This window comes from Poecilia mexicana, unplaced genomic scaffold (assembly GCF_051168715.1).
Source record: "Poecilia mexicana isolate PSO_F unplaced genomic scaffold, ASM5116871v1 scaffold_3, whole genome shotgun sequence".
In the NCBI taxonomy this organism is placed as follows: Eukaryota; Metazoa; Chordata; class Actinopteri; order Cyprinodontiformes; family Poeciliidae; genus Poecilia; species Poecilia mexicana.
Genome location: NW_028263372.1, coordinates 16,765,086 through 17,053,443, shown reverse-complemented (window position 1 = coordinate 17,053,443; position 288,358 = coordinate 16,765,086). Strand labels below are relative to the sequence as shown.

At 36.7% G+C, this 288,358-nt stretch overlaps 4 protein-coding genes and 2 long non-coding RNA genes across 16 annotated transcripts; 4 read left to right on the top strand and 2 right to left on the bottom strand.

The window, feature by feature from the left end:
- Positions 1–5,185: 5,185 nt before the first annotated feature.
- On the top strand, positions 5,186–6,759 carry LOC106928242 (BTB/POZ domain-containing protein KCTD12-like). The gene has a single exon (XM_015004350.2). The coding sequence runs from the start codon at positions 5,349–5,351 to the stop codon at positions 6,135–6,137; it is 789 nt and encodes a 262-aa protein (XP_014859836.1). The 5' UTR covers positions 5,186–5,348; the 3' UTR covers positions 6,138–6,759.
- A 12,996-nt stretch (positions 6,760–19,755) lies between these two features.
- LOC106928251 (LIM domain only protein 7-like) lies at positions 19,756–44,634 on the bottom strand. Of its 8 annotated transcripts, none has more exons than XR_015762499.1 (32): positions 44,501–44,634; positions 44,230–44,298; positions 41,785–41,855; positions 41,355–41,424; positions 38,918–39,024; positions 38,509–38,539; positions 38,024–38,137; positions 37,754–37,919; positions 36,576–36,717; positions 33,088–33,147; positions 32,038–32,206; positions 31,569–31,717; positions 31,289–31,442; positions 30,585–31,214; positions 29,243–29,518; positions 27,291–27,405; positions 26,520–26,681; positions 26,223–26,398; positions 26,070–26,133; positions 25,939–25,998; positions 23,588–23,613; positions 23,356–23,463; positions 23,177–23,260; positions 22,351–22,535; positions 22,152–22,196; positions 21,868–21,920; positions 21,622–21,799; positions 21,341–21,529; positions 21,133–21,241; positions 20,639–20,785; positions 20,443–20,545; positions 19,756–20,245 (listed from the first exon to the last, which is right to left on the bottom strand). XR_015762499.1 is itself a non-coding variant. In XM_088004245.1 (32 exons), the coding sequence occupies exons 1-32, from the start codon at positions 44,606–44,608 to the stop codon at positions 20,226–20,228; spliced, it is 3,939 nt and encodes a 1,312-aa protein (XP_087860371.1). In that variant the 5' UTR covers positions 44,609–44,634; the 3' UTR covers positions 19,756–20,225. The 8 variants fall into 8 exon arrangements, 7 of the variants coding, with proteins under 7 accessions (XP_087860371.1, XP_014859847.2, XP_014859908.2 ...); XM_088004245.1 differs by lacking the exon at positions 20,639–20,785 and having other exon boundaries at positions 26,223–26,323; positions 26,378–26,398; XM_015004361.2 differs by lacking the exon at positions 20,639–20,785 and having other exon boundaries at positions 44,501–44,633.
- A 32,899-nt stretch (positions 44,635–77,533) lies between these two features.
- LOC148160201 (uncharacterized) lies at positions 77,534–79,258 on the top strand. The gene is made up of 2 exons (XR_015762498.1): positions 77,534–78,891; positions 79,038–79,258. It is a non-coding gene; the product is annotated as an uncharacterized LOC148160201 (long non-coding RNA).
- A 2,048-nt stretch (positions 79,259–81,306) lies between these two features.
- Positions 81,307–85,065, bottom strand: LOC148160200 (uncharacterized). Its single transcript, XR_015762497.1, has 3 exons — positions 83,374–85,065; positions 83,104–83,227; positions 81,307–82,272 (listed from the first exon to the last, which is right to left on the bottom strand). It is a non-coding gene; the product is annotated as an uncharacterized LOC148160200 (long non-coding RNA).
- A 6,192-nt stretch (positions 85,066–91,257) lies between these two features.
- On the top strand, positions 91,258–281,252 carry gpc6a (glypican 6a). 4 transcript variants are annotated; one of them, XM_088004243.1, is made up of 13 exons: positions 91,258–92,028; positions 95,221–95,303; positions 112,937–113,002; positions 152,349–152,498; positions 164,779–164,937; positions 198,970–199,361; positions 216,964–217,129; positions 240,461–240,591; positions 242,891–243,034; positions 245,272–245,301; positions 270,590–270,720; positions 275,318–275,493; positions 276,158–281,252. In XM_088004243.1, the coding sequence occupies exons 5-13, from the start codon at positions 164,829–164,831 to the stop codon at positions 276,379–276,381; spliced, it is 1,503 nt and encodes a 500-aa protein (XP_087860369.1). In that variant the 5' UTR covers positions 91,258–92,028; positions 95,221–95,303; positions 112,937–113,002; positions 152,349–152,498; positions 164,779–164,828; the 3' UTR covers positions 276,382–281,252. The 4 variants fall into 4 exon arrangements, with proteins under 4 accessions (XP_087860369.1, XP_087860367.1, XP_087860368.1 ...); XM_088004241.1 differs by lacking the exon at positions 152,349–152,498; XM_088004242.1 differs by lacking the exons at positions 152,349–152,498; positions 245,272–245,301.
- On the top strand, positions 155,705–156,988 carry LOC148160199 (uncharacterized). The gene is made up of 2 exons (XM_088004592.1): positions 155,705–156,579; positions 156,805–156,988. Exons 1-2 carry the CDS (start codon positions 155,705–155,707, stop codon positions 156,986–156,988), a joined length of 1,059 nt encoding a protein of 352 aa, XP_087860718.1.
- Positions 281,253–288,358: the final 7,106 nt, after the last annotated feature.

The following is a 288,358-nucleotide window of genomic DNA, read 5'->3' as shown; positions in this document are numbered from 1 at the left end:
ACCTCTCAGTAATTTATTATTTCAACTGATTTGAGTAGGAACATAAGCAAAAGTGATGTGAGTCCAACACACTGCTGTCTGTTGTTTTGGGTTTCCAGTTAGATTTGCCATTAATTCTTTATCATTATTTTTTAGAAAAAGTATATGAAAAATTGTAGGGTAAGTCTTTACAGTTTTACAGTTATTCTAAGTTTGGAAGAAGAATATAAGATTCAGACCAAGAGCATCACAGATCCACACACTTATATCTATGTATGGCGACTTTTCAAATAGTTGTCTGTTAGATCCTCACTGAATGTATGTTTGTTGTGGGAAAGCTCAATCTGAATTTCAACTGATCAATAACCGTGGCATGATTGAAAATACTCCCCCCCCCCCCCCCCCCGTCATGTCTTTCTTGTCACATCTTTATAACAAAATAGTGTCTAAAGGTTAATAAGGAGACTCAGTGACCCCAACATACCACGAGTTCTTGCAGTTGTCTTAGCGCTACCCATCATGATCACTGGCTAAATAAACAGGGGTCCCCTTCTGGCCTCTTTCTCATAATTCCAATTATTTTAAATATCACTTACACTGTCATGAATCCAAATTTGGGGAAGTTGCTATTTTTTGTAGGCATTCCCTGACTTAATCTTACAAGTGTTTTTTTTTTTTGTTTGCTTGTTTGTTTAATCTGAGATCATGATCTTCTAATAAAGTATAATCAATTTTTAAGCATTTTGCAGATTTTAATTTGTAGGATGTATAATTGTGGATTGTTAAAATAACATTCATGTCAAATGGATTTTGGTTTTGCAGTACAGTTTGTCTGCTGTGTACCATGTTTTTGAGGAAAGAAATTCACTGAAATATTAATTGTTTGACAGTCTTTTGGATTCACACAAAACAGGAAAAAAGACTAAATCTGTCCAGAAACATCTGAAATTTCCCAGCACTCCTCTACTTTAAGTCCAGTAGAGATGCCCTGCTTTGCAGCACGTCTGTAAAGCAGGCCCGTCTCTTTTATTAACACAGAAAGGAGGAGTGCCTTGGACGCACTGTCATTTTTCTTATACCATTGAAAATCAGTGGAGAGAATAATCGAGCGGCCATATACACACTCCCTTACGCACACTTAGAAAAGCACACATTATCCCCAGAGGACCTGCTCACCCTCTGAATGGAGCCGCCAAGCAAAGCAGGGTGGATCGGCCGCTGTGAAGCGGTCACATACACACAGCTACTCCGAAGGTCCCTGATGAGGATGCTGATAGGGAGCGACAAAGGGAAGGAAGATGGACCGTTTGAAACAATAAACCTTATATTTTACATAGTTTTCAGCTGACAATCATGAGCCTTTAGAACATTTTTAAGACAAAAGCCAAGGCACGAGTGGACTTGAATGACAATTGTCATTTCATCTATTCCATTTAATTAGCTAATGTAAAATTAAAGTGTAGAACAGAAGAACTGTAGGGAGGTGCAGGTGAAGAAACAAAGGACAAAGACTTGGGGAAACGTTCTAAGGGTCATTTTGCCTCTTAGCTCATCCCGACGCATATAAGCTTTGAGCCACACCCGGTCTTACTTTGCACAATGTGTGTGTGTGTGTGTGTGGGGGTGTGTGCATTTACGTGTGTGTATTTGAGTGTCTTTAGGATCACAATCAGAGTCCCGGTTGAGTCTGAGCCAGAAGGTCCATTAGGGCTGATTGAAGAGCACAGGGATGCAGATGTAACCCTGAGAAGAGGTGACAAGAACGCTCTCTACCGTGCTTTCTCTCTCACTCTGCCGAACACACTCACCCAAAGACACAAAGTGATGTCCACTCTCATAAAGAATGAGCTCAAATGGGCCCACAAGCAGCTACGTCATGCGAAAGACCCACACAAGCGGCAGTCATGTGATCAGTTTGTGTGCACGCACATGCAATGTTTCAGGTAACGGTTGTGAAGAAAATTGCACATTTGTGATGCTTTAAAAATTATTTCTCAGTCAGAGCACAGTAGTTTATTCAGTTCAGATAGAGGATAGTGCTTTAAAACCAACATTATTCTGAAGTGGAGGCTGACATGTTTCCTTTCTGCGGAAATAAAATGCAACTGCTAGGTCAGAGGTGGGCAATATGACAGAAATAGCATCACAATAATTTCTTATAGTGAAATTGTTTTGATTTTAATCACAATTTCTTGACATAAAATACAGATTTTAAAGAAAGTAATGGATCATTTATACCAAGGGACATTCCTGAAATGATTACTCTGAAATGTACATATGGTATTTCTAGCTCAAAAGCAAAATGTGTGTCAATACAAAGTCCTAATATGGGTAGAAATAGAAACTTGTGTGTTTTTAGGATTTCTCACCTAAAAAAATGCCATTTTTTCCAACAAATACTAAAATAGTGAGGACTCATTGCTCCTTGTGGGGCCCAAAGCCCAGGCCCCATTAGAACAAAAATTAAAGCCGTTTTGGAGTCAGGTTTTGGACAAAGGTGTGAATTGATTTTAGGTTAGGTTTAAGGTTTAGCATGTACTAGTAGTAATGGTTAGGAGTAAGGAGTAAGTTAATGCAAAGTTGCTGTAACGATAAAAAAAAAAAATGGCATAATGTGTATTTAAATCAAACCTTTAAAATCTAAAGCTCAATTAAAGACCATTTGGATGGTAACAGGAGCTGTTGAATCCCAGAAATGACAGCCATTAGAGATGGAGACTGACAGAACTTTCTTATGAGGTCCATGAATGAGTTGCCACTGAGGATAGACTTCCTTTCCTTCAGGAGGTGGCTAAGTTTTACAACCTCTTTCATCTAATTATCTTGTTTTAGCCTACAATAAAAAGGCCACATCTTATCAAAAATGACACTTCCAAGAGATTAAGCCTGGCCAAAGGATAACATTTTGATTCTGAGGTGCAGGTAGAGGGAAGTTTTACTTTCTCTAATCACTTTGTGCCTGTTTTCAGACATTACTGCAACTAACTTTTTGTTTTGCTTGTGCTATTCATTTGGAGAATGAGAGAGTGTCATGGTGAGTCCCTTTAATATCTCCCACAAGCCCTGTATACAGCAAACATGTGAAAGAAGATGTTCTGGGTAACTGAAGCTAATATTAAACACATAATCAGAACAGTGAAACAAAGCTGCTGGCCCATCAGCTCATTAGCACCAGATGTACTCTCTGTAGCTGCCATATGAGCAGATCCAGCTGGAGCTGCAGCCCACCATGAAGAAGCCAGCAGGACCAGGGAAGCTGGTCAAAGTTATTGGGAGAATATCTGTTAAAATCAAGAAAAGCCTTAAGACTGGTATGGGGGTTTACTTTCCAACAGGACAAGAACTCTAAAACAGAAATAGCTAGAGCTACTTCATAGCCACGCAAATTCGGGCGTTTAAAAGTCTCGTTTGTTAATATTTTCTGCTCGCAGATATGCTACGTGATATGACTAAGGTTATTTTTGCAAAATGGAGTGTGCAAAAATGTCAGTGTTGAGATGCCCAGCTAGTAGAGACACTAGACATTTAATGAAAGTGCAGCAAAAAGTGGTTATGTGACACATTGAGTCAGAGGGGCTAAATAAAAATGCACAAAGCACTTTCAGATTAGTTTAAAAATCATTTTAACAAAATATTGTTTCACTTCCACTAAAACAATTTTGCACTACTTTGTGTTTGTCTATCAAACAATAATCCAATAAAACACACTGAAGTTAATGAGTGTAATCTTACAAAATGTAAAAAAGGTGAAATAAGTAAAAAATAAATTTTATTTTAGCAGTTTATTTACTGTATATTTATTAAAAGACATATCAGCACAAACCCACTTTAAAGTAGTGCCTCCAAACTTGTAAAATGTCACCAATCGCAACATCTGCAGACATAATGCCGCCAAAGACAAACAAGATGCCTCTTTTTATACTGTCCACTAGATGTCAGTATAACCCAGATAACAAAGTGGACCAGGACATCGCCAGAAAAAAAACCAAAAAAACAACTCAATGTTTATGAAGAGTGAACAACTCAAAAACTTTGTTGCGATGGAAAAGATGAACATTTGAACATTTATTTTGTTTTCCTTTACTTAAAATATATCCACTTAAAATCTGTCCCAGTTTATTATGTTAATATTTTGCTTCAGTACTAAATTAAAAATAAAAGACTGATGTCTTCTTCAATCTCATGCTCACGTCTTTACCGACTTCAGTGATTTATTAGTGCTGCTAAGGAATCGTTGTTTTGTATTAGTGAAACTTGTTTCCTCTGGTCAAGATGGATGTTTTTCTTTTTTTTCTCTCTCTGAAGAACATGCAAAAAAACCTTTACAAATCTAAAATCTGACATGTGGACCAACTACATATTTTGCTCAAAATGTTGAAGATGATGCCATTGGCTGAGAATCTGGCATTCAGTTGTAAATCTTATGTGGAAAATAAACATATAGCTTTCTGTACTGAAACATTAGATCAAAGACTGAAAAGGAGAATTTAGCTTAATTATACCTTAGGCCTTGGAAAGCTGAAAACAAGCCAATGGATTTTTGTGGTGTTTGTACCATTTTCTCTTTTTAGGTTTTTTAGAAACATAGTAGTAGCTTGAACTTTCTATCTTTTACACTTTAGCATTTTTGAAAAAAGCACATTTACAGTATTTTAGAGAAGTTGGGGAAAAAATAAAACTATATATAGTGTCACACTGTGCTCATTGATGTCCACTTTATAATCATTTTAAACAGTTGAGATGGAAGATTAAATGTTATGTCTGTTGTTTGGGTGAGGTTCGTGACAGGCTCAGAACCAAAATATGAACAAATTCCCCTGATGGGTTTTATGTAATATGATCAAAAGTTTCAGAACTTATGCTAAATGGTTCAAGGAGTGGCCTTTGCAACAGTGCAGACCTTAGGAATTACAGCAGACATGATCCAGTTTATGCCTTTCCATAAAGATGTTACAGCAACAGAAATGTCTATAAATCAGCTGCAGTTAGAAAATGATCCATGCACAAATCACAAATCTTTATTTTGGGAGGATTGACTCATACCTCTGCTATTCTAGGTAATTGTTCTTTTTGTTAGTTACTTCAAGACTACGACGCGGAGAAAAGGTCCCATGTGCTGCTGAGAATTACTTATATATATGAAAATAACGTTGAGGATTACAGACGACCCTGAATGCAGCACGATTTTTTTATTTATTTTTTTCTCGGAGCTTTCCGCTGAACAGTTAACGTCTCTGCTGGCCGCCCTTCTCCTTCTCCTCCTCCCACACAGCCCCAGCCACTATAAACATTACTGTACTCCCAGGATCCTCCCCAACTATCCGTCCTGAGGTCAGCAACTGGGACCCTGTAGGGAGAGGGAGGCAGAGATGGCTCAAAGTTCAACTTTCCCTGAAGTAGTGGAGCTCAACGTGGGTGGTCAGGTGTATGTGACCCGTTTCGAGACCCTCACCGCGGTGCCCAGGTCTCTCCTGTGGACCAAGTTCACCCAGCACACTCCAGCCGACCTGCCTAAAGACAGCAAGGGCCGCTTCTTCTTTGACCGGGACGGCTTTCTGTTCCGCTACATTCTGGATTACTTACGGGACTCGGAGCTTTTTCTGCCGGAGTTTTTCAAGGAGAGAAAGAGGCTGCAGAGAGAGGCGGACTTCTTCCAGCTACCGGAGCTGTCGAGGCGACTGGCGGCGGCCAGTAAAGACAGCTCCTCCGCGGAGGACAGCGGGGAGCCGGAGGAGGTTGAACTCACCAGCCCGGTCACCTCCTCCTCCTCGTCGGATAGACCTCTGCGCTCTCCGGGGGGAAACTCCGGCTACATCACCATCGGGTACAGAGGCACCTACACCATCGGCAGAGACATCCAGGCGGACGCCAAGTTCCGCAGGGTTGCCAGGATAACGGTGTGCGGAAAGATCTCTCTGACCAAGGAGGTTTTCGGGGAAACCCTGAATGAGAGCCGCGACCCGGACCGGCCCCCGGACAAATACACGGCCCGCTACTACCTGAAGTATAACTTTTTGGAGCAAGCGTTTGACCGGCTGGCGGAGACTGGCTTCCACATGGTGGCCTGCAACTCCACCGGGACTTGCTCTTACGGCAGCAACGACCCATCGGAGGACAAACTGTGGACCAGCTACACGGAGTACGTCTTCTGTCGATGAGCTGGTGGACTACCAGCAGCTCTGGGAGAAATAACAGGGTTACATACAGTTACATAAAGTTAATTAACATAATACCAGTGCCAGCTTTGCCTTTAGATTCAGGTTCTTGGTCTGCAAGAGTAGGGTCAGACAGATTCTCTGCAGCAAAAAAAAACAAAAAAAAACTTCAAACTCCTTCATAAATCTCTCCACTAGAAGCAATGACAAGCGTGACTTTTCAGATAATATCACTGGGTTATTTTTATGCGCTACTGGCCTCATGGCCTTGATGGCTTTTAGAGAAGCTTCTTTGTTCTTAAATACATGACAAGTTTTCTCCCCAGAGTGGCAGAAGTGTTAGGAAGTGCCCCAGCACCCTCATCGTCGGTGTTTTACTCGCTGTAATGTCGCTGTGGAGATGCTTGAGGAACATACTCACTAGAATGTGCACTGTATACAGTCTGGGTTTTCACTTATATGCTATCAGGTCTTACATGTTGTGTGTTGCCTTATTACATTTTTATTTCTATCGTTCCATGTTGCTTTTTATGACACTTTGACATGTGTTTTTTTTTGTGCTTTGAGATCATGTAAAGTTATTTTATTCAAAACACAGCAAATAAAGTGTGGCATTTTAACACTATCCGCCATATTGTTCTTCTTACTCCTCCTTCCAAGCTATAAAATATCAAGAACTCAGATTATGTTTGGAAATTCAGTTGAAAATGTCAAATATGTTCAACTTCATCTTGATATTTAGAGCTGATGAGAACTGTGCCAGGAAAAAAAATACATATTTTAGGACAGAAACTGATTTTTAAATACAGAAATTTCATCCTATTGAAAAGTATGTCTATGTACTGCTTAGTATATGAGCTCAGTACTTGGTCTGGACTCCTTTTGCATGACTCACAGCAGATTATCACCCTGTTTCCCAGGTTGGTTTATTTTCAGCCTCAAGTTTGTTTGCATTGTTGGATCTGGTGTCTTCTTCTTCAGGCAGTACTCCACACATTCCCACTCCAGATCCCAAATCAATATTGACCTGACATGAATGTGTGTGGCGGCTCTTAAAGCACCAACTCCAGCCACAGTTTATTCTTTGTGAATCATTACCAAATACTTAAATGGATGAATTGTATCCCAGCTGCTTCCACTTAACTTTCCATTAATTGTATAAAGCCCTCTGAACAACAGACCTCTCTAACAAACCCTCTGTTGAGGGTCTCACTACATATCAGTCAGCTAAACAGTCCCCCCACCCCCATTAGTTCAAGCTGTTTCTGTATTTAAAATAATTTTATGAGATTATAAAAATGTTTTATAATGGGAAAATGACTGTTTTTCCATTAGTTGTAAGCCATAATCAATTAAATTAAGTAAAATAATCACATACTCAATCATAAACATGAGTCATTTTATTAATTATTGAAATACATTAAGTATTCTGTGCCATTCCACTCTATAGTATGTCATCTGTTCCTTTAAAAACAGTCAGATCCTTTCTTTTACTCCTACGCTGATCTATTCTTCCCTCATCTTTTTTTTCCCCCTGTGACCAAGAACAACAATTGCATGCACAGAGGTAAGTAATCAGTGACCACTAATGCCAGATGAGCATTTGCTGAAATAAATTAAAGGCACAACGGTTTTGTAGCAGCCAGCAGCTGAAAGGTCAAGAAGAAAGGAAGTTAAAGAGACCATTTTGCATCTTGATATAAACAATCTGGCAAAGAATCATCCGTGTTTGCGTTTCCCATGTTTCACTTACATTTCAAATCAGCTGCTAAATGGTGAAAGTGTTTTAACTGAAAAGCTTTTTTTATTATTATTTTTATTTATTTATTTATTTTGCACAGTTAGCAGAATTTAAACCAAGCTCAGAAAAAGGCCTCAGTAGCGTCTCCCAATCAAGGCTCATTGAATTCAAGTGATTCATATTGAATGTCCACATAAAGCTTACATCACATCAACTTGCTGGAAGAAGAGAACTTGGTTGCTGTTTTTCAAAAGCAGCATAACACAGAAGTCTTTTTTATCTCCCCTGGGCAGGAAGCGAGGGGGGGGGGGGGAGGAGGAGGAGGAGGAGGAGAGGGGCTTCTCTTTGGCTGACAAGTACAGTAATCAAATGTCTTTTCTCCTGTGGGATCCTGGGGCAGAAATCCAAGCTGTCCCAGGATCAAGTCTAATACAAAAAAGCCTTTGTGTGTTAGAGTGAACGTAAATACAAACGTGCAATAAAAAAATACAAGACATATTAGAGAAGCTGCAGAGTGAATCATTCACAGAGAAGCATTTGAAGCTGCCGTTGTAAAATACGTTGTTTTTATAGACGGCTCATGTTCCCTAAATTTCTGGCACACAGACACACACCGTTACTTTACTTTACCGACCCTCATGCACATTTACAGTACTGAGGAGCTCCAAAGACTGACACGTCTAAAGAAGAGACTTTCTATCTGCCGTCAGCTGATGCTGCCATCTGGACAGGAAAAAGGAAGGATGGACCACAACTCTTCCCCCAGTGTCAGCTCCAGAAACAGGATATAGTACACTCTATTTTCAACTAGAAAGAAAAAAAAAACAAGGCTAAGCAAATTTTCTCTAAATTTGAATATACTATGAAAAAAAAAAATCATGTTTAAACCAAGTTCAGAAATATTTGTTTTTTTTCTAAATCTAGTCATAAATGCTGGTTAAAAACATTTCAAAGGCTAAATTTCCTTGGTTTAAATTTTCCTGTTTTCTTCTTATGCTCACTTGAAGCGATGGAGAGTTTCTCCCACAATCACATTTTCTGTCCCCTGTGAAAGAGATTTGTGTCGCTGCCGATAAAACACCTCCCAAGCACATTTCACTCACTGCATGCTATTTTCTCTTTTGAAGAAAACTCTTATCACCAAATGCTATTAATGCTCTCGCACATATACACATGCGCACACACACAAACACTTCTGCGTACACAAAGCGCAGGAGGGAGACAGAAGAAGGGAGCCAAATTAGCCAAATTACAGAGCTGCAGATAACGCCAGCCTGCTGGCCTTCTTTATATCAGCCTCCATGTGCTAAATCCTTCACACTTTCCCTCCCAGTCTCCATCTAGAGCTCATGGCGACCCGCTTGTGTTTAACTCTGTTTGCCTTTTTTAATTCCAACTCCTTCGGTATACAGACTCGGCACGCTGTTCACACAGAGAGGTGTGCATGAATAAATAATTCAAGCTCCGTTTGTCTTTGTATAGATCAGGTGTGTGGGAGCAGAGGAGAAAGTAGGATGGATGCTGAATGTGAAAACACTCTTTCATTTCATGTAAAACATCCTTTTCAGAGTCAAAGTTTTTGGTTAATGTCGACTCTATAGTTGCTTCTTTTTTGTTTTCCTAACAAATAAGTTAATCAAATTAAAGCAGGCATGATTTTCCGCTTTTTTAGTTTCATTTTACAACCCAAAGTCTCACAGCACCAGCACAACAGGTTAAACATTGTACATTATATTTTCAGTTGTGTGACATAGCAAAAGAGTACTTAGTGTAATACAAAGATGTATTTAAGAGAGAAAAAATAAACAGTTGAAGTTTTTTTTTTCTTGTGAAGTGGTTAATCTGACAATTTGCCGACTCTAAAAACTAGTTCAGAAAGTTTTCACATCTCCAACAACTGAACGTTTTGTCTCAATAATACATTTTAATATAAAGAATCAAATTGTGCCCAGGTCTTGTCCTTGAGTGCTCCCACCCTTCAACTTGTAGCTGCTAACTCAGTTCTGCAGAAGCCTGCTGATGAGCCATTCATTTGGTGTGTTGGAGAAGCGGTCCATCTAAAAGTCTCTGGGTTGTAGCTCTTGAGGGCTGGACTTGGACACCCCTGATAGAAGCTTCAAGTAACACAGCAAAAACAGAGGAAGTTTGGTTCTCCTAACTTATGGTTGATTGTTTTAATAAGCTACTTTAATAGTCTTTGGATTCTAGCTGCTCGAGATAGAGCTAGTTTATCTAAAGCGAGCGTGAACTAAAAAGTTCTTCTACCCATATTTTCTTTTTCTTCTTTTAAGCTTCTATCACTGTCTGTCTTATCTTGTCACATATGCTGCTCTATCTAAAAATACTTTTTACGTGGGCGTAACACGAAAAGCTGTTGTGAAACATCAAGTCTCGTCATGTTTGAGAAATGTGTCTATATATTTATGTTGCCTAGCTACACATTTTACATATTCATTGGAAGCATAGGTGAAAAAAGTGCAACTCTAAACAGATGTGATCATTTTCAGCACAAGTCTAGTCAAATCCCAACACTGTAATGTGTCTATATAACACATTTTGTGTTAAATTTGACAGCTAATATGTGAATTAATCAAACTGCTATGTTAAAATTATCCAGCACAATAACTGTTGCTTTACACAGAACATGCATGTATGTCCTTAGCATACAGGCTAGTATAGGAACTAGTCACATCTTTGTCTTGATTTTTAAATCTTCATTTTCAAGGATTGCCTGCTGAAAGTTCATGGCTATGCTCAGTCTGTGAGCCCCTAGAAAGACAGATTATTAACTTAAACTAGAAACATGCATCCTGCATGTTTTAATTCTCTCCCTGGTTGTAGTAACAACCTTCTCAGCAAGTCAATGTTCCTCTCAGGCCTTCTGATGAGCCATCATTTGATCCAGGTGCATTAGACCAGGGAGAGAACTAAAACATGCAGGATGCCAGAGTTTATGCATTCTCCCTGTTCCTGTCTGGGCTCTCTCTGGGTACTCCAGCTTCCTCCACACAGTCCAAAACCAGGACTGTTGGGTGAACTGCTCTCTGTGTTACTATTGTAATCTAAATTAGGAATGAGTGCATGGCTGTTTGTCCTTTGACAGACCGACGACCTGTCCAGAGTGTAACCCGTTTCTCACCCAATAACTACTGCAGAGGGGCACCAGCTTCCCCTTCTACCTTGCATGTATAAGTTGGCAAAGAAACTGGATGGATGGATTTCACACATGTTTAAATCTTATATATTTACTGCGCATCACCAAAATGTTGTACAGATTTTATACCTGTGGTGTCGATGTTACTTTTATACGTGCATCCAGGTGTATCCACGTGCATTTTCTGATTTACAGTCTACATTTTTGCAGCTTCTTTTGATTTCCCACTCAGAAGTGAAAAGCATTCGCAAAGACTGTTGTCCTGAAGACATTTGGATTGCATGCAAATTACTTTTTGAAACGTATAAATGTCCATCCTTGTATATAAAAAAGTTGTATTTAATTCTCCATTTTTGTTAATAGTAGTTAAAGGGGGTTGACTCTGAACTGAATTGAATCTAAACAGGAACGGGAAAGACATCTTGAAACATGTTCTTGGCCCACAACCATTCAAAGATCTGCTGTTGTGAGAAAGCAGGAAAAACTACTTTTGGTACATCTTGGTCTTCAGCCAAAGTAGTCTTTTTTTGAACCACTGCAATCTTGACATCTCATTTGCTCAACTTCAGTCATGCATGCTCACTTATGCTCATTCATTTCTGTTTACTTAAGGCTCAAAATGCAACTATTTATTGAAAATCATGAGAACATTGGCAAGAGACGTGATTAAACGCAGTGTGACTCTTCAGTTTAATTTACCCTGTAGAGTGCTGTGAAAAAGTATTTGATCTTTTAGAGATTTCATCTGGTTTTGAATGCCGTCACTCTGAAACTGTTCAGATCATCAAACTGATTATAATATTGAACAATATTGCTAACTACAGAAAACAATTTTTAAATTTAAATCAAAGTAAGAAGCTATAAAAACCAACTAGGTCCCTGGAAAATGACAATGACTCCCTTGTTAAATTATGTCTTGCAATTAAGTTATATTTTGTAGGAAGCTGAGCTTAATTTTACGAGCTAAACCAATGCCTGATCATCAAAGCAACACTTCAGAAAAAGAGAAAATGATTCAGAGAGCAGTAGAAAAACAGAAGGATTGTGAGCCATTGGTCTGGAAAAGTTTATAAAACTATTTCTAACACTTTCAGACTACAGAGGCTCACAGTAAGAGCCATAAATCACAACTGGAGAAAAGATCCAGCAGTGGTGAAACTTCCCAAGAAAGGCTGACAAAAAGCATTCAAAGAGAGCATCAACGATTGGACCAGAAAGTCAGTCAACAACCCAGAAGAGTGAGAAAGAGAGACTGGCCAAACCAGTCCCCATGACAGAGCTCCAAGATGAAAACCACAGCTAACCACAAAGAGCATAAAGTTCCATCTCACATTTACCAAAACACATCGATGATCCCCAAGACGTTAGAGAAAATTATCTGTGGACTGAGAGACAAAAGTGGACTTTTCTGGAAGGCGTGCGACTCATTACATATGACCATATGACCTAAAACAGAAACAGACCATCATGCAGAGAGTCAAACAAGGTGGTGGCAGTGCAAGACTTTAGGGGTCATTGCTGGATGACTTTCCATAAGTATGTGTTGGTGAGTATCCACTCTAACAGAAAATCTTGACAAACATTTCAGCTATTAGGAACTTCAGCCCAATCACACTTTGGTCTGCAGCAGGACGAGGATCCAAAGGATAGTAGCAATTCACCATAATGAAAACATTGACCAACATCTTGATGTGTAACAATGGCACTTGGCAAAATGTAAAGTTTACTGGTTTTTCTCAGTTTTGACTGTGTGGTGTCTTCTGTGACTTTGTCTTTTTATGATGTGAAGCACTTCGACTGATATACTGTACCTTGTTACAGAAATGTGATAAACTTTATTGATAGAAGGACAAGAAGAAAATTAATTTTAGAGAGCCATAACCAGAGTCTCAAATACGACTTAGATACTGCAGTATTAACCATATTGAAACCCTCCAGCATGGGGGAATTAAAATATTTCCCCCAAGCGACAGTGTGCTTGTCTCATTTCTTTAAATTCAGATTTTGACAAATCACTGCAGTCAAAAAGAAAAAAAAAAAAAAAAGAAAAATATGTTGAAGATTAGCAGACATAAAAATACAAAAAAACAAACAAAAAAAGCACCTTTGTTTGCCACCCAGATTTATTCTAGTGACGGATATATTATGCAGATTTTCTCAGTAGTTATCTGATAGTTGGTAATCAGAGATACTTTGAAATGGAGAACATGATCCACCTTAGTTCTTGTAAAGCCTTTTAAAAATATATTTATCCCGATTCCAGAGTAAACACTTCACTGTTTGATTAAAGCATTACAAGAGTCGCCTAATGCAAAGCACACATTCTGTAGCATCACAGTGCAGGACGACAGTGCTTGGTTACCGCCTGAACACACAACAGTTTGCGTTTCCATGCAATCAAAGTATTATTGACCCATGCTGATTTTTAAATCATTAACACTTCTTAGAACGGTGCACTGGTAAAGAGTAACTTTCCATATGAATGTCTGTTTTGTTATTGTGAAAAGTTATGGATCGTTAAATAGTTCTAGTTATGCAAATTGTACCGACATCTTCATAAGAAAACAAGCTCCCTCTATTCCTCTTGTCTATGGATCAGAAGTCTCACAAAACCCTCTTTTTTTTACGTCACAATCCATCATTCAAAATCTTCAATCTTGTGATCTGTGACACTCTGGGGCTCTCAGTCATCTGAGACTCTCAGACATTTCACAGACTTTTTTTTTTTTTTTTTTTTACAGACTGGCTCATGTTTTACAGTCAGAGTGGTTTGCTGGTATAATTTCCTGGTCTTAAACCAGAAATGACAGATTATCTAGCCAGTACATGTTTGTGTTAGACAAAAGGAATTCAGTGAATGTACAGAGAGGCAGAATATAATAACACATTGCAGCTAAAACCCAATTCTCTATGGAAAACTGACCATACTGTAAGATTGTTTCATATTAAAACCCACCAAGACAATTTTTTGCATTCATAGCTTTTTTTTTTTTTTTTTTAAATCAGAACTCTTATTGTGTGGCATTTTGTGAATGATTGTTTAAGAAACTAACTAAGCAGGAATCAGTTAATAAAATGAGTAAACAGTGATGAAGTGAAATGGCTAAAAATGTCAAATTGTCAATTTCTGACTGTCATCTTTATTGTTTTAACTGACAAAAAACAAACACTATTCGGAGACACTTGAAAACTGCATGACATACTAGCAGCCAGGAGTAGCTACAAACCGGGAACCTTGACTCACTATCCATCTCCTGCAAGGACTTTCCTTCGACATCTGACCAAAAAGCTTTTTTCTGTCTGCTGTGGTTTTAGTTGTTGTTGTGGAGGGAGCACGTAAATGTCGCCAGTCTCTGCTGAGCTGCTCTCGGCGCCCAGCAGCAGACCGGAGATTGGTGCAGCTCCCAGTGACAAAGCTGAGCCTTGCACTGAGCCGGTGAACTAAAAGGTAAAAGGCTGCCAGCATTAATCAGCGGCAGGGAATAGAGAGGAAGAGAGGGAGCATCCTCCTCCCCTGCTGTTGCTACAGCAGGCTTCCTTTCACAAGAAGTGCAGCTCCCTTCTCCCTCCCTCTCAAGGCTGTTTAAAAGGGCAAGACGTGAAATACCCAATTCAAAGTCCCACCGATGAGCCATCTCATCATCCGCCGTGAGTGCAAGTGGGCCTATAGGACTTTGACTAATGTCACATTCATTTCAGCTGTAATTCGATCTTGTGAATTATAAGTGTGTACTTTGTTCAACATATTTCAAAGGAAAAAATGGCTCCCATCAGAAAAGGACCCTGGAGGTTAGACAGGATTCAAACTCCTGGTTCATTGCTGGAGTGCAATTGCCTTTTAAATATTGGTTAAGAAAATAAATTTAAAATATGCTAGTTTTAAAACTTAACATGTCTTGATTGAAATAGTCTAATTATAGTTTTCAGATTAATAACTTATTCTGCAATATTGACTTATTTTACCTGTAGTTACAGCAGATTGTTTGCTAAGATCTTTTGAACTGCCCTTTGTCTATGTGGGAAACAATCAGGAGAAGTTCCAGCTTTCACCCTGATCTGTGAAAAGCCATAAAACAGCAGGAGTCCAGGCCAGTAGAAGAGAGTCTCTGCTTCCACTTTGTTTAGACAAAGGGGACAAATGGCCTTGGATCTTGGAAGCAAATTGTAGGGAGTTTCTAACTTTTAAGAGGGTCCAAGACAGCTTCCAGTTGGTCAAGCAAAGGTACGCCTTATTTGAATAAATTAAAAGACAAGAATACGCTTTTACTATAAAAGTTTCTACACAGGAGTAACAAATTAGATTTGCTCTTGCAATTCTCCAAAGACGTCTTTGGTTTTCTTTTTTTCCATTTGTCTCAGGTAAATGAATGTATGTCTCTGTTGTAATTTTATGCATTGTCTTCTATTGGATTAAACTCTGAAATTCTGTGACGTCTGCGCTCAATGTTTTCTGTGTGGCTTCACTTCGGCCCGCCGGGAAAACCTGGGATCCATGAGAAGAAGATGGAGCCAGAGATTTTCCAAAATTTATTATAACCTAAAATCTTCAACAGTGTTTAGCATAAGCTTTCAGGGATATAAAGACATTCTGCCCTTGATGCACACCATCAACCTGTTTGGTTTTTGTGTACCTGTTAAATAGTAAGAGTTGGTTCAAGATGTATGTACAGACCTTTATGAACAAACTAAAATAAAAATGTCCCTGAAGAACAAAACAGTGATGTAAAGAATCAAATATATTTTGATAGAACGAGATATTGAGATTTTTCAATCTCTAGATGACCCTTCTTGTACTCATCGTTACACATTATGTTTTTGTCAAACAAGTGGCTCTTGTTAAACTTATTGGCATTTATTCATTTGAGAGTGGTTAAAATACCATTTAAGGTTTTTGGACATAATAAAAATACAGTGCAAGCCATTATCCAGAGATGAAGACAAAAGGGGGAAAAAAAACAAAAAAAACATGGCATTGTGATAAACTATCCCATGAATGACCCAATAAAATATACTGCCGTCTCAAAGACGTCATTGAAGAACATAGAACATATAAATAGGGATTCTTTAGCATAACGATGATCTACAACACAAAAACTACTTCCGAATGGCCTAAAAACAAAAACAAATGGCCGAGGAGAGGCACAGTATATACAGACAAATGCAAATAAAAATGCTGCTGTTGCTGCTACCAAGAGTGGCACAAGAATTTTTTTTTTTTTTTACATAAGGCTAGGTTAATTTGGACAGCATTCCACTCAAATATAATCTAAAAACTACATTTTGTAATTCATGTTGCAATTATCAGATATTACAAATTGTTCAGTTTATTGTAACAGAAAGAATCTGAGTGAAAGAAGCACTTTGATGCCATTACAGAGATTTATGAAAAGCTGTTGCCATTTTTGTTTGTTTTACAAAATGTTAGAGGTATTCCAAAATGTCTTTGAAAGTTAATTTATTATGTTTAAGAACCAAGACATAAGTTAGAAACATTCAATTCAGAGGCCCAGATAACTGTCAGAGCCGGGATAGATAAACAGTAGTTACTTTGTCTGGCTTAACAGCTGCTTCTCTATAAAAACATCACGATACTGGATGGATTTCTACTTTTGGAAAGACATCAAATGATTCGAGTCAACATGCAAAACGAGGCACCGCTCAGCTAAGCACGTTTAAAGGACATAAACCATCGAAGCCTGGCCACAGTACAGCCTCAGTGAGCCAACTGAGGGTTTTGAAAAGTACTCCACTTCTATAACCTGGAAATGGACACTAAACTTCATATTCAGTTATGATCACAACTCAAGTGAGGAATCATAACACATTCCACATTAGCTTGTCTGTCTTTTTTTTTTTTTTTTTTTTTTTTTTTTGGAGCTAGGAGTGTAGTCCCGGCTGATTGGGCTCTGGATAATGTTAGTGAGGTTTCCCTTGCACGACATGGATAGCTGCAAGGCAAAGCCCCGCCCATCTCCTCTTCCTGGGACAGCCACATGTTGGTTCATGAATCAAGAGACGAATGATGGGCACAGTTTCGACCACATTCGCGGTTTTAAACTGTTTCCTCATGTCATCATACTTTTCTTTCATAAGCAGAGCAAAGACAAAAAAAGCCACATTGGTAGCATTTTTGTATCAAACTGCTTTCCCTTTCATTCTGCAGGCCATGCATACATGATCAAAATCTGGTGCTAAAACCTCTTAGGAAATATTTGTGTGAAATGTGAGAAAGTAAAAAAGAAGATGCTAAAAGGTACTGCAGATCTGCTCATGATAAGATCAACCCAAAATGAGGTTTCTTCACAGACAAGGATAGGAGGTTTGACAGAAGTCTGCTAGTGGCCAGTCACACAAAAAGGTTCTACATAGAAAAAAAAACATTTTTCATCTAGTAAACAACTTCAGGGCATCTCAAAGGGTCTCCTGTGTAAAATAACCAAGTTGAACTGCTTTATACCCAAAGGAAGTAATGCGTTTTAAACATTTTTCAGATTCTTCAGTGAAGACCAAGGTCAAGATTTTCCACTCGGCAAGAGAAACCCTTAGAAAATACATACTTCCATATATATCCCTGCACTACTTCAAACCACTTGAAAGTTCAAAAACACTACTGGCAGGCTACTGCTTTGGAGTTTCCTCCACAACTACACAGAGCTGATGTTGCATGCGGTTGTCAGCCTTTAACTAAGCGTTTCAGGATAATTTTGTTTTCCCAAGCAGTAGATATTTCTATTCTTGTGAACTAAAAGGGCAAATGAACATCTGACAAGTCAATGGAAAATTTAATGATTTAATATATAAACAGAATACTTTCTGTAATAGTTTGAGTGGGGAAAGACCAGCCGTTGCACTGTGAGGAATGCTTGATACTGCGGCTCTGTAAACGGTGTCCCACACAATCGATCAGTTTCTTTCAGCTCAAGTTAAATTTAAACAAGTGCCTTTTAGCCTGTGGGACCTGCCCATTTTGTTTGCCCTTCTGCCGTTTCCACCTTACTTCACTTGTGGTATTTAAATAGGTCGTGCTGGATCTGTCCTGCCAAACAGATGGAGGATGTCACGAATTGAAAAATGTTTCCACTGTGCCTTTGGGGAAGTGAACCCTCTCTTACAAAAGACCAGGGTCACAGTGAACCGTAAAATAACGATTAGGCAAGGGCTGATGGAAGTTACACAGTTAAAACTGCCTCTTGTCTATGACCTAGATTGCACCTTTGTAAAAAAATATTCATGCTTTTTCCCCCCTCTGTCTAGATGTCAAATTGTGGCAGAGTGAAAGCAAAGCCAGCCGGGTGAGATGAGTTGGGAAGTTTTGTGTAATTTACCACAGATGTGGACATTTGCATGAACAACTTCCTCATCGAGACAAAAATACTGCCGTAAAAGCCTCCTTTGTGCACTTCCAGTACCGAGTGCCTTTGCATAATTACCACACTGGGGTAAATTAGTCCCATGCTTCCAACATCACCTGTAAATATGAAGCTGAATTACAAATGGATGAACATGAGGTGAAATTTAACCAAAAACCAGATAAGATGCAAAGAGAGCTTTAATCCAGCATGTTTCAGAAAAGCCTATCCTGAAGAGCCAAGGCAAAGAAACTCTTCCTTTCTGTGCTTTAATACAGCCTCAATATTTTCCTATTAATCCGTTATCCAAAATAATGTAAATATTTACATTTTCTCTGAAAACGTCTTAATGGAAGCCAGCTTTAAACTTATGACCAAAACCCTCATCCATCAGCATAATGGAAGAGTTATGGATGCATAGTAACAACCAGACAATTTTCAAGTGAAAATACACAACTGTTTCTAAAGTTGGATACATTTTCTAGATGGATGCATATTTCATTGGCTTATTATGGATTTGGACAATCTTTAAGAATTATTTGTAAATTCCTGCCAGTGGTTTTCCAGCTTTTCCAGTCTTAAACGCTGAAAGGAGTTTTTACACTACAGACCAAGCACATAAATCCTGGGTCAGGGGCAACGTAAGGTCCAGGGCATTTGTTCAGGGACACTTCAACATGTACAGGGGAGAAGCTGGAGCAACTCAAATGGTAATTACTGCTCTTCCTCCCGAAACACTAAAACACTGATTCATAGTCATTTCTAAAATTTTTGTTTTATAATGCTGTTGACAATCATCTTTCAATTTCCCAGAAGCAATCATGATTAGATAAGGAAATCCTTTTATTAGTGGAATTTAGCAGACCAAGTTATTTGCTCAGTGTTTCTCTGTGCCATTTACTGATTCAGTTGAAGTTTCTTACTCACGCACACATCAAGGTAAATAAGCAGAATCTAATCTTGTAATAGTTCTTAGAAATGTTGATGCATTACACAGTATTGTTGCATATACAACAAAGTGGAAGAAAAACAAAATGGGGACACTTCTTCCCCCTGTCAGGTCAGTCAGACATCTTTGGAAATTTAAATAACTGTACATTTCCTTATTTTGGTCTAGTTTCCTTTGCTAACTTTTCACTCTTAGGCGACAAGTAAATCCCACAGTGCACAGATGCACTCGTTAACACAAACCATGAACGAGTTTAGTAAATAACACTACAAAAGGGACACATTTCAAAGTCTTCCACTGCTTCACCAGTGACAAAATAATTTTGCATATATTCAAAAGAAATTGACATTTCTACTAACAGTCAGACTCATTACAGGGCCAACAGTGCCACCATGTGGATGTAAGACAACATGAAAAAGCCGGATGAATTATGTTTAGTGTACTTTTATTTACGCTTTAATCAAGACAACACACATCCCACCATTCACCATGTGGCCTTACATGCTAACAGAAAGTGTTTTAGTACTTTGTTAAAATGTGCCATATTTGACAGCCTCTTTAATATCCGATATATTTGCAGCACTGTCTGGAAAACGGTAGACACAGCACACAGATATGATAAACAGACATCACAAAATCAATTAGACAGTTGTAACTCAATTATTTCATTTATATATTAAATCTACTTTTTTATATATAATTAAGTCAGCAGAAATACAGTTGAGCCAAATGGCATCTATAAGATAAAAATCAGCTAGCAGGAATCTAATTTGGTTGTTTGTCCCAAAAACTAAAATCTCAGTTTATTGTATAAATGACAAAAAAAAAAAAAAGTTAATTTGTTATGGTTACACTATTTTCCACAGTTTATTCTTGTATCTGGGGCACAGTGTGTTGGTCACATGTGGAAGGCAGTGTCTAAAATAGAAAGGAGAAAATTAGTTTTCATTTTCAAAATGACGCTGCTCTACAGGATTTTTTTTTTTCATACATATTCAAAGACCAAATATTTATGAACTCCTGTTACATCTGTACACAAGCTGTGAGGTATTTTATTTTCCCTCTCTTGGGTGAATCAGTCAGGGCCAGTCAGTCTCACAAAGTCCAATACTCACACTTCAGTTGGAAATAGCAGTAGTCACAGTAGGGCTTCCTGTTTCGAATGCGAACCTGGACTCCAGTTTCTGTTCCTCCGATGTGTCGGTGGCAGCCCACACACTGAGAGGATGGAGAAGTGAGAAACGGATCAGAGTCAATTTGAGATTCCAGCTGATCTGCAATGGCTCAAATTCACTTCAAGCTGTCCACCACCTTAGCACAAAGCAGATTGTTGTTTCTGTATGAACCTTAGATGCATGTTTGTCTGGGAACTCTCAACAGCAGAAAGTGAAGTTATTTTACATCTACTGGCCACTGTCAACAAAACCCCATGCCAGTGAGAACGTCAGCAATTGGCACCTAAGAGCGAAGCATGACAGAGTAATGTCACCCAATCGGCTAATAAATGTGCTTAAAATAGAAACTGGAGCAGAAAGAGCACATCTCACTACTTCTGGGAGAGCAGACACCAATCCAGATGCTTTAAAGATCAAACCTCAGAAATCTTCATGCAAGCAAAGCATGATTAAAACAGACTAAAAAGGATTTCTTCTGACCTCATTGGAAAGAAAGAAGGAACAAAAAAAACAAAAAAAAACTTCCCAATGCCAGCACCGAAAAAGAAAGCAGAAAGCGTTTCTGGTGACAATTATTTAAAGTGAACAAGGGTTTTATGTCCACACCCTAACCAGGTCATGACCTCTCACCTGGAAACAGGTCAGGTGGAAACAGAGACTAAGGGCATCTATGACCATGGCTGCCCCACTACCCAGGGCACGCTCACACATACAGCAAGTCCTCCTGCCACTGATCATCCTGGGGCACCACATGTTAACAGTGTAAGGCCACCATGTGGGAAGAAGGTTGAGAAAAACTCTTGGCACACAAGAAAATACATCTAGATGAATTATGTACCTGGCATGATGAGAGGACTCCGTGTTTGCATTTCTCTGAAATGATATTGATCCAGTGCTGTAGCGTGTGGAGGCATTCCTACTCTGATAATCGTAAACTGCAGCAGCTGAATTGGGGCGAGGGTAAGTAAATGTTGCAGCAGAATCTGGGGCCTGATGCAAAATATCCAGGTTGTCCAGAGACTCATATCTGTGGCAGGTTGTAAAAAAAACAAAAAACAAAACCACATTTAATAAGACAGCTAATATGTAATATGAGCTTATGGCCTATTTTTGAGTTACCTCTTTATGAATGTGCCAACCTCGATTGGCTCCTTGTGAAAACTGCCACTGCGCTGACGTATCCAGCTGTTGTCAGTCAGAAGCTGAGTCCTTTTCTTCATCTCCTCCAAAATCTGCAGTCTCTCTCTCTCAGCCTTTGACATAGTCAGTGCTCTTCCCTTCCTTGGATCAACTAATCCTAACCAAATTTTGGAGTTAGCCCAGTGCATTATCAGAGGAAAATAATCGAGAGTAGAGTAAACTAACCTCTTGTTTGTCTGTATGGTCCAGATAGAGATGGAGTTGACATGGACATTGCCCTGTTAGAAAAAAAGAAAAAAAAAATCGTAATTTCTAAATTCAACTCCATATTTTTGGTAGAAGTTTGCTAGTTTTTCCATTGTACTTGATCTTAAAAAAGATTATACAATCAAATTAAGCCAAGCCAATTCTTTATTATAGCTTCAAGGAAAAAAACCTGCAACAAAAGTAAATGAAGTTACATAAATTAAAGCAAATAGCAGTAGAAACTGAGCTAAGCTTGTTCAGACCTGTGCGCATGGGACAGCTGAGCAAAACCATGGGAGCCCTCAGCCCTGATGTTCAGCATTAGGAGCAGAAAAGGCCCAGCCAAAGCACAAGAAGACCCAACAGTAAAGAGGGGGGAAAGAAAAAAATCTTAGATCATGCAATGTGTGTACTTCATAAACTCTTGAGCCCACAAGAACCATTTAAGGAAAGCTGGTTTACCAATCTTTTTCAGTATTCCTGCTATTCTGCACTCTGTGTGCATCATTGGGACGCTTCAGTTCTGCATCTTTTCGATCTCTGTTGAGATTCAGCTTCTCATCTTTTGTTTTCTTCGTCAGTCCATTCACACAAAGCTGTGAACTGACAAACTTCTCACGGCCACTCGCCTCCTCAGCTGTGTTCTCCTATAAACATGAAAATATATCTTGCAGATGAAGTGCATCAATAGATTTTGATTGTATTGTGTTTGGTCGTAAAACCTTTGTGTTGCTTGAAAATTATGATCTCAAAAGACACAAACTAAGTCATATCTGTTCATTGGTTTAAAAGAAGACTTCTGTTTCTGATTTTTTTGTTCAGTGATAAACAGCATAAGGTGGTGAAACTAACCCCACACCTCCATTCCAGCTTTTGGGAGGAAAAGATCAAATAACTAAAGACCCAAGTTTTTCTAAACAAAAGCAAAGATGATCAGCTTGGATACCAGAGCAGTAACACTTATTGAAACAAAAATTTCACACCAGCATATGCCAACTTACAATATTGGAAAGAGGGGAAATTTATTTAAATAAGCTAATATATAGGCATGCCAGGAAGCTTGGGACTAAATTCCATTTAGTAGAAATAAGATTGTGGGGGGAAAAAAATCTTAATTTCTTCATTTAAGATGAGAGAAAGTTTAATATTTTTGTTTCCTTTTAGTGCATAAATATTACATCTACTGAATCTTGCAAAACAAAACCCCTCCTAACTCAGAGTGATGGTACTCTGAGTATACAACTTCGATTTTAATAAAAACACAAATTGTGCCGAATCAAGACAATACCTTCAGCATCCCCCCTTCCATTGCAGCCTGTTGTGCCCTTTGCCACTCTGCCTCCAGCCTCTCTTGATCTCGCTGATATTGTTCCTAAAGGATAAAAAACAGTTTTTCCTCACCATCACTGACTGCATGCCAGTCAGTGATGGTGACTGCATCATCACTGACTGAATGCCAGAATTTACCTGTAGGAGGCGTTCTTGCTCTTCCTGCCACTTCTCCTGACGCCTACGATCCTCCTCTCGGTCCCAAGACCAGCTGGATGAGGACGGGTTAAGGGAGGGCACCTGAATCTGGAATTGAACAAATGTATTCATTTTCTAATCACCTGGAAGTTTATACAAATTAAGCACAAGTCAAATCTGGCCAGCCCAATAATAAATAAAAATAACACCTTGATGAAGTTCAGTAACTTACATCAGATATTGCCGATTCTGAGCCTCCTGTGTGAGAGTATCAGAGATCAGCAGAAACACCACACATTTCTTTCAGATGGTAAAAAGCAAGTGCAGCATTATATACAGTAGATTGAACAGACATCACGCGAAGACTGGGGATACATTAAGGCTGCTGAATTTATATTTTACACTGCATACATTCCCTTTGTTACTCCCTTAGGCTGCATCTAAGGCACACATTCAAAATGAAAGCAGAGCAGCTTTGCTTTGTGCTGCAGTGACTTCTGGAGGCCAAAACACAAACATGGACTGTAAAATAAATGGAAGATTTTTTTTCTTCATGTACATCTTTACCAGGAGAAATGTGTGAAGTAACTTGCTCCAAGTTAACTGGACCCGAATCATGAACGCAAGGCTGCATTTAAATCAGCACACTGATGTTTCCCCAGCCTAACATGGCACAGTGAAAACACTCAAACAGAAACTGTTCAAGCACAGAACAAAAACGACAAAAAATAAAAGGCATTCATCTGTCATTCTGACAAATTCCAAACCATTTGGTTAACTTGCTGATGCTCAACAAATGGTGGCTTTGCAGACTTTAGCATCCAGCAAGCTGCTCAAAATAAACATGAACTCCACACAGAGCAAACATTTACCACACAAGTAAACTGATGAGCTGATTCCTGCAAAGCCTGGGGAGAGAAGCAATTGCAAAAGAAATGTCAGGTAAAGCAACGACCACATAAGATGGCCACATGGTCAGTTTACGTAACCAGAATCTGGCCATAAAAACATGGCACATTTTCTCATTTAATATAAAACAGTTAAATATAGCAGTTAGCTACAGAACGCTCACTAAAGCATCTACAGGTCAAAATATCCTGCAAGACTCATTAGCAGGTCATTTTATGTAAAAAGGACAGGACCAGTGGTACCAGTCCTGTGGTCATTTGGTTGCATCAAGTGCAAAAACCAGAACAGTTTTACTTCAATTTGCATCAACTTTTTTATGTGCAAATATATTAAAGTTCTTTAAATCCAAACTAACATTTTTTTGTAGAGGTGTGCCGATCGATCGGTCACCGATCATAATCGGGCCGATTTTCGTGAAAAAGTGCATGATCGGTGATCGGCGATCATTGGCTCTTGTTGCCGATACCGATCATCTCATTTCGCAGCCTGCCTGTGCAGCTGGTCTCCTCTTTCCTTCACTGCGCAAACGCACAGCAACAAATCCTAAGCGATGTGGAACTATATCGCACTGAGTGAATGGGGAAGTTTGCGTGTTGCGGCGGAAAATTGAAGCACGTGGGGTGAAGCACTCAAAATGCATCAACACAACGAAGCTAATACGACATAAAAACAATGTCATACTTGACGGAGTTTGGCTACATCGAGGCTCACTGCAGTAAAAAAGACATACGGAGCGACCAGATAGCAGGTAAAGCAGCGCACAGCTACAAACACACACCCGGATTAGCATGACGGTCAGAAAGCTAAACAAATAACCCGCAAAATTATTTAAGTCTTCGAGCTGCGATGTAAGATGCTGGTTCTGCTCCCCTGTTGAACCGCTGCTACGCTACAGGTAGTAATATTTGACAGACGGAGCTTCGCTTCTGCTCCACCTGGTGGTGACTCTCACACCAAACCTGCTTAAAGCTGCAGCATCTAACTTAAAAATATAAATTTTACATACGTTTTAAAACTTTCGCTGTCCTAACATGAGACAGATAATCTCTAAAAAAAATAATCGATCCGCTCAGTCAGAAACAGCCAATCAGAGCTAGCAGTAATCAGCTAGCCGCCATGCTATCAGGAAGTTTTCATTCAGTAACTCTGGATTGTTTATTGTAATGGAACCTGTTTTTGCCTTTCAATGTTAAGTTTTATACTTGAATTTTTTTGGCAATGTTGAGAGGTTTTATTTTGGCTCTTTGCATTATTTAGCCTGTTTTGTTTAGTTTTCTTCTTGAAAAAAGTTATTAAAAACAAGTTTTTGTCTAAATTAAGGTGAATTCATGGTTTCTTTTTCCACATAATGTAACCGGTAGTGTTTATGATAAAAAAAAAAAATAAATAATTATGTGATCGGTATTGGTGATCGGTATATCGGCCCTCATGGGTGATCGGTATCGGCAGGAATAAAACCTGATCGGCACATCCCTATTTTTTTGCAATGACAAAGATTTGAAAGCAGATTTTATAAATCTACCTTTACGCCTGATACGTTTGTCCATGTAGCCATTAATGTACATAAAGAGCAGTTGAGTGTATTTTTTGTGCAGAAAGTTTAAAAGCTAAACAAGCAAAGCAAAGGCCTTCAAGGCTGTGATACAAGAAGCCTTTAGCAATTACTAGTGTTACCTTTCTGTGTGAAAAATTCTGTCCTCTTTTTCTGATTTTCTGTAGTTATACTATTGTTTTCTACATGGAAAGAAACAGTGAATTATGTAGGGAAGAATCCGCTTTTAAAATGGCTTGTGTAGAAAATCTACCTTTACGTCTGACATTAGTGGCATTGCCAGAGAACAGCGCACCGATGGCCTTGTCTTGGGTTTCCTGGAGAGATGAAAAAACCTGTTACAGCAAATGAAAATAACAGGAAGGTTTAGAGACTAAATTGTGAGAGATTTTTACAATAGACTCACATTGTGCGTCTGCCCATTAAATTGGGATTCTTGTGTGTCTATCATTTCTGTAGAGGCTGCATTGTTGGCATGGTGATCGGAGCGACCTATTAAAACAGGTGCTGCAGAAGTCAGGTTGAGGGTCAACATGCTCTGTCCTGGTCGGTTGAGATTACCTCCTTTATTCATGCTCCAATCTGAAAAAAATAAAATAAAAAAACAACAAGCGGCCATAAGCACAAATCTCTTGGAAAAGAATGCAATACAGAAATCACAATTTCTTGTACGAATCAAATTACTACTGCTGGCATATTTTACCCTTGATACCATAACGCCGAATGTCCATGGTTAGACTGCCAGTTTGCAGGGAGGATGCCATTTTATCCTTCCATTGACTGTAGGTCATGTATGCAACACCAACACCATCGACTGCCACAACCTCATCGTCCACACACAGCTGGCAGTGCTCTGCTGGACTGCCTGCAGGATGAATGACATCAGGAAAATGAGGGCAAGAGAACAAAATACATGAGATGACTTTGTAATACCCATTTAATAAATATTTTGACTATAAAGGGAAAAGGAAGCTAAAGCAGCTTCCTACTCCTTTAAGTTGACAAGTAAGCAGGAAAGCTAAACTACAAAGCAACAAGTAAATGACACCTGCGTTGCATCTTAATTATTCATGAAGGAGTTTTAAAATCAGGAGATACATTTTGAAGCTTTTTCACAGAAAAAATGGCCAAATAGCTGTATATCTGCGGAGGGGAGAGTTGGAACACACTGATTATCAGAATCTGCCATTTTTAACATTTTGGAAAATAAATACTGAAAACTACCCTTTCAGCAATATTATACTTTGTCCCAGATATGTCCCAACACATTGAAAACATTTTCTCAATCCTGCAATCTGACTAAAACAGTACAGTTTGATAAAAAAAAAAAAATAATTGTGCAATCAAGCTGAGAAGGAAATAATGAATCAGCTAAGCTCAATGTAGAATCTGTCATTCCCCAAACTCAAAATATAATCCAAAAATCATTTGACTCCAGCTGTAATGTAAACACAATAGATTTAAAACACCTTACCTGGTTGAATAGATTTTATTTTTACTCCTGTGGAGTCCCAGTGAGTTTGGAAGCCAAAGTCTGGTACACTGTTCGGTTTAAGAGTCAAGCTTACTCTCATGTCACTGTGATCAACCTACAAACACACACACGTACGTAGGTAAAGGTGACACCCTGTGATCCAGTGTCCTGCGCTTCTAGGTAGAAATAAGAAACCTGCTACAAAAGCGTAGTAATGGATACCCTGAAAACAGAATTTGTTTTCCGTGTTTTTTTTTCCTGTACTTCATCACCATGTCTATAAATTTGATTTATGCTAAAACTGAATTGCAAAGAAATGTTTGCTAAGCCAACATTTACTCTAATGATGAAGGAAAATATATTATATGCGTATATAAAACCAATCTCTGACAAGATTAAAGTCAAACCAACCAATAACATTGTTTTAAGAAATTGATCTGAACAAATTTAACCTAATTAGTCTTTATTTAAGATAATGTGGTTTAATATACTGCTACTACAAAAACTCAGCTCTAGCATAATTTGTTAATGATGAATCCCTTCTTTCAAGGTTCTAGAGGTAGTAAGTTAATTATAAATTGTAATTCATTGGATCCCCAAACCTCTCTATAGGCCTTAAAAATATGCAAGCAAAGAACAGTGGAAGATTAAATATTATACTGATACACTGCTTTTAAGGCTCAATGCACAAACTCATCCAGGGTGGATTAGAATACTGAGCAGTATCCTTTGGTGGAAAAACGCTAAACACAAATAAGGCGGTAAAGATACAGATGGGAAGCATTTCTGCCTCTGACATCTTAGCTACACAATTCCTCTTGACGTTATTGACCATCTGCACTGATGTTAAAATCCAAATGAGCCTACAGGAGGTGAAATAAATCTCAGATAATGTCTTAAGTTGCTAAAATGTGTTTATTAAAAAAATAAAGGTAAGGAGCCTTGAGATGAACAGTTTGTGGACATAATTATCCACTTAGGTGCCATTAAACTATAACAGTCAGGAAGGCACAGCAAGAATTAAAAGAACTGCTGTGAAGGTTTCAGTGTTTAACAGCATTTCTCTGCAAAACACACTGGCAGAGATGCTGTTTATGGAGTGCACTAGCTGTCCAAATTTAAAATGACATTAAAGCACATTAACTCTGCCTTTAAGCTCTACAGATTTAAATGCAATTTAACCATTATGCTCAATTGAACTTTTGTCCAAGGTTTGAAGGCATTAAATTATTTTAAATAATTGATCATATTCATTTTAGGATACTTTATAAGAAGCACTTTTTTATATTTCTATCGCCAAGTGCAGACTACTAGCACTGCATGTATGCAATTAATATAAGAGTATGTATTTTATCAAACATTAAGAGTAGTAATTTCATGAGAAGTCCATTATGAATGTAAATTAATTGCAGTTTAATGGCAAATTACTGAAGCCTTTTTGTTCCTCTAAAAATCCCAAAACTACAAAAAAAAAATAAATAAATTCTCAACTCCAAAGTTAAGATGTTTTTGTTTTTAAACATCTAAATTATCTAATTTGACTCGATTACTAACTGAATAAATGTGTACCTCAAACATGTAAACCTTAATATCACAACCTCACAAGCTTCCTTTAAAAAAAATTATTTTGGTAGGTTGCATATTTGATACATCGCGCTTTAATGAGCTGCAACATTTTATTTGGCTGTGATGCATTTATACTTGCCAAAACATTTTTGCCATGTTCATTTGTTACCATTTCATTTAGTGCCTTTTTTTCCCAGACAGTACTTCACAGTGAATTATGTTAAAGTTGCACCGACCTTTTTCTCCAACTTGTAAAAAGATAATTTAAAGACGACTCAATGGACATTAATTCAACATTACTAAGCCTCGACTTGCTCATTTTATATTTTCAGTGTTGATTGTTTGCTGAAGTACATTTGGCTTTGTACCAAAATAATACAACATACCTTTGAGAGGTCAGCATTATATGCAAGAACCAAGCTTTTGTTGTGGCGAGGTTGTTGTTTAGCAAGAGGCTGAGGTTGTATGTGGTTGGAGGGCCGACTGTTCACTTCCTCTTTCTGTGCTGTAGCAGTCTGCCTCCCCTGGTTGGCCTTCTTCTGCCTAATTGAGGCCTGGTACTGACCCCTCAGGTGAGCTGCCGCAGTCTGTCTTTTAAGAGACGGCCTGTTGAATGAGGAATGTGAATCCTCAGTGTTTGACGTCAAACTCTGACTGTCAGCCTAGAGACAAAAAACATGATCACAGAGGATCAGGTACATATCAGACTACGTCAAACCAGGTTTGAATATGTAAAAAAAAAAAAAAAAAAAAAAAAGTAATTGAAAACGGGACCAAAGATATAATTTAAGAAGGGCAATGAATACTACTAAGGTACCATGAGCTATAGCAGAAACCAAATTTTAATCCTTTGAATGATTTCAAGAAATAAAGAAAAAAAGGAATATTCCAGGTTATCTTTACTTCATGCAATAAATTAACTGGTTGACAAAATACTTTTTTTTGCCGATGCCAAGCACGTTATTCTGCTATAGCAGACTCGTTTGATGTTCTTGGATGACTGAAGTTTAAGAAACCAAGCTATGGCAATATAACTATTTATGCAATAAGCTGGGGCATCAAGTAGTGGGTTGAAGAATCGAATACAACAACAGCCTGGCACCTCAAGCTGGTCACCAGCTTCACCACACACTTTAGTGGGATGGCATCCAATTCTTCAGTCAGCATTTACCGACTGTCAGCCAGTGTGGATATGTTCGTCAAACAGCTTATCTAGGCAGATCCCACAAATGTTTAGTGGAATTTAAGTCAGGGCTGCAGGTGGATTATTAATTTCTTCCTTCCCAAAGTGTGGAAATGGTGTGTAATAAATCCCGCTGTGTATTGACACAGGTATTGACATCTTGGCAGGTGGCGCATTGTCCATAAAGAGTGGCAATATAAGATTGCTATTAATTGTGCAAGTTTATCTTCGTCATCTTCTCTGCATTGAGATTGCCTAGAATGAAGATGAGCCTCATCTGCTCTACTCCTCCACACACCAATGCATTTCCTAGTGTATCTGGGACCATTTAAAAGGGAAATGAAAAGGCTTTCCTGTGGTATAGGAACCAACAACAAAATCATTTTTACAAGTGTAATTGTAATTATTTTAATCTTAGGTTTATTGGTAAGTGTATTCAATTAAGAGCACATTCACTAGCTTTATGCTAAGTATAAAGCTAATACTGTAAATCCATCTAAAAAACTTTTTAAATTTTTCAGGGTTTTTTGAAATCATGAACTCACATTGTATTGCTTTGGTAGCGAGTGTCTGGATGGCTTTGCCCCAAATGGTCTGGCTGTGATCGCAGAAGAGAGACGGGGGGAACCCTCAGACCGACGGTACCCACGAGGAAGGCTGGCAGAACTGGACCACGTTGTACTTCTGGACAAATACTTTGAGACCCCTGCAGACTCCTGCTGACAGGCTCCTCCATCCTCAGCTGAATCAATGATTTTGGGAGTTTCTTGAGATTTCTTGATCTGATTCGTTAGATCCTCTGCTACAGCAACTCCTGATTGACCAGCTAGATTTGGAGAACAAATTCTCCCTTTTGGCTCAGTGCTGAAGGAATGTTTGCACAAAGCAGAGTTGTAGCTTCTAGTGGATTCTTTACTATCAAATAGTCCTGGTTCTGCAAATTTCACAGAAGAGGCGTTCTGGTTTGGTAAAACACACTCTGGTTGCGTTTGCTCAGATGTGGAAGGAAAGGTAAACTGGTTGCCCAGGGATTTTACTTGGGTTTGAGTGGTGAAAGTTTGGTATGCAGAAGGGGTGGTAACTCTGTCTCTTCCATCTGCAGCCAAAGAAGCAACATAAGTTTCCTCTCTTCTGATGGACCCGCCAGATTCAGGCTTGCCTCCAAGTTGAGACTCCTGCATAGACATGTTGAAATGGGTTGTAATAGATTTTAAGATCAAAGATAAAAATAGAAGCTCTCTAATCTCACCCGAGAATGGCTTTGAGAGCTGAAAGGTGCTTCAGTAGTGTAGCTGCGGGTCAAAATAACTTTAGTATGTGGTCCGAGATCAGAGCTCAGAGGTTTGGATGAAAAAACAGAGTAAGGACGGGGAGAGGAGCTGTGCCGCCATGGCGACTGGTCTCTGAATTAAAATGTAGAATGAAAAGAGATCAAAAACATGGATTTGCATTTAGTTTATATAAAGCTCAATATCATTGCAATGTAACTGACATTTAGACAATATTTCTCACTGCATATATTCACATACCTCTTTATTGGCCCTCCTGTTGCTTCATTACCATCAGAATTGGTTACAGTCCCATTGGTCAAATGGTTAAAGACACGATCCCTTTCAAATGACCTCCTGTACAGCTCAGGCTTTGAGCTCTTGCGTCGATTCTTCCACCTCGTCAAATCCTGAATCAAACGCGCAACAAAAACACCAAATTGGCTGCATGCATTCAACCACAATTTCATTGTGACCAATATTTTATGAAAACTTCAGTGCCCTCATTACACCATTTTTTTTTTTTTGGGCACGGCCACATTTAAGTTAGTCTAGTCTCTGAAAAGGTAGACAAGTCTTGTTGGGAAACCAACATAATATTCTTACTTCCATGCAACCTTTTCAAACATCCAACAGTTCCATTTATCCAGCATGTGAAAAGAAAACTACATAGTGAAATACATTTAATGACTACTAAAGACCTGATGATGAATTGTCGAATTTGACTTACATCCTGCCACTGAGCTTCGCTGTCCCTGGCTCCTACGCTATATTTTCTTTCAATTTCTAGATTCCAGTCCCTTGGCAGGCTGGTGTCTTGGCCTTTATCAGAAATGGCATTTCCATTTGAAACTTTACGTGCAGGATACACCATAGGGATGTCGCTGAGGGATTTACTCCTGGTTCAGAAAGACAAAAAGAGAAAGAGTCTGAAATATTGATGACAAAAAAAATAAAAAAATGGTTGTCATGCTGGCCATGAACAGCTGAAAGGTTTCAGAAAATGTTCATTGTTGTACTTGAGACAAATTTCAGTATTTTACAAAGACTTGGATGTTTAGACAATGTTTCAAAATGTATATGAAATCTAATTTTCTAAAAAGGCTGTTTGCCTTTTTTGCATTTCTGGCCCATTGAATTACATAAACAAGTTTGCTACTGAATAACAAGTGACCAACATGATGCAGCAGAGCAAGAATAATGCAATTTTCTTACACAACAATAAGCACGGGCACAACCAGCATATTTGACAGCCGCTCTTAAAAAACAGATCGCATCTATTGCAGCTGTAAAAACATTTTGAGCATACAAACGTCACACAAAGCGGTAGCAAAGTGCAAGCAGGGGAGGAGCATGCCAGTCAAATACTGCAGGCGCTTAACAGATGCTGCCATCTGCATAACACAACAGACATAACTTGTACAGTAACAAGTTATGGCATGGCCGTAGGCGACAGAGGATGTCAGATGCGAGATCTAAATAAGTTACAGCAGCATTTAGCAGGTGGTGTAATCAAAACAGCAGCGCAAGTTGATGGGAGAAAGAGAGACCGATTACAAACAATGCTGAAGTCTGGCATAAATCCTGCTGTCAATCCTCTGTCTGGAAAATTAACAAGGATGTAAACACAACACTTCATCTTATGAAGAGGCAAATAAAATTTGCAACTAAATTCTGCTGGAAAGGCACAACAGAGACAAACAAAACGTATCCAGATGAAGCAGCATTAAATCTCAAAAATGGGCACTGTTGCGTCAACACAACCATAATTATAACTCACCAAATCCAGCCAGGGTTGACCTGAACTGGTGTCACAGGCCTGAGTTGGGTTTGATAGGCTCTACAGAACCAGAAAGAAGATTAGTGAAGACCAATTTGCACCCAGATGTGAGGAAACTTTAACCAAAATCCTAAAAGTGAAACGACTGCATTTTAATGGGCTTAAGAAGTAAGTTGTACACACCACATGTTTGGAATGCAAATAAAGAAAAAAATTAAATGAAAATAAATGAGCCAGTTTAATATATTGTGTAGATATTGGACTGAGTTTTTTAGCCCACATTTTATTTCCACAACAGCAAACCAGAGAACAGTGCTGACATAAAGGTGTTAGTTTTAACACGCTTCTGTTATGGCTAAACAGAAGAGGCAATGCGTGACTCATGTTCAACGGTTATTAACAAATGACTACGTCATTAACATGCTGGAGTAAAACATCCTCATCAGTTACATAGAGAGCAAAAGTCTCAGAATATCACAAAATGCAGCACAACACAATCGCAGTCCAATCTTTAATGTGCTACACAAGGGAGGCCACAATATTAAGTTAGTATGTCAAAGCTGAACCCAGATGATCGACGTAGCATGCAATTAGGGATGGGTGTGAATCTGAGTTGAAGCTCAAGTTTGAAAAAGTTTGTCTTCATTGACATTCGGACACTTTCCAGAAGTGGCAGAGACATCATCCACCATAGCAGGTGTGAGGCGCTGGGAGGTGTTGTCCAACTCTTCAGCAAAAGCCAAAGCTTTCCTGCTATAAACACAAAAGAAGGTGCATGAAATGTTTTTAAGACAATAGTAGATGACAACCAATTGCATCAAATCTAAATTTACAGAGCACGTTTGTTTAGGTTATGTCCACAGTCTTGCATTCCATTTGGCAAACTACTGATGACCTGCACTGCTCTGCAAGTATAGCAAACACTTTAGCATAAGGGATTATATTAGCATGAACAAGAAAAGGTTAAATACAGCTTCACGTGCAACCACAACATATTAGTTTAATTCGAAAACCCTACAAAAGGCAGTAATACTTGTTAATGCAAAGTCATTATCAAGGAAAACCATACAAGTGTAATACCTTTGGCAAGGTATACATTTGACAGTCATACAAAAAACACTGCATTTTAATGGGATTTTATATGCCAGATCAACACAAAGTAATTGTAAAACAAATGGAAAAGTACAATTTATTTTAGAAGACGTAAGACGTGTGGCATGCAACTTCCTATCACTGCAATTACAGCTGCAAGTTGGTACGGCTAATTATTTTACAACTCTCCTTGCAAAATAGCTCAGGCGCAGATTGTGATGATTGAACATTTAAATATCCAAAACATCCAAAAACATTTTCTTTTCACTTCTAAATGTGTGTTTGTGCCATCTGTTGTATGAAATCCCAATGAAATACACTCAACCGCGTTGTTGCAATATTAACAATTGAAGAGCAAGCCGTAAGCATACTATTCTAGAACTTTAGTACCGAAATATAGCTGAAGCTATCAATTTAAAATAAAACAGACCTTAGGCCAAGCATTTTACGATACCAGGGTCGTTTCTGTGAGCCCAGGTGGATCCTACGGACGTGAATCTCCTCTTCAGGTGTCCAGTATCGAGGCAAGAAGCGATCGTAATAGGGATTGGATGAGGTCTGATGTAAAGTCTGCTTCAGTCTTCGCAAATACAAATCATCATGGACAGGGTCTGCTTTGCTAAAATTATCTTCTGAATCATCTTCGTTTTGAGCTTGAAGAGAAACTTGTTCAGCATCACTTTCATTCTCAGCCGGAGACCCAGGGAATACGGTATCTACAACGCTGCAGTAAAGAGTAGAATACCCAAGACTGATCAGAGTGCTGGGAGTCTTCCCAAAGTCACACCATGTTATGAACTGTCAGCAGGCAAAAGTCCAAATTAGAGATGGGAAAGTTAGACTTACGAAATGCGAGAGAGTTCTTGTGAGTTTCAGTTTAGTGATACTGGTTAAGGAAAGCTCTGACACATAGCAGGTGTTAAGGAAAATATATTATGTAAAGGTTGTGCCAACATCCAGCATCCCTGTGCAGCGTTAAAAAGTACTACAGATTTACTGTACAGGTTTTCACAACATTCAATGTCCGAGTTACTTTACTTGTGGTTAACATTTTGGAAAATGTAATTTGTAGAACAATTACAACTGGTGGCTTCACTATTTGATAGCGGTTTTGATTAAATTGTTTTGAAAAAAGGTTTACTCTACATATGACAAGTGACCGACAGCGTAAACACTGAAAATAAAATTAAATGTTTTCATTCAGCGCGTTAATTTAGCTTTTCATTTAATAATTTATAAAAATGTTTAGGGAATTCGCTTGTTATTCCTTTTATTTGCAACTCTTCCTGTTGAGAATCTCCATCAGTTTTCCCTTTTAAGGTCAATGTTGTGTACAGTTGAATGAAGACAAAGAAATATTCGATGAAAACTTTTCAGTTTTGAGAATGCATATAGTAACTTACTGCTTTGTCTCAATGCAGCTTAGAGATAAAAATAAAGCTCAGGTTATTTGAAGCTTTTCTCAGCGTATTGTTTTGCTAAAACAATATGAAAAGCACTTACTTGATCTGCTACATCTCAATTTGTAAGAAAAAAATAAAACATGAAAGAATGTTTTTGCAAAGCCAACATCCAACTTAATCCCTTAAATCCACAATTTTTAAAAGAATCTATTTAAATTTTCTAAAATTAACAGTACCAAATCTTTAACAAAGTAAAGGCCATGGCCTGATGAAGCTTTCTACTTGGTCAATGTAACAACAAAAGTGAATTCAGACAACATCAAAAAACTAAATAAAAATAAAAGAATAAAACTATTATGAAAGCTTGGACAAATTTTAGTATCAGATATTGACATTGTTTTTATGGCCAAAACTGACCAAAAAAAAAAAAAACACACACAGCTGACATTGCTTTAGTTAGGATCCCTCCAACTCTGCACTACATTACCACATGCCCAAACAAATAAAGCATGCATGACCAACACCCTCGAAAAATAACACAAAGCAAAAGGGTTGAAATAAACCAGCAAATCAGTTGTTTTAATATCAGTGCTATTCTACTTAGAGCAGCAAATGTAAAGTATAACTTCTGTCTATACAGATGTTGATGCCGATATGTTGGCCATCACTAAAATAAAATGTGAATTTAAACAGTTACAAAGTAAACCAAATTTACCCAGTCATCCCCTATGGTGATAATTTACTTCAACAGAACCAAACAAGGATGAAGACTCAATTACAACCATTACAAGATCAAATCTCCGCATATATGGATAAACTATTGCAACAACCCAAATACCACAACTTTAAATGTGCTGTTAAAGCAGAAAATCCAGTATTGGTAGTGAAGAGGAATGCAAATAACAGTCGGCTGTTCTCTTGGCCAGCTGTAGATAAGCAAGTTTTAGCAGTGTGTGAACTCTCTGTTAAAAGCAGCAAACACATTGACGTTACCTTGAGATTTGGCCCACCATGCTCTCTTCCCGTTCCTGTTTTCTACGAAGCAGTGGTGGGACATGTCCTCTGTCCTGGAGCGCTGAGACCTTCGTGCTGTCCATCTTGTACACTTGCTCTGCTTCAGCGTCACTTTCAAAACCTGGAGATTGTACACACAAAAATTATCCAAATGAAAATATAGTTAAAAATTGATAAAGCAAAAAGTTTTGTGACGAAAACCAAAAAGTTTTTTAAAGCTGAAAAAAACAAAACAAGCAGAAGGTCATGAAGAAGAGGGAAACCTTTGGAGGAGAACTGTGTTCGCACAGCCTCTGTGGTGCATAAATCAAATAATTATACTGCCTTCCATTACACAAGCTTTTATCACCAGAGTGTTGAACTTGTCACTATGCAACATTGACGTACATCAAGCCAGACAGCCACATGCAGATCGTTTTTTATACTGGATTAAAAAGGCAGCAATGTGTAAATTAACACAGTACATCATATTTTTCAAATGTACATTAAAATGTTGGCAACATCATGAATTGCATTTAAAAAGAAACCTTAAAAAGGTGCAGTTTGCACATTAAAATGCCAGGAACAAGTTGCCAAAGAAGAAATGGAGGAGAAGGGGGGTAAAAAAAGGCAGCCATTTAAGTTTCAGGGTTAGGGAAAACCACAGATTAACTGCATCTAGTAGCTGTGACACCCAAAATAAAATATGCATCTGGATTTCTTCAGACTGAAAGAAAACAGTCAACATGTTGTATTTAGGCATCATTTGATTCCACTAAAGTTCAGGGTTTACAAAACACACCATGACAAACGCTCTCAAGACAGAACCTCACAAACCTTATTGGAAAATGGCAAAAAACTGAAAACTTCTGAATGTGCGCATTTCTTACTAGATAGGCCGGACAAAAGCTCACTTTTGTCTGCACACCTTCAGAGTCAAACCTGTTGAAGCCATTGTCTCACTAATCTTATTTGCAGAGAGCAAAAATTCAAATTGCCATGTCTGTCGTCTTTGTGCATTTGACATTAGAAAGGTTAGAATCCACTTTTTCTGGATATGTAAATAACTCAAACCTCCACCCAATTTTACATAATATAATTCATGTGACATTGCAGGGATGGAGTGTAGAATACGGCAACTTATTGATGAGGGCATTGAATGGAGTACAAATACGTGCCTTCTTCATTTAGGCGGACGGCCTGGGGATCCACACACTCAAAGCCATTCACTGAATTTCCTCTACCATAATTCTGTCTTGTTTGCAGACTTTGCTCTCCCTCCAAGTAGTGGCACTCCTTGTAAAGCCCATCTTTCACAGATGTATTACTGCCTTCTTCTAGAGCCTGGTTTTAAAAAGGACAAGGTTACTATGGATCAGGGGGTCTTAAAAAAAAAAAAAAGCTGACAGAAATATCAAAAACACCCTACAGTTGAACAAGCAGCTTACCTTGGACAAGGCCAATCCTAAAAGCCCCTCAAACGCCTTGAAATTTAGCTGAGGGCCACTGTAGAATGTGTCAAGCTGAGCCTTGCGACCCAGCCAGTATATTGTGATAAGAACCTAAAAAGGTAGACGTTTGAAAACACAGTGAGACACACATGACAACTACACCATCTCATCTGCAGTTCTGCAGGGAACTTTGCCAAATAAGGTATAAAAACCATTTTATCATCAGTTCAGCCTGAAAAATGCAAACAACTACATTCAAGACATTTCTAACATCGACACTAGTATTTCTGAATCAGTAGCTGCATCCAGTGTAGACAGTAGTAGCTGTAACTGGTGTGCCAACTACATGTGCAGGCAGTTAAATGTACAAGGATTATGGTTTGAGAAGCACCACAATTGATTTTCAAGTTTTGTTGTCGCGTACAAATATTACCAGTTTAGAAAAACATCCAAATTGAAAAGTAGAATAAATGTGAACTTACATTCTTCAGCCTTCTCTGGCTTTCATCACGCCTAGAAATAAATTATATTTACACAGACTTCAAAAACGTGATAGTCTCCAGTGAAGGAAAACAAAAAAAACAGCTGAAAGATATCAATGCCTCTCATTTGCAACTTGTACTAATCAGCTACTTATCAGGTTTTTATTGAGAACAGGGTATCAACATACACAAATGAAAAGTTAGGCAGCCACAGCGCCATCATTATCAATGCAAAGTAGCCCTCCATTTACCTTCTGAGCACATTGATTGTAAAAATGCTAATGCTGAAAGAACTGAATGTAGCCATAGACAAACATTTCAGACTGCAATTAATTTCAGGACTGTGCAGGGAAGACAGTTATACAATTACTGCTTTGAAAGAAGTGAAATTCTTCAAAAACAACTTCACCTGAGTGTCACCCGAGTGGACAGATCCTGAAGGTCACCAGGATGGAACAGTTGGGACTCATTTAGTCCAAGTTTTCCACAGGCTTTCAGAAAAACATTCACATTATCCTGAAAAAACAAAAAAAAAAAAATTAAAAACAGAGGTCGAACTTACTTTGGCCAACTTGCTTTGGTTCAGTCACCAATTGAAGGGCTCACTGAGCCAAGTGTCAATGCAAAAGCAAAAAAAAACAACAAAAACCCCATAAAATAAAAAAATGTTTAGTTCAGTCAGTAATAGAGGGTTCCAATTAAAATTAATAAAATAAAAACAATCCATTTCAGAAGAATGCCATTTCCATCTAGACTCGAGCATGTAAAAACCACATCATATTAATGGGCCAATGATGCAACAGCTTTAAAATCAACTGCTTTACAGAGGATTCAAACAAGTTTTGTCATTAAAATTTTCTTACTTTTTGTTCCCCATGTTTAGATGGGTGCAGGAAAATATCAACATAATATTCTATGCATTTGCTTCAGGTTGCAGCTTAAAAGTCAAGTAGGAAAAAGGAAATCCAGACTAAAGTGTCTGTTGTAATTTGTGTCAAGTCGGAGCCCCACATCTACAACTCAAACAAGCCACCCAATGTGAGCAGCAGGTCACTTTTTTCTTTCAAACAGCAGCTAAAAGCTATAATTATTACTGCAGCAGGATACATGAAAATCTCAAACAGGATGCAGAAATTACTAAACTTAAGATGAATAAAAATGGTGTTAAACAGAGCCCTTCATCTGTATGTTCCCACACAACAATGTTTTAAATAGTATGTCTCTGCTTTTGGCCTTTTCTTGGACCTTTACCATCTTTGGCATGTCATCTGTATCAAGAAAGGGGATCTACGTCATCCACCCAACATGCTTATTATCTTATTGGTATAAAAAAAAATTTAAATAAAACTAATTTCATTCCAAATATTTGCAATTTATTGCGCTGCTCCATCACAAAACAAAAATAGCCAGTGCATTATTTTTCTACCCCCAATTTATTTAGCACCATAAAAGGCACAATCTGTGTAATGAGTCCATCTTAAAAAATATCCAAGATGAACATTTTACACAAAAGCATTTGAGCGCCATTAACAGATCAAAAGAGCTTTCAGCTCAACACTTGGAGTAGTTTATGCTTAAATGACAGAAGGTGCACACCTCAAATCCTGTTAAATTTTTGTTTTTCTGAATTTATTTTACATGTTGAGGTCAAGTTTCAAGACAAGACAGACAATGAATTAAAATGTCCAAAGTCCTTATCAAGTGAAATAGTACAGAAAGTAGGAGCTCATGTTTAGATTAGTCCAGGAAAATATCAACATAATATTCTGGTTCAAACCTCTATGCATTTGCTTCAGGTTGAAGTGAGAGCAGATTTCAAGGTTATGCTTTTAAAATGAAGAGTAGTGCATGGCCTTGCACCGCCATCCTAGGTAGACCTTGTGATCCCTTTTACACCTGCCTGTGCTTTTCATTTCAGGGTACACTTGTTTTGAGCATCCTCAAGGCTCTCAAAAGGAAGTTTGAGGGAGTTTTTTTCAGTCCTTGCACCAACATTATCAAATAGTCTGTCTGTAGATACCAGGCAGATGTCCTCAAGACAAAGCTAAACCCTTGTTTGTTGAATATTGCGTATAACTTTTCAATTGTCTGTTCATCTGTATCCATTTTGCATCTTCACCATTTTAATTTAACAATATTAAATCAATTTCAAACAGTTTAAGACACTTTAAAATAATAAAAAGATGATTTAAATCTCTGCATAGTGTTGCATGTTGTAGCATGCTGGTGCTTTTAGTGACTGGTGAAGTTAAACTGAATTTAAGAGACATTCAATCTGCAAACACTTAATTTACTTACTTTAAAGTGGAAAATAATTGACATCTGTCACATAAACAACCATCATGTTAACAACATTATAAAGATTGAAACATGCAGTCCATGAGTGCGGTCTCTAAAGCTGTGAAAGCCACAGGGAGATCTCTGATGCATCTGTAGATTACTCCACAACCACCTCTCCTGCATCAATTGTTATGGTCTGGCAGTTTGTTGGCCTCTGTTGAAAGGGTGAAATTGATATTTCTATGCTTTTGCTTTGGGCAGTTTTGGCAATCACACTTGTATTGAGGCTGCCTGGAGCTAAAACAGGCAGCCTCAATACAAAAAAATAAAAATCCCCATTTTTATTGATGGCTAATGAAACTTAACATATTCCTGTTCAAATACTGTCTCAAAATACAGTTTCAGGTACAAGCAGATTAAAAAAAAAAAAAAAAACGTCCCTCAACAGGAAAACCACACAACACTTCCGGGCTAGCAGGTGCTTCATTTTTTTTTTTTTGTGCAATTTGATCATATTCACACTGACACTTGCACCAGATGGCTGAAGTGTGAAGTCTAACACTTACCAGGCCAGCAATGGGCGTGGAAAGTCTGTTCATCCGTTTGATAATCCCAGGTTTCAACTGGTTGATCAAACTTTGAAAACAAAATTAGCAAAGAGAAATGTATTACAGGTACAAACAATGTTTACCAATAACCACGTTTGACCTTTAAACTGCAATTAAAAGGGAAAAAAAAATCTCATGGGACAGCTTAAAACTTATAAAAAGTAAATAAAATTGGATGCTTAATGTCACAAAAGACTAAGTTTATGCATTTTAAAATCCAAAGTAAGCCAAATCCTAATTTTAGTAAAAAGTAAAACTCAACTTGCAATGTCCTTTTACACAATCAATAGTTGATATCCATGATAATCACATTTCCATTTCAAGAATTAGGTTAAAGTGAATACCTCAGATACGAGTCGCAATAACCCACTTGAGCATCGCTACTTACTCGCAAAGCAGAACTCCATTTTCTAGGGCAGAACGGAAGTCGCTGCAGCCAAAAGATTTTCCGGTCACCTCCTAATTGGAGAAGAAACAAAAACATTCAAATTTTGTGAGAACTGCATTTTCTTTTCCACAACATGTAATCCTCAATAATCTACTGGACTATTAATGAGTGTGCAAATAAACACATTGCTGTCACTTTTTGCTTCATTGGTACGACTACTTGTTCAGGTGATTATTACCAGAAAACAGAACTTGAAAGCTGTTGCTCCACACACAGGGAAAAGTAAACCACATTGTACATAAAAAAGGTACATTATAACTCAAATCCAGCATATGTGAAGATTTTAACTTTATCACAAATTTGCAAGAATGATTGTATGGTAAACAAGCATGTAGGCAACTCAGAGATTTATAATGTTGAAGTTTTTTTTAATGTACATATAACAAACTGGCTCAAACTGCGCCAGTAAAATAGTGCATAATGCAATCATGCATCATCAAAATAACGTCAAATAAATAAGTCAGAGATGAGGAATTCAGAGACCAAATCTACACGCCAAATTTAAAAGATCCATACAGCTGTCAGAAACTATATGAAATCTACTGCCAATCATAAAAAGAAAAAAGTATATACATTCTCTAATCTCAATTTAAACCTGAAATGGAGTACAAGAAAATCTGTAGAACAAAATATTGCAAAGTTACATAATCAATAGTGCCAACACATTCAAAATGTTTTTGGTAAAAAAAAAATAATAAAAAAAAAAATGCTGTGATTTCAAAGGCCAGGGGGATGAAAAGGGCAAGGGGTGTTTTTGTAATGAGGACATAAAAATGTGCCTATTAAAGTCTGCCTCTATAACTAACAGAGGGCCCCCAAAAGGCTGCTTCTCTCACTAATTAGTCCCCCCACAGGAATCCACAATCCCAATTCATTTATAGCTGAACCGAGCACTGGGTAAAGTGCGGATGTTTCTCAGCAGAGTCAGACAAAACAATGCGGCGCAAGGTTAATGCAGCAAGACACAATGAGCCACTGTGGGGCACGTTAATCTCACATTTCAGTAGGAGTCCACAAACTAAAAAATAAAACAAACTGTGTAGAAGAACTTCTTAAACTCTATAGTCCATTTTATTGGTTTCTGCGATCCTCAAAGAATAATACAGTAAATACTTGTCTGGAAATTTGCTCTGATACTAGTTTAAGCTTTTCAATGCGCCATAAAAACTAATATCTTCACACAGAAATAAAAAGGTAATTATTGAAGTTGCCCAGAGAGGTCACGGCGAGAACTGTGAATGTAATAGGAGTAGGTTACTCAGTCTCACAAGGTGAATTTGCTTCAGCTTCACTCAATACCAAATGAGCCACGGTATGTTTGATGCATTCACATTGGCCAATAAGCACCAAGCAAACATCCACATGGAGCTGGAACCATAAAACAGCAACATACAGACACTGGAAAGCTTATCTTGCAGCACAGTATATTAGCGAGACCACATTTACATTGTGATTCGACACAAAAAGAATGCATGACAATTTGCTATTTGAAAATCTGCACACTTTGCTTCACTGCAGTCTACCACACACACACACACACACACACACACACACAGCTCATCATTGTTCGGCATCCTTTCATCTGTCAGTGCAGGCAAAAAGACGAGTAAAATTGGCACGGGCTTCCTGCCAAGAGAGCTCGGGACAAAATTCTCATAATGATCTACTCAGACACAAGTGACATTAATGGTCCCATTTACAGTTGATTGACATTCAGCGCCCACAACCCACATGTTATGATTTGGGGATTATAGCTTACAAAATGAATGGACACAAGTGAGGCAGAAATATCAAGGTTATGTTTTGCTGTAAAAACCACATCCTCCACCGTGCGTGGCAAAGCGGGCCAACCATGTGTGGCAAGAAAGCGTGCAAAGATCTTTTATCACCTCCCTTTGCAAGTTTACCTCAGACATTATGCTGAAAATAAACCTCACATGGCATAAAGACATGTTGTTGCACATTGGCCTGTCCCATTTAAAATGTGACCAATTATCTCTTCATTTAAATGCTGCATTCAAATTATTATTTTTTTATCTGAGACGGGGAGGATTTCAAACAAGCTTTTCTTTTGCAGGGGATAAACTTGTGCCCGAGTCTTATCAAGGTGTGCTTTGCATTTAGATAAGTCTGTAAAGCGACGCCAGGTTAAATGCAACAGTGTTAAGAGAAAAAAAAGGCAGCAGCATGAGTTAAAGGTGAGACTTAATGTCACAAACTGTGCACAGGTGAATTTTAATTAATGGAATTCCTTATCTGTTCTCACTGTAGGTTTAGACAACTTTGCACCTAAATATTGTGAATATTTGTAAAGGATATAGAGGAAAAAAATATTCATTTTCAGCAGTAAATAAGACGGTAAACGTGTGATGTAAGTGGACCGACCTCAATCCAGCGCTGAGCCTCGGTGAAGGCGTCTTTACAGCTGACGCTGCTCTGCTGGCGCCACTCCATCTTAATATTCAGAACAAGTGAAAGGTGCAGCGCTAATTGAAGGGCATAACAGGCAACATTTCATTAGTTACGGAGCGCGGCCGTCACCGAGCATACAACCCGCAGCAAGCATTTTAACCAAGTCCAATTAACGACACCAAACATGAGTCAAAGTCGCAACACAGAAGAGGGGGAAAAAGTTAAATGAGAAATGAACCGCTACCTGAGGAAGTCTCTCTGGTTGACCGGCCAAAGTTCCCTGATAATTGATGTCCAGCTTAAAACTAGACACTTCTACTGACTTCCCCTCCCTGTGACAAGTTTCAGTCATTAAGTGAGGCTGACAGGGAAGTCTCCGCCCACCAGCAAAAGTTTTGACAGGAAGCCCCTTCACGAGGAAGAAAAGTTTACCGACCCCCTGGCGGTCGGTTGATGCATAACATCAAGGTCAGAGATGATTTGTGTGGCACCTAGGGAGCATCCCGTCGTTGGAGCAGATGGGACTTTGGGTTTTTGTTTGTTTTGCTTTGCACAGTCATAATACCAAAAACGGGTGTTGGACTGTAGTTTTTTTGTTTGTTTTTTTTGACAATGACAGTCCAACAGTGTAAGTGAGGGTTCAGTATGTACCAGAGATTGACTGTCCCGGTTCTCAATGTTAGACTGGTGGGTCAGAGCATCTCCAAATGTGCCACTATCTAAGTTATCACATTTATATATATTTATTTTTGTATTTCTTTATGTATATATCTTTGCTCCCTCAAGGTAAAATTTATAATTCCCTCTTACATGTTAGGTTATGCTGTGCTATCTGGTTGCAACAGCTAAATAGTAAAGACATGAACATTTTAGTGACCTGCCTGTTTGAAACTATTATTACACTTATCTTTGAGACACTTGCATGTTGCTTAATCAATGACAAACCTCCTGCAACATGCCCCATTTCACAATCTTCTAATTGTTGGTTGTTATGGTTTATTCATGAATCGAGTACGAGCTCACAGCTAGCAGTTGGGTTTTGAAAATAAAAGTCACGAAATTCCATCAATTTCAGAGTGTTCTGAGCAATTTAATATCCAGAGAGAGTCAAATAAAAATATTTGAAATGTCTGAAAATACAGATATAGATCCAATATACTTCTTTTCTTAATTTTATTTCCCCCATATTCTCTAGCTGTCTCTGTAGAGATAGCTGCGGTTTGATACAGTGCTTTGGAAATGACAGCACATTTCAAGGGCAGATCTCTTCACCGACTCGTCTTTTATACCGATATGATAAAGGATGGCCTGTGACAATTTCATTTCCACACTTGCGGACCAAGTTGCTCGCAAAAGAAAATTGTTTTTATCTTACATTTTCACGTACCTGAAAGGCATAATGAGAGCCTGCTGGATGGGTCTCATCCTGTATTACAGCTCATGCTTACTGCAAACCAATTTCCTGCCAAATGCCTAAGGATTTGCACTGCAAAAAGAAACAAGGGCAATGATGGAATCACATAATTGTAAAGTAAAATTAGGTGCAGGGCTGTAGGAGACTGTTGCAAATGTAATGAATAATCAATATTCTTTGTGTAGCTTCTATTAGACAAAAGGGGAAAAAGAGAAGATAGAAGTTCTCAAACTTTTTTGCTGTTTCAGTCTGTTTTAAGTCTAAATAGTTTGTCATGTCAATGTGCACAATGTTCTGAAATCTGAAGGTGTCCTGGACTTCAATAGAAGTTGTTTTCAGAAAAAACGAACAGACTCTTCTTATTTTCCTCATATTTATGAACAAAGCTGCCTTCAGACAGTTGGCTGTGATCTAAACTGAATGTGTGAAAACCCCACTTGCTCGTCTTCAACACAGCTAGAAATTTAACGTGGTCCGTAAGTGTGATCTTTATTCCTAGACCATGTAGTTTTTTGATTTTAAGTGTCTCCGATGCTCTTCTTTTGCTGGAGCCTTCATATTACTTTTCAGTCTGTGTTGGCAAGCTGCTTTTTCTTAGTGTGAATTACGTGTTTTATCAGATCTAAATCACTGGCCTTACGCATGAGGGATACAAATGGATTTCAGAAGATAAAAGATGCCATTAAACAGACCAGTTCATCATCTCTATAATGAAGGATGCTACATACTTATCTATTGATTAGATAAGAAGCTGGATTACTATCAGTATTACCTCATCACGAGAAAGCTCAGAATCTGCAGTAATTACAGGAGCTGAGATGGTTCATCCTGAATGTGCATAAAGTGACGTAATATCTGTTCATTGCGCTTATTTGAGATGATAGATATTATGCGTATTTACTTGACAGTTAAATCCATTGTGCATTTTAAATGACTGGTTTAACATGGTACTATAAACACATTTGGACTCCAGGTAACCAATATGTAGGACGAAACCATAATTACACAAACCGCATCTTTTGCAGAAATATTCAGGAATTTTTCTATAGAGAATATATGTATTTATTATTTGCAAGGAAAAGCCCAATTTTTATATTAGCATGCCCTGTCCATTTTCTTTTCGATAAGGAACAACTCCAACCAAGAGGACAAACAGCAGAAAAAAAAAACAACAACAACAACAACAAAAAAAAACAACAACTTCAGAATACATATGAAATGTATTTCATTTTACTTGTGGCCGGGTTTCCTATGAATACATCACCTTATCAGAGGAGGGGAATTAATCTTTTTTGTTGCACTTGCGTCCAGCAGGGGTTGCTGTAGCCCTGCATGTGCATGCATTATTTGAGAGAAGGGGAGCGTGTGAGGAGAGTTTGCAGGCAGAGTGAAATGAACAGTGACGACAATCTGATTTGCCTCCTCGTGAAGCAGTTCTCCCCCATGTTTTCCATCTCTGCGTTCCCCTGGGCCCAGTCCACAGTAAGGTGAGGAGTAACGCAAAGCTGCTTTACTGAAGAATACTCAGTTTTCAATTATATCCACTATCATTTCTGCTGCCAGCAGCGGCAACATCAACAACTAATCAGCCTTTCCATTATACTTCAGATAACATTTGAAATGAAAAGAAAACGAGACTGACATAAAAACACTCTAAACATATGATGTCTGAATGTGAAAACTACTATTTACATATCGTAGCCAGAACAGCCGAACACTTTCATGGTTCAGAAAGTGCTGTTTATTTGTGTAAAGTTGTTTTGACACAATTTAATGGATGGGTGTTTAGTAGGAGCAGGAGCGCAAGGTTTTGTACACAAAATGTGATTAAATGGATGCAAGTAATTTTATTTTGGACTCAAGCAAGAAAATATTTTTATGGAGGACATTTTAAGCATCTGGGCAATAGTAAATTGCTGCTGTGGAAAATGACTAATCGCTTAAAAAACTTTTGGAAAGTCATTAAAAAGTGCAATCATCAATGAATTATTGAAAACATGCTCCAATACAAAGGAGGGGTAGAATTTTAATAGCATTATGCCAACAGAAAAGAGCTTCAATGGACTTTTTTTAATGTCAGTTTAATAAGAGGCATTTTATATTTATTCATGAAACTCAACATGCCTCACCTAATCCTGGATAACAAAACATGTCATAGTATGAACACCATCATATCTCAATCTCTCTCAGTGGATACTCATAGATTTAAGCTATTATGTCTGCCTTTAAAGCCAAATGACTTCCTGAATCGTATTAGCCATTTTGCATAGTGAGAGTGAGGTGAACATTATACTCCTTTGCAGTAATGTATATATTATAGGAGAGTAATTAGGATCCGAAGCTAAAAATTTAAATAATTAGCTGGAAGGTTGCCCCACAGTTCTTTTCTGAACTGCTTGAAAGGCAAATGAAGGGAATAAAATGCAACCTTCAGAGATAGAGCAACTGTGGACATATTTTCTTCACAGAATTGAACATTTTCGAGATTTGCATGATGTTAAGCTATTTTATTACTTGTCCAGACACACGTTTATATGTATGAAGTTGTTTATTTTATTGGTGAGCAAATATAAAAAAAAACAAAGGTAGATAAACAGTTGAATCCAGAAGCCCAGCAAGCTTTTCGTCCTTAAATGTCAAACATTAAATCTTACTAAACTTTTCCTGTCTTTGGTTAGAATTTCCTTTTATACTGTATAACTTTGAAACATATTTTGAGTTTTGTTTTACAAGCCCTTAAAAATAGTTTCCTGGAATTTTGTCCCATTCCTACAGACAAAAGTGAATCTGGTGTGTATGTTATCTTGCTCCCACCTTTTTGTCTAATTTGTAAGTTGAATTGTGAGAATAAAACTCACAATGTGCATATCCTGTTCATAAAGACAGCTAAATGTGTCAAGGTCCAAAGGTAATTGAAAAAAAAAAGAAAGAAACAGAAACTACTGAGGAAACTGGAAGCTTTTTTAATACTCGTGGATATTAGAAAAGTTATAATTAATGCTAACACTAAACAGATGACAGAATTGTAATTGCGGGGTACAGAGAAGGGTCCCTGCGTTGTGGTTCAGCTCTTAGGGTCTGATACTAGGGAAGAGGAATTATTTTTCATCCAAGAACCGTGCTTTTCAAGCTTTGTTTTATCTTAAAGGAAAGAAAGAAAAAACTTTACATGATTAAACCAAAACATGACAGTGTGATGTTGAAATGAAAGAAAATTTTAATACAAAATTACATGGGTGAGTGTCACTGAGTGTCATGGAAAATTACCCAATTTGTGTCCTTTTACCAATAAAATGGGTTTTCACAATTTCATATAACACAAGGCTGCTGTTTGGAATCTAAATACAGAAAATTGTATTATGCAGTCAAGTTAAATCCATTCAAATTAACCATTTTAATTTATTTCACTTTAATTGAATGCATTTCAGACCCTTCATTTAGTTTCAAAAGACTCTGTCAGCGACAGTCTAATGGAGTAGGGTTTAAGTTTTCCTTCTTCACCTCAACTGCTCCCTTCTCCCTTGTGTCTGGTGTGTGTTGTCCCAGGGAAAGACTGAAACATTATCACAACAGGATGTGGGCTGGGATAACACTGAGAGTGCTTCCTCTGCAATGAAAGTCACCTGGGAGACTCTCCAATTATCATTGCATTTTAATGCATCATCTGAGTCTGAGCTGAGCAGCAGCTTAGGAAAAACCAAGAAGACAGTCTGACATGGATGCCTTGGAAGAAAAAAAATCCCTAGGAATGATCTTTGAAGCTTGGTGTCCTTTCGTAAACTTGCAGACAGTCTTTTGCAAGTTCATAAAATAAACAGTAAATGAAATATTTTAAAATGAGTTGCATCATGAGTTTCATCCTCTCCAAGGTCCTGCAACTCCTTTGCACGGGACCGCATTCATTTCATGAACTCTGACATGATTTTTACCCTGCATGAAAGGCTTCTCCACCAAATTTAACTTACAATTTGTGTCACTCCAGTCTGCACAATGTTACCTATGACTGTGACTTAACCTGAAATGATGTGCAATATAGAATTTCAGCCTTGGTTTGCTCTCTTTTTTTTTCTTTCCATTTTTTTTATACCTAATCAATTTAAGTGAATTGATTAAAATGACCAGTACTCTTGCATTTAGAAAATATATTTATTTACTTTTCCCCAAAAATGTAATCATTTGTTAATTCCTGTACATGTCACTGAGTGATGTCAGCTGCTTCAGGTTTCAAGGGACCAACATCCGTGAGGATCCGAGCTGGTCAAATTACATACATGTAATCAGAGATGATCTTCTTTCTGCAGGGAGGATGTTTAAGAAAGCTTCACATGGACTCCAGAATCTTACCCAACTTCTGCTGGTGCATCATTGAAAATAGCGTACCTGTAATGATTTGGTATCACAAGAACCACAAAGGGTCATTTGATTTACTCAGTGCATTTTAAAGTACTAAAATATCAATAGATATATAAGTTAATAATTATCCACAAAGAATTGTTCATATCTTCAGAGGTCATGACCAGAGCACTCATTGTAACACAAACTGCAGATGGTAGCAATTTAAAAACTTTACCAGTCAATTTCACGGCAAAAACATAATTTGAATGGATACTGAGGGAATTAAACAAAAAGTTGTGTATACTATCACATATATAGTGTTGTATTTGATTTAAGTTTATTTAACCAAATACTAACATCAAACATGTTAAAAAAGCTATAAATGTTTTGTTTATTTATGTTTTGGCTCATTAACAGAGTGTAAAATTAGTTTGGCATGCGGCGTTATGGACGTTTGTAATGGTCAGTCCAGATATGTAGTCTAATTTATTATTATTCCAAGAATAATTTGTAAAAACTCGAGTGTGAGTCTTTATCTTGACATTATTTCTTTCTCCTTTTTTGAACAAGCATTTGCAGTGTGCTGCTTTAAAATTAACATTCCTGTCATTATACTTGTCCTGACTAAAACCTCTTTAGGTTCACAGTAACCTTTAAAACAATAATAGTGCACCTCTAAGTGTATGAAACACAGAATAAACATTGTTGAAATACAATAAAATAAAGCTCAGTAGGTAATTCTGCATAAACTATCCATTGTCCAAGTGATTAAAGTGGATAGGTGGGTAAACAAGCACAACGGACAATGATACTAATTAATATAAATACATAAATAAATAATTAATTTACTAGAATATATATTTATTTGTTCCTTTAGTGACTCAGAGATGGTATTTCTGATGGAATTTAGGCTGCAACGTAAAATATTGAGTACTATTCATATGTAGAACTCTGTAATAATATATATATATATTTTAAATGTTTTAATTATTAATACTTTTAGAGTTTGTGGACAATTAAGTCAGGTGGGCAGGGAAGGCATGAAGGATTTGTTTCTTCTTGCATTTGCTGCTGTCAGCTTGATTGACAGCCATGTAGACACCCCTCTATGAATCCCTCATCTCATGTGTGTTTGTCATAGTCCTGTGTAATTTTGACTTTCAGCCTTCATCCCCGAGAAGCAACAGACTTTCTTTAAGGAAGAAAGTTGGACTTGTCACAGGAGGGAAAGCAGGGAGGAATTAATGATGGCTGAATCCCAATTAAGGGAGGTCCAGCTTTGATGCATGCTCGGTCACTGTCATGGCTCACTGGAGCGGCCTCATTGATTCCACCTGTTCTGTCATTACTGAAACAAGTCAAAATGTCCTCTCCAGAAAAAAGATGGAAATTGATTTAAGGTTCCTAACCAAGTAAAATTATCAGGAAGTGTCTAAGAGGCGTTCAAGATAAGAGCTAATCTGACTGATTCTCCTATTGATAAGGGAAGACACTTAACTGCTTTTTTTGTTATGCCTTTTAGCGTGTGATATTCCTGAACATCAATTATGGAAGGAAGTGTGATATCTCTTTCCCTCACCTTTTTTTTTTTTTTTTTGGCTGTACATGGCAAAGCTACATGCTCGATTATTTCTCCACAAGGTCAGTCTTGCTGAATTATATAGTTTTGCATTCTCTCCACGTTGCGAGGCAGAATTAAATGTGTTTAGAAGCAACACAAGATTCAGAGATAGAAAACGTATGACATATTCGACATTAAACATGTTTAAATGTATGAATTTAAGACATATTCCACTTTAAATATGGCATAAATTTTAATGAATCTGAAAACCAATTTGAAAATGAAACACAAAAAATAAAAGCATTCACAATAGGCAAAATGTTTTTAAAAAATTCACTTGTCATACCAGAGTTTGTGAATTATGGCCCAATGCAGCGGGCTTCATGACGTAAACTGAACCTGACCCTGTTCATTTGTTGAAACCTCCTACTTTGATGGAGCTGACAGCTGAGATGTCAAATGCCTGTTAAATGCAAACCAAAGAGGAGACACTTGATCTTAGCATGGATGAGTTGTAGTCGTTTTATGGGATTTTGCTCACCACCGGCTACAGTTCTGTTATGTGCCACTGAGGCACATATTGGTCAAATGACCCTGATGTCTACAATAAAGCCATCTCAAACGCAATGAGAAGGAAACACTTTGATGAGATAATGGCCTCAATTCATCTGGTGGATAACTTAAAGGCGACAGATGACCCTATTTACAAAGTACAGCTCATATTCAGTGCACTGAATGACACCTACAAGATGTTGTCATACACAAAAGTGCTTTCGGTTGATAAAAGCATGATATGCTATTATGGCAACCAAGGCTGCAAACAGTTTATTACAGGCAAACCAATCCAGTTTGGCTACGAGTGATGGAGCCTTGCTTCACTCACAGGAACCATGTTTCATATGGAACGGAGTCCATGCACGTCTTCCTAAACTGGCAGGTTCTTCTAGGATGGTCATTTGTGGATGATAACCTTTTCACCCTAGATCACAGTGATTGCTGCAGAGCATGAAACTTATATTTTCACAAACATAACCGGCATGAACTACTATGAGTTTATGTCGAGGTCTGAGGATCAAAATCGCATCCACTTACATTGCAGGGATTGAACAGGGTAAGGTTAATCTTCGTTAAAATACATAATTTCTCAAGTCCATCTCTATTCCAACTTCAAGATTTCTCTCTGTTTTTCTAATTCTTGCTAGTGAATGACTTGGATTTTCTGCTATAACCTTTGTTCTCACAAACAGTAGATTGAGATACGTTCACTTCAGACTTGTGAAGCTTTTTGGTGAAGTCACATTTATTTTTTCCTTTTCTAGTCTTTGAAACTTTTAATGTGTTTCTCTCATCTACTATTGATGTTGTCTTGCATCTGCCCCTTTAATGTCTGATATTTATTGCCAAAAGAGTTTCTGTCAGGACATTCAGAGTTGTTTTACTTGTAGGGAAAAACTTGCTCATTGATTCTAAATAAGTCTCCACATTCTATTAGTTTTACAAGGGTCTGACTTTCACCAATAGACTGCTGTCTGCTTGTCAAATTGGTTAATAAATTCTGCATACACGGGCAAAAATCCAACTGAGAGTAGATGGTGCTATTTGTTAATATTCCATGTAGCAGGACATACCTGGGAATCAAAAAAAAAGTCTGGGTAACACTTTATTTGAAGGGGTGTGCATAAGACTGACATGACACTGTCAAAAACATGACATAACATCTGTCATGAACATAAAGAAGTCTTTATGAATGTTTATGACAGTTGTCATGAAGTGTCATTCGGTAAATAATGACACTTTCAATGCAAAGTTGCTCTAAAAGTTGCATTGAAAGTCCATTATAAGTGCCAACTGTGCATGATTTTGTAAATAATGTCAATTTAATGCAAAGTTGGCATTTTAATTGGACTTTCAATGCAACTTTTAGAGCAACTTTGCATTAAAAGCGTCATTATTTACCGAATGACACTTCATGACAGCAGTCATAGACATTCATAAAGACTTCTTTATGTTCATGACAGATGTTATGTCATGTTTATGAGTGTCATGTCAGTCTTATGCATACCCCTTCAAATGAAGTGTTACCAAAGTCTGTTTCAGTCACATGTTCAAATGCTTTTGCTCAGCTAAAAATCTGTCTTTTGTTATGTATAATGGTGTCTTCTGAGCTTTGCACAAAGTGTAAATTCATGAAAATAAAAGGTTAGATGTCTAACCTCCTGTCTCAGGACATCTTTTCATGTTAAATCCAAATGTTGACAATCTACAGCAACAACAGAGAAACTGGCCTTGAGGTTCAGTTCTTGCACTAAATGCTTCAAAAACTGACATCAGGTCCACCCAGTCAAAAGCAACGAAAGATATGGTCCAGCCAATAAAACATGAAAACAGAAAAGTCTGCCCGGAAGTAGTCAGGTGACCAAAGTGAACGTCTTTAAAAGGAAGATCTCTCCACTTGTCCTCCCCATTGGGCATCATTTCTTCCTGTCATGAGCTCTGTTGCCCTCGTCAGCCCATCATCTCCGGCGCTGTAAGTGCCATCGTCCTTTTCTCTCTGCCCTCCCAGCTGCATCTCTGTAACACTAATCCTTTTTCAAACCCGTGATTTGTCCTCCACGTGTTACTCAATCAAAACAGCATGCTTCGTCCTACCCACTCCCACTTCTTTCCTGTGTTTGGGTCTAGCCAGCAGGCTACACTTTCAGTATCCAGCTCATTACCCTCACATCTTGTCTCTTCTCTGACAAAACCTAACCTTTGGTTTGTTTAGCCGAAGCAGTTGCAATCATTGTTACCTCCAGACAAAGCGTAAGAACAAACAGAGCTGAGTCAACATGACTGAGCAAATTCATCAGGGTGCAACCCAAACAAGTCAATAGAAAACGAAGGAACGAAGTTGAAGTCGGAAACAGTTGAAAAGAAAACGTCATAAACCTGACATATATATATATTATGGTTTTGATTTTCCTTTAGTGCACAATTGAGAAAACGTGCACTGAAGGTTCACATGCCCCGCAGTTGCACAAAAGGAGAGAGTGATGACATCTCCAAGTTAGCAGGGAGAGATTAATGCACAGAGTTGCTTGTGAGAGGACATGTGTGGAATGCTAAGAAAGGCACCGCTTCTGCTCTGGGACAGAAAGGAGTGGATGCAAATTCATTTTGACAATGAGCGACCTGCAGAGAGAAGCAGAGGAGGCAGCGAGAGGTGTCAGCACCTTTTGTCTCACTGCTAAAGATGAGAGGCAGTGTTTAGTTATGGAGGATCTTTAACTTATTGCTTCAGCTGCACGATTTTGCTTTTTTGAGACTAATTACGTCGAAGAGCATTCAAACTCTATACAAACACGTCGTTTATCTTGTGTTGATTGTTGCATAATGTCACCATATCAAATCTTGGCAGTGTGTGCTGTTCTCAGTTTTACAGCTTTAAACATGTAAAAAGATGACAACACAGAATGGACATGGTGAATTTGGCCATTTGCTTAAGAGGTTGGCTCTCAGCGTTCTGTGTAGTTCTGCTGAAAATGTAATGCTTTAAAATGCAACATGTGACTCGGCAAATTGTGCAGTCTATCTAGATGGTACTTTTTGATACACATTAACCGTAGTGCACTTTGTCATCTTGTTACTCTCCATTTGTAGACTGTAAGCGGGGTAACACAAAAATGCTAGGTAAAAAGTTAGGTGGCCCTGGTTTGGATTTTGTCAAACACAACGTTGGATGCAATTAGAATAGAAAGAACAGTATGAAATATATCTTACTGTGTTTGTGTGTATGTCTCAGATTATTATGGGAACAGAGAGAGCTTTAATGTGAGTTACAGGGCTTTCTCCAAAAGATGGCACAGTGGGGCAGCGTGAGGGAAACGAATAAAAAAAACCTCTATGCTGTGTTTTTATAACACATAATCATGGCTTCAATATATTGTTTTTACAACTGGGAGTATCTGACCAGCATGAGGAAAAATCAAATAACACGTGTGTCACATAGACTTGAAATGAAGGCTTCATGGATGCATGTCAAGACCAAAGCATAGAGAGACACAGTTGAGAAGCATTTGTTTGTGGCATTACGGAAGCACACACTCCACCAACACGCTGATGGAAAACGATCCCTGATTGGTGCATCTTCTCCCAAACAGTTTGATGTGCCTGGTCATAACGTGAAGTTAGAGTTGCGAGGGTTATCAGTGTATTTATGTGAAAGGGTAAGAGGAGACCTCCATGACCACTGTGACATGCAGATGTCAAAACATTTTTTTTTAAAGATTAATCTCCTGCATTTTCTCTCCAGACCATTATTATCTACGTGCTAATAAATATGTTTTTTTTTGTGACAACATGATCAGTTAAATGTGCTATTCGTCTCCATTTCAGTTGGAACTAAACTTTGGACCTATTATTAATCCAAAAATCATATCGCTCATGTTAAAATCCTCATTAATATGAGCAGCGTTCTCTTCACACCTTTGCGTACCCTCGCAGTTGACACATCCAGCAAGTTACATACAACTTAACACCTATACAAGACATTGACAGACTACACATTCACTCAGTCCCAAATTACAGCAACACAGCGGATGGCATCTCAACATAAAAACATTCTCCTCTAAAATCAGATCCTTTAGAATCAATGCGAGCTTCAAAAGAATGCATAAATTAAGAACAAAGAAAAATAATACAGAAATGAATATTTCATTTTAAAACTATCCACCCAGTCATGCATAACTTGCTAATTGGTCTGTGTGACTAATCGCTAATTCACATCTGTTGGTGAGCAATATGCAGCAGCTTTACATTTAAGGTACAACATTTATTCTAATTGTAGGAATTATTTTCATGGTGTCACTTATTTGCAGCTAGTTATAGGATTGTATGAGAAAAAATGAATCACTGTGAAGACATTATGAAAAGGAACAGTTTCCTCTTCTGCCTACACAAAATATTTCAGGCACACATTTCATTAGACCCAGTAAAAAATAAAAATAAAATTATATATATATATATATATATATATATATATATATATATATATATATATATATATATATATATATATATATATATATATATATATATGTGTGTGTAGGTGTGTGTGTGCGTGTGTTTGTGTGTGTGTAGATCAGCATACAGACCCAGTCTAAAATTTAAAAATACGTTTGAAGCTCTCCAATATTTCAGAAACTGTAACCAGAATGTTAAATATGTAGTTAAAAAGTGCATCAATAATTTCCCCATTCAATTATGTAAAGGGATTTCTGAATAAGAAACAACTACAATAAGCCTAACTTTGTAAAAAATGTTTAGATTAGTTTCTATCTGAATGATTCAGTTCTTTTTCTCTTGTTATCAGTAGATTTACTCTGAAAACACACATTGGAATACACTTCTGAAGCAAACCAAATTCACAATTAAATGTCATTTATATTGGAGTTATCTAGACGCAGTGGGATCCCTACAGGGAAAGCTGTACATAGCAGTGTGATTGATTTAGTAGCCTGTTAATAAAACAATTATCTTTGTTACTGTGGTCAACTTGCATTGCATAAAAAGGTAAAATAATACATTTTTACACTAATATTTATCTGACATTGAATATTGTGTTAGTTGGGAATATAAAAGAAAAAATTCAATGAACTTTAAAACATGTTACAATTCCAGTTTGAAGAATGCCTGAAGGCAGCAAATGACTACAAACAATCAATATCACCCAAATATATAATACAAAGAAAATATATTTGAGTTGTATGTTTTAGAAATGTGCTTGGCAAGAACGACGCAAGAGGCTTTTTAATTAGTCTCCCAAGAGAACAATTGACTCAAAATATACTTACAAGGTTAAGAATGAACTATTCACACAGAGTAAGCAAATGTATAAATGTGATTTAGAATAGTTTGAACAATAAGAAAATACATAAAAAGAACAAAACAAGTATTACATGCAACAGTGTTGTTTTACCATAAAATTATTAGCTAACTGGTCACTTTTACTGTCTCAAATAGAGCGCAAACTTCTTAATTTTTTTTTTGTCACAGGATGGAGCACTGAACTATTCCTGGTTACATAATTAACAAGTCCAGGAGGGCCACTCAGAGTTTACGCCCATCTGCTTCTGTCAGACCTCACAGTGTTACAGGCCAAACTCACTGCGGAGGACTTGCAGTATCATGTCATCTAGTCTTTTTTTCACGAATTTCTTTTAAAGCTGAAAATTTTGAAGCATAATGGCAGGAAAATACAGAAATTTTATTCTACCAAACATCTGCTGTGTACTGAAGTGGAACTTCTGAATCCTTTAACATGCTATATTGATTCTGTGTGTGATGGTACAGCAATTGAGAGTTTAACTCAAACAGCAATTTGCAGTTATCCATAATTTGAAATTAATGGACACCCTACTGCCAGGTGGAATGTAATATTAACCCACAGCATGGTGCTGAGCTGGTCATCTCTCTCTGAAAGAAAAAAAAATACAATAAATATATTCTATACATGGGTTTTGTTAATCCTCAGGCATATAGAACAAACTGTATTTGACATCAGTTCTGCAAAACAAAGGTTGCAACTAAATCCATGCTAATCAGAGATACCTAAAGTGCCATGTTGATGCAGATATATTCTTTTTATATGATTTAGGCTACGATTTTTACCAAAGAAAATAAAAGCATCTCAACATTTTAGCACATCTGTTATGCAAAAACTTTCAAATTGATGGCTTGACAATTGAAAAGTAGAATAGCTTGGATTAACTTGATCTTCAGAGTATTATGGTTAATTATTCTTCCAATATTTCACAAGGCTATAAAAGTCTTGATAGTTTTGTGCTGTGGGGCTAAAAACATTGTTAATGCAAAATGATCGGCATTTGCATTGCCAAGGTAGCAAGGCTGGAAGGCTGGAGCCAATGTGAACTGTTAACTAATATGGAAAGTTAAAGTCAGTTGTCTGGTCAGAGATAATATTTACAGGTTTTTCCAGCATTCACAGAAAAACACACTCACTCAGTTCATAAAGTTAATTGATATCTAACATACAATTTACGACACAGACTAAAACATGCACAAATAGCTTATTTCACCCAAGATCAATGAAAACCTGTTCACTTTAATCACAGGAATAGATGTTTCTCTAATGAATGGAGTCATTATGGGTTAAGCTAATATAATAAATTCTGTGTTAAAACCTCGTGGCATATTCATGCCATGCAAAAACCACTTGAAGCTTCTCTGGATTCCTTTTTACTTGTGACTGTGCAAAAAATAACAATCACATACAGAGAGTGCCATGTGTCTCATGTCAGCGCTACTTCAAACATGCTGTGACAATAAGTAGCCAATCCTGCCAACAAAGACAGGGGGAAATCTTCAGAAGAAAATTGAGCATAAAAAGCCCTTATTAAACAGAAAAGCACTGTGGCATGTAATAGGAAAAGTACATCAGCTGGGGTAAACATACTGTGAAAAGTGTTTGTCTCATTACGCACAGCTTTCATTAAAATTCAAGAAAAAGAATTAATGCGCCATTAAGTAATCAAGGACTGACTTTCCTACTTAAAAGAGATGTCCTCTGAGGATTTCTATGCCATAGTTGGCTACACAAAACCTGTGGGCAATCACTTTCCCATGATCACTTACAAGAAGGATTCTGTAAAAATAATAATAATAAAAAAATAAATAAAAATATGGGTCCTAATTTGATGCAAAGCATTTTATATGTTGGTTTTTGGAGGAGGTGCGGCGTTGTAAAGACGTTACAAGCCGTCAGCATCTTTTCTTGAGCACTTACTTTGACTGCACTCTAAGTTTGATGGTGAAGAGGTTCTCTTTAGAGTTAATAGCTGCTCGATGCAAGGCTAGAAGAAAATAAAAAGTGGATATTTATTATTTTATGTAAAGAATACATCTCAACAGTGATATAGCAGGTTGTGAAGACACTTATTCTTTAGAAAATGTTAACCCCTCGTTTCCATTTGATACTTAACTAACACAGAAGATGGAAAAGACTGAAAACTATTGTTTTTTGTTCTTTGTCATTACCTCTGAGTTATTAAACAATTTCTGCTTTTTCATAACCAATCATGAGATTAAAGTAGATATGATATTTGTGTAACTTTATTGTGTGAACCTTTTAATGGACTACTTGTAAAAGAGGCAATAACAACGACTGTTTTGTGTTTTGGTATTAACTGCTTGCTATGTTCCTTGTTGCTGAAAAGCTGTGAGGTCCTTCACAAAACCAAACAACCACATACCTAAAATAAACTGCTCCAACGGAAAAATCAAAATGGACTTTTTCAACTTTATATCTTGGTATAATGTGACTCCCTTATCAGAATCACACACAAAGTGTTGCTTTTATTCTTTTATGGCTGTTTGAGAAATCCTTGAATCTCCCATTGCAGCCATTCAGAGGAGTTTAAACGCTTGCTCTGATCAAGAACGATTGTAAACGGTTTACTGAAAAACATCGTTGCTGCTGGCGGAGTGTCAAAAACACCAGAAGCTTCAGAATAAGCTTAAAGGGACAGAGCCCCAATTTCAAAGATTCAAATTACAGAATCAAATTTGTTTTAAGTTATGTTTGACATGTGCAGCATTTTCTACTGAAGGTAAAACAATTACCTTATTGTGCTGTGAAATGGCTCTGTATGTCTGTAAAATACATAACACTGCTCCTTAAAGTAATTGTTCTTTTTAATGTTCATGCACTTAATTCTCAGTTATCATGATCTTTATTTTGTCAAAGAGCAGAATATTTCAAATTCATTGCTTGCTTATGCAAGTATCGAAAGACCCCAAGGATCCATTACCAGCTTTAGACTCTTCGTGACTATTTAGTGCATCACACACTTCTGATGAGAACACCGACAAGGCTTTATGAAAAGCATGCAGTAACTACCTGGGTGAGCATATAGATTATTTACATTCAATAAAACCATCTCAGGGTCGATGCCTCATCCATGTAGGCGGGTAGACAATGGTAATATAATGTGAACACAATACTGAGTGTGTGTAAACTAAAATGGAAAAAAAAAAGTTACAGAGTTCCTAAATGTCTAAATTACTTTAAATAAAATATTCAGTGAATAAAGCTGAATTCTACCCCTGGCTATAAATTGCAATGAAAAATGAGAGAAATTAATAGATTAGTGTTGTCTAATAGCCTTCATCAGTTTCCACCTGCAGAATAAATTTCATGTTCTCTGGTGCAAAAGCATTTGAGATGAGAGGAAAGGGTTCAGGGGTGTTTGTAGACTGATCGTACACTAGCTGTGGCTCACCTGTTTCTTTGCAACGTGAAGCATCAGAATTTAGAAAAATGGGCAGGAGATCACCGTGGAATAAGAAAGCCATTATAAAGCCATTTACCAGACAGCTCCCTGTACAGTAGCTAGGTAATGAACGGTGTTCAGCTGAAGAGTTCATTCTCAGAGGAGGGCTGCATTTACCACTTCCATTGAGGCCAGTGGAAAAACAAAGGGTTACCCAAGATACAGCAGAGACAGGCTTCATTTCGTGGCACAGTGTGTCTTGTCTACAATGCCAACTCTTCCTTCCAAAATCAAATAAAAGATTGCTGTCACTGCCGCTTGAAAGAAGGAGTTAATGCCACGCGGTAATGTATAGTATGTGTTAAATCAAGTGGAAATAATTGCCTTTCATGCAGAAGCACAAAAACTGTCAAATTGAGTTGCCAGTGTAGGTTTGTGCTGTGGTTTCCACTACTGTATCACAGCAAAAATGTAGAAATCCTAACATGTCTAGGGGCTTGATTCCTGCTAACTGTCAATATTATTTATCCAAATGTTTGGTGCTTCCACATGGAGAGTTTGGTAGTTTTTCCTACTTTGTGTTGGTCACATAAATTGAGGATCTGTTCATTAATTACTTTGCCTCTGACTTCCACAGTGCTAAGTTAAACAAAGCTGTTTTAGCACATCAATCATTTCAGTCCAAGTTCCTGCCTGTCATCTTCATAGTTTTTAGCAAACTAAAAAAATTATTATTATTTTCACAAAAATGCACTGGACATTACATTTACAATTCAATAAAATGATATCCCATAAAGAACTGATAATTAAGAGGACTCCTTGTCTCACCTGAGAGTCCATGTCACACTTGAAAGTCACACTTGATTTTCCTGCTGCTGTATGACCTTTCACCCTGACATTCAGTAGATGCTTTTATATAAACATGTTTCTAGCTTTTTCATTATATTATACCTAGACAAAAAAAAAACAAGGATATGCAATGTCATTTTAATTAAATTGCCTCTTTGTACAATGGGTGTCATAATTCAGTGCTTGAATTTCAAGTGGAGAAATATTTTCCCTGAATAGCGCTGACATATTTTTCAGCACATAATAAAATCTGAAAAGTTTGTGACAAAGTTTTGGATGAGCACACGCTATAGCGATTTCATCTTTCAATTTTCCTCTTTTTCTCGAGTAATAGTTTGCATAATTTCAACAGGTATATTTTGCCATCTGTCAAGCTTGAGGTTTGTCCAGGCAGCACAGCCATAATCCTTGAAACGCAACAATTATTTCCATCCTCTCTTGTCTCCAACACACCCTAATATTTTCCACCAGCTCTTGGTGGGGATCCCATCTGTGGAAGATGCGGGGGTGTCCGCACACTCAATTCATTGCCTCTTCCCACTGTCAGCTTGAAAGCCTACAGCAACTATTGCCTTCATTTCCATTCCCTTCATTTCCATTTCAATCTCTTGCTCAACCTCACAGTTTCTTTTGTCTGCTTCCTTCAGACACGGTGGTATGATTGATGCTACAACCATCAGAGTTCTACAACAATTGGGTTTTATATGTGAATATGAAGAATTGTACATAATAACCGGCTCATAACGAGATTTTCAGCTTGACCGACTTGACTGGGAATGAACTGATCAGACCGTCCGCGCTCTCTTTTCTCTTTTCTCCTTTTTTTTTTTTTTACTAAAAACACCTCATCAGTCTGATATGTCTTTTTTTCTTTTGTTCAAAAGAACGTTGCTTTCACTTTGTAAAGACACTCAGTATTATCTGTATTATAATGTCTGTGGAGAAAAAAAAGTTAACTAAAAGAAAAGTTGAGTTTTCTCATTGTCTAACCTTTGCTCTGCTTATTGACCAGTGACATACACCTTCCAGTTTTCCATTAGTGCCATTAGTTTTCCATTAGAATAGACCTTTGACTGGTTATAAAGGAAACATGACTAGATAAAATAAAATAAAAACATTTGAGGGTATTTGATGATTGCACTTGTACAGGAGAACATCTTATTTGTTTTGTTGTTTTGTATGTTATTCGAATGTTACTCTGCAAATTAATAGAAACTGAGTTTCCTTATTTAATGAAATTCATCTTTGCATACAAGAATCAGAAACTCTGATTTTCCAGCTGAGGTTGAGTGTATTCAGCTGTCTATCCCTGAGACGCAACCAGAGAACTAGGCAGACTCCCGTCAGGCTACATGCCCCCATTATAATCAAAACCTGGGAGGGGTCCGACTTTCTATAGACCTTTTCTCTGGCTGCAGAGACAGAAAGTAATCAGTTCACATGATGCATGTAATGTGCAATGCAATGCATAATGCATAGGGACAGCTGTCTGTGCATGACTGCATAGATGGTTATTTCCAAGTGAGGAAGTGTGTGTGGAGTTCCTGTAAATGAAAGAAAAACTATGTAAGCATCAGAGAAAATAAACCTGATGACAAAACTATAGACAAAAATATAGCAAACACACTAAAGCAGATTTATCAAATTGTATCCTGGATTTCTACAGCAATGAAATAAAAGGCTAAATGAATGAAATAATCATTTTTATAATAGAAACTGTCTACTGTTGTCTACATTTAAAGTTGCACGTTAAAAGACTATTGCATAGGTCAAAGAATGTCATCGAAAATACTGAAGCTAAATAAAATCAATATTTAAAACAGTTTTTTTTTTCCCTTGATAAAACCAACTAACAGCATCCGAGTGATCATTTTCTGAGAGTGCATATTTTATCAAGACGGCCAGTGAAAGGCAAGTTGTGTGCTTTATAATGTAATGAACTCTAAGTCATTTTATTAATGAGTTGCATTCAACCTCACCTGTCCTTTCAGGAGAGGATTGGCTGGCAAACAAATAAAAGTTCAGAAGCAACATATAAGCTCTTCCGGCCTGCCACTCACCAAGACACGCTGTAGGACCTTTTAGTTGGGAATCACCAGTCAGTTTTGCTTCCAGTTTCAGTGTTTTGCCTAGGCAGCAAAGTGACCCAGATCAGAAACTCAACAGCTCAGTTGGTCTGAAGTTTTCCACCTTTTCAGTATTGCGGCCAGACATTCCACTTTCTTGAGTGTAATTTTCATTAAACTCGTTAAACATAAATCCTCCCACAAAGTTCCTCCTTGTTCCTGTGATTTCTAACTGAGCTTTCTTTTAAGCTGCATTTGTTATATACATAAAACTTAAGTTATGTATGTTTTGCGTTATATTAGCAGTCAGATTTGCATTTTGTATTATATTGAAAGAATGAGAACATTTTTTACAAATTTTAAGAGATCGACAACAATCAACCCAAAGGATCAGCAAGGTGGAGCAGACAGGGCTGCTGTTCTTACGGATTTAACTAAAGTCGCTGCACCAAATAAAGTAAAGTGGACTGAGGAGTGTGGCAAAGCTTTCAGGGGCCTGAAGTCTGCAATCTCCAGTGACTCTGTTCTCTACAGTCCAGACTTTGATGACCCGTTTATACTGCAAACTGACGCCTCTGGAGCAGGCCTTGGTGCCGCGTTGATGCAGGGCATTGATGATGAGAGACATCCTATTGTTTTTCTCGGCAGGAAGCTTCGAGACAGAGAGACCAGGTATTCCACAGTTGGAAAAGAATGCCTCGCAGTTAAGTGGGCTGTGGAATCACTGTGGTATTATCGAGAAAGATCATCGAGCGCTGAAATGGTCACACCAAATGAGAGACTCTAATATGCGTATTGCAAGATGGTTTCTGTCATTGCAGCCTTTTGATTTTACTACTTTGAGTGCAGTATCGGTCAGGGAAAGTCTAACCTTGTGTCTGACTCTCTGTCTAGGATGTTTGAGGACTGAGTACTGTTGTCCTGGGTGACGGGGGGAGGAAATGTGATGGAGACCAGGGATTTCATCCCATATTGATACTATGTTACTTATTTACAGTCCGAATGTGTTTTGTATCAGTTCTTTATTTCAGTTACATTGTGACATTTAGAGAACATTCTTTTTGGATAGGGAGACTTTCCTGTTCAGAGAATGTGGGTGGGTGGGGGGAGGGGGGGGGTATCAGTTTGTTTCTGATTTAGATTGGTTCAATTTGAGTGAATTGTTTGAGTACTTACCTTTCTGGGTGTGTCTCAGCAAGGTGGAGCAGACAAGAGAGACAAATGCTCCAGGTCATGCTAAAGAGCGCCTGGAGCATACCATTTTCCATTAAGAGGGGTAATACACAGAGGATTTATATTTAGTTACATTTACTCTGTGATTGACCTTAGATCAGTTTAGTTCTAATAATTTGCATGCATGTAAATATTTGTTGGGATCATTTATTATTTGCTAGGTTTGTGTACGTTGTGTTTGTTTCTTGTTTGTTTGTTTGTTTTTTGATCACCCCTATACCTGGTGTAAGTGTTGGAACTTGCCTCAGGTATAAATGTCAGCTTCTTTGTTTCACTGGGTGAAGGGTTTCGGTGTAACTGTGACCTGGAGCTCCCAAATAAACCTCCCTCAACTACATTCTGTTGCCTCGCCTCCTTCCTGAACGCAGAGTCTCCGCTGGTCAAAGTGACACAAAGTTTTAGCAGTTTTTTGTTTGTTTGTTTGTTTGTTTGTTTGAAGGTTGTATTATGAAATGAGCAGAGCTTTTATCTTTTCGGGCTGTCTGGCTATTTACGATGCCTGGTTGCTTTGATTGTGAATTACTGATGTCTATTACTAGAGTCTGTTTCCTCAGGCACAGGAAATGCCTCTGTATTCACTAAAAGCATATTAAATTCATTTTTGTCATATTTATTGTATGATAAAGGAAACAGTTATAATACTTTCAAACCATTCTGTAGTGCAGCAGTCTGTTCCTTTAAGGATACTATAGATTCAGCAGAAATCAACAATACCGTTGACCACATTAAAAGTGCTGTTTGTACACAATGGAAAGGTTTTTGGGATACGTAGAAGATTTATTACCAATAACAAGCTAGGGGAAACATATTAGTTATGGTAAAACTGGCTACTGTGAACAAAGAGAAGAAAGAAATAAAAAAGAAGGATTTTGTTTGTTTGTTTGTTTCAACCCTAGATTTAATCAGCTATTTGCAGGAAAACTCTCTTGTTTATTTTTATAGATGATAAATTTGTAAGTTGAAAAATGTAAAAAGCCTAAAGAGGGAGCATTATCCTTTTAGCAGGAGCTTCTCAAAGTCATTTCTTTTTCTTTTTTTTTTTCACAAGAAAGACAAAGTGGAAACAGCTCGACTTGGTTTGTTGTTCCAACAGGCAAAGGTCCCTGTATAATTAAAACCCTGTTCTTACTACTTACAGTGGGATGTTTGGAAAGTATTGAGCTCATTTCCATTTGACATTTACCTTCATTACCCACCTCCAGCAAAATGAGATCCAGTATTACATGCAACTTGTCATGATTCCTGGCACTCAGACACTGAGATCTCTCTCTCTCTCTCTCTCTCTCTCTCTCTCTCTCTCTCTCTCTCTCTCTCTCTCTCTCTCTCTCTCTCTCTCTCTCTCTCTCTATCCATACAATAATGTGATTGAAGTTGGTAATTGTCGCATATAATTTTGTCATTATCAAAACATATTCAGTAAAAGAGGGGGAAAAGTATTATTTTCTTTTTAATATCATTTATATCATTTTTTTAAACAAACAAACTAAAAAATGTAAGGTCTGGTTTGGAAGGACTCTATAAAGGCAACGTGTTTTCTTGTTCTTGTGTCCACAAAGCATCGTTATGATGACTACTAAGACCATTTGCTGACAATTTACTGTCTTTAATATTGCAGCTATGCCACAAATTGTTAGTTTTATTTTCAAAAGAAAGAAACCTATAAGTGAAAAAAAACCCAGACAGTTCTTTTACGTCTTTTCAAAGATAACCCACTTCTTTAGCAGCTTGTCAAGAAACTGAAGTTCAGACTTTCACAAAGTGAAAATCAGCCTGTTTGATTGTCAAGATTGTCTCAAAAGTTGACACAAACTGCTAGAACGTAATATAATACAACAGGGGAAGAAGAGGTACTGTTTGGTAGAATGACAATACTTTGCAGAAAATGTGACTGTAATGGTTTTCAAGAAATATCCAAAACAAAGATCCTCTTGGCTACACTAAAACACTGACTGAGCAAAGGGTGTACCTTTATCTTTAGAGCGTAACAAAGATTACATACTTATATAAAAACCTTTTCCACAATATTTTTGAAACCCATATTTCTTAATTATTTTAATTATCCAGAAGAAAAGTTAAATCCAGAGTTAAAGACTTCCTTTAATTTGACCAAAAATATATGTTTCTGGTTGCAAATAAAATAGCTAAACCTGAGTGACAGTAAATCAAGTTGAAAATAATATTGATTATGAAGGAAATAATTTATGTTTTGAATTACATTTTGCGCTGTCCAAAAAAAAAGTCCCCACCTGGATTTAAGAAAACAAACAAAAGCAATAAATCAATTCCTTAGAAAGAGATTAACATCAATATGTATAATTATTATAGTCAAATTAATAAATTATAAAAAGGTTGCTAAAACTAACATTTTGCTAAGTGGAATCCATGATTAAATGTTTGATTAATTGCGTCCACTGGTAAAAGTTAAATGAATTTCCAAAGGCACATCATGAGAAAAGACTGGGAATTCATTGGAGCTAAACAAGTGTGTGGCCATTTTGTTACTGAACTAAACGGTTTTATCAAAACTCCAAACAGGTTGCAGATAGGCTTTAGGAATTGAGAATTTAAATCAAATAAGGTCTAGTCAGTGCTCTGTTTTTCATGATTTGCCCAGTTTTTCTGTATGAGGACTTGCATTCTGGATCTTACATAAACTACATCGTTTTGGATAAATGCAATTAAAACTTTGACCCAAATATTTTGGCTTGACGTAAAGTTGAGTCTCATCTTAAAAAGATGAGACTCAACATCAGTTACTCAACTGGTAGCAAACATTTACTCTTTAAAGCTTAGCGTCTGCTTGTTGAAACAAAAAACAATAACATACAAAATGCTGAACATTTTTAATGACTGGTGACATGTTTATTGCTTCTGTGGCCTACTCAGTTGCAAGAAAATTTGTATAAAATGTTTGTGCTTCTCAAAAAAACTACTCTCACTTGACAGTGAATTCATCATTATCAATGTGCTGACTATTATTCATCTGTCTTCTGATTATTCCAGGATAATTATTTGTATTTATGTAACAGTAAAAAAAAAAATAAATAAATAAATAAAAAAGTCTAAATGACTTTTTGCAAACACGAACACATCCTCTGGAAGAAAAGCAACGACTGACTTTTTGTTTTTTATATAATTGCAGAGAAATGACGCACCCATGAAATGGTAATGACCCATCTTCTTCTGCAAAGAGAGACAACCGTTGAGACCAAGACGTGACATTAATGGGAGAGAGGAGGAAAAGGCTGACGTGCATGAGAGTAGAAAACCACATTCAGTCATTTCTCATGTGTATTTGTGAATGTGTGGTCATAATGGTGACATAAACTGCAATGAAGGATTCCTGTTGGGAGGAGCAGGAAACCGCTTTATGTTGTCATTCAGGGAACGTTGCTCTAATTTCTACAGGGATCACAGCTGCTGTGGGGTGATGCTGAGACATGCAGAGTGACAGTGAGTAAGCAACTAATTAGTCATCTTCTCATAAAGACTACTTAATAAGTTTTTTATATATATATATCTTTCTCTACATATATTTATGCCTGTAATTCTGTGCTGTTGCTGCATCTGTAATAATGTCGTTAAGTGCTTCATGGTTTCTGCTAAGCTTCTTCTGCACTGTGGTCACAATTCCCACATGCCTGGTGGTGCATTAGTTATTTACAACCAAAGTTTAATTACTACTCTTCCTACCCCAAGACACAAAAACAGAGAAAAGCACAAAACTGTATTTACAAAATTCACTTTTGTAATTAAATATTAGTGAAATTCAAAACTGGCGTCAGACACAATGATAAATGTACATGTTACGGTGCATAACTCAAAATGGCCAAAATGTTGATCAATATTTTTGTGAAACACGTGGGTAATAAACGTTACTTTTTCCCATCAGTGGATTTAATAATCAGACCGGCAGACTCCAAAAAGATTGCAACGAAGAAAAGTTGCCTTAGAAGTGGATTAGATGAAGAATATTTAAAAAAATAGAATCAAGACTTTCTTGCAATGCAAAAAAGTGAAACTTGCTAAATATTTTATTAAATTATTGCTGCTATGATGGAAATGAGTCATCTTTGTAAATATCAGAAGAATAAAAAGATGGCGAATGTGACGTATTTTAAATTAATTCTGTGCAATGATCCAAACTGAAAACATTTTGCAGATGCACTGAGATAAGCGTAGTGCCTACTTGAAGTTTGCACTGCAGAAGCTGCTGCCAAGTGCAATGGAAAAAGAAAACAACCATAAAAAGGATAATTATATACATGAATTTAAAGTTAAAACACAAAAAATAGACAAAAAATAAACATACACTATTTTAACAACTTCAACAAAAAGAAACAAAAAACAGTTGTGTGGGTACATTCCCAATGAACCACTCCAGCATATCTGGAGTAGTGCTTTAATAGTGATATTACAACATTATTAAAGCAACATGCTTTAACAGTTGTTGGGAAAATCTAGAAGTTGTAAAATCATAATAAATGTAAGATCAAAGCATGCAACTGCTGAATGTTCTGAAATTAGTATATGAACCTGATGTCAAAATCCTTTTGCTTGTTACCTGAATGCACAAAGAGTTTCAAATAGAAGCCATCAGCACGTCAGCAAACAAAATAATTTGTTTATTGTTTGAGCAGTTAAATACCATTTTATCATTTCATTCAGGCCCTATTGATATATCTGTTTTAAATTGGAATTTCTCCCACATAAAACATCATTCTGAAATTGATTTCTTTTTAGACAATGTTTAAATTTTGCTGGTATTTTTCTGTTGCGTTCCTTGTTTTTAATGAACTTGTTCTCATTTATCCTTTTTCTAGATTGTTTTTTTTTAATTACCTTGTGAATTAATGTTGTTCAATAAATTTACTTTGCTTCCCTTGCCTTGTCTTTCTTACAGTATCAGTAAACTCTTCCACACACAGACTGTTGAAATATTATGAAAAATGGGTTAGCATGCATTAGAGATAAACCGGTTCTGTGATCACTGCCTCTGATGCACATCAGTATCTCGACTTCCTCCCACATTTGTTATTTTAAATAAATCTAACAGAATTGAAGGTTTGTATGAGAACTCAAAGTTTCCAAACACAAATTCGCCTTAAACTAAAGCTAAACATAACAAAAACTAAATATGAATTTTCTTGAAGACCTTCTTCATAATAATATATATTTTAGTTTAATTGTGAATTCAGATCATCCATCTGTAAACATATGTCTTCAGGTTTATGATTTAAATGCTTTTTTTTCCAAATATGACAGTGAAGAGCTTACCAAGCTACTGAGAGGTTGCTCTAACAAACCTTTAATGCACTGTCTACTTTTTTGGTTGAACATTTTTACAACAGACGCAGCACATTGAACTATTAAAAGATAAGAACATTATGACTCATGAAAAATCAATGGCAGAAGATTGCTTTCATTATTGTGAAGCTTCTCCTGCATCTGCAATTCAACGGAACATTTTTGAATTGTTGCTGTTCAGTTTCTTTATTACATTTAGTTTCCGGAGCATTTCAAAAAATTTAAAGGTCAGAAAGAGCCAAAATGTAATTCTTTAGTGTCGTTTAGAGAAAGCACAGCAACTTCCAAACATTAAAACAATGGCAGGCACAAAAATGGATGCTCTAATGGTGCTTAAAAGCCAAATTTCAAGGTCAAAGTGACAGATTATCTTCCAGCATGTTGCTATGTTACACAACTAAAAGCAAAGTTGAAAAAAAATGTAGGTCAAAAATAAATGATAATGATGTACGAAACTGCTAATGTGCTTAATGTGCGCAGCAGATGGGAAACCTTTTTTGAATGTGGTTTTGTTGCCTCTGTGTTGCGTTCAGACATATATGTTATCTTCTTACGGTGACACGCTTTTCATGTCATCTATTCTCTACACCAGCTCAGTGTCACATATTTGTTTTGTGACTAGCAGTCAATGAGCAGCAGGCAGGGTACACCCTAACTAGGTTGCCTATCCATCACAGCGAAACGCAGAGCCAATCACACTCCATTCAAGCTGCAAAATGCACTTGGAAATTCATCTAATGTGTATTTTTGTCAGAGGACAATGAACGGAGAAAACATGCAAACTTCAAAGGGAAAATCCCTGACCAGGATTCTAGATGTGAGGCGATGGTTCTTATAAACTGAACTGTCATACAAGCTTTTCTGCTGTCGTTCTTAAAAGAGCAGACAATGGATAATGTTTGTTATGTTTGCCTCTATCTATACAGAGCACATTTGTTAAAAAAAAACAAAACAAAAAAAACAGGTTTAGTCCCTTTGCAAACCTGCTCAGTGGCAGACACAAGAAATATGCCTTGAATAAGTGTAGTTTACCCACATGAATTTTCTTAAAAACACGGTCAAAACAGTTCATTTCATATTGATTTTCTCAGACAGCTTTCCTATGTTAAAACAAGAAAAAGCAGTGAAAAGTCTATTTATAGTGTTTTTGTAGCTGTCATCAGCAGTCCATTAGCAAATTGATAAACCACGTCCATGACTTTTATGATATATTACAATATTTGGATCCCGGATGGCACCTTTCAAGAGACTAAATATGGCTTCAAGGCTAAAAGCGTTTGCTATTTCAGGCTGTTATGTAACAAAAGATAAACTGTGGTATAATATTTGATTTTCAATGCTGCACTTTAAAAAAATCTGTGGGACCACACAGAGAAAAAAGGGTTGTGATCAATAATCCTCAGTCAGTCTTACTGATCATTATTCTCTGTGGGCTTTTCTTGTTGGTTTTCTTTTGCCACAAAAATCAATGCATATATCTTGAGAAAATGAAGAGTGTAAGTACAGGGTATCTTACCCTTATGTAAAATTAAAAGTAGACAAGATGAAGTCATGTCTGAGGTGAAGTCTTCAGACAGAAGCATGTGTAACCTTGGAAGTAGGAAAAACACAGGTATGGAGGTGGAGGCATGCTCTGTAAAAAAAAAAAGAAAAGAAAAGAAGAAACAAAAGTCAGTAAGCAAAGGAGGACAGGTGTTTGAATGAGAGGGAGACAGGTGGAACAGTAGTGAAACTGCAAAGTACAGATGGTGGATGAGTTCAAGAGCCTGCGGTCAACCATTCTAAGCAACAAACGGTACACAAGAGTGATGAAAAGAGTGCAGGTGTACTGGATGGAGATGTGTGTCCTGGACGAAATGTGGAAGAAGGACAGCTGCAAGAGAGAAAGGTGGGTTTTCACAAAATTGGATGTGAAACTGGCTTTGGTGTACGGTTCGGGAGCAGTGAACTAACTCAAAGAAAGGAGGTAGAGATGTGATAGCATGATTTTAAAAAAGTTTCCTTTTGGCAGTTTTTAATTAAAAAAAAAAAAAAAAAAAAAGCTCAGCAGTGGTGGTGAAAAGGAAAACCTGAGCTTGAGCTTGTTGATTTTTATAAAGCAGACTGGTTGTTATGGAGACCCTGAGATTCACAGAGATGATGGAGAGGCAGCAGCAGTCTCTTGAAGTTAAATATCGTTTTGGCTTTTTTTATTATAAGTCTAAATTTGGTCCTCTGTTGTCAAAATTGATGGGAGTAAGAAATAGGAGAATTAGCTGGGCTCAAACTCAGGACTTTTCAGGTACAAACAAAACATAGTTACACTGCTCATTTACTGCTCAAACCACAGATAATGTATATTTCCAAAACAATAGTTTTAGTGCTTTGACACAGAATTAATGGCTTTTCTTCAGGCATGGTTGCTTCATTTGGGGAGGTGGGACATCAACTTAAGAAAAACCCCAAAACATAATCATTTAAATTATTTTAAAAGTAATTTAAAACAGAACAGGATAATAAGCTGTTTGGTAATTTATTTGCAGTTAAATGATGAATTTGAAGGCTTAGAGTGACCACATACAGCTGACTTTGCAATTTAATGCCTTGAAATTATGTCCTGTCTCTTTAAGACGATCTTACTCTTTCCTAGACTCCTCCTTTAGCATGTCATCACTACAATGTTCCTCCATTATGTCATTTACATCTGTTCTTAGGAAAGTTGAACTGAGAAGTAGTTCCTAAGATGAACTCGGTAGACTCCCAGTCACGGGGGAGGGCCGCTCTGAGGAGGACCTGCTGGGAGACCTCAGCTGGAGCAACATTGTGGAAACAGACAATGTTTTGCCAAATAGTTGCCACAGGAGATTAAAGGATTCCTCAAACTTGCATGAAAGAGTCAAAGCAACACTCCAGGTATGTTTCTGATGGAGCAACAACATGACATAAAGCTCAAAAAAGTCGATTTGATTTTATCTCTCAGAGAGAAGGAGAATTTGTTTGTATGACAAAGTATATTGTATGATCATTCATACGTGCTATAGCCTGTCTACAAACAGGTAAACAAAAACAACTGCATGAATCATTTGTGCAGATTTTTTTTCTTTTATTTCTACTTTTGTTTTTATTTCTTTGTCCTCCCCCTTTTCTGTTTTCTCAGTTTCCAACTTCACACACCTGCACGTCATCATCAGTCACACTTCTCAGTATTTACTGTTTTTATCCTCTTTGTCAGTTTTCACTCACATGTCCAGAAAAACCTTCCAGGGTTTTCAGGTCATTTTTTCTTTTGTCAAGGTGTTTATTATTTTTTTTATTGCACATTTTGCCCTTCATCTCCAGTCTTACATTTTGGATCACTGTAATCACATATGGTGTACTTGGACACATGAAATGAAAATAACTTCTCACATCTGTTAGATTTATGTACTCCTTCTGATGGCTGTTGACCAAAGATTTAGCAGCGATGTATTGAAACATATCACAGTATTGCACAAACCCACAAACAAACAAACACACACACACACACACACGCACGCACACATACACCATTGCAGATGCACAATTAAACCAACCATTGCTTAATGTGGCTCTTCATCACATCTGCCAGCATGCAGGTCCCAGGTTTCTGCTCCTGGCACAGTGTCCACCTACAGATTCCACTAAGGAGCACTCTTACAATCAATGAAGTCAACAAAATGTTACAATGAGCTGGCACACTTTCAGAAGTTAACATTGCAGGATGTCTGATGAAAAGGTTTTGTTTGTGGAAAAACCAACGTGATCATAAAGAATATAATGACGCAGCTCCTCTGTGCTGTTCCAGGCTTCTGGTCATGTCAGTCTTGTATTGTTTTGATTGTTGATTTTATTTATTTTTTCTATTTGCAGAAAACTGAACAATGCATTTCATCAAAAATACATTTAACTGGTTCAGTTTCTTATCATTTGAACTAATAATATGTGTTTCTTGTTCTTCTGTAAGTACTTAAAAAGTAATTACAGGGCGTTGGGTGGCTCCACCTGCACCATATGCAGAGCCATGGCTTCCACGTACGACTCAATGTGGAAGTCATGGGTTGAATTCCCAGTTTTGAGTCATTTGCTGCATGTCCTTCTCTTCTCCCTCCTCCGAATTTTCCCTAATCACTGTTCAATAAAGCCCAACAGAGATTAAAAACATCTTTAAAAACACTTAAAAATTAAAATGAAAATGTTATTACATTTTTAAACTGATTGAATGATTAAAAATGATTTCAGATTAATTTGTGGTAATCTGATAACAGATTATAATTTAGGTTCTAGTTTTGCAATTACATTATTTCTTACAAAATCCGAATGGTTGGACCTGAGTGAACAGGAGAGGTAAATCTGCCATGCAGAGTCTATATCGTTTATTGGAAAATTGTAATGATAAATGCATTTGGTCTGTAACCAGGCAGATCATAAGAAACATAGCATTACCACTGCACTACAGAACTAAATTACTTTTCCACTTGAAGAACTTTTTATGGAAATCTTTACAGCTGATGCTGCTGTTTCACCTGAACGTCCTCATTGCTAGACTACAAAGTCCATTCTATTCTATTCTATTCTATTCTATTTTCTGCAAGTACTTTAATCAGCCACATTATTGTCAGCATTTTTTTTACATTTTTAAAACAAGTTAAATGTGGACAAACTTTATGGTCAAATTAATTAACAATAGTTTATATGCCAGATAATGCACTAAAACAATTTAATTAGTCAAATGGACATTTTATATAAAATTGTAAATTCTTGTTTAAAGTCAGAAAACAGTCCTTCAAGTCCTCTGCAAACTAAACTAATTTTGTGTTTTAAAAAGTTCAGTGACCTCTGCTATAGACACAGTTTTCCTCTGGTGTAATATTTATATTCTGTTCAAACTTTTAGTTAGTTTATAAGACGCCTTCTTGTTGCAATTTACAATGTGAAGGATGCATTCTCTGGCATCTCTTTGGAGCTTCAACTTTCACTAAAAGGCAAAGGTCATGAGTCTTAACGTTACTGTACGCATATGACATTTGGGAAAAAAAGTGCAAAAATGAAATTTCTTGTTTTACGAAATGCTTCAGGGGGATATTAAAACCTGTGGACCTGTTTTGTTCAGGTCCATTATGTTCAGTGCTGTTTTGAATTGCATCCACTTTTAAAGCCTTAGCTCAAGGACCTAATAACGTCATGACAACCCAAGTCAATACAGCCAACATCCAACAAAAATACAATCATCTCAGATATGTTTAAGGTGTGATAGATTATGGATTAAAACAGAGTACATTTTTAACCAAAATGTGCTTTGATATTTAAATATATTAGGGTAGTGTATAATATTTTGAGACATTGCAGAGGGGCAACATTACCTTTGTTGTTGCAGCAATTTCAGCACTTTATTAATAAGACCAATGCCGACTTTAGACCAGCATACTCTATTTCTACAAGACTTCCAGAATTTAAAAAAACAAAAATAATAGTGTATTAGCGCACTATGACCCTTATGTCTGGAGTTATTATCTTTTGTATGTTAAAACTTTCCCTCCTTTGGACATTCCAAAACAAATCTAACCATTACTTCATTGCAAAACACCTAAACATTGGGATTAAATACTAGTCCATCAACCTTTGATTACTCACTTCAACCGTTATGTTTTTTCCAGTCTGTTCTTTTTAAGTGTGACACAATTATTACTTGATGTGTGAGATGTTTTAAAGCCAGCTAAAGGCCAAAGACGCATGGTAAGAATCTCAAAAATATTCCTTGATAGTCTTTGCAGAGCCACATAATGACATGCAGAATGGTGGGCTGTTGCTGCTTATGGGCTGTGTTGGAGCTAAGCAGGGGGTGTAATTGGCTCAGTTATGTTTAGGTGGGTGGCAACTTTTTAAATGACATGCTTGAACATGTTACAATATTTTTTTTTCCCAACAGAATATTATGAGGCGAAAAACTGAGCAGCCAGAGACCTTTTTTATCATAATTGATTAGTGGGCATGAACAGTATTTTTGACCAGTCTGATCCAGATTTAGATAATATAATTGATTAAATTCAGATGTGCTTTCATGTCTTCATGGTTTTTTAAAGTTTTATTCAAACTACAATATCAACAGTTTGCAGCAAAAAAAAAAAGAACATCCACTTCTACAAAATTACAGTGACAGATTACAGATGAGTCAAGTTGATTTACCATTATAGAAAGAAAAACAATAAACATCCAGATTAGATGTGTTATTACATTTTGTTTCATTTAGTGTAACTCGGAACAAAAACATCCACCAAATTTGTCTTAAAAGTTTCCCGTTTACATAATTTGTCGTATAAAACTCATCAGAGCCTATATTTGCTATTCTAGGAGAGAGTTTGCAGCGTGGCAGTCATTTAAAATCCATTATTCTGTTAACATTCTCTAATACATTTAAACAGTCCCATGAATAAATCTCTGGAAAACTAATTGGAAGTCACACTCCATGTCCCTTGGAGAGACCCCTTTGGCTAAAGCACAAGAAAAGGTGTGTCAGTGGTTTAGTGCTTCAGTAGGCAAGCAGGTTTGTCGTGGCACTCATGTTTCAACCCATCAACAGTATGGTGAAGAGATTCAGTACGTCTTACACTTCGCTATGTTTGATAAAGGACTGCACATAAGCCCAACTAAACATCAGCAATTATGTCCTTGTCTCTTTGCTGAGTTACATTTTTGTTCCTCATATCATTATCTGTCCTTTTTAAGGTAGAATGGAAAAGGAGACATATAAGAACAACAGTATTTTATGAAGGCGTCACACAGCTGATAATCAGCTGATGGTGTTGAAGCTTTACCATCTTGGTTTTGGGTGCAAGTTTTCTAATGTCATTAATTTATGTTCAGCCATGTATGCAATTTAGCATTTAGCAGAGTAGAGTACCTGCTTTCAACTTAGTGCAGTGTAAGATTATTTTCCGCTTCAATGCGATCAATCAGCAAAGTCATTATTTCCTGTTAGCATCAAAAGTTTTAGGGTTAATGCAAGAACTAAGCTTTGTTACATCAGTTCCTGTAATTTGGTCCTTTTAAAATGTGCAATAAGCTGTTTTAATGTAGTTCCTTCAAACATTATACAGATACTGACATGTGCCTGTTTTTTAATATCGCAAATGTGATTTATTATTTAGCTGAATGTGTAATTTTAACAAAAAAGACAAAGGCATTTTTGAAATTAAATATTTTTTTATGTATATTTAATATTATTTCAACATACTCTATTATATGGAAAGCCATTTGCGCCAAAATTGAATAAATAAATAAATGGGTTAAATAAATAAAAAATGAGTAAAATAAATCAAAAAATGAAGTAAATGAGTGAAATAAATAAAAAATTTGTTAAATAAATTGTTTAGCTTTTTCATTAAACCAATTTTTAATTTATTTATTTTTCATATTATCAATTTCCCAATTTCTCTTTTTCATTTATCTATTTGTCATTTATCCCTTTATCCATTTACCCATTTTTCATTAATCTATTTTTTAATTTAACCGTTTTTCCATTTCCTATTTCCATTAACCCGATTTGCTATTTCCCACTTTCATTAATCAATTTCTCATATATCCCTTTTCTTACTTACCCATTTTCTTTCATCTATTTTTCATTTACCCATTTTTCATTAATCTCTTTATCTATTTACCCATTTTACATTAATCTATCTTTTAATTTAACCATTTTTCCATTTCCTTTTTCCATTAACCCGATTTTCCTATTTCCCACTTTCATTAATCAATTTCTCATATATCCCTTTTTTTATTTACCCATTTTCTTTTATCTATTTTTCATTTACCCATTTTTCATTAATCTCTTTATCTATTTACCCATTTTTCATTAATCTATCTTTTAATTTAACCATTTTCCATTTCCTTTTTCCATTAACCCGATTTTCTATTTCCCACTTTCATTAATCAATTTCTCATATATCCCTTCTTTATGTACCCATTTTTCTTTAACCTATTTTTCATTTAACTTTTGTTTGAAAAACTTTTAATTTTCCCATTTTCCAATTTCCCTTATTCATTTAGTATTTCCTTATTTTCTTATTTATCACATTCTATTTTCCCCGCTAAACTTAGGGGGAAAAATAAATGCAAATGAGGAGTGGCACGTCATCAGGCTACAACTTCCCCAATTGGTTGGTTAGCGTCACACCTACTTTGCTTTCAAGAAAGATGGCGACCTACTAACGGGTTATCAATAAGCATAAGCTCATTAACTTCATTAGAAAATAGTGTTATTACTCCTGACTTTATTTTTGTGTGGCCGCTCAGACAGAACGTGTTTCAGCTGGCGGCTCTGATGGACTCAGAGCTTCACCGTCGGGGTTTTTTATAGTTTGGACGAAGCGGCCGCTGAAGTTGGCTTACGATTGAAGGTTCAGGACGCCTTCGTAGCTACCAGCTGCGATTCAACTATAAGGAGCAGACTTGACTGTACATCGTAAGTGAACTGCAATATCCAGTGGCAGCTCTACGGAGCATCGAGCTGAAAGAATGACGGTGCCAAGCCTTGGAGATCTGCATCGGAGGCCATCTTTCAGACATGCACCGCTGCTGTCCGTCCAGGATCCTCCGGTTGCCCAGACGGTAAGCTAACGCTGATGTTTTCCAACTATAGTCATATTTGTAACCAAACTTGAGGCCAACAGGTGTACTTTTGACCGCCACCAGGTCAAAAGTACAGCTTGTTTTTGCAGCACATTCATTAATGTTTCTATCGTGTATGTTTTCAGATGCTAAGCTGTCACAGCAGATCATCCTGCAGACCTCTGGTCTCTGTTTCCAGTGGGCTCACAGCTTCAGGGTGACCAGAGACCTTCACCTTTCTGGAGCAGGAACACCCGGCCAAATGCACTGGTGACACATTTAATTTAAAAAATGTGGCTGTTCTTATAGCATTGATATGCAAGAACCATCTACTGTTTTTAATAATAAAAATATATATATTATGAAATCTGTGTTCCTTCTCATCTGTGTAGTTCTAATTTAATCAAATCTCATGTTTTCACATCCCAGAGACAATAAGATGGATAGTTTGTTTGTGGCTTTAACCCATTCATTCCAAATTTTTCCCAAACATGTAAATATGAAAATCCGATGTCATTGATAGCCCTTTGAACTAATCAGGGAAATAATTTTAAAAATTGTGGAAAAGTATGTAAAAAAGTGTGTTTTATGTTCGGTCACAATTGTGACCGGTGGGATAATATGGTGTTCTAATACTAAGATGAGCTAAAAGTGCTTTTTCCAAATAGACATGATCATAATATGTGAACATTGTTTCTTTAGTAGAATATATCTTGCCACAGCATTACTTTAGTGCAACATTTGCTCTGTAAAGTACAAATTTGACTATCAATATATTCTAAACCAAGGTAAATTTGAGTGCTTGAGTGTTTATGCATAATTATATTGAACTTCAGTCAGTTGTAGTGTCATCACAGTAACATAGATCATAAAGATAACATCTACAGTAGAGGCTTTCATTTATATTTCTGAAAATTATGAACATTTGTCACACTGTCATAAAGTAAAACTCAATAGACTTAGTCCAGGGGTCTCCGTCTCCAGGATTTAGGGCCTGTGTCATGCATCTTTTCCATCCGCCTCTGCTTCAGCACACCTGAATCAGGTGATAAGCAGGACTCTGGAGAACTGGACTGCATACTGAGGGTGATCCATTTAATTCAGGTGTGTTGGACCAGGAACACACCTGAAAGTTGCAGGATACCGGACTCCAAGGCCTGGAATCAAAGGAGAGTAGTATGGCTCCTTCTCACCATTTGGTGACTTTGGTTTTCTTCAATTTTAGGTTATTTCATCTCTTTCTTACTTTCCATGTTCTTTCTTGAAGCACTCAGTGTGCAATAAAACCTTGAATTTCTCCAAGGCATGGGTGGTGCAAAAGCAACAACTGGAACAACATCTCTGGAAATGACTCTTGCATTGACTGACCAGAAAGTGTCTTGGTTACATCTCGTCATAACTTGAAGAGAAGTGTCCATTTGAGATCTATTTCCATGACCTGCTGGCCTTATACCAAACCTTTGCATAAGATAATAAGCCATGATGAGCAAATCAGTTGTTCCTCCTACGACACATTTGTAAAATAATATCTGAAAGGTAAATGGCCTGTACTTGTGTAGTTCTTTATCAAGTCCAAATGACCTGAAAATGTTTTCACCACATTTAGTCATTCACCCATTCACACACACATTCACACACCGACAGCAGTAAGCTACTATATTGTAGCTACAGCTTGCCTGCCACAGTTTGACAGAAGTAAGGCAGTCATACACCGGCTCCTCCACCAGGGTCCTCTGAATACCACCGGCTGGCATGGTGGCTGAATTGTCCTCTTGATCAAGGTCACAACTACTGACACAAACAAAGTGGGGGTTCCAGCAGGCAACCCACCAGGTACAAGATAAACTCCAACCTCCTAGGCTACCGGCACCGTTTCAGGTGTGCTTTTGGTATGGACCATGTTGAGAACGAGAATCTCAATCGATGAATCATAATTTGTATTGACACACGGAGCATAAAATCAGCCAAGAAAAGCATTCAGACTTTACTTATTTTATTAACTTTCAGCGCTGAAAGGAGACGCTTTACCATTACATTAGAAGAGTTTCTAAAAAAGTCTGTGCAGCGTCTGAGGAGAAAGAGGAGGGTAGCTGATTATATGGACTGAAGACACTGCCTGAAATCACACCATGTCTCTGTGGCCTGATAAGTTTCTGTTTCTCGTGAGAAATGGACCTTAGTGTCTAACAGAATCAAAAATGTAACTCTTTACTATGGGCCCTTTGTCTAACAGCGTGTGACTCTTTCTCGGCCTTGGTAAAGCATCTCAACAACCACCATCACTTCTTGGACCTGACCATGACATTGAACCTTGAGGGGGTTTGGTCATAAAGGTCTACACCTCTCATGTGCTCATTGATCTAGTTGACATCAGTCTCTATATAATTCTTCATCTTTGTTTCCATTAGGAAAATATTGTTGTTTTTCTAGTGGATCAGCAGTTTCTCATCTTGTGTTGGAACCTCATTTGGATCCTCTTTAAAGGGTACATCAAAGAGACAGCTGTCCCTTCGTCATAAACTTTTGCAGGTGGTAACAGAGTACCACATGCCTGATGAAGGGTCAGATTATCCTCTTTTCCCATGAACTGATCATATGCATTCAAAATCAGGCATGGAAAATGGCCCATCTTCCCCTTATAGTCCATGTCTAAGCCATCACTATCAAAATCAGTAAGGGTTCTATTTTTCTCACAACTACATTGTTGTATGCTTTGTCTGGCTATAACAAAGTCCAACAAATCAAGAACCAAACTCAAAATTAATCTTAAAAAGGAAGAAGTTAGGAATTGGAAGAATATGGTATGTATTTAAATAAGTGGACCTATTGGTCAAACGTATTCTCCCACCTGTCACTATTATGACCGTCAACATGTTTACACATCCTGCTCACACACCTAACAAATTTTTATAAATGCAAAGGTGAATATCATAACTAGACACTTTAAAGATGATGTGCACCAAAAATCTTTGTTGTATGTTTATTTAAACATACATTGCTATCCTCTTCTTTGGGAGGTTTGTGGCACTCTTTTTCTCGCCGAGGTGCAACCAAGATTTAATCAGCTCTACTCATGTGATAATTTAGTCTAAACATGTGATACTGCATAAGTATTATCCAAACACTAAACTTTGAATGTTTGCTGAACATTAACTGAAAATTTAATCAGCAAGCTTTTTAGAGTCCTTGAAAGTGAAAAAAAAAAATCATTTTTCCTCTGATGTTTGGGTGAACTCTTCTCTGCGGAGGTCGGCCATCTCTCTGGTTCTTCCTGAAGGAGACCCATCAGGAGTTCTGGTGCTGCTCACAGTGCAGACGGTTCTCCTCCCTGTTTGCCGTTGTCCCTCTCTCAGCCAGAATCTCCAGTCATTTTTCTTGATCCTTGAATAAACATAACAGAATATGTTCTGGGTGTTATTTATGATTCGTTTGTTAATTAAAACAATGTTTAATATAAAAATAAGATTAATTTATTTCCTTAACAATTCCTTCTCCTGTTCCCTCAGAAGGAAAGAGTTTAGGACTCACTAATTACATTTACTCAAATATAGTTGAGTAACTTTTTGAAACTCAAATGAAGTTTTAGGAGTACCGTTACTATGCTGAACTTTTTACTTTTACTCAGGTCATTTTATTATGAAGCATCACTATTCTTATTTAAACAAATTTTTTATTTTGTCTTTAAAAAACTAAAAATTCCGCTGAACTTTATATTTTGAGCCCTCTAATTGTGTAATTTTTTAAGATATGAAATAATTGATAACTTGATCAGTTACTCAGTACTTGTATACTTTTTACCAAATGCTTCTTTACTCATGTGTAATTTCTTATTCAGCTACTTTTTACTTAAACATGTAAGTAAGAGATAAACATGAGTAAAAACATGTTTGGAGTACAAATTATGGAACAGTAACCAAATGTTGAGGCACATATGTTGAACAAAAACAGGGAAACTAAGGTGGCCAAGTTATACATCCACAAAGAACTACTGAAATGAATAGTCATAATTACTTTATATGAATACGACATGCATGCATGTGGGCCACACTTGGCACATTTCAGGGATGTAACCAATAGGGACAGATTTTAGCAGGAGTTCAGCTTTTATCCATTCTGCATTCTGTACCCTCACTAAGGTCACTGTATTCAGGTAGTCTGTTTACAAACATCAGCGTTAATTTACCCCCACATTTTTTAAATTAAATGTGTCACCAGTGCATTTGGCCGGGTGTTCCTGCTCCAGAAAGGCGAAGGTCTCTGGTCACCCTGAAGCTGTGAGCCCACTGGAAACAGAGACCAGAGGTCTGCAGGATGATCTGCTGTGACAGCTTAGCATCTGAAAACATACACGATAGAAACATTAATGAATGTGCTGCAAAAACAAGCTGTACTTTTGACCTGGTGGCGGTCAAAAGTACACCTGTTGGCCTCAAGTTTGGTTACAAATATGACTATAGTTGGAAAACATCAGCGTTAGCTTACCGTCTGGGCAACCGGAGGATCCTGGACGGACAGCAGCGGTGCATGTCTGAAAGATGGCCTCCGATGCAGATCTCCAAGGCTTGGCACCGTCATTCTTTCAGCTCGATGCTCCGTAGAGCTGCCACTGGATATTGCAGTTCACTTACGATGTACAGTCAAGTCTGCTCCTTATAGTTGAATCGCAGCTGGTAGCTACGAAGGCGTCCTGAACCTTCAATCGTAAGCCAACTTCATCGGCCGCTTCGTCCAAACTATAAAAAACCCCGACGGTGAAGCTCTGAGTCCATCAGAGCCGCCAGCTGAAACACGTTCTGTCTGAGCGGCCACACAAAAATAAAGTCAGGAGTAATAACACTATTTTCTAATGAAGTTAATGAGCTTATGCTTATTGATAACCCGTTAGTAGGTCGCCATCTTTCTTGAAAGCAAAGTAGGTGTGACGCTAACCAACCAATTGGGGAAGTTGTAGCCTGATGACGTGCCACTCCTCATTTGCATTTATTTTTCCCCCTAAGTTTAGCGGGGAAAATAGAATGTGATAAATAAGAAAATAAGGAAATACTAAATGAATAAGGGAAATTGGAAAATGGGAAAATTAAAAGTTTTTCAAACAAAAGTTAAATGAAAAATAGGTTAAAGAAAAATGGGTACATAAAGAAGGGATATATGAGAAATTGATTAATGAAAGTGGGAAATAGAAAATCGGGTTAATGGAAAAAGGAAATGGAAAATGGTTAAATTAAAAGATAGATTAATGAAAAATGGGTAAATAGATAAAGAGATTAATGAAAAATGGGTAAATGAAAAATAGATAAAAGAAAATGGGTAAATAAAAAAAGGGATATATGAGAAATTGATTAATGAAAGTGGGAAATAGGAAAATCGGGTTAATGGAAAAAGGAAATGGAAAAATGGTTAAATTAAAAGATAGATTAATGAAAAATGGGTAAATAGATAAAGAGATTAATGAAAAATGGGTAAATGAAAAATAGATAAAAGAAAATGGGTAAATAAAAAAAGGGATATATGAGAAATTGATTAATGAAAGTGGGAAATAGGAAAATCGGGTTAATGGAAAAAGGAAATGAAAAATGGTTAAATTAAAAGATAGATTAATGTAAAATGGGTAAATAGATAAAGAGATTAATGAAAAATGGGTAAATGAAAAATAGATAAAAGAAAATGGGTAAGTAAGAAAAGGGATATATGAGAAATTGATTAATGAAAGTGGGAAATAGCAAATCGGGTTAATGGAAATAGGAAATGGAAAAACGGTTAAATTAAAAAATAGATTAATGAAAAATGGGTAAATAGATAAAGGGATAAATGAAAAATGGACAAATGAAAAATAGATTAATGAAAAATGGGTAAATGGATAAAGGGATAAATGACAAATAGATAAATGAAAAAGAGAAATTGGGAAATTGATAATATGAAAAATAAATAAATTAAAAATTGGTTTAATGAAAAAGCTAAACAATTTATTTAACAAATTTTTTATTTATTTCACTCATTTACTTCATTTTTTGATTTATTTTACTCATTTTTTATTTATTTAACCCATTTATTTATTTATTCAATTTTGGCGCAAATGGCTTTCCATACTATTATTCCTTTTTGTTAGACCTTTAATTGTATGTCTTTTATTTTTGATGTCTTTCTTTCTTTTTTCTTGCTGTAACACTAATTATCCTTTGGGGAGACAAATAAAACTGAATCTGAATTTATTAATGTGTTGGGTAAGTTCACCAAAAACTAAATAGTTCAGTTCAGTTAATGTTAATTGCATGATAGGCAAAACTGATTTATATTTAAAATAATTATGAACCAACCAAGATGTTTGCACAATATATATATATATATATATATATATATATATATATATATATATATATATATATATATATATATATATATATATATATACATATATATATATATATATTTAAAATCTTTGTCTGTGCTAAAGAAATAAAGCCTTTCATATAATTGCTGAGCAAACATTTCCATGTTCCGACTGGCATCTTCATGATTTATCTTTAGTGATTTGGGACTTAACTGTAATTTACATTCATATATCAGCCCTTTCCTCTTCCAGAATAACTTGTTAGATCTTTTTAGATGACATCTTGTGTTGAATAACATTCTAATTGAGTCATTCCACAAAATTTGCAACATGCTATCTACTATCAGATTTACATTTCTTTGATTCTGTCCTCTTTCCTGTAATCCCAGAGTTAAATAGTGCTAATGTTATTATTGTCACCTTCCTAACATAATGGCCCCAATAATTTTTTTTTTGCCAAAAGTGATTTTGGTGGGAACAAAAGAGAAAAAAAATCCCCACCTCATTTTTGCTGATTAATTACTAAGTCGTTTTTAGCAAAAAAAAAAAAAAAAAAAAAGACTTTGGCCATTATATTAGAAAAGTGAAGTGCTGATATGATAATCCAATATACTACTGCCAAAATTATTTTCTCAGTTTTAATTTTCAATAAAACTAGAAAATAGAGTACTGACAGAACTCTATTTTCTGACAGAAATCCTTACATGTGGTCTTTGTGGCTCAGAGAACAGACTTTAAAATATTTTTTTTTTAGTTTATAAATCACTGACTAGCTTAGCATCAAAATACATTAAAGATCTGTTGTTGTACCAAAGTTCCAGACCACTCGAATCTCCTGGTTCAGGACTACTTAGCAACTCCATTAAACTTTTTATCTGTAATTATACTTCTGTTTTTATTGTCTATATTGTAACATAATGGAGCAAGTACTGTTGTTCACGTGAAATAAAAGTTGATTTTTAAATAATAAATTTTATGTTCCAAAACATCTAAAACTTTTCTCTCTTCTCCTCTAATGTTTTGACCTTTGATCAGGATTTTTATTTTCATCTATCAGACAAAATGTCACACCACATTAAAATAAAATGTAACTTTTATTGTTTTTTTTCTCTGTGCTAATAAAACACTTTCTTCAAACAGTAAAAAGATTGTTCTACTTTCCTCATATACGGCAGGAGGATGAGTCCGATCTTTCCAAGTAGAGTTTGCCCATTAGAACATAGACCACCAGATAAAAGGTTTTCATTTAAATGTAAATCAGAGGAGCAACAAATCTATTATTGCTATTTCAAGAGCGTCTGCACTCTTTGACTTTTATGCCACATTTTTGCCTCTAATTCTCCAGCAGGATGTTTTCTCCACTCCTTTTCTGACCAAGGATCTGGCAATGCCTAAAAGCGTCAGTGAAATCAAATTATAGTTGAAAGATGCTGAAAAATGCTTGGAGGACCGAATAACTTAAAATTCATATTTTTGCATCAAGCACATTTCTAGATGAAGAAAAAAACATCTTATTAATGAGCTTTGGCTTCATCTGCTTTTGGGCAGAATAATGTGACAGAATGGGAAATCCATTAGTCTGACCCTCTGCACATCTCAATATATTTTTTTAGTGTCTGGTTCTGGAAGGTATTTGTTTGTCGGCTCCTGTATGGGATTATCTCAAATTCATGACCCGCATGCAGCTCAGTGATACAGTCTCATACATATTTATTTATTTATTTATTTATTTATTTATTTATTTATTCAAGACAAATGTTCTGTGTCTAAAATTATCAAAAGTTTTTCGGTGCCCTGTATCTTGACACGATACAGTATATGCTTAAAAATATATGCCTTCACCAAAACACCTAGAAAACCTTTCATTCACCGTTTCACAGACTTCTACAGTCAATAAGCTGAAGTCAGCACATTAAAACTGTTTATGAAAAAGTGCCCAGGAATTTTAAAACTGTTTGAACAAATTCTAACATTTTAATGCTACATAATCGCACAAATATGAATACGACCTCTGATAATATTGTTTGCTTATGAGGCCCTGCAGTACTCGTCACAAGATGGTTGCTGGTTTTAATGGAGAGCGTTTCAATGGGGAAACTACACTTTCTTCATCTGCATGTATGTGTCTTCTACATTCCTCACACAGAAAGAAAAACATACATTTGAGGTTAATTGGGATCTTATACATGGGGTTGTCTCTGTGCCGACGTCACCCAAAATCTCTATGAATGAGTACAGAAAAAAGAAGTCTTATATGACTGTTTTTATTAATTAAAAAACTGAGACAAAATTATGAAAAAGTTTTTTCTTGTTTTATTTAGATATTCTTTAGACTTAAAAGATGCTTTTGTGCTTAAAATGAAACTGAAGAGCAATAAATGTAATGGTTTAAGAGCTATCCCTTCTAATTGTTGAAACATAGTTAATATTCTGTGTTTAATAATTAAAAGCATCAGTGCCTTCCTAATTATATGCTAATGTCTTTGCAGTGTGCATTTATGAACTGCTCTTTAAGCCATCCCAGATAAAGTAATGTGTTTACAGTTAACACACTGTTGAGAAAGTGTGTTAACTGTACTTTCTCAATATTACAATTGTGGAAAATAACAGAGTTGTGTGTCAGCTTTACCCTGCATTGGCCTTTTGACCTCTCTAAGGTCTATTAGTGTATTTTCCATTAGAGAGAGAAGGTCTCTAATAGATTAATTTGAGCCTTTTTATTCATTACAGATTCTCTGTGCACTTTTTTCAACCACTGAGTGATATCTTGGAGGGCAAGAAATGACGGCTGAGTCTTCAAAATCACTTACAGGTTTGTCGAAGTCAATTTAATCCATTGAAAGGATGACATACAGAGAGCACATTGATCGACATCTCCGCAGGGTGCGCTCTTTGTAGTCAGTAACTTAGAGCAAAGCCAAGAAATTTAAAAACATTCTCAGGACAAATGGTAAATGCCTGTTTTGCTCTTCTTTGTCCTGATTTCAAAATTGCATTTTGTATGTGTTACTGTTATGCACTGTAACAGTGATTTATTTATTTAACAGAACAAATTTTTCACCTTATGGGCTAATTTTCTGAATTCTTCTCATAGATTCTGATGAATAATGGGAGAGTTAAAAAATAGTTTAACCATGTCAACATCCTCTTACTACTGAACAAATGTTAGCTTTGCCCTAAATAAGAAATGTCTTGTGAAGTATTCAGGAGGCCAAAGTGTTAAAGTTCTTCTAAGCTGTCGAACTAACAGGCTCCTTAAGCCTACAAGACAAAACACAGCTGAATTTCCCCTGCAACATAATACACCTGAACACTTGTGATGTCAAACTTGCGACTTGTACAGTGCAGTGCAAGTCCAACAGGAAGCAGAGAGGCCATTGATGAAATATAATCCCTGGATCTGAAGGTGTCATCTGGCTCCACGCGCTTCGGCAGCAGACACATAGACGGCCCATGGCGTGAGGGTCGTACTGTAAAAGATGTCCGGCAGACACATTGGCAGCAAGAGAGACGCAAATCGATTCCCATTGAGATAGCATGGAGTGCCTTAGTGGAGGACGGCCTCTTTAGCAAAGCTCTTATTAATTAATAGTGTCTCAGGAGAGGATCACATGATCCTATTCCTGCTTCTTCATCACAGCACAGCAGCTAATGATATCTGAGGGAGCTCTCCAGTGCAACACACTTCCAGCCTGCCTTGCATGTGATCATTACAGCAGCGTTTGCAACATTAGAACAGCATCCTCCTCCCTGTGTCATGAGAGTCATACGATGAGGACAGTGTTACGCTTTCCTATTTATGCCGGGAGACAAGGGATGGAATATTTCAGTCAGTTTATATGTCACAGATATCAAGCACTAACCACCGCATCCATCACACAGAATGGATAGAACCTGTTGTCACCAGCACAAAACTCTCAGTAGTGGTACATAATTATATGAAATAAGCTAATATGTCACAATAGGAGCCCACACCACAACATCCCCATGTGTTGTTCTTTAAAATCAGAATAATAAAACCCTTCAATTAAATCAAGCAGTCACATACAATGGATTGATGAATGCATTGTCTTTATGTTGATACATGACAGCACTGATCACAATCCAATAACATCAACATTAGATCTGCTTACAAGTTTTAGTTTCACTCTACAAATTCTTACTAGAGAACCCAAATGCTATACATCTGACAATGTACACATTTTTGCGTCTTGCTCGTAAGAAATTATTTAAAAAGTGTGGTCGCCACTGTTTTTTATTTATTTATTTTTGTTTTCCCAACAGTCAGAACAAAGACAGATGTTTATCTAGCAGCTTATATTGGGAGGGCAGAAACATATTGCAGCTTTATCTCTGATTGATGCGATCATACTAGGTCACTATAAGTGTCCAATAAAGTCTGTGTGCTGTTAGAGATGCCTCTGCTCTTTCCTGTTTCGTTAAAAGATACATCTTCTGAGCATCTCTCAGAAGATGTTCTGAGAGATAAGATAAGTCGTAACTACGTTTTATCTAAATAAAGCTACACATCGTAAAACTTTTTGTCATCATGAATATCACACTTTTGTCACTTCGAGTGCTTTTCACTGTCTGCATTTATGGGGAATGTAAAAGAGCAAAAGTCTCTGTGCAGCAGAGCACCTTAAAATTAATACAGCATGAAAAGGTCATTGCATGCCGTATCTATTAACTGTTGTGACCATTTATAATCTGGTATTTGTCAGATACACATAAACATACCTATAACAGGAATTCTTGTGTCACTATGATAAAAGGGTGTTTTTCAACATTTTTAGATCCACTATTTAACCAGGCATCCACAACCACAATTATTTACTTCTTTGACATCATTTTTTTTTAACTGCTGTTGCCACAAAGTGTCACTGATTTCATATTTAACTTGCTCTAAAAAAAAGACACCAGCTGGTTCTGTAGTCTTGGAGAGTGTGGCTTAAACCAACAATATCTGGAAAGTGTAAACATGTCTAAAAGCTATTTTATATGACTGAGTACAATTTACGATTGGTTTTATCTCCTGTAGGTTAATCTTGGCAGGATAAAACTAGGTTAAAGTATAAAAAATACATTCAAAAATAAGTAGGATCCATATTTTAATTAATCTTAACCCAGATTTATTTTGTGGAGGGATTCTAAAATACCAGTGTGACAACTTTTAAGTTAATATTTACATACATTAATAGATGGAAATTGTATTCGAAATGTGAAATCAGTCTGCAGAAGGGAGACACAGACCAGTTATTGTTCACCACCACCTTGTGCAATAATTTTCCACATAGTATAGGATTTTGCAGTTTTGTCTACTGATCTTAAAAAAAATGTGGGAACACATTTATAGGCACAAACAAGCACACACAAACACGCTTAGTGAACACAGGATGGCTACAATTTGGTAAACAAAATACTAATTTACTCAATTTCCAATCTCAGATGGATGATGATAGTGAACATGGATTTTATGGCTTTTTCAAGCCAGATAAAACAGTCATTTAGCTGAAGCTTAGTTTCAAATGAAATAGATGGCCCAAAGAGCCCTTCATTACATTACTGCTTGTTCTAATGGGTTTTGATCCAGTATTTTGGATCTTGAATTATTTTTCTTTCATTTACAGTGTCATGCTCTGTCTGATCCTCACTACATAATGTCTGGTAATTGCATTCAGCACTGATGTCGTTAAATAGGAAATGTGATTCTACAAAATATAAAAAGCAATAAGTTTGTGCTCATTTTTGCTGTGGCGTCAAACCACTGAATTTAAATAATCTGTTTAGGTTCTATACTTATTTATGAGCCAAAATATTATTACTGTTTTCAATTTCCATGTTTCGTTTCACTACTTTTTATTGATATGATATTTAGTTGTATGAGGATGTTTGTGGGGTCATTAATGCCCAAATTTGATGAATTATACACGTTAATGTGAAAAAGAATTGATAGGCACAACATGGATATGAAATTGATTTCTTTCAACTGTTTTCTTTATTCTGTAATAATCATGCAGGAAGCAGTGAGAAGAAAAGTTTATTCAGAAGTTGCTAACAAAAACAAAGACCTACACATATAAGCAAATAAATTAAGCTCATTTTATTCCGGTTTCAAACTCCTCAGTATGACATTCTTCCAGAAATTTTATGTGATCTACTAATTATGAACAAGCTTTAATGTTGTGAAAGTCTATGCCTTGGATGGCAACCTCAAGCAAACACATCTTTAATTTAAAATCTACGTGAAGGATGACGATCTCCAGCTCCATATACCATCACACCAGAAGATGATTTTTATTTTTTTTTCTTTTGGAATTGAAACCAGCATAAGCAGAAGCAGTGGGCGGGAGGAGGGGTTAAGATTAAAAATATACTATTTTGCAATAAAAGTAGAAGTCAAGCGATGCAAATTATAAACCTAGAACGTGTTTCTTAATTACTGAAAGATTGTTATCGTCTTGCCCACCATTCCACTATCAGGGGTGCCCAAAATCGGTCCTCGAGGGCCGGCATCCTGCATGCTTTACTTTTCTCCCTGGTTTTACACACCTGCATCAAATGATGACTCATTAGAAGGCCTAAGCAGAACACTAACTTACTGATGAGGTTGTTAAAACCACTAGGGAGAGAACTAAAACATGCAGGATGCCGGCCCTTGAGGACCGACTTGACACCCCTGCACTAAATGGTTTGGTTCGCCTACCGTTTTATAACCGCGGGTGGGGCTACCAGGAGCTAGCTGCTGTCTAGTCTGTATCTCCATGAACAGAACTTACTCACTGAGGAAACCGTAAAAAAAAAAGCCAGTAAGTCATTTATCACAGCACTTGTTCAACGAGCTCAAGTTTGTAAGATGAAAGGTGAAATTTTCCCTGCTTTGCACAAAATCAGCCTGTTTTTAACAGGTCCCTTGTTAGGCTAATAGCCTAGCTTATGATGGTTAACAAGCTCAAACGAGTGATAAAGCATCAGTGACGGCGGAGAAAACGGGAGGAAAATGAGGAAATTAAAATAAGTCTGAGTGGAGGGAGGAAAGCGAGGAGGAAAAAGAGAGATTATTGAGGAGTGAGGGGAAAAAAGAAGAGGAAATAAAAAGCAGTCCCAAATGATAGCATACTTGAACACTGTTGGATCTCTTGGCCTATCTGAACCAGTAGGCATTCACCTTTCATTGATTTGTACAAGCTTTATCTAAATTTGTGGATTGTTTAAAAGGTGCACTGTTAGTTTTTCTAAAATATTTACTGAGCTTTATGATTCTATGACATACTTTCTGCACCACTAAACTGTTGAAAGAAGTCATTCCTGTCATGACATGACGTGATGAGTGTGAACACCCAAAGAAGCTGTGCATGCATTAACAGTTCTATTTTAATCTTAGATCTGATGAACAACACCCACATAATTATTTATTGTTATATATGATTTGCATAATAATTGCACATTTTTAATTGACAGTATATTCTCTGAAGCTGATTACATTGAAAAACTGAAGACTGGATTCCTCAGATCGAGTTCTAATTTACCAACCAAACACTTTGCCCTTGTCAATATTCATGATTGAGTGCAGCAGTTTAAAACAGCTCATTGTCCTGTTTGGCCCACCATTAGCATTTTTCATTACAGATCATTCAGGTAAATGATCACCTAATTCATCAACTGTCAGCTCCCCAATCATGTAAGGCTAACATTTGAATTTGTATACCATTACAAATTATCTTTTAGCTTTTGCGTTCATACCATCATTTTGGTAAGTTTGAGAATGCACAAAGTCTTTCATTCACCCGTTAATTTTTGGAATGACAATGACTTATTCTCTCACATCTCGCAGTTTGATTCTGGAAGTGTGAATGTTGTGGCAAATTAATCATCATTGATTAGAGGTCTTGTGATTTGAATCCGTCCCGTCTGCAGATTAGTAGCCATTGATCTGTGACAGCAATTTCATGCTCGTGGTCCACCAATTTTCCTGGTCAATATGTGAGGCCTCTGTGGAGCTTTTTCATGACCTCCTCGTTTATCAAACTGCCACCTGCAGTGACATTTACCCTCTCTTTGGATGTCAGGAATGAAAAAAATCAAATGAAACCTATCTGTCCACAGTAATTTTTTTATGATTTATATTGACCTGGAATATTGAGTATTATTGCAATACTGTACATGGGATTTGGTACACCCTAGGGAAAAGAAGGAAAACATAAATAAGAATATCTGCTAATTTAAAACTGTCTTCTGAAAAGTTATTGTCCGATTGGGTGGATTGCATAAATGGTGTTTTACTCTCACAATAAGATGTAGATTGGTGAAAAACAAGTGTTCCAATCCTTTGTGCACAACTGTATTCATATCTGCAGGTGTTCAAACACTGTGCCCACTCTTGGTCCTTTCAGGTGTCCATGCTTGGAAATTGTCACTTTGTAAAAGCATTTTTTTTTTCTGGATGCAGTAAAAGATCCCAACTCAACTGGGGAAAAGTTGCAAATTATGCAAATTATTATTTTTGTTATTGTAAAAGACGGATGTCTCACACAGATAGGTGCCCTCTGTAATGTTGGAGAAAGGGAACACATTAAATTGTTCTAGCTCATCACATCCTGACAGTATTTCATGAGTTAAATTGATTGAACACAGTCTTGGTTTTCTTTGTGAGATTACACAGAGGATATTGCAGAAAGGCTGTTTTCCATCACAGAGAGGGCACAGAGGCTCCTAAGCAGATGGAATTCTTAATTAACACAATACCACAGACTGTGTTAAAACACTTGCAACTCTAATGGGAGCAATCACAAAGCAGAACTGTAATATGCAGCTGATCAGTCCATTATGCAGTATATATGTTAAATTACCCGGGGGGATGGTTTAGATTTGTTTTGTCAAATGTTTTAAGTTTATGACAACCCTGTTGGGGGTTTTGAGTTTTACAAGTTTTGTTGTTAGATTGTGCTGTTAGTATTTAACTAAAGCCAAAAGAGTTTGTCTTTACGCTCATCACACAAAGAAGGAAGGCAATTGTACAGCTTGGTGAATACAAGTAAAATTACTACTTGCCATGGTTTCGATTGTAATTAATGTTGGAAAATTGAGTACTCTGTGTCATGCTGCAATGGTGCGGGTCACAGCAATTAGTAGGCTTGGAAAACAACATGGGCACGGAAAATGAAATCTGCCAGTGTTTATTTTGCACTGCGGGACTCTGTATGAACAAACAGAATGATACTTAAACTCTAAAGAGATATTTCTTTAGTAAAAGTCCATTTCAAATACAATGTTGCACATAAATAGTATTCACAACACTTAAATACTTTCAGAAAACAACCCTGATTCAGTTAGCCTGCCATTGCCTTATTATGCAGTTCTGCTTGATTCAAATAACACCTAGAATGAGCTGAGAGAAAGCATAATCTGTGAATTCAAGTCAATAATTTCACCATTGACTTGAATTCCTCAGGCAGAATTTCAACTGGGCCAATCAGATGGAGAAGTTATGAACGATGACGTCATTTTTCTGCCATGTTTGAAAATTGTCTGTAGTTTTAGCAATAGCACTGGAGGACGTAAACAAAGCTGTTCAGTCTGTCGGTTACTCTTCCAAATGTCAAATTTACATAGCAGCGCCTCGTTCAGGTAGGCACTTTTGTCATCGCAGTGGAGGGTGGTTGTTTACAGCGCAGCCAATTTCTGGTAAGCTTCATAGCACTGAAGTGGCGTATTACATGCATCACTGACAAATGTTAGTGATTGGGTAAAGTTTCAAACTTCACCACTGTTAAAGCCTCCAGGAAACAATCATTTCTCAACAGCTGAGAGTCCATATATATTAAGCAAATGTCATAGAACAAAGGGCTGGTATTACCAGGCTATGATTCAGCACTTAACCCATATTTATGACAGAATCTTTAATCTTTGCTATTTTTCACAGCATGATTTTTTTTTTTCTGTGTTCTACTAAAGGCAGGATCCAACCATCCATTCATTCTCTAACACACTTATTCTTGCAGGGTCGTCAGGGAGGCTGGTGTCTACCTCCAGGAGTCAACGGACGAGAGACGGGCTATCGGGACATCTTGCCAGTCTATTGCAGGTAAAGGCAGGATGTAGATATATGATCTCGCAAAACACTTGTCAGCTTGCTATATCTATCAAGACATAAGCATTTAAGACCTTTCCAAAGCACATTGTTGAGCTTCAGTTAATCAACTATTGATCAAATGTTAACATTTTATATCATTGTTTGAGTAAATTTAACATTATTGAAATGTTCATTTGGAGTCCTTTCATTTATCTTCTTTGTATTCCTGGGCAATAGTTACATTTACAAATTAAAACCATGTGTTTTGACTTGTAATCTATGCACACGGTTATGAGTAAACCATTCATTCTTCCCACCTGAAAAACAAAAGATTTCACCAACATTTTGTAAATGTTTGAAAATGTACATATCATAACAGCAGTAACATTGGACTACAACACCAGTGCACTGAAAAACACTGGGTAAAACCATAGTGCTGTTTAGACTGGGCTTCTTGGGTTTTTTCCAAGACTCCTCATGTAGATTTGGGTATGCAATAATTAATAGACTATAACATTTTCTCAAAAACATCGTTATCCGTTTCACTTGTTTCTGAAAACCCATCTTTAACGAGAACAGCTTTAAAATTATATTTAGCAGGTATAACCACATCATTTGTAAGGGTAAAATAAAATAAGAAGTGATTAAGGGTAATTTAAGCCATAATTTCTTCTGCCTTTCTTACAATTATATATTTTTAGATTGAAAACGTTCTTTTTGTTCTGCATTTTCATTTGCTGTAAGCATAAAATCATAATTAACAGAAATAAAGACTTAGAAAGTCATAGTGGGATTATATATATATATATATATATATATATATATATATATATATATATATATATATATATATATAATATAATATACATTTTACTTTGTGAATTGAGTTGCAGAAATAAAGGAACTTTTCCACAATAAATGTGACTGTGTGATAGACAAAATGTGTAAAAGTGAGATATACATTAAATGTATGTGAAAGTGGCAGAATAATCTGTTTTAGATGGTCACTATCAGAAAATGTAGGATGGCGCACCTACCTATATACCTAAAACCAAGATAAATGTAATAAATACAAAAGGGAGCTAAAACAAAGTGAAAAAAGAAACATTTGTGCCATAGTTTATACTCAATGCTGTCATTCAGTTTTCCCTGCATTTTAAAATTTTGAGTTAAGAAATGTTTCAAATAAAAGGTCTTTTTTTCCTTAGAAGGCATTGCACCTAAACTGCCTGCTACACCTCATTTGTAGTCCAGGCTTTTCTTCCATTACTAATTCAGATTGCCATGTAACACATTTGCATAATGCTTGCCTACTGGCTCGTTTGACATAACTCAAACAAAAAAATGGGCCATTCCTAATCTGCCTTAAGGCCAAATCACTAAACTTCTGGCTTAATTTACGTCACAACTGTACTACTTGAGTATGATAATATCATGAAGACTCAAAACATTATTAAAAGGGAATGATAATCACTCTTGGCCTGACATTACTAGTTCAGGAAATATGCATTACCATCAAAACAAAAATAAAAATTAAGAAAGCCACAATTCCAAGGATGTTGCTCCAAAAACAATAAATGTATACCTTGTGCGGACTCAGAGAACATCAAGAAGCATTTGGGAGATGATTTTACTGATTGAACTTGACCAATAACATGATTATGACTGGCCAATCAGAAAGGCATGGTCTTTTGGTAAGAGATAATCAAACAGACAGTCATTAAGATAGAGATGCTAGACCCTTTTCAAAAATTGTGTTACCTAAGGGGAAAAAAAAAAAACATCCCCTGGGCTTTTGTAGTTTTAAAAATTAAATTGTGCACTTGCATACAGCAAGGAGGCATCCAACACATGCAAAGCAAGTGTTTTTAAGATTTAGAAAACAACATAGGCAGCTCAGAACCTTTTCAGATGAGCATTATTGCATCATTTGTCAAAAAGACATCAAGGATTTTGTTGCCATTTTTCTATCATTGTTCCACCTCACATTTTGTTTTCTGAGTTTCTGACTTCATGGTATTCCAGCTTGACAGCCAGGCAGCCAAAAAAAAGACAACAAATCTCATTCTCTTATTTAAGGAACACTTTAGAAAGAGCAGGTAATGTGAGTTGGGTATTGAGAGAAAACTAGCCATTTTTAATAAGTGCTCAATAGGGCTTTTAAACTGAAAAGCCATTGCCTAGTCATGTTTACGGGAAATTATGTCCAATCCAAGGGTTGGATTTAAGCTCATTCTGCAACAAAGAGTTTCCTGGATGTGGGCCTGAACTTCTTCTCATTTACAGATGCTCAGCAAACGAGAGCTCTCTCTTCACAGAGGTAAACTGAGGGCAATTGCTCAGTGTGAACACTGCAAAGTAACTTATCAGCAAAACAGCAGCCTGACACCCCAGGACAGCAGCCTGGTGTGCTCAGGTCATGCTTTTCAAGAAAATTACAATGGAGAGAGTGCAATCTGTGAAAAATCTGTGGAGCATAATTCTGTTCGTCAACTTGAGCATCCCTGTGAGCAAACTGGGTCTGCCCTAGGGAGAGTGTGTTGTCAGCCGATAGCTAACTCTGAATTGTGTTGTTTTGCATATTTCCACTCACCATGTTCACCAAAGCATACAGCATATAATCTTTGTGTTTAAAGCCAGTTTGTAGTAGACTGCACAGATTATGCTCATTCAAAACATGGCTTGAAAATCATAGCATAACAAACTTAGATCATTATTAGCTTTTGCACCATGAATCAGTTTTCAAAGTTAAGACAAGCTTTAGCTCAACAGTTCCCACAAGATATGGAAAAGTTATTACAAATCTGACTTTAAGTCAAGTTTAGGATGCTGTTATACAAGTCAGTACTTTATTTTACTTTATCCACCCATCAATCCATCAGCCAGTCATTGAGTCAAAGGGCTAAAAGGTCCAGAAAGGGAATCTGACATCCCTCTTCTTTGTGTACAAGCAGTGCATTGAGTCAAACCCCAGAAGGCAGCTTTTTGCATGTCTTTTGTCAAAATTTGTTTTCATTTTGTAGACTCCGAAAGGGGTAAAACTCAGGACACAAGCCATTCTCTTGTAGCACTAAACAAAGAAGTTAAACTACTCTGTCTTACTTTGAATTCTCTGTGAAAAACAACTCAAATAGCAAGATGCACGTGACATTTTAATGGTTTGTGTGACTTTTAGGATTTTTTATTTTTAATTTTTTTACCAAAATTCACAAACCTCCCAATAGTTAGAAAATATCTTTATATCACCCCTGTCATCACTGTTCTGATGAAAAAAAAAAAACGCAATCTGATCTCACTCTCTGATGTAGATTATCTAATGGTTTATGAGTCACTGTATCAGTTGTAAGACAAGAAACTTTTGAAACTGACATGACCTAGACTCTGGAGCTTCGCACTCCCTAAAGCAGCTTGCCAGCTTTTACCAAGAGAGAGCAGCCTATGGTAGCATTATGAGAGGATCACAGCAATCACAGGAGCTGTGCTTCTTGCAGAGAGAACGCATTTCTCTTACCAGTTTGGCTGAAATTGGACCACCAGATGGCATCTCTGCATCTCTCCTGACACTTCATTAAGAGTTGATGCCTGTAGTCTATCCTCTCCAGAATAATGGCTCTCATGTGAAGAGGAATCAATATTTGATTTCCTCTTTTAAGTTGTTCCCCCCCTTTGACATTTTTTTTCTTACATAAATATTTTGGTGCCAGACGATGATGAGCACAAGATGTGAGTTATGCAATGCGAGCATTAGTGGCTCTGCTGGAATAAAATGTTGAAGGACATACGCTTTAATACAGGTGTGAATAAAGACATGGTGTCTTTACCAACAGACATGAAGAAGTAGGAGTTATTTGTAAAGTCAAACTTGTAGAGGCAGACTTGAACTCACAGACACTACAGAAGCAAACTGAAAAAACTCTTGCTAAATATTAAATGGGACTAATGTGATATTTTTGTATTTAAAGTTCCTGTTTTAATTTAAACACCCCAAAAGAGAGCAGCCTGTGGCAATCTGAACCCCATATGAATCTCTGCTGCCACATTGGTTGCTTTAACCCATCATTCTGTTGTTTTTTGGTAGGTAGATTTGATTTCATTGGCACATTCATTAATCTTGTCATTACCTCATTTTTTTCTTCTTTAAGTATCCAGTCATATAATGCTGAAACATATATCACAATTTAATAGCGGTGTATGCAAGATGAGATCTAATGAATTTCAAACTATGAGTTCTCTCTCCATATAGCAGACAAGGCCACTACACAGGGAGAATAGCTTTTCCATTTCAAAAAAGTCAAAGATTAAATCTGTTTTGGTGTTATGATACTGTATTGATAAAATCATGATGATAACCGCATGTCAGGCGTTTTTTGATTTTGGCTGTCTGTTACTAATATGTCTTGGAAGATCCTGCACTTTAGAGCATCTTATTGACTTTCCGTCTTAAATGTAATGGTGAAAAAGAGTTTGAGAGAATTATTGCTTTCTGAGTTAATTTCCTTTTCTGTTCATCAGATCACCTCCAGATAAGACAAAATGACAAAATATGACTTTGTTTTTCCCATCAGATTATTTTGTGTGTATAAAATGGATATATCATTATATAAATATGCAGTATTTATAATGATATATATGTCACAGTTTGACCTCATGTGACTGAGGTCAAACTGTTAATCATAGCCAAATGAACTTTAAAAAGAAACTAGAGGAAGAGTTAAAAGGAAATAAACGATGTAAAAATAAATAAAAAATAAAAATCTAAAATAACAAGTTGCAACAATTTATCCAGAACCTAAACAAACCACTTTAGATCTCGCCTCTGTAGTTGGAAGTGGAAAGTGGAATCTTTTACCAAATAAAACATGACATGTGGACAAGGTTGTACAAAAAAGTCCCCTGCAGACTACAAAGAAAGACTAATAAATTGTCACTGTTGTTTATAGTCCTCCAGAAATTTCTAAATCAGCATTTTGAAACCTTAGACCAGGGGTCCCCAAACTACGGCCCGCGGGCCGGATCCGGCCCGCCACGTCATTTGGTCCGGCCCCCTGAACAATACCGGATCCGGCCCGCCTGCTCATACCAGAGAGCATTCAATGTTTTCATATATTGTATTTTCCGGTTTATATGTGGATTTTTCTTCAACCACCAGGGGGCTTTTGAGCAAATGTGAAACTTACTTTCCCTCAGTGGAATATATACTCGTCAGTCCCAGTCACCGTTTCACTCACGGTTTTTTCCATTTGCATTCTGGGTAAAAATCTATCTAAAAGCGCGAATGTGTCGTCCCCCCCCCCCGCTCGACAGTTTCAAATGCAGAACATTTGAACCCACCCACCCCCCCGAGAATGTGTCGCGCCCCCCCCCCCGTTGACCAGAATTTTCTAAGGTTTCTTTCTGCAAAAACTAAGACCGGCCCCCGACCACAGAAAGGAACAGCTATGTGGCCCTCGCAGGGAAAAGTTTGGGGACCCCTGCCTTAGACCAACAGCACAAAGTGGTCTTAAAAAAAATATAAATATTTCTCCCAGGATTTCAGCTGGGGTTTTTGTTTGTTTGTTTGTTTTGTTTTATGAATGGCTGATGTTCCTTTGGCTTCTTCAAGGTTTGTAGAAAGATGACCAAGATGATTTTCTTTGAATTTATGTGTACATTTAATTGCACTGCTGTGTGGCGATGTGGGCTGCACAGTCGGCTGCACAGTGGCACTGTTGCCTTTCAACAAGAAGGTTTTTAATATTTTGTTTTCTTTTTTTGTTCTATGCATCCTAATATTGCCCTACATGGATTTTTAGCCCATCCTCCTTTTACCCAATCACTGCTGCAGGTAGGCACCAATCACCCTGTCACCTTGCAAGAATAGACAGATGTAGACAATCGATGGACGGACGGCTCTCAATTAGAACAGCACATTATTTTAATACAGTTAAAGCCCAAATTATACATGACCCTTGCGGATTCAGATTTAAAGTAATCATTTAGTACTACCTTTTTTTTGTTTTTAAAGGAAGTGAAAAACAGAAGATTCATTAAGTTGTACATTTTTTCTCATGGGGATTTTGGCTTCATGTCATGCTTACTACCATTAACTCATCGTAATTTTATTAACAGCACCAATTCCACCTACAGTATGACATCAATGAAAAAAAAAAATAAATAAAAATGATGTCAGCCACCTCTGATCACCTGAGCTCTCATTAAGTCACAACCGGTTAAGCAGATGATCAAATTCAGATAATGTACGCTCTACAGGGATGAATGAAAATGGCTGAACTTGTTTGATGTCATGCAGTTGGTATGAGATTGCCTTTGAAGTTGCCCCAGTGTACTGAACAGAATCCACAGTTTAGTATTTCTCTCTAAAAAGCTCGAGGAAAGGCTTATTTAGGCAGCATGACACAGAGAGTAAAGTAGGAGGCTGAGGATAAAGAAGCTAATCTTGTCAGCCTAAAGCCTGCTCCCTTTTCTGAATAACACTGTGGTTTGGTTTTCTTTGTGCTGCCATTTAAATGGAAATAATGCGAGACTTACTTGGGCCTGTTGATGAACATTTCACAGCTGTCTGTGCCCTGAGACAATGCAGACAATTTGGCATTAAGCATTCTGCAAATGTGCTGCATGTGTTTATCTGTTCTAATGACCTTAAAAGTATGGCTATTGCCAGCATACTAATCGCCTTTGTGTGCTGTGGAGCTGTTTTGCATTCAAAGAGATTGTCTGGAAGAACATATGACAAGGCAGCGCTATTTATTTATATATTTATTTTTTAAATTTATTTATTCATTTATTTATTTGTTGCGAATGCCTCATTAAAATATGGCGCATAATACAGAAGGAATTTCCAGTGTTAACACTTTATATGATTTTTACAAATCTGAATCTCGTATAGTAAAAGGAAAAAGAAAGCAATTGGGTCTGCTTACAGAGAATATGCAATAATTTGCTGTCAGATGTTTCTGAAAAAATATAACTTACAAAATTGATTTAAAAAAATACAGTTGGTGAAAAAATGTAATAAATGCATTTCTGAAGCTAAAATGTGGAGGTATTGGGAAAAGTAAATCATGTTTATGTTTTTGTTTTAACTCTGACTCCAGGTGCACAATGCATTATTTGGATTGTCAGCATTAGGCTTTTATTTTGAACTGATTGGTAATCATCTTCACACAAGCCTGTGTCGTCCATTACACAGGTTCAACGTTCATCTCTTACAGATAAGCTGTGGATGTCACTGCAAGCTGTCCTTTTGGTCTATTATATTTAAAAACTTTTAGAGAATATTGCTTGTGAAAGTACTAACATCGGTTATGACACTGAGACTACAACACAAAGCAAATGTGTCCTTAATTCCCATTGATGAGCTTCTGAGTTATACAGTTGCAGAAACTGTGTTCAGCATTTTGTGTTTGCTGTATGCCTCTTTAGTTGTGGAGCAAAGTTTTTTTTTTCTTTTTTAAACATCTAAATCACAAAGTAGAGGAGCATCCGAATCTCTTTATGACCCAAACAGGAGTTGAAATCTGGCTTGTGAATGTGCAAAATAATTCATGAGAGTTGAACTTTATTAGACAGTAAATAAATGCCTGCAGCTTTATAGAACTGTAAAAGCTACATTTGTCGATTTTTGCCTTTGCTCTGAGGTTCAGTCAAACTACACAGAGTTTTATGCATTTTGGCCCTGGCCTTGAGTTTTTTTTTGTTATTCATAAATATTGCATCACATCTGAAATTCGATTTACTGTGCAAATTAACTATTGCACCACCAGAGTCAGAAAGTAAGACACTGTTTGCAGTAACTGAAATGAAAATACTGTGTTCTAATTTTTTTTTCCTTTAATTGTTGCAATATAAGAAATTCTTATTTTGCTTATCAAAATATGAACAAGCTGACATTTAGACACCAACTGGTTAAAGAAAGTGCTGTAAATCCCCTTTAGGGTAATCATTTCCGCAATCTACAAAATATATTTGTCTTGTAATTATCAGTCAGGCCATCAAAGGTTCTGTATCGAGACTGTAATGACACAGAAAAACAAAAAAAGAAAACAAAAATATGTTATTGGATACTTTTTTATTTTTATAACTGCTTTGCGCTCACACACCCTTCATCATGCTAATATGGGGAACTATTGTCCTCCATTGTCCAGCTCATTGGGAAATTCATCGATGAGTGGAATCCGATGTAGATTGTCCAAACACAAGCTCAATGCATTTGGACAGTCTGCATGAAGGCAGTAACACAAACCTCAACCAGATAAAAAAGGAAAACCTCATGCATAATGTAACTTATTATTGTTCAGATGACTACTGCAAAATATAAAGTAGTTTCATTTGTTTCAGCAATCCCAGCTGGAAATTAATTTCTTTCACGCATTTTAAAATTAACATACTTATTAGCACGCTAGGAAGTAGCAACACATTCTGGCTAATGTCAAAAAATAGGCTAATATTTATGTAAAAAAAAAAAAAAAAAGGAAAATGTCAAAGCACAAAGCATTCCCTGGAAACTGTTGCTGCTGCAAAGTTGTGAATGATACCAGTCTGTCTACAAAGCACTGAGGTTGTACAAATCTGTGGTGTGAGTAACACCGTTCATGACACTTATACCTGATTCCTAGAAACACTCTGGCACCTGGGACTTTTTACAGGGTAAATGGAACAGAATGTTTCAAGTAACTTTCACTTTTACGGCAATTAAAAATGCAGGAGCTTGAAAGCCTTCACTTCCTCGCACTGTTGTGAAATTTATGTATTTTCATTTGAATTCTTGGCATTTTGCATTGACACTATAAGTGAAAACGTAGCTGTTCTTTTTGCCACTTCATTACAACAGGCACGAACGGAAGGGGGCCAACAACACAAAGAGGAAACCACAGATCCATAAAAAAAAAAAAATCGCTATAATAGCAGTGACAACAGAATTTTTAATAGCGTCAATGGCGTGCGCAGTAGCTAGACACTGCAACATTCCCTTTGCTGGGCATTTATTATTTAAGCATTTCAGGAGTGCAATAAGCTGTTTGTAGATTTGCAGATTTGGGGCTGCCAATCATTGGCATTCTTTAAGTGGTCTAGCTGCTCATTGAGTGGGAGATACATGAGGGTGGGGTGCTCCATCACTGCTCTCTTCTTCCACTAAAAGGCTCTGACATTTTTCCCTGGAGGCCCACAGACAGCTTGGTGCCCTCTGTACACAAGTTAATGGCTGCTGTCACTGCGCAACTCATCCATGATACCGACTCAGCAACAACCCAATTACCAGGATTTTGCAGACAGTTTTGATATACATTGTGCTAATTTTACACTATGAAAATAGCACGTTTAGCAGGATGTGAGCTTGAGTGAACATTTTTATTTCACAAATCACAGCACAGTAAACTGAATCAGTGGATTTTCCTTGAATCATCTCTGTGGCCATTTGTAGGCTATTGAAATTACAATATCCTCATTAGCACTTGCATGTGAATTATGTAAACAAAATCAACTGTTAATCATCCTAATGCAACAGCAATCTTATTGCATGTTATGTTCATCGCTAGTGGCATCTGTGTTTAAAAATTTTAATTTTTGGTTGCAAAATAACCAACAGATCTTGATAGTATTAATTAATCAAAATTAGGCCTTTCTACTAATTATGTGGGAGCAGCAGAAAGTCATGCTTGCAGTGTCAGTAAAAATGTTCTAAAATAACATTTTGTTGACAACAACAAAAAAACTGTTCTAATGTTTACTTTCTTAATGGATTTGTAGCTCAAGACTTTTAACATAATAATGGGTAGAATGAACATTCTTACAGTCTCCAAAGAGCTCATGCAGATCTACTGAAGTGGAAAAGTGAAGTGAAGAGGTTAGATGTTTTTCCTATCCCACCAGAACGGTAGTTTCTGTTTGAAACATTTCTTCCCACAGGAGTTTGATCAACTCTTGGCTTTAAGGAAGGCAAAAAAACACATCACAGAGGGACTAGATAAAGCCTCCCCCAGAGTTCATGATAAGACTCCAGAATTAGCAACATCCAGACCCTTGAAGTGACCACAGTTTATGGTGTTAGAAAGCTTGAAGTTTCACAAGTCAAGATTTTCTTGAGGGGGTATTTTTGGCTTATATAAGCCCTTTGCCAGAACAAAACTTATAAGAACTGCAGATTACAACACTAAATCAACTTAAAACTGCTTTCTTCAATCAGTCTTCCTGTGTTGTTTTAACCACAACAATTAGTTGCAAAAGAAGAATGTTTTTTTCTCTCAGTGTCCGAGCCAAATAGCAATACGACAATTCAATGCAAATACTTTCTGATTGTATTTCGGTATTTTGATCTTTGCCCATCTATCACAGTAGCGTTGCCAACAATAATCTCTTAAGTTTTAATGTTTCTGCAGACGCTGTTATTGAAATTACATTTTGACAGCTTACAACACATTAGTCACAAAATACAGCTTGAAGACGTGTAGAAAAGCAAGACTTTCCTCTGCTTCATTTGACTGTCACTGTGCTCGACACACTGCATGCAGTTCACTTACGAAATGGCTGGTGTTCTTGCATGTTATGTCTATTTAAAGCAGATCTTTGAGAGAAGCAGGTTGAAACAACTTTTTTGTCAATGTTTCATTTTTTGTGATAGAAAACGTACAAATTAACCCTGAACTTGTAACAGATGAGCTTAAAGTTTCTGTTTTCTCTTTTAAATTCAAGGGTAAGATGTCAGAAACAGTCACTTGGACTTTGAAGACACTGAGACAATATTCTTTCTTACTTCCTCCTTCTCACTGGACACATTTCTGTATAAAACCATGTAGGATGAGCTAACATTACTTTCTTCCCTTCATTGTTGTGCATTGATCCCTGAGTTTGCGATTCCCTTCCAGAAATCAATACTCTCTTTAACAACTTTTGAGTTGGTACTTGGCTGTCCTCTTACTTTCTTTAATGTTTCAATATTCTTGAAGCAGGTTTCAACTTCAGACACATAATAAGAATTAATGCTATTTTAATTTGTGACCATAAACATTTTAAAAGTGAAATACATAAGGCATATAGGACATCACATTGTTTAACCCTTTTATACCTCAGTTTCAAATCTCCTCCTGGATATTTTTTGCTTATTTTAATTTTACGCGGTTCTTTAAATGTCCTGTGAGTAAATATATTTGCCCATTTATATATATATATATATATATATATATATATATATATATATATATATATATATATATATATATATATATATATATACCAAGTTATTTTCACAATTTGCTATCTATTAAAAGAGTTCCCTTTAGATTAATTTTACTCCCTGCAACAGCGGGGCATGACATTACCGTAATAACCCCAATATTGGCTAGAAAGCGCAACGTCCCCCTTCAGAAACCGTTGGAATTTTTCAGATAGTGCCAAGTGTAGTGGAAGTACGGTACTGCAAATTTGTCTGGATAATTGCTGATCCATTCGGTCTGGAAGGCTTACAATAACAATTTGATTGAAAGCCAAAATGCCAAAAGTTCAGTTGTTGTCATTGGATATTAGTGATTCACTTAGTTTGTAAAGTTTGTTAAAATATGTAACCCATAAATCTTATAAGCAAATGACAATTCTCTAAACCAACTTACTCTTGAGCCTAACCTTTCATAAATTCTTTGTCCTTATAAAATGTAATATATTTAAGTGTGTTGGACAACATTTTAAGATGTATTATTTGGTGCGCTTACTAATTTTGCATGAAAGCATTTTGTGATGTGCAAATATGGCATAGATTAGAAAGCACCACATAATGTGATATCGGTCGTTTTTGTGTTTGAAGACCTTAGGAAGCTTTCTAGCTAGCCAAAATTCCCTGTCTCAATATGGCCAAATGAACACACTCCAAGTCTCTGGTCTGAATTCAGAGCAATATGCTCCTGAACTATCTCTGCATTCTACCTTCAAATAGCTGTCATGGAGACTGCTCTGCACTGAATCAATATCCAGTTAATTTCAGGCCACACTCTGATCCCTCAGCAGTGGCTCATACATACTGGCCTGCTCTCTGGAGGAAAACTGTCAATGAGCAGAAAGCCTGCTGAAACTCTGGCAACAAACGAGAGCGTTGGATAAACCTCAGAAAGGTTTGTCCTCAAAGAGGAGCTTTATTATCCCTGTTTTTCTGTCAACAGCTTAAATGCAGAAAAAAAAAGATTATTTAAGCTCACACTTACTGATGGCATTTTTCACTTGTATAGTTGAAGGAAGTCACTTTGAGAGTTATGATTGGAATTGCTTGTTTTTTTTTTTTGTGAAAAACAGGTTTTCAGAAAGTTTGTGTGAAAAGAAGCAGTTCCTGTAATTACACTTTAAAGGGTAATTAAAGACTCTAATTACTTCCCATAAGCCAGAGAAAAATGGTTGCTTCTTAAGATTTAGCATGCATTAGTTTTCTTGAAAGAATGTTAACCCATTAAATTGCGTCAGGTTGCTTTTGTGACCACGTAAATGTGTCAACCTTTAATGTGCTCAACATCTTTATTCACGTTTCGAAGTTCTTCAATGTTGTCGGAGAGCTTCCTGTGGTAAGGAACTGCGCTACTCTGTTCTGTTAATTTCTACAATACAAGTTTCACCCTCCTATATATTCATGCAGTTCGTCCTAAAGGCTGAAAATATTTTGCAATATCCCAATGTGAAAGTTATTAGGACATTGTCATTACATTTATTGTTTTGTTTAGCTGTCTCACTGTGTTTCAGAAGTTTCTCACATTATTTATAAGAGTCTAAATGCACTACGTTAATGAATCTAAATAACGAGCTTCGCTTTTTCAGTCCAGCAGCTGTTACATCCAGCTTAATGTGTGCTGCTTTTTCAAAAATGTGTTTAAAAGAAAATAAAATGGAAAGACTAAATTTCCGTGTGATTTTTCAGTCATTGTAGTTCATAGGATAGATATAATTCATCCTAATTTAGAGAGTGACAATCTTCTCACATATTCCTTCTAAAACTATATTTTTGCTTTATGCCTTGTGTGCTTATGGATAAACATGAAGCTAGGGTAAAGATTATATTGGTGTGCATATGTTGTTTCAATATAAACTGAAAGTTGACAAAAAATCTGGACTGACTGGTTGTCTGCCAAAAAACTACCACAGACTTGTACATATGAGGAGCAAGTTTGTTACACAGGGTTAATCTAAAGTTTTATAAATTCTCTATATAACGTACACTAGAACTTGATAACAATACTTTCAGTGCCCAGATGATTTTACTAACATCTGCTATTTTCCTTAATTGAGGTTACATCACAGGATCATTGTCATCACTTTAACCTGAGTTATACTCATGTGGTTTTACTTTAGCTTATGCTAAAACAACACACAATTCACTGCTATCAGAAATTATTTAATTAAAAATGAAGGAAGTGTCATGACACCAAAATGTTTGCACTACAAGAAAATGTTGCAGCTCCAGCTTAGTTGAAAAATTGTGTTATTTTTTTCCAAGCATATATTTCTCCTAGATCTTTGATAAATAGTCCTTAAAATAAATGCTTGGTGCAACAGAGGCTAATGTGGGAAACTAGAAAAGCAGCAGGGTTGGAAAACAAAACTATAGAAAATGATGGATTTATCCCAGCTGTTTGCCAAAGGGGAAGGTTTCAGGAAGTGCTGTGGGTATGAAGTCAACTTGGATAGCATCCAGGACAGCTGAGGATTATTTATGACAGTTGCAGGAATCGCTCGCTCAACATCAAGTGGAGAACAGCCTCCCCTCCATTATTTACACTTTCTAATCTATATTTCTGTTTGTCTAATATATGAATAGGGTGTTAGCAGAACATTTTAAACAGAATTTACAACCTTGAAAAACAGTTTTAACAGCATATTAATATTATACCCTCTGGACTTGGCTGGTTGTACAGTTACTTGTGACTGTACAAATGCATACAGAAAGGGATACTTTAACATGCCTAATAAACTATGCTAATATGAATGTGAGCCACTCGTGACAAGCAAGAGCTCAAAGACCAACGTTTTTTGATTGTTTTCTGTTTTCACAATAAGGTCATAATTCTTTGTATCAATAAATATTTGAAGATGAGCTTTACTTCCCAATTTTAGGCCAACTGAGATGGGAAATTTCTCACGGTTAAAACTGCCATATGTGTAGTAGGACCACAAATAACTCTAACATGACTATATATATAACTATATACACTATACTCGGAAACTTAATATGTTGAAATATAAAAATAAAAACGAAAAAAATGTAATAAGTATGTTACTTTTAGATGTGTATTATGTGTTCATTTGTGCGTGTTACTTTTATTGTGAAATTAATGTAATTAAATATTTTATTTGTATGCAATTCTGGTATATATATATATATATATATATATATATATATATATATATATATATAGGGACATGTATCACTGCTGATACATGTCCCTGGGAAAAATATCAGCAGTGCCACCTTATCTTGAGTGTCTCTCATAAAATAACACTCTTACTTTATACTTACTTTAAACCAAGGTGTGGATAAATGCTGTTTTTACATGTTTGTGACATTGCTTTTAAACCAAACAACCAATACATCAAGGTACATATATTTTTCCATTGAGCTCTCTACAGCTCAGGCACTTGCTGGGAACCATATTTTGGACACATTTAAGGAGCTCTACACAAATCAAAATAGAAATGGGGAAACAACATTTGCAGTTAAAATAAAAAAACAGCTTTTCTAAGGATTATGGTCAGAAAACCATGTTGGTTACTATTTAATTAGAATTTTTGTTCTTTTTTCCAATAGTTTTTTTTTTGGTATGCTTTATTAGCAGACACTGTAATACCTTGATTGTCTATTATTATTATTGCTATTAGTACATTAAAAACCTTCATAGTTTTTAACGTAATAAAAACTACGAGCAATAAGAGTTGTGTGTTAAAATCAGCGATGTGCATTATTATTGCCATTTTTATCATTGCTAATTCAATTTTTTTCTAAACTCATAAATTCATTGCATTGCATTGTTTTTAAAAAAGTTCAATGAGTTTAATCATAAATTAGTTCATAGAAATTGTTATGATAAGGCAAGATCACTCCGTCCACATGGGAGTGTAACTCAGGATGAAGAAACCTCTGACATACTGAGAAAAGGTGCAGCTAGTGAAGCTCATGGTGTTACCTGAAACATTTGGTGAGACATTTTTGCCTTATGAGCCAATATTATGGCAAAGAAGATGGGGCAAAAAGATTTTCAACGAAACATACGTACATACATGTAAGTTATTTGCAAGAAACCACAGAGAAATTGATGTTAAAGCCCAATGGTCTGATCTTAATAGAGTCCATATTAAGTGTATTAAATTGTATTTGATGCATTTTGCAAAAAGCAGGTGAGCAATTACTTAATGGTTTGTAAAGGGCACAAACAAGCAACTCTGAATTATGTTTTAATCACATATGTCAGGCTGTGTATGAATATTTTGTACCTCATGCCCGAAAAAGTTACTGCCTTACTAATAAACTGTGCCTATTTGTAATCACAGCACACGTTTACCATTCTGGACTCAGCTTGATGCATTAACCTTTGGTTTAACGAATGGGGGGAAAAAACCTTCATACAGTCAAACATGTTGCATTTATACCATCTAACTGTAAGATTCAGCTGCTCATGAGACGGACCTCAGACTTCATATCAACTGCACAAAGCGTCTTTGCTACCCTTAGGTTTATATTAAAGCTATGATTTTAAAACGTTTGTCCTAATCATTTTTATCAGATTTGATTTAGTACTCCAGGTCTTTTAGACTCCTCAGGTGTTTTGGGAAGGGTCCTCTACTAATACCTAAAATAAGAAGTGAGGCATGTTTATTATGTTATTTCCCTCCCTCATATGTACACACACACACACACACACACGCACACACACACACGCACACGCACATATACACAAATTACCCTTGCTTGTAAGGGTCTTTAGTCAGCATAGTTTGCCTGAGAGCCTTTTCGACTTTTTTTTTTCCCTTTCTGCAACTATACTGTGCAGTATCAAACAAGCTGCCAAAGATTCTTCATTAATTTTTGAAGAACTCTCTCGGACGAGTTGTTTCAAGATTTCAAGTTGTTTCAAATCCATTACTTAAGTGTGTTCATGAATGATCTCCAAATGTATTTATGGTGTCTAAGCAATGATCCTTTGCGAAATATAATGCTTCTATCGTTTGCAATCTTGGTGTAAGTGGTGCCGGCAAAGTGCTTTTCTGCAACCCTGAACTTCAAAAGCATTCTGAACAACTTTTCCGTCTGCAGCAGTGTTTACTGTATGTGTTGCTAAACTCAAATTAGAGTTGGTAACTGTGATGACATCCGGCACATTAAGCACCAGAGAACTGCATTAGCTTTTCTCATGAACGGTGCTTCCCGTTGATGTATCTGTCAATTCATGTGTCTGGTGCCCTTTGTTACAGCACAGTAACGCAATTTGGTGTAATGCAAATACACGTGGGATATTATTTTCCAGTAAGCTTTGTTTTCTCTTGTTCTATTAGTTGTTTTGGAAAGGAATAATAACTTTGCAGTATTTATGTTAGTGAAGGAGACTGTTTTCTTGGTGAGGACATTTTTATTTACTTTTTCCTTGTTTGGTCCTCCATCACATTTGCAATTTCTGCTGAGGATATTATACATATGGTGATATAATTCAAGGGCATTTGCCATAATGTTTAGCATGTAGAAGTAAAACAGAAATATGGATAATGCGTTGTAAATCTTTAATGCAGTGCAAGTCTTGTTGAAATTTATACTACAAATAATAGCTCTTTGGATTTCTTTTGCCAACCCTGAAAGCTCCTTTCTGTTGTACTTGGGTCATTTTAATTGCTCACAGCAGCTTTAATGGCATAATCGCCGAAAGCTTAACTCTCTGGGGAGAAATTGCTCTAATGCAGATCCCCTGAAAGTTTAACAGCACAGCTGATCCATAATAATACAACTTTGAGAATAATGCCTTGAACGCATTACATTTGCTATATATAAATGTGTGTATATTATTTGTGATACTTTTTGCAGTTACAAAACAAGTAGGCAATCACACCCAATGAATAAACAAAAGAGGCCGAGTTATGTAAAAGCCGCCATACTGTGAAAATTGAAGTATTCACATTCAGAGCAACTTCATGGTGTAATCTGCCTACAGCTGCTTCTGGATGGTTTCTTCAAAAAGAAAGTTTCCATTTCACTGTTAAATTTGCACATTTCTTTCTGCTACATGTTTGTGTATAGGTTCTTAATTTTTTGAGTAAGGGTGTCCCTGAAATTATATTTATAAACTAAGGCTTCTGGAAATGTTCAGCAGCCTTTCAAAATGGCATTCTGATGCTTTTTATTCAGCTATGTTTACAATACGAAGCATCCGTATTTTGTTGCTGCATGTTAAAAAAAAACAAAAAAAAACAAAAAAAAAAACAACAGCAGCAGCAGGAGCAGCAAGAAAACCCAACAACAATTCATATCTGTGAATAAGCAATCTTTAACTTCCCAAAAGCTTAAAATGATGCATTTGAAGTTCCAGGCAGGGTTCTTGCCTCCCCTGTTGCATCTGTAAAGGTCAGAGGAATATCTAGCATCTATGAGACGTTCTGATGCATGGCTCTTTTTTCTCTCTCTCTTATTATTCTAGGCTTCACAGAGGAGGAAAGGCCAACCTTGTCATTGGAAAAGGAGATACACGAACAAATGTATTCAGGTGAGACCAAATAAAGCTGGTTGAAGTTGGCTGACGACTGAAACCTGATCCCCTGTTGGTATTTATCTGAATGATGAAAAATATGTTGTTTGACTGATGTTTGTGGTGGTTTGTTGATATTTTATATGATAATATTTTGTTCTTTTTCATAAAATTTATGATCTGGCCATTTAGCTTCTAAGGGATCTATTAGAACATTCACGCTTTAAACCAATTAAGATCAGATTAAAACAATCTTTTGCTTGTTTTTGCATTGTAACGTGAATTTAGCCACCAGTTGCTATGAACAGCTTTACAGGGTTGAAACCTATTCTTGCAATTTTGAGATGGTTCACATTCCAGGTTTGTCACTCATTCATCACAAGGTTGATTAAGACAAGTAAGATCAGTGAATACTGCTTAGGCCACAGAAAAAAGCTCGTCTATAATACAATAAAACACACAAATGAGTTCTGAATTTATATTTATTTACACTTAATAAATCTGCACTTGTACAGAAAAGCATAATTTTGATATCAGTGTGGTTTGATATAAGATACAGATTATTAAAATGTTCAAGTTGGTGTAATTGGCTTCATTTCAGGTCAAATGAAATAACTTTCTTTATAAGCAATTTGCTATAATGTAGGTGAAATTACCTTTTTTTTCTTTGCTGCCTGTCATTTCCTCCTCTGTTCTAAATTTATGGTCTGTCAAATTAAGATCACTTGTACCACAATAAATCTTGAAAATAATGATTTTGACTTATGCTTGCTCCAAATGCACATGTTGAACTTTTAACAAAAAGGCCAAGACAACGTTAACTGAAAGTTAAAAGGGTATTTGTTTCAAAGAACAGTGCGTCTAACAAGCAGGAGAGCTATAAAAGACAGAATAAAACTTGTCAAGATGACAATTCTCATAAGGATGCAAGTTATTTTTTCGGAGAGCAGAGGACTGAATAATAAGATGACAGTGCCTTAAAGGCTGAAGAACATGGATATGAGGTGTGATTGAAGGAATAAAAGAAAAAAAAAGGTTAGAAAAGCCACACTTGTCACAGTAATGACAGTTGCAATATGTCATTTACAGCAGTGCTTTCTTTAAAGAACAAAAAAAATATTCAATAGACTACCTGAGTTACATCTTGAATTTAAATAAAAAGGCTTTGTCTTTACTTTGTAAAGCTTTCTTGTACATGTTTTGAATGACATTAAGCAAAATCACTCTTCTTGCTTCCATTCTTTTGTTTTATATATTAGCTCAGACCATATATATGTTGAGTGTGTTTACACTGTTTTAATAAGGGCAAACATTTTGCACCTGTACTGTACCAAGTTATATATATTCTCAATTTCCTGTTTTTTTTGTGTTTGGTTTTTTTTTCTGGGTGATTGTGAAGAATAACTGGAAGAGCAAATTTTTGCAGCTCACTGTGACATCCTAGTAAAATGGGTCTTTCACATTTTTTATTCTAAATTTAATCACTTCTGTCATTCTTTTTAGGAAGTGTGAAAGTAGCCCCATGGCTAGAATAGATTTAGATAAATACAGGGCAAGAAACGCACGTCAACAGAAATCAGCCAAGGCCTGGCAAAGTTACGCAGCATCAGGCTGATGGAAGAACTGACATGCTGGAGATGTGTCTCAGCAACTAATATCCTTTTTCATCTGTGGTGGTTCCGTTCAAATGTTTAGAGATGATGGAAAGCAATTTGCAAAATGCTAAGAACGTTGGAGGTCAGTCTATTTCTATTCAATCTGAATGTTTTCAAGTGACTCTGCTTCTATTGGAGACCACTGGAAACTGGTGAAGATGCATACTGAGATCAAAACACTCTCCCTCTTGGTTAATGTAGTCTTGCTCTATTCACCCCCTGCATACTGAAACACATTGGCAACCATATAAATTGAGGTAGGTTGCTGCTATGCCTGACTTGCCCCACACCACACCAGACAGGTGAACATTATCATCAATCCTCATTTGCTATATCCGTTAACGCTATCATTGAACCATGATGTTAATTATGGAATACGCATCTAAAGCCAATTTCCCCTGATCAACAATTAACCCTAGATTGCTACTCCTAGTGTGTTTGCATGTGTCAATCAAATCATATGTATGTGGCATATGAGAGAAAAATATGCTTTGACTTTAAAGAGTGAGTTGACGTTGATCTCAACGTTTGACGTAATTCGATCAAATCAAACTGCAGAAATCATTTTTAGGAAAATCTTCAAGACGTATTGTCCATGGCCACAAATTTTCTTTCTAACTCAGGATCATTGAAGTACTGTCTAAGAGAAGGCAAGTTATTTAGAAAATACTAATAAAAGTAAAATTAAAAAATAGTTTATAATGACATTGCTGCTGTGATGCATTTGCAATACCTCAATGTCATGAAAAATGTTTTAGTTGCGAGCAAATTTAAGTGTATCTACTTAGGAAAGACAACACAAGCTGATCACTTTGCTAATCATTCAGTCCTAATGAAAGAGAGTGCCTGGAATGACAAGGTACATTAAGAAAGCAACAAATAGAAATTAGTAAATTTGTTTTCAACACTTTCATTTATGAAGAACCTCATCACAGGCTTCACATTCACTGTCTGTAATAAAAAGATGGATACAGTCCCCAGATTTAGCTTGTAAATATGCTCGTGCTCTTTTAGTTTGAGCTTCCATTCAACAAGGATTAAGCTTTCACATGAAACAAATAACAGAATAGGACACCACCACACTAGGTATCTGGAAAAAACCTAATTATTACAGACATTATTGTAAACAAATTCTGCTTTCTAAGATCCATATTTATGGATGTGACTCCCTTAGCTGTCATGTCTGGGCTGGTAAACTTGCCAGATAAAATATACAGGACACTAATTCACAGCTAAATACTATTATTTGCCAGTGGACAGGACTGTCCATCCTGATGAAACATTCTCGATGAGTAAAACCAACCTGCACACTGCAAATAATTTCCCCTGCCCATTCATTAAATAAATTGTATCTTTAGGCATTATATCAGATTTTCAGATATATGCTTTTAGGTTAAAGTTCATTGTTACCACAGTATTTAATTACTCTTAGATGGTTTGGGAGATGCTTTTGGGATCATGAAATTTTAGTTTGCATCAGTCTACCACTTCCAGAACATTTGGGAAATGATGATAGGAAACAAGTCAAATACCAAATCTCTTTCTTCATTTGCCTTTTTGCCTTTTACTGAAACTTGCAATAGACAGGAGCAACAATATTGACAGATGTGTCAAAACAATAGTGTTACCCTAGTAAAATATTACTATAAGTTGCATCATACCTCATCAAAGTGTACCATCTCAGTGTCTTTGTCCATGCTTTTGCCTGCTAAGTCACATTTCCCTCAGGCACTTTCAGATCGTGTTGCGTTGAATATCGCTAACAGTGGGGCTAGAAGTCTACATAATATAGACTTTAAAGATTTTATGCTATGTTGCCACCTCTAATCCTGACATATTACTGTTTTCAGTCTTTAAAATATTCAAACAATTGTTAAAGGAAGTATGTTTTTTGCTTAATTAACTTTATTTTGAATAACTGTTTCATTGATGCTTTTTTTTTTATTGTCAAACGTCAAGTACCTTTCCAAAATGACAACCTTCAAACAAGTATAACTTATTCTTCTGACATAATATCCTTATCTTAAGTGTTGTGTTTTACTAATCAAAATAATTAAGTTGCACAGGCTTAAAATCTAAGTGAGTTTCCTTAATCTAAAATCTGTGTTTTCCTTAGTGAATTGAGTTAATAAAAAAGGAAACATTTAAATATTAGAATTAATTGAATTTGACCATAAGTTACATTATATTGTCATGTTAACATACAATGTAACATACATGTTGTAGATATTGAGGGTAAAAGCACACCCAGATATCACACAGCCTGTTTCCCTCATGCTCTCTGAGGAGACCAACACTTCTGGAGGGCACTGAATTTGCCTTCCGGCAGGAAGTGTTAGTCCTAAACGCCTCCACCTCACTTGATCAAGTTTCTACTTCGCCACTTGTCAGTCACATTGATGAGCTATCATCTCTGATGCAGCAGACACCCTGAGGTTTCTGGCATCTGCAAAGCTCATAGCAGACACTGAAGTAGCAAGTAATTATTCTGTGCTCATTTCTTCGCTGGCAATCAACAGCATTCCATAACTGCTGGTGCATGTGTTTACTTTATTATGTTTTTCAGACCTTTGCTTATTACCTTGAGTTGACTGTGCTTGACTGTTTGGCCCTCACTCCTTAACACATGCTTTCAGCTTTTCTTCATGTCAACACAGTTCAGCATTCTGTAGATAATGATTTATATTAGATAAAGTCTTTGACCTCAGTGAGCAAATATTTTTTTTTTTTTTTTTAGATTCAATTATTTTTTTTGGTAAACTCTTTGGTGAGAAATTTCTGGTAATTTTTTCTGTTAGGTCTCACCAAGTGACTGCTAGTGATGGGGCCTAGCACCTTCTGTGATCCCAGAGGAACAAATGGGTACTGACAATTGATCGGTGTATTGTTAGGAGTTTCATGTGTTTGGCTGAACCTTTAGACTGAACAATCATCCAGGCACCTTTTGTTGATGTGGATTTATGTTCTGTTAAAAAAAAAACAAAAAAACAAACATAATAGTTGCAGTATAAACTTGCATAAATAAATAGATAAATTCATTAGTCGTGGCCCTATTATAGCACAACATATAGAAGTGTAATGTGGGAACCAAGTGCATCTAACAAAACATTTCATAAGGGGAACCTCTAGATATTACTTACCACATTGTAAAGGTTCATTCTATGGATACTTTATTCCTTTTTATTTTTTTAATTTTCTCTTGATTTGGATATGTGCAACTATTGATTTGTGTAGATTATTTCACAATACGGTCAACTGTGCCTCAGGTATGACTGGTATTAAATTCCCTGTTCTTGAATTAAGTAACTTTTCTTTTTTTTTACAAGTTGAATAGATACTTCTGGAATGACTTTGGTGAAATCGACTGATTGATTGGATTAGATTGGACTGGACTGGACCAGAGTGGTTTGGACTGGAATTGATTGAGTTGGCTACTATGCAATTAGAGCTGAATTGAACTTATTTACTTTCTGTGTAAAGGGTTCTGGGGTCCTGCCATGAATTAATGCTAAAGGAAAATATTATTTGAATTGATCACAGTAGAGGAGTTGCTACATGTGTTTGAAAAATTAGAGCAGAGGTGAATTCTTTTGATGTCCCCTGATTGGTCGTCATCATAATTGTGATTTTATTGGTGCTTGTGTTTTTATTTTGATGGATAATTCACATTTTTTTTCTTGGATGGCAAATCCTTCTCATTCCCTTGAGAGAACAGTGCATGATTAAAATTGATGCAGCAGAAGAAGTGATGCTGCGTTTTAATTATATGCATTCTGTGTGCTTGTCAAAACCATGTGTTCAGGGCTTGTCAGTTTCCATAGGATTTTATACAATCCTCATTTCTTGATTCAAGCAGAACTGATAGTAATCAAAACCTACTGACGTTAACTCAAGTCGACATCACACAAAACAATTTATCATATTTTTCAAGGATCCTTATGGAGCCACAAAAGGCTTTGGCTCTATTTTTCATTGAGAAAGACCTAACCCTCAGAGACGTCAAAACAGACTTTAAAGTGTAAAATCGAAGAGTTTTGATACAAATGATTCAAGAAGTATACAACTGGTATACTGTTGTACGTTTTTGTTATTAGCTTACTGTGAAAATGTGCATTTTCATCTTTGCATTATTGCAAATCTCACTTCAAAATCATCTCTGTTCTAGGTGCTGCAGTAACCAACATTAGAGTACAGTTGAAACCAGAAGTTTACATACACTGCATTAAAAGAAACATACATAGAAATATTTTTTTTCCACTGTCTGACATTACCTCAAACCAAACTTCTCTTCCTTTACTTTATTTAGAACCACCAAAATTATTTATATTTTATAAATGCGAGAAAACATACCAAGAACATTTTCAAGAGATTTGTTTGTAACATTCATAAAATTCAGAAGTTTACATACAGCATGATTATTGTCTCTAAACAATAAGTATGACCACCGATGATGGCGGTTAAACAGTTTTCCTGTAATGGTAAGTTGTTTCTTTAGCACATTGAGCAGCGCATACATGAGTCTGATTTGCAGCACTAAGACATTTCTCCTGGCTCTGATTGGTCGTTTCTGACTGGAAGCGGTGCATTTCTGCAGTTGGCACTTGGACCACAGGGAGGAGGATTAATCACATAATCTGACTTCCTTCAGATTATCTGTCTCATGATATGCTGTCAGAATATAGCAATAGCTTTAAGAAATAATTTAAAAAAATAAACATTGTTTGTAAAAGTTACATACTGAAACTTTTAGATGGCAAAAATCATCTTTGAAAGCTGACTTGACTTTCTGCTCAGATCTGTTTTTTTTCTTCTTCTATTTTCCAAATTGAGAAGAACCTTTAGAACCTTACTTCAATAAAATCCCTCAAAGTATTTTAGAAACTTGAACAAAGAGATACTGCACACTAATTGAAGAGCATCACTCCACCTGAAGTAAAAAAAAAATCTGTGAACATACTGAGAAATGAGGAAGGCTGACTTCAAAAATGATCTTGCTCTGCATCAACATATAAAAATGAAAAATGGTTCTTAGTCAAGAAGATTGAATAAATTATCAAGGTCTAGAGGCATGTTAGGGCAAAATAGTATGAAGAATTAAGAGAAACTGATTTTCTCTTAGATCACAGCATGTGGCACTTGAAGTTTGCAGATGATGTGGGATGCAACAATTTTATGCATCAATGAATATTTCATAGAGTGGTGGGCGGCTATCCCAGGCCTAAGTAATCTACTGAAATGTTAGGTCAAGGTTAGACTGTTTAATCTAATCACTGCCTGTCAACAGTGAATTGATGCTATTCTGACATAACCTTTTCTATGATGTACAGAAATGACATGCATACTGGGATTTAAAGTTAAGACATCACGCAGGGCATGTGGATTGTGTTCTTAAATTTGAAAGTGTTAACCAGAGAAGTCTCTTCAGGCCACATTTGATTTTATTTACAGAGAGTTCTTGTTAATTTTTTTTTCTTCTTTGAAACATTTTAAATGCCACTTTGGAAAAGTAAACAGACAGTGTCTGTGCTGTTGGACACTTTTTTAGACATTTGCATAAATAAGTTCCAAAAGAAAAGAAAACTGTGTTATTGAACTTGTCTGGAGTTTGCCCTGCCTCTTGCCCTTCCTGCAAGAATAGGCAGATATTGACAATGAATGGATGAATTTCTGGGTTATGTCTTTGCATGACTGTGACATTGTCTTGTTCTATAATCAGCACCAAAGGTCACCTGGCCTGCACTCACAGATGAGCTAAATTATATCATTGAGATTAGTTTTTGTAATTTGGAAAAAAATAAATAAAACTTTTTCTTTGATTTTGTTGCTATATTATCTGCTCAACTGTTTAAGACAACTTAATATCTTATATTTTAGTATTTTTAATATTTCCTTCATGTGGATATTTCTTAAGCATATTTAATCAGACATGTGGGAGATAATATTTCCAAGATTGCAGTATCTAAAACTGCAGTGTTTTAGATACTGTTGGTTTGGTTGCTGTGTTTGGTTTACTGGTACAAACACATTCTTTGATGAAAATGAGCAAAATAGATCAATAGATCAATAAACGGACGGTCATCTCTATGAGATATGATACATTCGACTGGTGGCATCCATTTTGAACTGTGTAAGACAATGGGGGGGGGAACACAGATTGCTTTGTGAAATAAAGACTAAGAACAAGAAAGTAAGCGAAAACGCTCATAGATCTGAAAAACAGAGCTTTGCCTCCTCTTAACAGGTAATTGTGCATATTTATCTTAAACATCCATGAATTATAAATATCTGATTAATTATTCATCCACCTGCTTGATGCACTAATGTTAACAAAGTGACCTTATTCTTCATTTTCTTACAGTACAGGTGCTGGTCATAAAATTAGAATATTGTGATAAAGTTCATTATTTTCCATAATGTCATGATAAAAATTAAATTGTCATATATTTTAGATTCATTGCACACCAACTGAAATATTTCAGGTCTTTTATTGTTTTAATTTTGATGATTTTGGCAAACAGCTCATGAAAACCCAAAATCCCTGTCTCAAAAAATTAGAATATTATGAAAAGGTTCTCTGAACGAGCAATAAAAATAATCATCTGAATCAACAAAGTAACTCTAAACACCTGAAAAAGATTCCTGAGGCCTTTAAAAACTCCCAGCCTGGTTCATTACTCAAAACCGCAATCATGGGTCAGACTGCTGACCTGACTGCTGTCCAGAAGGCCATCACTGACATCCTCAAGCAAGAGGGTGAGAAACGGAAAGAAATTTCTGAACGAATCGGCTGTTTGCAGAGTGTTATATCAAGGCACCTCAGTGGGAAGTCAGTAGGAAGGAAAAAGTGTGGCAGAAAACGCTGCACAACGAGAAGAGGTGACCGGACCCTGAGGAAGATTGTGGAGAAGGGCCAATTCCAGACCAAATTAAATTTTCATCTCCATAAAACTTTTCAGCAGATGGAAGCATGAAGTGCTCCAAAACCTTCTGATAGCTGCTGCATTGATCCTGCCCTTGATAAAACCCAGTGGACCAACACCAGCAGCTGACATGGCACCCAGACCATCACTGACTGTGGGTACTTGACACTGGACTTCTGGCATTTTGGCATTTCCTTCTCCCCAGTCTTCCTCCAGAGTCTGGCACTTTGATTTCCGAATGACATGCAAAGTTTGCTTTCATCCGAAAAAAGTACTTTGGACCACTGAACAACAGTGGTCCAAAGTGCTGCTTCTCTGTAGCCCAGGTCAGGCGCTTCTGTCGCTGTTTCTGGTTCAAAAGTGGCTTGACCTTTGACCTGGGGAATGCGGCACCTGTAGCCCATTTCCTGCACACGCCTGTGCACAGTGGCTCTGGATGTTTCTACTCCAGACTCAGTCCACTGCTTCCCCCAAGGTCTGGAATCGGCCCTTCTCCACAATCTTCCTCAGGGTCCGGTCACCTCTTCTCGTTGTGCAGCGTTTTCTGCCACACTTTTTCCTTCCTACTGACTTCCCACTGAGGTGCCTTGATATAACACTCTGCAAACAGCCGATTCGTTCAGAAATTTCTTTCCGTTTCTCACCCTCTTGCTTGAGGATGTCAGTGATGGCCTTCTGGACAGCAGTCAGGTCAGCAGTCTGACCCATGATTGCGGTTTTGAGTAACGAACCAGGCTGGGAGTTTTTAAAGGCCTCAGGAATCTTTTTCAGGTGTTTAGAGTTACTTTGTTGATTCAGATGATTATTTTTATTGCTCGTTCAGAGAACCTTTTCATAATATTCTAATTTTTTGAGACAGGGATTTTGGGTTTTCATGAGCTGTTTGCCAAAATCATCAAAATTAAAACAATAAAAGACCTGAAATATTTCAGTTGGTGTGCAATGAATCTAAAATATATGACAATTTAATTTTTATCATGACATTATGGAAAATAATGAACTTTATCACAATATTCTAATTTTATGACCAGCACCTGTATACATTACGTCTCAGTCATGACATTGCACACCGCTCTGTCTGAAGTTTGCTTTGATTTAAAACTATAAATTTAAACCCATACATATGAGGTATTTATAAGCACAGTCACAACCCTCTAATGCACGTGTTACACACACAATATTTTCTTTTTCTCTTTTCTCTTGTTTTTTAGCTGCTTTTAATTTTTTTTTCCTTTAGGCAAAGATTAGGTTGAAAGAAAATAATTTATTCTTTGTTCTTTTCTACTTAAAATAACTTCATTTAATCATGCACTCATTAAACTGAACAGCACAATGCTATGCAATCAGTAGGAAGTCTTTGCTCTTGAGTAGTTCCTCTATCTATAGATTCTGATTGATTGCTCTGTCTATACTGAGGCTTGAGTAGTTTTGTTATAAAATCCTAACTGAAAACAAAACTCATAGATCATTAATTGACTGAAACAAATTAATGATCGAATAATTATCACTTTTTGGAAGCATAAAGCCTGGATGATAAAGGCACTCTTTTCCCCTGCTGTTCTCTGAGTGTGAGTCATGATGAACCCTGTTCTGACTCCTCGTGGGGAGCTATCGATCCACCGACAGGATCACCTTCTGGCCATTCTCTCAAGGCCTCATTAGCAAGGGTTTAATAGAGCTAATACAATGTTAAGCAGGGGAAGCTAATGGTGAATGGGGGGGAATACGTTTATTCCTTGACTTTCTTGCCGCACTAACAATTCCTTATCCTGAATAAATAGATAAATCAAGAGAAGCCCATATTTGGAGCTTGAATAGCTGCGATTCCACACAAAAATTGAGAAGGCAAAATACAATCAGTAAACTTCACAATCAAATAGATCTACTAGATTTCAGAGAGATGCAGATTTCAAGTAAGGAGTTTGAGACAATACAGGACAATACTGTAATTAGTAAAATACATGTTATCATTTTTTCTGTAGATTTTGCTTCTGCTCTGTCTAATTTACTGACACTATCAGCTAAATGAGTAGTGATTTTCACAGAATTTCAAAGCGTTGGTTAGTTGACCAAGTATATCAAAGAAACAAAAATTTGTCTCGTAATTGCAAATCAGAAAATTATGAAATGTTCTGGGAAAACAAATTGAGAAAAAAATGAACTGAATCCCCAGACTGGACAGACAAATACGGGGTCCGTATTATTTAATTAGATTAAATAAAAATTATATACATATACAATCATGCTACTTCAAACAACTGAAGTCAGAAAGTGGTTTTTATAGTTTCCAAACCCAAACGACTGCCAAAGACAAAGACTTCAACTTGCCATTATAAGCAAAGGTTCTCCAGGCTGTCAAGAAACATTTTAAAAAAATAAAATAAAATAAAATCCCTGAACTCCTTCAAGTGTAATGAGCAACACGTAAAATAAATCACAGATTTTTTTTTTTTTTTTTACTTTTAGCAACTGATCCCCCAAAACAATATTACTCTTATACAAACTGAAAGATGTTAGAGCATTTATCCCAAACCAACCATAATATCATGTCAAAGGGAAAGAAATTAGACACCAGTCAAATGTTAGAGGTTTTTTAAGGCTTAGTCTATTTTAAGTTATCCAGAGGCCGTGTTGAACTCGCTGGGGTTGAAAGCCTCTGGGATCATCAAGCACTAGAGACTTAACTTTTAATTAATCAAATTAGAATTTCAGACATTTCTTTGGGAGTAATGGAGCTGTGAGTCTTGGTACAAAGACGAATAAGACAGTTTGGACTACTACCAGGAAAAAAAAAACGCTACTAACAACTCTGATGGCATGGGTTGGCATGCTCTTAATTATGGAGCTTTCAATAAGGTATCTTCCCTATAGGAATGTCTTTTTGTGCACTTATTCAAAAGGCACATCAGTGGAAGAATAGACAGTTGGATTAGTTCGCCTGCAATCCTGTCTTCAAAAGAAAATATGCAAAAAAAATGTTATGACAAGTGTCATAAAAACTGTGCTGTCACTTTTGTCAACTTTAGATGAGTTTGCTGTTAGAATAGGAACATTTAACAATGTCATAATTTCATCCTCTTTTCAGTGCTAGAAAGAAGTGTCTTGGAAAGGATGTTTGAACATTGCCATGTTGCAGAAGCTTTTGGCAATAAGTTTTCTCTAGAATTTCTTTGTAGTTTGTAAATGTCGGAGAGACTGCAAAACATTGATAAAACAACATGCAGGTTTCCTAATTCGTTCAGTTAGGTTAGAGTACAGTGAACTGGAGCTTTCTGATTATTTAATTAACTTTCAAGTTCAACTTAATTAAAAATAAGTCCATCTGTCAAAAAAAAAAAAAACCTTGCTAAGAAACATAACCTTTAGAATGAATTGAATGTCAAATCAATGTGATGCTGCTCACAGCACTTTCAGTATAATTTCATTCAAATATATTCATATGTTTATTAAAATTATTTTCAAGTGTCTTTTTATGATTAAAATAAATTTTCTTTGCTCAAAGAGTAAAACAAAAACAAATCAAAACAAAATTATGTCTTTATTTAGAACATAATTGGCTAAATTAAATGACTCCAAGGAGAAAATAAACCATACAAAATACTTTTCTGAGACTTTTCATAATGAATGCTAAACACTGTTTTGAGTGATTGTCAGACTTCACAATGCACAGCAGGCAAACACATAATTATCTTTTAATCTTATGAAAGGATGATCTGCAATAAAAAGAATTGTGTGAAACAATTTAAGTTTGTATTTAACATTAAGCCACACATCGAGTGCTGATCACTAATGCTACAAATATAAGTTTTATGCAGAATCTTTTCTTTCTGATGGGCACGCATTTTTAAGTTTCTCTACTGAGATAGACATCTTGTGATGTAACGGCTTGTCATGTTTATAGAAGGGTAGTTATCTATGGATTTTAAAATATATCAACTAAATTCCAAAAAAAAAAAAAAAATTACATTTGTATTCAACAGCAGTCAATGTGTCTTTCAAACCACACTTCACTCCAATTACAGCCACAAGTCTTCTGTGGTTTGTTTCTATCAGCTTTGCACGTCTAGAGACAAAAAGGCCTTTGCATTATTTATTGTAAAAAAAAAAAAAAGCTCAACCTTATCAGATTGAATCTCGTGTGTGTGTGTGCGTGTGTGGGGGTGTGTGTGTGTGTGTGTGTGTGTGTGTGCATGTGTGCGTGTGTGAACAATAATTTAAGTCTTACCTTACCCAACATTATCAATTGGTCTAGACTTTGACTGGACCAAACGGACACTTGATTATGCAATGATCTAAGCCATTGCATTGTATTTCGGGGTGTATGTTTACGGTTGCCTTAGTAGTTATATGTTGATCACTGATCTCTACCCTAATAACTTTTGTGACGATAAACAACGGCTTCTGTCTTTTCAGCACAAAGGACAGTGCTTCCCCATGGGCTTTACTGCAGAATCAAGGTAAAACAAATCCAGGTGGCCGATCTATGATTTGTGTCCTAAGGGGTATAAGGTAGTATGTCCTTCCTACAGACTAGCCCAAGAAACCAACTATTTATTTTGTTTGGTCATCAATATTTAATAATTTAACAGATTGCTTAAATTTTCCACAGTTTTGTACTTGAATTCCAACAACACAAGTAGTGCAGAAACACGTCATTTAAACATGTAAATGAACTCCCAGACCACACTGTAGAACTCTCTATTTAGTTTTGCAAATGTCTAATGCTTATCCCACCATATGAATAATCCTGGTGATTTAGGCATTTTTAGGTCCAATCCATGAGAGATTGGTGGTGTGTGGACAGGCCGTTGGTACAATCTCATTTTTGTGTGTTTTCTAAACTGCTCTAGTTTTCAAGGCAGCATTGTTTTTTGGATGCAACTTTGATGAAGGTGGTTTGACCTAATTTACCTTCACTGACCACATGTGTCTTGGCAGCATGGGTCAGAATAATACTCATTTAATTTTTAATTCAATAATTGTTTGTGACATACATGCAATTCTGGTGTTGAATTATATGGAATCAAATACAAACAGTTCCTTTTAGAACAATTTGTTCCAGTTTAATTTCTCACAATTTTGACACATTGCAACCACAACTTCAATGTATCTTCCTGGAGACTTTATGAGAAAGTCTAACACAAACAGTGGATGTCTGAAGAAAAAAAAAGTCATGTGTGTTCTATTATTATTTTATAGATATAAATTCAAAAAGTACAGCATGCATATGTATTGAGCCACTTTCACTCTAATACTATTACAGAGACAATTTCATTAAAAAATGTCCTAATAAGTAACAAGTAACAATTACAAGTATATATTAAGTAACAATTATAATTTTATAAGACTGGAACGACCACTGTTAGTATTAACCTGAAAAGGGAAAGAGCAGGGCACAGCTCAAAAGACATGGTCTTAAACTTAGACTTAAAGAGACAGGCTGGGCAAGGAGAGATTTAATCGAAGAAGTAGCCAGGAGGCCTGTAGTAACCCTGGAGGGATGTACAGACTTGATGGGAAAGATTATCACAAGTACAACATGTAGCTGTCCACCCCACAATTCTGATCTTCATGGAAGAATGGAAGAAGAAAGTCACTGTTGAAAGAAGGCCATATAAAGTTCAGTTTGGCACAAGCTATGTAGGGGACACACCAAAAAGGTGAAAGAAAATGCTGCTGTGAGATGAGACCAAAATATCGTAGACAGTGACCTGCATACAAAAGGCAATATAGTAGAAATCAAATAGTGCAATTCAGTCTGAATACAAAACCTGCATTTTGAAACACTAAGGTGGCAACATCTTGCTTTGACGATGCTTTTATTGTCATAAATGTAAATGGCTAACGGCCTTTACTTTTATAGTGTTTATCAAATCCAGAGGCCCCAAAGCATTTCACACTACATTTCAATGATACAATGTGGTAAGCTACTGGATTACAGCCACAGCTGCCCTCTACTCTTAGCTGTCTCTAAGGTTGCCCAGACAGTCTGATAAAGAAAAGGACTGCCACGCACCAGTGTCACTAGGCCCTCTGCCCACCATCAGGAGGCAAAACGGGTGACATATCTTTCCCTTGGGCACAAAAACAGAGGCAGGCGGAGCGGGAATTCGAACCAGCAACCAACCAGTTATGGGATGAACTCCTACTACCATCGCCCCAGGCTAAGCTGAAAGCTGGCCAGGTGCATGAGACTAAATGCAAGGCAACCGAAATCCTGTTAGAAGATGCAAAAGAGAACAATCTCAAACATACTGTACTGAGAGAAATGGTTTTCTTTTTTTTTTGACACATAAATGTTTCAGATCATAAGACACATTTTCATTTCACACAAACTTAACCTGAGTGAATATGAAAAGAGTTGAGTATGAGTTTGATTTCACTAGCCACATCCCAGGTGATAGCCCACATGAGCTAAACTATCACATCAAATGCTTGTAAAGTTCATTGAAGTTTGTCGTTGTAAGGTGTTAAAATTTAAGGGGTATGACTGCATTCACAATGTAGTCATACAGCATGTCATGTCACATTGAAACAATTTTCAGGCAGAATAAAACACCAGTTTTGAAAATTACAATTTTCTTTTATGCCATACAGCATCCAGTATCTAGACTGCATTCCTTATTCTGTATAAACAATCCTGCAGTGTGTTTTTATGGCTTTGGAAGTCATAGTGCTGGCTTGGACAACTTTAAAATGCCATGTAGAAATGCAATGAGCTGTTATTCATGTTGGTGAGCTGTGAAGGGAAAATCTGGCAAGTAGAGCTGCATTTCGCAGAGGAAATTAATAGACACAAGATATTGAGGGAATTATAGTACTGTGATTCCTTAAGAGGTAATATCACATTTTACACCAGCTAAGTCTGATAGATATGAGACTTCTTAGTTTGTGAATTTATAACGACACTCTTCACACTGTAGAACTTTTTTTGCTATATAAAATAGTTTTATCTCTGTTTTGAAAATCTGGACATTAGGGATTTTTCTATCGCATCAATTTTCTTGTAAATAAAATGTGCAAAAGCATCATGACAACTTCCTTTTCCTGTGCACAGCCTTTTGCAGTGGATTTTGTCACGGGTTGTCAGATATGTCATATGACATATCAGATTGTTTTATTTATCAACCACAGTTATTTTCCTTTTACTTCAAAATTGTATAATAATTTGTGTTTTGTTAAATAAAATCCAAATAAAACACACATAGCATATGCTAATAAAATAAGAAAAGTTGAGCATTATGTATACTTTTACAATGCCCTGTGCATGCTTAGTGCATGTTGATGTGCTACTGAGATACTGTAAAAACTCAGCAAACTAAAGTGAAAGTTGGCCTTGATTTGGTCAATAGTTTTCCCAAATTTTAAATGTTTGAGATCAGTGTTAAGGGAGGTAAAGATCGCAGAGTGTGTGGAAAAACAAAACAAAACACAAAAAAAAAAAAAAAAAAATGGTATTGTTTTGGACTCGGATCTAAATTCTAACAATCACATAATGTCTGTCGATAAATAAACTTACTATCATATAAAAAATTTTGTCACAGGTTTTCCATTGAAAAAAATCATACACAAAAAAAGGGGGCCATATTTTTATTTTCAGCAACTTGCTAAAGTCTTTATATCCCTCTGTAAAAACATGATCTGGCATCTAAAATGCTGCTACCAGAGTCTCAACCAAGAGCAAGAAAACGGATCATATCACATTACTGCACTTGCTGTCTATTTGTGAATAAGTGATTTGTTTCTTATTATACAATGCTTTTGAGCATTCACTGTAAGTGAAACCAAAAATATTTTAGATATTTATTTTTGCCTTTTATTTTTAATTTCCTCTTAAGGACTTTGGATTGCATCGTTTATGAATGATATTAAATCAATTAACTTGCTTTTTCTTCTACAGTCAAGGTCCATCCACGTAGCCAACACTGTGCTGAAAGCAGTACATTTTAATTATTTATATATATATATATATATATATATATATATATATATATATATATATAAAGTTTTCTTATTGGCAAATAAACATTAATAATGCTCTGTTTTGTGTTTTTACAAATAGAATAATGGTTTTTGTTAATTGCTGGTTATTTTTAAAATAATCTGTTCAGCATAGAACAACCCATGTTTTACAAATCTGTTTAGGATTTTTACTAAAGATGAGCAAATGTGGCACATAGTCTTAAAAAAAAAAAAATTGAAGATGACCTTTACAGACCTGGAGACAGACACTCACATGCATCTACTATATTGCTTACATGACTGAAGAGTGTGAGACACCATTGCATACCCTGCCAGGAAATGCAGGCAAGCAAGATAAATGACATTTGAGGTTCAAATAAAATTTATTTATTTATTTATTTATTTATTTATTACAAGCACGAACGGTGTCCCAAACCATGTCGCCCAGGATGAAGAGCCATATTTCTCCTCCACCAAACCCCCCAGAACAACTTTCACTTTAATTTCTTTTAATAACAGAAAAAGCGAGCTAATTTTTGCCTGCGTCAATGGCGAGATGGTAAAGGGTTAAAATCCCCAGAAAATAAGCAAACTGCACGTATGCGTGCGTGTAAGCGCGTGTGTGTAGGTGTGTGAATTTAATTAAATTAAATCACCCAGCACTAAGTTTCATTAGAAGACACGGAGCAGTGAGCAGGGGTTGTGCGAGCCACTGGACTTGGTAACATCGAAACGGAACAACTTGCGTGTCTGTTCAGCGTGCCCTTCCACCCCGCCCCGCAGCCACCCCGACATGTGTTTCACCTCTAAGGTGCAGCAGTGTGCATGGCCAGGGATGCATAAAGCGAGAGCACTGTGATCACCCCTGGATGGGAGCTGCACAAGTCGAGCCACTCCACTCCGCGTTTTGCCCTGCCCTTGTGCGCTCTGCTCGCTGTGCAGCGCGCGTCTCCGATGCATTTTGCCTCCCTCTCGCTGTCATAAAGACAGGACAGCTGTGCAAGAGAGAAGTTGTTGGCAAACCGAGCACCAGCAGGTTGCATCTTTACCGGGATCCTCTCGCCTTCACGGAGTAGTCTGGACTTCTTTTCTCTTTACCAAGGGGAGATGAGGCGGACGCATCAGTACATAAAGTGAGGAGTTATCTGATTTTCAATTCAGCATCTGATCATCGTGCTCGTTTTCAAAAAAAAAAAAAAAAAAAAAATCTTCCAATAAAGCCTTTGGATTTCTTTTATTTCAACGGAGCTCGTTTTTTTTTTTTCTTTTTTTTTGGATAATTTTTTTTATATATATATATTTTTCCCAAGGATTTCACTGATGTGTGCGATGTGGAGACTGCAGGTCGCCTTATGTACTCTGTCGGTGCTGTCCCTGTCATCTGCTGGAGAAAGCAAAGCGCGGAGCTGTAGCGAGGTTAGACAAGCTTATAGCGCTAAAGGATTCAGCCTCCTCCATGCACCTCATCAGGAAATATCAGGTAGGCGACACTGACACATCATCCGTGCGTTTGGCCCACAACAACCACGTGCCATGTCAATCCCCCCCTCCCAGACCCACTCCCAGAGTGGGTAAAAAGAAGACACTTCTCTCGTTCAGTTTCTTAAAACGTCAAACTCAGCGGTGGTTCGATATTCTGCTACGATGCAAAGACTTGAAGTGATTTTCTTCTGAATTATAATGTTGAAAATATTAAAATAAACAATCTGCAGATAAAAGGTTTGTTTTATCTGCAAACGGCTGACGAAGAGCCGTGCGTCTTCCTCACACATGCCGCGTATTTAAACTGCTATCCCTCTTTCAGTCAAACAGACGAGTAGGAGTTTATTGTCGGGGTGTCCCGTTTGCGTTTGACTGAAGCGAATGACGCTGCGAGGTGTTACAAATCAATTCTCGTCTTATGGATGAGCTATAGCGGTGCCGTACAGTCGAGGATTTCCTTGCTGTTTAAAAAAAAAAAAATAAATAAAAATCATTATCCGCTCAGTTTTCTGACCAGTCAGTGATAAATCACGGCAGCCTGAATTCCATTGATTTTCTGCCAGGCTGGCGTTTAAAAAATGGATTTAGCATCTAGAAAAGACCCGAGGTGATCAGAAGATTTAGGATTGTTTCTTCCCCACTGAAAAATTAATTACGCAGACAAATCAGCCGAAGCAACTGAGAGATTTGTTTTACTTTTGTGTAAGAAACCTACCATACCAAACAGTAATCAAAAGACAGAGAAGCCTGCAGACATTTTAAACTTTTACAGCATTTTGTCAATAACTAGTTCTCATTTCCATAAAGCATTCTTTCAGTTTACCTAACAGCAATACTCAGCTATTGCATTTACCCAGATTGTACTCCTTTTTTATTTATTTTTTTTATTGGGTTGCTCCGGTGAAAACAGTAAAAGACTAACTTTCTTTTTCGGGAAGTGGCAGCATACCTGTTGCTCACATTCAACAGAACACCATAGAGCTTCTAGTGTTGGATTTGGCTTAAGAGTTTATAATATTTACCAGTAGGGGGCTGTATGCCCTCAACATGAATGACTTTTTGTTTTTCTTCTGTTGAGTTCTTTTTTTCCTTTTGATATTCCTAAAGGCTCTTCAGCTCAGCTTTTAATTCATGCTCTGTGGTGTGGCAGAGATGTGGATTTTATTATCTCCTCCATGGTTATAATCACATTTATGGTCAAAGCAAGAAAATACATTGTCCAGTAAACACACTCACGGTCCGTGAGAGGAAATTGAAGGGAAGTAGAGGGACCTGAATCTAATCCTTCCATTGCCGCTCACAGGGAAAATAGAGATACAGTGCTGGTAATTGGCAGCGCCAGACAGTAATAATCATGGAGTTTTTCTTATTCTTTCTCGGAGTGGCTGGACTATGACGAGAATCTGGTTTCTTTGCACACTCTGGCTGTGTTAATTATGAGGATTATTAATACTTCCATGTCTCAGGAGTCAAAATAAATGTGCTGTTCATAAACAACAGAAAAATATTAAATGTTTGGGTTCATGCTATTCTTGCTCCAGCACTTCATTAGAATTTGTATTTCTACTCCAGGAGCGAGTACCTTATCAGCACCACAACACCGAAATACAATCATCAATGTGATGAGGTTATTTAATGTGTAGACTTTTGGATAATGTAGGGGGGAAACAACTATTTTCTCTTTGGCTTTACTTTCTTGAAATCTTTTTTTCATCATTTGTGTTTGACATCTTAAAAGTCTCCATAAATAATTAAATAATGGCTTTCGCTCAACTCCCCATTGCAAAGTGATTGCTGCCAGATTTCCACAGATGTCGGGAACGTAAAAAGCATTACTTTGCATGCTATTTTACACAACTGTAATGCTGATGCCAAGCATTTTATCCCTTGGCGAATATCTGGGATGTATTTGAAAAATTAATTCAGTCATCTTTGATTTCCTTGATGCGTTCTGATACAAAACTTGGACTTTGCGCAGATGGTATTGTTTAGTTTGACAGCCCTTAAAGGAGTGAAATTCATCGGGTGGTTCCAGGATTTGACCTCATAATGTTCTGTGAGCGGTTCCCACACAGAACCTGGACATTTATCTCAGGAAGAATTTCAGAAGACGCCAGACACTTCTTATTTCTTGTACGCAATTGTGACGCGCTTGGTCGTTTCGATATCTGATTATGCAAACCTTTGAGTATTATTTTATCTTGCCTGACATTCCCCATCTGCTTGAAATTTCAGTACTTGGGTCTGTTGACTACTTTGAAGCTCAAGATGCATGAAGAGGCTGCAACCAAATTCTTTCTTGTGTTTTCTGTGTTGGAGATGGACTTTGTCCATTTACATTGCTGCTTTCAAACAATCTTTACATAAATACAGGTTATGATTGGACCTAACCAAGAAGATTTCCATTATTTCACATTAGGTAGACTAACACACGTATTCAGCAGTCTTCACTATATTATTTGCAGCCATGCCTCTGCTGTTTCTAAAGATACGAAACACATGGGTCTTTGGCTTCTCTTTGCATATGGTTTTAATTTCACCAGCCCAGCTTCTTTGTTGAGCAAGAAATACAAATAGCCTTGGATTTGTTTTAAAATATCAAAGTGAGTGGAAGTCTTTAATCCATTGCTAACTGGAAGTATTTCTCTAGTAATTTAACTTTTCTATTTGGACTAAGACAATTCTTAAAAGAAGTGCGTCACTCTCACAGCTACTGTCAAAAAAATGTTACAAGGTAAGACCCATGGAGTGAGTTAACCAGCTCTAACAAAGGATCAGAGCAGCAATTTCACATCAGTCAGCCCGCTGCAGAGTTCAGTAACTTACCGTCTGTTGGTTAGTGATGGAGAAGAGTCTGGCAGAGGTCAGCCACTTTATTGACGGTGCAGCGGTGGTCAGAGGTGCCTGAATGGCGGAGTAACCGCTTCTCCCATGGTTAAAAGTGGAGACGACTCCTGTTTATGTCTGCTTGACTTTTTTGAGTTTTTGGTTATTGTAATTTCTTCTTCTTTAATCTAATACACTAAAATTAAAATATTAGGACACAACTTTAAATTTCAGATTCACCGTCTACAAACAAACAACAAAGCTAGTTCAGTCAGATTTATTCCGTGCGCAAATGTGCAAAATCCTTTGAGGGAAAACGACTGCAAACATTACGGGTGAATAGTTTGAACAAACTTTTGTGCACATCTAGAACTTTTTTCCAAATTTTGTTTAGAATTATTAAATGGCCATGGAGAGAAAACCAAAAATAAACTGAATCCAAATAATCTTTTTAGTTTTATAACAGTAATGTATTTTTAATGACCTAGAATCGAACAAATTATAGTAGAAAACTTTTCAGAGTATCTATACAGACTGTGGCTGCAGGCACGCTGCGTCTGCTGCAATGAAGCTGACTCTCAAACTCCCTATTACTATTTTGAGGCTTATGAATGAGGTTTGTATTGGGGGGAAAAAAAAAAAGGAAAACTGACAATAGATCCAGTTTTATTCACATAGGGAACTAAGTAATTATCTTCCCTGTTTTCGACTTTGCTTCTTCATTTTCTAACACCCTCAGGTAACTTATGGTGGTGTCTCTATCAGCTGAAATCCTAATGCGTACTTTAGCTTTTTTTTTTTTTACTGACTACAGATAGTGACATCCCAGTAACTTTAGTTTTAGGTTTTCAGACTGCCGAAGCTCTCTGAAAGAAATCTGAATGATGACTCCAAAGAACTAGACATAAAGCAGCTCTGCTGAAATACAGCGTTGTATGTGGGAAGATTAAAAATAGAAAAAAACAAAAAACAAAAACATTTTTAAAACTCCCTACTGGACAACTTCATTAAATTCCACCAGGTTTGCGACTTTCCATGTTGCTGATGTTCCCCCAGCAGGATGGCGTGTCACAGAGTGGCTCGCCTGCATGGATCACCCCCCCCGCCACCCTCGTGCTTCTGTGTGGAACATTAGTTTCAGTGTCACGCACACAATACAGCGTGATTGTCAGCTCTTTGTTCAGAAACACAGCTGCTTCTGAATGCCTCAGTCAAGCTCCTGCCACGACGCTCCTTCTCCGAGGCTTTGCTGTTAATATCAACATCTACTTACACACAGAGCGGCTGGGAGCCTCATGGGTGGACTCTGCTCTTTTCCACAGCCTTCAAATAAAAAGGCTTGATATGCAGCAGCTTCTAATGTGTGTTGCCTGAGTTTTATATTTCCCTCCTCAAGAATAACAAATACCTTTGGGGTTCATTTCAGTGCAGCCTTATTTGATTTCTTTTATCAGAGCAGTTATTGGTTGCTAGACGATACAGCCGATTTTTTTATTTTATTTTTTTCTCATGTGATGCTTCAACTTTTTCTCAATGATCAGCATTTGCTGGTTTTGTAGGTTGTCCTCAGTACTGACGTCAAAAACCTTTTGAAATGCAACACAACTCTATAAAATCCTCTTAATTTTTGACTGTAAGGGATAATTTCAACTTTTCATCAGTCCACTTCCCTAAATGCTATTACTTTGCGATCTGGAGGGATGGGTAACGGGGTTGCCGTGGTGTTGAGGGTTGCTGGGGTTATGAAATTTTTTTTCTGTTTCTGTGTCTTATTGCACTAATTCTGATTTGGCTGTATTGTACATAATTTTGTGGATGTAAAACAACAAAATAGAAATAATTGATCACAAGAAAAAAAAAACATTTGAAATTGTCAAGATATGAAGTTCTCAATAGTTTGTCTTTAAAACAAATAATTCTACAACACTTATCATCATAGCACATAAAGTTTTTACAGAGCCTTATTTCAAAATATATAAATAACTAAAGCAAATGGTAACAGTTAATTCTGCCCCGTCACGTTTTGGTGTTCCATATTAAGAGGATGTAATCATCATTATCTATTTTCCAGTGACGTACTACTTTACATAAAATGTAGGGCAACTTTGCAAAACAAATTTAGCAACTATTCCAGATGCAATCACTAAATAATAGAATGACATTGGAGCTTTAGTAAGTCTCAATACCACTGGTAAAACCCTTGCCCTGCAAATATCCATATAAAATTTCCGACAGGCGTTTTTCTTCTTCTTCAAAGCCCATTAAGATGCTCTTGGCTTTGCCAAATTGGAAGCAAGTCTCTCGGCAGCGTGTATACATCTTCAGAGAGAACCGTTAATAAGATGTGAGGGAGATTAGGCTTTGTGTGAGTGCGAATGTGCGTCTGCGTGTTAATGTCTCTGTGGTAGTTTAGCCTTGCTTTTCACGCCCTCCTTTTCTTTTTTTTTTTCTTCCTTTGCATCTCTGTCGTGATGGAAAATGACAAAAGTACTTTGTTTTTTCATTGCGAGAGACAGATTGTGTGCATGAGTTTTAATTGGAATCCTCCCGTGGTTCTCTTCAGATTTCATTCAAAGAGAATGTCTGACAGTTGTCCTGGTCTGTAGAATTTGTTTACCCTCTGCAGGCATTCATGCCTGAAATGCAGGGTCTCCAGGCATCCCTGAACCCTCCTCGGCACCATGTATGGTGCTTTCTAAGTAGTGTGAAAAGCCCCCGGATAGCGTTGGAGACTGCTGCAGCACTTTTTCCAGTTTTCAATCAACTACTGGCCTAAATCAGTAATAGAGGGGGGATTAAGAATCTCTACTCTGTCAAGCGTTGAGAGGAACTAGAAAATAAAAAAGTTAAAGGATGGATGCGAGTCTGTGTTTGGGGATTAGAGGAGAGAGAGCAGAGGAAAAAAAAAAGTTGAAATAAACAAGCTTTCCTACTGATAGGGAGCATAGGGGTAAATGGAAGCATCCTTGACTGATCATGTGTTAACATCATGACTTAGAGGTGCAGTGTTGTGAGGTGAGAGGACCTCGACTACACAAGGAAATAGATATCCTACAATATAATCCATCTAAACATAGGGGATTAGCAATCTGAGTTGGCGTTTTTGTTGCATGAAAAGATTGCCATCATTTATATATAAAGTATGTGAAGTTTTTTTTCTGTGGCTGAATGAAAAGAAGAAAAACTCCCACTGGAAGATACAAAAAGATCAGTTGCACTCCTCTAGCAGAGAAAAATATTACGCCAGGATTTTCCCATGCCTGGGTGTTGCAGAAATGTTGTTAAGGATGGTCATGGTCACACTGTCATATAATCGTTCATACTGGGGAACCTTTGGCAGTCATTTGGGTTTATCATAGGGTTTTGCTACTAGCCAGTGCAGTGCTGACTTTTCGGGTTTGACTGAAAAACCTTAAAAAAACCATTTTTTTCTGAACAAACAACATTACGTTCCCCTTTGTCACGCAGGTGAGTGCTTGTGGCTTTCCCACCACTGTTCAGAGAACCACTGCACTCTGTCGTGTTGATTGTTGTGGTCTGTTTTTTTTTTGCCCAAAGAGACTGTTGCCTCAGGAGAAAAGTCTCTGAATAGAAAGTCCCAAGCCTGACAGCAACAATAGGGCTTCGAGAGATGAGAGCCACCGGGTGCCCTGGGAAAACCCACCTGGGTATTTATGTCAAGGTGTCAAAGATGCTAGTGAATTTCACACCAGGGACTTTTTAATTTTGTTTTTTAGACACAGATAAATACACATGGCTGAGGTGATTTGCTAAATAATTCAGCCCCCAGCGACTTGCAAGTAAACAACCATTAAAGTATAAATAAACATAGTTTGACACAACTGCCATGGCAACGTCAGATGCTGTCAACAGTTGTTGACACCAGTGGTGTCACTGACATCACAGGCTTGACAATGGTACAGTTGTTGTTGTGTTAAAGGAACATGGACAGTTTCCATTCTCTGAAAAAAAAAAAAAAAAAAAAACTTAAGCAGTGCTGTTTATATGGACAGAAAAAAGCAGCAGATCTGGCAACTTAAAACTTAATCTGGTCCTACACAATACAGACATGCTTTAGTACAGATTTACTTACAGCAGAAGTTCATGGGAGCAAAAATGTAAAAATGTACTAATATTTTTGTCAGCCAGCTGGAGAGGAATTAAATACTGCATAATGTTTTTAAAGTGTCAGATAAGAGCAAGGCTAAGAAATACAGAGTGTTTTGATCAAATATGAACCCTTTTAAATTAGGCTCATTATAAAAAATGTACCCTATTTTTAGTCAATACATGAAATCATAAAAACAATGTTGATGCAAATATTTATACTACGTTACAGTGTGCTAAAGGAACAAACTTGTGAGTTTTATAGGGACTTTTTGATAAACCAACTCAAGTGCATAATTTAGAAGTAGACAGGTAGGGCACTTTCAAACACTTTTACACATTCATAGCCATTCAAAAGTAATCTATTATGTAAATAATAATCACTGTGAATCTTACATTCAATGTATGTTTATGCTTTGCTAAAAACTGATAATTCACAACACTTTGAGAAAACCATCACAACTCTGAAGCATTGTGGAGGCAGCATCATCCCGTGTGGATGCTTTTTCTCCAGTAATGGCAAAGAGACGCGTCAGAGTGGAAAAGGCTATTGAAGGTCTCCTGGATGAAAACATATTCAAAGCTGCTTCCAGAAGAACAATATGCAGCAAGAACTAAAATCTAATTGTTTTAACGAAAGCAAGTTGATAGAATGGCCAAGTCAAAGTCCAAACCTGTAAAGAATCTGTGCTAAGACTCAGATGTTCTTTTTCAAAAAGTTGGCTTTGGTGCTAAACTGGTACTAGAGCTTATTTGGCATAAGTTTATCTTTCCCCCACTGTAAGATGTTGCTATTGCACCAAAAAAAAAATTATTTTTTTCTAACTTAGAATGGCCAAATAAAAGAAACTCTTTCATCAGGCTGGCTCATGGGGAACTAATGCCTATCAAAACCTCTGTGCCATGTTTGATAATACTTCAGAATTTTGTTTTGATCTTGTAACTTTAAAACAAACAAAAAAATAATAATAAAATAAAATCGCTGTGCCTCAGCAATGATTGAAATAAATAAGCTGAAAAAGTCAAATTGGCATCAGAACAACACAAGGTAACTTTTTCTGATCTTCCAGCTGGTTGCTATGAAATCAGCTCGAGTAAGTCAATGCTCCACTGGGCTTAGCTCTACAAGGTATTGAGTCAGTAAAGTGTGTACTAATGCACATCAATTTCAGATATTTTTAGGAAAGAAATTGTGATCATGACTTTTTTTTTTCCTTCACTTGACAATTATGTAGATGATGATACTACTGTTGCCCATCACAGAAAATGTCACTGAAGCTTGTGAATGTAACATGAATAACTGTGACAAACAATGTAAATCATTTTACAAGGTGATGTATATCAGTTTTTCCCCAAAATAAATTCCTTGGGTGTTTTTCTTATAAAACCCAGTATTTTATTCTTTTTTTAAATCAGTCATTTTCCTTAACAGTATGTGCAAAGTGAGCCACCAGGTTGTGCACCACTCCTGTTATATTTGATACTTTTATCGAATGATAAGTTTAGACACAAATTACATTATAGAGCATGTGCACCATTTTATTATAATTAAATGAAACACATCTCAGACACAGCATACCAGCTCGCAGCAAATTAAGGTGATATTCCCAAAAAGTTTAACTTGAGTTTCATTTATAATCTTGGTTAATTACAATAACCTTACCTTGACCTTTGGCAACAATTTGATCAAGATTATCGTGTTCCACTTGCCTACAGGTAATTGTGGCACTGCAGATTGTAATGCTGAAGTAATACTGCAGCAAGTCACAGAGGACTTCAAACAGTAATGTAATTCCTCCATGTTACATAGTCTCTATAGCCCTTAGGCTTTAGTGTTGGCTCATTCCTCTCGGGCTTTCTTCATGTTTTAGAAGCTAACTTAAGAACTGTTGCTCAAATATACAGCAATTCACCAATGTTTAAAAGTTTCTTTTCACAATCCTTGATTCTGGTACCGGCACTTTATTTATTCAATCAAAAACAAAAGAAATAAAATAAAAAGCCAAGTCACATTTTACATTTCAAATGTAAAAGAACTGATAAAGCCGCTGGTACAATTTTATTACTTCTTTAATCATTTCTGAAATGGACATTACAAGCACTGAAGGAAATTCCCGTTGAGCATCTCAGGAAAACATGCAAGCAAATGCTTTGACAAAGTGAATGCAGATTTAAAGTTGAAATTTGATGGTTTTAAATAGAAACTCCATGCTAACTAAAGATACAGGAGAGACAAAGTATTTTGCTTTTAGCATCTAATAAGTACATTACTTTATCTCTGTAGGCATATTCTTTTTCACAATATAAATGTTTAAAAGTACATGACCCCATGTTCATGCTCACATCTTAATCTTTCTGCAACTTTTTTGTCGTCTAGAGAAAATGTGTTGAATTCTTGGTGCTGCCTCGTTCGTCATTGTGGGAATAATAGAAATGTGCCTTTTTTTCCTCTAATGGCCATCCAGTGTTCACATTCATGCAAACTTTCTGTCCCAGTATGTCTGGTATGATGAAAACAAGTATGTTAGCTCTAATGATGTGCATCTAACATATTTGCATGCATGCATTTTTTTATACGGCTAAACGAACACACAGCTCAGCTCCTTTTGTGTTGTTCTCTCCGTTTCCTTTACTGTAAACAATAACGATTCCTCATAAAGCTTAACAATTAAAATATGCTGAGAAAAAAAAGGTCTTCTTATGCTGTGGCTGCATGTTCTAATCAAATATTCCAGGTCATTTATTTTACTTCTGCTGAATTTTTCAGGATTTGCTAATGATGTTTAACTTGTCTGAATAAATCACTCAGGTGAAAAGATGGCTGATGCTCATCAAGCAACAAAGACGACAAAACTGCCAAGGCATTTCAGGGACAAGCTTTCGTCCATTCAACTAAATTGTATTTTCGAATAGCAGAAGGAACAAGGCATGCAGGGGAATCATGCTGCGCAACTTATGAATTAAGAAATTTGGGCCAATTATAGGAGATCATGACCCAGTTTAGTGTGATCTTTCCAGTGCCTTTGATGTTGAGAGACTAATTGGAAATTGTTACAATTTTTATGTTAATGCAAATGCTGATCTTAACCCGGTGTCACACTACTGGGCTGAATTCGCAACATTAAATAATAGGCTTGGCAGTGAAATCCCATCGGGGATATAACAACATCTAAAAAGGTCTGCCTCATGGAGCATCCTTTGTTACCTGATTTCTGCTTAACTCCTGTTTGTATGGTGCTCCCTTTATTTTTGTAAAGTAAGATGCACATTGATTTTTTTTATGGCTTGTGCAATGCATTTTTGATTCAGAAGTAAATATAAAAAATGAGGGAGTTCAGAAAGCAGTTTTATTATAAGCTTTAGAAAAAGTAAACTTTCAAGTTAGTGCAAAAAGAAAAGAAAAAGACTTGAGTGTTTGTTGAAGTTATGGGCACATTTATGACAGAGCCTTGTAGTATCTCCGAATAGGTGTAATCTGCATGTGTGATGACACTGAATACTGGCTTTTTGGCTGAAATGGGCTTGTAATGAGGCATTTTGGATTGAAAAGTGTTAAGGAATGACACAGGGATTCATGTGGAACTAAAGCCATACAGTCGGGGGGGAATCAACAGATCATTTGAATCACCCTTTTTATGAGAATATAGAACAATGTTGCGAGAAAAGATGTCTTGGCTCACTAGGCTCACGCGTCTCCAGGGAGCTTTGCCTTTATGACAAATGTGACATACTCAAGCAGCATAGCGTAAATGTCAGTAAAGGGCCAGAATGAAAACTTGTTTAGAAACGCCGATGACGCTGTAAAACAAATAAAACCATAATTCATTTTAATAATTCAAAAATCGTTTTAAATAGAGGTGCGAATATGTCTGGAAGGCCTGTTAATGGCCTGAAGTGTGTTTCTCTGGTGTCTACATCTTTTGGATCCGTTCATTTCTCTGTGTATCGTAGGAAACATGTGGTGATGTGATACGTCTTGGCAAATGCTTGTTCTTTGAGTGCTGCAGGGTGCGGGAATCTGAAAAGAAGCCAGCCTCGTCTTTTGCTCCCAGAACCCTGCTGTTTCCTGTCCCCTGAGTAAGATGACAGTAAACGAGTGGGCTGGTCATCTCACACCCTGGGGCTCTACCTTGGGCTCTTCAGACCACCAGCTGTTGTGTTTAGGACTGAGTCATGCACCAGTTAGCTCCGTGAATCCGGAGCACGGGTACAAAGCTTTAAACTCACTGCGTGCCTCTTCCCTCGTGCAGCACTTCACTGGGACAACTAAATTACTGTAATAGTTTCCACTGAGCCTCCTCAAGCTCAGTTCATGAACTATTTCATTTTCAGTTCTAGAGATCTCAATTACTAAACACAGATTTAAATCAGCCAAGGGAAACAGACTACAAATACGAGTACCTGACAAAGAATAACTATGAATCGTAGTCTATTTCTGTGAGTATGTTGTCAGTCTTTAGCTTTTTTTTCCAGAACTTATTTATTCTTGAAAAGTAACAGAAAAATGTTCACACACTTTACAAACTTCATTTGTTTATTTTGGTGCAAAGGTCCAGTGTTGTCTTACTCTTTTTAATAATTAAGTTGGACTTCAGTGAGATTAGATCTGCTTATTAAAATAATGTTTTTGAGATAAACGGATTGGACAGCACATGAAAATATTTGAAATTATCTGTCCTTTCCTTTGTCTCTTTCCTTTTGTTTCTTTCTTTTCATTTGCCTAGTCATTCCTTGCAGAGACTTTTGCTTCTGTCTATGTTTCACGGATATCAAGAAGTGTTATAACATTATTATGGCTCAGATTTATGCAGCATGAGGCAACAGGTGTGTTCGGGTGGTGATCCAGACTGAAGCTCTAGTTTTTCATACGCTATTTACATTCAGAGTTTCATGAGGAGAGCAGTGCTTTGCAACAACAAAATAGCATGTTCATGTGCAGAAGAAAACTTTTTACGTAATTTCTACTGTTAACTATGTTTCCCGTCATGCTGTGCTGGGAGCAGAGTACCAACTTCTCAATTACCTGCTTCAAGAACCCTAAAAAATAGTGATATTCTATATTACAATGCACAGTAATAAAGTGATCAGTGTAAAGATTCAGTAGAGTGCAATTGTTTGCCTCAACACTGGGCTACATAAAAGTCTTTTTTTTTCTTCTTCAGCTCTTGACTAACAGGTTGTTTCAAGTTCAGCTTATTTTTGTAGGATCGAGTGTTAAGTGTTAACAAATGCTTTACACTTTAACATTTATGGCCTAAGCCAATTTGCAATGCATGTCTCTTGTTGAGGTTAAATAAAAACACAAAGGCATATTATGGCGTATGTTGGGATAACAGTTCTTCACTTTTGCAATGAATTGGAAAGCAATGTCTCCTCTACACAAATCAGAAAACACCTGCAGCCTTTTGCTTGAGTTGCATGAGTAAAGTTGTCATATTCTGCCAGAGTTTTCACTTCATGTCTCTTCCAATTTGAAGTATGAAATGAAGGTCTGACATATAGCTCACCTCTCAAAGTGCTTCATGTGTGGACATTGGAAGTTGCAGTTTGTTTTTTAAAATTAAATACAGGAAGCAAGGCACAGCAGATATATATTCACAGTACTGTTGAAAGACTTCACAATCCATAATGTGACCTTAAAATAAAAATTTTTTATATTTATTTAATGCCACTGAGTGATTTATCAGAAAGCGTTTCTGTGGTTCAGTTCAAATTAGAATGTCTTTAAAAATGTCTTTAGTTATGCATCATTTATTATTTCATGTTCTCTCTCTTCTGCCTTTCTTCCTTTTTGCCTTCATGGTCTTCCTTTTGCAGTTGTTTTGCTTTTGTCTGGTGTTTTGAGAGCGAGAGCTATTTATTTCACCTTTACATTTGCCACAGACTTCAATGACATTAATGAGAATTTTAGTTAATGAACAATTATAGTATTTACAAAGTGAAAGGAAAAATGATACATGATTTATATTTTACTTTTTTTTTTACAGTGCTCCATGAAATATTAAAAACTTGTGATACAGTTTTATATCTTAAATCCGCTTTAAATTTCTCAACATTATCATCGACCTGCCTGGTGTGTTCCTTGGTGATGATACCGTTTGTTTACTGTTGTAGTTTGTTAAACATTCAAACAAATCTTTAATAAACTACTGTTTACTAGTGATAAATTCCGCATATGGTCTTATGCTTTACGTGTGTCTGCAACTCTTAAGGATTCTTAAGCAAGTGTTTAGTTTGATCTTTTAATCATAAATCTCATTAGTTATTCACGTTTTATTACTTTTTCTGATTTGTTCTTTATGCATGTTGAATAAAAGAGACTTTCTTTGAAGCTAGACTTTTAGCATAATATATTTATTGAAGCTGTTTGTAAGAGAACGAAATATCATTATAATTTTTCTGTCCATGTGCCCAACTCAAGATACATGATAGTGAAGAACTCACCAGTCCTTGTCAAACAAATCCTTGATAAATGAACACAAACCAAAACAGAAAACTGCCCTTTAAAGTAGTAAAATAAATAATAAATGTCTGCTGAGCAGGTTTAAGAGCACAGCAAATGCCAGATCAATATCAGGTCAAATTAGATTATTTTTTTCCTTATTAGCATTTCAGCTGAGAGACTAGAAGGTCAGGATGGTCCAGACAGTACCAAATGGATCCTAACTCCAGTGATATGCATTAAGATGGAAGTGCAGCTATGACTCTTTCTCATATGTAAAGTGTGAAAGTTGGTGTTATCTATATTTGTTTTGTATGTTTTGTATAACTAAATGTTGGACACACAACTCAAATCACCATGGGCTCCAGGCATTATGTGGATAAATATTCAAAAATTGTTTTAAAATAATGCATTATGTCCAAACTCTTAAAGAACTGCCTGATGTACAAATCAGGTTCTTCATAAGACTGATTAGTAAACCAGTCTTATGACTGATGGTGAAGATAAATGGTTTTGTTTTTTTGTTTTTATGCAACAGGTGTTTTTTTTTATAGCCTTTCCTTTTGTACATTTGATTGTGGGCAACTATTTCTGTATAAATTCAACTTTCATGTATCTTTTTTCTTGGTACAACCAAAAATCTGTTTTGAAAAAATCTCTTTAAAAAAAATAGCATTTTATACAAAAACATGAAGTTAGTTTTCTTTTTCATTTTTTTATTTATTTCCAGCTTGTTTGCATAGCTTGCACACTGGCAAGCAAATAACTTATTACAAGTTAAAGGTTGCAAATCATAAAGAGCTACTCTACTGATATCCAAGAATAAAAGTGACCTTCTTTAAAGCACACAACCCTCCTAGTGGATTCAATCATTAAATATTTCAGTAATTATTTTAAGCAATAATTTCTATGAAAAAAGGCTGAATTAAATGCTTAATCATAAAATGCATCGTAATCAGCGTCACTCTGAAGGATACAGTCTATTATCTAGGCTTTTTAAAAGGAGAAACACATAATTCAGATCTTATCTGTCTTTTGTAGAAATATTTGAACTATTATTTGCATCAATCAGTGTTTACCAATGTAAACTGTTTTCAGAAGTTTGTGTTTGTTCAATGTAGTTCACATTCAACACAGGTTTTTTCCACAAGATGCTTGACATAATGTTGTTGGTTGTTTTTTTTCTTTTTTTTTGTTTTTTGTTTTTGCCATTGTTAGGGTGAAAATAACTGCATTTGAAAGCTGTTGGGGCCAGGAGAAATATATTTTGTAAGGAATGAGTGTTGTCTAAAGGGGAAAAAGCAGCGACTAGTTGCATTGTGCAAGATTGCATTCGACACAGAACTGATAGGCAAAGGTGCTTCAACGGTCACCCCCAAGGCCCAGGAGCCTCTGATAGCAGACACAGCAGCAACAGTATCATCAACAACACACACAGAGCATCGTGTTTTTTGTTAGTGTGCATTTATTAGCAGAATGATAATCACAAAGCATCAGACGACAGACTGACTAGTAACAGTACGAGCTGAGGTGACAGACAGAGGGGTGTTTTTTTTAGGGGTGGTGTTTCTGTTTATAATCTGAAGCAGAATGTCTTAAGTGATTATTCCCAAAATTACCTCAACAAACTGATGCAGAAGATTATGTGTCTGTTGTTGTGTTTGGCTGCGTGGCTTCCTGGAGGAGGGCATCAGCTGACGTAACAGCTGCCAACAATTATTGTGTACCTCTGTTAACTTTTTACATCAGTGGACTTTGTATTACAGAATTTTAAAAAATCATAATTGTGATTTTTTAAATAGTGTGTTAATTACTTTCTTTCTTTTTTTTGGCCAAAAATAAACCTCACATAGATTGATCAGGGCTGTCAGGTTCTGGTCCAGTACAGATGTGTTTCTGTTCCAACACATCTGAATCAAACAAATCAAATCAATTACCTTCCCAGCGTGTCTTAAAGTCCTGCAGAGCTCTTTTAATGACCAATCCATTAGATTTAGGCATATTGTAGCAGGAAATAACCTACCCACAATGACCAGTCTTTGTACTCTGCCGGTGTGAAAGCGCACATGCTCAGAATGCTAGGCTAATTGCTGATAGCATGGTGCTGTTGTGGTACTTAACCAGTCCAATTTAGCTCACGTATTGATAAGAAATATGTGTTAAATGAGCACTTCGTACACGGGAGACAGATACGGTTTACTGTTTATTATGAGGTGAAAGCTCGTGAGGCGGATGCTAGGGGTCTGAAGCATGTGCAAATTCACAGCGCCAACTAGTGGCCTGGCATGACAATGACAGCTGACTCAGCGGTGCCATCTAAGCGTGAAACTGTTTCCCCAATAAACATCCGATAATACCAGCAGGTTCCAGGCAACGGTCTCATATAAAAGTAGCCTACAACAATTGCTTTTTTGAGCTTAAATGTTATATGAAAACATATTTGACCCTTTATATATATATATATATATTTTTTTTTTTTTTGCTGATTTTCACTCTTAAATATAAAGTTTTAAAAAAAATTTTTAATTTCAGACTAGCACAATGTACATTTTTCAAACGATTATTCCATTAATCAAGGTAAAAATACCTATCCTGTCTGACTTTATGTGAAAAATGTTATTACTCACTAAACCTATCAACTGGTTGTGGTTCTCAGCTGCCACCAAGCGTCTGCAGTGATTCCCCCTCGTTTTTCAGAGCCAGTTTTAATTCAGCCACATAAACGATGGCAACTGCATGCAACAACTCAATCAGATTTAAGTCTAGACTTTTCCCAGAGCTTTAAAACTGAAAATAAGTTTTTAAGACACTCAGAGAATTGTTCTTCTGATCACTTCCCTGCTACATGTGCCTCAAATTATTCTTCAACTTAAGGTCATGACCTGATAGCAATGTAGTTCAAGATTTTCTAATAAAGTATAACATTCATGGTTACATCATGTTAAATCACATCATCTTTGTCCTGACAGAACAAACTGACAAAAGTCTTGTTCATCAAGATATTTTCTGGAAAAATGTCTGCATTGTGTTCTTTTTGGTCAGCTGTGATTTTAACCTTGGAGTTCCACAATAAACACCACTTGTGTTAAGTGTGTTTCCTAGAAGTAAATCATAAAAACTGATTCTGCATCCTGCAGTGCTCTAGATGTTGCTTTGTTTTTGTTTGCTTCTCTTTTCTGTGATCTCCAAGGTAAGCTGATGTGCTCCTTGAGTAATCTTGATAGGCCAGCCTCTCCTGGGAATGCTCACCAATGTTACATGTTTTCTCTGTTGCAACTCTGGATAATGGCTCTCTCTGTTGTTCACCGGAGTCCCAAAGCTAAATAAATGTCTTTCTGATTCTTTCCAGTCTGATAGATATGAATGATTTTGTTTTTCATCTGGTCATACATTTCTTTAGCCTTGGTCTATGGTGTTGTTTTTTAAAGATATTTTTGTCTTCTTTGTGTTGTCTAAGAGGCTTTCTTTTGGCCATTAGACACTAATCAGTCCTTGGGCCAGGCTGCTATTTTTACTTAATTAGTTTTTTTTTCTCTGAAATTAAGATTGTTTAATGATTTGTAATATTAAGCAGTAGTAATCTTTTAGGGGGAAAATACTTCTTCATAGAACTGTATGTATAGTCCTCTTTTTTTTACCTGACAACATGAGAACATGACAGATTTTTATTATGCTAATTTTAGGATCTCCATAATTTGTATATTGTTGGCTTAGTGTGTTTTCCATTTGCAAGAAAGAAAAAAGCAAAAATGTATTTGGTTGTCAGATCTGCATTTCTAACACTTTACAAGAAACAGGGTGAGCTTTGGGGTGCAGAGCAGAGCCTTTTTTATGATAAGTATTTATTTTTTATATTTTCAGTGCAGAGACTGCTTTTAATTTAAACTATCTGCCTTTGTCGAACAGAACCCAGCTTATGTCATTTTGGATTTTCATTTTGGTATTTTAGTATAATACTGTCTTGACACAAGGAACAAAGTAACAATTTCATTTGAGACATTCACAAACATACAACTAACATATTTTTTTGTTCTTATTATCTGTTAGCTATGCTGTCAGTTTAAACTAATGTAAGAAAGAGATAATTAAAAAATCATTAAATAACACCTACACTGCTGTCACGTTGCAAGCACGTTCATTAGACTAAAAAGGGGTAAAGCTGACTTGACATTGGCAAAAACATCATGAAATTCTGAACTTGAAGTCTTCTGATTGCTTTCAGCACACAAGAGCAGAAATGTCTACTTGGCACCTTTCTGTGAACCCTACAGTTGTCTACACATTACTGTCAAATAATTTTTCCAACTTTGGAAGTTGTTTGAAAGTTAGGAACTCTTTTAGCCTTATCCAACCAAGGCAACATATGGTGGGAGCAATTGTGGGAATTATCTGTGTCATCTTGTTTGGACATATTCAATTTGGGTCTCATGCCCCAGTGGAAATAGTTGAAAGAGGGTGATTTGGGTGATGGAGGGAGATCCAGATGGCAGAGCAGCGGAAAGATCAATCGAGCTTCATGCCTTTTCCCCCCCCCTCACTTTAACATGCAGACAGATGTGATTTAACATAGTAAATTGGGTTTTACTTTCAGCTTGTGGATTTCTGTTGACAAGTAATAACACCTTCAACAGGATGCACAAACTTGCTTATAGAAACGCATAGCGTATGTTTTTTATTTGTTGATTTATAACAGCTGCAAAAATCTCATCAATTTGTCTCCTAGGTTTAATAGGCTGTAAAAGAAGACGCTGTTTATGGGTTACACTTAATTTTACAGACAAATGCATACTAACTGGCTGCACCCATTGTCCCAGAGAACCATTTTTAAGTTGCTTTTAAAGCGAAGAATGCTGCTGATCTGGTATTTTTTTGACTTTGACTTCCAGGCAAAAAGTTATGCATCTTTAAAAATCAAAAAAAGATGTTGCATTAAAAAAACTGTGCATTATATTAACTAATCTGTAATGTATTTTTTTATCTATCACTTGATGATGTACATATAATCATAATATGAATGTTCTCAACATGGCATATGATTTCAGAAATGTGTATTTAACTTCACACTAAAATCATGCTTTGACTTAATTCTACATGTGCATTGCTCACACATTTTCTCACTTTTGGTACTTTTCATATGCAAATTAATTTATTTATCCTACTTTTTCCTTTTAAACATTTTAAATATGTTTAAAAGATAAATTATGTTCCCCTGACTCCAGATTGCAAAAATCTTACAGATTTAAATATATAATTTGGAATATTAGGCTCATCATGCAAACATTTTTCTCTGTAAAAAGATTATAGAAGTTGTATTTTTTTCCCTCTGTTTTAATGAAACAGTACATAGTATTCATGAGCTCTTCATCATTCAGCAGTGTTTAATTTATTTGAGGGTATGATTAAGCTCCTTTTTCGCCCTCTAATCTAGGTCACGTCAGCTGAATGAAAGGAGCCTGAAACGTGTTTCATCCCAAACAAAGAGAGGACAGTTATGGCCCAGATGTGGGAGACGGCCTAAGCTCTGCCCGAGTCAATAGATCTCAAAGATAGAGGTGTCAACCTTTAAAAGGAACATGCAGCTCAGGCAGACTTCTGGCAATTACTGCTCAGTGTGCTGAACTTGACTCAAACCATTTAGTATAAAGAGAGGGCAGAGGAGGAAAAAAAAAAAACTACCTGCTCTGTCACAGGTTATCATTGGGAGAAATTTTCAACTTTTCAACTAGTTGAGCTCTCTGCTTGTTCTGTATAGTCATCATTATGCTATAGGTAGTATATTCTGAAGTACTAAAACAAGATGCCATACATCTTTCAAAGGATAAATCAAGCTGATATTTTCTGATGTTTGTTTTAGAGTACCAGAACTGCTAGATTACTGAACAGTATAACTGTTCATTCGTCTCTTCTACTAGCAAATGGTTATGGTCCAGCACACAGTTGACTTGCTAGACCACCAACTTCTCCAGCAGAGGCCATCTGTCTGTAGACATTCTGACCCCAGTGGTACTTTGTCAAAATACAAAGTGAGCAGCGGTGACTATTCATTGCAGGCTAATCTCACCTTTCTCATTTCAACCCTAAAGCTTAGACATGCTGTGATGTGGAGTATTATTTGCTAGTTCACCAGAAAAGAGAATGGCCAGTTTTTCTACTAACGAAGGTTACTTTTTTATCTTTTGGTCTTTCTTGCACCTCAGGGAAGGAGAAGAGCATTGCTATCAAAATAAACAACAACTTTTTCAAAATTGCGTTGAATTGAATCATCTGTTGCATCTATGTTTGCAAACTGTAATAGCGCTCATAGAAAATGCTAGAAAGGGAATCTCAATAAGGATTGATATAAATTACAACAGACATCTAGATCAGAGGAGTCTCCAAAAAAAATCAAAGGTTTATTATTTAACCTCTGCAAGCAGATTCAGACTGACTTAAAGAGATTTAGCAGCATACAAAAGCATTTCCCTGGCTTACTCAATAAAGCTCTATTTGATTGACAATGCTAAGCTAGCTAATTAGATAGCTAGATAGCTATCAACTTACCTGTAGCTGAATAAAAATACTGATTATCATTGGTATTCACTTTTTTCATGCAGTGCACTCTGGGTTTCTCTGCATGAAAACTGAGGCATTGACACCTGTTATTATGATTCACCTTAAAACTAACATTTTCAAAAAAGTGTTGTTTGGTAAATATATATTGTTCCTACATTTAAAAAAAAAGTTTTTTTTTTTTTAACACATCTAAATGATCTAAAATGGAAAACTTGTTTCAATAATCTAGTGGCTAGTAGGTTCCCAACTACCCTGTTCCAACCACCTTGCATGCGTTTGCTGGAAAGTCGTTGTTCAGGCATTCAAAGTGAACCCTAGATATTTAGACCCATTGACTTCAGAGCAAATTAAATTGTGGCAATCATAGGAGAACAGGGACCAGTAAACTCTACTGGTGAATTGAAATGTCAAGAACCTACGTCTGTTTTAGGTGTGCAGCCTCATCTGAAGGCAATGAGTTGCTGTAATTGTTAGAGCTTTGTGGGAACAGGGGTTGTAAGTCCTTTGAAAAAGCAATATTCCAGAGGCCGTTCTGAGTGAAGCCAGTGCAGTAAGGTGGTGGTAGATCAATGATAATAAATATGATTCATACAACAGCGTATCTTCTAAGTGCAGAGCTTTGGTCTGATCGAGTCCAAGAAAAACCCAATAATGTGCGTCAGTAGATGATGCAACATAAAAGCAAAGCAGGTTTTCCACCAAAATGCACTTGTTCTGTGTGCTGTTTGGGCTTGACTTTTATAGACTGTTTTTTTTTTTAATCAATTTTGTTTTGTTTTGCTTTGTTTGTTTAATTAAAGGAAACACATTTGAAATAAATTAGTTTTACACAGACTACACTAGAAAATCTGCAGAGTTGCAATTATTTTACAGTATTTCAAAATCGCTTTATATATGGGTATGGATGAGGGAGGCAGTTTTTTCTTTTGACTTCAAGATCTGCTAACTTGTTTTGGCAAGGAGCTCTTGTGAGACTGTCCTTACTTTATAAATGCTGGCAAGAGTGGTTAAAAGTTGTACCAGATGGCGAAGCCCATATGCAGTTTGCCCTTTGGCCAGGTAGACTAATGAATGCTTTTGGGAGTTAGTCTGGCACCAGACCCTCCATGGGCTGATAACTCCGTCATTTCCCTCAGCTGCTATGAAATATTGTCTGGCTTTCACATTTCCCTGTAACATATGCTTATAGTAATAGAGATGAAATTGAAATAGAAAAAAAAAAAAACTCTTCACCTTTGATATGATGGGACGGGACTGCTATTGTATAGTTCAATATGTTTATATTATTGTAGACCCTTGTGAGAGTCTTTAGATGATGTTGGACTTCTGGTTAACCTTGGGTATTTTTTTCCTCCTGGTGCTTTGCAAGGTACTAATAATTTTGTTTCTCTGTGTCTTCTGAATATGTTGTCCTTAAGGAGCACAACACAGGCAAACGCTTCTACAAATAATAGAAGCAGAGGTGCTTGGAACTCGTGCTTTGTGAAAACTGTGGAGATAACTCCAAAGTACTGCCTGTGTCTGACCTTCACAGTCTGGCTATAGCTCATAAAACCTGTCTGCAATAAGTAAGTAAGGTAATTTAAGTAGATGAACTGCATAATATCTTGTGTTGTAATTGAAATAAGATCAGCTAAAGTGGATGGACTATGAAACATGCGCAATAGGGTGGTGGTTAGAACCGTCTCTTCACAGGCCGAAGTGAGTAACTGTGAGACTTCATGGCTGTCAGTCTCTGCTGTGATTGACCGCCGACCTGTTCAAGGTGGACCTTTCATCCAGTGACTGCTGGGAGGTTGTCTGAAATATTGTCGACCTAATAGATCTGAAAAGTATTACATCATGTGTTTCAATCCAAGAAATCTATATCAGACTTAAATCAAGGTGCCATGAGTGAGCCTGAATAACTATACAAACTTTTTCATCCATTTTTGCATTTATCAAAAGAGAAATAGATGCTTTTTGAAGACAAGAAATTTAATCGCCACGTTGTGTGTCACTTTAAAGCAAGTTTCACCATATGATCTATTCTCCCGCTCTGACAAAGAGATTTTCTATTTTCTGAGTTTGTAATGTCCTAATTTCCTTGTTTTACAATTAAAGTTCCATAAACAAATAACTAAGTTAAATCACAAAAGAAAGACCCAAATTTTAAATCGGATTTTGAATTGATGACCTTATTGCTTCAAGCCAACAGTGTCAAGAACTGTGCACTATGTGTCATTTTTATACACTGTATTTTCAGTGAAAATCTTTCGGTTTGTGGTTTTGGCTGAGGCTGTTCGTTTTCTGCCAACACACTTTCTAATCTGGGTTTAGTTATTTTATCTCTTCTTTTAGAGGAAGATGTGACTTGACAGATACAGCTCCACAGTCCGCAAACTCACCCGTCATTCTCCTTCACACAGAAGAGTTTGGAGACGTGGTAAACTGACATTAGCTGGCTTGTTTTGTTTCTGTAATGATTTTCTGTGATGTTCAGTCATACCGTAGAGACAAAATTAAGAAAAAAAATTATAATACGCTGATTGTATTTGGAATTTGTGAGCCGTTGCTGATCAGGCCACATCACATGCCGCTATAATGACATTATGGTATTTGTCTCACTGGAGTGGGTCAAAAGAAACCTCTCACATTGTAAAAAAGCATCTACATTTTTAGATCACTTTTAAATGCTTACACATGTCATGATACATATGGCTCACAGTGAATTTAATTTTGTTTAACCTTGTGATTCTGTTCATATTGTTTGCGTTTATCTACATTTATTTTGTGCCTCTGGAGACACAAAATAAATATAAAGAGATAAAGCTATCTTGTGGTAAACAGGTTGGAAAAACTTTTAACTTCTATGAAATGACAAAGCAACTAGGAAAAAAAATGACAGATTATCCTATCACAAAATCAGAATTCTTACATGATCACATATTTAATTATAAAATTAAAGAAAGGAATACAGATATGGGAGAGTGGTGGCTTGCGTGGCGCTATAACATGACAAACTAAATGCTGTACTTCTTATAATTGTGCATCCATCTATCCATCCATCCATTGTCTATACCCACTTATCCTTGCAGGAGCACGGGGCAGGCCTGGTGCCTCTCTACTGCAGTTATTGGGTGAGAGGCAAGTATGCCCTGGATGGTTGCCAGTCCATCACAGAGACATGCTGGAGTCTATGCACACTGACTCTAATACAGTGTTTCTCAACCCTGGTCCACACTGCCCCCCCCCTACTGTCCTGCATGTTTTAGGTATTTTCCTTCTGCTACACACCTGAATTGTATCTCTGGGTGATTAATAGCCTTCTGCAGTACTTGATGGTCATGCAATCAGTTGAATCACATGTTCTGGAATAGAGGCACATCTAAAACATGCAGAGCAGGAGGACGGTGAGGACCAGGGTTGAGAAACACTAATACGTAAAGGGACTTTAAAGAGACCAATTAACCCAAGAGTCATATATTTTGACTTTGGAAGCACACAAAAAGAATCCACACATTCACAGGTGGAACATGCAAACGCCTCGCAGATGAACCCCAGTCCGGGATTCAAGCCAAGGACCTTTGTTCTGCAAGGCAACAGTGTATGAAATATGTATTTTAAGTTTAACTATTGTGATTTCTAATGTCCGTGGGTTGTTTAATTGGGAATGCAGTCCTTCTCATTTTACTGTTGGCGTTTCAGCAAAACCTGTCTGCCGAAACCGCTAATATTTCTGCAGCAAAGTGTTTTTTTAAATGCTGCTAGAAATAGGAAGAATAGTATGATTGTCTTTTTCCTGCCCATTAGACACATGCTTTAGAACAAAGAATCAATCACTCAAACTTATTGTCAATCACTCAGACAATAAAGACTTATGTGTCTTTATTGTCAGGAAATATGATGCCAAAGGGAACGGGGTGTCCAAAAACCTGCATAAATTTTAGCATACATATAAGGTCTTAGCCCTCTAATTTCTGCATCATCACACTGGTTGTTAAATATTAACTTTCACCAAATACAACCGGCTCCATTTGTAAGCTAATTAGGTTTTATGTTTTGAATGTATATTACAAATGTAATAAACAACTAGAACATTTCTGAAGAAATTTAAATGGGGCCTGCCAAAGTGTGCCCGTCTGATGCTACAAATTAGCATCAATGCTAAAGTAAGCTGCAATGTACTCAATAGCATATGGTGAGTCACAAACATGTTGAGTAACATGGACTTACTCCATTCTGTTTGTTAAAATTAGTGTACAAGTTAAAATGAGCCAAATTGCTAACATTATCCTAAATTATGTAGCTAGCATGTTGTTTTACATTCTCTTCCTCTATTCAGTATACTAAGTTTGACTAATAAATAAGAAAAATAGATAAAAGCTATTTTTAGGGAAAAGGATAATGCTAATGGGGAGCAGTGAAATGCTAATGTTTGTGCAGTGTATTAACCGACAAAAGAGATGTAACTTCTATCATGAATAAAGATTAGCCAAAAACCCTATAAATTACAATGAAATACTGCTACTTCCGCTAGTCACCAGAAGTAAGACCCATAATCGTTTCCCCAGTAAGCCTCCCAGGATTAAGGTGGGTAGAATGTTCAGTTCCAATGGTATCAGTGACATCAGCAGTGATGTCATCACTCTATGATATCACAAGGGAATCGCTCTCTTGAATGTGGCTCGCAGACAAGAGTTTTCTCTGACCTGTTCCACAGTTCAATCGCGGCAGATCACCCTTCAGAGCACATTCGACGTTCAGAGAAGCAAGAAGTTACTAGACTATAGACATGAAGCAACAACAGATTGTTTGCAAACATGAAGCTTTTCCAGCTAAGCTTTCATGGGTCGACATGATAGACCGCAACATCCAAGTCGACTACGACGCTGTCATTTTCCCTGTTAAAGATGACAGCATCGGCCCCATTGAGCCGGAAGATCAATCAGAGATCCAGGGGGAATCAAGTCCTTCCGGCGACTTTGAGAGACCAAGATCATCGGAAGTCAAGCAGAAAACAACACCCTCTGCTGGCTTCAAGATTACCCCCTCAGTGGAAGAGACAAACCAACACGTCAAAGATCTGACAAAGCAGGTAGACGATCTTAAAACAGAACTGCAGACAAATAATTTTGAACTCCATGAGGAAAGAGACAGAAGGGTTGCATTACAGGCTGAAGTCAAATCCCAGCAGGAGGAGATTCGAAGGCTGCAAACAATGTTGGAAAAAGAACGTCACCAGCAAGTCAAACGTGAACAGGTTTCTTGCTCTTCCAAAGTCACAGTTGACAAGAGTGTTCTTCAACAGCTGGAGTACTTCAAGCGAGAGGCTGCAAAATATGCCTCCCGCAATAAAGGTCTGATTGAAGTAATGGTTGAAGAATACCGAGTGAGACTCAAATATGAGGAGCAGCTCAAAAGTCACTCTGAGCAGGCTTCCAAATTTAAGTCTCAGGAGGAAACGGTGAAAGCTCTGCAGGGTCAGGTTGCAGACCTGAAGGTGGAGTTAAAATTTGCTCTAGAAAACAACCATCCTAGAGTCTCCACCCAACCAGAGGTTCCCCTGCAAAGAGAAGGCTCCCTGCAAACAGAGGAGACCAAGGATAGACAGACCTTGAATCAAACAGGGAGGTCTAAAGAAAGATGGACCTCCAATCAACCAGGGAGGTCTGAAGAAAGACAGACCTTGAATCAACCAGGGAGGTCTGAAGAAAGACAGACCTTGAATCAACCAGGGAGGTCTGAAGAAAGACAGACCTTGAATCAACCAGGGGGGTCCGAAGAAAGACAGACCTCCAATCAACCAGGGAGGTCTGAAGAAAGACAGACCTTGAATCAACGAGGGGTCTCCATGCATAGCCTGGCTCAGCCTTTGCGCCAACCCACACTCAGGTTGCAAACAGAGGAGTCCACGGAAAGCCAAACCTCCACACAAACATGGAGGTCCGAGGAAAGACAGACATCCATGCGATCAACCTCCACTGGTTGCATGGAGGGTCTTCATGTTGGTGTTGGCACGAAGGCCAAGTTAAGCCCGGCTCGGCCTTTACACCGACCCACACCCAGGTGGTATTAACCTAGGTCACTATCCAAGCCCAGGTTTTGCCAACACTAGGCATTATGAAAATAGGTATGTTAGATGATATTCATCCATGGATGAATGGATGAATATTTGTTTAACAGTTGACAATAGAATACGAAACAGATAATTTGTGAAAATTCATTTGGCTCTGCTACTGTGCAGAAACAACCAATCAGAACCAAAAGGTAGACTTTTGGTTCTGATTGGTTTCTAATGTGTTGAATGTGTCTCAGCACATTCAACACATTAGACTACTAATGTACTGCAGCTATGCAATTGGCAGAAAAACAACCTATTATATCATCATTATTTATAGAATGATTTAGAAAACAAAATGCTACATAGGCTTGTCAAAACTATTTCGACCCATATTAGGACTTAGCATTGATTTCCCTTCATTTTAGTAGCTGCGATTCTGCCTAACCCAGACATTTTCCCTAACTCAAACCAATACTAGTCTATTCCTAACATTAACTAAACCTTAATTCACATCTTACCTCTAAACATTACCCCTGACCCAAAGCAATAAATCCATCATATTAGGACAAGTCTTTGGTCCTAATATGGTGGATCTAATATGACACTGGACATATAATGGTGTATTCACACCAAACACATTTTGACCATCAGGCACATCTGGTTTACATTCAAAGTCTATGTGGAGGTGCATCGAGGGCCGTTGCAGTGCGTTTCGAGCGTCTAGCGCGGCACCATTTGAACCTTTTGGAGCTTTTGACGTGTCCAGCGCATCCAATACTTCACATAGACTTTGAATATAAAGCAGACTCGCCTGACACTCAAATCGTGTTTGGTGTGAATGCACCAATAGAATGTTTAGTTCCTATGGTAACAATGACATCATCAGTGATGACATCACTCTTTGATGCATCAAAGGAATCTCTCTTGAGTGTAGCACACAGACTGTTTTGTAACTTTTAAGTTATGAATCTTCTACAGGAGCATTAAAATTAATTGAAGGCACAGAATCAGTCCAGTAGCTTCACATTTTCAGGTGAGAGACTCTCCTGGTGTAAATAAAGTTCATTTTTCGGTGCTGGAATTGCACCAAGGAGAAATTACTTTAATCAAAGCATGTTATGAATATATGTGCATATATTCCATCTTAAGTACATAGCATAATAGTTTTTTTTGTTGCTTTTTCCACCACTAGATGATATAAACAGCACTATTCAGAGATGCAATGAGTTCATAGCAGCAGCCCTGATGCCAACATCTCCAGAAAACATATTAAAGATTGTGGCATGTGTTACACACATCAGAGCTGGTGTTGGTGTAGCAGATGCTGATTTTCCTGTAAAAAGTCTAGAGCAGGTAGGAGTGATGAGGCAGAAACAAATCTGTGCTTCACTAATCCTCCTGGAATCAGTTCTGGTTAAATAGTTAACATTTCCAAACAGCACCATACCTGATCTTTCTTCAAATTAATCATTGTGTCCACGTTATTTTCTTTGTCATTCTAGACAATATACTTATTCTTGTAATAAACGACGGCTTTAGATCCTTTAATACAAAGGTAGAGCTTATGTCACACACTTAAGTCTCAGAATAGCCATCATCTTCTACTGCATAAAAAATATACAATATATTTTGGGGGGTGGGGGGGGTTCTGTACATCAACATTTTCACAGAAAGACACGATATAGCTAAACAGATTCGACTCATGTAACGTAAAAACAATCTAAACATGTCAATATCACTTTCCACAACTTCCAGAACTGTTTTATTTCAAAGCTGATAACTGACGGTGTATTAAGCAATCTGTACATATAAACAGATCGCAGTTCAGCTCCTGTACAGTAGGTTTATGCCTCAGCTAACTAGAACCGTCGTCACTCTTTTTCCTCCCAGCGCCCGTTAGTTCAGTTGCTATGACAACGGTAAATACAACACAAAAGGAAAAGGACTAGTAATGGAGTGTTCCACCATGTCTGTAGTTCTAAAGTGCAGCTCAGAGGGGCAAACAAAAATTTACATCTATTTTGAGTGGCACTGTTCTGTGTCAGTTAGACTTTTGTTTAGAGTTGAATTTGGCTCGTTTTGTGTTAATTATGTCACCACAGTTACTCGAAATGCCAACAAAAGTAATGGCTCCCCTCACGGGATTGAGCCGCACGTTTTGATGTATATATTGTGAAGGGGGCACGCAGTGGTATGAGCCGCATTAACGGTACTAGGAAGAGTCAGTTATTTTGAGGTGTAGAACAATAGGTGCCTGCCTATGCATTGCTATGGCAGGCCCCAATTCTGAAAAATTATAAATTAAAGATTTCCCTAGAAAACTTGGCAAGCCTGGTAGTTGGGAGCTAGGCTCATCCATCCAGTGGCCCGTCGTGTTGTGGGGTTAAAAATGTTTGAAGTTGGAAGGAAATAAACAAAAGTGTGCCCATCACTTCAGACCCAGCATTCTAGCTATAGATCACACAGTTGGACTTGCCCAGGCACACATGTGCAATACTTAAATGCTGATATGGTTCAACTCAGTTTGCCAGGTCCATCACCTTACCCAGATAACCACATCAGCTTAATTGCTAAACCTGACGCACACTGAAATGCAGCCCGAGACTGACGACTATAAGCTTCGCAGATGTGGTTCTTACTCACGGTTCGAAATAAAAAATAAAGTCAGTGGGTAAGTGTTTATGTCTCAAAATTTTTCAACCTTCATACTAAGGATTTTAATTCACACTCAAAAATTCAGAGAAATAATAATTTTATGTAAGCAAAATATGAATAGTCACAGGAAATGCGTATTCTTCCCACAATGCAGTGTTAGACCTGTCACTGCGCCTGTTTGTGAGACTACTTACTGCCTTTCTCTGGGCCCTGTTGCTATGGTAATTAATTATCTGCACTTGGGCTGGCTCTCTCTGTCAGACAGTATGCTGGAGACAGAGTTTCTATACTTCTAAGACACCCAGCATCGGTCTCAAGGACCCTAACAAAAAAACCATAAGCCCTAGCAAAATTTTGAAAACATTTTACGGGAGCAGGCATGTGTATCTATGTCATGACCGACTTTTAGACCAATAGGGTGATATTTGTGCCTGTGAAGGGGAGTTAAAAAGAGTTTTGGAGTCAGAAATCCACTGTGCTGTGTATGTGTTTCAGAGAGAAAGATTACTGATTCTATGAGACACTCAGCCTTGATTTTTCTCGTTTTGATCAATTTATGTCGTCATTTTAACTCAGAATCCCACTAAAAGTAATATCTCCCTTCTTGGGATCAAGCTGAACGTTTTGATACCACTTTTGTGGGGGTGCACGCAGCGGTACGGGGTGCCTTAACCGTGATGGAAGAAAAATAAATAAACTAAAATAATGAAGAGACGTTCTATTGGGTGCAATAGGTGCCTGCCATGCAATGCATAAGGTGCATTGCTATGGCAGGCCCCAATTACAAAATATTTAATAACATTTTTCATCCGGGGAGGAATTGTATTTACACGGCTAATTGTGTTTGTCATGCAACCATGCTTCACCATGTTTTCTCTGACAAATCAACTGGACTTTGAGATGACAAACTGGTCAACGACTTTTCGTAATTACATTTATTTTCAATCATCACAGGGAGCATATTGTATGCGATGATCAGGGGGAGCCAAGCGCATCTGTGCTTTTTAGAAACTGACAAAACAGATGATTGCATCTGCAACCTAAAACATGTTTCTAATTTTTGTTTGATTGAAATGCATTTAAGCTAATGACACAACATTTCATTGAAAGATCTCCCAAGAACATTAGCATTTATCCTAAATTTTCTCACAGTCTATAATTACATACATTTAAATCCCTGATCAGCTCATTCAGAAAGCTGAGCAGCAGTGCGCTCTGCAGTGCAGCTGCAAGGACAGAATGCCACATTAGTAAGATGGAGCAAGTTGCAGTTAATTGTGCAATTCCACAGTGTTTGCATAATTATTTGTTTATAAATCTGATGATCATTTAAGTAAACAATGTTTTATGGATTTCTGCATGGCTGTGTGTGGTGACCCATGAATTTGTGATTATGTCAGTAGGTTAATGAATTATGAATGTGGGTGGATGTGTCAGAGCTTGAGATTAAAACATGTGTTTAATGTACAAAGTAAAACAGTTTTGTGTCCTTCAAACAAAACCAATCATTATGCAGAGTCTTTCCTTTTTATTATTAATTACATTTGCAAATTTTTTTCACCTAGGCTTTTTAAAAAAATACTTTGAGTACAAGACCCTACTATCGCTTGTGCAGAATGTTGCATGGCTCCATATTTTCTTTCTTGTGCAAAGTAGTGAAGTAAAACAGGGAAGATCCTGTTTAATGAGACACCACCTTATCCAGTTTTGCACTTGTGTTTATAAAAAGCAAACCTCACAACCCAAAGATGAATCATTCAAAATGTGCTGCAAAATTTCATGCGACTTTAGTATTACTCTTGTTTACAATGTGCAGTTTAGATTGGCGTTTTATTTATGAAAAAAGAGACATGAAGACAAGCACAAAGAGGGGTTAACATGCAACCATGCCATTTAAAAGACCTTATAAATGCAGCTCATGCTCATGGCTACTACTCACAAAGGCTTATTGTCGGTTGGCTTTAGTGACAGAGGAAGGGTGAAGTCAAATTACGTGTTTATATGAAAACAAAGCTGAGAGGTGAATAGAGAGAGAGGTGCACAGCCCGTGAAAGCTAAAAGCACTACCAATTCCCTTCACCTGTCTTTTACACTTAAGGACAGGTCTGCCTTTTATTGATTTTCTTTCTTTTGCCAGTCTTCAGTAGCCAACAGTGGTATTCCAACAACTTAAGCCAATTTTATTGCATTGCAGGAAACCTAAAATTGAAAGCAACTTGCAGTCCTTCAAACTCACAGGGTCTCAAACTATAGCACAAAGCTGTAGTTTTCCCTCAGTTATCCATCATTATGACTCTAAGGCGTAGACCTACTGTTGTGCCAAGCTCACACCTATTTGGACAGCTACACATTCTGACTCTGTCAAGCATGCTGTACACCTGGAATGACCAGTTTTCTTTAATATTGTCCAAGTGTGCTAGTTTAAGATGAATTAATTACCCCATTATTTGTAGGCAATGTAGCATGAATTATAATCTGTGATTAGTGTGACCTCATAAAAAGAATATCTCAAGTAAATGACAGAAAGAGTGCATGATTTTTGACTGTTAAATCTGTGAATAAGGTGATGATGAGTAAATATGAAGCTACTGTATGTTTCCCTTGCATCATTGCAGCATTTTATTAAGCATCCTCTTTTTTTGTAGGCATTTTGACACATTGATGAATGTCTATGTTGACATATTTTCACAGAGTGATACTCCACATATTGGCTGTTACGTATAAGAGTGGGATGATGCTTTTGCATTAACTGAACCACATTGTCAATTAGCAAAAATGCCTAAAAGCCTAGAAAAAGCACAAAGGAGAAATCAACAGTTGTAAATCAGCTTTTTTTTTTTTTTTTAGGTTTTATGAAGTTTTGCTAGAAGGCTATGGCAAGACTCTGGAGGAGAGTGTTTATGTTGAAATGTTGATGGTGCACCTCATTACTGGAGTTTGGTGCCTCTCTTAGGTCTGATTATGGATTAGGTACATTAGAGAGTGCCTGCACGTACATCCCTCATCTTCCCTGTTTCATTATCCATATAGAGCTGCTTCATCCATGACTTACTGTACAAGAATGCAAAGCACCTTAGTGCCTGCCATTTAAAGCAATAGTTTACTGTAGAAGGATTTCTAAAAAAAAGTCCCACTCTCACTGTCCGCCATGCCAATTCCCCACTGGAACAGTGGCACTCGTTTCATCTCTCTTTTCATTTGTTAATAGGTGGATGTGGAAAAACTCAAACCTTTCATGTGGCTTCTAGCCAGACTTTTTCATTTAATCCCTAATGATGCCTGAGATTCTCAGTGCCAGAATGTGTGCAACATGCAGAGAAATAGCGTGTTAGGTAATTCTTTATGCATCTGAAAAGAGTCAAAGATACAGTACAATTATTTTCCAAAGAATCTGCTTAATGGATTCTCTCTTTCTAAACAACTTCTGGAGATGTTGTTCAAATAAATTACAATGTCTGTCTTTTTTAATATTGGGTTGTTGCTTTGTTCTCTGGTTTTTCCACCTCAAACAAAAGCAGTTAGTGGATGATGGGTGCAACTTAAAATTATAGTATGTTTTTTTCTCTCCCACTATTGGTAGTAATAATTTCAAAGCCAGACATTAATTTTATACAACATTCTCTTATGGGTTGTAATTATATCTCTTGTATTTAGTGTTTTCAGCTTCTGAGTTTCTTATTGATAGTTTCTTCTTTTATTTAGGTTATTTTGTCCATTTCTTTTCTGTGTTCTAGTTACTTCCTGTTTTTTAGTATTTCTGAGTTCCCCGGTCTCCTGTGGGTTTTGAGTCCTTTTCATATCTAGCTGTGTTTTGTTTGTGTACAGTTGACAAATTTTTAGTCTGTGGTTACTGTTGTGTCATTCTTTCTATGTGATTCCATCTTTCTTTGCTCTCTGGTTTTCCACTCTGCTAATTAGTTAAATTGTTTTCGTATTCCCCAGTGGAAAGTCTTCTTTAGTTTTTCAGTCATCGCTGATTCATCTGCTTAACTACTAGTATGTTCTCCTTAGTCGTCTTCCCTTGTTTCTGTTTTATTTTGGATTTATTTAATTTAATGTGCTTAATTTAGTTTTATTTATTAACTATCTTTATATTTGAGTCCACCTCAGCTTTCCTCTTTCCTGCATTTGGGTCCTCCACACAAACACCTCTTTGACCTGTTTGGTTTTCTTGTGGATTGTTTTTTCCATCAACTCTAAAGTAAATAATATTTTTCTTTATTATAAAAATTAGGTGTAATAGAAATACAGTTGTTCAGTTACCCAGGATTAATAAGAACTAAATTAAGAATTTATTAAATGTAGAGTTTCCACTTCTACACATTCTCAACTATTTAAGAATGTCTAACATATTTAGAATGGTTTTCTGAGGTTAATGTAAAATTCCACTCTGGTCTCTTCACAAAGAGAACAGATGGCAAATTCCCATCAATCAAGCATTTTGTGACTCTTTGCTGTCAACAGTCTCATTCGCATTATTTTCAACAAATAAATTCTCTCCATGTTTTCAATTAAACACCATTTATAACTATCTGATTTCTGTTTATCACTATGATATTTTTACCAAATATTTCACACCAGAGGTGTTGCTTTAGTTCTGTATAGGTTTTGCAGAAAGATGACTTCAAACAAATATTGTTTGGTATCTGATGGATGAGTAAAGGGGCAATTGTTACTTGTCATGACAAAATATGTTAGTGATTTGTTTATAGCTTGTTATGCTGGCCCCTAGTGAACAGAAATCCTCTAATGTAACCATTACCCAAAATTGCTTGGCTGATGTCATAGTTTGAAGCCATGCCAGGCTCCATCTTGCTGCATGCCTTACGGCTAATTTGTTATTCTGGACTGCATACATAAGACTGACCTGACTTGACTCGGCTCTGAAAACAGTATTTTCCATCTCCTGTAACGGCAATGTGATAAAGATGCTGTATGGGGAATAGGCGCTGGTATATAAAAGTTACTTTCCGTCTCACCAATAAACATTATCTTTTTTATTTGTTACACTCTGGCTGTCTTTGATAGTTTCAGCGACGAGAGTCCCAACAATCACAGGAGACTTTTGATCAAAGACTTAGCGCAGCCTTATGAAACATCCAAATCCTGTGGCATTGCAAAACGGTTCTCCGTGTCTCTGTTTCATTCAGGTGAGCACCTCCGTGTCTGTCCCAAGGGTTACACCTGCTGCACATCTGAGATGGAGGACAAACTCAGCCAGCAAAGCAAGCAAGAATTTGAGATTATGGTTGACGACAGCAGCCACAACATGAGAACAACATTCACCTCCAGACATAAAAAGTTTGACGGTAAGTCGAGACATTTTCATTTGTTTAGCATCTAAAATTCATGAAAGACAACTCAACTCCCCTTGTGCTTTTTAACTATAAGCCAGTTATAAATTTTAAAGTTATTTATTCCTATGTTGATCTATTTTGAACCTTTTTTGCTGCAGGGTGTTTGGAAATTTTCAACATGATTTTATATTCAATATTCTAGAAAGGAAAATACAAAAAATGTACAGCATTGATTAACCTGTCTTAAAATAGCCAATATAAATATATCCACATTTCAACAGTGCAAGTGAGGAGAAATAATTTTTCTCATGTTAGGCTAGGATTCTAACCCAAAGGTGTCTTTAAAAAAAAAAGAAAACCAGAAAATTGTCACCAAGTTTAATAAAAGTCGAATCTGGAGTCGGTGAGTTGAGATGGATGCTGGGTGAAAAAAAATAAAAAATCGAAGGTCACCAGCTGATAAGTGGATTTGAGTGAGTGGCTCTCACCAGAGTGTATGAGTGGAATACCAGACAGTGTAGCCCGAACCAGTGTGTACTTCAATGCAGGAGATTGTGGGAGAATAAGCAGGGTGGTCAGGCAGATTAGCAGGCAGCCAGGCAGATAGATGAGGCTTAGTGTGAGGCTCCTGGTAATCACTGGACATTGCCATGCAGAGACTAGGCACACAGAGACCACAGACCCAAAACCTACATATAGTGGAGGAGTCATTAAAAATTATAAAGATAATTGCTCAGCAACTTGAGACTGTAGTGCAATATCATAAGAGTTATGCGTTTTTGATCTGGTAAGAGATAAATGACAAAGTGGGCAATAAATACTAAGCAATCATAACATTATGACCACCTACATATCATTGAGTAGATCCCTTTTTAAACTCTGAAAATAACTTATACGAAGCTACCAAATTTGTTTGTCCAGCACAATTGCTGAATTAGATTGAGGGTTCAAAATTTTTGACACAAAGTAAAATTCTCTAAATGATTTTTTTCACATTATGTTGCTGAAAGATGCCTCTTCTATTTCTTGCTCCCATCATTCTTGTTCAGATGTCCATTGTTCACCTGCTTTTTTTCCCTTCAAGACCATTTCTTTAAGAGCTTAAATATGTTTTACCAGGATCAGATTAAGTGAATTAAGGAGAAAGATGGGTAGAAAATATGGGAAACAAGAAAATATGGGATTTAAATGCAGCCTTCTTCAAGCTAAAATTCAAATTTAGTAAATATACCTTTTGGGGAATGGATGATATATTGGCCCTGACAACAGTATCGGCTTATATTAGTCATTTTTAAATAGTATGAGTCTGATAAATAAAACTGTCTAGATATAACGACCAATATTTATTTCCATCTAGTTGCCTTTTCTTTTCTGAAGGGAGAGTTGAGCGTTTTGTCATGTGGTATTTGTGATGCCCAGTGATTATTTGTTTGGTCACGAGACATTTTTTAGTGATGCAGTGCTGGATTGTGGGGAGTTTAACTGAAACAGAAAAGCTATGATGGTGTCAGGGGTGTGATTGGGTTTTTCTAAGGTGCTGAAAGGTAGTGAAATATATAAAATATACATATATGATATCAGTAAGTGTTGGTTGTTGGCCATAGCAGCTATATCAGAATCAGATATTAATAATAGCCCACATTTTCACATCAGTGCATTCCTAGTATTTTTTAAATCAGTACAACATAAACTATGAATTAAAATTTATACTGCCTTCGCCATATGAAATGCAACTAGACAGTACAGCTAAACTCTTCCTTATATCAAGACTCTGAGGAAAGTTGACCTTTTATCCACAGGTTTATTGAATCCAAGGAAGTGTGAAACTAAAATACAAACAAAAAGGAATACATCACTTTCACCGTCTTTGTAAACATGTACATATAAGTTTAACGTGGCTAAATTTAATACTGTCCCAAATGAATTAGCAAAGTTGTGCAAACTTACAATAAACATCCAAAAATATTTACATCCATTTCAACAACCAGAAATAATATAAAAATAATGATGCACAACAATATATTAAACTCAACGTACCTACAATGCTTCGTCAGGGCAAAGATGAATGCAGATGGACCTGGATTGATTGAACACACGGGTGACATGAATCTAACTCTGTCTGGCTTTCTGGCTGAAGCCACGTGACATGCAGCTGGCTGCATCTCTCAAAGGGAACGCACCCACAAAAATCCCCAACAACACAAAATTATTCCCTTTATGCACATTATAAATACCCAGTTACTAGACACTCAGAATTGTTTTACCCACGCTTTTGTCCAGTTGTCTTCAGTAATGTTTAATAACATAATTTGCTGGATTTTTATCAGTAAAATAATGCTGTCTCTGAAACAAGGAGTTGCATAATCTTATGCAAAACACATACAGTTTCAGATTCTGTCATTTTTACACACAAAAAAGCATACATTCACTTGCAAAAGATAGCTGCTTTCAAAGCTTGGATCAAATGTTAAACTCTCAGTGGCTCACTGTTATAAAATCCTTTATTTTTATTTGACCTTCTGTGTTTAAAGTCCAAAACTGCCTGCTTGAACCAGGAAAAGGGAGGGCAGCAAAAAGAGAAATCAATGTTTCATTGCCCAAACAACATCAAGGATGATGTATTTGAAACGTGTCACTGACGAATGCTACATGATCCATCTGACGGGTTGGAAATACCTGGACCGGTATCCCAGGAACAGTAGCGCTGTTTTTAGGCTGGTTGACAATTATTTATTTTTCTATCTGGTTTAAAACTGCTGAAGAGATAACTAAACACAGATTATTTCAAAAACAAGCAAAATTGAAAATGGTAATTTGTGCTGTATCTTTAAAAATAAATTAAAATAATGTTTTTACTATTTTAAAACATACCAAACTAAATCCCAAAAAGTATTTGTATTGCCACTGTAACATTTGGATAGATTGGACAGAAATGCCAAACAAGCTAAAGCAAAAACAAAAGGCTTGAGACTAAATTAGCTTTTCTTGAGCTGACTCAGCACTTGCCAAGCGTCACCATTGATGGTTTAACATAACTGAAATTATGGTCTCTAAAAAGTCCAACTACCTGTGATCTTTTCCCACTCAATTCACGCATGTTTGCGAGCAATCTAGTGTCTTTCTGGAGTGCTTAATGGGGCAAGAGGTAGACTGTTCACCAGTTCAACACAACACAAAGAGGACGTATAACCATGCAGACACACACTTACACAATGTCCAGTTACATAAATTCATGTTTTTTGTTTACCTATATTGCATTGCAGTATGCCTCAAAGCCACATTCACCACAAAAAACATTCCTGACATGATTTGTGTTGGTGTTACATCACACTGCCTGAACCTTCCTACAGCTATGAGTTTTGGGGCAAAGTGTCTCACGGTTTCAGCAATTATACATGTACTTCATTCTAACAGTTCTTATGTTAAAACTCCAATATTTTAGAGTATTGTCAGTATAAAGATGTTATCCTTGCAAGTAGAGAAAGCTAGTTGTACTTGTTTATAAGCTTAACTGATACCAATTTCTTATACAAAGTTTCCTTGACTGTTTAAACCTTTCTTAAAATAGTTTGATGTACACAGTATATGTTAAAAATAAAGGAAGATTTTGGAAGTTAAACCTTCAGAACAATTTTGATATTGTTTATCGACACATTTAAGGCATAAGTAATCTACTATGCAAAAAAATCATCTTCCATATGTGATCAAATCATTACTTCTCTTAATATCACATGCTTTCTTATTGCATTAAGCTTATCCACCTCATGGGGTTTGAATCATCACTTATAAATTTTACATGCCCCCATTTCTGTCCAAAGTTATTTATAGTCCCCTATTATGAAAACCTTAACTTACTTTTTGATTACTGGCTGCTTCCCCTGAAGGCCTGTGGGTTCTGATGCATTATTGAGCAATCTTGAAGCCATAAATGACTGTTGCACACTAGAATTAAGGCTTGGCTATGAGCGTCCAATCATCTGGCTAAGGGCTCTTTTACCCCATCTTTCAGCATGCCTTATGCTCAACCAAGGACCCTCAAGAGTTCTATCATATAAACACCACATATAGCACAGGGAGAAAAAAAGTATATATATAACTGCTGAAGTGCACTTCAGCAGACATTTGACTGATAATTTTTGGCTTTAGCCTCAACAAACTTCTGATTTTATTCTCCTAAAATATGTCTGCTTGCTCAGGTGTCTCGGAGAATGACCTAAATTACATTTAGAAAATACGGTTAATATTTTGTGTCTGCGTGCATGTGTGTGTGCATGCGTGTGCACGTGTGTGTGCATGCTTGTGCATGTGTGTGCACAAAGCTGTCTACACTGGCATAAAAAGAAACCTAATCTTTAAAAGGTTTGGAAGATCAGCTCTATTGATAAACCTTCATGTCTGTGGTTTTATTGATCAATAGGCATTGAAAAAGCAGCAAACACTAAGAATTAACATGAATAAGAAAGAGGCTTTCTTCCTTTCCTGAAAACTTCTATTTTGGAGGTGTAAGGCTTTTGTCTGACAGCGACTATGTACGGCATAAAATAGTAATAATTGCAGAGCACAAGCTATTATAAAAAAATATGTATAATATAAAAAAAAATGTCTGAATGGTCTTTTAGATAATAATTGTTGATGTCAGTCTGTAGATCACAGATTTACAGGAGTACTACGATAAAAGCAAAAATGCTTTATACCAATAAAAATTGCATCTAGTGTTAGTTACCAGGACAGCTCTTTGTCTCGTGTATTTTTTTTTTTCTTTTTTTTACTGGGTGCATCAACACACTGGATCTAGCATACTTAAATATGAAGAAGGTATTTAAGGCAATCTCCTGCTGCTGTCTTGACTTCTTAGACAACTTTTCTGTGATGCTTATTCATGCATACAGACCCCTACTTATCGGAGCAAAAAAAAAAAAAAACACAGTAGCCAGCTGGGAGCTTAGATTGAAGCAGCTATGTCAACATTACATGACTACTAAAAGTGCACTGATTTGGATATGGTCAAGGTAGCAACATGAATTAGGATGACCGCATATTTTCTGTGGCAGCATGCGTCCTGAAGTGCACGGAGTACGTCTATCATCTCAGAGAAAGCCTCGGATAAAAAGCAGCTGCATGCTGTGCTGAAAGCAAAAGATGTTCCTTTTAGGTCTGAGGAGATGACTCAGAACATGTGCAGAGCTGACATGAAACATGCCATCAGAGTGGCAAAACAGTGCTTTTACATTTTATGCTGCACATGGAAAGGCCACCTCTTGCTCTCATCTTTTTTGGAAATGCATCTTACCGAATTTACAGAAAAGAGATTCTTTGCTAGCTGGCCTCTCTGATTGGAGTATCAAGCATAGTTTATAAGTGTTGCACTTAAAAACAGTTGGGCTCAACTTTCTCCTAATCAGGACGTTTCACAAAAAAACATTTCTGGATCAGAGCTCTCCAAATCATCAGGGAACCCACTTATTTTAACCATGGGAATTTCTTCTTGCTTCTCTGTGATAAGATGCTTCACAGCATCCAGATCAAAGCAAGCGGATTCCGCGACAATCGTTTGCTTCTCCGTCTTGAGCCCCAAACCTCGTCCTCAGGAATTAATTTACCAGTGTGTATTTCTTGGTCTCCCATTTTTTGATGACACTGCTTTGGAGAAGTTTAGTCGTGCAGTATAAACGAGCATAAATAGCTATTCAGCGTTGTAAGAAGTTTGCATCTTTTGTGACACTGAAAACAAAAAAAATATATAAGTCAATCTTGTTTAAAAACCATGTGAGGTCTCAGTTTAGCATCAACAATGAAACACTTTTAAGTACTACTTGAACGATTGATTTATTTGCTTGCTAAGGGAAGGATTACATAATACACTTGTCCATGAATTCTTCTCATCGCAGTTTACAGATAATGATTCTTTAGAAAGTAATTTCTAACTCGGAAGAAAAACATTTTAACCTGAGGAATAAATATTTCTGACCCATGCTGAGACTCTGCTTGTACTCATTAGGACGCCAACAGAAATGTTATTACTGCCACATTGACATTACCAACTTCTTTAAATTGACTTGTTATCTGCTTATAGTTGAAAGTAGATATTTTCTAATATCTACTTTCCTTCTTTTACAGTTTGATATTAAATCAGAAAAAGTGATCATGTTTTTTATTACTTTCTTTAAAGTCAGACATTTTCATACATTTCCTCAGTATGTACGGTGTTGTCTTTAAGTTAAGTTGTATGACTTGGGTAAAACATTCTGAGTGTTTTTCTATAAGCTTCTCACAATAGAGCTTGCTGGGCTCTATTCTTCCTGAAAGAAATGCTCCAAGTCTGGTTTGTAGGCTACTAAGACCACACATATTTCTTCAGCTCTACCTGCACATTTCATACAGGGTTGATATTAGATATTAGATTAACATGAATTTTTTTTGTTCTTAAGTGACTTTGCAGCTATTTGGTGGTATGAGTGTCCGTTTGTCCAATAGGATGAAGCTTTGATATCTTGGTTGAGGCCCTAGGAAGTTGCTTCAATATTTCTACTTAATCCTCTTTGCTCTTTATGCCATCTAAAATATTTTGTGCAGTGGAGCAGTCACTTTGAAACCAAAACACCCACCTTTGTGCTTCATAGTTGAGATGGTGTTGTGAGGTTTGCAACCTCCCTCCGTTTCTTCAGAATCCAATGATGAGGGTATCGGATCACATGGCATATCTTCAATAACTAAAACTCATGTTTCACGAGTTGCTTTTTGAGCTTTTCCTGCCTGACAGCTCATGTTGGTACTGTATTATTATTATTATTATCCAGCCATTACAAAGGCCATTACAGAGCCTTTGTAATGGCTGGATTTTCCCAGTGGTTTATACATATATGTTTTGTTCAAACAGATAAACATGGCACCTTTAGGGATGGAAGTCCACTATTGTTCTCCTGATATCAAATATGAAGTAGTGTGTTTGAGGTGTTCCTTCTAGAAGATCACAGTCATGAATTTCTGCATTCAGCCTGTTGAAATAATTTTGGCAATCCTAAGTCTACAAAAACAGGTTTAGTTGGATTTAATGTCCAATGGAAAAAAAAAAAATTGTACATTTTGATAAACTTTGAGCAAACATCTGGTTTTAACTGTGTGAGCTGTCATTGCCTTGAGAATCATAAATATTCTCAGTAAAGTCAGAACTTAGAACAAGGCCAAGGTAATAATGGTGCTATTCCAAAACAACTAAACTTTTACATTTTTATAGAAGTTTGAAAACTCTCCAGTTTTTGCAGTGAATAGTTGAGCTCCGAATGTTCTGAACGCTTTCTTGACTAATGGTCCACTCTGTGGCGCAGGAATGTGTTCAACCAGTGAACACCAGTGGGAAATGTAATGCTCCCATACTACTGCCAAAAATAACAAGACAGTGAAAATGGCAGATTGCAAAATCAAAGACAACATGCCTGTGTTTTGAGGAATGAGTGTTGGCGAGATTACAATGAGGAGGAAATATTGGTTGGACAAAATGAACTAAAACTGCAAGACTATAAACTGATCTTTGCAGGAAAAAGACAGACTCTGTGCACACATTTGCTCAAGAAAATCTTGATAATGTAAATAGTAGACCCATGCAAAAGTTATGAGACGTGAAAATATGATGTATGCCGTAGTGTTTGCTCGTACTAGTAATTTTCTTTTCAATTTATGTTGAATTTGAGAATAGCCTTCCCTGCACACTTCACCCTTGTTTTCTTAAAGTGGACATATCAGGCTTTTAAATCCTTCCTTTCCACATGTAAATTGTTCACTTATGGTCTGTATAAAATAGAAATGCAATGCTTTGGTCTGCACTCCTCTTTTTTGTCGCTCCACATACCCTTTGTTTGCCCCTGTTCTGAGGCTTGTTTTAGAGAAACTGGTTTGCTGCATTTTAAAAAAATGTGAATTAGACATTTCACGCCTGCCCTCCTCCAGATTGCACAGCGTTTCACTCCACCTTGCTTGGCCATTTTTGTAGTTTGATAGCAGTAGTGTAGTTATCTACTGGCAGAGAAACTTTTTATTCCCAAGTTTATCACAGATGTCAACAACAGAAGACTTGTCCATCCAACCTTACATGTTGGAGCCAGTTTGACCCAGACCAGGAGAATGAGGAAAACAAACCTGCAGAACCACACATTCAAATGAATGCATTGCAATGGTGTTATTACTGTATTTACACCCTCTCCATCCATACCAACTACATTTACGTCTGTTCTTATTGTTAGTGTTGTTTTGGCAAATTTTCAGGTTTTCTATTATTATAACTTTATTTTTGTTACGCTGTTTCATTTTTCACTCAATTATTTTCAGCCCTGTGAAGCATTTTGTTCAACTTTGGTTATTATTATTATTATTCTTTTTTAGAAATGTGCCATAGAAATAAACTGCCAACTGGCTTAACATTAAAAATAGATTTTTTTAAGATACCCAATTAAATCAATTGGATTGTTATGAACAAAGCTAATTTGCTATTTCCAAGTTGGCATGCAATTTCATTCCACCATGCTGCCAGCTCTCAAGATGTTAAAACATCCTTATGTAAATTGTAGGTAAAGAGTGAAAGATACAAATTTAAGTTGCACTAAAATCACTGCCAAGACAGTTTAGCAAGATGAGCATAGCCTTCCCTTATATGTCTATAAAACATATAGACCTATGTTTTATAGACATAGGTCTATAAAACATTTTTATAGACCTATGTAAAAATCACTGCAGGATCAATGTTAAGATCATGGATTCATTATTTAAACCACCAAAATGTTAAACACATCTGAACATATATTTTAATGTTATGTATGTAAATTTTAGTAATTTGCTGCACGCCACTTTTTGGTTCCATCCCCTTTGTGGATACAAAGTGATGCATGGTTTGTACGAAATGTCTAATAGCAGACGGCTCTGTCTTGTACGACATGGTGAATTAACTAATGGCTCCATTATTTCTCTGGTTAGCAGCATTATGGTTAATCACTAACATAAAAGATGAATATACAAGCGATCCATTTCAACGTAACCTAACCCTCCCGCAGTCTTAGCGCGATGCTCAGAAAGAACACCGCACATGTCACGGTTGGACAAATGTGAAGCGATGGGGTTGACCTGTCAGCCCGTCAGTTCTGTTAGTTGTAAGTTTTGATGTTTTAGGGGACACAGAAATTTGGACAAATGTGAATATTCACAGAATCTAAAATGTCGAAAAATTGGTGTCTGGAAACTATTGATTGACTGAAACTGAAAATTTAATGTGTAAAAAAAAAAAAAAAAGGACATACGTTTGAAGCATCTGCATCTCTTCTAGCACATTTGCATTTGTTTGCTCTTCTTGAATGGTGGATGCTCATTAAGTCGAGTTTGGTCAGCGAGTTTTCTTTTTCCTCTCCAGACTTCAGCTAGAGATTAGTGTGCATGGTTGGGTGACTAAAGTCTGAGTTGAACAGCTGTCTTGGTTGACAGAGTTCTTTGATCATGTCTCTATGGAGCTCAACACTGAGAGCTGCAGTGTTCCCCTTTCCCTCCAACAATCACTTATTCACACCAGATCCAACCCACGACCAACTCAAAACACAACACCCCATTCTCTCTAATCTGTCTTTCTTGCTGTTCTAAAGCTCCTATTCAACTACATGAGCCTGGAAACATTGTGGAAAAAAAGAAAGAAAAAAAAAAAGAATAACGCTCACTTCTCCAGTTGGTCTGTTCAGTGTTCTCTGTTCTGTTTAACATGAAAACAAATATTTCAGGACTCTTAAGTAGATCTAAAAGTTTTATTTTTCAACAGACAGAGCCAGAATTATGACATGTTTCTTGATTAAAGTCAGCTGTGCTAAGGATCACTTGTGCATATATTAAGAATAAAGTGGAACCAAAAATAATTAACTTTTCATAATCAACACATTGGACCTCTGCATGATACTGTGGCCTCTTTAAAGAAGTGGAGAAACAAAGCTTTGATGAGAAAACGGAGAGCGATGAGTCACAGTCAGCGCTGCACTTCAGAATCAACCTCATTATACATGAGAGGGAAAGACGGAGACCAGGAGACCAGAATGTTGATACTTATTTCAATTGGTGAATACTTTTCGACCACCTTTCTTTAATTTCTTTGCCACTTTAGTCGTTTTTTCAGCCATTTTTTTTCTAGAGCATTTTTTTGTTTCTCTGCCTAATATTTCTATGGTCTGTTTAAGTCTAAGATTAAGTCTTTGTTTCTGAGTAAATTGCAACAGCAAATCATTCAAATATAAGCTAACATTTTAAATAGATTTTAGTTGCAATGCAGTACAGGAACATCTGTGTCGGCTTTAAATGAAACGAAACATTAAATATAGCAACAGTAATTAAGTTTTTACACCAAATGCACCTTTTGATGAAAGCCTGTGAGATAAACAAGAGTTTTGCTAGGACGACAAAATGTTTTGACATATTTACCACTTTCCCGTGAAGATGAAAGTCTGGCTTAAACACACTGATACAGTCTTTCATTCTGACTCATATGCCAGACTTTTAAGGTTTTGTCAAAGCAAAGCAGCTTTTAAGTTGCTTTCATTTAATATTGAATGATGGCAAGAGTAGTTTTTCATGAGATCCATCACATTTATGGTAACAGATATCTCTGGCTAATATAAAACAAACACACACACACACACACGCACACACACAAAAAGATATTCTGACTTTTAAAAACATGTACTCAATACTCTGACAGGCCAGTCCTGTTTGTGTACTTGATACAAAATCTCTTCTAATCTGCCAACTTCCCCGGGCATCACAAACTCTTAATTCTTTACATTTATTATTCATGTTTGATGGTCATTGAAGTAGTTACCAAGTGAAATTTTGAAGATGCCCACAATTCAGAGCTGATGTCAAATGGTTACTTCAAAAGATGATCTCCAAGGTCCTCATTACAGTACACTCACTGCTCTTCAGCACTGAACTTACACACTGAAACCGTCACCACTGGTTCTGTAATTACATTCATTGTGATCCAAAAGAAAAGTGAATAATTGTCCAACCTACGACTTTAGGAGTTCACCATCAATATCCAAAAATGGACAAACTACGTCTGTTTTCTGTGTGCGAGAGTGAAAGATGGAACACATTTAATTACTCCACCGAAGCCCCACTGTTGCAGACTGAGCCCGTGCTTTTGTGGACTGATCTGTAATTCCCATTATCTTTTGTGCATAATATAATAGCGGCATTATTAATTTATAGTATGAATAAATTGAATAAGGAGGTTGCATTTGATGCACGGAGCAAGTTGTGATGAGTTTTGGCCCCATTTAGAGAGTGCTCTTTGGAAGTTTGCCTCCTGTGGCCAGCTGGGTTCTAAATTGGAAATCCAGTGAGTGTACTTGCTAAATTTGGATGGGGCAAGTAAAACAAGTTTCAAAACATTTTGTTTGTATAGGATTTATTCAAGAGTTCTTGTTCACTAGTGTTGTACTTTTAGAGTAATGCTTCCAAGTGTTTCTCTTATCCTGCCAAACATTTTTTGTTGTTGTTGTTGTTGTCAGGATCATTTATTTGTTGGATATTGAAGTAACTGGAAAGCTTTTGGAACAGTATTCTTTTAAAAAACAATCATTGCATAACCATCAAATCAGATTTTTTTCTGAACAATGTTCAAATCAACCAGTAAACTCAACTGCCCAAGAACCTTGATTTTTATTTACAATTTATTAATTTACGTATTTACTAAAATGCATTTGATACTTGGTAGAAAAGACTTTGACTTTTTTGTGTGGAAAAACTGGTGTGATTTTCATAGAAACGCTGTGAATGTTTTAGAGGCCCTCTTCTATGCACTCTGATTTTCTTTGAAACCAATTGATTATTTCCTTGGCTGTCCATTTGGGATGGAAGACATACATGTCTTGCTGGATGAAAACTGCTGCATTGTTTCATCTTCAGATTCTTATCAAAGACATCTGAGTACATTTTCCCATTAATCCTTTTTTAATTGTATAAAAATGTCAGTGCCATATGCTCCAAAGAGCCAAACACTATAATGTACGTGTCTCAAAGCTTTCATGTTGGAAGTGTTTCAGAGGTGATGAAATTTGACATTATTCTTCAAAACATAGTGTGCAATGTGACTGGATTACTTATTGTTTCCCAGACAATAGCTCTCCCTACTTAATCCAGATCTTTCTAAAAATAACTTTCTAAGTTACTAATATCTGGTGTGCATAACAACCCAATTAGAAATATACTAAATGAGAAAATTATTATTTTCAATAGTTATTTTCTTTACATAATGACATTCAGAATAAGAGTGCAGAGGATGTTTTATTATTGTGTTTAAAACAAGATACATTTTTCTATTAGCTATGCACTGTAAAATATCCTAGACCTTTGATATGCATAAAATCGTTAAAAGAGAAGAATATGGAAAAATGCAGAGACTCTGGCCGTGACATTTTGGCTTGCAGCAGTACACTTCCAAGTAGAGGACATATTATAGAGGACGTGGCACAGATGTACGACACACAAAGGACACTGCAGGACTTGATAACCTTCTGATGGTACAAGACCTTCATTACACAAGAGATGACACTAAATTACACAGAGGCCAGGGCGCTGATGAGGACAGGGCACTGACACCATTGATTTAACCCCTGCAGATGAAACCTCTTTGACAGTTGCATGTCCATCACTAATGAAATCCAAAACCATGTGGACACACAGTTCCTGGAAGAGTTCATAAATAAATAACCTCTGTTTTGGTGTCCCTGTGTTATGCTAAGTGAATGTCGGGAAGACTGCAATTCTCTGAGGGCTCGCGAAAGGGTTCTCGCCGGCAGTGCTCAGAGGGTTGGTGGCAGGCTCCATCATCTGGCACAAGCTGCAGCCTGGTGTCACTTCTGTACTTCAGGATGGATGGCTCTGCATGGCCTGAATGCTGTTAACTCTGTCCCACTGGTGAGCCTCAAGGAGAGGCTGTGAGAAGCATGTCTCTCCACAAGCTGCTGTAGCAAAAATGAGTAGGAAATCCACCGGCGTGGTGCAGTATGATTCTTCTTTTTCATGTATTTATTGAATTTAAACTTTGTGTCAGATATTGAAACACACACTCTGAAAACTCAGTTACAAAAAATCCCATCCTCTGGATATTGAGTTTGCTCGGCCTACAGCTGAGCTCACACTGTCGGCGGAGACAGATGAAAAATATTGTCCCCCTCTGCAAAGGTGCTGATATGCTTCCCTCGTACATCGGCAACGTTTCTTCTCCTTTTGGCTTCCATGCATCATTTAAAAATGACTGAAGATGGTGACCGTGAGGTTGGCATAATTTTAGTTTAGCATTCACTTGAGATGTGACACTGAGTAATTGGCATGTCAAGCCTTTCGAACAAATGCGGGAAGGGTGAGTTCGCTTTAGGAGTGCAGAAAGGAAAGCAGCGATGGTCTTGCATTGCTGATTAAACTTTCCAAATCTTCCTGTTAAACATTTTACTGAAATGTGTTTTTGATTGTAAGCATGAGTCTTTTTGACGTTTCCTCATGATTGATGCTCATGCCATCTAGTGTGCCTAAAACATAAATTCAAGACAGCAGCATTACGTTTTTGTAAAAACTGGTATGAACTGATTTTAAATATTTTCAAAAAAATGTATTTCTGCTATGTATCTGCAATATTCATATTTACTAATTATATAACTTTTATATTATTTCACATTTCTCTATAAAGCAGGCAGGAAATACTTTTTCTGGAAAACTGAAATAATTTTTGTAAAGACACTAGCATAAGTAAGATAACTTAATTTTGTTTTGAAATGACCCCAATTGATTTGCTAGAGGTCACTTTGATAGAAATTAATGTGATCATTTTTATAATAGATTGCTGTCAGATTAACTTTTACCAGGAGATTAAGCACATTCATGTCAGAGCTGTTGGAGGTTTGAGGTAAATGCAAACATAAATGCTGCCATTTACTCATTTTATTAGCCTATAACATTGAAAACTCATACAGTGAAACCGTTGTAACATTACCATGACAACCTGTCCATTTGTATGTGCTAAGGAACCTCAAAGGGCACAAAATTAATAATTTTCTAAAGTAATTACATTTAGGGAGATATTTTCATGCATGAAATAATAGTTGTTCATTAGACTCTAAGTCCTAAACTTCAAGTCCAAGTTGAATCTACAGTCTTTAGAAAGCAAGTCTGTAGTTGGCATGTCTTTATTAAGTGAACCAGGAGTAATGTGGCAGTGATAAAAATGCTTAAGACATTATTTACACCCTCTTTTTTTTCAAAACCAGCAGTCAGATTACTTGTCCACAACCAAAATGTGCCAAGTTTTTATTGTAGTAACTAGTGAGCGAAGAGAAAAAAACACAGAGAGCAGTTCTGTGCTAAAAAGACTCACACAAAAGAGGACTCACACAAAAAATTATTTGTGCGAGTCCTCTCAAATATTTGTGGGATCGCCGGTCTAGTTGCCTCATTAAATTTCATTCTTGAACATTCCTCATGCTTGTAGTTGTGGACTCCATTATGTCATACATAAAAATGTCTTGAGACCCCATGTTGTGAGTGAAATATCCTCATACAGCTGAAACTTGCTTGGATGAACTATGATTGACCAGAGCTTTGTAGTGACCAGCAGTTGCTGTGCCTTTAGTCTCCTTAGCACAAAAGTGTCATTTTGGAACTCATAGTGACAAGGGCAGAAGTAGTGACAAGGGCAGACATGAACAATGCACTTTTTATCCTTCTGAGAACCTCTCTGTTCTCCGTTAGGTGCGGAAACGCTCCACAGGATGGATTAGTCTGACAAAGCTCTGCATGGAAGCTTTCACGCAGAGAGGCACTCCAACAGCCAGGTTGAGACAAAGCTGCTTATCCACAGGGTCATAGTAATGTAATGGTGTGTGCAGCCAATTTGCTTCTTGCTATTCAGAGGCTGTGAGTATCATCCAAGAGAGGAAATCACTTAGAATTCCTTCGCCTTGCTAATTGACTTTTTCAGTACTTTCCAAAGCTGAACTCTGTGTCAAATCATGGCAGAGGCCCTGAGCAAAGGCAGACTTGTCTTTAAAATGGAATTAATATAACTCATATAAATGCAGGTAATCTACCACCTGATTAAAAAAAAAATGTGTGAAACAAATTAAGTCTGTTTAACAAATACTTCCTACTCAATACTAACATGTTGAAAAGCAAAAGGTGAGATAAAATCCCCCCCTTAAGCACTCGATGCCTCCTTCCAGTTGGGCATATCCACATTTCATGGGCAGCATCCAGATGAGATTCTCACCAGATTTTCAGCTCCTCTCAACTAACTCATATTACAGCAGAGAAGCCACAACAACTCTCTAAGCTCCTTCAGAACTGCTACGTTTTATCCAGGGGTGAAATAGGAGTACAAACGGTGCTCAACTTTTTCTAAGACTGGCCCGGTATGTGGATGCAAACAAACAGCTACTAGCAGTGATGCCATCGATACAGTATATGAATCTTACAATATGTGAGCCATTGGTGTCCTTATATAGAGATGCAGCAGTTGACTTTTTATGTTAAAAGTATTGTCGTAGAACTCTCAACTTGACACTTTCCTTTTCTCTACTTGTCATCTTCTGCAACTAACAACCTGATTAATCAAAAAGTGGCAAAAACATAACGACTGGTAATCCCCTGGTATTCTTAAAGCTATTTAACATGCCTACTTTTTTATTTCCCAGCCTCATTTATTGTCATAATTTTGTGTCCCAATGTGGAAACAAAGAGCTCATATAAACTAGATTCCACATGGTGATATTGTGCATGGTTTTTATTCTGTTTGATGTTAAAAATAGCTCTAACTTTTAGCTACAAGACCAACACTGCATAGCTACCTGATGGACATGTTTCTGTCGATTCTTGGATGGCTGTGGATACAGAAATGGCCATGCAGAGGTTTTGATTGGAGTTGTTGACATTTTCTTCATATACTGTACTTACATAGTGTAGCCTTAACCTTGTTTTTGTTGTAACAGTAGCGTTTTTCAATAGGCTCATGGCAGGAGTAGGTCTTTCTTTTATCTTTCAATGGAAGCTACTTAGCTTTAGACTATTCATGGTCAGTTGTGTGAATGGTAAAATGTTCACAGTTTGATATACTGGTGTCAGCAACTGCAATCATTTAGGGAAGATGCGTATCATCAAAGATGTACTTCTAGTATCTCTTGGTACTTGATTAAATTAATCTTTTGCTTCACACACTGCAGGGGTCCAGAACCACAAAGAGCAAACTATGCCTAGCATTATTGAGTCATTACCATACTTCATCGTAGGCATTCTGGTCTTTTAGTGCATGTCTTATTCTACCTCCTCCAAACATAATGCTGAACTACTGGCCATGCAAGTTCTCGTTTTGATTCATTAGTCCACAGAACAGCATACCAAAATCACCCTGATTTATTTATATGGTTTTTAGAAAATTGCAACACAATTTTCTTGTGCTTTTGGTTCATGGTGATGGTCAACTTGGGAATACGGTATGTAGCCTCTAAGTATTTAGCATGTGACTTACAGTGGGACCTGACTTTTTAGTTGCTGCTGTTATAAAGTCTTACTGCGGGTCTTTTTCATTTACTTGAGAGTTCTTTGCTGCCTTTTCAGGAACCTGACAGCAAGTTTTGATAGCTTACTCTTTCCTCCACTTTCAGGCAGCATACCCGCAGTTCTTTTAAAATGTCTACGATACAAACAAGATATTCATGTACTCCACTCCTAAGCTGGACCGCACTGATATTATGCATAGTAACTTTTACTTTTTCCATCTACCTATTGCATTTTTCTATATCCATTTGTAAGGTTTTGCATCCCAGATAAGATATTCTGAGCATCATCAACCAAGGGCTGAGGAACTCCCCTTATTAATATTAAACATTGATCTTAAATTTCTCCTGGCATCATGTTTCTGCCCCTCAGCATTTATTTCAAAACCTAAATATGCACACTGTGTCTCATTAAACTTGAAGTACGACCTTGTGCTACAAAACATCATCCATTTTAAGCAGCAAAACCCATGTGTGAAGAGTACTCTGACTTTTTTTTTTTTTATTATCCTGAAACTCTTCAAGCCTCATTAACTATGAAAACAAGCCAACTAGCTGCTGGGAATGTTTTGTAGCATTTGCTTAAGCCAAGTTAAAGCTCTGTAACATGTTGAAGGGATACAAAGTCACTGCTGGAGCGAGCAGACAATCACAGAGGCAGAGAATCAAATAAAAGTTTCATATTTTATTTGCTGCCTCAAAGTAGAAACAGTTCATGACTGTTTAGCCATTCATGTTTATTCTGTTTGGTTGAAGCCTATTAGTACTTTCCAAATGACTTTATAGATGAATAAATCATGTTTTAAGCACTTCTGCTCTTAATTTTATATTGAACTTCAAAAGCACAGTTCAAACGTGAGATTGTTACCAATAGATAAATGATAGAACCTCTTTACGCAGCTTGTATCATATATGTTAATCCCACAAACTAATATTTTAACTAATCCAGATGAGTTAATCTAAGCATGAGGTAGATTGTTGTTTTGATGTGTGTAGATGGTTGGGAAAACAAAAAAGACAAAAATTAAGACTAATTCAAATATAGTTTTACATTAAATTGAATTTGAGTTTTATTGTTAACTATTTCTCAACCCACTACACACATCAATCACAACAATCTATTGCGTGATAAGTGTGATAGTTTTGATTCTAATTGCTAGACAGCGAGAATCATTTCATTGTTTCCTTTGTTATATTTTTGTTTTGTCTTTGTTTTTTTTTCATCCAATCTGTCGCACCCGACTGAACAAAAAGAGATGTGGTTTTCAAAACATTCAGTTTTATGTTTTTGGAGTGGTAGTATTTCTGCTATATCACATAGCCAATTTTGGTGATGTTTTACTGAAATTCTTTTGAAATTCTCTGCATTATTATATCGATGTAAAAGATGAGGATGCACCAGAGCTTTTGTTGAGTATTCAGGATTACTCTGAACTTACACAAGTTCACAATGTACCATGGAGCTTATACTGGATCTGTTTACTTTTTGGGCTCTAAGAGTTACTGATGTGGTTGTAGCTGATGTTGCTGTTTTTTGACCATTCCTGTGTGCTATTTAAAACAAACATCACAGCCATCATGAAAAAAAAAAATAAAAAAAAAATAGAGAGTGCAGGTGATCACAAAACAACACATTATTGAAAACACCTTTTCCCTAAACTTCTCAGATCAACAATTACAAACCCAAAATCCACTTTTTTCTTCTTCTCAGTTGTTGTATTGATGCATTTTTGATCCATTCTCCTTTTTTACCTCAGAGGCCCTGTGCAGAGATTGTTTAGGAGATATTAAAAGTGTGTTCTACGGTGAAGGGAATGAGAAATGCGTCAGCATGGATGAGATGTAATGCACAAGAAAAATGAAACTCACCAAAGGTTAAACAGGCCAAAGAAATGTCATCAAAATGCCACTTAAACATGATTTGGCCTTTTGGAGTCTTTCATCACATCAAACTTTGTGCCAGCGGTCTGCTTTGAATATGACTCAAAATTCAGCTTGGTCTTCTGAAAAGGTTGATCAAGATCTCCTTTATAAAACAGACCTGAACTTAAATATAAATCTGAAGAAAGTTCAAGTATATAAAAAAATAATAATAATTTGAAAGGAAACATGCATTATACAATGAAACCTTTAAACATTAAATCATTTTTGTGTATGTAATGTGAATAAAATTGTGCTAATTACAGAATGAATTATTTCAGATTTACAAATTTCTGTGTTTGATGTAATTATTCAGTTTTTATTAACATGCAAAATTGTACGGATCATTAAAGTGACTTGAGGAAGCTGGGATGTTGCAGCTAGGCAACTGACTGAGAACATCTCATATGACTGCTTAATTAAATGTTCATGGTTAAGATTATGCTGCCCACTCTTAGTCACCAACTGGGTTCCTTCGTTTCTGCATTTAATTTCTCAATCTGCTCAGTGCTGCATTTGAAACACGTAGAATCTCATGGAAAGGTACATAAATTACAACAGTATGCTTCTCGTCACCCTCAAATATTGATATTGTCAGAGCAAGTTAGACAAGAATATTGCAAAGCCTAACAATATATTTTTAATCCATAAAATTTATGAATTTATACAAACTGCAATCTATCCCTGCAGCAGTTTGTGTGGGTTCTAAAAACATTAAAGATTAAAAATTGAAAGCTGAAACTGTCCAAAAGTAGGGATAAAAACGATATAATAATGTGTATAATGCATATAATGGATAATATGTAACCTAACAGAAGTTCACAGTGAATGAAAATAAACACTGTATTAGTACAATAAAGTTTTCACATTATAGTATCTTATCTCTATTTTTCTTTTGCCAAGGTGCAAGCTCTACTCTTTCTGAAAACCCCATAGTGTTATTTATGTAAAAAAAAAAAAAAAATCAGACAGCTTAGTAGTAATATAAATCTCTTTCCATGGTTTGAAATGTAAAAAACGGATGTAAAACTACAAAAGTGTCTCATATTTTTTTCATTTTTCTTTGCAGAATTCCAATAAGTTTGATTCTGTAACCATAAAAGGCGCTGCTCCGCAGACTGTTGCCACAAGGCACTGGGGGATGCCATGCTCCTCTTTCCTTTCATAAAGGATAGCCCAATGGATTCTGTGGTTGAGGAGATAAGAATGAAAGCACTGAAGTGCTTTTCTTTAATATGCAGAAAATTCGACCAGCTTTTATCGTGGCTGCAACTCAAGCCGAATTCATGGTGACCCCATTTCTTAATATGAGAGGCCTGTGAGATGCAAATTTTCCAATCTTTCTCTTTCCACTGGGGTCCGTCAGGTCTGCCAGCAGCTGGACATGTGATACTCCACATGGCCAGGAACACTGTGTATGTTTTTGGATCAATCCCCTAATCAAACCCACAAAGACTAGAAGTAGCAAGCAGGAAGGAGTGTAGCAAACTATTGGTTTGATGGAGACTTAATGTGCAGAACTCTTGCTGTGCACAGCTGCATAATGCCATATTAAAATAATACAAACTTACAACATGTGCATAAAGAAATTAGTTTGGTGCCGTGGACTTACATTATAGTACGAGTTTGGCAGTGTGTGCATCTGTTGAGTCTTGTTAATATTCTTTTGCTTTTATAACCATTTACTAAGCTTTAATCTGAATAACAATAATAACATTAATATGTTTTTAAACTTATTTCAAAAGTACTGGCAGTGGTATATTAGGGGAATTTTTACTATACAATTAACTAAACAACTCCTACAAAAAGTCAAGATCAGAAACAGCAATTACTATCTTGCACATTAAATATATATGTAATTGTTTGAATATGTAATTGTTTGAAACTTCTTTGCAGAAAAAAATGTCTTATAAAACAGGATGTGGACTATTTTTGAAACACAAGTGAACCTCAGAAGCAACAGATCAGCCCCCCTGGTCATATATCCCATTTTAGTATATATAAGTTGCCGTTTTGATGGACATATTAATAAACGGTTATAATGTTGATGGTGTGTCCCTACCTTAACCCAAGTCAGAGACCCATTTTCTGCTAACAGAATAAGTCATGCTGAATGAGCCATATACTTGCTGCTGTACTGTGCTATTACTAACTTCAGCTCCTCTAATGTTCTCCATTTCAGCAGCTCCTGCTAATTAGTTTATGCCTGGCAGTTGCCCCTAGCCTGTAGGCACCTTGGCTATATCTCACCTTTTATTTCCCCCCTGATTCTAGACACAATAGTCACTGAAAGTGAGGGATTTCACCCCTCCACTCTTAAGCCTGAGGCTGATGGACTTTGTTCACAACACATAATAGGATCAATCTTCAGTGCCTTCACCGCCTGCGACTCGGTTCATTTAGGAGGCAAACAGGTCTTTTGTTTAAAGTAAAGTAAAATCTGACAAAAATGTATTAAAGTGTCAATTTGGTGTTTTTATATATTTTGCAATTGCATGTGCTTGGGTTTTCTGTTGACAAAGTTCAGAATTAGAGTCATGCAATGAACTGGTATTAAATGAATGCATGTTTATTGTTAGTTGTTAGCTACAGCTGCATTTGTTTTCAGGTAAACTCTTCTCCTGGTGCCTGCTTCTTGCAGTGCAGCACTCTTACATAGTTTGTACACAGCCACATCTTAAGCAGTTTTGAGTGACTGATGTTACCAATCAGTCTTTCCAAATGGTTTTGCGTTTCGCTCCGGTGCCTGGCTTCTTTCTGCTATTTATTTATTTTACCAGTTTATTTTTTTATTTTAAGAACGCCCCGATTGGCAGAGATTATGGAGAGTCAGTGATTCACAGAGATTATAGAAATGTAACTGTGCTTTCCCTGTGCTGCAAGTACTCAATTGGGTCAGATCCTCTTATGAGGAGTTTGCTGTTGTGCTGTATCTACTGTTCAAACTGAATAAGGCCATGATGCCAAGCTCTTATTCAACAAAACCAGCTTTTAGAAGTGTGGCGTTGGTTCAGTACCATCGCCATCATATGCAAAACCTTTTTTTGTTTTTTTTTATTTTATTTTTATTATTATTCATTGTTTAGATCACTTTTTCCCTTATGGGACTTTTTGTAAAAAATAAATAAATAAAATAAAATAAAAAATAAAAGAACAGTTTTAATATCTTTAATCTTAGAAATACATGTTTCACAAAATATCCTAAATCAAGTGCAGCTGATAGCCTTTCCAGACATAACATTGTATAGTTTGCTCCAACATTTTTATTTTTTATTTTAAATGAATATTGCTCAACCCCAATGTGCATGCTTCTAATTCAGAGTAACTTAAAGGTGGAGCGATTTCAAGTGGCCACAGCTTATAAGTAAACACGCTACTATTTGTTGGGATTGGTCTTAACTTTTCTCATGATCTTTAAAAGCTTATTAACATTCAGTCCTGGGATTCAACTTAAGCTTTCGAGATAAAGAAAAGTGCTATCTAAACTGCTTTGGCAGCTGCTCGTGATGATGTGATTTGTCTCAGGCTTCGTAATCTTATCTAATTCTTTGCCTTGTGAAACAATTAGCTGTCACTGGAAGTTCTTGTAATATTATTAATTTTTCCTGTGACATTTTCCACACTTACCCCAGAGCACGTGCAGTACTGGCATTATTATATAATTTAGTTACATAGTACTTCTTAAGCAGGGATAACTGCAGGGGTATTTTCCTTTGTTTTGTTTTTTTCTTCCACGTGGTCCATTTTCATTCCAACAAAGCTTCTGCTCATTTCTGTGCTCAATCAAGGTGTGTGCCCTGAGCAGTTGATGTTAGTCATAAATTCTTCTGACTTTATTAGGCTGGAAAATGATGAACGATGGAAGACGATGGCACTTGAGCTTTCATTAACTAAATCACTTTCCATACAGAGTGCAACAGTGCACAAAGGTAATTAATTTCCTCAAGAGCAATTATTTTACTGCTTTCAGATAATGACGAGAACTCCTCAAAGTTCTCACAGTTACTTTATGTGATTTTGAGGCAGATTTAGTCCTGAAGTTTCCCTCTGAACACTTATTTTTTATTCTCCTGTAACTGTACTTGCAACCTGCTGTGACCCCATATAAATAAGACATAATTGTTAATGGGGTTTTTTCTCACCCACAGAAACATTTTTTTTAAATGATGTATATCACGCTAATTATATTTAGTTCACTTTTCATTTGCAGTTAAGATTTTTGTCTCCAAAATAAATAGTTTTATTTTTAAATTTCCACTTTATTGAAACCTGCTTTTATACTAAATACTCTATGATCCACTTAAACTCATTAGTCTTGCATCACAAAATTCATGTATCATAATAGTCAAACAAAAACAAAAACTATTTAAATATTATTTGTTTAGCTGTAAAATCATGAATAAGTAATTTTGTATTAATTCAACTGACTGTGAGTCATAGCTAACGTATTTAGATTGAGGAGGAAAGTATAATCCAAACGGGTCTATTGGTCCCATATTAGACATCTTTGCTGGCTAACTTGGTTGTGGAGTTGGAAAACTTCCTGTTTCTTTCTAATAAATGCAGCATCAATATGATTAATAGTTGGAGTATATTCAGGTTATATTACCAGTCCTTCAAACTGCCAACAGAACGACACAATTATACCTATCAGTTTAGAGTCTCTTTCTTATCCTTGAATCATGCGCACTGATCTTAATTGGCAAGTGAAGTATCCAGGGTTTCAGATTATGTTCTGCTTTCTTTTGACCTCCACTTTCTTGGAATAATTCCTGTTCCTGGGAAGGTTTTCCGCTGTTGCATGCTTATTGCATTTGTGAGCAAATGATCTCACTGAGGTTCCTTAGAAATGGGTTTTTGAAACTCTTCCCAAGTAGTGATATCTTTTCCATCTGTTCCTAAATGGCTTTAGATGAGGACATGGTGTTATTTTTGAGATCGCTTTGCCTGCTTCAAGTTGTCAGACAGGTTCTGTTAGTGGTTTGTTAATTATGTGGTTCTGGCAGTAATCAGAACTGAACAAAACAATCTCATTAATCCTGCTTGATTTAAGATCAAGTTAAATCAAGATTTTAACACTGAAGGCAGTTTTCACATAGGGTCAGGTTGGTTTGGATATTTCTTGTTGTTGTTTTCTTTCCCCCTCAAATGATAATATAATTTTTAAAAAGCCTGTCTAGTCTTGGTTTTCTTTGCAGTCTGATATAATCTTTTCACTGATTTCAAAAGCTACACATCATGGACAGCCAGCATTAACGTGGACAATTCTATTTTTTGCTTTGAAATTATGTCACCTCCAGCAAAAAGGGAGAAAAGTTCTAATATCTCAAATATACATCAGCAGTGATTTCTGCCTCAATTATTGCATATTTGATCAGCTCCTTTTTTTCTTGCATAATAAAACTAAATAAAAACGGATAAATTAAACAGAGCTCCCATTCATTCAGTGCTTCTTCCCAGGAGAAAACAAATGTCCTTGTCTGAGTTACAGTGTCTAAGTATTTGGCGACCTGAATTTACTGCCAAGGGTGAAAGAAATTTAACAAGATTTTTCTTTTGTGTAGGAATAATAGAATAAAAAAAAAACTGTAATATTTGTTAGTCTTCTGAATCCTAGTCTATATAGAACCCCATTTCAGCTGGCCTTCCCGTCCATCGATCTGCATTTTTGTACTTCACTACGTGGGTCACAGATTTGTGGCAGGAGTAATGTTTGCAGGAGAAGATTGCCTTGCTCTTTAAATGAACTGTCCCCATATGCACAGACAAAGGGTCTATTCAGACAAACAGACCACAGGCGAGCCTTCAGTGCTTTTCTTTTTTAACATCCTGTTTTGGATTTCCTGTGCATCCTGGTTAACCATTCTTGCTGGGTCTTAGTGATTCTCTTTTCGACTGACTGTGTCAGAGAGCGACTGTGCTGGGACTCGAGCTAGGAATTAACAGTTCATTAGCACAATGCCAGAAAAGGCACATTTACAGGTTGGAGTGTAAAAGGTGGTTTTACACATGTGGGCTGGGTGAAATAATTCAGTAGTTTTGTGTTGATGTAGTTTTTCCTCATTTTAACATAAAAAAAAGGTCATAGGAATATCAGTCTGAAAGTCTCAAAACTTTTCTCTACCTTCCATTGTCTTTTATTCCTACGCCGAAGCCATGCCTTTTGGCATTGGTTCTCTCTTATAATTTATTCTCATTATTTATTTAAAGCGCAACTACATTCTTGTCACACCAGCATTCCATAAATTTCCACCTGTCATTTCCCTGTTTTATCTCAACTGGAGGCGATCCCACACATCTCTTACGTTTAAATGATTCAGTTGTTCCTTTTGTGTCTTCTTCCTCACCTTCGTTCCATTTCAGGGCTAGGAGTACAATCAGTGTGATTTTTTTTCTTTTCTTTTTTTTTTTGACTGTTCTTTAAAAATGTAAAATATATACCTGGCTGATTTTTTATTTTTATTTTTTATATAAAACATGGAGAGGACATAGGGTCCTGAAAACAGAAGTGTTTTTTCTAACATTATTTCCTCTATCTGTTTTTCTGTGTGCCTGTCAGTTACTGTAGTCGGGTTAAGGTTAAGTATTATGTCAATCTTAGTCTGTAAAATGAAACGATTCACTCATTTAATTTCCATACACACTTCATCCTGGTCGGGTGTGATGGCACTGGGAACCTGTCCAGGTTGTCCTATGGTGAAGCCAGGGTAAACCTTGGACATGTTCCCAGTCTATCACCAGGACAACAAAGAGACAAATAATCATGCACATCCACTGCTAAGGTCAGAATAACTTCCCTAATTAACCCACAACACATGTTGTTGAGCTCTGGAAGAAAGCCAAAGTGTCCAAAGTAAAAGTCATAAATGCTGTAGAAAATATTTAATCTCGAATGCCTGTCAAGCAGCGTGGAGCATCATGCTTCAGGTTAAGATTGCTAACTGCCACCCTTTTTCTAAACTGCAGTAAAAGGAAAGGCACAATAACCTTAAACAGAAAATCACTGTGCTGCAGTTACAGCTAATATTTGGTCAATTTGTTGCATTCTTTTTTTTTTTTTAGTTTGATGAATATGTTGAAGCTTATAATTACAAAATTATTAAAATTAAGCACACAAGGTTGAGTTTAACTACACTACCTAATACAAACTAGGGCTGCACATTAACAGAAAAACACATGCTCCGTATTTGTGTCATGATTATGATACAATTTGCTTTAAAAAAAGAAATCTCGTGCATACAGTGTTATATTCTGTCAGTTTAAAATGTCTAATGAATTAACTTAGCTTAAAAAGCCAAATGAATAATAATATAAACCACCGCTGTATCACATCATTACGTTTGTTTACCGCAGTGAGATGTCAGCGACTGACAAGAGTCGACTCTTCTGCAACATTTCATTGGGACGCGACAAAATAATAATTTTGCTATAGGAATAGGTTTTCTGCTCAACATTTTGCTGTGCAAATAATTTGTTACAGAGTCCAGGTAGAAACAGAACTGTATGGATGCAACTCACAGCACCAGACTTGGTCAAATTGTTGAAATTGGCAATCATTACCTGCCTTCAGGGAGCCTCTTTAGCATTCAGTAGCTGTTATTTTGTCCACGTGGCTCCTCTGCATCTATCAAAAAGGGACATAACAAAGCAAAGCCAAACAGGTCCCTACTGGTATATTCCACAGATTTTTCATATGCAGTAGGTAAATGTATTTCTTCTAACGTATATAGTTTTTACATTCAAAGGAATTATACGTTCAGATTTTAATGAGGACAGTTACGTAGAAATTAGCGCATCTGTGTGGCTTCTCTGTGATGGTACATCAGTAAATTGAAATGCCGTTTCTTAAATTTAAGGTTATTTTGTGTGTGAAAACTTTCTCGTATCCTTATCTGCTGTAGACTTCAAATCAGCATGCAAATATGTATAAAAGCAACTGGCTTAAATAGATTCTCTTACAAGTACAGAACCTGATGGTGAATTACGGTATTAATCTGGTCCTTTGAACGCTGAAAATGCTGAACAGAGAACAGGTTTTGCTTTGACAAGCTGGTTGTGCTTCTTTTTGTCTAAAAGTCTTTTATCCTAAGCAAATATGCGACCCGTGGTCTCGGCTGCTATCAGAGATTGCCGTGTACAGCTACAGTAGAGTCATTTCTTTGAGGCAGGAGAACACCCTGCCTCTCTTTTTTTTTTTTGTCTGTCAGCTCTCAGCATAAAAGAAATCCTACCCTCAACCTTTTGCGCATAGATTTCAGGGTAGATTCACTTAGCTGTCAGAAAACAACAGTTTTTCTTTTTGTTTTCTTTTTTCTTTTTTTTTTGGAGGCAGGGGCTGCTGCAACTTTACTTTTAAAGATGTTTTAAATGAGCTGTCACAGTGTGATTGATGTTCTTCGAGAGGCTGGCCTCCTGCTCCTCTATATTCAACAGCAGCGGGCTTTAATTATGAGCCTCGTTTATTGATGCTGTCAGCTTTAGTGTGATATGCATCGTGCATGTGGTAGGAAGGGAGTTTGCCACCTGGTCGCTGGCTCTGTGCTCTGTCTCCCAGCACACAATGTCTGCGAAAATGCATTGTCATCAATGTGCAGTGATATTACCCTGGGATCAAGGCTTTTGGTGCTCTCATTTATGGAATAAAGTGAATTTGATCATGAGAAATGAGAAATAATACAAAACCTGCCATTCAGATTAATCAATACCTATCCCTTTTCTTTTCTGGTGCAAAACAAACAAACAAAAAAAACTGCAGAAGATGCAGATTTTAACACATTTAATACCACATCCACACTAGTTCTAAAGCATTTTTTTGCAAAAGGACTAGAGAAAAAGATTCACTGCAGGACTGTGTGCAGGCTCTGCTGTAATGTTCGGGGAGGTGGTACGTGTCAGAGTTACATGCCACGAAGATGCTTTTCGGCACTTTCAGCAACAGAAAAAGTGAAAACATGGTCAGAAGATGAAGGGATCACAAGCTCACAAAGTTACACACTGTTTACTCTGAAACAGAACTTCACTATCAACACAAAATATTCAGTATAAACAACTCAAGGCTCCTGTCAGTACAAGTGTTTTAGAAAGAAAACTGTCTGGTTCAGGGAACGAGCGGGAGCCTGTGCTGCCCTACATTGTGATAAAAACCTAAGTGTGTGCATAGGTCAGTGAAAAGGTGAACGATACCACAGTGAGCGCAGAGCTGGCTGTGTCGGAGTGTGTTTTTCTCTGTTTCAACAAATCTAGTACTCCATGTTCCATCAGTCTAAACTCCCAACAGACATTTTCATGAACTTGCTTCTTTGTCCTTTTTGGATCTTTGCGGGGATTGAGTGATACTGAAAGATAAAACAAATGCTAAGGTTTTCAGAATACTGTCTGAATACCGAGGAAGAGCTACAACACATAAGGTGACTGTCCTCCACAGTCATCTGAGAAAGCAATAATATTGAAATTAAGTAGTTGTATCACATTCAAGGTGATTTTTTTTTCATATTTTATAATCATCCTCTATTACCAAAATTATCTAAACCCTGTACCTCACCTTTGCTTTGCTGTTTTTATTGAAAACCTTTTGCTTATGTCCTTGACTATTTTAAGTTATTTGCCACCTTTGTGATCTCTTGTACGATAATTTTCCCAGACTGTTTGAATTCTGGCACCTGCTTTTACTTTTTTTTTGTTTGTTTCATTCATCACTACCGGGTGGTCCTTTTAATTATAGATACGGGTGGGCTCCACTGACTAATACCGTCTTCCGCATCCTGCCTCATTAGGATATGTTAATTCATGTCATAATTAGGTCCCTGCTGTCACGTCTTTCCTTAATTGATGATTGTGAATCATCAACACCAACAGGGATACAAATGAAAACAGATGTTTCTGAATTTTAAACAAATCAGGCAAGTAAACTGCGCAGAATGTTCAAATAGCAAGCATAACACAAATTACTCTTATTTATCTACATGTTAACGTTTTGGAGGAGTTCAAATAGCACATTGAACCTATTATGACCAAGGCTTTTCTTATGCTACTGATGGTGATGTTGTTTATTGCAGAAAAACAACAAAATATATAAAAACTATTTGTTTTAATTCCTCTGTTTGCATCAACATCCTGGATGTTAACACGACTTGCACTGCATAGCAAACTGTTAAGCAATACAGAACCATTGGTCTACTGAAGAAAGTGAAAAAAGAAAATCAGGTAACACTTTATTTGAAGGGTGTGCATAAGACTGACATGACACTGTTATAAACATGACATAACATCTGTCATGAACATAAAGAAGTCTTTATGAATGTTTATGACAGTTGTCATGAAGTGTCATTCGGTAAATAATGACACTTTTAATGCAAAGTTGGCATTTTTAAGAGACTTTCAATGCAACTTTTAGAGCAACTTTGCATAAATAAATGATAAATTATTTCTTTCAGAGAAGCAATGTCTTTTAGTTTTTGTATTGACAGCTAAAATTCTATTTTACTTTTAAAAAGAGACACAATTACCAGTGCATAACTTATGAAATTTAGTAATATTTGCTTTGTGCAATAACTACCCGCTAGCCATTCGAGCCTCTTGGACCATTAATTGAAAATTGCTCTTAATTACCCATACTTGGATTGAGAGTTTCCATCGCTTTAGGCCAGGAGAAATGAGTGACTGCCTTTTTAAAGAGGGCGAAGTAAAATTAATGGGTGAGGGCGTGTTTTCTTTTGTGGATAAAGTGTTCTTATCAGTGCAACAAAAAGGTCACCTTTATTAATCATAATAATTATTTACAGTAATTAGGACAGATATCAAAGGAGCACTGTGCACGGTTCCCAGAGAAAATGGATTCTTCACGCTCAGAATTACTTCAAGGGTATGAATACACTGCGTTTATTTTACATGCAACAGGAAAATTATGAGGTGCAGTCTCAATTATGATTGCCACTTACACAAAGACTCATTTCACCACACCTTTTATGGATTCTTTTATTAGAAAAGTAAGGAGCTGAAGTATCAGAACGATTCAAGCTGATGAGAAGAATACTAACAGCAACATTGATGTGGCAACTAAAAATAAAAAATAAAACTTTCTCTGAAGAACATATCAAGCATCCATACATAGCAATAATGTGGAAATAAAATTATATTATTATTTGCAGACTTATTGACCTTCAACTTTATTTAGAAATTCACTTTTTCTTTTGTTTTTTTTGTTTTTTTTTATGTTAAAACAATTTACATAAGTGCAGTTCAAAGTCTACACTCAATAAAATATTCTGGATTTTGTTATTGAAATAATTTCAGAACATGTTGCTAATATATACTAATATTGCAAATTTTATTGCAATATTAGTATATATTTTATTGAACAACATCCTGAAATAAATGCGGATATATAAGCAGTGACCAAGCAAAGGTTGCCTTGATGTAGAGATCCTACATATGAAAACTGGTTCCTCTTTTCCCACTCTCCCCTATATTTGTTTCACAGAACCGACGTTCCAAAAAAGAAAAGCCTCTTATCTGCATACCCTCACTTATTTGATAATATTATACTGTTCAACCACCATACATTTCAGCCTTTGATTTATACAACCTTCTTTACTCAGGAGATTTAGGGGGGGATTATTTTCTAATGTATTGTCAGTGAGAATAAAGCCCTCTATTGACATGTCTCCAATTATTAACACCCAGAAGGCTGAGCAGCTGAATGTTTTCCAAGGTCAATACTTCTGAATGATAATTCCTTTGCAAAATATGTACTTTGGCCTGTGGAAAGCAAATCACTCTGCATGAGTTGGAAAGCTTTTGCCGCCATTTGGAACTATCAGCACTGTGTGTTTTCCAGGTAACAAGCCTTGACGGCAAACATGACCAGAAATAATAATAATAAAAATCAGCAAACATTTATGCAGTTGAGGGTGTCATTTTAGTGCAGTGTCTATAATAATTTAAATGTCGTTTGACAATTGCTGGTTCTGATTTATAATTTCAGAAGACACATTTCCAACATTTGATTGTCTTTGCAGATTTTGCATTAGAATCTTGGAGTGGGCTGTTAAAGCAGTCAATAAACTGAATAAGACTTGGCAGAAGTACAATACGCATACAAATTGAATAACCGAAGGGCAACATTTATTGCTTTCTACAATTCTGCATTGTCTGTAAAGTGACAAATAACTCTATTACACTTTACAGTGTGACACATTACACGTGCAGCCTGCAGAGCCAATGAGTTTTTGCGATGCCATGTTCCTTTCCTATCTTTAGAGCCGTTCAAATGGTAACAAGGGTAGAATTTTACGTTCCCAATACACGGGGGGTTACATGTCCTTGATTCGGATCTAATTGAAAAAATGGAATGAAAAAAGGCCCTGCGGGCTGTTAATATTTAAACTAATGTTGGTGTAATGGCAGGTCATTCAGCTGCAAAGAAAGTAGAATGAATGACTGGGGAATAGTCGCTTTGCTGTTGTAGGTGTGGGACATGCTGTGCCAATTCAGCCCAAAGAAAAGAGAAAAGGTGACAAAAAATGTATCAAAAGGAATGTTCAGATGATCATTTTAGTGCAGTCTTCATAACAGCGTTGTGAGTGGAATCCTTTGGTCAAATTAGCGTACAACTTTTTTTTCTTTTTTTTTTTTCTCGACATTCACGCTTGAGGTTTAGGACTTTGTAGAACATGACAAGAGCAGTTAAATATCTAAAACATTTCAAGTATTTCAAGTGAACACAGCTTTCATTAAGTGTTTGGATTAGCCCTCTTGGTGTGGCCGGCGGGTCATTTTAAACATGCTGCTCCTCAGACACTCTCACTCACTTGTGCTTCAGCATTTAGTTCGCTTTCACAGAGACACAGTTAGATCCACAGCAATTTAAATGCATGAAACAATTATATGAAGATTTTCTTTTTCTTTTTCTTTTTTTTTTTTCTTTGTTCTGCGTTATGAAGCTTTTATAAGGAATTGGATTTTGTTTGGGAACATATGCTAGTGCCATTTGTTGTTAGTAAAAATGAAAATAACTAAAGAAATTGTTGTTTGCCTGTTAATTTAATTGATTTTATCTTAATTTAAAGTGCATTGTAAGTGCCCTAATTAAATATAGCGGTTAATGACAACATTATTTTACAAAAAAAAAAAAAAGTTATACTTGAAGATGATTTCTTTTACAATTTAATCATGCTGGGAGACATGTTTACTCAATCAGACATGACCAACATTTCAGGTCAGGACTGCTATTATTTACAGAGCGTAGAAATGTCAGCCAGGCAGCCAGGAGAAGAGCTCCTCTGATGGTTTATTAGCAAGCCTGACACGCGAAACATTTGCAGCGTGTTTGTTTACAAGGATGGGTGGGGGAATGTTTGACATTTGTGCTTGGAGAAATGTGTTATGATCTTCCCAACATTTACGCCTTTTTGCTTAGGAACATGGGATCCTATTAGCCAGGCTTCAGTGAGACTCCCCTGTTAATTCTCTCTTCTTTTTTTCTTTTCTTCTTTTCTTTGTTGGCTGATTTAATACTCAGGAGAGCAAGAGCTCACATGGAAGAAAGCAACGTAAGCAGATGTGACAAAGAAAATGGTATAATTTTGTTTAAAGTGTTTAAATAGTGTTGTCACTCTTGAGCATTTTAGCACGTATGCCTGAAGTCGTTGAAGATAAATGATTCCAATTTGCTTTTTAAAAACCGAGTTCATAGTTTGAACAGGGAAATGCTTAATTTTTTAGGATGCAGGTAGTGATGCCAGGCTGTGCAGTTCAACAGAAGGGATAATGCAGGTCTCTGGTGATACTGATTGTGGTAGAAAGCTTTTAAAACACATTGTGTGGAGATGGTGTAACATTAGGCCACGCAAGATGCCCACACTGATCTATTTATTTTTTTTTGTTCCTTTGTTTAAAGCACCCACAACTAGATTAGTATTAGATATAAACAAGAAAAACAACAAGGTGATATGGCCTGATGAATCATATTTTCTGTAGCAGCATGGTGATGGCCAGGTTTATATAAAAAAAAATATATATGGCTGAGATGTAATATGGAGAGAAGTCACGTAGCCAGGGCAAATGTGATGCTTTCCATTATGTACTGCAGGGAAAACTTAGGTCTTGATTTCTTTATGCACATGTCACATTTACAAGAACTCCCTCCACAAAATAAACAGCTGAGGCACATTGATTGAACAAATAGAAGTGTCCATGCATAAATGTACTTGAAGTTTCTTAAAAAATGTACATTGAGACAACTACTAAAACTACTGACTGTGCATGTTAAATGATATAATCATAATCAAAATGTACAATATATTGTCTCAAGCCTTGGTTCTCAGTTCATCTTTGTTGGTTATGCTGAATTGTTGTCATTTCTCGAGAGAGCTAATTTATCTCTTGCCAGATTTGATTATGCCAGTCTCATAGTTGAGGTTAAATATATTTCCAGTATTTTAGCAAGAGTGACACAAATGACTAAGACAGAGGACATTCTCGTACAAGATTTATTTGAAACAAATTGAAGTGAATTTAAGCCAGTTTAAAAGTGCCTGTCAAAAAAAGACAATTCATTTGACGAATGAGGTTAAAATGAATCTAACCAACCTCCAGTAAAACAACTAAAAAAAAAAAAAAATGAGTCAGTCCTAAAAGACTGTCTTGACTCTTATTGCTTCACCAACAAATAGAAAAATGTATCTCTATACATTTTCTTTTCATTTTTACAGTATGTCCATTCAGCCATTAGCTTTCTTGACTGTACAATAAACAGTGCTGCATTTACTTGCTTGATCCCCTCGTCAGAATAGTTGTCCATGATTGTAGTGGCCTCTTCTAGGAGCAAAAATGTGCCCTGCCACACTGCAAAAATGATTAATGGACGGTTTTAGCAACACTTGCAGTGAGTTCAAAATGATTGCTGAGCCTCCAAATTTCAAACACTGAACCAACTCAGTAGTTACTCTTTTATGATTATATATTGAAAAATCAAGTTTATGCATGTTTTCAACAAGCTCAAACCTCTGGCAAACATAATGATTAAAAAAAGCAGATGGACTTCTTTCTTAAGAAACAATGTCATACTGGAGTCCTCAAGTGATTCAAAGAAAATAAAGCCCCAATTCAACATTATTCAGTTCTAAATTCTTGCCTAAAAGTCTCTGTTTTAAAGTAAAATTATTGCATCTGGGAACAATGGTGGGCACTCGGGATGATAATGTATACTGGTGTCCGCATCCAAAACTTATGAATATTTTGTTTCAGTGTGCAATCAGAACCTTTACATTAATCATTCATGGTTCTTGTGGCCCATTATTTCTGCTATTAAATTATTAATGCTCTGCACTGACTTTCACATAATCAAGTACCTATATTTGGCTGCTTTATATTGCTACTGTAGATGCAGGCAGGATCATAAAAGATGCCATTAAGTGAAATAATAGGCCAGGAAAGTAGCTTTAGTGGATTCTACTCATGCACCTATTTTTAAGTTAAACAGGTGATGTAAATATCTGATTAATGAGCTAAATGCCTTTTTCATCTCTACCCCCTCTTCCCAAACCCTTTATCCATCTAGAGTTTTTCTTGGAGCTGTTGGACAACTCTGAAAAATCTCTCAACAGTATGTTTACAAGGACATACGGGAAGCTGTATATGCAGAACTCTGAGGTGTTCCAGGACCTATTCACTGAACTAAAGCGCTATTACACGGGGGGCAACGTCAACTTGGAGGAGATGTTGAATGACTTCTGGTCCAGGCTGCTGGAACGCATGTTCCAGTTGCTTAACTCCCAGTATCACTTCACAGACGACTACCTGGAGTGTGTCGCCAAATACACAGATCAGCTAAAGCCCTTTGGAGACGTGCCCAGGAAGCTGAAGGCTCAGGTCACCAAAGCATTCATTGCTGCACGGACATTTGTCCAAGGGCTAACGGTGGGTCGTGAGGTTGCCAACAGGGTCGCCAAGGTGAGAAAAAAATTTGCATCTCCTAGCTACTGTAAATGTTTTGTGTGTTTTTTATTTTTTTCTGCTTAAAATCTTCTGCTGTTCTCTAATGTATTGTTTTCAATTGACCTGAAGTTTATTCTGCTTAAGTTATTTTAACTCAATGTTTTTTGCACTCTACGGGCTGAGGTCATTTTCTACATGATGGTTTGAACTGACATGTCTAAATAAGGGTTTGTTTATTTATTGTGACTTTAGCTTTTAGCATTCAGTAAGACTAGTGGAGACTGTTGTGTGACACATGACAATTAAGTGCAGAAAGTGATGCTTACTCTCTTAGAGAAGACCAGTGATGCCAACACAAACACTTTAATTCTTTTTTCTTTTTCTTTGAGTAGAATAAATACCAGCTAAGAAAACAGATCATGTTAAGAGAAACCATAAACAGAGGCACAGGTTGATCTATGCTCTAAGCTAAAGTGCATATAGTTAAAATATGATCCCAATAATTGTCAGGAAGATTGTTTCAGCTGCTGTAGATGTTGCTAAGACTAAATACAATGGACACTTGCAAATAAATGAGGGAGGTATTCAAATTCTCTTTTCTCAAGTATCATACATTGAACCATCTTCTCTCTCTGACGCTCTCTACAACACACTTGTCTTCCTCTTCTTTGCTCTTTATGTTACACTCCTTTAAAATCAGCTTTTATCTTATTAAGAGGTAAAAATGAAATGTTTTTGAGCGCTTCAGATCGTCAGGTGTGGGTGGCCTATTTTCTATATGTAGAATTATCTCCACATAATTTGCTGTACAAAACCTCAGAATCACCCACAGAGAGCAAAGCTTTGTAAAAAAAAGAGATTAAAGTGCATATCCAATGAGATTTCTTTCCTCCAAAACACTCATTGTTTTAAAATAAGCACAGAATTCCTGACATTGTATATCTGGTATGTCTATAGCTACTCATACTACATACACCAATGAGGCAAAACATAATGACCACTGACAGATAAAATGGATAACACTGAAAATCTGTTAATCATGGTAGCTGTTATTCGGTGTCATATATTAGGAAGCAAGGAGATATTTTGTTTTCATAATAGATGTTTTAGAAGTAAAAAGACATGTGAAAGTTCACAAAAGACCAAATTGTGATGACTAAATGACTTGGTAGGAGAATCTTCTAAGCTTATTTGGTTTTAAAGCTGTCTCCAATCAGCAGAAGAGATGCAATAAAGTTTTGACTGCCTCTTGGCTCCAAGCCCACTCTGTATTTCAATGCAAAAGGGGGAATAAAATAAAGAGAAGAGAATAACAGACAAAACTACGAACCAGAGTAAAAGTGCAAAGAGGTAAATTAGATGTAAAATTTGAAAAAGACATTAGTTTAAATTTGGTGGAAAAACCTTTGAGCTGAAGATAGACAGATGTTTAATAAGCATGAAAACATTTCTAAAGTTGAGACTTGGTTCTTTGTGGTAGAATTGAATACACAGGATTCCACAGGTGTGTAATAAAGGACAGAGTGAGAAAAACTCTTTGGTTAAATTCTTAATATTACAATCAGCATAATAAAAAGTAAAAAGCCTCACAGGCCTTACAGAGAATTCATGCATTACACTGCATATCTTATACCAAGAAATTTGTGATTTAAGCAACTTTTAAACACATAGGAACCTTAACTTTCATTTCTATATTTTAATGTTGTGTTGTGTTTTGCATGCCCATCCCTATTTATAGTTGTGCTAGTCGCTTGTTATTGTAAAAAATTAAAAAGCCATTAGATTTTTTCTAAACCTCTGCCATAAATGATCTCTCATGTTTGATAATCTTCAACGCTCTTTTGTCCTACTACTGAGCTGCTGTTAACTTCACTGACGGTGAAAAGTTGGAAAAAATGAATTTACACTGGACACCTCCACACTCACCACCTGCTACGACTAAGACCAACTGCAATTCTGAATCAGGTGTATCCTCATCAATTATTAGGTGCTTCCAGGAAGCAGTGTGGTACTGTAGACAATTGTCAGACAGATGGACCTCCAGCAAATTCAGCATGAGAAGTTGACTGACACGAAAGAGTCATCTTTTCCACATAGCCAGTCTTTGTCATGTCATTAAAAATACATTGCATGTCTCCTGGAACACATGAAATTTAGTTTGTGGTTGAAAATACCACCAAAGTACTTGAAACCTCCATTGAAAGGCAATGAGATTTTTTTATGTCCTTCACAGACATATGTGACGTGTCATGAAAAAAGTAGGAACCTGTCACCTGAGCAGAAATTGAGTATAAGGATAAAATATATATAAAGAAAAATAATAAAAATTTGAGGAAATAGTGATTTATTTATTTATTTTTTATTTTTTTGCAAAATATGTTAGTTGAATTCATGAAAAAAAAACACTCTGTACTTTAAGATTATGTTTTGGATGTTTTAAAAAAGAAATATTAACTTTGTGTTTGAATTCAGCTTTTTCATGGAGTAAATCCGAACTGTTTTGGGAGTGGAGGAGACATCTTCTTCATTTTATTATTGATTTCTATGTGTTTGACATCATTAAAAAGCTTAAAATCCACACTTTCAGAATATGTGAGTAACTCAAAACACTTGAGATATTGTTTTCTTCTGGTTTTGTCATGGCCAGTCACAAATGAGAATTCCTAATTTACTGTAATTTCATAATGCAGTGCTTGGCATATGACCTCATCTTGGATCTTAGTGAGTAAATTCAATAATTTTTGTCATCATTTTTTGTGAAAAAGTACATATTACAATTAGACAGTGGTGGAATCAAATAAATGCCAATTTAGATCTTGATCTTTTATTCATTAGGTAAGCAGAAAGAAGTATTTTTGTAAACATGTAGAGTCTAATTATGTCTGGGGTTACAGCTGAAACTGGTTAGACGAGACTAAAACTGATATTTCTGACAACTAAAACTCCTGGCTGGGAAACAAAGGATGAATAAGTTTGCAAGTACCTAATACCCTTTAAATGGGTTGAAGGATTTGCTGTGGGCCAATTTTATTGTCATGCTCTGGAAACCTATTTACAGTGAATATAGTGCTGTTATTATAAAACCATTATTTTAAAAATTAAACCAGGTGGACTTGGCTATGAATACATTCAAATTAAAGGCTGATTTTGATTTTAATATACATTTTTAATCAGTGGAATACACTAAAGCTTTTACAGATCTTCACTACAAGTGTTAATAAGCTCCAAAGTTGTTTTTTTTTTTTTAATCTTTATTTTATTAGTTTTGGGTATAAAAACTATCTAGGTTTATGGGGGGGGAGATGGGACAGCTCAATGTTACTGTAAAAATAAAACAATATTTACAAAACTAAGTGGAGGTAAATCTTAAGCTTTTTTATATATCATTGTTTTCATTACTACCATGGGAAAAGACTAATTGTGCAGCTTATCAAGACAGCAGTGGAGAAATACAGTGCAACCTGCGGTTATCCTTATCGCCTTTATGTGGAGTCATTTTCCTTTACTTAAATTACTTTTTTTAGTGCATGAATCATAATGGACACAGAGTGCTTTTCACATTAAAGATGGTCAGAGTATATACATTTAGGTAATTTCTTTCCCGGAAATTAGGCTATACTAAATGTGACATCAAAAGACGAGGCTATGGTATGCTGAGCGAATGTGAAGAATTTCAATTTCCTTTTGATTTCATCCGAAAGGTAAAAGAGAACAATGTCCTTGACTAAGAGACCGCAAAATGAAGAACAGTCTAAGAAAAGGTATTTTCATCTTTCTGCCATATGTAGAGATGTAATGTGGTGTGTCGAATACCATGCACTACCCGGTTTGTTTGACCCCAACAAGTCATCATTAAGGTTTAATCCCAACAGTCTCAACTCAAACTGAACAAGTCAAAATGACAAAATGTTTATTTCCCCCTCCCCACTTGAAATGGCTGCTTTTAACCATCTGTCATTTCAGTTCTTCACATTACTTTGGAACAGAAGGATGCGCTGACAATGATGAGCCATACATAATTACTGCTAGTAGACAGCTCTCTGTATACTAAAGCCAAAATAGGAGACATATCCTTCCATAAAATGGGATTTCACTCATCTTGCACTGAACAGTTTCCTGAACCTTGATCCTGGATTAAGAGGAGGATCTCTCTGGCTTACAGTTTATGATGACCATTAAGAGTTTTATCCTGGATGTACTTAAAACACAGTCCAGCCACATTAGGACCTGCTCAGAGTAGATTGCAGGGATTTGGACCCTTTGAACGATTTAAAGTTCAGGCATTTAGAGCACTTATCGTTCACTCTCCATGCACATGGGAAGTTGGCCTAGTCTTGTGCGCATGTTTAGTCATGATGATGGAGGCGAGAGGGATATTTTGCACAGAGGGATTTGTTTTCCCTGACGGCTTATGGTGCACGTTGATCTCATTATACACTCATTTTCAAGCACAAACTGTCAGACGATTTCAAATTAAGCTTCAAGGCAATTTCTAATCTTTACACATTTACCTATGAATATTGTGCTTACAGATTCGTTTGTTGGCATGTGAGAAACATCATCATCGGGTTAGTGCGGTTTCCACAATGTTCCTTGATGTTTCATTTGGCTTTTTCTGAAACTACTTCCAGGCTAGAAGAGCAACGTGCATTTAGCACTCAGCTGTGGTGTTGGCTTCACAGATGCATTATGGACTGCCAATATGTTTGCGCTTCAATTTAAACTAAGGGAATCCACTTAATGAAATCCACTTAAACTAAACTTTAAAATTAAATATGCTCATTTGTTTTACTTTGATTTGTTTAAGGAAAAAGCTGAAGCAGATGATGAATCACGGCTGCCTATAGATTATACATATACAATATTTCCAAAGGTATTGGCTCTCCTTGAAAATTTCTTTAGTTGCTTCATGATTTCTGTGCCCACAGGTGTTTGCGCTTCTGCACCTAGATATGCAGACGGTTTCTACAAACTCTGGTGAAAGAATGGGTTGCTCTCAGACACTCAGTGCATCACAGTGTGGCACCATGATAAGATGCCATCTGTGCAATAAGTCCAGTCATGAAATTACCTCGCTGCTAGATATCTGACAGTAAGTCTCTGGTGTTGTATAACCAGCCATGTGCCAGTTCAGCCATGAACTTTTTTTTTTTCTTTAATTCAGCCAGATAGAAAGGATTTGATTCATTTTCATCGTTCACCACACAAATATTTTGGACTATAGGTTCAGAGTTCCAGCTTGAACTTCTTCTTGTTTTTATCATATTTTGTCTGAAATAAATTTGCTGCAACTCAAACATTAACATATACGGGTCATGCTATTGTCTGGCATGCATTTTATTCTCTCCTCTTTTCTTTTCTTACATTATCGGCATTTTGCATGACTGTTTTCCCAAAGCAGCTGGCTTTATTTAATATCACTTGAGGTATTTAACAACAGAGGTCCTCACAAGTCTGAACTGCATTTTTGCTGCCTGTACACAACACTCAGGAAACAACTAACATTTTCTCTGCCTCGAGGGAAGTCGCCGTTTCTCTCTCTCCATGAAATATCCAGAGTTTGGACTAACAATCCAGTGTAAATATTTCATTAGCTCCGAACAGAGCATTGCTAAATGACACTGCTTAAAAATATTATTGTTCTGTTCACGGTTTTCAAAGATTTGTGCTCAACCAATGAGCATGTTTATTGGAACGTCACTGACTCTGCAGGCACTTGACTTGTTTTCCTTTTCTGTAGACATCTGCCCACCCACTGCAGTTCATGGTAATTTTACAGGAGCTGTGAGAATCCCCACAGTTTAGGTTTGGATGGCCTTTTTACCCAAGCTCTTTTCAAAATATTTCTTTTTTTTTTTTTGTTTGTTTGTTTGAAAGTTGCAACAGGTATCTGTTTGAGCAGCACACTGTGCTTGAATCAAAGAAAATTGCTGGGATGCTTTGATACACCCCCAGACCTACTGCAAACCAGAATTGGTCTCCTCAGCACCTGCTTCACAGCAGCAGTGAAAACATCATTGTGTTCTTTTCACCGACTGCAGAGGCAGACAGAGCAGGATCCTCACAGATATCTCCTTCAGCTCTTCCTCAGTGACCAGTACAAGAAGTGAGTCAACACCTGGAAGTGAAGGACTAGTGAAGAAGCCTTCACTAACAATAGGATTTCCAAAGGCCTCTTTGACAACTTACTGATATTTTATCGGGATTCCTTGGAGTCAACAGTAAGAGCACCAGGAACACACACTGCAAGTAGCATGACTTACAGACAGAGAGACAGATCATGATATATTAAAATATTTTTTATATTAATCCCAAAAAATTTATATTTTTATATTAATTTTTTATATTAAAACAAGGGAAATTATGTAATTATAATTACTGCCGATGAAAAACTCAAAAATAAGATCAAATTTAGTTTTTCGAGCGATATCTAGCAAAGGGACACACCAGTATGCAAAACAAAAATAATTAATAGTTTAAACATCATAAAAAGACAAAAAATTACATTAGAAAAACATACAAGAACAGGGAATAAGATTAAGACTTCTTAGAGTTTTAAGAATATTCTTCAGATGAACCATTTTTAAGAAGAATTTTAAACTCATTCATATGACAATGTGATGTCGGAGTTATGACTTTTTGAAATTATTAGTTAGGGTCAGGTTAGATGCAGCGTAAGGAAAAAAAAAAACTTTTCTACCAACTTCTGTCCACATTTTGAAAACACTGAAGAGGGGCTGATCATTAGCAGGGAAAAACAAGCAGTCATGGTCTCTAATTGGGAATTTTAGACTGAAAACCATTAAATCTAATTGTTTTAAGTCTGTTTTCTTTATCAAAATGTCTTCCGTTTGGAAAACATTACAGCTGTTTGTTAAATCATTTAAGGCTGTTAAATGGTTTAACAAGCTTTGAACCATTTAAAGCTTGTTACGTAGCTTTAAATGGTTAAAGCCACATAAAAAGATGCCCACAGGAATTTGAGAAATTTGAGCTTTAATTGTTAAATTGACAACTTAAACTCATTCCTACATAGTTTGGTACTCGCAGTCGACTTTTTTTGTTGTTTTTTTGCCAGATTTTTCAGGGCAGATTAAATGACCTCTTGCATAGTTCATGTTTGTCACCTAGGGCCCACTGATACAGATGCACCAGACGAACTCCCCCCCCCCCTTCTTTCCATGTCTCTCTTTTTGACTGCCTACTTCCCTCTTGATGGCTCACAGCTCACACAGCTTGCAGGGGATAAGGCCTCAGCCACGTTGCTGTGATGGCAGATGGCAACTGGCTCAAAAAGGTTGGCACGTCATCGGGAAATGTGCTGCGCCAAAGATGTCCTTTTTAATTAAAAGATTTTGATCTGTGGTGAACTGCAGGATGTTCGGGAAAAATGAAAGACAGCATGTGGTCTGGAATTGAAGAAAATGATATGAAATGATAATGAAAGGGGAAAAAAAGTGCTCTATGTGCCTCTATGCAGTGCATGGTAGATTCTGTTTCAAAACTGAAAATTCAGAAAGTTACAGATCCAGTCAGCTTGATGCTGAGTGGGAGGACATTTTGAACCAAAGAAAAAGATGAAGAAATTGTCAGAAATTGAGGAAAATATAACATGAAAGTACTCCCCCCCCCACCCCCTTGTGACTTATCCACTTGTGAAAATATGTCAGTTCATCTGACTGAAACTGCCTACTGCACTCTCATGAATTCATTTTTTTGCACCTTGATTTAAAGTGTATGGCACCACATCTTTATTTAACAACCACTTAGAGGAAGCTGTCAGTGCTGCTGTTGTGACATTTGTCCAGAGCTTTCTTGGCAGCCACGAGAGACGTGTTTGCCACTGACATTCAGGCTGGGCTGCAGACCTTTAGAGTCAGATGGACATAGGGTGAGTGCTGCGCTTTAATCCAGGAGACACCACAGCAGATGGATAACAATGCAGTGTATGACGGCGCTGTGACCCACCAGAGAAGACGGGGGGGGGGAGGGGGGGGGGGATTGTGGCTCACAGTGCCTAGTCATAGTACAGCACGTGTTAGGCTTTTAACGTGTTTGCACTTGTCTTGGTGAATTAAATAAACAGTCCCAAGCCATGCTCCAGACCCGCTACATAACAAGGTGCATGTCAGGGTGCATCAGCGGGGCAGTCCCTGGACCTGTGCAGATAGAGACACTTGAGCTGACTGGTGTGGGTCACAGTGGCCTACCAAGTACCACTGTGTTGTTTTATTGAGGAACAGCTGCTCACATGTGGATTAATCTGTCAGTCTCAGGGATTCATTGATTTGACAGGAGCTGATTTTAGTGGGGCCCCTCTGGAATCGTCTTGGCTGCATTTTACTTTTAAGATGCTGAGCTGAGGCACGGCAAAGTTTGCAGAGAAGCGCAGAGAGGAGCCTCCCTCCTCAAAACATACAGAGTGTGTTACTTCAGTTGACACATTGCTTTGAATCCTTTGCCCTGTCTGTGACTCGTGCTGAGTTTGCTCCCTGCAAACCTCCTCTATGCATTATTCCATGAGATCAGTGGTTTTTATTTTATTATGATATTAATGAAATTGATCTACTGTAAGTATATTATTAAATAATTTAATACAACTCTCATTCAGTTCTTAAGTAAAAAAATATGCATTGATGCAGTCTGCGTTCATTTGTAAATGTGTCTGTGTTCACAAAAATACTCATGTATTAAAAAACTGGTGTAGATCTGGGAGTAAAATAAAAAAAAAAAAGTGCTACTTCCACATCTGATTTATGAACACCATGAGTCATCTGACTAGTCCCAGCATATGAACAAACAGGTGTTGATAAAGGTGACATCTAGATTCAGTCACTGAAACCTAACAGTTCCAGTGGCCTACACAATGCAGTTTGTGACATGACTGAAATAAAGACAGTAAATAAAACAAAAAAAAACAAAAAAAAAAACATCTTTCCATTGTTACTGTGACAGGATCACAATCAGATTGTGGCAAAGACACTTGAAGTACAGTTTTTCACACAAATAGTCTCTGCAAATCTTATGTAATATTTTGCTTTCTCAATAGCAAAAACCATTTAACACTCATTTTTGTAACGTGCTGCATTAGGTCTGTGCATGAGAGCCTTCTGACCCATATTAGTTTATGAACCCACAGAGCATCAAACTAAACCCACATTTACAGATGTAAGCGACGTCACACACCTTATGTGATATTCCTTCAGTTCCTTCGAGACAGACCCATTTCTGTTTTAGAAACTCAAAGCAGCTTTGTAAAGTGGTCAGTCTCTTATAACACTTCTCTTTCCTTCTGTAAGGTCTAGCTATCCAAATGTTCCCACCTCGGAGAACAAATTGGAGTGCCAGGATTCCCTGCATTAAATGTGGTTTTAGCATTTGTTATAACTCCATTAAGACGTGCCTTAGGTGATAAAATCAACTTACTAGTCCCTGATCAATCTATCTGAACCAAATGACATCAGCTCATATGCACATTTACACACAAGAGGGCCCACAGTGCAGATGGTTTAAGTCTCTTTACATGCTGGTCATGGTCTTCAGCAGGGTTATTAAATGTTCTGTGAAATGGTCAGCAATTAATCACACACACTTTTCAAAAGTACAACAGCTTTTCTCTTGAGAAATCAGTAACACAATTCTCAAAAATGTCCTACTTTAAAAACTGAACATTATTTTTTTTAATCAGTATATAATCTAGTAAGCTTGCAGACTTGACCACTCTGCCAAACTGAAAGTCTATAATGATTGAAAAGTGCGTACTGTCATGCACAATTTAAGAGTTGGTGTTAGATTTTGACCATGCTCCCATACACTGCTGCACGCTCACAGATGATGTTGTTTTTAACTGATTTTGACCAAAGTAATCAGCTGTTGTCCAAATATTTAAAACATTGAGAATTTTTCCTCTCAAAACACAGTTTGAACAGCTAGTATGATGTCAGCATAATACATGTTACATTTTTTTATTTTATTTTATTTTATTTTATTTTTTTAGGAAAGGGATTTAAATCCTCACCAGACTCCAGTATATTTCTTTGCTTATTCCCCAGCACTTCACCAGGTCTTATTAAATTCACACTTGCCAACAGATAAACAAAGTGATAGCACCTATCACACATTGGCTTTCATTTCAGCAGAGTAAACAATGCCGGGCATCTGTTAGCACCTTCCACAGAAACCCACAGGAGTATTTTCTGCTCTGGCACCCTTCTGATAAAGTCATGGCTATGTTTAGACACCTACAATTACTCAGTTAGGGTCAGGTCGCCTTTGTGATCACAGAAAGCAGTACATTTTCAGGGATCTCAATTTGATAAAACATTTCTCTTTTTCTTCCCAAATTATTGTCTTCTTAACCATGTGTGCTTTCTTTTATAAATGAGCGTGGAATTCAAGTTCAGATTGAATGCTATGTGTCCTCTGATTATCTATAGTAAAAAGAGGCAAGTGAAAACACTGTTGCCGACTAATCACTGTTTCCTATTCACTGTTCTATATATGCATATATTCCACACAGCATACATGTCTTAACCATATTTGCTTCTTTTTTTTTTACTTGTACCAGCAATAATAATATGTCAACCATTGCAAGAACTTATTGAAGTTTTATTCAGTAGTTTGTAAACCAGACATGTTTCTTTTGGAGGCAGATGGTAGTCTTATTTGCACTTTGACAGATTTCTTATATTCCCATTGACACTAATGGCTGTGGAATGGTGTGCAGACGTTGGGGTAGCAATAGAGTCTTACACACTTGTCCAATCAGTGCCATGCAACGCAACCTGTCACAATAATTATGACAGAACTATTGAGACGATTCTTTAACAACAGATTCTCTGTCCCACCATTGTCCCCCCTGATTGGCCTTGGTAGCTTACAAAGTCATTGTCATTTCTCACAACTTCATTACTTGGTGGCACAAAAGCAATTTCCAATCTCTGCGCTCTTCCCACTCTGTTGCTCCTAAAGGGAGTTCGCACCATATGTGCATGACAACACCTTGTCAGAGACAAGGTGAGAACATCCAACAGTGTCTTGGCTTTTATCAAAACACAGAGCATTTTCCTTTCACAAATTATTTGGTTGTCTTTGACATGATCTGTGGTGCAATTCTGTGCGTAAAATGGCTCCTTACTGCAGCCTCTAAGGAATGTGATCTGAACTGCTTGATGACTCATTTGACTCACTGACTAACTGACTTAAATGTACAGAAAGTAACTTTTACATATTTTTTTAATTCCTTTTACATATTTGTTAAAAATGTCACTGATGTGATAGTATGGTGTGAGATTAGATAATCAGTGAAAAAATCAAGCACCTCCACCTCCTTCCACGCTACTTTACTATCTTCAGAAATGTATCACTCCTGGTCAGAAACAACCAATCAGAGCCAGGAGGATTGTTTTAGTGCTGTCAATCATGTAGGTGCTGCTCGATATTCTAATGGTGGAGAAGCAAACTACTGTTACAGGAAACCTGTTCATCTGTCATCATCAGTGACCATACTAACCAGCCTGAGCATCGATGGCAGACTCTGCTGTCGGGAAGAAGCTGCAGCGTAGTAGAGAGGAGAGGGTGTGAGCAGCGTGTACACAAGAATCGCACAACTGCAACTCTACCTTTTAAATTAAACAAATTTGTCATACTGTTTTTTGCTTTCAAAGAAAGTGCACAGTGTCCCCAGCTGGTCTGTAGTTATTTTAAATAAAAATATGTTTCTCTGACTCATTAATTTTGCTTCAAAAATACTTAAGCTCTCCACAAAAGTGACGGGGAAAGATTCTGTTGATCGGAGCAAACTTTACAAAACAAACTGCACAGTTATCACGTCACTTGAGCATTAGATGAGTAAATTGAAGTCTAAATCTGTGGATCTGTGGCATCTCGCTTGTAAGGCCGTCTATCGGCCTGCTGGGCAATATTCTCTCTGCTCAACTGTAAATAAATGGTAACACGATTATCAGATTACCCTCCATTCATAGCAGCCAGTGACTGCTGGGCACAGCAAGTGAAATGATGAGAAAAATAACTTGAAGATAAACGTGTTAGAAAGCTCCACCTTAATGTTTTAACTGACAAAGCCCAGGGGTAATTAGTCCTTGTTTCATTTTCAGTACGAAATGTACCTTTTATCCCATATTTCTGAAGATTACCCCAAAAGAAAGACTTAGAGATCTAAACATAAGTGGACGATCTCTCACTGGAAAACGTCTGTGAGTAAATCGGCATTCTCTACCTTAATAATCTCTTAAAATGCTTATCAAAATAATACAAAAGCATTTCTTCTTGTGCGTATTTGAAAGTTTAAACTCTTTTCGAAAGAAGCGCTTGTTTCTTTCAAAGCAAACATGGTGATTGGCATGCATTTGCTTCTGTTGGTCTCTCCAAATGCGGCGACAGCACCTGCGTGTTCCTTCTGCTTGTCTGTGAGTGTCTTGTCCATTTTTTTCCTCTCCGTCTGTTTAATCTGAGTCTGTCGCTCTGTTTTCTTGGTGTTTGTTTTTTTCTACATTGTTGGCATTGTCTTTGGCTTTCTCTACAGCCTGTCTTCTTTCTATTTGCTCTGTTCATTTTCTTTTTCAGCGTACTTGCTGCAAGTAGGAAAATCTTCTCAGTTAAAACCTAAAGTTGTGTTTGAATTGTGCTCAACACCCTTTTTTTATGAATGTCTAAAACTTCACCTCCAATTTTTTTTTTCTGGTAAACTGTAGTTGATGTTTGGCACATTGTTTACTGAAAGTCAATACCACAGATTAAATATGTTTACATGTTCTAGCTGTACTTTTGTCTCATGGATGTCAATTTTTTTTTAGATTATTTTTCAACAGGATTTTGAAACTAAATTTTTAATATGTTAAGCAATAGCAATGATCATTTTTCATCTGAACTTAATGGTCTGAAGCCCTAAACCAGGGGTGTCAAAGTCAAATGGACGGAGGGCCAAATAAAAAATTTAGCTACAAGCCGAGGGCCGGACTGATCGAATGTTCATTGAAATTTTTTTAAATGACGCATATAGTCTAGTGAACCTAATTGAACCTACTGAAAACCTAACAAATATATTTCAATATGATCAGATAAATAAAGCAATATTTTCTTATGGCTCTGTCAGTAATCTTTAATTTTCAACAGACACAACTGAAATATTTTTAAAATATAATTGGATTGAAATACAATAAAATAAAGTGCAAAAATCTATTAATCCACATATGTCAGAGTCAAGGCATTTAGATGTGTCGCCGGCGAATTACGGTACTGCAAATTTAGATGTGTCGCCGGCGACACATCTAAATTTGCAGTACCGTAATTCCGCCACACGTAGCGCTAAGTGGAAAAATTCCAACGGTTTCTGAAAGGGGAGACGTTGCACTTTCCAGCAAGTATCGGGTTAATACGGTAACTTCGCAGCTGCAGCTGCAGAGAATGTAATTAATCCGGGGGGCACTCGTTTAATAGACGGTATATTTCGGCAATAACTTGGTGGATATTGAAAGTTCCGGTTGTTATGGATACATGGGTAAGTACATCATCTCACAGAACATTTAAAGAACTACTTACAGTTCAAATAAGGAAGATATTTTTTTTTCAGACGGGGTGCCGGCTTGCTGCGGTCTGCGGGCCGGTTCTAATAATAAATCAAGATCATCCCAGGGGCCGCAAAAAACCTTCTCGCGGGCCGGATGTGGCCCGCGGGCCTTGACTCTGACATATGTGCCCTAAACGAACTGCAATTAATAGTATTGGTTTTGATCATTATGTCAGTTATGCTTAAAAAGTAATTAATTAACACAGTTAATCAACATTAGTTGTCACCACAGTAATTATGGCATATTGATGCTGATTTTTCATTAAACATTTATTTTTCTTCATTTTCAAATGGCTCTGAGTTTTGTATCATTCATCAAACTGTGACAACGGCACAGGTTTGATTCTTAGCTCTTATTTACTGCAAGTTCCCTCTCTCAGGGCAAGACCAGCTCGCACGGCAAATAAAATTGTTACCTTCCTATTACTGGAGCAACGCTTGAGCCTTAAATATCGCTGTCTGTGCCCCTCATTTTCAACCCAGTGCAGAATTTGATGACGTTTTGCTGTTTATTGGTGCTGCTTCATAAGCAGGTATAGGAAGGTTCTGTTGCACCCAAAACAAGATTTCTTTTGCTCAGTATTATGCATTTTCTAGGCACATAGTGCCATTTTACAGTATAATAGGCGCTTTTCCAGCAGAACGACTCTAACCGGTCCGATCCCGGTCCACCTCGGCCAGATTCATTTTTCATTAGCAGATCCATTGCGGCTCCCACTCCTAATTTAGGGATAGCACTGGCCGCACCAAGTCGAATTCTGTGTGGAAGCAATTTGATCGACAGCTGACTGACATTCATTGATTGGCTTATGATTATTTCACAGAAAACTCCACACGACGTTCTTGTTTAGCTGTGGATCGCAGACATGCTGTCTGTCTGCTTTCAGGGAGCTGCTCAGTACAGAGGAGCGTAATTATGATCAGTGGAAGGAACAGATGTGCTAAGGTTTGGACTGTGATGTAGCAGACCTGTAAGCAGCTCGTCTCTGAGAAACAGGCAGCAGTAAAGGAGAAAGAAACGATGCCGCTGTGGTCAGCATTCTGTCAGAGCTGCGGTTTTGCACCGACCAGCAGTGCGATACACCAAACTACATACTTGGTGTGATGTGAATTTAATTTTTCATTTGGATTTTTTGCTTTTGAATAAAGTTCAGGTGTGGCTATTGATTTACATATTTTGACTACATTATATAAATCCAAAAAAGTTGCAGATCATAACAACAGTGACAAAATGTAGTTATATTTACATGTGTAGCAAAATAATCAGCTGGTCTGAGTTTTTACAATTCTGTTTCGCCCAGCAATGGATTAATATAAGACAAAATTAAATATCTGGGCTTATCTGAGTCCATTAGAACCACAACCTTGAGGTTCTCCATTGCGGAAGTTGCTGCAAACATCAGCAGAGTTGACCACACCGCTGCATGCTCGACCACAATAGTTAGGAACAGATCTGTAATCAAGACGCTCACCACTGTGGTAGAACTAAACCGCACATTAAGTGTAAAAGTGCCTAAAGTTACCTTCAGTTGTTATAAAAATGCTGTATATCTCAAATATGACTTAAAAGAAATTTTACTTCCTGATGTAACGCCTTGAAATTGGCCCTCTGTGACTTTAAGAACTCCTTGCAATGCACTGACAAGTAGGTCAGATGAGCTCAGCAGATGCGCATTTCCACCAGGTGTTTGCTAATTGCTGCTGGCGAGTCTGAGAGCTGAGCAAGGGAGCAGTGAGGGAGGCCTGCTCTGTGAGGCCAAAGCCTGAAAACTGCAGTTCTGAGGAGGAGCTGTGCCTCGAAGGCGGTGCTTCGTCCACCCAGGCTTTTTGCACAGCTTAATGGTTGCCACTGGACATTAAAGATTTCTAAAACATGCATGAAATAATCCTCGCAGGTATGTTTTTGATGAGAGAATAACATCATAACATGATGTAAAGCTCCAAAAAGTCAATTTTACATAATACTGGAAAATCTGGAACCTGTTTCATGAATACATGGGCATTGTCAGTTCAATCCAAGAAAAACCTGTTTGTGAAAATAACCCATATGTTAACTGCGCTCCCAGAGATATTAACAATTTAGAAACACACGAAACAGTAGATGACATGCAGCGATGGAATTGACAACCAGCAGCTGAGTTTAATGGCCTTCACACAAAACACTGCGTGATGTCGGTGACAGATTGCAAATGCTAAAGATGCTTCATTTGATCCCTGTTCCTTAGCAATGAAAGTCAATACATTAACAGCGCGCTTCTGACTTTCCTCTATTGTTCTCTCTGCATTGGCCTTATCTTGTCTCACTCCACACTTTGTTCCCCCTATCAGGCAAACATATGTGCACACAGGTGGTCTGGTCACTGCGTCAATAAAATCAAAGAAAACGAAATGTTAAAAACAGAGAATGGAAGAGTGAGGTTGGATGTTGTGTCACAGCAGAGCCTCAGATGTTGCCATGGAGCTACAGAAGAGCACTAATGTGGGTTTCGTTATTCAGTTCACTTTTAGCTTTCTGTTTTTCTTATTTCATTTGTGGTGTATTTTTATAACTAAGGCTTTGTGTTGCTTGTGTTTTTGTCTATGTTTTATTCTTTTCCCACAAACTAACAAAAACCCAAGCAGTCTTAGAACATCAACAAAACAAAACTCATGTTTACATGATGTGTGTACAGTTTGCAGACATATTTATTTATTTGCAACATGATTTGAAATTGCTTCTCCTGGACTTACACAGCCATATGTAAATATTTATTGCCTGTGTCATATTTTAACGACAATAAAGAAAAAGAAGGAGGTAATAAAGTAGGCAGTTTTTATATTATTTTTTTAAGAAAGGGATAAGAGCTATATATTGAAATATACGCCCAATGTGAAGCATTAATTGCTTCTGTTGTTAAATCATGAATTAACTGTGATTAACCAAATATTTAGAGGTTAACATCATTAGTCACCCTGGGCCACATTAGCTCCAAACTTAAGCTCACTTAAATCAAATCTATTTGGCAGATCTAAAAAAGAAATACATTATGCCTAGGTTAAAATAAATTTCATGAAACTACCAAAATTACAACAGTTTATCCACAAGTGACCCATGAGATTACAACAAACCCCCACAGCTTTAAAAGCACTGCAGGCCTGAGCAAAGTTCAGTGTTCAGCTTCAACAGAAGGAAAGAGTTGAGCTGGTTTCTTCTGGTTTCTCCAGCTTCCTCACACAGTCCAAAAACTTAACTAATAGGTTAATTTGTTACTATAAAATGCCATAAGTGCTGAATGTGTGTGTGTGCGTGGGTGTCTTTCCAGTCTATCTGCATGTTGTCCTGTGATGAGCTGGCAACCTGCCCAGAGTGTAAACCGTCAATGACCGTTAAAGATGGACACCATCCCCCTACGGCCCTGCAAATCTAAGCTGGCATAGACAATAAGTGAATGCATCTTTTTCCAATGCAAAGACCTTTTATGATCTGAAACATTTAAATTAGACACAAAATATGTAAGGAGGAAAATACTTTTCAACAGCACCGCACATATAGAGGATAGCTGGGTGGTTCCTGTTTGACCGAGCCCATTTCAGCCTGCACACAAACACGAACCCCAGCAGTCTCTAGAGTGCGTTGGACGAAATCTAAAGTCAAGCATGAATACAGAGGATGACAGGCCAATTATCAGATGCACTCTCTGTTGTGCATCTTCTCCTCTAACAGGAAGCAGATGTGAGAATACTGTCACTTTCACTAAAGTTGCTGCAGTGACAGGGACCCGACAACAAAAGGCGCAGCTTTCACGAGAAATTGAGACGGACGGAGTCATAAACTCAGTATTGTCACAGAGTTTTATCTTGTAGGTTGTCACTTTTTGAGCTTTGGAGGATCCAAAAGTGTAAAAGTGTGAGGATATTTTTCAGGAACTTTGACTTTTTAACTTTGGGGTTTAAATGTCTGACATTAATTTCACAACTTCTCCATTTTAACAGGAAAGGTCCTGGAATGACTGAATGAGTCCTAACAAAGAGCTTGTGTTTGCTTTGCAGGTGAACGTAGTGCCAGCTTGTGTCAGAGCCTTGACCCAGATGCTCTACTGTCCGTACTGCCGCGGCATGCCTGGGCTGAAGCCCTGTCGCAATTACTGTTACAACGTTATGAGGGGCTGTCTCGCAAACCAGGCAGACCTGGACGCTGAATGGAACCTGTTCATCGGTAAGATTCAAATTAATTGCACTTCTGCCCGTTTCTTCCTTTTCCAGTTGTCTGTTTCTTTGTTAATTTAAGCTTTTATTTCAACGTGTGCATATTTATGTCCGCGTTCTGTAGTCAAGGAGGGAGTCGGGAGGATGTGCTCTGTTCAATTTAGCTTTAGAGGATTTGCAGAGACAAAACTGAAATCTTATTTGTGCAAACATTTCCTTTTTCTTTTTTTTTTTTCTGTCTGAAATGTTGTTTGCTATTGCTGGAACCCTGGCATGGTGTTTAAAGCTTTGGACCCTGCTGCTCGGGATTGATAAAGGAGAGCAGATCCTAGGCAAACACATTTTCTATAGCATTTCCAGCTGAGCTTGGTGAGTAATATAGCACTTCACTTTAGCTGTAAGTAGCTGGCTGCTGTAAGCTCTCCCGTTAAATGGATACCAGGGATGCACATAGAGTGCTCCCTCTGGATCCTTTGTAGACCAGTGCTTTATTTGTTATGTACCCCAATCTCATCCTCCCACCCACACTGACGCTTTTTTTTTTTTTTTTTTTTTAAATGGGACGACGTTTTTTAAGACACATCCCCGAAGACTGTGTCAAGTGAAGTGCACTTCTAAGCTGTTGGCTGTTTTGTGACAGGGCCTGTCATTTGAAAAGTCATCAGATGACTTACCGTTTGTTCTCCTCGATGGCAAATCTGAAGTCTCAGATCAACACGGGTCCTTGTGCACTGAATGAGATGTCTCACAGCTTTATGACATGTGTTAAAAAGTTTCTGTCTTGTTTGGTGTTGAAGAAGCAAATCAACTGCAGCAAAGGGAGAATGCGCCTGACAGTAATGGAAAAGCTGTTGTTGCAATTGACTGCAGAAAAAAAAAAAAAAATGGTGTTGCTGGTGTTGCCATTATACAGAATTAGAATTAGCTTTATTCACCAAATTTCTTCACCAAAACAAGGAATTTGACTTGAATTCTGCTCTCACTAAAGAAATATAAATTAGAGAAAAATATGTTTTTATTTCGAATATTTTCATAGCGTGCTTTTGCCATTTAAGCTGTCAAAAGGATCACTTTAAAAAAATACCTACTTTTACCAATAAGAACTAGCACTTGGTGTCAGTTGACATTTTTTATTCATTATCAGTTGCTGGAGAAATTTGATTTGCTTACAGCTTGGCTCAAAAGGATTATTGATTTCCCTTTTAACCAACAACCTCCAAACGCATCACAGGTCAGTTCTCCTCACTGAAGCACATCTTTGCATTATAGAAATGTATGGATTGAGCTCGTACACTGTCTGTCATTGTCATCTCATAAATCATCAAATATTGGAAAATATTTCTTAGGGTTCTAAGCTGTTAATTGCCTTATGAGCCCCTGTTATCATTTACCAAAGGACTTTGCTTGTGGTTTTATGTCAATATTAATAACGGTAAACCTGAGAATGATTTTTTTTTTTCATTGGCTGAAAGTCAATACGAGATATGCAATGTATATTAATCTCTTTAAATCCAACTAAAGTAATGGTGACTCCTCCATCTATAACTTTAAAAGTTTAAACCAAACTGTTTTTCTACACAACATATTAAAGATACACGATACTATGACGTCAAAATTTTATGTATCAATCTAGTAATTAATAAATTCCTTTTATTGTTAATTATAATTTAAGAAATTCCACTTTATCATTGCTATTGTATGTTTGTGTTTTAGTGTAGGTTTTGACCTTAAAGCATAGGGAACATTAATTTTGTCAGGATATGTAATTTCAACAAATCGAAGGTCTTTCTTTGCACCTAATTCTGAACAATAGCTATATAAACTGAACTTGAAGTGCAGCTAGACGCTGTCACATCAAAATGACTGACACAAATCTTCCAGGTGCCCAGAGACACCTGAAAGTTTCACAGCAGACATACAATTTAGAGTAAAAAATTTCATTGTCTGCCTTGTATGTTTGCCTAAACTGTGAGCTCTATGATTTTATTTTGTTGTTGTTTATTTTTTTCCAATTCAATTACATTTTTTTTCATACTCAGATGTTTTTATTGAGAGCTCCATGTTTTGCACTTTAAATGTGAAAATATTTGCCCATTGTTTAGTGTAATATATTACATTTTGTCAGTTCAGTGGAAAAAAATACACATTTATGAGATTGTGTTTTGTAAAGTTCTGCAAATTATCTGATGGGTATTTAACAGTTTTTATAATAAAAAAGAAAAACGGGTCAATATTTTGCTCCTTCAGAGTTTCTCTCCAGCCTTCTCTACATGGGCTAAATAAACTTTAGAAAGCTGTAATGCTTCAATGTTCTAACAAGACTTTATAAAACACTTTGGGTTTTGTCCTTTATTTCTAAAAAAATTGTCTGACTTGTCTATAAAAAGTAAGCACCACTCTTAACATGTTTTTTCTCTGTAGTTCAAATTAATTAGACATGAGCAAAGCTTGCAAAACTTATTTGAAGAGCTATTCTACTTTATAAACGAAACTATTTGCTTTGAACATTGTAATAATTGGTGATATAGCAATATGTTGTGTTTTACTCACATCTGCCCCACTGGAATGAACAAGCACTAAGAAAAGTTTGGACTCGGGACAGACTGATTTGCCTTTCAGTCTGTGCACTAATCCATATCTGAACATTGACAATTGCTGCTCTAGACACAACCATCTAAAAAGTGAATAATAAATGTATAGAGGAAGCTAATGTTGAAATAAATATGCATTAAGTATGCTGGCATGTGATAGAACCAAAATCCTTTTGTTGACCAATGCTACATCAGTTCTACTGCCACTGAAATCTTAAAACATAAATCCAATGGAAGGGACAAAAGTGAGCTGTGCACAAAACTGACAGAGAACAGGCTGCTATAACGGGATATCAGCTGAATCTGACAGAGAATGCAGAAAACAGTGATGTCAATTTATACCAAGAGAGGGGATTTGGCAGACGGATGGAGGTGAGAGCAGAAGGTGATGTGACAATCTAGAGTCGAGATGTGGATAACTATAGATTTCCACGCTTTGTTTGAGGTTTGTGGATGTGGAGATAGATTCTGCTATTGTTGATCTTGGTTGTTAGTAACAAATATTATCTTGTTGGAAATATACTTAAATGTCAGAGTTGCATCTTTGCTGATGAAAGCTAGGAAAATGACTTATGCTGTTGGCTGTTATGCACATTTATTTATTTATTTATTTATTTATTTATTTATTTATTTATTGTTACTCAGAATGAAGAACACAATGATTAGGAAGACAAACTTGTCAAACTTATCTCAATGTTATACTTAACAATTTAGCTAATATATATCGAACTATATAGAAATTGAGGCGTCTTCTCTTGAGTTTAATTGTCTATTTATAGTCATGGTGATCAAGAGAGACCAATATCATTATTAGTCGTTTAGCTTAGAAAACCAAAAGGTTGAAGGGATAAATGTTACATCGTCCCTGTTTCTGTTTTTCTTCAGTATTACTGTTTTCAGTTGCTTATGTTTAAAATTAGCGAATGAAGAATTAGAAAACGTTGTGATTAAAGCTTGAAAATCATTTTGTGTATGTAATTCAACAATATTTGTTGGTATTTGTTTGCCACGATGCACTGAGATAAATGCAGAATTAGTAGACACAACAGGGGCATTGCTGCTGCAACTACTACGTCTGCTGTTTGTCCATAGCTATTTACATTTACATCCACTGAAAGAGAAAGACATCATATAATAAAATACAGTGTAGAACATACAGTAGCTACAGAGACTCAGCTGTGTGAAGCACATTTTATTTCTTGCTATAAGCAATGGCAAGCATGTATACTGGAATGTTGGAAATTTGTTTAAATCAGTGCAGGGGTTGGCGTAGGACAATGTTAGTTGACCCAGCTTCTGTTTGCTTTATTTTTTCATATAGTTATATAGCATATTCAAATGTTTGTTGCCAATGAGTGCCCTACTCAGTTTAACTCTGTCAATGTAATTTATCCTAATCAAATCAAACGCCCTTATAGTTAGTGCTACATTATACTGATTTGCCACAGTAAAACACTCCCTTGATTGTGTTACAAATCTACGAGCGTAGATCTCCATAGCTGCATAATTTAATTATAATCTTCTATGCTATTTTAAAAATAATCATACAAAATACAGTTCCTTTGGCAGAATCAACACTGATTATATTAAGCTTGTGGGCTGCAATCTAATGCTTATTTATTTGCCCACACATAATAATGTTTGGTCTAAAAACAAAGAGCTAATTACATTTGTGCAACAGTAGTATTTTGAACTCCTGGCAAGAGAGGAATACATGATGAACTATAAATACTAATGTATCAATCGCAGGCATAACATTGTATATCTAGTTTTATTTGTGAATGTCTTTGCTGAACAGTGCACCATCAGTGTTCAATAACAAAAAGAAGAGTTGGACCAAACCCCTGTTTTTACGCTTCTCGCCTTTGTGAAATAACTGAAACTGTAGTCGTTAATGCTATTAACCTTTTATGTCTGCTCCCTATTAACTTGAAATGCAGGCTGTAAGTACTGTAAAGGGGACAGGAAAAAAAAAACAAATTCTTCTTTGAAACTAACAAAATGTAACAAGCTGACTTACTAATGCCTTACTTTGAATTAAATTGCTGCATAATGATTGGCAGTGGCACTCTGAGTAACACAAGGTAAGCCTTTTTCAGAGGAATTAGGAAGGCGCTGGTCTGGGCTAATGCTGCCTGCCTCAGTATATGGGCCGACACAAACAGCCAATCTGAGTATGCAAAACATATCTATAGAAAGTAAAAGCGATGTACATGTCTTACTTTTTACATTATGAAAATAATCCATTAATATATTTTCAAGCCTGCATCAATATAAACATTTACAATATGATTTGTTTTTACATTTGCACAGGTGAAATGATTCATATGTATGAAAATTCTTCAAAGTTGTTGTTTTTTTCTCCACGTGAGACATCATCCTCCAGCATCCCAAGAAGCTGGAGGATGAATGTTTTTTTTTTTTTTTATGTTTTAGGCCAAAGTGATCTAAGTATGTATGTACTTAAAGTTGAAAAATGATAAAGTGGAGATTGCTTAAGTTTCAATATGAACCTCAGCAGAAGAACGCAGGAGACCTGCAGAGATCAGTGTTGTTTTATTTCCAGAACTTACATGCAGGGCCAGAATTAACTTTATTATGTCATCGTTTAATCATATTTAATTGTGTAGACAATTTAATGTTGCAGTCTGTTGTACTTCACGTTGTCTACAGTTGATAAACTGACAGTAAACAAAAAAAAACATTATTATTGGCCTACTGCAGTCCTAGTCATTTGTCAGAGGTGTTGAATTTACATTGTGTATTATATAGCTCCTTTGAGTTTGAATCGGATGAAGAAATTGTTTTATACAGACTCCAAACAAGGATAAAAATAAATTAAAACAGTTGGTTAGATTAGCCAGCTTCTGGCTCGGTGAAAAATTCAAGTATTTAGAGATAGTGGTTTCTCACACAAAGCTCAAATTTATCACAGATTTTGAGATAATGTAAATAAATTCTGGTTGTACTGCTGAGATTACAGCCGTTTGTTTTAAGCCACACAGGTATTTTCTCCTGTAAACGTAGACCTACAAGGTCAGCCATAAGATTCAGTTGGTCGATGTCACTTTGACACACTGCTTGCTTGTTTGTTTGTTTTTTCAAGGATTTACAATGCACCAAATACTCTCTAACATTACTAGAGCAAAACCTAATGTCTCTAACACAAGATGTAGTCTGTGCTGTGCTGGGGTGAAACGCAGAGTGAACTCTCACAAATAACATCCGAGTTTGTTACTGGTTGCAGGGAAACTGAAAAGATACAGAGGAAGTAGCTTGAGTTCCCCAGCTGCAGAGCTGAATGCAGAATGTTTCTGTCAAGCAATTCCTTAAAAGCCCAGGCAGCCGGTTTGCCGATAAGGATGGAAAATAGGAGCTGCTAAAAGCCGTTGGTTTTTTAATGTCCTGGGTTTGGAGGATTCAGGCTTGTTTTGGCCTAGTTCAGGTCCTGAAACTGTACTCTATACTTTAAGCTGAGAAGGCATCGATTTGGCAGTCTGTTAGTATTTTGGTGGGAATTGCTTGAAAATTCCTAAAAAATACAACTTCTCTAGGCTGATCACTCGGAGGATTTTGGATTGTTTGTTCAAAGACAGTGAGAGCCATTCTCCTGAACTTTTCCTCTTGTTAATAAAAGAAAAAACAAAACCTGGTGATCTATCTATTCTGGAGTGTCTGTTCAATCTACGACTGTAAATCTACCTGGTTTGTTTTATAAAAAGTTAGACTGAACACATCTAAAACCCAAAAACTAATGAGTGTGGCTACTTTAAGTTGACTTGAGGATTGAGCATGCCTCTTTGGATAGATTAAGACATTTAGTGTTGGTAATGTTGGACGTTAAGACTGCGTGTGCATGCACAGGAATTCAATAAAACAGGCTGATACAAAGCTAAAAAATAGCCTGAGGGGAAAAAAAAAAAAAAAACTACTGACAGAAAATGTGAATATTGCTAATTACAGCTACAAAAACCATGGCTGCTCATAGTGACAACAGTGCTAAGAGTTAAATTGGTCTTGAATCAAATAGTGGCCTTGTTGTCCATTGAAATCATCTCCCCCACATCTCATAAGGGCAAAGCAATAAAGATTAAGCCTATTTTAGAAACCAACATAGTTGTTAAAATCATAATGTGCAATGGACATGAGGAGAACGGTGGATAGAAAGGTTCAGAGAAAAGGAAAATCAAGTTAAATGGAATAATCTCATTGTTATTCTGAAACCGTCAGCAGCAGCAAGACAATACCATACCTAATGTTCATAGGGACATCAAATAAATGTCACAGAACTTTTATTTTGTAAAGTTACCATATATATTTCCAGAACTTTTCTTTTCTAACTTTTTATTTCAGGCTCCTTCTAGTTCATGTTGTTTTATTTTTAAAGGAGGGGTGGGGTTTTCTCTGTAGATCGGGTCTAGCTAGAATGAAGCACTTGGCAGAGTGAGTTCACATCTGTTCCACACAAATTAGTTCTCCAACCTTAATGACAACCAAAAACACACAATATTTTGGCAACAATTTGCAAGAGTTATATGTGTGTATAATAATCTGTATACAACAAATTGTTTACCTTTGTGTTAACCTTGTCAACTATGTAATTACTTAATAATTAACTATATAGCATCAACTTTTTAGGCCCTCAGCATAATCTTTTAAGAGCAGAACAAAAAGCAGAAGCCAGAAAAAGTCATAATATTCTGAGCAATACAGCATGAATAATTTAGGTGGTGTTTATTTTTGCTTTTCCAATACCCTGAATATCTGTTTGAATAAAAACTCCAATATACTTTAAAATTTCAGATTAAAAAAGGATTTCAAACTTGATCTTCAAATTATCCATAGTAGAAAGGGATTTAACTCATTCATGAGGAGATGAAATATGTGACTGGTTTTAGGCAAATTTACTTTTCTCATCCACTGCTCTCTTTCTGAGCACATGGGTCAAATTCAAAATTATATTCATGTTAGCATGCAATATAATTGTAGGAGCAGAAACATTGTTGGTATTTTGAAGCAATTATATGTTATATATTTCAAAATCTTTGTTTTATAGTTTTATTTTAATACAACAATTCTTGGAAACGTTTTTTTTTTCTTTTTTTCTTTTTTTTATCGCTATCATTCAAGAATCTTATAGCACACCATACCTACTGCACACAAACACACAAACTCCAAAAAGTTTGCGTGCGATTCCCTCTGATTCGATGTGTCGAGGTGTTGTCACAGAGTGCTGCGCCGAGTTAAAATTATTCAAAGTTCAGCACAGTGTGCGCGCTCCTTATGTTCGCCCTTGTGCTGTGTGCAGCTCAGTGCGGCACAAACCCAATCTGCCATTGCACAACTCATACAAGAGAATAGATTTGGAAGCAGAGCACAGTATTCACCATATGCAGTGTTATAGCAGATTAAAAGTAGATGAGGCTTTCCAACCAATTGACAAAGACGAGAAGACATTCCATCCCAATTACATACCAGCCTGTGACTGCTTACAAAATAACACAAAAACAAATGGACACATGCACAGCAATAATATATAAATCATAATACTGATATTTAAAACTGCTGCCTTAATAAGCACTGACAAAGCAGAAGTTAGGATTGTGCCAGAGTTGTCCTTATGCATGACATCTCTGCATCACTGAAGCAGTAAAAAACCTTTGGTGTGCCTTATATATAGAGCTATTCTTGAAAAGAAGAGTGATTATAGCATCTGTGCCATATATTTAAAGGAACAGTCACTGTGGGGTATTTTACGCTATGTAAAGGTTACTGTAATGACTTCATGCCTTCCAGGCTGAATAAAAGACAATGCCAATGAACGGTGAAGGAAAACCTGGGAAAGGGTGTGAGCTACCTACTTGAAGTAGCGTTGAGTGATTTTCGCCACCCCGACTTTGAGTGTGTGTGTGTGTGTGTGTGTGCGTGGGTGGGTGTTAAAATATTCAAGAGGGGAATTCATGCTTTGGCCACAGGATGATACCAGGCAATCATTCATCTGCCATCATGACAAATTTACCTAGTACTGCTTCATGACAGACACATCATTATCATTTTTCTTGTCAGCACCTTGTTAAAATGCCCTCAGAGAGACGCAGAGAGAGGACTCGTGCTGTTAGTCAAACGGTGCTCCAGTTTTTCAGGCTTACATCATGATCAACACTACTTTTGACAGGTAAATGGCATCAGAGTAACATTGTAATCTCAACCTTGACTGGGCAGACGTAATGGGAGATATTAACTAAATCCATCATGAACCTTTAAGCATGTGTAAAGTGATTTTTTTTTTTTTTAGAAGCCATACAACAAACATCTCTCCTGCAACAATATTACCCCCAAAAACCTACTTATGGACGTTAACACTTAAGGTTTGTATTAAATATTTTTGCAGTTTTACAGGTTTTTAAAAAACGGCATCTGATCTTTCATTGCACCCTGCAGCAATGTTTGCCCCCCGAAAATGAGTTGAAATGTTTCCATTGTTCAGAATTTCCCTGCCCTAATGGGAATATGCAGAATGTGGACAAACTTTGCCTTTGAGATATTATGAGGAGTTCAGCCATGAAGTGGAGGCTCAGAGTAGAACCACTGCTCTTCAACTTTAAAATAATGACTTTGAGGCGGTGCAGGCCCTTTGGAAATCTTTTCAGCAAGACGGACAGATCCTCTAGAAATATTTTTGGATCTGGGTGTTTTTGAAATGATGAGAAACAATATTTAATACTTTTTTACATCATGGACATCTGTGAAACTGAAAAAGGCACACCCCCACATATAAGTAATTTTAATTATTTATCAAAAAATGATACTTGTTATGCTGTGAGAAAGAGAAAACCACATAAATATTAACATCAGACAACAGTTTTGCATTCATAAAGTTTGCTTAATTTAATTTCTTTCTTCCTTTATTTACATTCTATTTATACTACACAGCACATCCAATATTCTGCCCATTAATGTCTTTTTAGCAAGCATGTCAACACTTCTACAACATCTTCTCTGTCACCTAGCAGCTTTTTTTTGGAGTGCTAAGACCCCGGTGTGCAGAATTAAAAAGTCTTCTGTTTCTTCTCCCTTTTTGTGTTTAAAACAAACAGATGCAATGTGCATACTCCCAGAAAATAAAACACAGGTAAAATATGTCATCCAAGGTTTTTGTTTAAGTGATGCATGTCTGCCTTGGTGTAAAAATGTTGTATTCAGGTGTTAGCTATTTCCCCTCAGCAGAACAAAAATGTGACGTCTGAGTGTGTGAGCTTTTTGGAGTTTGTTAGTTTCACTGTTAATGTGTAAAAACCAGCCTTTTGTGAAAGGCTGTTGTCATAAAACCAGCTTTTCTGATTTCTTCTCCCATGTATCCACTCCGGTCCCTGTCTTTGCCAAATCAATCAATAAATAAAAAATAGATACATTTATCCGTCTAAAGATATAATCACAGATAGTTTTTTTTTTTTAATCAACAATAATCACGTGTCAACGTATCACATTCATTCATCCTGTAAATTGATCAAATGTAAGATTTTGTCATCTTAAAACCCGATTCACTGATGTTACACGGTTTTCAGGGGTTGTGCGTATTCTCGCCAAAGGCTTCATGTTGCCCTCTGTGAACAAATTATTTCAGCTAATTAAGATTTAGGCTTGTGGTGACCTCTGTTGAGTCTTTTGACACCACAGTGTAAATGATCCTCATTGATTTTATTTACTCATTTCTTTTTAATTGGGCGGATTGAGTTCTCGTGTAACCGAAGCTCCCCACAATTCCCCAGCTCATGAGTATTTTCACCCTCGCAGAACTGATACCACTGAGATTAAACGGATCAACACCTTGTCAGTTGTTTTGTTAAATGACAGACGGATCTCGTCAGAAACTTTGTTCACATTCACCTTTGCGTGGCCCTCGAGATGCCCAGTGTCCTTGCCTTCTCTCCGGCATACAAAGCACTTTTATTATTTAATGTCATTAACATTCACCTGCTTTAACTTAACTGAGATCTTTAGTGGTTTATGATTTGCTGCAATATGAAGTACTGTGTCTCATTGTTTAACCATGTGCGTTTAATGGACCCCGACATTCAAACTGACTAAACACTACATATGATGGTCTCTGTGGCAGACATGTCAGGAACAAACAACCTTGTAAGTAGGTTTTTGACTGTCGGTGATCTAAATACTGGATGAGTCAGTCAAGTGGAAGTGATCTCCATTTCTTAGGCATCATCAAGAACGAATATCATTTTCTTCTTAAACATCCTGGCTGTGCAAAATCTGAAAATAAATAAATAAATAGATAAATAAATAAATCAATCAATCAAAAATGTTGCTAATCCAAATGTCAAGTAGAAATGCTCTCAGTGGTCTTCATGATTTCTCTGATGATTATTTTTATTTCTTTTTTTTTTATTTGAGTCATACTCAAATCTATCTTTATAGATTTTTGGTTAGATTTTTTTTGTCATGTAGAAAAGTTTTTTTTTTTTTTTACATGTAACACTAATGTGTCAAGATATATTATAGTTGCACTAAAACATAATTAGTATTGCATACTTATTGTGTTATGTTACAAATAATAAAATACCGTATTTTCTGGACTATAGAGCGCACCTCACTATAAGGCGCACCCACAATTATTTTTTTTTTTTTTTTAAATCCTGGCAATGTACATAGATAAGCCGCACCGGGCGGTTCTAAATTAAAATGATCTCTTTCTTCTTTGAGTCCCAATTTTGGCTTCCAATGATTCATTTCCTGCTAAAGAGCCCCCTGGTGGTTGAAGAAAAATCCATGGATGGTTCAAAGTGTGGGAAAAAAGTAGTGGCTTATAGTCCGAAAAATACGGTATATGTTTTCTAGTTTGGTGTATGAAATAAAACATTTCAAGCTCCTATGTGATAAGATCAACAAAATGCCCCCATCTTTCAAAGTTTAAATTCCATGGGGAAGTAATGTTTGTTTCTCAGCAAACAAAAAATATCCAATCTGCCCGCTTTGTGTTTAGAATATTTAAAATGACTACTGCTGTATAATATTGCCTAAGTAAACCTACCTAGTCCGAGTTACCGCTTATAAGTGTGTTGCTTACATTTTGTCATCGGTCCTGGCCCACTAAAAGTCTGTTTGGGGTGACTGCAGACTTCCAAGGGCAGCCTAAGTGCTTTATTGCAACACCTGCACATGCTGAGAGGGACAATAATAGCCACAGCCAGAAAATAGTGTAGATAAAGTAAACAATTGGTAAAATCATTACCAGATGAAGAAAAAGAACCACAAAGCTTGCTTTAAGAAAAAATGTTTTTTTTTTATTATTATTATTTTTTTTTTATCTGGTGTGTGTTATTTATCATTCAGATAAAAAACAACCGAAAAGTACACTGATGTCCTGGTGACTAATCACGTTATTTTCTTGTTTTATAGTGTCTTTTCTTTTTCTTCTCTTTACAGTAAACTGTGCATAAGTCAGTGCATTTTGCCACTTAATGGGCTGGAATTGAAATAGTACATCATTAAGGGCAGCACAGTTGTTCAGCTGAGCTAAAAGTGCTATGTGTAAAAAGTGCATGTGTGTTTTTAAGCGTCATCCAGCTTGTGTACATGGCGAGGCATGTCAAGATTTTTACAGTTGTTTTTCCCTCTCCTGATGGTTTGTACATCATAGAATCTTTCACACACTTTTGACAAACTTTTGAATACCACAAACTGCTTTTTGAAGACTTGTACTCTCAATATGTGGGTACATACTATTCAGAAAAAATACAATTAGCTTGCATTGCTTTGACTAATATATCCAGGTCATTGAAAACAGCAACAGACAATTTCTACCAGGTGTCCAACTTGCAACTAGAACATTGCCAAGTTGTTGATGTTAGTCTTGGATTCAACTTCTGACTTTAGAGATAAATACAATACTGATTGTTCCTCTGTTCAGTGTTGCCTGCCTCAGTTTTTAATGAAGTTTCTCAAACTATTTTCCACAGCACTTCCCTTTTATCTGTTGAAGCAAAGATCAGTGTTCTTGACCCGCTCTTCAGTGTTTCACGTCTTTGGTTTTATGTAAACTCTAATTTGATTCTGATTTATTTTGTAAATATTTTACTACAAGTAAAAGGGAATACAAGCACCACGAGTAATTTTGAACCACATCTCAACCACCTTGAGACTAGAAAATTGACAAGCACAGGAAAAAGATAGTCAAGCAGAGAAGACTTCATGTGCACCAACACACCCAGTTCTTCATATGCATTGAAGTAATTCTGACATACATCTAAAATTCAGCAGAAGTGTAAAGAAAAATCCAATAGAGAAGTCTTCATTACTGCTGCAGCTATACTTGAGCGTGTGAGAAAGACTCCCCAAAGACGGATATGTTGGCAGGATAAGGAGTCTTGGGCTATTGATTCACCTCTTGCAGCTGCACACTACAAAAGGTATTAATATATTACTGGAAACATGATGTATCTTAGCATAATAGCTTTGGCAGTTCAAGAGAGAATTCTTTAAGCGGTAGTGAAACATTCAGGTTAGTGAAATATCAGCATGTACTTGGTTTTCATGAATCTCTTGAGAAATGATTGAAGAATGCTGAGGGAAGGAGATATTAATCTTGTAAAAATGGCAACTTTTTATATGTACTGTATCTAAATAAAAAAAATAACTTTTACTGTGAGGGCAGTAATTTACACTGAAAAATTTGCTATTTTGATTTACCTGTGACAGCTGCATGGAACTAATACAATCATGCTTTCTTCTCTGTTTCCAAAGGATTTTGAACAATTTGGGCTTTGATTGCTTCTATTTTGATGTGATCATCTCACTCATTTCTACTAATGGCACCCAAGTGCAAAATTTGGGCCACCAACTGTTTATCTCGAGGCAATCTTTTGTAATTTCTTGTAAAGCCAGACTCCACAGTAGCAATGTGGGTACATTTTGGCTTTCACCCAACTGCAGAAGTAGAGTTCCACAACTTGGAGGAGGTAGAATTGGCTCCAGCATCCTGTCCAATTCTGCAAACTTGGAACGACTCCTCTAACCAAAGCTGCAAGGGGTTATTCATGCCATATCTACTCAGCAAAATTTGGCAACTAAGCTCTAAAAAATGTGCAGAGAATTTTATTTCTCACCAATATTAATTGTGAGTTTTATACTATTATTCTGGAGAGTTATTCATTTCTAATATTTGTGACAGTCAGACTAACCCCCAGCTTAGACTAATTTGGAGATTTCTCATAATGTTGTTGTGTTGCAACCGTGCAATGCATCATCTTTTATCTATGCATTTATTTCTGCCTGTTTTTTCAATGTTTTGAGTCCTTGAAAGAAGGTCAGCGGGCTTTGTGGTCTGTGGAGACAAAAATTAATCCATGGCTTTATCCCTGTTAGTCTCTCAGGAACATTCATGCAGCATAGCATGCTTTAAAATCATCAGCTGGTTTCTCTGTTCTTTGTTGTTGTTTTAGTGGTATATATCTCTCTTTTACCGCTAGACTTGAAAGAAAAAAAAATATATATATATATATATATAAAACAGTTTTTATTTCAAACATATGGGAATTCTAAGTTGCTGCTCAAAGTGTTTATTTCCTAGGAGTATGATAGACAGAAGAGAAGAAATAAAAAGTGGCAGCATGGCAGAATACATATCAAAGAGCCTTACTGTACATCAGATGATATAATCACTGAGCAGGGAGTTTTCTGTGTTTTTTCCTCTGCTTGTCAAAATAGCAAACAGACATGGTACATACACCCCAGCAGGTACAGTGGCTCAGTGTCTTTCTGCTGACACAAAAATACTATATTCTTGATATCTAAAAACAAAAGTGTGAAAGTTCCTTTTGCCGTTTCTAACAGTGGCCGTATTTTATAATTTTATTGTGGAAAGGTACATTTTATTTTAGTAATTCAATTTAAATTGTGACGCTCTTCATACATATATGGCAGTAACTAACCTATAAGCCCTCCTGTGGCATTGATGACGACCTGTTTGTTTCAGCATCGGTATTTAACTTGACTGGATCTGGTGTCTCCCATCTTCCTCTTCAGAATACCTCATGGACTGTTTTTGGAGTTTAGTACAGGCCAGTTTAGAGAGAAGTGTCTTGATCATTACAACAGATACTGGTACAAATAGCAACGTGGGCAGGTGCCAACTACTTGTGGAAAATTACATTTACCTCTCCATAAAACCTTACAGCAGAGGGAAATATAAAGTGCTGTTTTTTTTTTAATTCTATTTTATTTATTTATTTTTGCGATAGAGGGCTGCTCTGATTTTGAACTTGATAAAACAGTGAATCAACATAAGCCAAAGACATTGCTCCCTAAAATCACCATTGCAGACTCCAGTCCAGTCCACACGTGAATCCCCACAAACTCTTCTATGTTTATCTGTGATATATATATATATATGCCTTTTTAATGCCATTTTTACTTTCACTCAACCTTTTATTAATATGGTTGAATACAGCTCTCAGTGAACAACCAGCGACTTGCCATTGCAGACATTTTATTCACACTAAATTCTGCATGTATGTCAAGTTTTTAGCTGTTGCTGTGAGAGAATGCATGCTGAAGAGTCAGAGAAGTTAGACTGGATACACATTACATTTTGAAATGTTACTGTCTGAACTTTTGCCAACAAACGTATCTCACGGGATTTATTTACTTTTTGAATAATCTTGTGAATATAATTCAGCTTTAGTGTCTTTTGTTGCTATTGCCAGAGTTACTCTGAATACTTGGCCAGAGATTAGAACGAGACAACATTCAGTTTAACTTTTATTAGTAATTAGTATTAGTAATTATTAGGTCAAAACTTAAACAACTGACTGTTTTTTTGTTGTTTTTTTGTTTTGTTTTTTCCTCTTTATTCATCATAATTAAGAACTCGCAACAGTTTTGGTCTATAAATGCATCAAACAAAAACATGCATGTTGATATACTTTTTGGAGTTGTATCAAAAAGCAGATAAGGTCAAGAAATGTACTACTTCTATCATGGAACTCACTGCACAATATTTCAGTTTTATGCTTTATAGTTTTTGGAAAAACAAAACATTCAGTTGGTGGGATTCAGCAGGTTAGTGATAAAATAATCTTTTAAATCAATTTTAGCCATAAACGTCTAGTGATTTGTTACTTGTTTGGATTAACTCTTATTTTTTTGTTGATGTGGTGTTTAACTTCTTTCTTTTTTTCCCTAAGGTGTTTTTAAAGTACAGCTTTACTCTATGAAACTTTTAACTGAGCTGAACTGTATATCGACAAGGTGTTTTAAACAGTATTAGGTTTAGTTTTGTTTGAACTCACTGATCTATGTGAATCCAACAAGATTTTTTTTTTCCCTCTGGAGTTGCTGTTACATTCTGCCTGAAGCACTTTATAATATATTAATTATCTGATTGTGTTATTTAGTTTAAGCATTGCAAAAAATGTAAGTAAGTTAGTAAATGCAACTCATTTCTCAATTTCAAGAAATTAAAACTGCAGATTTATGATTGTTTTTATCTTTAGAGAAAAAAACAATCTAATTTCCCCACTATTTTATAGCACTTAGCATTTGTCATGATGAATTTGTGCCTGTTTGAAACACAGCACAACTGACTTTGAGGTACAGATTTATGCCTGGCAATTTGTGAAAAGCAGCATTAACGTTTCTTGTTGAACAAAGTGTTTTTATGGAGACTTTTTTCCCCTTTTGCTGTGACAGATGGTGAAAGTTATTCTTTCCATTTTCATCAACTCTACATTATTGTCCAGACTTATATTTATGGGTGCTGGGCAGCAATTTTTCTGCACTGTCGTCATCATTTAAAGCACAGATGAATTATCCCTCAGCTGCTGCAGATCAGCACCATAAGGCTAACTGCCACAGTGCCCATCTGATAAATGATCGCCGAAAAAACATACCAGAAGACAAATTCTCAACTGCTTCATTTAAACTTAACTATTACATGTGAAAATGACCTTCGCGTTCTGCCTTACCTTGGAAAAAAAAAAAGCCAACTTGTGACACATGCTAGGGGTGTGGATTTGTCTATAAATCATATAACCCGGTCCCACATGATGGATGTGATCACCCTTTAATACTGATTGGACCATTTCTAAATCAAATTAACATCTTTTAGCTCAACACTTTTGTTTCCCCTTCGACTCCAGAGCAGTCATGAACAACCCGGTGGAGAGTTTGTACACGTGTGTTTGACTTGTTTTCTTTTCCCTTGGGTTAGCCATGTTTACTTGGATAATTGACATTACTGAAGCTGAGGGTGATGTCAGTGACAGTCTGCGAACCTGCAAAAAGATCATTGTTAACACGGTCGTTTCAGTAGATAGATTATTTTAGTCGGGAGATGGAACTAGATGACCTAAAGTAATTCCAAATAGAGCTCTCCTCTTCACTATCCGTCAAAACCTAATTTTATCCTTGACATAGATCTTAAAAAAAAAAAAAAAAAAAAAAAACTTTTATATGCTTCACTGAGTATATGTCAGTGAAATATGAACTGAAGTTAAGCGGGGTCAAAACAAATTTTATCCACAGACATTGTTGTCAGCATTTTAAAGTGCTATGTTGCTTTGCTCCAGTAAGCTAGACAGCTCATTTGTTACAGGTGATTTTATGTACCTGCTCAGGATTAATATACTTCTGTTTGGCAGAAAAAAAAAATATTTAGTGATCTCTACTGTACTGCACATCACATCCAAAACACTGTGGTGTTTGTGCAATGAATAAAATAAAAGGATCTGAATCCTTTTAGCATAACAAAATACAGAGTTTATGAAAGAACTGGTCGATTTTAAAAAATTGGTATATAATTGGGATTGACCTTTGTTTGTTTTAGTAGGTGTGCAGCAAAGTTGACATTTAATAAAATGAATAACTGTTCCTTGTCAGAGTTTGGCCTTTGAGTCTATAGCTGTTGTAGAACGAGATGAGACCTAAGTATGATGGTAGAGAGTTTGGTGTGCTCAGTTACACAGTGATCTGATGGGTAACACGTTTGCTTCATAACAAATTGTCCTCTGGTTTGAATTGTGACAGTAAGAGAGCTCCTATGTGGAGCTGGCAAGTTCTCTTTTGTTCAGACTGACTGCATGGGGGTACTTCTTTCATGACAGAGATTTAAAGAATGACGAGGGCCCCGAGTCAGATGAACCCAGAGTGCTTGGGTTCAAGATCCACTCTGTACTCTTCAGATTCTGAGAAACAAAAACAGAATGGCTTCTCGAGCAACGAGATGCCCAGTTAGAGACATTGTTTACAAAGGTAACTGAATCAGAATGGGGAAACTGCTGTGGCAACTGGTGCCATCAAAGTCTTTGTACTTATAAACCAGCTGTTTCCAGTGTCTAAGAAAACACTTTCTGGACCCCAGTGTGGCTTCTGTCCATCTACGAGTTCAAGTGATATGATTTTTACAGCCTACCGACTCCAGGAAAAATGGCAAATACCATGACATTATGCCACCATTATAAATAAATCAAAAACCAACCTTATTTTTTTTTTACATTCATCAGTGTGTGAGAAATAGACCTTAGATTTTGGTCCACATTGACATGATGGGATCATTCAGTTGATGGATTTTCCAAAAGTCCATAATGCAAATCTCTAGTTTCACCAAATTTTAAAGGTTATCAATTGAACCTGGTTTTAGAGATTGCAGAGGCCATAGCAGTAGATCTTTGTGACATGGTGTGTTATGTTTAATCAAGTCCAATTGCAATAATCAACAAACACCAATAGTCATTCTTTGATTATTCCTGTTAGATTTATAGTTATAATGGCCAGTGTGTAGAAGCTTGATATCAGTACCAACATAAAGTCATGTAAACTTCATGTAAGTAACTTTCCTCCATTATTATCTAAATGGCGAGTGGTTATTGGTTATTTGTAGTTCTTTTAGTACTATCCTGAAAAAATATTTTACTTAAAAATAAGTCTGAAAATGGACTGAGAGGACTTTTTTTTTAACATATTGAAAGAAAATATCCAGTGGCTCCAAGCTAACTCTACTTCAGAGCGCAGAAAAAGTAGAAATTGTGTTAAAATTCTAGCTTAAAAGTGATGCTAAAAGCGATTCATAACTTGCCTTGACAATGATTAAAAGCTGTAATTTGTCAGGCTAGACTTTTAATCATCGCCACATGAACACACAAGAAGGGGCACAACCAATTCAGACGGGGCGGCACTGCCTCATAACCTGGCATTAATGGTCAGTTGACCAGTCACAAAAATAGATTACACCAACAAAAATCTAATGGTGCTTACATTTTTTTGCTTCATGCCATTGTAAGTTAAGCAGTAAGTGTTTTTATCACTTACTTGGTCAGTTTGACATAACAGACTCTGCTTGAATCTGTACATGTCATTTTTGCTCTATCATTATTTGCTTCAAATTTATAATTTGAGAAGAAACGCTCTTTACCTGACAAACTGTGTAGTGTGGAAAGCTGAAAGGGTGCAGATTTGTATTCATTTCTGTGATAATTATAAGAATTATTTGTCACCGAAATACATTTTACTCCTAGTCTATGGTGGGATGTGTGCTTTTCTATGTTCATGTATGTGAAATTATAAAAGGAGCTATAAATCCTCCCTCACAGCCCTTCAAACGGCTGACTCATACTACACTGATGCAATCCATCAAATATTCATCAAGATATATGAAAAATTGGTTGTCAGAACTCCACTGAGAATATCATTTAGGTCTCTGAGTTCTTAATCGACAGTGGACCAGATTACTGCAAATGTTGCCTCGACTCTCTGAATGTCATGACGGCTTTCGCACCAAAAGCATGAGGGACGTTCCCTGCTAAACACGGGCAGCTAAATACTTTGCAGGACTTGGACTGGCCCCCTGTAGTCTAATAAAAATCTAAGCAAGAATCAAGGTGCATATGAGACCCAAAAGTAAACAAATATTACTTTTCAAAAGCACAGTTTGACCAAGTGAGTGGGTCCAGATTAGGCATTATCCATCAGTACTCTTTTAAAAATCAAGCCTGACTCAGAGAAACAAACACACAGAGAAGCATGTGTGATTGGAAAACTACGTAAAACGTTTATTTATATTGCTTTTGAAATTACAGCTTCACCGAGTGTTACTAAAAATATAACATGCTTGCTGTTTCTCAATGGTAGTTTTCTTTGTTTGTGCAACACTAACTTATTTGAAATGTTCCAGAACAGAATCCATTTTGATCCAAAGATATGCACAATATTAATTTTGTCATCAGGTCTTAATGTCGTAATTAGAACATCTGTGTTTTAAGCACTTTTTGCATCATTCTTTCAACTCATAAAAAGATTATTGGTTTCCTTATTTCAGATGCTTTGTGTGACCCATAAACAGCTTGTCTTTAAGCACAATATGTTGGTAATGTACACAGACTATCAAAACGAAACCACACAGTCAGTACATCATCTGATTAAGAAAAGTATATTAACCTTGGCAAAATCTGATAAAGCTGCACCAAACAGAGTGTATATAGTAACTTATGGCAGGAAAACAAACGTCAAGAAATGTAAATGATAAAATATTACATTGAGATAAAATAAAAAATAAGTGTGTCTTTCTGTCTCTGTTCAGTGTATGAGAATTAACTTTCTGAATACTTTCTTTAAAGTAGACAACACTTAATTAAACTAACCATAATTTTGGCCATGAGGTTTTGGCTACTGCTGCCTTAACAAGTACTATGTTAATATTTTGTGTAATATACTTGTAATTCACATGCAAAATCCTATATTATTATATCCCAAATCTCTACTTACCAGTTTACTATTGACCTTTATTCTGGTCATCATGTTTTGTTAAAATTAAATAAAACAGTTTTCTCTGAAGCAGTAAAACTATGACACAGCTTGGCATGTTTCCACTTTGAAATGTCTACAGATCTACTTCTTCATTATGAAACTGCATTTGGGGTGTAGCTGTGAAATTCCTCAGAAGAAACCTTTACATTTTAAATATTTTAATACAGTATTTGCTTTACAGATTGTATTCTTCATTCTTTTTTTTTTCCCCTTAAAATCTCTTTGAAGCATTTTGCTCTAGTGGTCTTTCGTCTGAATTTACCTTTGCTCTCAATCACATCCTTACTCCAGCTTCTGAGTTTAATATCCTTGCCTGTCAATTGCAGCTGAGAAGAGAGCGACTTTGTTTCCTTGCTTTCATGACAGCTACTCTGAAAAGCTGGCCTAAGGGCAGGACCTCAACAAATTTTCTAAAGGCTGGCCAAGGCAGTCTTTGAGCTATTTTTACCACTCAATCCCTTATTTATTTAGTTAGTTAGTTCTACCTAACACATCCTTGTGATTCCATTTGTAAAATTTATAAAATGGATTAAACTTCTCTTGCTCAACTTAAAGTCAAGCCGCGAAAAGCCAAGCAGGACTCCCTAAGAAATACAACAGACAATGAAGCAGGAAGCTGAAGCAATGACTCATCTAGACAAATAAGAAGACTTGAGAATAAAGAAGATGATTTTCATAAAAACCATAAAACCATATTTACAGATGGTTAGATGAGGATAGAGCCACCCAGAACTTAAACTAAGCAATAATTGAAAGGCGTGAAGGTAAAGGTGTGCGATGTCAGGCCACACACACAGTAAGACCCACAACTAACCACTTCATCAAATTAATTTTACTGTCACTCACAATGTATTGTTTCTATCCACTCCTTTTTCTGAAAGCAGCCAGAGATTAAAATATATATATATATATATATATATATATATATATATATATATATGGATATGATTTAAACTATCAGAACAGAACAAACAAAAGTGACAAACTGGTAGCAATATATGCTTAACATAGCCAAAGATGATCTGTTGTGATGTATCGGGAAGGAAAATCTCTGAGAAAAAAAAAAAGAACTGCTTTTCTATAATTATTGACATTTGTTTTGTACATTTTTGAAAGGATTAAAGATTTATATTTCCATATTATAAATTACTTTATTTTCCCATCACTACTTACAGTGTTTGTATGGAGTTCACACATATGAACACTATTCTGTCCAAATTCTGTTTTATTTTGTTTCAACGCGTCTGTAAGAAAGAAGCAGTGTCCATTGTGGTAAAAGACATCCTTTAAGCTCGACAGATAGTAAATAACCAGGGTTAAAGCAATGAAAGTCGTGGCTTTTAGATTGAAAAGAAACAAGTGATTTTTTTTTATCGTCACAGCTGATTTTTAACGTACCCAAGTACTTCCTGAAGCCTAGATACTACCACACTGTGACCACAGGGGTGTTTGATTAAACGTGATTAGAAGACACTCAAAAATCATGCTGATACAGAAGAACTGGTAGACGACCTGTTTTTGTGATTCACGGGTGAAGACTTCATGCCCTGATTGTGTTAGAGTGCTTACAAGTATCATCCACATCCACTGGTGTTGGTTTTACTGTCTGACACGTTGCTCTGGGAAAAAATATATATATATTTTTTATTTTAGATTAAAAGGGGAATATTTTTCTGTCTCTACATGTTGTGTATTCTGAAAAACTATACATAGAAATTTTCATCTGATTTAAATTGCAATAGAATACAATGGCATGCTGCTGTACATACAAATAAATGTCATCAGCAAAAAATAATAATAATCCATGATCTAAAATTTTGATTTAGGAAATGTATAGGTTATTTTTTTTTTCTGTATCGTTCTCTGACTACTTAAGACTGGAGTATTGCTGGAAACTTAACCTAAAGAAAGGCGGAGTTTCGAGGTGCAGCAGCACGTTCTTGTTTAATGAGGTGGGTGTCTGTGGATTCTGTCAAAGACAGGCGCTGCTCGTTACAGTTTCAAGAGATTAATTTGAGAACTGTAAAGTTTTAACAAAACTTGAAAGGTGTGTACAAGTGTATGATCTGATAGTGAGTGTTTGTCAGACACAAATCTAATGGATGATGAGATACAATGAATGTTTTCACTTCTTTATTTTTCTACATCTTCTACGTCGTCTTTTTTTCTTGTCATAGCAACTCAGTGTCTGGGGTTTCACCAGCTTCTTAAGTATTTTCTGTGATTTTCAAATACTTCCAGGCCCTTTTTCCTTCACTGGATAAGAGGCATGTGTTTTTGGTGCCCTTTTGGGCTAAACGTGCTTCTACTGATTGCCCTATATTTCTGTAAATGTCACTGCACTGAGATACATCGATGTTGTAACCCTCCCACTTAACCAGCTCAGACAAAGTAGAGTTTGGTGGAGGTTTAATTTTATAGATAAGCTGGATAGCACTCAAAATACTTAAGAATCACACTTTTTAGTTGATATATTGACAATTATATGCGTTACATTGTAAAAATAGATTTAGTTGTTGTTATTTTTAAGCAGTATTTACTACACAGATAAACGAAGCATCTTAGTTGTTTTTATTGTCGTAAATTTATTATTCTTGTAAATTCATACATTTAAGCTGAATTTGAGCTCATGGTTGCATGTTAAACCTGCTCTGCCTCAATTCCTCGTTATTGCATTGTAATCATTGTTGTGGAAATATGAAGGTACTGGCAGGTTCCTACTCATCTTCTTAATTGTTGGCTGTCAAGACGCATTGAGAAGGTGGGATTCTTTGTGCTCTTCAGAACAATAGACAAATAATAAAGCCGACACCTGGCAGTATTGTTGCCGCGCCAAGATAATATGAATGATCCGACTCGTGTGAAAAGGATGCTGTAAGTTTTCTTGGAGTATTTTAATATCTCGTTCTTGACGTGTTTTCTGTGTTCTCTGACAGATGCCATGTTGATGGTCGCAGACAGACTGGTGGGACCTTTCAACATTGAAGCAGTTATAGAGCCAATTGATATAAAAATTTCGGAGGCTATTATGACGATGCAGGACAACAGCATGCAAGTGTCAGCCAAGGTACTGTATCTTGATCTTGTGTTATTTATGCCTATTTTTATTTAATTATTTATGTTTAATTATGGCAAATGCTTTCCCTGGCAGTAAAATACTGTGTAATTTACTGTGTCCAATGCCAAATCCTAACAGCAGCTGCATAAATTTTTTATAAATTGGATTTTATGATCTTATTTAAATTTCTCAATGACAGCAGTACACACAGCAGCCACTTTATTAGGTACACTTGTTTAATTGCTTGTTGTAAATCTGCCAATTACATCGCTACAACTCAGTAGATTTAGGTATCTGGTCGTCGTGAAAACAACTTGCTGGAGCTCTAACTGAGCATCGGCATCATAAAGAAAAAAAAAATATATATATATATATATATATATATATATATATATATATATATATATATATATATTAACACAACAAAATACAGATTTAGGTCATTTTAATGTTGGTCCTAGAGGAACTGCTCATCTACTAAGGAAATAATGTGTAACTAACTCTTGGTTAAACAGACAATGGTTCAGAAAAGATAAATATAGCCAGCAGTTATGTGGCAGAAAGTACCTTGTTGATGTTGAAGGTCAGAGGGGAACAAGGAGTCTGAAGTGATGGAAAGGCAACAGTCGCTCAAATAACCAGTTGTTACAATCACAGAGTACAATCACTGAACAACAGCTGAAGACCACACCAGGCACCACTTCTTTTAGCTAAGAACGGGAGACTGAAGCTGCAATTTGCAATTCAAAATTGGTAAATAATGGATTGGAAAAAAAACATTGCCTGGTCATTTGAGTCTATAAACACCATGGAAGCATGTTCAGCTTGTCAACGTTTCAGAATACTTGTGATCTCATGAAGTGGAGGATTTTTTCTTACCACATTCAGGGCCTTTTAGTACGAACTGACATGATTTAAATGTCACAGTTCACTATCATTGCTGACCATGTCCATTCCTTAATAAATTCTATTAAATGCATCAGCAATATTAATTAAAACAATGTTTTTTGCTTTTTTAATTACCGTCCCTTAATAATGATAATTATTGTTTAGGAACTTATAACAAGGAGCAGCTTAAACATGACTGTAGATGCCACACTTGACTTCCACTTCAAATTATTTTGTGAATTCTGGTCAGTCCTCATAAGTTGTGACAAGGTCCATGTGAATTTGATGGGCTGTCTTTTCCTGTATCAAGAGGGCTTGAAATGTGCAATTTTACCTATTGTCCATTCTCCTTGAGGTTTTGTTTGGTGAACAAATTGCTCTACGATTACAGCTTTCTCCAATATGTAATCTTGTTCTGAGGTTTTCTAAACATACCAGACTAAATTGCGTTGCAGTTGTGTCACTGTGTGGGACCACAACACACTGGAAAATTAAAAAAAAATCTGAGGACTCAAAAAGCATTAGACAAAGGCATTCTTTTGGCATGATTATCACACCATACCATGACAAATAATTAACCAACAGAGGAGTGCTAAAGACCAGTAATATTGAGCAAAGCATCTGAATAGACCTTACTGGGGTTACAAACTGGTTCAGGTGTTCCTCGGTTAGTATTTTAGACAAATTTTTAAATTCAGCATTCATTTGTGTTTTTTGGGTTCTCTTCCAAAGGAAACTGGTTTTCATCTATTCCACAGTAGCATTTTTTATAAACATCGATCCACTATTTCTTAGGAGGGTTTTCAGAAAGTGTTTCCTTTTGTGTGTTTTATATTCAGAGAAAAAGTCTCATTTGCCAGAATTGATGGAGTTTCAATGGCAAAATCCAAATGAATCCTGGATAGTCATTTTCTTTATTTGTGTGCATCTTTTTCCATTTTTCCATAAAAATATTTTTTGTGGTGGTACAGTTTTTCCCTTGAAGGTGAATAGTAAAATGGCAAGATTGATTTTTGCCTCCCCACCCACATGAGACTTGCCACTTTGAACATTAACCTTGGTCACTGATAAACACCAGTGCTTGATTTGTTTTGTCTCGCAGCCACAAATTGAGCTGGAAAAGTATTAGACTTTGGATTTTTCTTGAAATATATATATATATATATATTTGAGAGACACACAAATTCTTGTTCATTTTGCAAAGGTTGTTGCATTTTGCTCCGAAACATATCAGGCTTTGTGACATACAGATGTGTTGTTTGGCATTGTGGGAAAAAAGAAACAATTTTATTTGATAATTATGTTGAGAGATGCTGTTAACTGAGCAGTTTTCCGTTTTCAGATGCAAACAGAGCTTTCTGTTTTTCACACTTCCAGTCCGTTCTGTATGGTAACTGTGTTTGTCCTTGCTCTATTTTAGGTTTTTGAAGAGTGTGGTCAACCAAAGCCTTCAGCAATAGGCAGGTCTGCACGGGGCATCTCAGATGTATTTAGTAGTCGCTTTAGACCCTTTACCCCCGAACAGAGACCGACCACAGCAGCTGGAACAAGCCTGGATAGACTGGTATGTAGAAAGATAAGACAGAGTAAAGAGCGTTTGTACATGTTAAAATCCACCTTAATCACATAATGACACTGAAATGTGTGATATAAAACATTAAAAATATATGTATATATTGGTATGATATGCAAAAAGTAAATATGTTACTAATTGTATAAAGGCCAGAGTATTTAAAATATAAACATATTTTTAAAGATATTTGACGTAAATTGTCAAGAACTTCAGGATATTCAGTCGTTCTTACATATTTTGACAGCTAAACTGATTTCCAGAGCTCTTCAGAGGAGACGTTTCCTTTTTTTGGAAATATCATTGGCAGAGGCAAACTTGGTGAAGGCATGCTGAGCTTAAGGTCGACTAACTGGGACGCAAGTCCAAAGGCCAGAAAAAAAATAGAGGAATGTTCATGTAGTTCATGGACCTCCCAGGTGCAGTGTGACTTCTACCACTGCTGCACTCCGAGTAATGTAAAATATTTATATATATACTCCCTTCCAGGAGTTGTGGTAAACTCACAATGGTGCATGAATATAAAGCAAAAATAAATCTACACATGTGGTTTAAAATGTATTTTTTATTGTATATGAAACCACGGAGGCCACACTTACTGTTTAATAATTTAATATGTGTATCCATTTCCAAACGCAGGGTATGCCTTTACCTATAAATTTTGTTGTTTTGCTTTTTGTAGAAGATATTCACAAAAAAATTGATTTAAAATTTGGATGACTGAGTTGCAAAAGCTGCAACTCAGTCACTTGCACTGTGTAATGTTGTAGTTGTTAAATACTTTTATAGATTTAATTTTGTAATGAAACCAAGTAACCTAAATAAAGGCAGTGGTATGCTGTATTCAAGCATTGTGTCCCAACATATTTTTACTATATAAAAGTTAGCAACTTGTAAAGGTGCTGAAAGGATTTTAGTCAGACATGCGTCTCATTTTATTACAATTGTCCTTTGGATCATCCATGCCTCAAATAGTTCTTTACATAACTGTCTAACTGGGAAATCCATCTGTTAAAAACATATTCACACCTTTGACTAAAAGGTACAGTCATTAAACTTGGGCTGCAGAATCAGTTGAAAATGATTAAAATGGAAAAATATGCAGCATCACAACAGCTATTAAATGCTGCAGAGTTTAGTCTTAGTTTTTATTGATATAAAATTCTAATGGATAAATACAAAGATAACAGGGCAGATCCCTTATAATATTATTCTCGAATTATATGTATCTTTGCAAACAGCCCCAGCTTAAGAAATATAACTAAATCCTCTTACTTGCTTCAAGTCATAAAGATCAAAAAGAAGGTGAAAGGTAACTGTGCTTTTAGAGAAATTCTCTGAGTTATTCTAGTTTTAATAATGCATTACTACATGCATTTATACTTCTGCTTGTCAAAGATTTGAGTTTTCTGTAAATCAGTGCTTTGCTTAGAGTAAGACTAGTTTTCTATAAATCTGTACCTTGTGTAAATGTAAGAAATATATATTCATTCACTAACACATTATATGTCATATGAACCTACATCTACAGATCCACTAAATAAAACGATATTGAAAACTCTGTTATAGGAATATTATCACTAAGTGAAACATCATGTAAATTAATTATACACAGATGTTGGAAAGCATTTCTGACATGAAGATTTTCTGATTACAGTTAATGAAAAACCTGACATTTAAAATTGGAATATTACATCAGATCAATTTTTAGAAAAAAAGTTTCTTAAATGTAGCATTAATGAAAAGTAGATTTAAAACCTGTTTAAAAGTTGCCAAAAGGTACTTTTAAACTGATGCATTTAAATATGCGTTTTATCAAAATGCATATCTTAATTAATTGAATATAACAATATTATAAGTTTGTCAATTTTGAAAAGCTCTTCTAATTAAAAAACAAACACGAAAACTTCTGCTTTCAAACAACTTCAGACACATTTTTTTCACTTCAGATGTAGATTTTTATGCAGGTCTTGATTTATGCATTGATCTGAAAGTAAAAGATTTTTAAAAGATTTCACAGTGCCTCACTGGAAGTCATTGCGAATCAAATGGTTCGAAGTACTAAATCTCATAGGCTGGTGAATAGAATATTTCAGCAGCTCCATTTATCATTTAACTTTTTGCTTCGCTAACTAATAGACATTCTTTTGCTCCAATTCTCACTCTCACTCTCTCTGTTTCTCCAATGTCCAATTAAATCTCTTTCTTCTTCATTTCTCTGCTGCTCCCAGAGGGCTGTCTGGAAGACAATGCAACACAGTGTAAGCTTTCCATTCCTCTTCTTGATTTCACAAAGTCACCACTCTTCTGTTTTAATCAACCTGCCCAGCTCACTTCACTTCTTTATGTTTAGCATTGGTCCTGGTAACTTCTTTGACACATGACTGTTTAATCATTTCGCTCACGATGTATTTATATTTTTGATCCTGTCCCTGATATCTGAAATTCGGTGACTTACAGGTTCAGGGGTTAGGATTGCTTGTTGCTGCAAGGTAAATTTTGATCTGTGGGATTGTTTTCATCCTGCTTAAATGTTCTGCTGTAGCTTTGTTACCTACATTACTAGAAAAGCAGACCGACTGCATATATTTTGCTTGTACTTCAAGTACAAACCAGATTCCTAAAAAGTTGGGACACTAAACAAATTGTGAATAAAAACTGAATGTAATGATGTGGAGATAGCAAATGTCAATATTTTATTTGTAATAGAACATAGATCGCAGATCAAAGGTTTAATCTGAGTAAATGTAACAATTGAAAGGAAAAATATGTTGATTCAAAATTTCACAATGTCTACAAATCCCAAAAAAGTTGGGACAAGTAGCAATAAGTGGCTGGAAAAAGGAAATTGAACATATAACAAACAGCTGGAAGACCAATTAACACTAATTAGGTCAATTGACAACATGATTGGGTATAAAAAGAGCTTCTTAGAGTGTCAGTGTCTCTCTGAAGCCAAGATGGTGAGAGGATCACCAATTCCACCATTGCTACACAGAAAGATAGTGCAGCAATACCAGAATGGTGTTACCCAGCGTAAAATAACAAAGAGTTTTAAGTTATCATCGTCAACCGTGCATAACATCATCAAAAGATTCAGAGAATTTGGAACAATCGCTGTGCGTAAGGGTCAAGGCCGTAAAACTCTACTGGATGCTCGTGATCTCCGGGCCCTTTAAACGTCACTGCACCTCAAACAGGAATGCCACTATTAAGGAAATAACAGCATGTGCTCAGGAATACTTCCAGAAAGCATCGCCAGTGAACACAATCCACCGTGCCATCCGCCGCTTCCAGCTAAAACTCTACAGTGCAAAGAGGAAGCCATTTCTAAGCAAGCTCCACAAGCTCAGCCATTTGTACTGGGCCAGGAGTCATTTAAAATGGAGTGAGGCAAAATGGAGGGCTGTTCTGTGGTCAGACGATTTGAAGTTCTTTATGGAACACTGGGATGCCATGTCATCCGGACCAGAGAGGACAAGGATAACCCAAGTTGTTATCAACGCTCCGTTCAGAAGCTGCATCACTGATGGTCTGGGGTTGCATGAGTCCTTGTGGCCTGGGCAGCTTGTATGTCTGGAAAGGCACCATTAATGCAGAGAACTATGTTCAGGTTGTATATGCTCCCATCTAGACGTCATCTCTTTCAGGGAAGACCCTGCATTTTTCAACAAGATAATGCCAGACCACATTCTGCAGCAATCACAACATCATGGCTACGTAGGAGAAGGATCCGGGTACTGAAATGTCCAGCCTGCTGTCCAGATCTTTCACCTATAGAGAACATTTGGCGCATCATAAAGAGGAAGGTGCGACAAAGAAGGCCCAAGACAATTGAGTTGTTAGAGGCCTGTATTAAAATGATACATTCTCTCAGTTTAAACTTTGGATCTGTGATTTGTGTTGTATTGTGAATAAAATATTCACAATACAATAAAATAATAAACTGTGAATATCAGTTTTTATTCACAGTTTGTTTAGTGTCCCAACTTTTTTGGAATCCGGTTTGTATGAACAAAGTAATATACACTATCAACCATTTAATATTCAGTCAGACTGTTTTGATGCATTTTTTTGTGAACCATTTGTTATGATCAGAGACAACATTCAGTGCTGATTCTGCAAGAAGTTGTGTTACTACTTTAAATGTAAAAACACACTAAAAGTTTTTTTCTTAGCTTTTCAAATCTTTATTGATCAAAAGAAACAAAAGAGAGTTTTGATTATCTTTAATAAGAAAAATGTGGAAGCTGTAAAAATGTTCATATTTCTCTGTTAATCTATTTGATATTTTGGCTCAGTACAACTGTCTGCTAATTACTTAGCAACAATTGCTTTGTTTTGCTTTTCTCTTATTTGCTGACTTTTTTCAGCTTTTGTTAAATTGATGACTATGCAGTTACGATAAGTACGGTTACAAAATAGCTGTTTCTTTATATTTGACGAAAATTATTTTATTAATTGTGCAAATGAAAGCAAAAATGTTTTTTCTATGAAAACTCTATTAATTATGATCTACAAAATCACAGCTTTTATTAATCCTGATTTACAGAGAAAAGTAAAACTTACAAGAAATGATAGTCTTCCTGCCACTGTCTATTAAATCATCATCTCCAATAATAATCCCTCATAATTTAATACGGGAACTTAATGAGGGAACTGGTGCAATGGCTACTATTTAAAACTGATACTTGAAAATTAGAAGTCTTTGGCACAAAGACTTGACACGTGTTTCAAAGAAATACATTTAATTATCTTAACACTCAGTTACAAGTTTGACTAAAACAAAAGATGAAAAAGGATCCCTATTACGTCATGAAATAATAGTAATCATAATATAAAAAGTTCAAACTGAGAAACTCATTAAGACTGGACACTTAAATACCGTGTATCAAGCACCATGTGGCTTTTTACCACTTAGGCAGATACTGAAGGAAACTACTGAAAGGACAAAGTGAGACACAATCATGTTAACAGCAGGATGAACAGTGTAACAACCAATTGCCTGCATGACATTAGCATTTTGCTCAAAGTATTGTGATGCCTTATTAAATCCTCAGAAGGTGACAAACTAAACACTATAACTTATTTTCCAGAAAGTGCTACTACTTGAAAATGCTGATTAGTTGGTCTGGAAACTGAAGTAAAATAACTTATTTGACAAATATTTATGTAAGTAGCACTTAGTATGATATAGATCTCGTAAAGGTTTTAGAATTAATGAATGAAACAACATAAAGTAAAGGACTTGACAGGGTGAACTTGTAACTGAGGGGATTTTTCTACAACAAGCAAGAGATCAAACCCAGTAAGTTTCCATAGAGCAGAAATCTGCAACCTACACTTCTGAAATAATAATAATTAAAAAACATTTTTTAATACATTTAATATTATAACAAATGCAGGTTTTAGCAGCTTGCCATATAATAATTGCATTAAATTTCCACAAAACTAAAACGGCACTAAAAGTAACAGTAATAGTTTTTTTAGATATATTTTTCTTCTCATTCGGTTGGAAACTTTATCCTTTTTGTGCATCATTTTCCACCAATAACATCTCAGAAAATGTTGTCATTTCTCATCGAGCGTCTGGGCTTCGTATAGAGCCCAGACAAGGGGCTGGATTTTACGAGCCTAGATCTGTGAGTCACAGATGAGTCCAGATTTACCTTGTTTCAGAGTGATGGCCGGATCAGGGTAAGAAATAATGCGTTCATCATGTTTAGTGCACAAGCCGGTAGGGACAATAATATTATCTGTTATTAATCAACTGCAGATCTAATCTGCAGTTGATTAGATCTTGGGTCAGAAACATTATGTGCCCAAAGAATAAGGTCAGCCGCAAACCAGCTGTTTTGATAAGTCACAAGAACGTATCAAAACAATACTACAGTGAATTTGTGTTGTATTAAAAGCAAAAGACAATCCAAGGAATTGTTAAAGTGTGACCTTTTTTTGGAACAACAGTAAATTAATATTTGTTCGGTGAGTCTGGGATAGTAGTACTGATACTAATCATCAAACAGTAATGGATTATTCATTAAAGACAAGCTTTAGTCTTGTGGCATCATTATTTGTGGATATACAACTAGTTATTTTTGGTTAAAACAATATGCCAAACATGCGGCTGCATGTTTAATTAAAACATGTTTATTTTGTTCTCTCTTTGTGTGTCTACAACCGCATGTTTTCACGTAAGACATGCCAGGCTTTTACTTTCATCAAAATTCTGCTTATGATTTGTAGTTTATATTTGTTCATTTTGCTAAGGTATTATGCCTCCAAGAGTTAATACTGTAAATAGGAGAAACTGTTCACACAAGTGCATAAATTAGCAATGTGTAGTACAGGAATTAGACAAGAAATAATTTAAAAGATGAAGTGGGAATGGTGTGATTGAACCACCTACCTGATAATTGGTAGATAGCAGCTCATACTCCCAGTATGCAGTTTTATATATTTTAATTTCTTTATCGCATACATAATGCATTTTATGTTCACAGATCAAATGATTTCCAGAGCAGGAGAACTTTACTGGAGTTACACTTTATATTGGCTTAATTTATTCAACCAGTAATGAACAGGTGTGTGATGGAACGATTCTGACTGACATTTATTTCTCTGTGACTAAGTCATGTTGTTGACAGAACATTATCGTTAGTTTCCCCATTACACAAATGCTCCCTGAAAAGAATTTTAATGGATGGCCTAAACAGATTCAATCATTGATTTGTTTGACCATTTTCTAAATATTTTAGACCTTCTTAATGGATTGTTTGTAGTTAAGTACGTTGAAATGGGGGATGCAGTTGGAAAGAAAGCAAATTAGTCATTAGCAGCGGCCGGGCCTTTTTCCACACTCCATTTAACTTTGTTTTTGCAGAGGGCCAGGATCGGGAAATGATCTAGCAAAAAATAAATAAATAAAAAATACAGGAGACATTTTTCTTAGAGTGGAAAAAACGGTTAAATAAATGATCAGTGACTCCAATTACATAAAATAATTTAATGTTGCTACACATCATTTAGGTATAGTTCAGTATACTGAGGATTTGTTTTGTAAAAACACTGTAGTGTGAGTGCTAAGGAAATATGAGAATAATACATTTGAAAGAATGAGAAGAGGCCCAGAGCTGATCATCAAACTGAGCCTCTGAAATGGTATTGGCACTGGTCCCATATGTAATTCTTTTTTATGCCTGGGTCACTAGTTATAGAAAAATCATTTTCTTTGTTACAATAGCTGACACAAGTATAAAATAAGATCAGTGGTAACACAACCAAAATTGCAGAATCTATGAGTCATGCTCCAAAATGGATTCAGCTATAATTTTAATGGAATTGGGGGATATAATGCAAATCTTTTTAGTGTACTCTATCTTTTTAATGGTTTGAGCAGATGAGCAGGGGGAAAAGAACAAATGTTGAAAACAGCTAATCACATTGACATGCTAATTTGCTATACTTGGCATGCTGGGCTGATGTTTTAACAGCAGTAACAACCGTGGGGCATCCATGCTGTTGAGATTTTCTAAACTGTTTTCCTAATTGTTTGAACAAAGATTTTGCTATATATATATATATATATATATATATATATATATATATATATATATATATATATATATATATATATATATATATATATATATATATACATTTCTTTTCTTTTTTTTTGCAGTTTGGCTTCTTTAATCAAACTCAGAATAATGGCAGGTAGAAAGGAAATGAACAGTTTTGCATTCTAGGGTGTTAATGTGTAAATGAACAGACATTTAGCAGCTTGTTAAATTATTCAAAACCTTACCACAAATATAGAAAAACATGCAATACAAATGCCACCTTGTTGTTTAAGCACAAAGCCAGCATGAAACAGGTAGTTTTCACTGTCTTTGGCAGCTTTAGCTATTTTTAGTGGAAAGGAAAAAAAAACACAATCTACTTTTTGAATTGTGTTCATGAAGTGTGCCAAGATAAACAAATACTTATTGTAAAATCGTAAGAAAGGTGGAGGATAATGTGCAGGTCATAATCATTTCAATAGATTATTTAAACACCTTATTATATGACTTTAGAAGTCGGTTTATTGTAATGTAATGGTGAGAGCTGGTTTGTCTAGTACCTATTACGGCTAAATAGAGGGTAATGAAGTGATCCATCGAAGGATAATTTGGTGTGTCAAAAGAGATACATTTGTGACAGTGATTAATGTGCAATCAGCCATCCTTACTTGTCATAAAAATTTTATTTGAATGACCATCGATTAAAGTATTGAGTCTGAAACTGTGGAGGAAAGGGCGATGTTCTCAATCCATTACCTTCTATGCCAGTTTTTATCTTTTATTCATCATTATGCCACATTTTTTCATACTTTGATCTCATAAGATTTACGCTTCGTGGTTTGAGAGTTCCTATTCTGAGCACTGAACAATTTTCTGCCTATATTCTTCTTTTAAAGCCCTCTTTAGAGCTCAGATACTTTTATGTTTGTTCAGTTATCAATGCACACAATAAATATTGCATCACAGAAAATGCATGAAGTAGTAATAATACAGAATCTAAGGTTCCAGCTCCTCTCAAAAACAAAACTGAGAAAAAAGGGAACTTGGAAGGAAGAACAACTTGCTTGTAATCTGTCAGTAAGCCACTAAAGAGGAAAAAAAATGGAGCTATAGACACCTGTTGTGGTGGACAGCTGCTCGGGGAAATATGCACAGTATGATGCATGCTGTGGGAGACATGCTGCTAAAATACAAAATCGTGGTAATGCCTTGTTGTTAGTAATTTCCGGCTTCTCTCTGCTTGGTTTATGTGTGAGCTCTTCCAGGCCTTTGCTGCTCTGTGTTGTGGGACCTCTTCCATGAGACAATAGTGCTGCATGATTTTATCTAACAAATCAATGTTTTTATTTTTTAATGTTTTATTCTTTCTCCTTTTGACAGCATACGCTGCACTTAAGACAAAACAAAATCTTCATGTCAGATTTGAAGTCTTATCCACAGAACATTAGTTGCAGCTGTTCATGTAAAATTTTTGACGTGAACATGATGGGATTTGTTTTTAACTCCTTCATGGTTGGGATAAATTAACTGTGCAATGTGCATCGCTTATATTTCTTACATTTGATGTCATCTACGCTTAAACGTGCCTTAAAATCAATACATGTATAATTGCAGTGGTATAATCTTACTTCAAAAAGTATGTGTTCAGTGAGGGGTGTGGAAGCTCCATTAAAACACCATTATAATATTTAGTAATGATACCATCAGGAAAGAGAGAGATTTCTGAGAAAATATGTTCTCAGAAAAGAAAATATATTTGTGTAAGACGTGTGTATTAGCTCCAGAATAAAAGGAAACCTTGTGAAGATGCTGACTGAGACTAGCAAATGACCAGTCACATTTACAAAACGGCACCACCCTTCACATTAGGAGGGACAAAGAAAATGAGTTAAGAGACTAATATTTTCATTTCAGGTTGCAAGATATTGTTATTGCAGGAGCAATTTTTAGTTAGGTGGTTTTTGAGTGTTTATTAATGTGGGGTAAGTAGTTCTCAACCTGAAAAAGTTTGCTATCTGGAAAAATGGGCCAAACTTCCAGCAAACTATTGTGAGAAAATCTGCATGTAAAATTCGGACTTTAACCCTTATCTCCTTTGCCATTTAGCAAATCAAAATAATTTCGGTCATCCTAACTGACCTCAAAAAGCAAAAGTTTGGTCTGATTTAATATAAGAATAAGGGAAAATATTATTTCGTTTTTGTACAGGGTGTGTAAACAGTTGATTTCAAAATATATACAATCAGAGGAATACTTAGAAAGTTTTAAACAACTGAAACTCTGACAAATTATCCTGAAAAAGGACCCATGTTTATCAGGTCATGGGGTGGAAAAGTTCATCTTATCTTTAATCTGAACAAAATACCAGTGATGATTGTAGATTTCAAAAGAAACAGCTATGTCAAACATAATTTCTATCATAGGAGAAGAAAGGAAGAGTGTTCACGTGAACAACAGATTGAAATGGAGAGGCAATAATGAAACCATCTACTAGAAGGGACAGATCAGGCTTTTATTCTATAAGAGGAAGCTTAAGTCTTTTAGTGTTTGCAGTACGATGCTGCATATCTTCTATAAGTCTGTTGTGGAAAGTGCCATTTTTACTCCCATCATCTGTCGGGGAAGCAGCAAGAGAGCCAGTGACTAAAATGAAGGCTAAACAACCTGATGAAGAAAGCTGCTTCTGTTCTGGGGAATGCAGTGGATACATGGGAGATGATCGTACAAAGAAGGATTCTTTGTACGATCATCATGACACATGACTGTCATATAACAACAAAGTGCCTTTGGTAAGAGGCTCCTTCATACTCTCTGTAAGACAAGCTGCTACAGGACATTGTTTCTGCCCACAGCCATCAGTATCTACAGTGGTGTGAAAAAGTGTTTTTCCTTTTCCTGATTTCCTATTTTTGGCCATGTTTGAAAAGATGACTGGGCCAAAATTGCTCATCAGCGTTGTGAAAGACTCAGTCTGAGTTACCACAAACACTTGATTGCAGTTGTTGCTTTTAAGGGTTGTCCAACCAGTTATTGGGTTTAGGAGACAATCAACTCTTGATTTTTTTCCCCCCCTTAATAATAAACACCTTAATTTAGAAACTGTTTTTTTTTTTGTCTGTGTTGTCTTTGCCCGATATTTAAATTTGTTTTGATGTTTTGAAATGATTGTGACAAACATGCAAAAAAGTAGGTAATCGGGAAGGGAGCAAACAGTTTTTCTCATCACTGTACAACCACACTTTGAAGAATCCTGAATAATATTAGTTACAAACAACATTTAATTTTCCTTTGGAATCAACAAAATGTTGAATTTGAATCTTGCCACCACATGAGGATGATAAGAAGGAGCAAGAAAAATCTCCAGAGCTCACTAAGAGACACATGAGAATGATTAGTGGTCTTAAAAAGAGTATGCATTTGGTGCATTTAGGCATTTGTCTAGTCCTAATGAACATTAATCTTTATTCCACTGTAAGTAAAAATATTATATTTACTCTTTTAATGTAAACTAAGCTAACTTCTCATCTCAAGCTAAATTTAGATCTGACCAGTCTTCAAAACCGGTTACTTTATCCTCTAAACAGCTTGACTTTAGAAGCTGCCAAAAAACCCAGCATGGACTGGAATCTGCCTCAGCTTCAGCCTCTCTGCTCATTATCAGGCTGTTTAGCACTCTGCTGTTTTCCATGACATGGTGTCGTTATCACGTTGCTGAAGGTAGAAGGTGTTTACCCTAATTTAACTCTTTAGAACATTGTTTGTTAAGCTCCCCGGTTAGGTAAGGCAAGCTGAAATAGACTAAATGGTATTTAAGAAAATCCTTTTTAGCACATTATTCAAAGCAGTAAATCTCAAAATGCATTCACATTGTGCTTATAGTAAGCTAACCCAACTGCTTTGAGCATAGTAGTAAAGTGACCATTCATGTCTCTCCCCTTTGGAGATTTTGCCACTTTTTAAATCCAGCCTTAGCCGTGCTTATGCAATTCAAATCCCCCATTTCAGACACTGGTTCAATCCGCAGTTCTGTTTGCTGGCACACTGCTGATGTCAACGTGACCTAGAAACTGTGGGACTTCCCATTTCATATTCCATTGAAATTTAAACAATGCCAGAATCTATACTAGAGTAATTTCACAAGGTTGCATGTTTTGAGGATATTGTTAGCTACTGAGCTCTGAACAAGTATTTGTTCCTTACAGATTTGTCTTTGCTTTTGCTTTTGCTTGTCACACCTATTTTTTTTATCATAAAAAATAATGTCAGACAAAGAATCACTTATGAAATAAATTATTGTTTAATTCATTGGGATAAAACATCTATCGAGAACAACCTGGTCCTTTGTAAAAAGCAAACGCCCCTTAAATCAAACAATTGACTGTGCCAGCCTTAGCCAGAACAGTCGACATCAAGCTTTTGGGATTTTTGGTTGTCCTTTATATCCCTGTAAATGAATCCTGGCCCATCATCCCCACACACCACGCTTCCCTTCAGGGAGTTTTGGAAGATCTCAACGTATTTCAAGGTCGGATGGGATATTTTGTCCCTCCAGCAAGTTCTGGGTCCTCCCGAGAGTCTCCTGTCTGTGCCTCCCAGTGGAAAACCTCCAATGGGAGGTGGCTATAGGCATCTTTTTCAGATGCCCAACCTACTTAAACTTACTCCTTTTGATGGAGGGAAGCGGCGGCTGTACTTTGAGCTTTTCTTGGATGATGGAGCTCCTCACCCTGTCTCTAAGGCTGAGTCAAGCCACCCTCTGGAGGAAGCTCATCTCTAGTCCAGGATCTAGTTCTTTCATGAAACATATCTCATGGTTATATGTGACCATATGGTCAGGGTGTAGAAGAACTGGTAATCTGAGTACTGTACTGCCAGTCAGCACTGTGGTGGTTGTGCTTTGGACAGCTTATCTAGCTTTCTGTTGCTCCTGGCTGGTGAGGACAGGTTTGGGACTGGGTCCCTAGGTGGCTTGTGGCCAGCTCCTAGTGGGGTGGCTGCCTGTGTGTCATGTGGGGTGTGCTTCCCTAGTGTCTCTAGCCTGATGGCTGGGGCTTGATGGACTGTATGGGTGTGGCAATATAAGGTATAAGGTTTGAAGTGTTGATTAAGGGATTTAAGTTATGCCCAGGTGGACAGTCAGGGTTTGGAGGCTGGGTGCACCTGCTAGGCCCAGGTTCCTGGCGAGTCTCTGGGTTCTGGGCTCCTGGCAGAGAGCTAGTTGGGAAGCTGGTCACATGAGAATGCATGCTAGTAGCTTTAGCTTTGTGCCTGTCCCATCCTCCCTAACATGCACCACACATCAACGGGATCTTGAGGTGTGGGATGATGGACCTTGCAGGTATACCATGTAACTGCCCTTGGGTGATGTTTTGTATCTGTCTGACTAGGACTGCTGGGGCATTTCTTAGCCGACTTTACGTGTCCTCTTGTTCTTTTGGGTGCTGTGTGTTGCATGACTTTTTACATTTCTGTCTCTAACAACTGTGTACTTCCAAGTTACAAACTCGCGTACACCCACTCAACACAAACACATTTATTTCTACACTTACTCTCACCCACCTACCCACACATGCCCGAGTACTGGCACAAATAATCAAAATGGTTGAAGGTCATACAAACACAGGATACTGTTACAGGAATGTGGGCAGCCTACTTTGATGCTAGATGCAGTCTTGAGTTAATAAAGTCAATCACAAATTAGGATTTCATCTTCAGATATTCGTTTTGCAGAGCAAAACTTCACAGACACATGTAGGAAACCAGCTTCTCTGTGTGGTATTGCTGACATAGTGCTGCAGGTGTTTATACTGCTTCATGTTGTCAGACAATGAAAGGGATTTATTTATATGACAGGTCTTGCACTAATTAGAGCCAGATGAGGCTTGTGAAATTAACTTTCCAAGAAAAGTGGTCAATCAATGTTAAACCATGATTTCATAAGGGGTGCAGTCATATTTTACCTCGGTTTGTGTTGTTTTGATTAGTCTTTTCCCCCCTTTATCAGTGAAATTATAATTTGAAAATTCAGTTTTGCAGATCTCTTTCTACATTATTTATTCATTTTTTCTTTGCTTGATGATACAACTTGCTAAAATATATAAATCTACAGACCAATTCAGTCTCTGTTCCACATGCTGCGTTGCTCATTGAGTGGTTTAGACATGAAGGTAACAGAGTCTTCTAGTGAATGAAATTGCTTTTCATTCTGTTCTTTTGATACCAACGTCCTTCCTAAGGTCAGTCAATACTTGTCCCATTGAAATTATGTGCTTCTCAGTTCGGCATTCATGAAGTAAACGAACGGTGTGCAGCTTTTCACCTGTCAGATAAATCCCTGACACATCATTGTGGTACATTTTTAATCTTGTTAGAAGATGCGCTTTAAGAGGTCAAAACAAAACCCATTAGCACCATTAAGTTACTTTATTAATTAAAGTTGGTTTAGTAACTTTACTTCTAGAGGAGCATCTGTTTGTGAAGTTTTTTTCCTACCCCTCCAAATGCTATGTTTACCCTTGGGACGGGACACAGAACCAGCTATGTATGAAACATCCATCTGTGCTTACATTAGCCAGGACACGGTTTGTTTAGCATGAATGTGCAGTTCTAAAACTGCTCGGTGTCTGTCTCCTTTGAGGGTTTCTTCTTAGTCTATAACAACAGAAATCAAGTTTTCCTCAGTTTCTATCACATATTTTTTTAACTGAAAGATTTTCAGACAATGCAGTGTGACAAATTTATCTGGATGTTTTACCCATTTTATAGGATTTTGTCAGAAATGGTTGTTTTACAGTATGCACAAAATTTGACATGTTTTTAAAATTAGGTTTAGAATTGTATCTATTATCATTGAATTACTACAAAGAGAAGAACTACAAAATTCCCATATTATTTGACATATCTTACTGTCTTGGTTGTTCATTTAAAAAAACACAATCTTTCTTCTTTTAAGTCTAAAGAAATGCTGCAAATAAGTAAACCCCAGACCAGGAAGTGGTGTCATATTTTTATTTAGCACTTGTGCACTTCTTTATTGTAGGAACTCTGCTGTGTTAGGTTTGAACATGTTCAGGCAGGCAGAAATTTTGTTGCAGACTAGCTTTGATATAATGTTCTTTAATTTTCTCTCAATGATATTTTGCACAAATATGGGTTTATCACTCAATTTGTTGTCCCCAGTTAGTGCTTAAAGTGTTCAGTTTAATATTTGCAGTTCTGTTTGTGACTCCAAAGCAAAAATAATTTCAGTGACAGTGACAACATGTGCACACAAAAACACAATGTTGTAGAAATCTTGAAGGTTGTTTGGAGAGCTGTTAGGAAGACGCATTGTGAACTGCATGCTAAGTATACCTGCTCCCTGTTGCTAGAAGTAACAGATGTGTGGAGCATTTAATTATGGGTACAGAGCTTGTGCTAATTGTGTAATTAAGTGACGATGTGATCAGGAAAAAAAACACTGAACACGTTTTTATTACATACATGGAAATTCTTTGTGTCTTTCTACTTAGTTATGTGTTATTACACATGTTTTATCTGTCCTTTTTAGTTTTAGGTAGCACTTATAACAAGAAAATGTAACTCAAATGAGCTTAAGCAAACCATTATGCCTAACTACTTAAATGACAATACTGACCTTGTTTTCTTCACAATGTATTTTATGCAGGCCTAATACCCCTTTATACCTAATAACCTCACAGAATATTCTTATTTCCTTCACCTAAATGTCTAGAGTAGAGAATTGTTCAAGCCTGCCAATAACTCAACTTGTTTTTGACAGTTTTTAGTAGTCTGTGAATAAATATATTTAAAAGCAAATTGTAATGTAATGTAAATTCACTTTACAAAAGGAACTGTTTCTATTAATACTAAATGTATTCATATCTTTTGAACTTTTTTGACCTTTAGCCAAATGACATTTTCTTTTAAATTTAGCATAATTTCATGTTTTTCTCTGCCTAAATACATTTGAAATGGAAAAAAAAATATGATGAGTTTTCTGATATATTTACTAATAGTTAAAATATGTCAATCTGGTTTATGGGAAAGTGAATGCTCTTTTGTCCCCAAGAGGACTTAACTAGCTTGTTGATGGCTTGGACCTCGTTTGCATAATCATCAAGAGACTCAAGAAAGAAAGAAAAAAAATCAATTATAATCCATCAAAGTGCAGAACTTAACTTTATATAAAAAATATATGTATTTCAAACAAAAGGAAGGTTGATTGCTTACGTACTGAATTACAAGGTTAGAAAAAAGAATGTAATTTTTTTCTTTAAAAAAAAACTGTGGAGATATTAGTGCAAATTTTTCATTTTGCACATCCTACCATGACTGAACCTTGTTTCCAGGAAGCAGTTTATACTAACCAGAGATTTTTTTTTTCCACCTCCACACAACTCAGCCACAGCTTTGTGATAAGTGCCCTTTCTGCAGAAATAAAAATGGCCAGTAATGAGGCAGCTGGGCTTTTCCTTCTACTACAACAGCAGCAGGGCTGGCCTCTCTATTCCATCCTCTTCACTTCTGCAAATCCGTCCACAAAACATTTTAATATTCTTAAAGTCATGGCCAGAGAGAGCCAGGCTTCTCAGCTATTAGAGCTATCGCTCTGTAGTTATTACCTTCACCCTTTGTGTGTTTGTCATAGCTAATTAAAAAAAATACTGCCTTCAACCGCTATGATTAGCAGCAGGCCATTTTTTTCTTCACAGCACGTCACTTGTGTTTACCGTTGATCCTTAAAAAGAAAACATCACATCCAGTAAGATAAAAACTAATTAATTCTTACAAACATCAACCACTCTGATGCCACAATATAAAGTGAAAGGGTGTACTTGTTAAGACAGATGTAATACTATTCAAATCAATGTTTATAAAGTTAAAACTCAACCTACACATTCAGTTTATTTCTATGTGAACTTATTAACTCAAAACCTTGGAAATGTTTTCATGGTTTACTTCTAACTTTTGATTTTTGTCATTTATAAGCAGCCTTTGAGTATAGCTTTGTACTCTTTATGAGCTACGAAGAAACTATAAACAAAAATTGTGCCCGTCCAGTTTCAGTTGTGTTAAGTGTTTATTGGCCCTTCGGTCCCTTGAGCTCCACCACTAATTGCCAGTATTTTCCAAGAAAAGGCAGCAGGAATAAATAGGCATGTTCTAATGTAATAGCCTTTCCCTTTTAGTCACTAAATTACCTAACGCCTCACTCTTATTGCTATTTTCTAGTTGGCATCCCTTATGTTCTTACTTAAATGCATTATTAATTAGGCTGAATGTGGGGGTGTCTGCAAAGGTTTCAAGCTGCCTACAACCTAAGCTAAGCTCATAACCTTAAAGACACTTGTAAATTGCTTTTTGTAACTGTGTGGATCTATTTACTTGATAATATTTAATTATAGGTATTATAAAAATACTTATTAGAGAGAGTTACAGCCTAGCAAAATGTGCCAGCAGCACACAGATTGCAAAAACTTCCACTCATGTACAAATTCAAACAAATATGGAACATTTCTTAAATAGGTCTGGCCTACCTTGTCAATGAGCTTCTACACAATGTCTTTATCAATAAAAATAAAAGGAAATTGTAGTTACATATTTTTTCTATTTAAGCCTCTTTCTACAATTACTTTATAGACTAGAATGTGGAAAATAAATGATTCCATCCTAAGAATAAAGACCATCATTTGAGTAGGAAGGATTCTACTGACAGACGAGAAAAAAAATAATGGATTGATTGATTTTGCAATTGAAGAATTTAATAGCATCCTCACTGCATAATTTTGTGCAGCACTAGTCATGAGCTTCTTGCACAGTTCTTGTTTTTTAGGTCTTCAGATCCTGACTGATCGACGCTCTGCTTTGCATTGTTTGTTTTTAATATAAAGGTTGCTTTCAGTTCATAGTTGTGTCTGGTGTTTGCTTTTGTGTGTTTTACCTCACTTTACAGTTCTTTATGAATTAATTACAGAAGCGATAAAATGTTAATTTGTTATTTTTGTGCTTTATCTCAAACATTGTGAATGGCATTGCTTTTTAAATTAATTAAAAGGATGATATTTTGAAAGATGTACTGTTTTGAGCTTTATGTACTATTATAAAGTGATTCACGCATCAAAAATATACCTGGAGTGTTGCTTTGATTCTTTGATGCATGTTGAACGAATCCTTAAATCTCCCTTGTCAGTAATTTGGCATGCTAAACACTTGACATATAAAACCTATTTACCCAAAGTTTCACCCAGGAGCTACAACTGAGCTTTCGCTTCAAAATTAGCAGTACCATCAATTAGCAAACACCTGGTGGCACTGGGAGTCTGCTGAGCTTATCATGCAAACTACTTCTCAGTTCAAGGATCCTAACAATGCTCCTCCTTTACGCAAACAGTGTAATGGAGGAGCATTGTTGTGATAAAGGTGGAATGTTGGATAAAATAGGAGTTTCTTGATGAGAAGGAGGCCAATTCCAAGGTATCAAGTTACAAAGTCCAAGTTCTCTAAAGTTATATCTTTTTAACAACTATAGACAACAGTTTGGCACTGTGTGCCTGGAAAACACGCCATACTGCCCATTTCAGGTAGGAATTTCTAATGACCTATCTGTGTTCTTAGACAGATAATTGTTCTTGTTACCACAGACATGAGTTTAGACCAATAACACTTTGCTTTAGTGGGTTTAGGTTCTGCTCTGACTCTGGCTAAAGCACAGCACACTGACAACTGTGCCATTATTGATAGAAACAGCAATACGTACACATAGTCCTGATGATCATTCAGTGGTAAAACACTTGATAGGCTGAGTGAGATATTCAACACACAGATGTCTGCATTTAATATGGTTAGATCACGATTATCAAGTGTTTAGCTGTGGCTGGTGGGTTTGAACTTTGAAAGTCCTAATTAAGATTACTGGACCCAATTAATATGCATTGCTGGCGATTGCCCTACTTGCTGTGTGCTACAAATGCTCAACAACTACTTAACTCTTCTAAGAAACAGCTAACTCAGGATGAGCAAGATTAGAATAATTTACACTGTAAATGCAAACTATTATTTCGGCCACACAACCAAAGGAAATAAGTGTTTATACAAAACAATAAAATTAATTACACTGCCTGAGCTGTCTTATCTTTAGTTTCTTTTACAAATTTTTTTCATTATTTTGGTGTTTTCCTCCAGGTTTCTTCAAGGTTTTATTTGATGTAAATCACTGCAATTGCGGAGGCACATTATTAGTTTTACTTGGAAGAATACTTTTATTCTAAATGTTTCTGAAAATATTGGTACATTTATATTTCAGATGGCACTAAGGATTTACCTTAATCTTTCAATATACAATGACTCGGTTAACCAATATGACTGATTTAAAAAATATATTTTTCTTTTCCTTATTCCAGTAAGATTGACTTTGTTTGGCTTATGAAAATCAACTTATTTTGAATTAAATGACTGTATTGAGGTATGAGATTTTGATTAAGTCCAGGGTAGCCTAATCTTGCAAGACTGTAAAAAAGAGACGTTATACCATCAAATTCAAAGTCTGGAATGTGTTTTCCAGACATATAGTTCCATTTTGTAGGACAATCAAGTAACTATGATACCTTCTGTTGTTACGAAAATGCCCTAAAATCGCCCTCTGTGTCTTTAAGAAGCTGTCAAGCTTTCCAACCTTCCCCATTCAGCATGTAATCTCAACAATGTTTCTCTATGATACTATTTATAACAATTCGAGCGTTGGACTGAGAAGTAGTTCACTAATTGCTGCTGCTGCTAGTCTGATGGGGAAGGTGTGTTTGTACATTGTTCTGTGGGGCAGGAACTCGGCTGGGAATTGAAGCTACACGGTGGAGCTTTGGGTGTGAGTATGCAGATACCCCTAATCGGCTGCCAAACAATATTCAAGGGCTTCTCTAACATGCATGAAAGAAGCAAAGCAAAACTCCAGGTATGATTTTGATGAGGGAATAAAATTATAACATGATATAAACCTCTACAAAAAACGATTTTGCATAATGTCCTCTCACCCCCGTTTAAAGAGCGGGACTTCACACTAGCAGACGGCACAGTCTTAAGATGCAAATGTGACTGACAGTTCAGACAGCTTTCCTGTAAATTGGACATTACCCCCATTTGTCTCTTTCAAAAGGCAATAACATATGGAAACTCTAACATTTGGAACAGTCTGCTGCCAACAGACTCCACTTAAGTAGGAATAATGTGTTGGCATCTGGCTTTATTTAGACCAGATTGGAATCAGCTGTTAGTCTAAATGTACTATAAATATAAGTAATATACCTCATTTTCATTACACTGAATAATGCAAATTGCACACACTTTAGTTATGATGATGCTCTAATAGTTTATATGTTGTGGAGAATTCACAACATAAATCCAAACATAAAAATCGGTTAACTGCACAGATCACTCTTGGGTGCTTAACAATAGAGAGATACTAAAGATTTATCTTTGATGTAGTCACTAAAAGTGATACATTTGTTGCTTTTTGTGGGATGATTATTGCCACTTGACATTCAGCGAGTCGTACAGCAATCTAACCAACTGCTGTTATTTTTAAATGTGCTTTATAAATGAAATTAGCTCGACCTCTAACAAATAAAGAGTTGGATAATAAACCTGAAAAGCGTAAAATGACTCACTGGGAATTTGATCAGACTCTTCCTCCAGCAGACCTGTTGATGGTGATACAAGTTGCTTTGAGATTTCAGCACTGACCATTCAGAGAGCAAGTTCAGGACCATCATGTCGCAGAGCTTCTGCTGCAGTGCAGATACGGTGAAAGCAGTACAATGTTTAGCTAGAAACTTTCTGATCTAGACACTCATCATTTTGCACCTGGTGTGGTGTGTGTCTCTGTGGGATGCATGTCCATTACATTTTATAGATAGTGCACCGTGCCTGGCAATATCCATATACACACTTCAGGCTATGTTGTTTATACAAATAATGTCCAAAATAAAATTATACTGTATATGTATGTATGTTTGGATTCGCCACAGAATTTTTCTTTTGCGCATGGACGTCAGATTCAGCTGTGTCAGTTTCACATTAAAAGCCTGAGCAAAATCTCCTGATACATCTTGACCCGATCCATACGTTGTGACTGCCAGGTTGCTTTGGGCCATGATGAGTCAGAGCCACACCACTGTGTTAAAACTAACCATCTTTGGTTCCTGTGTAATAGGATTACCACATCAAATGTGAGGGCAGCCTCCTGCAGCGGCATCCTATTATTACAGGCCCTTTCATGTCCTGTTAAGACCCGAGGCTTCACTGTATAGGAGGCTCTTTTAAAAACCTCAAACGTAACTAGGACATCATGATGTTTCTTCGTGCATGTTGCTCTGCATGTTCACTTGAACCAGATATGTACAGGTTTGTATGTGTAATCAGGATTGTTTAGACCATTGATAGTGCCTTTACGTAAAAATCAAGCTATTTTATTTATTTATTTTTTTTTAATTAAATTACTCTCTCTTGGCCGTTAGGATCGATTTAGAGGTTGTGCCGTTGCACTTTGCAATTGGAGATACAATAAACTGCAACAGAGTCCAGACATATGAAATTCTTGTTCACAATAGCAAACCCAGGCTATTCTGTGTAAAAAGCTCTGGATCACCTTCCCTGTATCCATGATGACTTTGTATGTAAAGATTTCTTACATGTAAACAAAATATATTTTGTCATAAAAAACAAATATTTTTTGACAATTTATTTTTTTTGCTGTGGTAAGAAGTAATTTTAAGAAATTAGGAATAAAAATGGTCATAAAAAAAATAATAAAATTTCACATCTACTGACTGAAAACATATTTTTCTATTCACTTAGCCCTCCCGCTGTCTTAAGAGATGGGGTAATTTAGACCCGACGGGTTTCCGGCAGGGTCGCACTGACCCCACGTGCGTTTTTACAAGCATTTTTTGTGTGTGGTTTTGGGAATTGACAGTCTGACTGGACAACCCCCCTCCCGCTTCCCCACTATCTGGCTGTGACATTTGCTGCGCTGCTGCTGAGTGTCACACTAAGACTGTGGAAGGGTTAAATCTCCTACACTTCTAACAATGAAGGCGTTTTATTCTGTCTTTGAAATCAAATAAAATGTCCTGTCTGTGTGGGATTAGACTGTCTCAATACTCTGACTTTGTAAGTGCAGATATGTCCAACTATAGTGTTGCAATTCCTGCTGAACTTCACAGGTTCTGGTTTGGAGAGTTTGTTTCTGAGGACAGTGATCGGATATTTCATACTGAGAGACTTATGGTTTCATGCTGTGCCACAAATAAATCACTTGCAACTTATTTGTCAAGCAAATAAAAAGGCATTCTATTGCAAGCACAAGGTAGAAGATTAAATTACTCTCTCACAGAGAGAGTAATTTAATAAAAATTGGGTCTGTTTATAAATCTCTAGTTCCCTATGCATGGATGAAATTATTAGTTTTCTGTTAAGTTTCAACATTTCAGACAGCTTCTGTGGTAGTGAATGAAAACAGCACAGGTTATTTCACACACTATTGACTGGTTGGTAAAATCAAAATATATATGCAACCTGCAATTAACATAAGGTGTTAAAAAAAATGCATAATTGTTGAAGGTATTCCTTCCTGCTCCTCCCCACCCTAACCCTAGTTAAACCATGAGTTCAATGTGATTGTGGCACAGTTAGGTTTTAGGTATAGGGCCAATTACCTTTTCACAAAGAGACAAGATGGCTTGTATAATGAAAATCCAGTTACATATTTTCTGAGGTTTTCTTTCTCTGATAAAAAAAAAAAGTTTTATATTTTCAATTATAGAAGTGTACAAAGAAAGAAAACGTATATAAAACATCTTTAAATGGAAAAATACTTTTTAAAGCTCTATAGATTTACCTTACGGTACAGTGCAAAATAACCTTGCATCTTATCTTGACAAAAATATCTTCATTAAAGAAGGGATAAAAAACATCCTTTGAGATTCTGGAAAATAAAGAAAAAACCTCTGAGGGAAAAATTGTGTTTACTAAAAGCTGTGAATGAAAAAAAAAGGAAATTAGGTGAATAAAAACTTGCAATGGCATAATTTGACAAATTAATTAGAGAAGCAATGGGATTATTACTGTGCAACAACACTGAAAAGAAATACAAGAATAAAAAATATGAGGCAAAAAGAGAAGAAAAAAAACCCAAACAGACATTGCCTTTAAGCCTTTGTAAGTATTTAAGGAGAAATATGACTTAATATACTGAAAGCTTAATGAAATGCCAGAGGCATATTTGGTCACAATATCTGCTAATTCATGAACAGCAGCTTGCTTTTCCCCCTATTGTAAAGCTTTCTGTCGAGCAGACTGTGTTGGTGGGTGGAGTTGTTACTCACCCTTACGCTGACCTCTCTTCCTGGGGACCATGCCAGCAATCCTTTGAATCTCTCTACCATGGCAACTGTCGAGTGTAAACTAATGACTCTGAAAAACAGAACCGAACCATTTTTTACATCACATTGCATCTATATTCTGTCAGTCTTTAGTGAGACCAATAATTAGGAGATTATTTCAAATACATTTGAGTGTTAGGACTATTTTAATTGTTTTTCTTAAATTGTGTTGAATTCAAATTCAGTAAAGTTTATTTAGCACAAATTCACAATAAATATAATCTAACAGCACTTTACAAAAACAGAAATGTATTCCAATCACACAGACAAATTCAAAGACTATTACGTGGATTCTTGTTTGACCTTAGTTATCTTACAAACAGTTTAATATTGAAATTGCTTTAAAAGATTTTCTATAAAAAGGAAATCCAACCAAATAAATCAAGTCACTGACCTACAGCAATCCCTCCTCCTGAACAAATGCATAGGATCCTGAATAAGATGTAGTTGTGCCCCTGCTGTGAATAAAGATACTTTATCATCATGAGCCAGCAAGTCGCAAGGTATTTTACTTTTTACTGGGGTTGATTTACCCACAAGATTTAATTGAATTAATTTTTTATATAGTGTTAATTCTCAACAGATATTGTTTAAGGCACTTAACCAAAAACAAGTTAACTTAATCTGATTGTACGGACAAATTGAAAGTCAAACATTCATTCCAATTTGATTTTTGCCGAAGGAGAGCAAGTCGAGTGCATTGAGTTCTTAGATTTGCAGAAATCCCTCATGTTGAACATGCCTGTGCAAAGGAAACTCCTCTTTAACAGGAAGAATCCCCCAGTAAAACCTGGCTGAGCGGTCATCTGCTGTCACCATCTGGGGGTTTGAGAAAACAGAGCACATGCACAAATAATAAAAACGCATAATCACTGATCCAAGAATACTTTCTACGTTAAAGAAAAAGTGGACTGTTATTGACAGACATAGCTCCTTTAGTGGAGAGCTAAACAGATACAGTAACACATACAGTACAGCCAATTGCTTTGTCTAGCAGAGAAATGAGATCAAACACTGAAAAACGCTGTCTGGACTGCTATGTCAGATCTTTATCGAGTTGTTAGTTTCTTCAAGCAACTAACTACATGAGCAAAACAGCACAAGAAAGCAAATGTCTTAAAATAGACTGAGTCAGTATCCACACTATTTTTTCTGAAAATGTTATGAATTGCTAATCCAAAATATTAGTCCAGGAATATTTTCACAACAGCCAGCTCTTGTAGATGTTTTGATATGCAAAATATATTTAATTTTAAAAAAGTAGTTATATAAGCTATCATATATGCTTCTAAAAACAAAATCAGAGTAGGCATTTAGTCTCCTCGTATATGGCTTTACAGAATCAACTCCAGGCTACTGCATGCAGCTGTAGCCAAGAGAAAACAATGTTGCTGCTGAGTGGGTTATTACCTCCGGCTTCACAGAGATAAACCGATAGCTGCTGTTTTCTCTCATTGCCAACAAATCGGTCAGTCTACCATCCTGAACTAAATGTTACACTCATGGAGTCCATTTGGAATTGATGACTTTTATTACTAATGCTTTTTTTAGATTGCTTAGATACATATCAATTGAAAATGCAATGTATTCACTATTTGTAGTAACTCTCTTTTTAAATAAGCAAACTTACAGTATATGTATAAAATTGTGGATTTGCAAAAATTAGGTGTCAACACTAGCTAACCTCTATTATTAATGTAGCGCCCTTTGAAATAAGGATCCAGTGTGCATACCACATAAAAATACTAAAACATTTTGTGAAAATGTTTCACCTTGTTACATGAGGTTGACTAAAGATAGGACATTCATTATCCAACAACTAAAACACTTGAAGATAATTATACATCTGATTATAATCTGTTTAAGCCTTTTTGGCATTATTCCTTATCTGTAACAGCAGATGGCCTGGCTAACATCCCAACTGAAGTCCTGTATGTTTGTTTTGTTTTGTTTAAATGTACCTTTGTTGATGGTCACGGAAATTTAAAGATGCGTCTAATTTGACAAAAAAAAATGAAAATTACTGTTGCTGTATTATGCCTATACACCATTCAAACTCAGTGAGAGGAGAAGAAAGCCTTCCAACCTCTGTATATGGCAGCGTAAAGTGGACAACATGAATAATTTATTCTGAAATTCAGCATTAACAAGTGTTAATCTCCATTATATTTCATTGCATTGAGCATAAATAAAATAGTGCAGGTTTTAAATCCAATTTTATAGCAGCAATATGTTGTTGGAAGACTATATGGCAAGAAGAGAAACTATTTCAGTGAGAAAAAAATTTACTTGACTTGGACTTGAAGTGAAAAGCCAGAGATTTGAATTGGACTTGGGAAAATGACTCGATAGCATGTCTGTTTTTACATCAGATAACTGTGTGGTGACCCAAAGTGGATAACTCTCTGCAAGATGGAGTGTGACAAGACAATATTGTCAGATCTGTTGAAGTGTGATCTTGGAGCAGTCATCCGGAGTCTAGGAAATTAGCTTGTTCATCAGCATTTGATGAATAGTTATGATCATTGTTTGCTATCTTCTGGTTTTAAAGGTTAATCTTACTCACCAAGTATTTGTTGTTCTTTAACCTTAAGGTTCATATTCGATCATTACTGAGCTTGTGTGTCAGCAGATTCATCCTCCTGTCACATAAGCAAGCTCCATCACTTTATGTAGTCTTTCAACCAACTTAAAGAGAAATGAGAGGTTAAAATCTTTAGCTTGTGTCACTCACTTGCCAGTACTCAATCAATGAGACTACAATAAACAAGAAGGAAAAACTAAAAATGTTAGTTTATCATCTGAAGTTCTACTACAGTGTTTTATTAAGACTTGTTAAAAAAAAGAAAGAAAAAAGATGCTGTAATCAAAACCATGTGCATCAAAAATTTGAAACAAAAAAGTCTTTATGCTAAAAACTCTGCTGAACTGAACTTTATAATAAACGATGCAGAGTTTTGGCATTTCCTGTATTCTGGTATTATTTTTTCCCATACACACACAAACTCTGCAACACATTTCTCATGACACAGTGTATGTATGTATAAATGTATATATACATATATATACTATGTGTGTATATATATATATATATAATGTATATGCAGTGATTTTTACATAGGTCTATAAAAATGTTATATATATATATACTATGTATATGCAGTGATTTTTACATAGGTCTATAAAAATGTTATATATATATATGTGTGTGTGTGTGTGTGTGTGGCAGCAAATTCTGTAGGCTTGATACTTTTTGGTCTGTGCTTTACCCAAGCTTTGAACAATTCAGTACCTGAAATTGGTCTGAGTCCAAAACAATTTACTGGGAGAATTGCAGCACAGCCAAAGGCAATAGAATTTGACGTAGAAGGTTGAGGCCCTCCTACAAAGGTTTTTCTCTTCAAAATATACACTGGATGAATTTGCCACCTGTCTAAATTATCAGGCTCAGTTTGTGACTGTTTTTTATGCAAAACTCTCAAACAGCAATACTGTGTCACTTCATATGGTTTATATGGCTCCTTTAGATTAGGGGTGTTTCTTTTAGTAACTGTTATTATCTAAAGCTTGACTCTAGTATAAATAAATAAAATTATTAATGTACTCTATGCAAAATGTATTAATTTCTGTGAACTTATACAAAACATTCTCAGCAGAGTTAAAAAGTAGATAAAACTCACTAAAAGACTTCTTGGAAAAGAAATTTGACCCTTTAGCTTCTTTATTAAAAAGTCCTCTTAGTCATATTCCACAACTTCTGTCAATGGCTTACTTAAGGTCATTCTGCATCTTCTTTTCAGGCTGAGATCTAGTTTTCAGAAGATGAATGTTCTTTAAAGCCATTTTTTACACCAGTTCAGTCTCAAAGAAATTAGCCTCTAACATTTTTCAAGCTTCTTTTCATGCTAGCATTAACCAAATATAATGACACCAAAATGAATATTGTAATACTTATTTTTATTTGGCCTGTCTGTATTGTTACCTTTACCCCCTCCTTTCCTATATGTCTTAAATGTATCAGTATGAAAATGTGAGTTTTTTTATTTGTATCCCTAACTGTTTCACAGATTGAAAACAAAGAACACAGAAGAAACCAAACATGTTTCAGTGGATGACAATTGTGCTGTCTGTCTTTCCGTCCTGTTTGCTGCTCACCCGCTCAAGCGTCTTGTTGAGCCCAGATGGAATCAGTTGGGGGCGACCACTTTTTCCAAGTATCAGATTTGAAACCTCAGATCTGTCTTGTATGAATCAGAGATAAACCGAATGTGGAGTGGACAAAATGAAAAAAAAAAAAAACTGTTGTCCATCAGAATTTCTCTGATGATGGAATAAATGAACAGAAGGGCTTGAGCATGGTCACAAACTGGGTGCATGACTGCAAAGTAAAGATATTTTGTCTCTAGTCGTACTAATTTATTTGCATTTCTATAGTCAAATCTGTAATTTTATTTAAAAGAAGTAAATTAGGTACAGGCTCTTGATTTCTCATCCTTTAATTGAAATAGAACATCAATATATTTTCTTTCCACTGTTTCGGCCATTGGCAGGTGATTGACATCAAAGAGAAGTTAAAGGAGTCCAAGAAGTTCTGGTCCAAATTACCAGATGACATCTGTGCCGAAGGCAAACTGACAGAGTCTGACGAGGAACAGTGCTGGAACAGCCACACAAAGGGCAGGTGAGGACTCGACAGCTCCCGACTAAAGTCACCCCACTCTCCTGTTATCACATTTTGCCTGCCAGGGATTAAAATAACCACATTCTGTTCAAAGATTATAAGTTTCTCTGAAACTACAATGGTTAGCGGTGATATGGAGAACTTGTGCTGTGCATAATCTCCAAGGCTCTAATACTCGAGGGACTGTGGAGCTTCAAAACCCTCTTGTCGCCAGAACAGCTTGTAAAGTAACCCTGAGACTGACAGTTGATTGGTCAGAAAGTAGCTCTTTCCGACAGTGAACTGGAGATGCTGGCAAGGAACACGAATCACTCCATCGTTTCCGTCCTTTCCAAGCAGCAAACTCACCAGATGGCGCGATAAAAGATATATGCTGGTGCCAGTGCCATTTTTAAGCACTGCTCTAAATCTGGTTGTTAAATTGATAATGAAGTACCAGTCTGGATATCAAGGATTTTTTATTAAACAGCTACCATGTTCTCTAAATGCAGATCAATGATTACATACGTACAAGTAATAAGTTGATCAACTTAATAGGAAATTATGGGGGAGAGTTACCACATACTGCATGAATAGCAAGTGTAGAAGCATTATTAGTTAGGGTGATGGTGTTGGTCAAAAACAAACTGTAGGTTTTGAAGCGGCCTAATCAAAGTCGGGACATAACTCCAGTGAAGATGTTGGGGTATGACAACAAACGGGCTGATTAGCCTTCAACCCTCGTGCAGCATGAATAGCTATTGAAATATTAACTGTAGTGCGTCACTCTTTGTATTGTGGTCTTACAACATGTTAAAGGTTCCCTTTTGCGAAGAGCGTCCAAAATAAACAAATGAAGGCTAGTTATACACACAAGCTTTTTTCTGATTTACTCCCCTGTAAATAAATATAACAGGTCTAACGCTGTTGGATCTTAGTCAGTCATTTTTGAGACTCACCAACCAGTCATGAACACATTTCTCAGTGCATTCACTGTTTAGGTGCTTCTTTTGGTGATGAAGTCATTTTTGATTCTAACACAAACAATTGGGAGAATGTTGAGAGATCCATTTTAATTGCGACTAATAATGCCACTTGTCTTATAATTAGGTTCTGGCCTGCTGCCATGCCCTTTTCACGCTGCTGATTTTGCATCTCAAAACGGGACAGAAAGAATATTAACCTCTTAATACCTTTCCTCTGGCTGTGGAAAGCTGAAAAGAAATAAGGAGCTTATTTGACAACACACAATGAATGTGAGATGTGATTCAATTCAAGCTGTTTGCGAGCAGACAGGCAGGTAGACACACGGAGAATTTGTTTCAGAGTATCTAGGGCACAGACAGAGCAGCAAGGTAAGTAAAAAAGCTTCACAGAAAACAAAAGAAATAAAAACCTTTTTTCACAAGATCTAGACACAAGTAGGATTTTCACTGGTGTGTCATGGCTGCCAGGGAATAACTTTGTGGCAAAGATTGGAGAGGAGATGGGGAACAAAATAAAAACGTTTCAGCTCAAGCAAACAGCTGCACCAAAGGGATCCGAGAATCCAGGACTGTTTCTATATAGGAATTATTTTCAGTAAAAAGGCATAAGTTGTGAATCGTGGATGGAAGGACAACGTTCGCTGCATATGTTGCAGTGAAAGTCTGTGTATCAGAAGTCATTAAAGCTATCTGTAGGGAAGAAAGCTGAATTCTCTCCCTTATTTGATAAACAGGAGCATCCTTGTACCGTTTCTCCGCTAGAACATGGTTATGTCTAGAGGTCCAAAGTAAAGTCAGTTTAGTTTGTCCACAGAATCCCTGGGAGTGATGAAGACCATTTTAAACAGAGGAGTAATGGCTGTATTTATTCTGCATAGGGAGCTATTAGGGTTTATAAAGAGGCCTGAAAAGATTTCCACAGCAGGACTATTTTTCTAGGAAGCAGAGCAGTTACATGTGTGTGTGTATGTGTGTGTGTGTGTGTATATATATATATATATATATATATATATATATATATATATATATATGGTAGGAATTAGATCACACAAAGTGATAGAAATATATGCCACAAATTGCACTCAATGGCTTAAATGACTTTAAGATTTAAACTAGGAAATGTAGTACTGTCCATGGCATTTTTGTTCCAAGGCGGAACTTAAACACAACCCCCAAGGATTGTGTATCATTAACCAATCTTAGGCTTTAAAATAGCAACAGCTGAGTAAGAGTGCAGATACAGCTGATGTGTCTCTGCTCTCCTCAAAAGGCAAGTAAATATGGAAGTCTGTGTTGGCGATATTTATTTAAAGTTTACAGTTACACCTTACTGTGAGGTTTGAGTGACTCTATATAAGTCATAATGTGATGTCGCAGTGACAAAATTCTCAGCTGTGGCTTTAGTGCTTAAAACCATGGCTTTTGCAGGAACCCAACCACTCTAAAAGCCCCACCTGAATGCACCTTGAGTTACAGTCAGTCCACTTTACTTCTATGAGACAATGTGATTGTGTGCTGATTGTTTAATTTCACTCCAATTAACTGCAGTCTGGACTCCTCTGTTGTGGTGGGGCCATCAATTGCACGAACACTCCAGCAGAGGAGGATCCATTTAGCGTTAGTGGACATAATTTATACAAATTTCTCGATTTTGGAACTCACTAGGGAAATGCACACAAGAGCATGAAAATTAAGTTCTAGGCTTAAAGCATTTCAGAATATATAAATAAAGCACACCTAAAAGCTGAGAAACTGATGTTGGAGTTTGTTGAAGAATAAAAAATAAAAAAATAAATACACCAGGGGCTCATATCACCCAAAAGCAGCTACTACATAATGGCAATACAAACTTTGTGAATATCCCCAGTTAACTACTCGAGACCAGAGATAATTAGAGGCAGCTGAGCTTTCATTGGGCCAAAAAATCTAAATTGTCTTTTTCTCCAAATTGTTTATAGATACACACTCTAATGACTGTGGATAGGCTGTGGTCACCAGTTCATAGTAGTTTATTTTTTTTCTATCCTCGATCCACTCCTAAAGTCCTGAACTCTTCAGAGTTCTCCACCTCAATGCTTTAGCCCTGGTGGAGAAGCATTAAAAACCTGATTACATCCCAGCCCCTAACAGGAAGATTAAAGACTCCCTTTAACTCATTAGCAAAACCAACAGAAGACCTCTGTTTGATGCCCTGATGGGCAAATAAGCCTCAGCGCATGCCCTCCTACTTGATAAACCAACAATGTATCCAAAGTAAAGGTGGTTTCGTTCTGAATCAACAACAAGGACATTTGAGACACAAAGCCCTGATTTACCGTTGTCCCCAAAAGAGGAGTGAGGATCAGGAAAGTAAGCTTTTCCTACACCAGACTTAAAAGCAGCTATATAGTATGAACAAACTTTTGAGTGGACTATGAGCTGAATGTTATTAGTGCTTGGACATTTTTCTGCTTATTGAGATAACTGGGCTTGTGTTGTGACAGTGCTTTGATGTCATGATTGGAGCTCTCGGTCATGCTATCTTAACTGAATATTTGGCTTTATGTGTACAGACTGAATCAATCCAGAAGCCATTTCCATCTACAAGTCCACTGAGTCTGTCATTATTGCTGGGCCGTTCTGTCACAAGGGTACCCTCCTTTGAGCTGAAAATAAGCCTGTGAACGACTAAAGACACTTAAGGTGTTTGTTTAGCTAAAACAGAGAATAAAGGCTGAAAGATGAGTGGAGTGATTTGAACAGCGTGTGTGGGGAAATGGAAACAACATCCAGTCAGACTACCCCTCCAGGCATTCGGGTTGATTAATAACTGGAGCAGCTGTGAAGGATCAAGAGTACAGAGGGAGCAGTTCTGTTAGTAAAACTCCAAATTAAAACTCAGCAAATACACGCAGACAGACACACACACACACACACACCTTTACTGCTTTTCTCACACATTTTCAAATGGACAGAAATCCAGCCTTTTTGACGGCCCTTCCAAGACATTGACTTTATTGTCCTTAAGCCACTTTGTATCAAATTCTTCCAGTGTGATTAATTTCATTGTCCGTGTGGAAGACCCATTTGCGCCAAAGTTTTATCTACCTTGCTGATGTGGACAGATCTGGTTTCAATATTTCACCATAATATTCTTTTCATGTGATGTCATCTGTTTTGTGATACACACCAGCCTTTGCTGCAGCAAAGCACCCACACGGCATGATGGCATTACAGTGCTGTTTGTCCCTGTGTGTAATTATGTGGCCAGGTCAACAGCTCACCTTCAGGTATCTGGAAATTTTACCCCAGGATTTGGACTTGTTCAGGTCCATAATCCTCTTCTTTACAGCTTGACTTTTTTTTTTTTTTATATTTCTCTGATGTCACACAATGAAGCAGTGTCTAAAGTCTACTTTAAAACACAAAGAGATTAAATAATGGTAAAATTATCTCAAAGTTCTCTTGCTCATTAGTCTGCCGTTAAGCAAAAAGAAACAATTATGACGATGACCTGAAACAGGAATTTCAGTCACATTAGTTAATAAATTGTCTTTTTACAGCCTGTATGTTCAGTCATTTACAATACATGAGTCTTGTTAATAACAACCTTGGAGCAGCTATTGAACATACTTGTTTCTTTTCGGTTCCAGATATTTCCCTGAGGTGGTAAAGGAGGGCCTCACCAACCAGGTGAACAATCCAGAAGTGATTTTGGACATCACCCGACCGGACACACTGATTCGGCAGCAGATCATGGCTCTACGAGTCATGACCAACAAGCTAAAGAATGCCTATAATGGAAATGACATCTCCTTCCAGGACTCCAGTAAGTCCTCAGATATCTCCATTATGTTTTGTATATGCAGCTGGGGAACAAAATCGAAAAGCCCTGTTCCATTTCTTTCTCTCCCTGCATGTTAGTTTTGATTTGGACACACACCACAAACACTCTCAGAGATACACAAACTACAGAAACAAGATCTCATTTGTCATTCATGTTGGAACTTGTCACCGACAGCAGAGGATGTTCAGAGCATCTCTGAGGCAAGGCAGACATTATTAGGAGAATAAATAGCTCTAGGTGTGGAGGAACAACATACGATAGACAGACAGGCCCATGTTTAAGGAGATGTACATCTCAAAAGCTGTCGTGACAGAAACAATCATGTTTGAATCTGTGGATCTGGTAGAGCTGACAAGATGGGAACAATGCTCTGAGCCCCGTCCAAAATGTGTCTGTACTAAAACTGACAATAAATGATCTTATTTTCTCATCTTTTGCAGTATTCAAATGAAATAGATTGTGAAATGAACTAATGTGTTCTAGAAAAATCATGAAAGATCATTCCAGGGTTTCTGAAACCGAGTTCAGTCTTAATAGCATCACTTATATTAATTGAGTACCTATACTGCCAGACCCTGTCACACAGGCTGCATGCAACACCATGTGTGATGTTTACATTTAAATGAGTGTGATTTTCTTGCTGCAGGTGACGAGGGCAGTAGCTCGGGAAGCGGCAGCGGCTGCTCTGACGGCTGCACGACAGAGTTTGTTTTTGTGGGGACAGAAGCTCCCGTGATTAGAGCCGACAGAAGTGACGAACGGGCTGCAGCTGCTGCTGCGGGCCAGTCGCTCTCCTGTGGACCCTCCACCGTCCTGGTGATGGCTGCCCTCACACTCCCACTCTGGGCAGTACAGACTCAATGGAGATAATACAGTGTGGCCTGATCATTGACTCTTCTACTGTTAAGTAACAGTATGTCTTACAGCAAGTTATACTGCTGTTCCCTCACTGGACATGTAGAACCTCCCGGAAACATGTCTAGAATGACTGACTGTGTGGTGTGGTAGGGCTGGAAGTGAGTGCAGCGCTGAATCCTGCTTGTCCCCCAAAGAATGCTCGGTGCCATCAGTGAACCAGCTTTTACCATCTCTGAAATAAAAACGAAAATGTGGTGTTTTCTCATCATTCTAAAGTGAGCTTCGAAAAACATGCTTCTCGTTTAGGAAACAAAACTATCTTAAGGCGGTTCTATCAGTGATTTTCCAGATAAAGGGAAACCCTTTATTTCTTTTCCTTTGTGTGATGAAGTGAAAAGAAGACAACACTGTTTTTATCTTATTAGTTATCTTTCCCTCAGACAAAAATCAGAAAAAGTTTCTGTGTGCATGCATGGGTGTGATGTAAACAGACAAAACATTGTTTCGTTCTGCTTTTCTTTATTTATTCCGATTTTATTTTGTGTTTCCAGGCTCCATAGTTTTAGGTTTGTTTGCACAGGGCCATGCAGCCTGAACAGGTCACTCGGTTTCCTCCTTGGTCACATCATTGTGGCTTGAGGGAATGGTGGGTCTTAAGGCCACTTTGTTGTTGCACATGTGATTATCTTTACGAAAGTGCTAAAGTGCTGCACTAAGGGCACTACTTTGCACAGATGATTTTATCGGCTTGTTTATTAAGCTGCAAGACGCACCCATCATATAGAGAAAAAAAGATTTATATTTTCAGATCATTTAAACTGATTGTATTGTTCTTTAAGTGGATACAGTATGTAGTTAACAGGATTGTACTTTAATGTAATCTTACAGGTTAAAGCTACATCTTTATAAATATATGTGTTTTATTTCATTTTAAGTTACAACAATGTTTTAGCAACAATATCAAGCCATTATACTGCAAATGCCTGCTAAGATTGTTAAACTACCTGATTTATTCTCTTTTTTCCAGAGTCATTAACATGCACTAACACATTTATTTTCACCTTCGGAAGACAGAAAAGAGGCATAAAGATAGATATATGGCAAAAAACCCTAAATTTCATTTATTTCCCTGGATTCCACCAATATGATTATGCACAACGCAGAAATTTGCATGTTTTTTGTTTGACCGGCAACAGCAAACCCTGGAACCTTGCAGCTTTTTGTAAGTGGTCATGTACTTTAACATGGCATGTACAATGTCACCTCCAAAGGTAGAGGACTGCCAAGGTTAGAGGGCTCTGAGAAGTCAAAGAACTGGGGTTACTATACATACCCTTCAGTCCGTCTCCTACAGGCTTTGACCTTTAACAGGCTGTAGAGGCTTAGTGTGCAAAGCAAATAACCTGCACTCCAGAAACACAGCGCCTGAGACCCCCGGTCATACAGAAAAGGTTAGCCTTAGAAAGATTTTGCAGGCCTGCTGCTAAAATTAACAATGGAAAAACTGTTCGAAAATGTCTCACAAAAGATGAAAAATGTCACGCTCACGTGTGTTTCTGCAGGATCCAAAACCAGCCAGGTCACGAACACTTAAACTGTTTCCACATTACAAATGTCCCTTATCACGGCAGGTACCTCTCTCCAAATGCATCACTGTAACAAATTAACAGCTCCTCTGAGTGTCTCGCAGAGGCCATGTTTGTCCCGTAGCATAGGAAGACGTGCATGGGACAAACAAGTTTTCTCCTCACACAAAGGCAATTCAGGATGAGAATGAAAAGAACGGCTTCGAGCACAAAGTTTACGCCAGCATCACAGCTGATTGCACTCAGAGCACCAGAAGGGAAATCTGTCCTCAGTGTGCGTCGGTGACTCACAACCGAGGCCCCAAGCGCCGCAGGAAGCTCCTGCTACACAACAGTTGACCTCTATGACCTCTCTCCTCGCAAAAACCTATTTAGGAGAAGGTGACTGAATAGCACCCTCCCACCAAAACCAGCATGGCATGATTAAAGCAGTGATGCGTAAACCTTAATTGTAGAATGCAACAGGCCAAGGCCTGAGGAAAGACATCGCAGTGATTAACATAAGGCCCTCCTCAATGTCAAACTGTCCAGAAGTAAATCGGTGCTACGAGAGATGGAAATCCTATTCCTACTGAACTGCTACTGAAGCACTTTTTTTGGGGGGGGGACTAAATAGATCAGCCAAATTAAACTGGTAAAATACCAATAAATCTAAATGGTTCAATTGATAGTAAAATAAAAAAAAAAATGGGCAATTAGTAAAGTTTCCAATTCTCTGAAAGATGAAAAACAAAAAAAGGGGACAGGGTATTTACACATGTAGTCAACAGTTTGCTCTTCACCTCAGATAGTTTTTATTTTGGATCATCATATCTATTTTATTTGTTCTTGTAAATACACCTTCCTGCATTTCAAGCATGCAACTCAAAAAGTTGGGATAATTTAGGTTTGTTGATGGACCAGTTCTTTGTTTCAAAGACGTAACCAGCTTTGGTGCTAAAATGGCAAAAGAAAATCATTCTAAGGAAATTTATAAAAGTGAAAATAAAGTTACAAATGGAAGCAGTCGTAATGCCATTACGAAAAGATGGGCAGCTGAATTTAGAGGACTAAGGCCTGTGTATGTGGGTCACAGGCTTTGTCACTGGCAGGTTTGATAAACGTTACCAGTCCCCTTTTGTAAACCCGAAGGACACGTTGCTGTTTTTCTGATACATATTAAGTTTCCGTCTAAAATGTTATGTGTAGTTTCCTGCTGAAGAGTGTTGTGATGCTGGAGTTTGAGGCTACTTCTGTTTGCAAGCTCAAATATTGACACATGGCAGTATTTCTTAAATATCCTTTGAACTTTCTTAAAACTGCCATGTTTTTGGTTAGCCAGTGAATGAGTATAAAATGGATTGTGAATCACACACACTTTTTAGTACTTTATGGCTTCCAGAGATGGAGAGAAGTGGTAGTCTTAAGCACTTTCTAACCAGTAGATCTCTAGATCTAGGAATCCAATGGGACTAAAAAGATGTGATGCATGAGGGACAAGATGCGCCCACATCTGCTCCACCAATGTTATTGGAGCATGAGGAAGAGGAGGAGGCCACCTTCAGCTCTTTGGTCTTGTTATTCCTGTACAGTTTCCACTGGGTCAGTGAATCCCAGTTTGATTGACTGAACATTTCATGGAAATTTCAGTGAACAGTACAAGGGTGACTTGGCAAGGCCCCTTCCAATGCCAGAGCCTGAAAACCTTACACATAAACACATCTGACCCACCTCTCAAACTCTAAAATAGTTTCTATGCAGAAGTTGGTGCTGGAAATTGCCCTACACTTTGATGAGGGAAAATCTCCCACCATCTAGCTGTGTTAGGCGTTGGTAACAACAACCAATCTGAAATTCTTTATTAAAAAAATACCAACAGATGCTTTTTTTTTATTTGGTCAGAGTGATGAGAAACATCCATCGGAAAGTCTTATAAGTATGCTGTTGAGTCCGCTGTGATGTTCAAAACTGACTCTTTTTTTTTACATGACTATAACAGGAATTTTTTTTTTTTTTTTTTGAGGAACGATCTAATGAAAAGGCCTGAGTTGTTTTGTTTAATCTGTTTTGCTGGTAATGCGCAAACTTTGTGTTATTTTATTATCACTTTTTTAAAGTTTTGCAGTGTCCACTAAGGCAGGGAGAGCAGGGAGAAACACCACTAGGTTTACAGGAATCCATTACATTGATGACTTTATGCTTGGCGAATCAAAGTCACATTGATCTGTACTGTTCACATGGTGATATCATTTAGTCAATAACAAATTTAGTTTTAAATTATAAACAAAAAAGATAGCTGAGGCAGGTATCGTTGAGTGAGACCCTGAAGCGACACAGCACAAACTAAAGAGTGTTGTGATGCTGAAGATTTAGGTTATTTCAAATAGCAAAGATTTTCACAAGGTACTGCAAAAAAAAAAAAAAAAAAGTTTTTTCCTTAAATTTCCTGTACACTCTCTTAAAACGTCCCTCCTTGATAACAAAGGCAGAAAGTCAGCAGATTGGCGTCAGATACTTGTTTTTGTTTGAGCCTCAGCAGGTATGTTTTTTCACAGCGCAGAAACACAGTAAACATCTGCAGCCACACAAAGGTTGAAGGCACCCATTAGAGCTTCTGCTAGAGCTGTGATTGCATCAGAGCTGTGGATGAGTGAGGATAATGCAGGGCTTTGCTGGTGTTGCTGAAAACACAGCAGAAAAAGTGAATTGAGAAAAGAATTTCTTGGAGCCTTGTCTTGTTTTTCCAAAGTGCTTGTATCTAGGGAAACTGGTCCTCTCTGATAATGATAAAATAAACTGTTGCTGTTCTCCGCTACCAAATTTATTCCTATCACTCCTGACAAGCTGCAAGAATATTCTAGTCAGAAATGATGCAGTGACGGTCTTCATTTACACACGAGCCATAGCGAAATCAATTAGCTTCTTGAATTATTTTAGTGATTGAAAAAAAGGAAAAAAAAATAATCTGAATTTCTCAATTATTTTTTACTAAATGTTTAGAACACGATTTGTTATGCAAGGTCTTTTCATTTTGTCGTGAATCATTTGCTGCACTTTTGCTAAACATAATGCTCTGAGTGTGGTACTGTTGTGACTTGCGAAAATTAATGACTAAGGAGCACATTACGATTTTTTGAAGCTGTTCAGTGCACGCTGTTTAAAGTGTTTTGGGGGAACTGAAGTTGATGGTTATACAAGCAGACATGCCTTACCATTTTTTAAAAGACTAAAATGGATTGCTTATTCGGCTTTTGTTACACATTCTTGTATACAGAAAATATTACAATGGTAATAATAAACATTTTATTAATAAAAAAACACATTTCCCCTGCCTTTTTACTCTGTTATGCATCAGAATTTAAAACTTCTTGTAGAAATCTTGTATTTTAATTGTTCAAGTTTTTAGCTTAAAATATATTTATGCATTCGGTCTTTGAATGTACTAAATGCTTTCCATCAAATGTTATCATTAAAGACATTACCTGATTTGTCAGTAATGTAAAAAAAAAAAAAAGTTAATTGTTTCCTAGAAATATTTCACACTTCTGAACTAGGAATCTTCTCTAAATGCTTTTCTCCACGTCCTTCTGGAACCGTAGTTTTAAACAAAACACTTCTCCAAAAGATGAGAGGCAAACAGCCTTGGTGAGTTGTGATGGTCAAGTTATTTAGATGACAAATTGTATCTGTAATAGTTCCCCTAATCTTGGCCTTAATAAGGATTTTGTTAAAATTGTCGACTTTACTTTGTCTTAATAAGAAAACTGGAAAGCTTGGGGGAAAAAATAATTCACAATTAGCCGCAATTTTAGATACAAACTAAGTGTGAAACCTATTTTTTCTTTGGTGTAATTATATTAGTTTCTTGTTTGAAAGGTGGATGTGTAGAGAGACTAAGATAGGTATTGTGGCCAACATGATATCTTGTTGACATTTTTTTAATTGTCTTGGGAAACAAATATATTTGGCTAAGATGACAGTTTTCACAAAAGCCAAAATCTGCTTCTGAGCAGTGGATCAGTGCCAAGTGACGTCTCCTGCTCTGGAAGCGCATTCTGTCAAGGAGCTGAGCTGAGCTGGGAGACACAAACTAAACTGCAAAATCCATTATGAAAGAGATTCAATTATTTCAGACGGGACTGATCAACCTAAAGATCTGTTCACATTAGATGCATTTTATTATCGACAAGTTGTGCAAGATTCTAGTTTTTCTTGTGCTTACACTTGGAGGGGTGCCTGAAAGCTCTTCACTTTGGATCAGTTATGCAAACATACAGACGGTTTTGCTTTAAGCAACCAATACATCTTACCAATTTAAGATTAACCTTTAGTAAACACAACTGCTGATTGTGCAGAACCCAGCTATCGCTAAATTTGAGAAAGACGGGGGAGAGACCTATTTCTGTGATTTAGTTTGGGCTCTAAGAGTTGACAGACCAAACCTGGTTTGCAGCCTTCCTTTCATCTCTCCTTTTACTTACTTTTTAAAGTAGGTATTAGCACTCAGAATTGGGCTGCAAATCCCCTGTATGTATTATCTTGTCACTCTGCATACTGCTAAAAAAAAACCCAAAAAACATGAATGCATTTAGGACTGAGAAGCAGGATTTCCTCCTGTCACTCTAGACTATCTCGAATGACAATAAAATGCCAAGAAAAGGATTTGGCTTTCTAACATGTGCCATGACTTTCCCTGTCATAACTACACTTGTTTCAAGATACCAGGCTGCAAAACGTCAGCCTTCCACAATGGCAGGAAGTGACACTTGGAAAAATGCAGAATGTGCTGCTATGACAAGTGATATGAGTTGGCATGCTCTTCATATGTGCTATATGAGAGCGAACTGACCTGCCTGACATGGTTCCTGGCACTGACAAATCTATCAGAGACTGATTTATTATACACTCACCTGCACAGATGGATGGGGCAACTTCACTTGTTTAGCCAAGCTTAAACATGATTTTTTTTTTCATTGGAAAATGAAATGAAAACTACACATTAGGAAATTAAATAGAGGACATTCTATATAATTTCTCCAGCTACCGATTCTCCCCTAAAAAGACGCCCCAGCAAGGTGACTTAGAAGTCAAAGTCAAAAATGCTCAGCATTTTCAGATACTAAATCCACCACCAGTTGATTACAATTTTCTTTTTGTTTGTTTTTTAAATAAACAAAATTACTTTTGTTAATACACAAAACAGTAAAGTATTAGTACTGTACTGTTCTGGTTATTAACAGAAGTATCTTCCAGAAGTTAATCTTCCAACTTAACCATCTTGTCATAAATGAGGCGTTTTAAAACATAGTTTTTTCCATTCAAAAGTCAAGAGGGTTTTCATTCTGTGGTATCCTTGAGTCGAAAAGGGTTCTTTTTTCTTCAGATGTTTGTTTGCTTTTTTTTCCCCATAAGTGTTTCAGATTTACCAAACAGCTCACGTCTTCCTTTTCTCCTTTAGTAAAGCGACAATGATGTAGTGTCTCTTGCACAAAGAGAAGGAAGGCCTTCTCTTGCAGCTCTGATTTCATCTGAAACTCTGGAGATCAGTTCTTGACAGAACATTCAACAAGGCAGTTCTTTGAATTGCTCACAATTCAGTTCTGAACTCCAGTTCCTAGTCAATAAAATGAAGTACTTACTATTGACTATGTTACTCTTCCGACTGACATTAAATTATCGTATTATGTTGTTATTAGAAGTGAGTCCGATTCTATATAGCTGGATCTGAATTCAGCTACATAATAAGAATCCTCTAGAACAATCAAATTGATATGAATGGACTGTAGATCTAATTAGAGTTTATGTAGTTGTAAATTAAATTTGTCTGTTTTGCAAACTGTATCCAGGTTTAATTTAATTTCAATTAGTGTTTTATAAAATATCTAAACAGAAATGACAATGTCTTCTAATTGTCCTTCGTAACTTGCAAAACTCACTGATACCACAGAAAGTAGGGTGGTGCCTGTAAATATTGAGGTCTGAGGACATTGTTAATGGATTCTCTGATGACACATTTCATCTTGGCAAGGATTGTAATTGCTTTTTACATGACAAGTAATAGTGCAAGGGCTTTAGAGACGGTGAAACAAAATCCCTTGAAAATAGAGACCTATGAAATTAAACCTTGGATTTCAATTTTCTCTCCCACAAGGCTTGAGCAATTAAATGGGTTTAACCCAGTGCTGTATAATAAGACATAAATAAAGTGTGTCTGTTGCTGTATGTGTGTGTGTGTGTGTCTGTCCATAACTTTCATTCATTGCAGATCTAATAAAGATATACTAATCCAGAGTGACATGAATAACTGGGGAGTCTGAACTTCATCTTCAGTAAGATATAAAAATAATATGTAGGATAATTATCTCTGAAATATTTTTCTGTCAGTCTGTATATAATCACCTGAAAAACATTCTGGTTTATGTCAAAAGCCGTGCTATTTCCCAGCCATGTACAAACACACTTCTATTTCTCTTTTTCCACCTTCACACATTAGAGATTGTTTTCCGTCTCTCTTGCACTCTTTGGATTTAGGATAAAGAGTGAATTCACACAGCAGAGCAGTCCTGGATAGCAGAGCCGGAGATTACCCTCCCTGATCTTTTCACAGACAAGAAATAGTTTGGTGCAAACCCTCCCTTAGGGCTTTGCCACCTCTGTACTGACAGTCTGTGCATTAGCATCCATCAGAGAAGAGGAAGAAAACGGTTTTATCCTCTCCGACCTATTGCTTACTCAAAAAAGAGGAATGAAGAAAGCCAAAGTAGTGGATGATACGCTTGTCACTATGGTGGATAATCTGAAAACACACTGCCAGGTCAGAGCCACACTGATGCAAAGCCAAAAGCTTTGTCTCATTCTTCAAATGACAATAGAAACCGCAGCTTAACTCTGAAACCACCAACGATTTGTCATCCTTAAAATATATTTAAGGGGCCAGTGTGTGTCTGCTTCTGCTAGGTATCTGAATGCACAAAAACGCAGTAGAACCAATGGGTTAATATAACAGACACGATGTAGTGAATGAGTGTTTATACAATGTACATTCTGCTTTGTAGCCATATCTTACCATCTGCAATTTTTCTGAAGCTTAAAAGTTTTAGAAGAAATATTTCATTCAAGGCCTCAGGCGCCCTCAGAATATCTCATGTTGTATGAAATTCTGCCTCAGGGCTCAGTGGGGCAACTGATCAGCAACTAGTATTTAGTAAGTATCAGCATTCAAGTCATTGATTAAGCACTAAACAATGTCATCTGGTCACTGAGAAATATATTATTACCTGAAATCACTATGTGGTCACAAATTAAACTAATAATTTCAAAGTAATTTCCCTTCGATGAGTATGAAAATGCTCTGATCCCTTTAAAGGCTTAAGAACACCAGAACCCGTTGAAATCCATTTTATATGTGCATTCCTATGATGGATCCAACATTTTGTAGGACCGGTCCAAGCTTATTGGTTAGGTTGGAAATTCTTACTGCAAATGTCATTAAGCCGTTATTTATAAGCAGATTTAGCACCTAAATCAAGTTTGTTATGTTGATTCCCATAATTTGCACACATCTGTATGTTTTTGTTTCTTTACATAATCATGAGTCTCAGTTTTTACATTTTTATTCTAAAATTTCTCTCAAAACGGCCTATCAGACAACAGGTAATCATTTGTCATTGTTCCTGTCTTAGCTCTGAATAGACTTTATGTAATTAAATATCTGTGAGGAAGAGTGTGCTGTTCTATTACATAGTGTCAATATAACGATATATAGATACTATAAACAGTTAGAAATACATATATCAGATTAAATATGATGTGTATTAGCTATGCCATTGTGCACTGTTCCAGACTGATTGCTCCCAAGCTAGAGTGAGGTCATCTATGCACAATTCACAGCTGGTGACAAAAATGGGATGATCTGACGCGAGAAAGCCAAATGGCATTTATACAGGACAGCTTGATTATTGGAAAACCAGACAGGAAAGTCAGTGAGGAAATGGGAGACAACTTGAGTGTGTAGGCAACCGAGACACTGAGGGAAGCTACTGGTACAGAAGAAAACAATTTCAGATGTACAAACCTACTCTGAAGCACAAATACTACAGATTGTGAACCAAGAGCTAAAAAAAAAAAAAAAAAAATCAAGGAGTAAGAAACCAGTAGCTATTAAATGTAATTATTGATTACTAGTTGGAGCATATTAAAAAAACATATAAAAAACACTTTAATACAGAACTAAACTACAATCAAATTTAAAACTAAGAAATTCAGTGTGCAGCTGGTAAGTTGAGATAAAAGTTTAAGCCAAAACCTTGGTCTGCAAGATGTCATCTTATCTGGGTAAAATGCTCTTTTGCTGTCTAATTAAGAGGCATAAATTAAAGATTGACTTGTACCAGAAATTGAGCTGTCAGTACAGCTGCCCTGGATACAAACAGATGATGTGTCAGGCTCACTTTGAGCAGGACTCCCACCATGCACAGGAGAACTATGATGAAAAAAAAAAAAAAAAAGCTTGGATCAGAAAGACAGAACCATCGGTGGTGGAATATGGGTGAGTAGATATAACCATGACTTATGTGATCTGAAAATGTGAAATTTTGAAGGTTGACTTCCTTAGCAAATGGGTCACTGCACATGCGGAGAGCTGGGGAGGTTCTTTGTAGTCGAAGTCATGTTTTTAGGGAGCAGTTTTAAATAGGTCAAATTATAAAACGGAAATCTTCTCCTGAAAAAATAATAGCAAACTATTGAATCAAATTTATGTCAAATTATCAGTCTGTTGTGTGCTTCACCAACAGCAATGCTTTAATGTTTAGTGGTGAACCCTTCCAGACGACACACAACGTAACACCTGTTATACCAACTGAGCCACCCAGCACCACAAAATCATTCATTTTCTAAACTCACCTCTAACCTAATATGTGCAGCTACTGATGAATTTCCAATCTGGTCACTATTAAAAAAATCTGTTGCTAAGCAAGCCTTTAACTTCTCTGACTCTCTTTTTTCTCATCAAACAGCAGGATCACTTGACACCTCAGCGGTACATCAAATATCATCTGCAAAACTGTCAGGCAAGCACATGCATATTTCAGTCCTGTTTGTTGTCACTTGTTCTCACACCCGAAACGAGATCTTTAGCTTTCAGAGATGTATACAGCCATGCAGCTGAAAAATTAATTATGGTTTCAGGTCAATGTGGTAGACACAAACAGTATGGCTGGTAATGTGACAGGTGAGGTAGATTTCACGGCTACATAATTTAGATTGTGGCTTTTTATCTGATTATTTGCATATTGAAGCATCTGTATTGTATTGTCAACGTTTCCCGAAATGACTAAAATAGCAAAATACAGAAGAGCTAATTTTAACATACTTTTCCAGGAGAATAGGATTTTAAACAGTTAATCTAAGAATACAGGAACAATGAAGAGTAAAGGAGGGATGCAGGGGATGAGGTGATTTATTGTAAAACCTGTGCTCTAGTCCTGTCTGATAATCTGGAAGCAGTAGGTGGCAAGACAGCAGAAAACACTATATTGATGAGACTGTTTACTCCCTGGCCAGAAAGAAAAATAACATGATTTCAGCAAAACAGAGCTTGGGTAAAACTGGGATTCTTTCTCCAGGAGGGGAGGATTGTGGGTAATGAGTTGTTTTAAGTTTTCATTTACTATTATTATCTGTTAAATTTTTTTTATAAAGAATCACGGAAACAGAGCAGCGGGGTGGATCAGTTTCATGCTGAACAATGTCATCTGCCCTCTTTATGTCTGTGAACTAAAATCAATTATGAATATAATGAAGCACATACATAAATAAAGGTAAGGCTTTAACCTTGGTATTGGATTTGAGCTGTAGTGTTCAGTAACATGAACCTCTGGTCAGAAATAATGCATTTGAATTTTTCTAACCTTGGCAGGTCGACAGCAGCACTTGACACGAACTCCACTTGTTTGCACTGGATCTACAGGAACACGCTTTGCTTTGTAACAGTGGTAATTTTTATATTCTCATTTGTCGTTGGTAGGTGGATGAGTGTGGGAGGGATTTACGTTAGAGTTCACAGAGCACTGCAAACTGCACATCAACAAACCCTGGAAGTGATGAAACGGATCAAAGCTTCGAACTAAAGCCTGTAATTTTATGAGCTGTGTCTTCCTCACGCAAGCATAATTAAAAACAACGTCTGGAACTGGTACCAGTATTTATCCACACTAAAGTGACTGGGATGTGGAAATAAAGCAAATTGTCATTACAGTTCAAATAAGAGCACTTAGGATTCAGTCTGAATTCAATTTCACCTTATTGCAGCTTTGCATGGTGACAATCTCCCACATATTAGCATAATTCATTAATTAATGCACACAAGTTGCTTAGCACCAGCAGAGTAGTGTGAAAAAAGTGAGCACAGTCCCTTAGAAAAG

What these genes read in the sequence shown, in the direction of transcription:
- gpc6a (XM_088004244.1), top strand. Translation starts at nt 130,842, where the DNA reads ATGTGTGCGATGTGGAGACTGCAGGTCGCCTTATGTACTCTGTCGGTG. An exon ending in CAGACATAAAAAGTTTGACG is followed by an intron (nt 164,938 to 198,969) that starts GTAAGTCGAGAC and finishes TTATCCATCTAG; the next exon opens with AGTTTTTCTTGGAGCTGTTG. An exon ending in AACAGCCACACAAAGGGCAG is followed by an intron (nt 270,721 to 275,317) that starts GTGAGGACTCGA and finishes TTTCGGTTCCAG; the next exon opens with ATATTTCCCTGAGGTGGTAA.
- LOC106928251 (XM_015004361.2), bottom strand. Translation starts at nt 44,608, where the DNA reads ATGACTGAAACTTGTCACAGGGAGGGGAAGTCAGTAGAAGTGTCTAGT. An exon ending in GCGAAGCTCAGTGGCAGGAT is followed by an intron (nt 31,718 to 32,037) that starts GTAAGTCAAATT and finishes CGTTTGATTCAG; the next exon opens with GATTTGACGAGGTGGAAGAA. An exon ending in AGAATTTTTCACACAGAAAG is followed by an intron (nt 23,614 to 25,938) that starts GTAACACTAGTA and finishes ACTCTCACACAG; the next exon opens with GAGGCTCAGAATCGGCAATA.
- LOC106928242 (XM_015004350.2), top strand. Translation starts at nt 5,349, where the DNA reads ATGGCTCAAAGTTCAACTTTCCCTGAAGTAGTGGAGCTCAACGTGGGT.
- LOC148160199 (XM_088004592.1), top strand. Translation starts at nt 155,705, where the DNA reads ATGAAGCAACAACAGATTGTTTGCAAACATGAAGCTTTTCCAGCTAAG. An exon ending in ACCTCCAATCAACCAGGGAG is followed by an intron (nt 156,580 to 156,804) that starts GTCTGAAGAAAG and finishes ACCCACACTCAG; the next exon opens with GTTGCAAACAGAGGAGTCCA.